The sequence below is a fragment of the Sciurus vulgaris genome, assembly GCF_902686455.1.
Source record: "Sciurus vulgaris genome assembly, chromosome: 5".
Lineage (NCBI taxonomy): Eukaryota > Metazoa > Chordata > Mammalia > Rodentia > Sciuridae > Sciurus > Sciurus vulgaris.
The window spans coordinates 83,250,750-83,507,093 of record NC_136465.1 but is presented as its reverse complement, the minus strand read 5'-3'; the positions used below and the strand labels follow the sequence as shown (position 1 = coordinate 83,507,093).

The window sequence follows — 256,344 nt, the reverse complement described above, 5'->3', positions numbered from 1 at the left end:
AACAGAGGAGATGGTAAGAAATCATGAACAGAATCTCCAACAACTATAGGACATCATGAAAAGACCAAAGTTAAGAATTATCAGGATTGGGGAAGGTACAGAGATACAAACCAAAGGAACAACCTATTCAATGAAATAATATCAGAAAATTTCCCAAACCAGAAAAATGAAATGGAAAATCAAATACAAGAGAGGCTTACAGAACACTAAATGCACAAAATCACAATTGATCCACACCAAGGCACATTATAATGAAAATGCCTAACATTCAAAATAAAGATAGGATTTCTTTTATTGTAAACAAATGGGAAACATGTTATTTCTCTGTTTGTACATGGAGTAAAGGTATACCATTTGTGTAATCGTAAATTTACATAGGGTAATGTTTTTGTTATTTTTTATTGTTATTTTTTACCTTCCCCCCACCCCTCTTTTCTCTATATACAGTACTTCCTTCCTCCATTCTTGCCCCCCTCCCTAACCCTAACTCTAACCCTAACACTAACCCCTCCCACGCCCCATTATGTGTCATTATCCACTTATTAGTGATATCATTCTTCCTTTGGTTTTTTGAGACAGGCTTATCTCACTTAGTGTGATATTCTCCAATTCCACCCATTAACCTGCAAATGCCGTAATTTTATCATTCTTTATGGCTGAGTAATATTCCATTGTATATATATACCACAGTTTCTTTATCCATTCATCAATTGAAGGACATCTACTTTTTGTTTTATATTGAGACAGGGTCTTGGTATATTGCCCAGGCTGTTTTCAAACTTATCACCCTCCTGCCTCGGCCTTCAGAGTAGCAGAGATTACAGGTGTGTACCACCAAGTCTGGCTTTAAAAAAACTTTAAATTTGCTTAGGATGCTTCAAGTTATAAACAAACAAACAAAAAACTTAAGGGAGAATTTATGGAACAAAAAGGGAGAAATAAGAAGACATATTTGTTTGTTCTTTCTAGGTAAACATGACAATAGACTGTATTTTGACACATTATACATATACACAATAAGTATAACTTGTTCTGATTAGGATCCCATTATTGTGATTGTACATGATGTGGAGTTACATTGGTCGTGTATTTATATATAGGAACAGGAAAAATATGTCTAATTCATTCTACTATCTTTCCTGTTCCCATCCTTCTCCCTTCCCTCCATTCCCCTTTGTCTAATCCAATTTACTTCTAATCTTTTCCTCCTTTGTTGTGGATTAGCACCCACATACCAGAGAGAACATTCTGCCTCTGTTTTTTGGGGGACTGGTTTATTTCACTTCTGATAGTCTCCAGTTCCTTCCACTTACCTGCAAATGCCATAATTTCATTCTTCTTTATGGCTGAATAATAATCTATTTTGTATATATACCACATTTTCTTTATCCATTCACCTGTTGAAGAGCATCTAGGTTGGTTCCATAGCTGCTATAAACATTGATGTGGCTGCATCAGTGTAGTATACTGATTTTAAGTCCTTTGCATATAAACTGAGGAGTGGGATAACTGGGTCAAATGATGGTTCCATTCCAAGTTTTCTGAGGAATCTCCATATTGCTTACCAGAGTGGTTGCACCAATTTGCAGTCCCACCAGCAATGTATGAGTGTACCTTTTCCCCCACATCCTCACCAACATTTATTGTTACTTATATTCTTGATAATTGCCATTCTGACTGGAGTGAGATGAAATCTCAGTGTAGTTTTGATTTGCATTTCTCTAGTATCTAGAGATGTTGAATATTTTTTCATATATCTGCTGACCATTTGTATTTCTTCCGTAAAGTGCCTGTTCATTTCCTTTGCCAATTATTGATTGACTTATTGTTTTTTGTGTTTTTTTTTTAATTTTTAAATTTTTTAGTTTTTTGAGTTCCTTATATAGCCTGGAGATTAATGAGATTAATGCTCTGAGGTACAGGTGGTAAAGACTTTCTCCCATTCTGTAGGCTCTCTCTTCACATTCTTGATTGTTTCTTTTGCTATAAAGAAGTTTTTTAGTTTGATATCATCTCATTTTTTGATTCTCAATTTTACTTCTTGAGTTTTAGCAGTCTTATTGAGGAAGTCAGTTCCTAAGCAGACATGGTAGAGAGTTGGGGAGTTGGGCCTACTTTTTCTTCTAGTAGGCACAGTCTCTGGTCTAATGCCCAAGTCCTTAATCCACTTTGAGTTGAGTTTTATGCAGGGTGAGAGATAGAGGTTCAATTTCATTCTACTACATATGGATTTCCAGTTTTCCCAGCACCATTTTTTGAAGAGGCTCTTTTCTCCAGTGTATGTTTACGGCACCTTTGAGAAGACAGATACTTTTAAATGACCTTTTAGAAAAATTATAAAAGGGGCTGGGGTTGTTGCTCAGTGGTAGAGCGCTTGCCTAGCACATGTGAGGTTCAATGCTCAGCACCACATAAAAAATATTTAAATAAAATAAGGGTATTGTGTCCATCTACAACTAAAAATATGTTTAAAAAAAAAAGAAAAATTATAGAAGAAAATTATATGGGAAAAGTGACCAGGTCCAACCCACACTGGAGGTGAAGGAATGTCATACTTGAAGCAGGGTCACTGGGGGTCTTTCTAGAGGACTGGTTACCACACCTCCATTTACTTCTACCTCCCAACATTATTTTGAGATATTTCTCAGATTTTTTTTTTTTTTTTTTGGTACCAGGGAATAGACCCAGGGGTGCATAACCACTGAGCCACATCCCAACCTTTTAAAAAATATTTTATTTAGAGACAGGGTCTCGCTGGGTTTCTTAGGGCCTCCATAAATTGCTGAGGCTGGCTTTGAACTTGAGATCCTCCTGCCTCAACCTCCCAAGCTGCTGAGATTACAGGCATGCGCCACCACAACCACTGCAATTCCTAGATTTCATGTCATCTCCTCTGTAAATATTTCAATGTGTATTCCTAAAAGATAAAGACTCTTAAAAAATATAGAGCAACAGTACCATTATTATACCTAAAATTTAATAATCATTCTCAAATATTTTCACATATTCAATCTGTATTCAACTTTTTAGTTGTCTCATGAATATCACAATGTGTTTTCATTGGTATATTTCTCTTTTTATTGGTATATGGCTAAAGTGTGTTTTAAGGCACTTTTAATCTATTATTTCCCTCTTTTTTTCTCATGATGTATTTGTTGAAGAAATTGCTTGTTTGACCTGTAATTTCCTGCAGTCTGGGGTTTGCTTATTAGATCTATGTGGTATTAATTCAACACTGCCTTTTATATTTCCTTATAAATACACAGCCATTGATTTTTTTAAAAAATTTTATTTGTCCTAATTGGTTATACAGGACAGTAGAATGCATTTTGACACGTTGTACACAAATGGAACTGTTGTTTTGTAAGAATAGCATCTTTCACAAAATGAAATCAGGGTGAATCTTATCAAAGGTATTGATACTTTTTGTTTTGTGTGTGTGTGTGTGTGTGTGCGGTGCTGGGAATTGAACCCAGGGCCTTGGTGCTTGACAAGCAAGCACTCTACCAACTGAGCTACATCCCCAGCCCCTGAATACTCTTTAAGGTGATAGTTATGACACTGTTGTCATTGCTCAGTGTGTGCAAATTTGTCTTGCCTATTTATATTGTTACCACCTCAGTTGAGTTATTTATCTCTTCTGGGGGTGCTGGGGATTGAACCTCAGGGTGCTTTATCACTGAGCTACATCCCCCATTCTTAGTTTTTTTTAAATTTGAGGTAGAGTCTAAGTTGCTGAGTCTGGCCTCAGACTTGCATTCCTCCTTCCTCAGCCTCTGGTGTAGCCAGAAATACAGGTGTGCACCACCATGCTCATCTTTAACAAAAACTTTAAATTTGCTAAGAATGCTTTAAAGTTATAAGCAAGAGAAAACTTGAGGAAGAATTTATGGAACAAAAAGGAAGAAATAAGATAGGTAGATTTTTTAAATGACTTATTAGAAATATTATAAAAATTATAGAAAGTAATTTTTTAAATTTATTTTTATTGTAAACAAATGGGATACATGTTGTTTCTGTACATGGAGTAACGGCATATCATTTGCGTAATCATACATTTACATAAGGTAATGATGTTTGATTTGTTCTGTTATTTTTTCCTTCCCCCCACCCCTCCCACCCCCTCTTTTCCCTCTATACAGTCCCTCCTTCCTCCATTATTGCCCCACCCACTCCCCATTATGTGTCATCATCTGCTTATCAACGAGATCATTCATCCTTTGGTTTTTTGAGATTGGCTTATCTCACTTAGCATGATATTCTCCAATTTCATCCATTTGCCTGCAGATGCCATAATTTTATTATTCTTTATAGCTGAGTAATATTCCATTGTATATATGTACCACAGTTTCTTTATCCATTCATCAACTGAAGGACATCTAGGTCGGTTCCACAATCTGGCTATGGTGAATTGAGCAGCTATGAACATTGATGTGGCTGTATCTCTGTAGTATGCTGATTTTAAGGCCTTTGGATATAGGCCAAGGAGTGGGATAGCTGGCTCATATGGTGGTTCCATTCCAAGTTTTCTAAGGAATCTCCACACTGCTTTCCAGAGTGGCTGCACTAATTTGCAGCCCCACCAGCAATGTATGAGTGTTCCTTTTTCCCCACATCCTCAACAACACCTATTGTTGCTTGTATTCTTGATAATCGCCATTCTAATTGGGGTGAGATGGAATCTTAGGGTGGTTTTGATTTGCATTTCTCTTATTACTAGAGATGTTGAACATTTTTCCATATGTTTGTTGATTGCTTGTAGATCTTCTTCTGTGAAGTGTCTATTCATTTCCTTAGTCCACTTGTCGATTGGATTATTTGCATTCTTGGTGTAGAGTTTTTTGAGTTCTTTATAGATTCTGGAGATTAGTGCTCTATCTGAAGTATGAGTGGCAAAGATTTTCTCCCACTCTGTAGGCTCTTTCTTCACATTGCTGATAGTTTCCTTTGCTGAGAGAAAGCTTTTTAGTTTGAATCTATCCCAGTTATTGATTCTTGCTTTTATTTCTTGTGCTATGGGAGTCCTGTTGAGGAAGTCTGGTCCTAAGCCGACATGTTGAAGATCTGGACCTACTTTTTCTTCTATAATCTGCAGGGTCTCTGGTCTGATTCTGAGGTCCTTAATCCATTTTGAGTTTAGTTTCGTGCATGGTGAGAGATATGGGTTTAGTTTCATTCTGTTGCATATGGATTTCCAATTCTCCCAGCATCATTTGTTGAAGAGGCTATCTTTTCTCCATTGCATATTTTTGGTCCCTTTGTCTAGTATGAGGAAATTGTATTTATTTGGGTTTGTGTCCGTGTCCTCTATTCTGTACCATTGATTTACCTTTCTATTTTGGTACCAATACTATGCCATTTTTGTTACTATTGCTTTGTAGTAGAGTTGAAGTTCTGGTATTGAGATACCCACTGCTTCGCTCTTTTTGCTAAGGACTGCTTTAGCTATTCTGGGTTTCTTATTCTTCCAGATGAATTTCATAATTGCTTGCTCTATTTCTGTAAGGTACATCATTGGGATTTTAATTGGAATTGCATTGAATCTGTATAGCACGTTTGGTAGTATGGCCATTTTGACAATATTAATTCTGCCTATCCAAGAACATGGGAGATCTTTCCATCTTCTAAGGTTTTCTTTAAATTCTTTCTTTAGTGTTCTGTAGTTCTCATTGTAGAGGTCTTTCACCTCTTTTGTGAGATTGATGCACAAGTATTTTATTTTTTTCGAGGCTATTGTGAATGGGGTAGTTTTCCTAATTATTCTTTCCAAAGATTCATCACTTTTGTATAAAAATGCATTAGATTTATGTGCATTGATCTTATATTCTGCTACTTTACTGAATTCACTAATTAATTTCTAAAAGTGTTCTGGTGCAATTCCCTGGTTCCTCTAAGTATATAATCATACCATCAGCAAATAGGGATAGTTTGAGATCTTCTTTTCCTATTCGTATCCCTTAAATTTCTTTGGTCTGTCTAATTGCTCTGGCTAGAGTTTCAAGGACAATATTGAATAGAAGTGGTGAAAGGGGGCATCCCTGCCTTCTTCCAGTTTTTAGGGGGAATGCTTTCAGTTTTTCACCATTTAGAATGATATTAGCCATGGGCTTAGCATAGATGGCCTTTGCAATGTTAAGGAATGTTCCCACTATCCCTATTTTTTCTAGTGTTTTGAACATGAAGGGGTGCTGTATTTTATCAAATGCTTTTTCTGCATCTATTGAAATAATCATGTGATTCCTTTAAGTCTATTGATATGGTGAATTACATTTATTGATTTCCTGATGTTGAACCAACCTTGCATCCCTGGGATGAAACCCACTTGATCATGGTGCACTATCTTTTTAATATATTTTTGTATGCGATTTGCTAAAATTTTGTTGATTATTTTTGCGTCAATGTTCATTAAGAACATTGGTCTGAAATTTTCTTTCCTCGATGTGTCTCTGTCTGGTTTAGGTATCAGGGTGATATTGGCTTCATAGAATGAGTTTGGGAGGGTTCCCTCCTCTTCTATTTCATGGACTACTTTGAGGAGTATTGGAATGAGCTCTTCTTTAAAGGTTTTGAAGAACTCGGATGAGAACCCATCTTGTCCCGGACTTTTCTTTGTTGGTATGTTTTTGATGACTTCTTCTATTTCATTACTTGAAATTGATCTATTTAAATTGTGTATGTCCTCCTGGTTCAGTTTAGGTAATTCATATGACTCTAGAAACTTGTTGATGTCTTTGAGATTTTCTATTTTGTTGGAGTACAGATTTTCAAAATAGCTTTTAATTATGTTTTGTATTTCCCTCGTGTCTGTTGTGATATTTCCTTGTTCATTCCGAATTTCAGTAATTTGAGTTTTCTCTCTCCTTCTCCTTGTTAGTGTGGCTAAGGGTGTATCAATTTTGTTTATTTTTTCCGAGAATCAACTTTTTATTTTTGTCAATTTTTTTGATTGTTTCTTTTGTTTCAATTTCATTGATTTCAGCTCTGATTTTAACTATTTCCTGTCTTCTACTACTTTTAGTGTTGCTCTGTTTTTCTTTTTCTAGGGCTTTGAGTTATAGTGTTAGGTCGTTTATTTGTTGAGTTTTACTTCTTTTATTGAATGCGTTCCATGAAATAAATTTCCCTCTAAGTACTGCTTTCACAGTGTCCCAGAGATTTTGATATGATGTTTCTTTGTTCTCATTTACCTCTAAGAATTTTTTAATTTCCTTCCTAATATCTTCTGTTATCCATTCATCATATAATAGTATATTGTTTAATCTCTAGGTGTTGGAGTAGTTTCTGTTTTTTACTCTTTCATTTATTTCTAACTTCAATCCATTATGATCTGATAGAATACAAGGTAGTGTCTCTATCTTCTTGTATTTGCTAACATCAGCTTTGTGGCAGAATATATGGTCTATTTTAGAGAAGGATCCATGTGCTGCTGAGAAGAAAGTGTATTCGCTCTTGGTTGGATGGTATATTCTATAAATGTCCGTTAAGTCTAAATTATTGATTGTGTTATTGAGATCTATGGTTTCTTTGTTCAATTTTTGTTTGGAAGATCTGTCCAGTGGTGAGAGAGGTGTGTTAAAATCACCTAGTATTATTGTGTTATGGTCTATTTGGTTTCTGAAATTGAGAAGGATTTGTTTGACATACATGGATGAGCCACTGTTTGGGGCATAGATGTTTATGATTGTTATATCTTGCTGATTTATGCTTCCCTTAAGCAGTATGAAATGTCCTTCTTTATCCGTTCTGACTAACTTTGGCTTGAAGTCCACATTATCTGAAATGAGGATGGATACTCCAGCTTTTTTGCTGAGTCCATGCGCATGGTATGTTTTTCCCCATCCTTTCACCTTTAGTCTATGGGTATCTTTTTCTATGAGGTGAGTCTCTTGCAGGCAACATGTTGTTGGATCTTTCTTTTTAATCCAATCTGCCAGTCTATGTCTTTTGATTGATGAATTCAGGCCATTAACATTCAGGGTTATTATTGAGATATGATTTGTATTCCCAGTCATTTGGTTCATTTTTAAAATTTTATTTATTTATTTATTTATTTATTTATTTATTTGACACGACTTGGTTCTTCCTTTATTTGACAATTCCTTTAGGATAATTCCTCCCTTTGCTGATTTGCTTCTTTGTTTTTCATCTCTTCCTCATGGAATATTTTGCTGAGAATGTTCTGTAATGCTGGCTTTCTTTTTGTAAACTCTTTTAGCTTTTGTTTATCATGGAAGAATTTTATTTCATCGTCAAATTTGAAGGTAAGTTTTGCTGGGTATAAGATTCTTGGCTGGCATTCATTTTCTTTCAGGGCTTGAAAAATGTTGTTCCAGGCCCTTCTAGCTTTTAGGGTCTGGATTGAAAAATCTGCTAATATCCGTATTGGTTTCCCCCTGAATGTAATTTGGTTCTTTTCTCTCACAGCCTTTAAAATTCTGTCTTTATTTTGTATGTTAGGTATTTTCATTATAATGTGCCTTGGTGTGGGTCTGTTGTAATTTTGTGTATTTGGAGTCCTATAAGCCTCTTGAACTTGATTTTCCATTTCATTCTTCAGATTTGGGAAATTTTCTGATATTATTTCATTGAAGAGATTGTTCATTCCTTTGGTTTGTTTCTCTAAGCCTTCCTCAATCCCAATAATTCTTAAATTTGGCCTTTTCATGATATCCCATTGTTCTTGTAGATTCTGTTCATGATTTCTTACCATCTTCTCTGTTTGTTCAACTTTGTTTTCAATGTTAACTATTTTGTCTTCAATATCTGAGGTTCTGTCTTCCAGGTGTTCTATCCTATTGGTTATGCTTTCTATGGAGTTCTTAATTTGGTTTATTGTTTCCTTCATTTCAAGGATTTCTGTTTGGTTTTTTTTCAATATCTCTAACTCTTTATTGAAATGATCTTTTGCTTCCTGTATTTTCTCTTTTAACTGTCGATTGGTGCGATCATTCAGTGCCTGCATTTGCTCTTGCATCTCATCATTTGCTTCCCTGAGCATTTTAATTATGTACATTCTGAACTCCCTTTCTGTCATTTCTTCTGCCATGCTGTCATTGGATTTTATTGATGTAACATCTAGATTTGTTTGGGGCATTTTCTTCCCTTGTTTTCTCATATGTTCAGGTATCAGTGGACCACTAAGATATTGCAGATTTCTTCTATTGACTTATAATGTTCCTGAAGATTTCTTGTATATCCCCTCTTAGCCTTCAGTAGCCTGAAGTCTTGGAGGAAGTTGATAGTGCGGTGCTCCACAAGGAAGCTGCCTCTCTAGGGGTGGTGGCCTTCAGGTGGGGTATATTCCCTGCTAGTGGGCAGAGGTGCCTCCACTTGTTGACCAATGGTCATCCAAAGGGGACCTAGGCTGCGGGCTAAGGCAAGGCCTGTTTGGGTCTGTGTCTCTGGTTTTACCATCCTTGTGGGAAAACCTCACCCGGCAGGGAAGACTCACCTGGTGGGGAGGTCTCACTGGTCATTTCCCCTCCTAGAGGTTCCCCTCAATCCACAACTACCACCTGGGCTGGGCTGCCTTCCTCTGCAATGTTCCCAGGGGCCCAGACCTACCTCCTGGGCCTGGGAGCCTCACCCTTTGCAGACGAGTCTCCTTAGGCTGCCTCTCCTCAGAGAATCTTCCCGCAGTCCTGGAACCTTTGCTCCGCCCCTAGCCATGTCTCTATGTGGCTCTTCCACCAAGAAGCCTCCTAGGTCCTGGGACCCTGCTCTACACCTAATCACCTGGCTATATGGCCTCTCCTCTGAGCAGCCACCTGGAGTCCTTTACAGTCATTCCAAGTCCCAGCGACCCGCCACATGCCTCTTCCTCCGGGCAGCCACCCGGTGTTCTGGTGTGTTCGCTAGGAGTCCAAGCAACTCACTGCGTGCCTCCTCCTCCCGCCAACCGCCTGTAGCCCTGGGCAGTCACTCTGAGTCCCAGTGACCTGCTGCGCTCCCCCTCCTCCTCCAGGCAGCCCCCTGGGTGTTCAGGAGCAGTCGCTCTGAGTCCAAGTGACCTGCCGCAAACCTCCTCCTCCAGGCAGCTGCCCAGAGCTCTGGTGCAGTCTCTCCGAGACCAAGCAACCTGCCCCGCTCCTCCTCCTCCTCCGGACAGCCCCCTGGTGTTCAGGAGCGGTCGCTTTGAGTCCAAACAACTCACCACTCACCTCCTCCTCTGAGCAGCTGCCCGGAGCTCTGGTGCAGTCACTCCAAGTCCAAGCAACCTGCCGCGCTCCTCCTCCTCTTCTGGACAACCCCCTGGTGTTCAGGAGTGGTCGCTCTGAGTCCAAACAGCTCGCCACACAGCTCGTCCTCTGGGCAGCCACCCATAGCCCTGGTGCAGTCATTCCAAGTCCAAGCAACCTGCCCCGCTCCTCCTCCTCCTCCTCCGGGCAGCCCCCCCCCGGTGTTCAGGAGCGGTTGCTCTGAGTCCAAACAGCTCACCATGGGCCTCCTCCTCTGGCAACTACCTGTAGCTCTGGTGCAGTCCCTCCGAGTCCAAGCGACCCACCGGGCTCCTCCTCCTCCTCCAGTCAGCTGCCCCCGCCCCCGACGTCCAGGAGTGGTTGCTCTGAGTCCAAACAACTCGCCATGCAGCTCCTCCTCTGGGCAGCTGCCTGGAGCCCCGGTGCAGTCGCTCTGAGTCCCAGAGCTGTGCTGAGCGGCCTCCTCTACGATGCTCCCAACTGTCCGAGTTCACTGCTCCAGCGGGGGGAGGGTTGTCTCATTGGGCAACTCTACTTCACAAAGTTCCCTGCGTTCCGGTAATACCGCCCCATCCGGATGCCTCCCCAATGGGAGAGACTCATCTGGTGGCTTTGCATTGGTCCCAAGTCTCTCAATATCTCCTCTTCTTAAATCCTGAGTCCTGGAGCAACATGAAATGCAGCCACCCTCTAGTCTGCCATTTTGAAACCCCTCAAAAGATAGGATTTTGAAGGCTGTGATGGAAAAGCATCAGAATACATATGTGGGAAACTAATATGGATATCAGCAGATTTCTCAGCCCATCTCTAAAAGCTAGCAGAACCTGGAACAACATAGTTCAAGCTCTGAAAGAACATGGTTGCCAACCAAGAATCCAATACCCAGCAAAACTAACCTTAAGATTTGAAGATGAAATAAAATCCTTCCATGATAAACAAAAGTTAAAAGAATTTACAAATAGAAAGCCTGCTCTACAGAATATTCTCAACAAAATATTCCATGAGGAGGAAATGAAAAACAACAATGTAGGTCAGCAAAGGGAGGAACTACCTTAAAGAAAAAAAATATTCAAAGGAGAAACCAAGTCAAGTTAAAACCAAAAAAAAAACCCAAATGACTGGAAATACAAATCATGTCTCAATAATAACCCTGAACATTAATGGCCTAAACTCATCAATCAAAAGACACAGACTGGCAGAATGGATTAAAAAGAAAGACACAACAATAATGCTGCCTTCAAGAGACTCATCTCTTAGAAAATGACATCCACAGACTAAAGGTGTAAGGATGGGAAAAAACCTATCATGCACATAGACTCAGTAAAAAAGTGGGGGTTTCCATCCTTATTTCTGATAAAGTGGACTTTAAGCCAAAGTTAGTCAGATGGGATAAAGAAGGACATTTCATAGTGCTTAAGGGAACCATAAATCAGGAAGACATAACGATAGTAAATATTTATGCCCCAAACAATGGTGCATCCATGTACATCAAACAAATTCCAGGAATCAAATACACCACAACACAATAATTCTGGGTGACTTTAACACACCGCTAACACCACTGGATAGATCTTCCAAACGAAAACTAAACAAAGAAACCATAGAACTCAATAACACAATCATTAACTTAGACTTAGCAGACATATATAGAATATTCCATCAATCAACGAGCAAATTCACTTTCCTTTTAGCAGCACATGGAACCTTCTCAAAAATAGACCATTTGTTATGCCACAAAGCAGACCTTAGGAAATGCAAAAAAATACAGATACTGCCTCGTGTTCTATCGGATCATAATGGAATGAAATTAGAAATCAATGACAAAATAAAAAACAGAAATTACTCCAAAACCTGGAGACTAATATGCTACTGAATGAAGCATGGATAACAGAGAACATCAGGGAGGAGATAAAAAATTCTTAGAGGTAAATAAGAATGACGATACAATATGTCAAAATCTCTGGGACACTGTGAAAGCAGTACTAAGAGGAAAAGTCATTGTATGGAGCGCATTCAAGAAAAGAATAAAAAGTCAACAACTAAATGCCCTAACATTACAGCTCAAAGCCCTAGAAAAAGAAGAACAGAACAATACCAAAAGTAGTAGAGGACAGGAAATAATTAAAATCAGAGCTGAAATCAATAAAATTGAAACAAAAGAAACAATTCAAAAATTGACAAAACAAAAAGTTGGTTCTTTGAAAAAGTAAACAAAAGAGACAAACCCTTAGCCACACTAACAAAGAGAAGGAGAGAGAAAATTCAAATTACTAAACTTCATGATGAAAAAGGAAATATCATGACAAACACCACTGAAATACATAACATAATGAGAAGCTACTTTGAAAATCTATATTCCAACAAAATAGAAAATACCAAAGACATTGACACATTTCTAGAGACATATGATCCTCCCAAACTGAACCAGGAGGACATACACAATTTAAGCAGATCATTATCAAGCAATGAAATAGAAGAAGCCATCAAAAGCCTACAAACCAAGAAAAGCCCAGGACCAGACAGATTCTCAGCCGAGTTCTACAAGACCTACAAAGAACAACTCATTCCAATACTTCTCAAAGTATTCCATGAAATAGAAAAGGAGGGAACCCTACCAAATGCATTCTATGAAGCTAATATCACCCTCATGCCCAAACCAGGCAAAGACACATCAAGGAAAGAAAATTTTAGACCAATATCCTTGATGAATATAGATGCAAAGATCCTTAACAAAATACTGGCAAACAATATCCAAAAACATAAGAAGATAGTTCACCACGATCAAGCAGGGTTCATCCTGGGAATGCAACTTTGGTTCAACATCCGTAAATCAATAAATGTAATCCATCATGTCTATAGACTTAAGGATAAGAATCAGATGGTTATTTCAATTGATGCATAAAAAGCATTCAATAAAATACAACACCCCTTCATGTTCAAAACACTAGAAAAAATAGGAATAGTAGGAACATACCTGAACATTGTAAAGGCTATTTATGCTAAGCCCACAGCCAACATCATTCTTAATGGAGAAAAATTGAAATCATTCCCTTTAAAAACTGGAACAAGACAGGGATGCCATCTTTCACCACTTCTATTCAACATCATACTTGAAATACTAACTAGAGCAGTTAGACAGACTAAAGAAATTAAAGGATACGAATAGGAAAAGAGGAACTTAAGCTGTCACTATTTGTTGATGACATGATTCTCTATTTAGAGGATCCAAAAAACTCCTCCAGAAAACTTCTAGACCTCATAAATGAATTCAGCAAAATAGCAGGATATAAAATCAACACACATAAATCTAAAGCATTTTTATACATAAGTGATGAAACATCTGAAAAGGAAATGAGGAAAACAACTCCATTCGCAATAGTCTCAAAAAAATATACACTATCTGGGAATCAATCTAATCAAAGAGGTGAAAGACCTCTACAATGAAAACTACAAAACATTGAAGAAAAAAATTGAGGAAGGCCTTAGAAGATGAAAAGAACTCCCTTATTCTTGGATAGGCAGTATCAAATGGCCATACTTCCAAAGGTGCTATGCAGATTTAACGCAATTCCAATTAAAATCCCTATGACATTTCTCATAGAAACAGAAAAAGCAATCATGAAATTCATCTGGAAGAACAAAAGACCCAGAATAGCCAAAGCAATCCTGGGCAGGAAGACTGATGCAGGAGGTATCACAATACCAGACCTTAAACTATACTACAGAGCAATAGTAAGAAAAACAGCATGGTATTGATACCAAAATAGACAGGTAGATCAATGGTATAGGATAGACGACATGAAGACATACTCACATAAGTACAGTTATCTCATACTAGACAAAGGTGCCAAAAACTTACAGTGGAGAAAAGATAGCCTCTTCAACAAATGGTGCTGGGAAAACTGGAAATCCATATGCAGTAAAATGAAATTAAACCCCTATCTCTCACCCTGTACAAAACTCAACTCAAAATGGATAAAGGATCTAGGAATTAGACCTGAGATGCTTCACCAAATAGAAGAAAAAGTAAGCCTGAATCTCCATCACATTGGCTTAGGACTAGACTTCCTTAACAAGACCCCCACAGTGCAAGAAATAAAAGCAAGAATCAATAAATGGGATAGATTCAAACTAAAAAGTTTTTTCTCAGCACAGGAAACAATCAACAATGTGAAAAGAGAGCCTACAGAGTGGGAGAAATCTTTTCCACACACACACTTCAGACAGAGCACTCATCTCCAAAGTTTATAAAGAACTTAAATTTTACACCCAAAATACAAAGAACCCAATGAATAAATGGTCTAAGGAAATGGGCAGAAACTTCACAGAAGATGATATACAGGTGATCAACAAATATGTGAAAAAGTGCTCATCATCCCTAGTAATTAGAGAAATGCAAATTAAAACCAACCTAAGATTTCATCTACTCGAATTAGAATGGTTATTATCAAGAACACAAGCAATAATAACTGTTGGCATGGATGTGAGGAAAAAGGCACATCATACATTGCTGGTGGAGTTATGAATTGGTGCAGTCACTCTGGAAAGCAGTATGGAGATTCCTCAGAAAGCTTGGAATGGACCCACCATTTGACCCAGCTATCCCACTCCTCGGTTTATATCCAAAGGACTTAAAATCAGCATACTACAGTGATGTAGCCACATCACTGTTCACAGCAGCTCAATTCACAATACTAGATTGTGAAACCAACCTCGAATCCCTTCAATTGACAAATGGATAAAGAAACTGTGGTATATATACACAATGGAATATTACTCAGCCATAAGGAAGAATAAAATTATGGCATTTGCTGGTAAATAGATGAAGTTGGAAAATATCATGCTAAGTGAAATAGGCCAAGTCCAAAAAACCAAAGGCTGAAAGTTTTCTCTGATAAGTATATGACAATAATGAGGGGGGTTGTGGGGGGAAGAGAAGAATGAAGGAACTTTGGATGGTGTAGAGGAAAAAGGGGTGTGAGGGGGTGGGGATGGAAAAACAGTAGAATTAAACAAACAGTATTACCCTATGTATATGTATGATTACATGAATGGTGTGAATATACATAGTGTACAATCATAGAAATGAAAAGTTGTACCCCATTTGTGTACAATGAATCAAAATGTCTGTAAAAATAAAAAAAATTTTAATTAAAAAAGAATATGAATATCAATAAAAGTATTTCAATCAGAAAAAAAAAACAAACTATTGTTCTACACAAACAAAGGATGACTTTTTAAATACAATTTTCTCCACCCTCCCCTGACAATCCTGGGGATTGAACCCAGGGATACTCTACCACTGAGCTATATCCCCAGCTCTTTATTATCATTTTTTAAAATTCTGAGACAGGATCTTGCTAAATTGCTGAGGTTGGCCTCAAACTTGTGATCCTCCTGCTTCAGTCTCCTGAGTTGCTAGGATTACGTGCATGTACCACTGTACCCAGTTTTAATCACAATTTTCTAAATGAAAGAAGCCAGACCCAAGACTACAAGATTTAATTTATATGATTTTCTGCAAAAGGAAAATTATAGGGATGGAAACCAGGTCAATGTGTTCTAAGAGTTGTATGGTGGTAAAGTTTGGCTACAAAGGAGTAGAACAAAGGCATTTGTGACATAATTATTCCTTATGGTACTGTGGTGTTAAAAAGATGGCTCCATGCATTTGTCAAAATCCTAGATATACCATAAAGGAAGACTTTTGCTGTAGGCAAAAAACAACCAGATGTGGATGGACCATAAGATGAAATGCAGACTCATGCAAATGAATCTAGCTTTATTATATAAAGAAAGTGATGAAAAAAGGAGCTGACATGGGTAACTCTGGAAAACAATATTTTGAATGGATATTGTAAGGTTTAAAAAAAAAAAAAAAAAAGCACTGTACAAGCTGGGCAGGGTAGTGCACACCTGTAATCCCAGCAACACAACACAGGAGGCTGAGGCAGTGGAATCACAAACTTGAGGCCAGCCTCAGCAACTTAGTGAGAACCTGTCTCAAAATAAAAACTAAAAAGGCTGGTGGTAGAGCACCATTGTGTTCAATCCTTGGTATCAAAAAAAAAAAAAAAAAAAAAAAAAAGAGAGAGAGAGAGAAAAGAAAAGAAAGAAAAAGAAAAAAGCACAGTACAAACTATAATCTAATGGATATATTTGTTCCACAGAAAAGCATGGGTTTGAAATTCTGAAATTACAAAATTGATTAAGTAAATATATTTTAAATAGAAGCAACAGATTTATCATTGTCAGAGAAAGAAATTATAAATAAGCAAGGAGGGAGTGCTGGAATTAACTCTGTAAAACTGAATGGGATCAGAGGTATCATTATGAATCATGTTGACTTTTGAGAGAGAGAAAAACCTTTATGTGTGCAAACACTAACTTGCTGAGAGGACAGGAGTAAGAAATGAAATGTGTTTGAACTTATGGAAATGACCAACGGAAGGACTGATACCATTAATAATGGAAGAGGAGAGAAAACAAGATGGAATGTATTGCAAGTGAGCTCACTCTTTATCTAATAGCAGGAAGTCAGTCAGATAATTTCTAAGCCCGTACAACAAGAAACAATAGTAAAAGCATATTGTTTCAACTCATGGCAGCAGCCTTCCAAAGCCCTTAAAGTATAAATAGAAGAAAGGGACAACCCCAGAAGAATGGGAAGGAGAAGAGTGATTAGGTCAGGTGACTTGCTTCTCATTATAAATATTAATTTTTTTTTTTTGCCATATGCATTCATTACTTAATTTATTATTACAGAAAAAATAAAATAGATTTTTCATAAAAATTGGGGATGACTATATTTTGTAAAATTTCCATAAAACTTTAAAAATTAAATGTTTCCTATGTGTATAAAATCATTATATCATATAAGTTTTTTCAGAAACCTACTATTACACAAGTATTCATGTCTTCCTGACAGCATCTTTTCAATGATCATCTAGTGTTTATTTTGTAACTGAATAAAGAACAATGACAAAAATGATATGGGGGTTGTACTTTTTGTGCCTCAGTTCCATGAATTTTTATTGAACCAGCACATAGCAGGCCAACCATTGAATGATGTGTTCTGAAAATGTCCTTGTTCTCATAGTGGTGATAAGTTAAACAGTATAGATATTTTCCAGTCTAGAATTCTCCTTGAGAATGGTTTTGTATTTGTAGCAATAGCACAATGTTTTAATGTTTACTAAAAATGCCATTATCTTTTTTCTGTACTTTTACAACATATGCAGGTACTTACATATACACAGATACCACACAATCCAACTCCAGTTAAAAAACATCCTGCACCTTCAAACAACAGCAGCTGGGCACCGTGTAGATTATTCCAATGTCAGATCATGTAACATATTAACTCAACTCCAGGGTAGATGAAGTTCACCATGAAGAAATCAATGACAGTGTCCTGGCTCAGATGTGTTCTAATATTTAGACACACTTGTGACTTGTTGTTTTCTTTTCCTACAAAAACCACAAGCTATCTCTTTCAGTTCATTCCTCTAGAAATAAATAATATCTTGTGGGTCATAAAAGTACAGATGTATGAGTGGGAATTGCACAAGAGACTCCTGCAGCTTCTCCAGAGAACCTAGGGGAACCGGTCACTTACTCAGCTCAGGAACAAGAACAGTGTGCAGCATTGATTCTCAATCTGTGAGGAAGGGGACCTTTCTTTTCTTTTCTTCTCCCCCCACCCCATTTCAAATCTAAGAATGATATTTTTATAAACATGAAAATCACTTGCTTGGATATTGTACCAATTTCCCACTTCCAGTGTCCAAACACATGCTCACAGAGGCAGCACGATCCACAGTACATATTAATGACAGTAAACTGTTCAGCAAACACCACAGAGGCCGCTGCGTGGCATCTATTTCATTAGGAACTGTACGCCAGAAAATTACCCTGGAAGAAGCACATGTCTCGCCCCGTGCCTGCCCAAAATACCATGTCCCCAAACATGGCTGCCTCTTCACAATATGCTACCTTACCCGCACCCAACACCCGCAAAGAAATTCTACTTTAGAACCATCTTGGGAAGAAAGTATCAATGAGATAAGAAGATATTTTCTCTCAAGGGGCTTGAATATAAGAAGGGACAGATTGAGAAGGATGGCAGGGAATTGAGGAAGGAAAAGAATGTTATCTCTAAGTTGGTAAACAATGGAAGTCAGAGCTCTATTGTTATGGATTATAGATGAGGTGTCCACCAAAAGCTTCCGGGTGAGACAAAGCAAGGAAGTTCAGAGGTGAAGTGATTGGGTTCTGAGAGTCTTAATTTAATCACTGTTATTAGCCCATTTGGATGGATTAACAGGGCGGTGACTGGTAGGCAGGTAGGGTGTGGCTGGAGGAGGTAGGTCACTAGGAGCATGCCTTTGTGGTTTATATTTTGTCCCTGCTGAGTCTGTCCTCTTCTCTTCTCTTCTCTTCTCTTCTCTTCTCTTCTCTTCTCTTCTCTTCTCTTCTCTTCTCTTCTCCTCTCTTCTCTTCTCTTCTCCTCTCCTCTCCTCTCCTCTCCTCTCCTCTCCTCTCCTCTCCTCTCCTCTCCTCCCTCTCCTCTCCTCTCCTCTCCTCTCCTCTCCTCTCCTCTCCTCTCCTCTCCTCTCCTCTCCTCTTCCTCTTCTCTTCTCTTCTCTTCTCCTCTCTTCTCTCTCTCCTTCTCTCTCTCTCTCTCCTCTCTCTCTCTTCTCTCTCTCTCTCTCTCTCTCTCTTTCTCTCTCTCTCTCTCTCTCCCCCCCTCCCTCCCTCCTTCCTTCCTTCTTCCTTGCTACTATGGCCTGTGCTACTTTCCTCTGCCACTCTTCCACCTCCATGTTCTGCCTCACCTCAGGCCCAGAGCAATGGAATTGGCCATCTAGGGACTGAGACCTTTGAAATCATAAGCACACCAAAAAATTTTTTCCTCCTCTACATTGTTCTTTGGTCACAAGATGAAAAGCCGACTAAAACCTGTATCCTAATACCTTGAAACTAGTAGGATGCTATCTTCAGGTTGTTCCCAAGGCAGTGGAAAGAGGAGAGGATTTCTTTGAGAGGGCTTAATGCCAGTGCCAGCACAGTGCCAGGAAACCTGGAGTTTCCCTGCAGAGGCTCTGCTCTGCTGTTGGGTCTTGCCTGGTCCCATGCCTAAAGATTATGCAGACCATTGTTTGGAACTACTGTTATCATAAAGCATTGGAGAGAAGCTAGATTGCATACTCTGGGGATGAACTAGGACAGGCTAGAGCAGGCCATGCTGGGTACTGAAGAGGGGCATGCCCCTCTTGCACCTCTAGTACATTCCCCTTTTGGTTTGGGCTAGTTTATGTGTGTTCCTATGCCTCCCTCCCGTCCTCCTAACTAAATATAAATGGTCCCTCTTTTGGGTACAGTGTGGATTCCATTTCCTCTAAGACCCTCTCCAGGCTAAAACTGATGTCTTCCTCCCCTGACCTCCTGGGGCACTTTCCTTATTGTTGTGAACCACTCATTGGGCACTTATCTTGGACAACCATCTGTTGAAGTATACTTTGATGTGTGCATGCCATATGCCACCAACTAGTCTGTGAGTTCCCATGGAAGAAAGAAGCCAACTAGTCTGTGAGTTCCCATGGAAGAAAGAAGCCAACTAGTCTGTGAGTTCCCATGGAAGAAAAACCAAAACTAAAACAATAATAATAATAATAAAATAATACATCTCATGTCATTATACACATATACACAGTCTCTCATGATGAGTCAGCCTAACAATTTTTCCACTTAACAATGAGTTTATCAGGAGGTAATACCATCGGAAGTCAAGGGGCATCACACATGTATATACATATATGTATGTATGTGTAGATTTTTCACTTACATAAGTGAAAGAATGTGATACACTTAGTCAAAAGGTGGAACTGCTTCTGGGGAGATGACATTGAACATGACTATGAGCTTTTGGAAGGTGTGTACCATGTGGTATCCTGATCACATGGTAGTAAACTATAGTGTCTGTTAAATATTTTTGAATGATGAAGAAATGAATTAGCAATGGTTGAACATAGAGATGGAAGTGTTCAACAGATGGGAATGATATCAAGACTCTTAATGTAGATTTAGAAATAATGCATGCACACAAGGATGTGTCTCTCAAGCACATGCCCCATCAGACCAAGAGCTAGGCTTCTCACATAGCTCTGCCTGATCACATGGCCACCTACTTTACAGAAATGAGGACGCCTTTGGGCTGAGCTCAGATATGAGGCCCAGAAGGGCCTGTGCAGAATCTATTCCAGGGAGTGTTGTACAACTTTTTAAAATGTGGGTGTTTCATCTAAACCACACAATGCAACAAATTATTTGAGTGACTGTTTCTCAACACCACCCACCCCCCCCTCCCCCCGGCCGTCTAACCAATTTTTAATGAATGAGAGAGAACTCATTACATAGAAAGGATGCTTTGGGGCATTAGAGCATAATCTTTGCAAGAAACCATCTTAAGAAAGACTGGAATTGGGCCTAGGGTTAACTAGGTGGCTCTGTGGTAGAGCACTTGCCAAGCATGTGTGAGGCACCACATAAAACACAACTAAAAAAAAGAAAGAAAGAAAGACTGGAATATAAACAGGACACAACCTTACCCCTTCTAGATAGACTTCTGTCTTAGTCCATCTTGTGCTGCTACTATAATAGGATACCAGAAACTGAGTTATTTATTTATTTATTATTTATTTTTGTACTAGGGATTGAACCCAGGGGCACTTCACCCTTGAGTCACATCTCCCGCCCTTTTTTGTATTTTATTTAGAGACAGGGTCTCACTGAGTGGCTTAGGGCCTCACTAAGTTGCTGAAGCTAAGACTGGCTTTGAACTCCCGTTACTCCTGCCTCAGCTTCCTGAGCCACTGGGATTACAGGCATGCACCACTGCACTGGACTGAAGCTGCATAATTTATAAAGAACAAGATTTTGTTTCTCATAGTCCTGGAGGCTGAAAAAAAACAAGATTAAGGTATTGGCAGATTTTGATGTTTGATAATGCACAGGTCTCTACTTCCAAGATGGTGCCCTAAATGCTGCATCCTCCAGAGTGGAGAAATACCATTCCTCCTCCTTACATGGCGGAAGAATAGAAGAAAGGGAATCCATTCCCACAAGTCCCTTTTATTATGGTATTAATGCATTCAAGGGGTTGAAGCCCTCTGACTTAAATACCTCCTGCTAGACTCCAGCTCCCAACACTGTTGCGTTAGGGATTAAGTTTCATAAGTTTTGGAGGGGACAAAAACATTCAAACTGTATAGCAACTTTTAAACTCATTAAAAGTGAGTCCTAAGACAGGATTCACTTAGGTCCAATGAAAACCTATTAGTCTCACAATTGTCATAGAACTTCTACAGAAATTCAGAAGTATCATTAGTTAATTAACCACTGCAAATTTATTTGTCATTTACTAAAACGATTCTAGGCTCCAGTTCATACTACTATATATTTCTATAAATAACGTAGAAAATAAAAATGATAAGGGCTAAATAAAATGCCTGGCAAACCTTGGCAGACCCTCTCTACAACTTCTTTGAGGGAAACTTATATACAATGAATGGTTGCATCCCACAAGTTATGAGAAGCAGTATTTTCAGTATCACTGAGTTCTAAGTATGTTAAGTTTGCTTTTGATTTCCTCTATCATCTATGAATTATTTAGATATGCAGGCTTTTTATTTTAAAATGTTCGGGGGAGGACTGAGGTTGTGGCTCCATGGTAGAGCGCTTGCCTAGCCCATGCGAGGCACTGGGTTTGACCCTCAGTGCCACATTAAAAAAAAAAAAAATTTGCCCATCTACAACTAAAAAATTTTTTTAAATGTATGGGGGAGGAATTAATTACATTTTTGCTATTTATTCTAATTTAATTGCATTATGATCTATATGTGGTTGGTCTTTGGAGGTAGTAGATATCATTTTATAACCTAGAAGATGCTCAGTTTTCATAAAGATTTTTCTAGTGTAAATTATTTGTGCAAGATAAATGTTTACAATGCTGGCCATGGCAATGGGAGGGGCACTTAAACTATTAAAAATAGCTTCTTCCTGTTTTACGTACAAACCAAAAATAAAAATTTTTGTAGAGCGTCATTGCCCTTCCTATCCTGCCTTGAACTGTCCCTCGTCTGCTCTGCCCCAGAGTATTCCCTATCAGTCTTAACTTTTCATGTCCATCATCATGCAGACTAAATTGCTAATAGTTATTCTAGTGAATGTGGGTGGCATTCAGTCTTTTTTCCTCTGATATTGATTTCTCTAACTTTATCTTAATTATGTAAGTGGCACATCTTAATTACATTAAAATTTGAAGTCACAGATGAAGAAAAAGGAAAATCAGTGTGGGCACAGTGGCACACCCTGTTATCCCAGTGGCTCAGGAGGCTGAGGCAGGAGGATCACAAGTTCAAAGCCAGCCTCAGCAATTTAGCGAGGCCCTAAGCAACTTAGCAAGACACTGTCTCTAAATAAAATATAAAAAGGACTGGGGATGTGGCTCAGTGGTTAAGCGCCCTGGGTTCATTCCCTGGTACCACAAAATAAATAAATAAATAAATAAATAAATAAATAAATAAATAAATAAATAAATAAATGATAGAAAAAAGAAAAGAAAATCAGGAACACCCATGCTCTCCTTAAGAGAAAAACCACTCCTGATATTTTGTATACACTTTCACAGCTTTTCCTATGTATATTCATGGGATTATTTTACACAAATGAGTAATATACACAATACTCTTATCTTAATGAAACTAGCTCTCAAAGATCCAGAGTTATCCCGCCTCCATAGCCTGTGCTGCACTAGCATTTTGGCAGTTGTATGTTCTCACACTAATTTCTTTCCCCAGATGACAGCATGGTTTTAGCTGCCTCAGCATGTCTTACTTGTGTCTATTCCAGAATGTATTCTCATTAAATGCTTATTGGTCTAAGACCTACCCTTGATTTCAGATCTCATCTTTCAGTTAACTACAGTAAGGAGAATTCTGAAGTTCTGAAGTCACACAGATTGAGATTTTGAAGAATCACAGCAGGAAACTGAGCTGGTGGTGCTCAGATCCTTGTCTGAATCAGAAAGCTGCTAACTCCTTTCATTCTGGTTTCAGGATCGCAGGGAACTATTCAACACATCTATGTGTAGCTAATATAGCAATCATGATATAGCAGTGGTCTATTTTATGCTTTGAATGTAGCTTTGCTGCTGTGCCATTTCAAATTATTTTTTAAATGGACATGTTTCTCTTCCCTTCTCCTTCTTCCTCCTTAATCTCTCCCCCTCCCTAATCTCAGGGGAAACAGGATTAGCTCCCTTCCTCATCCTAGGCAGAGTTATCTGTCCTTAAGCACACCAATCACAGGAACAAAGTAATCCAGAACTAGGGATGGCACCAGAAGACCTCAGAAACAACAAGTGAATTACAACTCCAACAGAGAACACATGGAATGCAGCCTTTGAATCACCTCTTTAACAGCCCCCTGTTCCTGCTGATGGGCAGAATCACAGTCCCTGGGACAGGAGTTCCCTGTTTCTCCTTTGCTAACAAAGCAATACAAGTTCTTTTTCCTTTTTCTCAAAACCGGGTCCTTGTTATTGGATTGGCACTGGGGACAAAAGCCTTGCATAAATTTTATATTTATTATAAGTATATGCACTGAACCTTATATGTTCAGCTCTGGTTTTTGGTTGGATATTGTGGTTCTGGGGACTGAACTCACACATGGGCTTCACACATGCTAGGCAAGCACTTTGCCACTGTGCTACATCTCTAACCCTCATCTCTGTTTTTAAAATGATAAGTCCTCAAGAGATTAGTCATCACAAAGACGAGAGAGAGAGAGAGAGAGAGAGAGAGAGAGAGAAACTTTCTGTACCATCAAGGCTGAGGATCAAAATCCTGGACCATGGTGACATTGCCTTAGGGAATTTCATCATTGGTGGTAGTCCTATCTGGGCTCCCAGCCACCAGGTTCCTTAGAATATATTGTGTCACTCTGCCTACAGCAATTCCTGCTAGATTCTACTCCCAGTGGAGAAAGGTTTGCCTCGTTCTTGTATCATCATGTAGTACCTTGTTCTTTACATATTCAAATAGACCAATGGTTTTCAAGTATCTTTTTAGGACTACAATTTTTTTTAACTAAATAAAAGCATGGACTTTCAGCACCTTTAAGTTAAACTATGTGGAGGGATGAACTGTACAAGTTTTCCCTGTGTGCCTTCTCTCTCTTTCTGCTATCACCTAGCCTCTTTTAGTAATCAGCTCAAGCTTCTCCTAAACTAGGAAGACATCTTCAATGCACCTCACACCAAACTATGTGCCTCTTTCTTTGAACTCCCCAAATATCGTATGCTTGTCAATCTGTGCACTTACTACAGAGCACTAGAATTGGGGCTTATGCTTTGACAGTCTTAAAACTGAGCGATCATTGAGCACAGAGCCTTCATTTTCTTCTTTGTACCCCTAATGCCTACCAAAGTTTCTGATACATAGTTTTCTTTAGGAATGAATGAAGAAATAAATGAATGAATGCTATGTCTAAAGCACTAGTCCAACTTATAAAGAAAATTTTGAATACGTACATTTTCATATTTGGTGGAACAAGCCCACCCATATGACAACATAATTGCAGTTAGAAAAATAATAAATAACATTGGCATATATCATGATATATGGTTTTATGATGGGCTGACAGATCTGGCTCCATGAGAATGTTATAGGCCAGACTAAGGGAAATGACTAAACAGACTCCATTTTGCTCTGAGACTCCATGTTATGTAGGAAATAAGTTTCTCCCATGGGAACACCCTACCTCTGTACCCATCATCAGTTACTTAGTGTGACATGTTTAACAATACAAAATGACAATTCTTATGTAATAAAAAATTGCTCTCTTTTGATCCCTATTGCTCCTAACCAATGTACCATGTAAACAGTAATTGTGTGATTATTAGTAACCATTCTTTAGTTTGTACCTAGGTGACCCACTTCCCCCTCTGTCCATGATCTCATGATGTTTGTTTGTAATTTCGAATCATAACAACAGACACTTATGATTGATGTGATTTTTGGTGTAAGAACCCCTATAACCCTATGGTCGGTGCTGTTCTCCCAACAGCCATTTTTGGGGGTCATTGTGTGAGACAGTCAGTCATCTGGCTTAATAAAGACTCTCAAATTTGGACTTCTCAGTGCTGACTGGTCTGTTCTTAAATTGCGCCCCATAACAGTTTTATATCTATTAACTTTTTAATCCTCAAAACAACATTGCAAGATAACTTTAGTTATTTCCATATAAAGGAAGTTCCTTGCTAAGATCATATTCTTTATATTGCATAGTTCACCAAGACATAATCAAACATATCTTACACATCAGCTATGGCACCTAACCCTTGGGTTAAACCTGGCTCCAAAGCCCAGTTACACTGTAGTGGTCTGCAGCTGTCCCTGTTTTCTTCAAGCTCACTCTCTTCTCAGTGACTGTACACTTGTGTATCTACCTGAATTACCTCTATTTTGCCTACCAAAATCCATTACTTATGACTTGAGAAATTAGACTGAAGAGGAAAATAGCCACTGCCAGAAAGAAAAAGGATTTTATTTTTGCTTTTAATGTTAGAATTCAACAGGTTTATATGTTTTGAAAAGGGGAAGAATAAAAAGAGTGACCAAAGATAGAAAAGAAAGAAAAAGAAGGAAAAAAGATAGAAAAGAAAAAGTATATACTCGATGGCATAAGGCTGAAGTAAAAGTAGAAAAGCTAAAGCAGACCTAGACGATGATAGTAATAATATCTCCTTCACCATAACAGATTGGAACGAAGAGATCATAAGCAGAAATTCAAGTACTTGCCCAAAGTTGATAGGGGAAGTTCAGGGAGTCCCCACACTATGACTTCTGCTTTCTTTCTGTAGTGGAAGTGGGACATCTGCTCAGAACAAGAACAATAATAAGGGAAGTTTTAAGACAGTGAAAAGAATTTGAAGTAGACTTTGTGGAAGTGAGAATGTGGCTGACCAAAGAAATACAAAAGTGGGCTGGGTGGTGGGTGGGTGGGGGGGTCAGTTGAGGATCAATTCAAAATTGAGCCTTAATAATATTTAATGGCACCAGACTTTTCTGCTTATTGGTTTCCTCCATCAGAGTTCGGGTAGTGAGTGGAGGCACAGCTAAGCATTTTTAACTGCATTCATCTAAGCGTTTTGTTGGCTGGGTTAAACTGTTCATTATGATGCCATTACAAAAGACTTAGGTAGGTCCAGTGGTTCCAGGATTGTTGAAGCTCCAGAACTCAAAGATATTGGTTCTGTCATATTTCACAACAAGGCTTTACAATGCAAAGATGTTAGTTCAGGGAAGTGTGAACATAAAAATAAAGTCATAGTGAAACTTCACCAAATTAAACATCACAGACCAAAAGACCTAGTCACTTTGACATGTGTATTTTAACTTTGAGACACATGTGCTTTATCTATAATTTACATAAAAATCTGAAACTATCATACTCACCAACGTATCTCCAGTTATCAGCATAGTAACTGACATGTTAAATGTTTTAGTATTTTACAAACAGATGTCATAATAATCCTTGCTTTTGCAATAATGAAAGTGTTCTTGGGAACTGTGTTCTCAAATAGGATGACTCAGCATCATAAAAATATTAACCTCCCTAAATTAACTTAACATAATCTCAATAAAAGATCAACCAAAGTTTTATGTAATTAGACAAGAATTTATTAAAATTCACATAGAAAAAGAAATATGCAAGAATACATAGGAAAACCCTAAAACAAACAAATAAAAACAGAGAAATAGCCTTACTGAACATTAAAAAATATAAAAATATATTATAAAGCCCCAATAATTAAAACAATATGATAGGATGGTGGAATAAAACTGATGAGAAATAGATCCAAGTACCTATAGAAATTTGTATATATGAAAAAGATGGCATTTCAAGTCATTTGGGGCAAAGATGAACTTTTGTAATAAATATGCCAGGACAAATGCTTAGCAATTTGGAAAAAGTTATATACCACACTCATGCTATTCATAAGACTAGATTCAAATATATCAGGAATTCAAATGTAAAAAAGGGAGCCATGCAAGTATTTTTAAAACTTCCAAAGCCAAAAGACAAATATAAACTTGTAAAAACAAAAAAGAAAAAAAAAAAAAAGATTTGCAACACAGAGAAAGATAAAATATTCCTAATGTATAAAAATCTCTTGAATTTCATGAAAAAATGATCAAAATCATAATAGAAAATGGGGGAAATATATAAATAGATAACAAAAATACATTCAAATGGCTCTTAAATTCTTAAATATATGAAAAGATGTTCAAACTCACTCAAGGAAACATAAATTAAAGAAATAATGAGATACTAATTTTCACAAATCAGATTAGCATACATTCTGTTGGCAAGACATTGAGGAAGCAAGTTCTTTCTCACATGACAGTACATATACAAACTATGCTTTTGGAGAGAAATTTTGCAAAGAAGTTAGTATAACCAACTGTATATGTACTTGCCCTTTGTGTTAGTCAGTTTTTCATCACTATAACTGAAATACCTCATAAAAACATCTTAAAGGAGAAAAAGGTTTTTTGGGGGGTTCACAGTTTCAAAGGTTGAGTCTATGCTCAACTGGCTCCAAGGCAAAAACATCATGGTAGAAGGGCCTAGTGGAAGAAAGCTGTTCTTAGCTCATGGAAAGGAGGAAGGAAGATGCCAGATATAGGAGAAGGCCATGACCCCAGCGACCTACTTCCTACATCCATGCCCTACCTTCCCACTCTTAACACCCAGTAATCCATTCAAATTATTAATCTATTAGCTGGATTGATACACTGATGAGGTTACAACTCATAATATAATCATTTTATTTCTCAACATTCCAGTATTGCCTAATATATGAGCTTTTTGGAAGACACCTCAAATCCCAAACCACAACACATTTTGATCCAGAAATCCTACTTCTAGGAATTTACCTGAAGATGCACTCTTAACAACATATAACACTACATATACACACTGCAGTATTGTTTGTAATTGTAAAATACTGGAAACAACCTAATCCTCATTCCCTGAAGCATGTTAAATAAATTATAAAAACCCACAAAATGCTATAAGAAAGAATAGTCTCTATGAATTTCTGTGGATATATTTTAAGAGGAAAAAAAAGTAGTATGATGCCTTTTAGTAAGAATGACAATAAACTGATCATATATATATATATATATAATATATATATATATATCATATGTGAAAAAGAAACAGGAAGGGGAAGAGGGCATGGGGGAAATGTTAGTCAAAGGACAGATAATTACATTAAGAGAAATAAGTTCAAGAGATCTATTAGCATGGTGATTATAGTTGATGATGATATATTATATTCTTAAAAAAAGAAACAGGGAAGATAAATCCAAACATAGTAAGATTGGTTACCTATGTGAGGTGATGGGACTGATGTGGACAGAAAGTGGGAACTGAGATAGGACAAAAGAGGTGGGAATACTTCTCTGAGTACCTTTTTGTGAAGTTTCCACTTTCAGAACTATGTTAGTGTTTCACCTACTCATTATCTATCTATCTATCTATCTATCTATCTATCTATCTATCTATCTATCTATCTATGGTTTTTATTTCCTTACCTATCTAAACGTAATTAAAAGCAACCAGAGAATTCAAGTGGAGACTCAAAAAAAAAATAGTTATAAATGAAATGTGTTATAAATAAATGGCATAACTAGACTGGAGCAATTAGAAAAGGGGGGAAAATGAACACACAAATGAGGGAGGAAAGAAAAGAGAAAGAAACATCTACCAGTGTCTTGCATCACATACAAAAATTCAAAATAGTTCATAGACCTAAATGTATAAAACTTCTAGGTGAAAACTTCAAACCTCATCAAAGTTAAGACCTTCCAAATGAGGGGTGGAGAGGGGATGGGGGGAAGAAAAGATAATTAAATGAGACAAACATCATTACCCTATGTACATGTATGATTATGCATGATTATGACTCTATTTCATGTACGACCAGAGAAAAGGCAGTTGTACCCCACTTGTGCACAAGGAATTGGAAAAAAAAAAATTAAGACCTTCCTCTGAGCCTTGAAAGACACTGTTAAAAGAATGAAAATGCCCGCACCAGCTTCCAAAGAAGCTGGGGAGCCCCAGTGAGGGTGCGCTGAGTCCGCATGGAAGCAGGCACAGCGTCCCTTAGCAGGAAGGGGGCAGATGGGCAGGCTCAGCTGCCGGCCTCCGTCCTCAGTATGGGGGCAGGATGGGGGGCTCAGTGCTGGTCTGTCCACAGTGGAGGGGTGGGCTCGACACCAGCATCCGACCTCGGTGGAGGGGTGGGCAGACTCAGTGCTGGCAACGGACCTTGGTGTGTGTGGGGAGGCTGGTGCAGGCATTTTGAATTGTTCCTGAGGGCAAGACTGGAGGCCCTTTGACAGGTACCTCTATTTATTCACTTACATCCCACACCCTTCTCCATCCTCTTGTTCACAACTAGAAATCCTGTAAATAGTAATCAAATTGATCCTGTTTGTTTTAATAATATTAAGGTCTTTATAGGGGCTATTTGGTTCAGGGCTACGTTTTCTCTGTATTGGGTGCTATTGGTATTGTTCTCCCCTTCAAAGGAGAGGTAGTGGAAAACTGCAGGGTCATAATAAGCCTGCAGTGGGGGGAACTTCAGTATCTCTGATCACTGCTAGAGGGGAGTATATAGAAACAATATGAAAAAACAGGGGAAGACAGTGTCCCTTACAAACCAAGATGCTATTGTGATAGAATCCAATGACAGCATGGCAGTAGAAATGATAGAAAAAGAGTTTAGAATCTACATACTTAAAATGATCCATGAAGCAAAAGATGAGATAGGAGAGCAAACGCAGGCCATGCATGACCACTCCAGTAAACAGTTAAAAGAGCAAATGCAGGGAGCAAAAGAACACTTCAATAAAGAGAAAGAGATTCTGAAAAAAACAAACAAACAGAAATACTTGAAATGAAAGAACGATAACCCAAATTAAAAATTCAATAGAAAGCATCAGCAACAGAATAGACCTCGTGGAAGACAGAATCTCAGACAAAGAAGACAAAATACTTAATCTTGAAAATAAAGTAGTTGAACAAACTAAGAAGATGTTAAGAAGGCATGAATAGAACCTCCAAGAATTATGGGATATCATGAAAAGACCAAATTTAAGAATTAAGAATTATTGGGATTGAGGAAGGCACAGAGATACAAACCAAAGGCATGAAATTGTTCAACAAAATAATATCAGAAAATTTCCCAAACCTGAAAAATAAAACCAGAAAATCAAATACAAGAGGCTTATAGCACACAATTACAACAGATCCACACCAAGACACATTATAATGAAAATACCTCACATACAAAATAAAGATAGGATTTTAAAGACTGCGAGAGAAAAGCATCAGATTACATATAAGGGGGAACCAATACGAATATCGGCAGATTTCTCAGCCCAGACTCTAAAAGCAAGAAGGGCCTGGAACAATATATTTCAAGCTCTGAAAGAACACAGATGCCAACCAAGAATCCAATACCCAGAAAAACTAACTTTCAGATTTGACAATGAAATAAAATCTTTCCACAATAAACAAAAGTTAAAAGAATTTACAAATAGAAAACCTGTACTACAGAACATTTTCAGCAAAATATTTTGTGAGGAGGAAGTGAAAAGCAACAATACAAGTCAGCATAGGGAGGAACTACCCTAAAGGAAAAGTCAATCAAAAGACAAGTAAAAAACCAAAAATAAACCAAAATGACCAGGAATACAAATCATATCTCAATAATAACCCTGAATGTCAATGACCTAAACTGAATAATCAAAAGACATAGACTGGCAGAATGGATTAAAAAGGAAGACCCAATAATATGCTGCCTTCAAGAGACTCATCTCATAGAAAAAGACATCCACAGACTAAACGTGAAAGGATGGGGAAAAACATACCATGCACACAGACTCAGTAGAAAAGCAGGGGTCTCCATCCTCATATCAGATAAAGTGGACTTCAAACCTAAGTTACTCAGAAGGGATAAAGAAGGACATTTCATACTGCTTAAGGGAAGCATAAAACAACAAGATATAACAATTTTAAATATTTATGCCCCAAACAATGGAGCATCTATGTATATCAAACAAACCCTTCTCAATTTGAAGAATCAAATAGGCCAAAACACATTAATAGTAGGGGACTTTAACATACCACTCTCACCACTGGATAGATCCTCCAAACAAAAACTGAACAAAGAAACTATAGAATTAAATAATACAATCAATGATATAGACTTAATGGATATTTACAGAGTGTCTCATCCATCATTGAGTGACTATACTTTCTTCTCAGCAGCTCATGGATCCTTCTCCAAAATAGACCATAGGCTATGCCACAAAGAAGCCATTAGTAAATACAAAAATAATAGAGATCCTAGCCTGTATTCTATCAGACCATAATGGAATGCAATTAGAAATGAATGATAAAATAACAAACAAAAACTACTCATACACCTGGAGACTAAATAATATGCTATTGAATGATGTAATGATAACAGGAGACATCAGGGAAGAAATTAAAAAATTCTTAGAGGTAAATGAGAACAATGGCATAACATATCAAAATCTCGGGACACTCGGAAAGCAGTACTAAGAGGAAATTTCATTGCATTGTGCTCATACATTGAAAAAAATAAAAAGTCAAAAACAACTAAATGACCTAACATTACATCTCAAAGTCCTAGAAAAAGAAGAATACATCAACACTAAAAATAGTAGAAGACAGAAAATAATTAAAATCAGAGCTGAAATCAATTAAATTGAAACAAGAGAAACAATTCAAAAATTGACAAAACAAAAAGTTGGTTCTTTGAAAAAGTAAACAAAATTGATAAACCCCTAGCTACACTAATGAAGAGAAGGAGAGAGAAAACTCAAATTACTAGAATTTGTGATGAAAAAGGAGAGATCATGACAGACACCACTGAAATACATAACATAATTAGAAGCTACTTTGAAAATCTATACTCCAACAAAATAGAAAATATTGATGACATTGACAAATTTTTAGACACATGATCCTCCCATACTGAATCAGGAAGACGTACACAATCTAAACAGATCAATTTCAAGCACTGAAATAGAAGAAGCCATCAAAAGCCTACCAACCAAGAAAAGCCCAGGACCAGATGGATTCTCAGCTGAATTCTACAAGACCTTTAAAGAAGAACTGATACCAATACTCCTCAAAGTATTCCAGGAAATAGAAAAGGAGGGAACCCTTCCAAATTCATTCTACAAGGCTAATATCACTCTGATACCAAAAGCAGACAAAGACACTTCAAGGAAAGAAAATTTTAAACCAATATCCCTGATATAGATGCAAAAATCTTTAACAAAATACTGGCAAATTGCATACAAAAATATATTAAAAAAATAGTACACCATGATCAAGTGGGGTTTATCCCAGGGAAGCAATGTTGGTTCAACATCCAGAAATCAACAAATGCAATTCATCACATCAATAGACTTAAAGTTAAGAATCACATGATTATTTCAATAGATGCTGAGAAATTGTTTGATAAAACACAGCACACCTTCATGCTTATACTAGAAAAAATAGGAATAGTAGAAACATACCTCAACATTGTAAAGGCTATTTATGCTAAGCCCATAGCCAACATCATTCTTAATGGAGAAAAACTAAAAGCATTCCCTCTAAAAACTGGAACAAGACAAGGATGCCCTCTTTCACCACTTCTATTCAACATTGTCCTTGAAACACTTGCCAGAACAATTAGACCAAAGAAATTAAAGGGATACAAATAGGAAAAGAAGAACTAAAGCTGTCACTATTTGCTGATGACATGATCCTATATTTAGAAGATCCAAAAAACTCCACTAGAAAACTTCTAGAACTAATAAATGAATTCAGCAAAGTAGCAGGATATAAAATCAATGCACATAAATCTAATGCATTTCTATTCATAAGTGATGAATCCTCTGAAAGAGAAATCAGGAAAACCACTCCATTCACAGTAGCCTCAAAAAAAAAAAAAAAAAATACTTGGGAATTAATCTAACAAAAGAGGTGAAAGACTTCTACAATGAAAACTATAGAACATTAAAGAAAGAAATTGAAGAAAATCTTCAAACATAGAAATATCTCCCATGTTCTTGGATAGGCAGAATTAACATTGTCAAATGGCTATTCTACCAAAGGCACTGTACAGATTCAATGCAATTCCAATTAAAATCCCAATGACATTCCTCATAGAAATAGAGAAAGCAATCATGAACTTCATCTGGAAGAACAAGAGACCTCAAATAGTCAAAAAAATCCTGAGTAGAAAAAGTGAAACAGGAGGTATCACAATACCAGACATTAAACTATACTACAGAGCAATAGTAACAAAAACAGCATGGGATTGGTACCAAAATAGATAGGCAGACCAATGGTACAGAATAGAAGATGAAGAGACAAAAGCACATAAATACAGTCACCTCATACTAGACAAAGGAGCCAAAAACATACAATGGAGAAAAAATAGCCTGTTCAACAAATGGTGCTGGCAAAACTGGAAATCCACATACAGTAAAATGAAATTAAACCTCTGTCTCTCACTCTACACAAAACTCAACTCAAAGTGGATCAGAGACATAGGGATTAGACCAGAGACACTGCACCTAATAGAAGACAAAGTAGGCCCAAATCTTCATCATGTTGGCTTAGGATCAGACTTCCTCAACAAGACTCCCAAAGCACAAGAAATCAAAGCAAGAATTAATAAATGGGATGGACTCAAACTAAAAAGCTTTTGCTCAGCAAAGGATACAATCAAGAATGTGAAGAGAAAACCTATAGAGTGGGAGAAAATCTTTTCCACACGCACTTCAGATAGAGCACTTATCTCCAAAATTTATAAAGAACTTACAAAACTTTACACCAAAAATACAAAGAACCCAAAATCAATAAATGGGCCAAGGAACTGAACTGGACAGACACTTTACAGAAAAAGACACACAGGCAATTAATATATGTATGAAAAAGTGCTCAACATCTCTAGTAACTAGAGAAATGCAAATTAAAACAACTCTAAGATTTCATCTTACTCCAATTAGAATGGCTATTATCAAGAACACAAACAATAATAGATGTTGGCGTGGATGTGGGGAAAAGGCACACTCACATATTGCTGGTGGAGTTGCAAATTGGTGGAGCCACTCTGGAAAGCAATATGGAGATTCCTCAGAAAACTTGGAATGGACCCACCTTTTGACCCAGTTATCCCACTCCTCGGTTTAAACCCAAAGAACTCAAAATCAGCAAACTACAGTAACACAGCCACATCAATGTTTATAGCAGCTCAGTTCGCAATAGCTAGATTGTGGAACCAACCTAGATGCCCTTCAACAGATGAATGGATAAAGAAACTCTGGTATATATACACAATGAAATACTATTCAGCCATAATGAAGAATAAAATTATGGCATTTGCAGGTTAATGGATGGAATTGGAGAATATCATGCTAAGTGAAATAAGCCAAGCCCAAAAAAACAAAGGCCAAATGTTTTCCCTGATAAATGGAGAATGATATATAATGGGGGTGGGGGGTGGGGAGAGGGAAAAGAATGGGGGAACTTTAGATTATGTAGAAGGAAATGAGAGGGAGGGGGGTATGAAAAATGGTGGAATGAGACAGACATCATTACCCTATGTATGAGTATGATTACACAAATGGTATGACTCTACATCGTGTACAACCATAGAAATGAAATGATGTACCCCATTTATGTACAATGAATCAAAATGCAGTCTGTAAAAAATTAAAAGATTAAAAAAAATGAAAAGTCACAAATTTAAGACAGTATTGTGGACTCAATGTTTAGTAAGGTTTACATCTATATTATACAAGGAACTCTCAAAAGTCAGTAAGTATTAACACTTAAGGATTTCAGTGTGAAGACATAATAAAAATCTCTAACCCTATCTCCCCCTAGGAATACACCAATTCAATAACAATATACTAATTCAATAATACACAGACCATTTCCCTTTGTGAGAAATTCAGAAACCACCAGAAGTGAATGTAAAACCTGGTATAACAAAGTCAGCAGGAAAATTTGAGATACTCGCTTGCCATAATCCCTCTTGCTGCCCAGCACCACGCCGTCAGGGGGGAACTTCAGTTCCCTTTCTGGGGATGAACAGACTGGACAATACATCCAATATTCTGACTTTTCTGTAGGCTGCTTGAGAGTCTGGTTTTTGTCTTGTCTGAATATGAACACTGACATCAAAGAGTCCTGAGAGAGAGAACAAAAGCAACTTTGGACAAACACACACACATTCACTATAAAGCCCACTCCCTAATACATTGCCAAGTGAATGGACAGAAACCCTCCTATATCAGCTTCTGCCTAGAGAGGGAAAGTGTTGAACTGTGTAGTCATTGTTGCTAATTTTCAAGGGAGTGCTGACAGAACTGGCTTTTAACCCACAGTACTGATGGGACCAGCATTCTCTAGATGCCTAGGGGCCTCTTGAAAACTAAAAAGAAAGAACTTGGGGCTACTGCTTCACAAAATGCTAAGCCAGCAAACAGAATACCAGAGAGAGAGAGAGAGTAAGAAATCATGAATTTCTGAAATAAAAACCACAAATCCCTCTGAACAGGAATCTGTATGCACAAGCCCAGAGAAAACACACATGAGAAGGTTTGAGAATTTCCTAAAATCTCTGGCTTGGCTTATGGTCAGGGTCTTCTCCTGAATGAGGGCAGTCCCTGAAGAAAAAAAGAAGTGGCATTTTTATCTAATGCACATATGGCAACACAAAGAGTTAAGAAAAATGAAAAAATGGGAAAAGCACAGTTCAAACAAGGAAACAAGACAAAGTACCAGAACTAAACCCAATAAAAGAGATACATGTGAATTACCTGATATAGAATTTTAAGTAACCATTATAAAAAGGCTTAAAGGTCCAGGATGAACAAAGTTAGAATTTCAAAAAAGATTGAAACTTTTTTAAAAAATGAAACAAAAACCTTGGAGCTGAAGAATACAATAACTGAATTGAAAATTCAATAGAAGGGTTCAATAACCAACTAGAGCAAGCAGAAGAAAGACCAGTAAATACAAAGGTAGGTTATTTGAAATTATCTAGTCAGAGAAAGAAAAAGAATTATTAAAAGTAAAAGAAAAGCTTAAGGGATTATAAGGGACATCATCAAGTGAAAAAATGTGTCCATTATAGAGTTATAGAAGGAAAAGAGAGAAATCAGACCACAAAACTTATTCAAAGAAATAATAAATAAAAACTTCCCAAATCTGGGAAAGAAATTGGACATCCAGATCCAGGAAATCCAAAGGGCACTAATTAGGATGAATCAAAAAAAAATTCACAGCAAAATACATTTTAATGAAATGATCAACAGTCAAAGATAGAGTTTCAAAAGCAGCATGAGAAAAGCAATTTGTCACATACAGTGGCAGAGAAAACCTCCATCAGGCTGTTAAGTGTATTTAGTAGCAGAAATCTTGCAGGCCAGAAGAGAAACTCTATCTGGCAAAACTGTTCAACAAAATGAAGGAGATACAAACAAAGGCTGAGGGAGTTCATCATCAGTAGACCTGCCTTATAAGAAATGCTAACGGGAGTTCTTCAACTGAAAATGAAAAGACACTTAATAGCTGTATGAGTACATAAGAGAGTACAAAACTCAGTAAAGGCAAATATATGACAAACAGAATGCTGCATTACTGTAACAATGTTAGGTAAATTACTTTAAATTCTTATTTTAAAGTTAAATGACAAAGTTATTAAAAATGACCAGAAGAAAATTGTAATGTATATACTATATAAATAGACATAAATTGTGACATCAATAGTGTAAAGTGGGGGCATAGAGAAATAAAACCATGGAACTTTTGTAAGGTGTTGCATTAAGATGTTATCAATGAAACATGAAGGAAGACAGTAAAAGGTAAAAACAGAGATGAAAGGGCTATAACACTGAAAATAATTAATGAAATAGCAATAGTCAACCTTGTGCCCTATCAATAATTACTTTAAATATGCTTTAAATCACCAATGAAAAGGCATAGAGTAGCTGAATGAATTAAAAACAAAATACAACTTTATGTTATCTACAAGACTCTCTTTACATTTGAAGACCCAAATAGGCAAAAGTGAAGAGATAAAAATATATATTTCAAAGAAACAGTAAACAAAAGAGAGCAAGGGTAGCTATCCTATCAGATAAAATAGACTTTAAGTCAAAAACTGTCAAAAGAGACAAAGGAGGACATTATATAATAATAAAAGGGTAAATTAAACATGAAGAAGTTGCACTCATAAATATTTATCAAAGCCCCTAAATATATTAAACAAACATTGACAGAACTAAAGGGAGACATAGATAGTGATAGTAAAAAGAAAGCTTGAAACTCCACTTTCCATAAAGGAGAAACCAACCAGATAGAAAATCAAGAACCACCACCACCAAAAAAAAAAAAAAAACCAGCAGATTTAACAACACTGTAGAACAAATAAACCTAGAGACAAATATAGAACATTCATTCAATAGTAGCAGAATATGGCTGGGGTTGTAGGTCAGTGGTAGCACACTTGCCTAGCACTTGTGAAGCATGGGGTTTGATACTCAGCACCACATAATAAGTAAATAAAATAAAGTTATTATGTCCATCTACAACTGAAGATACTTTTAAAACAATAGTAGCAGAATGTACATTCTTCTTAAATGTACATAGACCATTCTCCTGAATACATAATTTATTAGGTCACAAAACAAGTTTAAACAAATTTTATAAATTTGAACTTGTACCAAGTATCTTTTCCAACCACAATGAAATTTAATTAGAAACCAATAGCAGAAGGAAAACAAATATGTTGAAATCAAACAACACACTGTTGAACACCAATGAGTTGAATAAAAAAATAAGGAATTAGATAATTTTTGAGACAAAAGACAACCTACCAAATTTATGGGATGTAGCAAAAGCAGTAAGAAGGAAGTTTATAGATAACTAAATTAGAAAATAAAGATCTCAAATAAACAATCTCATTTTTCATCACAAAGACTAAAACGAGAAGAACAAACTACACGAGATTTGAGAAGTGAGAAAATAATAAAGATTAGCAGAAATAAATGAAGTAATTTTAAACAATTTTAAAAATAAATGAAACTGAGAGTTGGCTTTTCTAAAAGAGCAGCAAAATTGATGAACTTCTACTAGACTAAGGAAAGGAGAAAAAGCAAATAAAATCATAAATGAGGAGACATTACAACTTATGCCACAGAAATAAAAAGAACTACTATGAACATTTATATACCAAAAGACTGAAAACCATACAGGAAAAAGATAAATTCTTAGAAATATACAACCTATCCAGACTGAATCATTAAGGAATAGAAAGCATGAACAGACCTATCTATAACTAGTGAGACTGAATCAGTAATAAAACTCTCCAACAAACAAAAACCCAGGATCAGATGGCTTCACCGTTGAATTCTAGTGAACATTTAAATAAGTAACACTAATGCTTTTCAAACACTTACAAAATATTGAAGAAGAGAAATACTTCTAAAGTCATTTCATTAAACCATCATTATTCTGATATTAAAACCATAAAAAAGACACTATACAATGACATAAAGAAACTGTAGGTCAATATGCGTAATGAACATAAATGCAAACATTCTAAACTAAATATTAGCAAATTGAGATTGGAGAAATAGTTGTAGAGCACTTGCCTAGCATGTGCTGTGTTTGATTTCCAGCATTTAAAAGAATCGTATGTCATGACCAAGTGGGCTAACCTCTAGGATGTGAGGGCAATTTGATTTATTAAGGTCAGTCCATGCAATATACCACAGTATATAATAAAGGATTGAAGTCACATGATTATTTTAATAGATACTGAAAAAGTGTTTGACAAAATATGATCATCTTCATGATAGAAGCACTCATCAAATAAGCAATAAAAAGAAAGTATCTCAACATAATGAAGATACCATATAAAAACCCAAAGATAATACCAAATTTAATAGAGAAAAAGTGAAAGTTTTGCCTCTAAGATCAAGAACAAAGCCAGGGTACTCACTCTTGCCACCTCTCTTCAACATATTGGAAGTCCTAGCCAGAGCAATTAGATAAAAATAAATAAATAAATAAACAAATGATGTTGAAATCAGAAAAGGAGAATTGTAATAATCTCAGTTCATAGATGAAATGATCATATATGTAGAACACCTCAATGATTCCACCAAAAACCTGTTAGTACTAATGAATTCAGTGAAATTGCAGGATACAGAATCATTACACCAAAATCAGATGCATTTCTATACACTAAAAATGAGCTACCTGAAAACAAAATTGAGAACAATCCTGCTTATAACATCAAAAATAATAGAATTTTTAGAAATAAACTTATCTAAGGAAGAGAAGGACATGTACATTGAAAATGCAAAACATCGATGAAACAAATTAAAGACACAAATCAATGTTGATGACATCTCATGTCCATAAATTAGAAGACTTACCATTATTAAAATGTTGCTACAGTTTAAATCTGGAAGATCCCCAAAAGGCCCATATTTTAAAGGCCTGGTCTCTGGTTTGGCACCACTGGGAGATGATGAGAACCATGAGATGTGAGGCCTAATGGCTCATCTTTAGGTCTCTCCCTGTCCCCTCCTCTGACTCTCTTTTGCTCCCTGGTCATGAGGTAAGCAATTTTGCTCACCAGATGCTTCCACCATGATGTGCTTGTCTTGCCACAGACACAAAACAAAGGGACCAATCAGTCATGGGTTAAAACCTCTAAAACTATGATCTAAAATAAACATTTTCTCTTTACAAGTCAAATAACTCTGGTATTTGTTAAAGTGACAGAAAGCCAATAAACACAAATGTTCCTATTACTCAAAACACTCTGTAGTCTTTTCAAAATGTTCCACTCTGCTCCTTTTTGCTACTTATTCTCATCATAAATTAGGTTAAAGGCAGATAATAATACCCATGCCATAGCCTGAGGCATTTGTTCCTTGAAATCTTCTCCACTAAGTAAACCAGTCCATCACCTTTAAGTTCAGCCTCTCACCAAGTATCAGGGCATGGACAAATACAGCCTAATTTTTTACCAGAGTGTATCAAAAGTACTCTCTAGTCTTATTCCCAATAATGTCCTCATTTCCATCAGAAACCTCATCAGGGGGCTGGGGTTGTGGCTCAGTGGCAGAGCACTTGCCTAGCATGTGTGAGGCACTGGGTTAAATTCTCAGCACTGCATATAAATAAATGAATGAAAGTTCTATTAACATCTAAAATAATTAAAAATTAAATTTTTTTTTTAAAAAAGAAACCTCAGCATGGCCTCTACTGTTCACATTTCTGTCAGCATTAAGATCTTCTAAGCCACAACCAGAATCATCTATTAAGCTACACTTATAACAGTTTGGCTTTCTCTGGTCTCCTCCTCTAAACCCTTCCGCACTCCTCTTATAAACTAATTACAAGGTTTCCTCCACATCTTCAGTTATAGTTAAAGCTACAACTTCCAAGTGAGACGGGGCAAAGGACAGATAGTAAATGAAGGGGGCTAATTCAAAGAAAAGGAAATGAAATGCTAACACCTCCAGAGCACTTTCCCTCTCTCAAAGTTATGTGCTGACACCTCCAGGGAAGAGGAATCCAATCCGGAAATGCTCCTTCCAACACAAGGAGTTGCTGCTAATGAGGACCCCCTGGGTGACTCTTTTCCTGCCTCTTAGGCACATAGGCAGAAGAGAATGAGAGAGTGAGTGGGGAGTCTATAAAAATGCAAGACATCCCCACTCCCAGGGGCAACAGCTCTGGGTCCTGGCTTTTCTCCAGAGAAGTCTATCTCTGTCCCAATTCTGTCTCTTAAATAAAACTTGCTTTCTATGCTTACCTCAGTATTTCTCCAATGTTTAATCTTCAACACCAGGGGAACAAGAACCCTTTCCAAGACTAGTATCACAACTTCTGATATCAAAATCTCAATTAGGGTTCTCCAAAAAAGCAAAACCAATAGAATGTGTGTACATACTGTGTGTATGGATGTGTGTGTGTGTGTGTGTGTGTGTGTGTGTGTGTGTGTGTGATTATAAGAGGAAAATTATTATCTTGGCTCACACAATTACAGAGGCTGAAAAGTTTCACAATGGCCACCTGAAGGCTGGAGGGCCACGAGATCCAGTATTTGCACAATACAAGAAAGCAGATCCTCAAATCAGAGAGGCTGACACCCCAAACTGAGATTGAAGGCCCCAAAACTCCTGGTGGGCCACTGATGTAAGTCTGCATTCAAAGGCTGAAGAACCATACCTGGCTCTATGCTGCACACCTGTAACCTCAGCTACTCAGGACGCTGAGGCGGAAAGATCACAAGTTTGAGGCCAACCTGGGCAACATAGCAAGAAGTTCCACCCCATCTAAAAAAAAATATTTTTCACAAAGACTGAATGAAGAACCTGAAGTCTGGTGATATACAAGGGTGAGGACAGTCACAGAAAAATTCACCCACTCATGATGAGAGTGAGAACAAGTTCCCCCTTCTTCCACTTTTGTTCCATCTGGGGCCTCCAGCCTATCGATGGGGCCACATACATTCAGGACAGGTCTTCCCCCACTTCATACAGTGAGCCTACACCAATCTTCTCTGGAAACACCCTCACAGACACACCCCAATAAAGCATTACCAATTCTCTAGGTATCCTTTAATCCAGTTAAGTTGACACCCACAATTAACCATCACAAAGGCCTTATACTTCCTGATTTCAAGCCATGTTACACATCTACGGTGATCAAAATAGCATGGTAGTGGCATGAAGACAGAAGATTCACCAACAGAATAGATTAGAGAGCTCAGAAATAAACTCTTAAGTATATGGTCAAATGATTACAAGGGTTCCAAGATCAATACTGCTGGGAACATGCAAAAGAATAGAGTTGAACCCTTACACCATATGCAAAAATATTTAAACTAATTACGTATATAGATGCAATATCTAAAACTGTGAAATTCCCCAAAGAAACCATAGAGGGAAAACCATAAAATTGGATTTGGCAATTAGTTTTTGTATATAACATTAATAGCAGCTGTAATCTCACCTGCTTGGGAGGCTAAGGCAAGAGGATCACGAGTTCAAAGCCAGCCTCAGCAATGGTGAATAACTCAATGAGACCCTGTCTCTAAATAAAATACAAAATAGGGCTGGGGATGTGACTCAGTGGTCAAGTGCCCCTGAGTTCAATCCCCAGTACCCCTGGCCCCCTCCAAATTATTAGCACAGGTTACAAAAGCAAAAATAAATAACTGGAACTACATCAAACTTTAAAACTGCTGCACATCAAAATAAATAATCAACAGAGTGAAAAGATGGCCTACAAAATGAGAGAAAATCAGTACAAATTATTTACCTGATACAGGATTAATATCTAGAATATATATATTAAAAAAAAAAAAAAAAACCCTATAACTTAACAACAAAAACAAAAACAAAACAAGCAAACCCAATTGGTTTTGTTAGGTTAGCTATGAACAGGTGGGTACAGGAGTATAATGAAGGACAGATTTTAGGCCTATGTATCAAGAAGAATCCAGGAGCCATAAAACTGAGACTGCGGGTACCTTGTCTCAATAGGCAAGCATCAGGAGATGAGAGCTGGAATGCCTAACCTTCCCCAGGCTGTGGAGAACTATGATCCCTTGAGGGAATTATTACTTAAAATCCTGGCCACCCTAACTAAAATAGATGAGTATCAGAAAAGTGGAGTCTGGTGCACCAAGACCCCCGGCTACAGCTAATTATCATCCCTCAAGGGGCAATACCGTCTGCAGATAAGTGCCATCATTATCTCTTGCAGCAACTATGTCACAACCACCATGTCAACCAGAATATTCAGGCCCTCATCAAGGAAGTTGCTGGGGGTTAACCAATTTAGGGGAGACAGGGGAATCAAGGCAAGAACAAAGGACTCAATTTCTTTAAAACTCCAGCCTTATGAGCACCCCATTCTCTGTGTTTTGCTCAAATTCTTTCTGGCGAAGTCACAAGGACCAGAACCTGAAGACTGTGGTGGCTGCCCCAGCTCAACCCGGCGCTCCCCTAGCTCTGTGACATCATGTGTGAATGTTTGTGTCTCCCCAAAATTTACAAGTTGAAATCCTACTTACAAGGTGATGGTATTAGGAGGTGATTAAGTCATAAGAAAAGACATCTCAGGAATGAGATGAGTGCCCCTATCAAAGAAGCCTGAGAGACTTCCTCCCATCTGCCATGAGAGGATATAGTGAAAAGACAACTGTGCACTAAACAGTAAGCACGCCATCACCAGGCACTGAATTTTTTGACACTTGATTTTGCACCTGCCAGTCTCCAGAACTGTGAGACATAAACTTCTGTTGTTTATAAGCCATTCCGCTAATGGTAATTTGTTGTAGCATCCCAAACAGACAACAATTTGAAAATGGGAAAAAAGCATGAGTGCATATTTCTCCAAATATGACATATAAATGGCCAACAAGCATATGAAAATACACTCGACATTGATAACAGAGTATTGTTAAGTCAAAAACATGAGATATTTCTTTACTTCCTTAAGGGTACTTATTATTTTTTTAAAAAGTCACACTCACACCAAACAAAAAATATATGTTTCAATACTGAACAAAAATAAAGTTGGGCTGGGTACAGTGGCACATGCCTGTAATCTCAGCTGCTCGGGAGGCTGAGGCAGGAGGATTGTGAGTTTAAAGCCAGCCTCAGCAAAAGCAAGGTGCTAAGCGACTCAGTGAGACCCTGTCTCTAAACGAAATACAAAATAGGTCTGGGGATGTGACTCAGTGGCCAAGTGCCCCTGAGTTCAATTCCTGGTACAGTCCCCGCTCCTGCCCACCCCTCCAAAAAAAGAATCACGTTGGAACAATCACTCTATCTGATTTCAAGACTTACTATAAGGTTACAATAATTAAGAAAGCACAATGTTGCTGGAAAAAAAAATACAGAAACACTTCAATGGAATAGAATGCAGAGTCCAGTAATAGGCCAATATGGATATAGTCAACTAATGAGGAGGAAAAGCAATACAATGGAATAAAGACAGCATTTTTGAAAAATGGTGCAGAAATAGATGAGCATTCACACATTCTTATGGTTTGGATCTGTACTGTCTCCCAAAGGCTTATGTGTTGAAGACTTGTCTCCAGACAGTGCTCAGAGGTGGGACTTTTGGGAAATGATTGTATCATGAGGGCTCTGCTTTCATTAACAGATTAATCCACTGTTGGATTCAAATTTTGATGGCATTATTGGGAGGTGGTGGAAACCATAGGAGCTGGGGGTCTAGTTGGAGGAAGTAGGTCACTGGGGGCATGCCCTGGAAGGGTATATCCTGGCCCCCTTCCTCAGTCTTTTTCTCCCTCTGCTTCCTGGTTGCCATGAGGTGACTATCTTTCCTCTGCCAAGCCTTTCTGTCATGATGGTCTGCCTTGCTTCAGCCTCAAAGCAATGAATCCAGTCAACTATGGACTGAAACTTTTCAAATTATAAGCCAAAATAAAATTTTCCTTCATTAAGTTGTGTTTCTCAGATATTTTGTCACAGTGATGGAAAACTGACACATGCAAAATAAATTTAGATATAGACTTTATACCTTATACAAAAATTAACTTAAAATGGATTCAGATGTAAATATAAAATGCAAAAATATAAAACTTCTAGAAAAGAATAAGGAGAAACAAAGAAATTTCAGTCATGACAAATGACTTTTGAGACACATCACCAAAGATATATAGTCCATGAAAAAAAAATTGATAAACTGAACTTCATTAAAATCAAAAACTTCTGTACCATTAAAGACAATACAAAAGAGCAAAAAGATAAGCCACAGATTGGGAGAAAACATTTGCAAAAGACAATACTAATAAATGTCTATTGTCAAAATTAATAATAAAGAACTCCTAAAACTCAACATAAGGAAACAACCCAATTAAAAATTGGGCCAAAGACCTTAATAAAGGTCTCACTGAAGAAGAAATACAGATGGCAAATAAGTAAATGAAAGGATGCTTCACATTGTATGTTATAAGGGAGACACAAATTAAAGGAATGAGATATTACTACAAACCCATTAAAATGGCTAAAATTAGAGACTGATTATAATAAATGTTGACAAGGATATAAAGGAACTAACACTCATACCCTTCTGGGGGATTTCCCCTACCAAGGTGCAACCTCTTTGAAAATTAGATTGGCCAATTCTTTTTAAAAAATTAATATATCTGTGGTATAACTGACAATTTACTCCTAGGTGTTTACTTAAGAAAAATGAGAGAAAACATCCATATAAAGATGTATACAAATACTCGTAGAACCTTTATTGGTAAGAGCCCAAAATTGGAAATAGTCCAGATGTTGCTAAATAGCTAAATGGATAAATTGTGGTAAATTGATCCAATGGAATATTACTCAGCAATGAAAACAAATAACATGGATGGATTTCAAAGTAAATATGCTAAGTGAAATTAACCAGATAAATAGAACACATAGAGGAAATTTTTTCCTCTAGTACTGGAGATTGAACCCAGGGGCACATGTGGTTAAGAATGGATAATGTGGGCTGGGGTTGTAACTCAGTGGTTACACTTGCCCAGTGCCTAGCATGTGTGAGGTACTGGGTATGATTCTCAGCACCACATATAAATAAATAAAAATAAACATTTCCTGACAACTTAAAATATATATAAAAGAATAGATAATGTGGGCTGGGGTGGAGCTCAGTGGTAGAATGCTTACGTAGCATGCACAGGGCCTTAGCACTGCACAAATAAATAAACAAAACAAAAACATAGTGTATTATTCCATTTACATAAAATTCTAGAAAATGAAAATTACTCTCTGGGAAAGAAATCAAATTAATGATTCAGGATGGGAGGATGTGATAGAGTGAGAGGGAAGGATTTTTAAGGGAAACTTAAGGGTGGTACATTCTTATCTTGATTGTGGTAAGTTCCCTGTATATGTACATATTTCAAAGTATATCAAATTGAATGATTTAAATATGAGTAGTTTTTTGTATACCAAACCTCAGTATTATTTAAACAAATAAATAAATGGTGTTTCTGACAAATAATAAGGGGGAGAGAAAAAGAGATAGAAGAATTGATAGGTTAGGCATTACATAAGACATATTAATGAAATGTGATGTATAGATTATTTGGGTCAAATAAAAAGAAAAAATCTATGAGATAATTGTAGAAATTTGGAAATTGATATTAAGAAGTTATCATTTTTTACATCTCATAATGGTATTATTATAATTTCATTTAAAAGTCCCTATTTTAATGAAGATATGAGGTATAGATGAATATTGGCCAGGTTACTGAAACTTGTGATGCTTACGTGTGGTTTTTATTCTACTCTAGTTTAGGATTAAAACTTTCCATAATAAAATGCTTGAAAGCTGGGCCTTGTAGTGCACACCTGTAAAACTAGCTACTTGGGAGGTTGAGGCAGGAAGATCTTAAATTCAAAGGCCAGCTTTGGCAACTTAGTAAGATCCTGTCTTGAAATAAAAAATAAGGGACTGGGAATGTAGCTGTGTTGTAGAATGTTCCTGGGTTCAATTCCGAAGACCACAAAAAGAAAAAAAAAACAAAACTTTAAGAACTGTAGTTTAGATTTATAAACTGTATTCTCCATTGTGACAATTGTTTGTGAATTGAAATATAAGAAAGTTTAAAACTCAAAAGAGGTTTTCCTAATATTATCTTTAATATGAAGTTTTAATAGTCGGCAAAGTATGATCTCAGCAGAAAGTATGATTTACCCTCAGAAATAGTCTTGCAACATTTGTGTGCACAAAATTTTGTAGAAATCAGAAATAGGAAGCCCTTTTCATAAGGGAGGAGGGCAACATTTGTTGAGTACTTAGCATAGAACAGATTATTTCAAAATTATACGACATTTGCTCTGATTATAGGTTCTTCAGATGGTCAGACACAACACAATGGTATCTGGACAGATGAAAGGCAGAATTTTTTATTTCTTACAGCTCCAAACTAGAGAAGGCTGCTATGCAAAGCCACACAGGGCATGCTTCTGGGGACGGAATAACAGCAAGCTGGAGCTATAGGGGGAGTTTATATGTGGCAAGTGAGGCGGGATTAGCGTGGTTTCGTGGTTTCCCCGGAATTGGATACTTTGAATACTTCCACAGGTCCAAAGAGGAAGAGGCCCTCGGTGGGGGTGCTTTCTGGAGGGTGCTGGCAGTTGTCTAGTAGATATGGTGTTCAAGGGCTACAGTGGAACTCCAGCCTGAACCTGGCAAGGGAAGTAGCTGCAGGGCAGGGCTCAGCAAACCGCCCCCCAAGGGGAATTGAGAGTTTTTAGCTGCAATTTCAAAACCAGGTCAAGTCAGCACTAGTGAAACAGTGCACGGCTATTATCCAAATCCCTTTAACTCTGTTAACTCACAGTACTTATATAACACCTCTGGAATGGTACCATGATCCAGCAGAGGAACAAAGGCGGGGACATACATAGTCCTTGCCTTCGGTGAGTGACAGAGTGAAGATCTGAAACACCATGACTTAGTCCCAGAAACACATACACACACACACACACACACACACACACACACACACATATATACACACACATTATATATATATATATATATATATAGTTGTGGATGGACTTTAATTTTTACTTACTTATTTTTAATGTGGTGCTGAGAATCGAACCCAGTGACTCACACATGCCAGGCAAGCGCTCTATCACTGGGCCACAAACTCAGCTCCGAAACCACATATCTTAACAATCACTTTTCACTGATCAAAATGAGGGAGGCAAAGAAGGAAATAAAAATAAACGATCTCCTAGACCATTAAATCCTTGTGTCAATAGAGGGTTTTGTGTGGACAGTATAGAGAATTAAAAGGCAAAACTCCACTGTCATCCTCTTAAGGGCACCAGGATTTCCATGTGTGAAGCTAATAAAATAAGCCATGGGGAGGAGGAGTGGGAGGGTCCCAGAGATCACAGAGCAAGCTGCTGCTTTGATTTAGCTTAATGTTAACGTGGAAAGTTCTAGTGAGTCTCTTTATTGAAGGGTGGGGTGTTTAAAGTCATCCCCCGAAGGAATCAGTGTAGGACCATCCCTCACGCTGGTGACTAATCCACCTGAGCTGAAATACAACCACATACAACCCAGGGCCTCCACTGTTCTGGGCTGAGCTAGGGGAAGACAAAATTCATTTAACACTTACACTGGTTTCAAGGATTTTAAGGAGAAAAGCAGACCAGCACAGGCTTCACCAAAGAGAGATGAAACTAGATAGAAATGTATATAGTCCAACTGCCAAGGCTAAACTTGAAATTAGAGCTTTCTCAAAAGAGAGAGAGAGAGAGAGAGAGAGAGAGAATTTAAACAATGCAGGCTGAAGGAAATGTGCCCCCCCCCCACAAGGATTTTAAAATCCCAGTCCAGATGTGATCAGTTCAAAATGCATGATGATTGGGCATTAAGCAACTTTGGAATTTTCAAAATGCTTCCTAGATGATTCAAATACCCAACTGCTGCTTTTGGTCATGGAGAAGCTTTGCAGAAAAAAAAAAAAAATGCAACATATACAAAAATATGTTATAACCAAAATATTTATTCAAAGTGAAATGGATTTTGTTTCAAACTGTATGCTAGCTAATTGAAAACCCCTTTTTCTAGTTACAGTCTAAGTCTATTACAAGGATTTATTCAATTGGGATACTTTTAAATATTTGGATTTTAATATGTAAAATGAAATTTCCTACAGATATTTTTAAATTAAAGGTAAAATTTTTAAATGAGAAACTACCATATTTTTCATAAAATTTTTGAAAAAATTAATGTGAGGAATAAAAGTCACCCCAAAGCCCATAATACAGAGACATTCAATATAATATGCTCTCATTATTCTTTCACACCAGTAAAACAAATTTGGTTATGATACCCATTGGCTCTCATATCCTCCCTCCAGTCACTATTTTCATTTCATTAGCCTCGTGAAAATGTGCCCTTTCTCTACATACACATTTTATCTGAACAGTATTAAAGTGGTGTGACCCCCCCCCCCCTTGCTGTTGTTACTTAGTAGGAGCCCTGATGATATGGAAGAGATAATTCTCTTCCCTGCTTCACACACCTTGCTGTCATCTGATGTCAGAACAATGCTCTAATGTTCCCAGGTCTAAAAAAAGAAAAACGTTTTTGAACTGGGCAGACACTTCACAGAAGAAGATACTCAGGTGATCAACAAATATATGAAAAAGTGCTCATCATCCCTAGTAATTAGAGAAATGCAAATTAAAACCACCCTAAGATTTCATCTAACTCCAATTAGAATGGCTATTATCAAGAACACAAGTAATAATAAGTGTTGGCGTGGATGTGGGGGAAAAGACACACTCATACATTGCTGGTGGAGTTGCAAATTGGTGCAGCCACTCTGGAAAGCAGTATGGAGATTCCTCAGAAAGCTTGGAATGGAACTACCATTTGACCTAGCTATCCCACTCCTTGGCCTATACCCAGAGGACTTAAAATCAGCAAACTACAGTGATGCAGCCACATCACTGTTCATAGCAGCTCAATTCACAATAGCTAGATTGTGGAACCAACTGAGATTCCCTTCAACTGATGAATGGATAAAGAAACTGTGGTATAAATATACAATGGAATATTATTCAGCCATAAACAAGAATAAAATTATGGCATTTGCTGGTAAATGGATGAAGATGGAAAATATCATGCTAAATGAAATAGCCCAAGCCCAAAAAAGCAAAGGCCAAATGTTTTCTCTGGTAAGTGGATGATGATATATAACGAGGGGTGGGTGGCAGGCGGTGAGGGAAGAGAAGAATGAAGGAACTTTGGATGGTGTAGAGGAAAATGGGGTGGAAGGAGGTGGAGGACAGAAAGATAGTAAAATGAAACAGACAGTATTACCCTATGTATATGTATGGTTACATGAATGGTATGAATCTACATTGTGTACAAACATAGAAAGGAAAAGTTGTACCCCATTTCTATACAATGAATCAAAATGCAGTCTGTAAAATTTTTTTAAAAATTAATTAAAAAAAAAAAAACAACCCTTTTTGAAATCTGCTCCTTCTTCCTCTGCCCAGAGCCCCTTTCTGTTTCAAGAATTCAAACCAAATCATCTGGTCAGGCACCTTATCAGAGAGACATCATGCTTTTCTTCCCATCCTTTCCTCCATCTCCCACCCATTCTGCTTTCTCCCAGGGGCTCACACATACGCCTACTTCTCATTTCCTTCTTCAGTATAAATCAATTCGGATGGATACATATGGATGCATGCATGCAACAGACATGTTCAAACATGAATCCTAGTTCAGTTCAGCCGAATTTCCCATGCTACCTCAGTATCAAAGATAATAACACGGAAGATGGACAGCAAGATGGACAGAAGACGGGTTTCATGACTGTTAAAACAGCCATCCCTTGGTGTCCTGAGCTGCCCCAATACTAAAATCTATCAATGATCAAGTCTTTTATATAAAAAGGCATGATATTTACATATCCCCTATGTACATTCTCCTGTACATGCTTTATCTCTAGATTACTTATAACACCTAATACAATGTAGACACTGTGAATATAGTTGTTATGCTATATTGTTTAGAGAATAAAGACAAAAAAGTCTCCATGTTCAGTACGAATACAACTTTTGTTTTTCCAATAGTTTTGATTTGCAGTTGTTTGAAACCCCAGATGTGCAACCCACAAATATGAAGGGACAACTGTAGAGCATCCCTTAGTCACTTGTTTTTCGTAGAGCCAATTTTTAAAAACACGACTCATTACTCAATAGGAGTTGTCAGGATGTACAAAACCATTGCTTAATTTATTTGGCAATGAAAATGACCCTTATGGTTTTTATGTAACTTTGATTCTGTTATGTAATTCTTATTGACATAATGTTCCAACCCAGTAACTTGACCATAATATACAGTAAAGTACCTGTTAAGTGTTTTACCTGGTCATCAACCAAATCCAGGAGTTAATCTGAGCCTGCTGTGAAGAATGTAGACTAAGAAATGTACTTTGTATCAGCAGGCAAAAAGCAAGCAGAAGGAAAATACATCCCTGCTAATAGAACCCCTGACAGGCAAGCTGTCCCTAACTGCAGAAGCCACCAGAGAATGTGGAACCAACTTGATTCCTGAATTTCAGGTCCAGAATTTCTAAACTGAATGAAAGATAACCCCTTTAAATTTTTACATGCTGATTTCTTTGCTCTTCAGGTCTAATTTGGATTTGTCAGTTGATGTGTATCAAAGAAATTCTTTTTACAAATGATTCTTAGAAGTTACATTTTCTGTGACTTTGAAAATTTGCCTTCACATGGGAACTAAAATTAACCGAATATAAAATTTCAAATTCACGACCTTTCCTCTCCAGAAAGTCTGCAGATGGTATTCCAATGTATTCAGGCATTTGGCTGTGCAGAGAAGTCAAAGTCAATCTGACTTGTAATGTTCTGCAGGTAATTCACATTCTTCCTCTCCCTTTCCTCTGGAAGGTTCAGGGTATTTGTCTTCTTGTGTAGGTGCCAATTCCAAGCCACTATTTTCTTTGGCGCTGAAACTCAATTACCCCTAAGGAAAGGCCCACCTTTGTTGAGATGGGACTTTCAAATGCAGCAGATGAACTGATAGACTTGGAAGAAGCTGGGGTAAGGAAAGGAATATAGTGGCTGCTGAGGGGGACAAGAAGAGGCTCAAGAGCTTAGATAATAGTAGCAGCATGGCAAGGGCGATTCTGGATATGAGAAAAGTTAGCTGGGAAGTCAATAAGTAACTATTCATTAAAAGCTGCCTCCTTAAAAACAGTGTGGAGGGACCTCAAAAAACTAAAAATAGAACTACCATATGATCCGGTAATCCCACTACCAGGTAAATATCCAAAGGAAATGAAATCAGTAAATTAAGAGATAACTGCACTCTCATGTTTATTGTAGTAGCTATTTTTCACAAAAGCTAAGAAATGGAATTATGTCAATAAAAATATCTCTTGATGGAAAATAAAAACTACCCTCTTAAACAAAAAAAAAAATTTGCTGAAAGAATTGGTGTTTGTTTTTTGCCTTATTTTCCTTCTGTCCAGCAATGTATACGTTTACTTTTACCAAACCATTTGAAAGTTGCAGAAATCATAACACTTCACCAGAGCATGTGTGTTCCATGAAGGCTAGGACATTCTTCCCCACTTCCCCAATACTATTTTCACACCCCATAAAGTTTTTAAATATATGATACCATCTTGTACACTGTCCTATTTGTTTCAATGTATTCAAATAACTGGGTATGCTGGTGTCGGTCTGTAATCCCAGTGGTTTAGGAGGCTAAAGCAAGAAGATCCAAGTTCAAGGCCAGCCTCAGCAACTTAGCAAGGTCCTGTCTCAAAAAATGAAAAGGGCTGGGGATATAGCTCAGTGGTAAACTGACCCCAGGTCCAATCTCTAGCACCAAATAAAATAAATAAATAAATGTCTTCTAATATTCCCCAGAAACAAATATCCTTCATATCCCACTCCACACATACCCTACTAGTATTCAATTAAAGATCACATTGTTTCTCTTTAGTTGCCTTTGACCTTGAAGAGTACTACTGTGTTTGCGTCCACATGTGCACATGTTTCATTGGGGGGGGGGGGGGGAATTCATTAAACAGTGACATTTTAAAAGAATATAGACCAGTTGTCCTGTGAAATGTTCTACAATCTGGATTTACCAGATTCCAGAACATATGCATAATTTGCAAGGCCTACTGCAAAATGCAAAGGCACTTTGTTAAAACTTTAAGATTTTCAGGGTGCTCACAGCAGAGCACCAAACTGAGCATAGATTCTTTCAAAGCATGTGCACGTCACATACCCATGAGTTGGCCCAGTCCAATTTTGTTCTCCTGACTTGATGTAGGTTAAATGTTTTTGCCAAGACTACCACACAGGTGACCCGTGCACCTTCCATCACAGAACAACATCAGGGAGAAGCACTTAGGTTTGTTTCTTCAACTTGGGAAAATTTTCTTGATAGGGTTTGATAGGGGTTTCTAATTAGTTCAATTTCATTTTCAGGAACACATATCATTCTTACATTGACATGGTAATCTTTGGTATCTCTTCCTTTTATCTTCTCATTTTAAAAAATCTTTCCCTCCTCCTTTTTGGAGAATTTCAACAACTTGTCTTTCAAATTACTCCATTTTCAACAATGTCAATTTCTCTTCTTAGTGATGTCAATTCTACTATGAAATTCTTTTTTTTTTTCCTATCAAATTTCTTCTTGTCCTAGCCCCATCTTCCTTTTCTTCTCATGCATTTTCTTTTCAATCTGTTTCTCTTTATAAATGGTCTTTCTTAGTAAATAGAGGCCATGTTTTCTCATATGTTATGGAAAATGCTAAAAGGTTTTCTAAACTTTTCTTTCGGTTCCTAAGATTGGAAGTGTTTAAAAATTCAAGATTTCATTGTGATGCCCCCTTTCTGTCATTCTGCAGTGTTTTTCAAAGCCTCCTGTCATCTGGTTCTTGTTTCTTATCACTCATCTTAAAATTGAAAGAGCTAGCAGACAGCACGTTGCTCAACAGAGAGAGTGTTCAAAGGGCTCTTGGCGGCACACCAGACTTCCTTCTCAGACTGCAGTTGGGTGGAAGGTTGATATGCACAGTTTCTAACTCAATTTTCCATATCCAGGAGAGATTCATCTAGTTTATACAACTAGACTGAAATGGCAACTTTTCCAAGAAACAAATCAGGAGTTTTGACCCTGGATTGCATTTAAAGGTTAATTTTTGGCCCCTTTCCAAGAAGTAACTGCCCAAGATTTTTCTTCTTATTGTCTTCATTAAATCAGGACCAGCCAGATTCATCAAATATTTATGAAGCACTTTTTATTTATTCATTGTTATACCAGTATCATTCAAGGCATAAATTCTTTCTTAAAACCTAAAAGAAGCTGGGTACAGTGGCCTACATCTGTAATCCCAGCAGCTTTGGAGAATGGCAAGTTCAAAGTCAGCCTCAACAATTTAGCACGGCCCTAAGCAACTTAATGAGACCCTGTCCCCAAATAAAAAACAAATAGGGCTGGGAATGTGGCTCAGTGTTTAATCGCACCTGGGTTCAATCCCTGATACAAACAAATAAACAAAAAACCAAAAACCTAGAAGAGCTGTGAGCCTTTAATAGAAGAATGTGTTGAACAGGCAAAAAGTTCAAGCCCAGGATTCCTAGGAGCATTTGTCCTTTCTTTGATTCTGTAGCAATTTAAACTCAATATTCTGATACCTATACACCAAATGGTATGGTCAATTATCCATACAACTACACACACAATAGGGGAAGAAAAGAACAGAAAAGGAAAAATCAATTATAGTAGTAAATATACATAAGACTAGTTGGACGGTAGTCTAAAATATTACCCTATGCATTTTTCTTGTTTAACCTAGCAAAGCTTCCACTACTAGAGTCATTCCAAGAGGCTAAGGTACACTCAAGGGAGAATATTAAAACTTTGGACAATGAAAGATTAAGATCTATGACTTTTTTGGGAGAGGAGATACTGAGGATTGAACCCAGAGGTGAACCACATCCCTGTCCCTATTTAATTTTTATTTTGAAGGTCTCTCTGAGTTGCTTAGGGTCTTGCTAAGTTGCTGAGGCTAGCCTCCTTAGTTGCTGGAGTTACAGGTGTGTACCATTACACCTGACTGATATGTGGCTTTTTGAGGTATTTATTATAGAGACACTGGTTTTCAAAAACCACTAAAATATGAGAGAAAAAATGTTTTAAAATATTTAAAAGTGTGACTTGGAAAATGGAAAGACAGACTGAGATAAGAGAGTATACAGTACATTGAAGAACCATAAAATTGGAATAAGAAGGTATACTAATGTTGAATTTGCTTTTATTCACAGAAGTAAAAAAGTCTAAAGAGCTGGTAAGAGATGCACAGAGGAGAATCAGTGAGAAAGTCCAGCACCAACCTTCCTTGAGGGAAGGAGTCACCTACTTGATGGGTGGGGCAGGGCATGGAAATATTAAGTGATAGAAATGCAATATAGGTCTGGAATTATCAGAGTGGAAGAGATGACAGTTAAGTTTCCCCAGTGTAGTTCATGGACTTCCAGGTCTTGAAAAAGAGCCTTGTGTCCCCCGTGGCACCAGAGGTTTAGAGTAGCAGTGACCAAAGGAGGTGTTTAGGGAGACGACCCCTAGGGCCAATTCACTGATTGATGATCACTAAGTCAGTACCTTTAAGCCCCTACTGCCACTATACCAAGGCTTAGAAGTGTATGAAGATGAATCAAAAGCCCCAGTAGGATGTGAGTCAGGATGAAGAGGTTGCCAAATGTTCCAGAAACAGCTGGCTGCATACCAAAGGTGTGTTTTCTTGTTCCCTTCTGACTGAGAGGTGACATCCCAGCTGAAGGACACATTTCTCAGGCTTATTAGTGTACAGGTGTGACAACATGTCCAGTTCTTACTGATGGAAGGTGAGTAGAATTGATTAAGAAGCAGGTGTGCTCTCACCATACCCTTTGCCTTTTCTGTGGCCGAAAGAAAAGACTTTAAAGGCCAATGGTTTACGGTTCCCGCATACAGTTTGGCAACCACAGTGAATTCACAAAGGGTATCTAAGAATCTATTAAATATTCATAGGAAACAATAATAGCAGAACATATTATAATGAACCAAAGGGGCTCTTTGGGATAATTTTAACTTTCTCAGGGAAACATAGCTGTCTATTGGACACTGATCAAATCACTGCTATTAAAGTTTTTAGTTCTTAGATTGGGAACCTCTGCCTTAGTGTATGGTGAGGCTACAAATGAAAAGACACTGAATTCCTAGATTTTCACATAGAAGAAAGACCCACTTACCAATAAGAATGCCCACACTGGATTGGTATAATAAACTCACATTGCATAAGTCCATTGAACAAACAGTTCATTTATCACCATGGATAGATAGTATTTCCCTAATTAATGCACAGAGTATGTGGAAATCTGAACCTGAAGTCATGACGGAGCTACAGACATCAATAGCAGATAACTGTGCATTGCAATTCCTGACAACTGGATGAGACAAACCACATCCTAATGGTGACCAAAAATTCAAGAGAATAATTCACCGAATAGAGTCCCTTACCCAATACCAGGTCAGTATATAAACTCCCTGAAACTATGATCAACCTTGAGGAAGGTTGAACCCTCTTCCATATCCTTATGGAAGAGGGAAAGTATGCTAAGGATTTCCCAACTGAAATTGAGTACCCTTAAATTTGGTACCAATTTATTTTAACCACCAATGGATAAGTGTTTGATTCTAAGTTAACTACACTCTTTTGGAAAAGAAACAGGTTTACATTTGGCACAGTTCATCATGGAACTGTGAATTTTTCACTTTACCACATGTATGTTACGGCAAGGCAAGAAATATAGAAGTCCACTGTCCCTGTTTGTGCAACTGGTCACTTGGTTATAGATGGTATTTATGACTTCTCTTATCCACTTCCTTTCCACATTCCCTTGGTTTGGGCTGACATTTCAGCTGGTTTGGGTTCTTTGTTCATTGGGGTAAGAAGCCTGAATCCCCAATAGTGCTGCCTGGGTAAGGTCACAGCACTTCCATTACTGTTCGTAGTATATAGTGACACAAGAGACTTCCCTGAATTCCCTCTACTGCTTCAGTTCCAGCTATGACAAGCTAAATTACTCTAACCAACACTGGAATCCTTTTCTTACCCATTTTTTTTTTTTTTTTCCAGAGGACCTCAGAAAAGTCCACTTAGTCATTTCAAATTCCAATTTAGGACACTGTATTGTGGGTCCTGGTGGGAACATACCTCCATCCTTGCTCACTAAAACCTCTAAACCAGTGAGTCCAGATTTAACAAAAGATGGTCCCAAGACTAGAATAATGGATGACGAGTAGCCACAAACCAGGAAGTCCATTACAGAAGTGATGAGAACATTTCAGAGAGTCGACATCTTCTTTGGTCCCCCTCACCTCAGATTTAACATGAGTGACTTTTACTGCTCATTTCTCTCCAAGATATATAAAACAGGCACAATTTAAAGCTAAAATTTGTCATAATGTAATTCAGTGGTTCTCAACTAAGGACAGTTTTGTACCCTAGGGGAACATTTGACAATGTCTGGAGGTGTTTTCAGTGGATACTACTGGTGGGGAGTGCTACTGGCATCCAGTGGGTCAAAGGTACACAGGGAAATCCCCCCACAACAAAGACTTGTCTGATCCAAAACTTCAACAGCTTTGAGGTTGAGAAACTCTGATCCAACTAATTTGTTATCTGAGTAATTTGTTCTTCCTGTTGGAAGCAAGATCTGTGAGGGCAAATACAAGTCCTTCTATTTGCTGCTCTGTGCCTGAAACAAGGAAGCAATAAACATTTAATGGCTAAATAGTAGATGGACGAATGCCTCATAGTTGACATCAAACATGTTTATATATATTATTTCATCAGAATACTTGGCTCCTTGGATGAGAAGGGTTGGTAAGATGAAGGAGGATCATACATGGCACCATGACTGAAATATTTGGGGTGGCACAACTTCCTTCAATGTCCCAATGTAGTTCTCTTCCCTACGTGACACAACCAAAATGTTTGTAATTTTCCTTCATGTTTATTTGCTAACTTGAAGAAAGTGTGCAATTGCTATGATGTCCTCAATTCCTTCCTTCATTAAGTGAATGTCAACACACAAGCAAAATTGTAACTTGCAATTCGCTCAGGGATTTAATGTTCTTTTCATTGTTCTATGTTTTTCTAGCAATTATAAATGTAGTTCCCTCTCTAGGAAAAGTGCTTCCTGCTGTCTCTTCCCATGTTCCCTTGACACCTCAGCTTAGAACAAAGGTCAAGACAAGAGTGGAGGCTGAATGATGGCTTGCCACCTCCTGACCATCCTCACTGTGTGCGCCCTCTCTCCCCTCCCTCTCTCTCTCTCTCTCTCCCTCTCTCTCTCTCTCCCCCCCCCCTCTCTCTCTCTCTCGCGGTACTGTAACAGTGGTCCACTTTATGCTTTCAATGTAGCCCTTGCTACTCTGCCAATGAAATTTATTTTATAAATGGGCATGTTCCTTTCTCTTCCTCTTTCCCTACTCCTCCCTAATCTCTCCCCGCTCACTAAGCTCAGGGGAAACAGGATTACCTTTCTTCCCCATCCTAGGTAGATTTATCTCTCCTTGAGTGCACACCCACATAGGAATGAAGTAATCCAGACTTTGGGGATAGCACCAGAAGATCTCAGAAATGATCATCTCCCAAATTAACAAGTTAATTAAAACTCTCAACAGAGAACACATGGAATGTAGCCTTTGAATCACCTCTTTAAAAGCCCCCTATTCCTGCTGATGAGCAGAATCACAGCCTTTGGGACAGGAGTTTCTTTACTAGCAAATCAATAAACCTTCTTTTTCCTTTTTCTCAAAACAGTGTCCTTATTGGATTGGCATTGGGGACAAGGACTGAGCTTTCAGCACCAGTACTGGGGATTGAACCCAGGGGTGCTCTACCATTGAGATACACCCCATCCCTTTCTTTCTTCCTCTTTTTTTTTTTTTTCATTTTTTCCATGTTATTTTGAGACAGGGTGTCACTAAGTTGCCCAGGTTGGTCTTGAACTTGCAGTCTTGCTTCAGCTTCCAGAGTCCCTGGGATCATAGGCCTACCCACCACATCTGGCTGTCCCCACTTCCCTTTAATCATAGCTCTTTTACAGCATTAGTGGTAACTTCTACCTACCAGTTTATTCACAGGGCTTTGTCCCTTCTTGTCTGTGGGAGGATATACTCTTAACTGTCTTTGTATCACTGGTACCAGGAGCATAAGATGGGCTCAATCAATGCTATTGAATGAATAAGATGCCTTTTGTCTACTTCACAATGTCACCTAGGGCACTCTTTGCCACCAACTTCACAATGTCACCCAAGACATAATTTTGCCTACTTCACAATGTCACTTTCAACTAGCCCTGCAGAGAAATGGGGACACCACAGGGGATCAGGGGTATCTAGTTTCAACCCTTCGTGAATCACACTCCAGTGGTGGCTCCAACCAATGAAGAGAAACAAACGATCAAAAGTCTCTAGCAGCAGCAAACAGATTTAGGTTAAGTCGCCTAGGGCACGGGGCACTGATCCCTGAGGAATCACAGACAGTGAAGACGTCTCCAGAAGCGCAAAGCAGGAGAACCGCGTGTAGGCAGAGCATGAGCTCCACCATTCTCTGGATGCCTCATCCGCTGCTGTCGGGGCCAACTGCGAGGCAGAGGCCAGTGGTGTTGATGTGAACTGATTCCTTCAAGCCTTGGGCCGCCAAACTGCCCGACCAGTCCTGAAAAAGCGGCGCGCAGCCTGCGCATTTCCCAGAAGAGCAGCAAGGAACTTTCCCAGCCCTGCCCACAGGTTGCTGGAGGGTCAGACGAAAGGGACCCGCCTTTCCCAGATTGGGGCCCAGTAGGGCGAAGGTTGTTCTCAAGGCCACGTGAAGCTTCCTCGCCCCTAAAAGCCCCAAATAGGCAGGGCTAATGGAAGAGGAAAGTTAAGAACGCCCCAGCCTCTAAGACGCAGCGCCCGCCTGCCACCCCAAGAGCTGCTCTTGCAACAGCTGCCACCGCCGGCCCCAGCGTGCCTAGCCCAGCCCAGCGAAGTCGCCGCAGCAAAGCGATGTCCAGCCGAAGCCTCGGGCTGCCGGCGCCGCCACCGCCGCCGCCGCGGTTGCTGCTGCTGTTGCTGTTGCTGTTGCTTTCGGCTGCCGCGGCGCTGGGGCGCCCCGCAGGTGAGCAGAGGCCCCTGGGCGCCCGCCGCGCGCCGCCGCTAGCTCCCGCTGAGTCTGCTTCCAGCGGGTGTCTTGTTTTGGGGTGGACTCCAAGGGGAACACTTCTGCGGGGAGACTGGCGAGTCTTGCTCCAGCCCTGCTGTAGCTCAGTGATGGCACTTGCGAAGGGCATGACTTGGAGCGTGTCTGCGAACTTAAAAAGTTTTGGCAAGAGTTCTTGGCAGACTCTGGGTTCGCTCCTGCACCAACTCTTGATCCAAAAGAGCCTGGCTCGTCCCGAAAACTCCAAAGACATCTAAATATATTTATCCAGGTCATAGGGAGGTATGATTCCAGGCTGCCATTTGTTTTGTTAAAAAAAAAAAAAAAAGGTGACAGTGACTTTGACTTAAGAGAATAATTATAGCCGGGTATTTTCAGCTTAATAATTTGCCAGACAGTGTGCTTAAGGGTGCTGTCTTTTCATATAATATTAACTATAACCTTAAACAGAATTCTTAATGCCCATTCTACAGATGAGAAAATTGAGATTGGGAGGAAGTCGGTAATTTGCATAAAAGATAACACAGCAAGTGAAGACAACTGGGATGTCAGAAAGCATTAGCTTAACTATTTCTCTATTAGTAAAACAGGTTTTATTCCTGCAGGTATGATGTTAATCTACATCCTTTGCAAAAAAGAAAAAAAAAAATCTTGAATTCATTACTTCCACTCCTAGTATGAACAAGATAGGGAACTTGAACTATAGGGGCTTGAAAGACTTCAAAAGTAAACTCAAAAGAAGATTAATTTTGTTTTATTATCTAATTCCTTTTCCATGCTGATCTTGTGCAAGAGCAGAGTGGGATTTGGGGAGGGTTCCATTCTCAAATGTCTGTACTGATTCGTGTTACACCACATTCCCTCAACAAGTATTTGCAGTCACCAGATTTTAAAGACTTTGTTTTCAAAACTTGCCCAATTACCACTCTTCAATATTAAATCCACCCAGTTGCAACCGAAGATTCCTGACTTGGTTTAGCTTCCCAGTCAGATCTTCAGCTGAATTATGCCTCATTTTAGTACAGGGAGACTCATTCAGTCATTCCTGGGAGAGATTAGAGAGGGTCCTGGAAATGGAAATGGTGTCTATAGTGCTGGCTGAGATTTTTTTCCCCCCCTGTCCCTTTGGTCTGCTGAGATTACTTTAAATGTTTCTTGGGGGCAGGTTAAGGAGTGAAGTGGAGGCTTTCTGAAGATGGGGCATTGTTTACTCAACAAGAAACTGCATCATAAGTTGAATTGCCCAAGCAGGAGGCTGGATTCAAGCCTGGAGGGTCTGGAGCCAAGCAAAGTGATCCAACAGCACCATGCCCAGCAATCCCAAAAGGCTTTTTGCGATGGAGCTGGAAGACATCCTGAGATACCCACACTGCTATTTCAAGCAGATGTGATCTGTTTCCTGTGTTCCACTCTTGGTTTTCCACTGCAGCTTTCTGGATCCATCTTAACCTTCTAGTATACTGCCAAGACCTTGAGAGTTGAGAGTAAAGAAAAGGGACTTCATTATCTCTTGCTTGACACGTGTTCTCAGAAGTATCCAGTTCAGTACTCCGAGCTTGGTAGGGACTTGTAAACACCAAAGGGACTGCATCTTCATCTCTCCAGAATGAAGTTTATATCCTCTACTATGCATACAGTTTCCCCAAAACAACTTCCTTAATTTTTAAAGGCCCCTTTGTAGGGTTTTTTTAAAATTCCAGAAATTAGGAAATAATTGTTAATTCATCCTGGCTATATCTTTCAAGCATCATAAACTTTAGATATTTACTCATGTTATACTTGTCTTTTGAGAATGAAAAGCCCCGTAAATAATTTTTAGCCTCTCCTTGCATAATTATGTGCTTGGCAATGAGGATCAAATCCAGGGCCTCATGCATGCTAAGTCTCGTCTGTACCATTGAGCGACATTCCCAGCCTTCCTTGTATGGTTCTAAGTGGTATGTACAGCGAAGTCAGGTTGTCACTAGGAGAAAAGATGGGCTGGCTACTTTGAGACACATGGCACATACCTTGGTAAAACTGGTTCTGAATCTGGCAGTTAGTCTTGCCAAGCTAGATTACAGTCATTCATCCTCCCAGTGTTCCAGATCTGATCAGGTCCAAGGAAGCTGATTCACCCAGATGTACACCCAAATCTATTCACCAGGCTCATTCATTATTAATTATTCACTAGAAATATAACTGTCAAGCAGACTGGATATTTGTGTAGACCGCTCCAGGCACTTTCTCACTGTGATCCAACCACACAGATTATATCAAGGATTCTCAGACTGGAGACTTGAATCTCTCATTAGGCCCTGAACACTTGAATCAGCCAATAGCGTGCTCCTTCTCTGGATAGTGCCTGTCTGTCACACTGGCCTGATGTCCGAGGCTGTCTTTCTATACTTCCATGGCTCACCAGTGCCTGCTTGAGACTAACAGCTTTCCTCTCTAGATTGGTTATAGATGCCTCTAGTTGTTGAAGGGTTCATTTTCCTGGAAAGTCATTTGGTCTCCCTAAGATGTCTTGGTAGACCAATGTTTCGGGCCAATCTCAGCTATTTCTTTAACTCTAAGTGCGCTCTTATTTGCAAATTCACTTGAGATAGGACCTCGCAGTTATACAAGTTCATTCTTTACATATAAGTTATTCTTTCTTGGATGTATAGTATTAGAAAGAGGTAGCACAGAATCCAAGAAACAAACAAACAAAAACCAAAACCCTGGAAACCAACTACCTGTGTTAGAATCCTGGCTTTAACACTTATGTGTGACCTTTGGACAGTTGTGTGATCTGTGTGTGCCTCAGGTTCCTTACCTGCAAAACGGTTATTACCAAAGTGTGTACCTCACAGGGGTGCCATGAGGAACAGTGCCTCGTATAGAGTATGTGCTGTTAAATGAAGGCTCGCTATTACTGGTATTGAAACAGACTGGATTTGGGGGCACTCCTGAAATTAGGAAATCAGATCTAGCCCCAAGAAGTCCTATCTCCTTTTGATGTGATAAGGAAGTCTCCAGGAAATCAAAACATATTAAATACCAGAAGGAAGGGAAAGGGCTGTGAACCCTCACCAGACAGGTAGTGGTACCAGAGAAGCTGGGAGCAAGATTGCCCCACTGTCTCAGGCCTGTCACAGACTTGCCAAATAGATCTACCTGTATATGTCACCTGGCTTTTGTTTTATTTTCCTGCCTTTTCTTTAAAAGTTCTGCTCACCTTCAGGGATTTAGGAAATGGAATTTTTGAAACAATGAAGTTTTTTCCAGCTTCCTTCAACGCTGGCTTTGAACAAAACTTCTTTTCCTACCATTTTGACCCTGAACATTTCTGGAGTAGTGGGTGTTATGGTTCAACCACTTTCCTCCCCAGGTGTCACTTTGTGTCTCCCAGTCACAGTATTAGAATTGCTTTTCTCTGGAAAGGCATAGTAGATCTCTTGATGAGGCAATCAGGATTGCAAATGGTAATCTCTGTGCTCCCAAGTAATGACTTGTTATAAAAGCAGGATGTTTGCTTAACCATGGCCCAACATTTCAGGATTTGGGGTACACACCAGCACATTAAGCAAACATTTCAGAAAACAATGCGCAATATCTTAGGTCACTTTCCTTGATTATAACTGACTGACTGAAATGACCTTGATTATTTTTTCCTAAGTGTATTTTTTCTTAAACATACCTGCTTTAGAATTTTCCGACTCTTTTCTTTCTTCCAGAACCTCACTAAGTCTTCCTACAGCTCCTCTCCATTATCTTAGTGTATCAGACTCAATGAAGTCAGTGCTCCCTATACTCTTGAATATTTTCCTGTGCTCTCCCTATATCATTTTGTGTATAAAAATGTATACAAGTTCCAGAACAATTCCTAGCAGAAGTATCCGTTTATCTTTATTAGTAAACTTGGTTTTCTGGTCCTTCTGGAAACTTGAATCCAGTAGCAAAGATCAAAATCTTTCTTTAGAAGAAAAATCTAAAAGATGCTTCTTCATCATTTACATTTTTAAAAAATTAACTGGGGCTGTGGCTCAGTGGTAGAATGCTTGCCTGGCCTGTGTGAGGCACTGGGTTCGATCCTCAGCACCCCATAAAAATAAATAAAGGTATTGGGTCCATCTACAACTAAAAAATGTTCTTAAAAGATTTGTGGTGACTTATTTTCATAATTTATAAACTGAAGCATGTGAATTTTGTCTTGGGAGTTTATTCTGACATACAGAACATATATATTTTTTTCAGACTTCTTTAGGAATTAATTTTAAATCATCACTTGTTATCTTTTGGTTTTGTTGGCTATGAATTGTAAAGCATTAATTATTGATCAAAGAGACTGAAATTAAGAGCCCCTCTGAAACTGAGGACAACTTCCTCACACCGAGTGTAAAAGCTGAAGGGCGGGGCCTCCCTGCTGGCTTGGGGAACCTCAAGGAAGCTGAAAGTGATGGCTCCAGCCCTGGCCTATCACGACTAACTAAATCTATATATGATACACATGTATATTTCCTGCCTTTTGCCCCATTTTGCCACCTCTTTTAAAAGTTTTCCTTACCCCAAGAGCCTTCTGAAGATGGAAATTCACAAAAAAAGAGTTTCTTCTTTCTTTCTTGAAAACTGGCCTTGAATAAAACCTATTTTCCTTCAAATTTGACTCTGAACATTTGTGGAGCTCCTGAGCTTGTAGCCCAGCCTCTTCTCTGGGGTAATAGTGCCACAAGGTAACAAAGAAAAAAGGTTGGGAGCAGCAATCATGAAAAGAATCATCAAGGGATTTATTTTTTTCAACATTTTCAGCTTTATTCATGTGCTTAAGCTTGTTTTTTAAAAAAAATTTTATTTAAATTCAGTTGCTCCTACAACTTGTATTTCACAGGCTTTTGAAAATTTAGCTTCAGTCAGGTGCGGTGGTACACACTTATAATTCCAGCAACTCAGGAGGTTGAAGCAGGAGGATTGCAAGTTCAAGGCCAGCCTGGGCAACTTTCCAAGACCCTGTCTCAAAATTAATTTTTTTTTTTTTTTTTTAAGGGCTGGGATGTAGCTCAGTGGTAGAGTGCCCCTGGGTCAGTATCCCCAGTACCAAAAAAAGAAAGAAAAAAAATTGACTTTAAATGTGGCCAGGGAATTTATCAATGTTATTACATAACTTCTTTGTACTACCACAAAAAAAAGGAATTTACTTAATGTGGCAAAAATGAAATATAGGTAGTGAAATTATGAGGAAATTTTGGTATAAAACTTGAAATTCTGTGTCCATACAGACAACAGATGTCATGTTACAATTTTCGTAGAGAAAATTGTGGAAGTCTCTTGAGATATTTGAAAACAGCATGAGCAAATCACTAAAAGAAACCAACTTGCTCTGAAATCTATTAGCCTTGCTAATACCACATAATTCCAGCATAAAGTAGTATTGGGTTATTCAAGTCTGCATTATTTTTGGGGGGGGGGGTCATTTGCAAATCTAAGATATTAGAACTTTAATTTAAAATTAGAAATCAGAATTAATTCACTATGAACTTGATAGGTTTCTGCTGTGTAATGTGACCTTCCCAGCCAATGTGAGAGTTTAGGATTTCAGTGGCCACATAATCAATAAAGCAGTGTGCAGGGGCAAGGGAGTGGACCTAAGAAAATATGAGATGTCACTTCTCCTCAAGGAGCTTGGATGTCAAGTTCATTGAACCAAGTGCACACAAATATGTCTAATTAGCAAGTGATAGGAATGAGGATTAAGCTATCAGTGCCAAATCAGAATGAGGCCAAGTTGATGTTTTCTTGGTAGGACTTGTGGCAAGAACTGATAGGCAGTGAATAATAAATAGGTGAATAATAGGTGCGTTTCAAGGCAATGAAGGAAAGGGATCATTCCTGATCCAAGCAAATCTTCAACATTTTTTCACCTTGATTGTTTTGTTGCTTTGAAGCTATTTTTAAGAGCTCTCTGTCTTTCTGTTTACCTGGGTCAGCCACACATCGTGCATCCCACCTTACATTCTCTTGCTTGCCTTTCATTCCAACTTTATGCAGGTGTAGCATGAGGTATACCACCTCAGCAGCACCACACAGGTTTCTTGCTTTAAACACATGTAAACCTGGCAGTGAGGCATTTAACACTCCACAGGGCAACTCTGGGCCTGTGCAGGAGGAGCAGGCAGATGGGAAATGTTCCCTTTCCCATCCTAGGGGTGGAGACTTTGGAAGCTCATTCCACACACCTTTTTAGGAGGTCCCAACGGGATCAATCTCCAGTGTCCGCTGCAATGGAGATTCTTGAATTGACTTTCTCTCAGTCCCTCACTCTATTTCCTAAGAGCACTTAGCCAAAATAATCCCCCTTTTAGCAAGAGAATTAGTCTTTGCTTTCTGGAGAGAGTCAAGCTGAAACACCTACTTTTAATTTTGTTGCCTTAAGATTGTTTAATTCATGAGTCATTTATTTGCTTAGTGACTCTGATGAAGAGTCAAAGCAAATCAAAAAACCAGAGAGCAGTTTACTGAGAGTGCTTTCAAGAAGCGAAGCACAATGCCAAGGTGTACAGACAGAAATACCAGAAACTAGCTCAGTGGACATAGGCAATTCAGAGAGGAGAATCAGTGAAATCATTAACTGAACCCACTATGAATAGATTGTTTCAAGTAGATTTTTTCTGTTTTCACTCACATATTCTGCCTGCTCTGTCTCATTTCTTTTTTGTCTTCCTCTAACTCACTGAATATACAAGGCCACCAGTAGATTGCTTAGGGTTGAAAAGTTACTTACTCTTTCATAAAATGAGGTGCTAGGAAAATTAGTTTCCACAGCAACTTGGGAGGCTGAGGCAGGAGAATCACAAGTTCAAGACCAACCTAGGCAACTTAATGATACCCTGTCTCAACATATAAAATGAAAAGGGCTAGAGATAGAGCCCAGTAGTAGAACCCCTGAATTCCATTCCCAGTTTAAAATTTAAAAAAAGGAAAGAAGAAAATAAAATCAGACTTCAAATATGAGAATATGCAAAACAGTGATTTAAGCAACATAAGGTTAAGAATTTTTTTTCCAACCTAAAACAATGAACTCATAGAAAATATTAAGCATGCAAGTACATATAAGAAATTTAATTTGGGTGTTTGGGTTTTTACACAGAGACAAATATAATAATAATTGAGTCTTTAATCTTTATTTATAGAAGAAATTTTTTTTTATAAAGTAGCATTCCTATTCACTCAACAAATATTTGTCAAGCAAGCCGATTTTGAGGACATTGCCACTAAGTGATGTTCAAATCTGATTTTTTATTTTTATAACTCCAGAGAGGCCTGCCTCTCTGGACACTTGCACATGACACTTGCCTCTCTGGATGGCTACACCTCAGCTGAGAGTTGGAACACTCCCATCTGTCTGTTACCCAAGTTTGCAAACTTAATCACATGAGTTATTTTGGACGATAACTTCTGTGAATGAATGTACTAATAAACTTGCCTTTTATTGAAAGAACAACACACAATTCAATTAGAATCATCAAAGAAACATTACTTTCTTAGGAAGAGTGTTTATTGATAGGGAGTGAAAAGTAGACAGTTCCTGTTCTCACAAAGCTTGGGTAAAACTAGGTTAAGATTAGAATAATGTAATGTTTTTCTACCTTTTCACTATTTCACTTTTCCCACCATTGGCCTCTCAACTTGAAGATTTATGTATTTTTTATATACACTATGTATTTTTAATAGACAACTATGGTGGCTTAAACTACTAAAGGATTTAAGAAAATCAGAGAATAGCGTGGATACTGGGAAAACCAGAAAGAACCGGTCCATGGAGAAAAATCACGGAGGAGCCAAGGACATCCTTTAGGGCTGGAGTGAACAACTCAGTTTTGGTTTAATTCTCAAAGCATGTGCCAATTAATTTAGTATTTAATTTTTATTATAGAATTCTGAGGACTGGGCCAAGGTTTTTCTTGCATAGAACTACCTTGTGGCAAAAATAGTACATATTTGCAGAAGTTTATTTTTGTGATCAGGAAATTAGGTGGTACCGATAAGGGTTGGGGCCTTCTATGAAACTAGGCAGCACGAAAGCCCTCCTTCAAACCTAGATTCTTGTGAATAGGCCAGAAAGATTTCAGACATTATCCTTAGAGTAACAGGCTTGAGTTTATTAGAAGAGATAGCAGAGGGAAAAGGGGGACACTCTTAAGGGAGATAGTAGGTCCTTTCAGAGAGGAGAGGGACATTGTGTCTCTGCTGCCCTCCTATTTTATTGGGGATCCCAGGGAAGTTTCCAGAGAGCACCTCACTCAGGTCCACCTCTTGACTTTTGACAGCAGGATGACATCAGACTTTCAAGTCCCCACTGCCATGACAACTCTAGGTCCCTTTGGTCTATGCTTCCCAGTTCTAATTGGTACCTGTTCTTATAGATTTTATAGTTAGGGAGAATATTCCTTGTCTCCCTGAGTTCTGGAGTTTGATCTGTGTAAGGATCACAAAAGATCCCCACTTTACCGTAACTAGAGGTGTTCTTACCAACATTATTTCAGGCCTGTATTTCTCCAGCAGTAGTTTGATGAAGAATGTTAACACACCTGTGGACTTCAACCAGTCAGGGCTGCAGGAAAAATGCTTTTTAAAACTGAAAGCTCGTGGGGGTCAGCACAATGGGCCCAGTTTATAGAATTATTCCCTCGATCTGTCCCCTGTCAATACCAGCAAAAGTGAAAAGAAAACACAGGGCTGGATTACTTAGCTTGAGCAAGCCAAGTGGACAGAGAAAAGGGGAAAGCAGAGCTCGTGCGTTGAGATGAGAAATGCCAGGGGCTGGAGAAGGAGCCAAAGTTCAAGTCATGCTTTGTGGATAGCACTGACAGGGAAGAGAGCGGCAGGCTTTCCCGCCCTCCTTTTTCCTTTCACAGCTCCTGTTTATGACTCTTCCCTGCCACAGCTCTTCAGGGCTCTTTTGTAGTCAACTAGCCCTGCTTCCTCATTTCCATACAAGGCTCATTGGAGGTGAGGGTAGAAGAGAATGTGCAGAAAAAACTGGGGAAAAGCTCAGCTATGACATTTGGGGACAGAAATAAAAATTTGGAAAACATATGTATTGCTTTTGAAAGAAGAAGGGAAGATTCTATGGAACCTGTCCACAATTGTCAAATTAGACACTTATTTCTTGCCAGAAGTTTATTGACAAAGCTTCATTTCTACTTAATCTTTCTTAAAGGAAGCCTTCCAGGACTGGGAGTATAGCTCAGTTGATAGAGTGCTTGCCCTGCATGCGTGGAGTCCTGGGTCAATCCCCAGTACCACAAGGAGAAAAAAAAAGAGAGAGAGAGAGAGAGAGAGAGAGAGAGAGCCTTCCATTATGGTCTTCTTTGTGGTAAGAAATAAGTTGGCTTAGTTCTACTTCAGATCCTTTTTTCAGGATCATAATTAGGACCTGAGCCTGACCAAGTACCAACCCATCACCCAGCCCCTTTGGGATAGCATACATGATTATTATGGAGCTGGGGCCTTCCAAGAAACTGAGGGAGTGCTAAGACTCCCTTTTCAAACGATGATTCCTGTGACCAAGTCAGAAAGATTTCAGACATGTCACTAAGAGAGTAAATGCCATGAGTTTATTGAAGGGAATAGGGCATGGGGAGAGGGGACACCCTCAAGGGAGAAAATGGGTGCTCTCAGAAGAGAGAGGGACAACATGTTTCTCCTGTACTCTAATTTACTGGGGATCCCAGAGAAATTTCCAGAGAGTCCCTCCCAGGTCCACCTCTTGACTTTTGACAAACTGCAAGGTGATATCAGACTGTCAAGTCCCCACTGTCATAGCAACTCTAGGTCACCTTGGCTCATGCTATCTGGTTCTAACTGGATTCTTAACAATGCAGTCTTACGGATTTTATGGTTAGGAGGAACTGTCCTTATCTCCCAGAGTTTCAGAATCTGGTCACAAAAATCTGGGTTCCTCCCCCTTACATTATCTTGGGCCTGCATTTCTCCTGCATTTAACAGGTAGTTTGCTGAGGAATGTGACATATCCTGTCCACTGAGGCCAGGCAGGGCTGTAGGTAAATTGCTTGTTGGAAAAGAAAGCATGTGGGACTTAAAATCAGCATACTACAGTAACACAGCCACATCAATGTTTTTAGCAACTCAGTTCACAATAGCTAGATTGTGGAACCAACCTAGATGCCCTTCAACAGATGAATGCATAAAGAAACTGTGGTATATATACGCAGTGGAATATTATTCAGTCATAAAGAAGAAGAATATTATGGCATTTGCAAATAAATGGATGAAATTGGAGAATATCATGCCAAGTGAAATAAGCCAAGCCCCAAACACCCAAGGTCGAATGTTTTCCCTGTCGAGTGGAGAATGATATATAATGGGGGTGGGGATGGGGGAGTGAGAGAAGAATGGAGGAACTTTAGATTATGTAGAAAAAAATGAGAGGGGTGGTATGAAAAATGGTGGAATGAGACAGACTATAACCCTGTGCACATGTATGATTACACAAATGGTATGAATCTACATCATGCACAACCATAGAAATGAAATGAAGTACCCCATTTGTGTACAATGAATCAAAATGCAGTCTGTAAAAAATTTAAAAATGAATAATTTTTTTAAAAAAGAAAGCTTGTGGGGGTCGGCACAGTGGGCCCACTTTATGGAATTATTCTCTTAACTCATGTTCCCACCATTCACATCTGTCTGTTCCCTAACACGATGATCTAGCATTAAGATTTTATTTTTAATGCTTACTTGATAGAAAATCTTTGTTAAAAATGTTGATTTAATTTTAAATGTTGTCAACAGATATCCCTGGATAAATATTTAATGGAAGCTCTCTAGCCTCCTGACCACTAAAAACTCTCTTTGCCAAAAACTAAATCACGTTCCCTCCCAGGCTTATTCCTGGTCTGCTTCGTCTCTCAGTAAATGATTCAGCATCCATCCCCTGAGTCTCAACCTAGAACCTGAGAGTCAATCAACCTCCTCCTACTACTCTGATGATTGACCCAAATGTAACCACAGCAGATGTGCAATTGGTTTCTCAGACAGAAAAAAATGCACTATATACTGTTTCCTTTCTCCATTTCTTTTCTTCCCCCTCTCTCTTTTCCTTCCTAAGTCTTCTTTCCTTTCACAGTTATTTATCGAGTACCTGCTATGTGTCAGGTACTTTTCCAAGTGCAAAGAAAACAATCTCTGCCTTGAGGCATTCAGTATCAGAGCAGGGACAGACATGTAAGTTCAGTACAGCGAGTGAGACAAAGCGTAAAGATGGGCAGATAAGGCACGTTGAGCTTGTAGAGAAAGTCAGCCTCTACAAAAGGGGTGCTGCTTCCTGAGTTCTAAATAGCAATTTTGAGATTGCTATAAGAAAGAAAATCTAAGGCAGAAGAAATAGCGTATGCAAATCAGAAGCATTGATCCTGCTCATGGCGGTTTGGAGAGCTATATATAATAGTTTCTGTATCACAAAGTGCACAGAGAGGTGGTCTCAAAAGCTATGAGGCGGACAGACGGAAGTCAGGTTATAAAGATCAAGAGAGTAAGGTGAAGGATTGCAATTTTGTTAAGACAGAAGCCATGAAAATTTTAGGTAGGCAAGGTTACAAAATTAGTTTGCATTTTGTTGTTGTGGTGGTGGTAGGTTTTATTTATTTTTTACTTTTTATTTTTTTGGTACTGGGTATTTGGACCCAGAGGCATTTAAACACTGAGCCGCATCCACACCCCCCACCTTTTATTTTTTTGTATTTTATTTAGAGACAGGGTCTCACTGAGTTGTTTAGGGCCTCACTAAGTTGCTGAGGCTCACTTTGAACTCATGATCCTCCTGCCTCAGCCTCCTAAACCACTGGGATTACTGGCATCTGCCACCACATCTGGCCTAATTTACGTTTTAGAAAAGTTATTCTGGCAAAGAATGAAGAATGGGTTGAAGATCAAAGGTAACTAGAAAAAGGTCTCTTCTATGGTGAAGGTCAGTTGTGATACCTAAACTCTCAAAAATATAGAGATAAAAAGGCAAAGACTGGTGAGAGAGAGATTCAGGAGGTTTTGCTTGAACATGAGTCATGAGGACCAGGAGGCAGGATGGATTAGGTTTCAGGTTGAGAGATGATAGAGATAAGAAGCATGGAATGACGGAAGTGGGTGGGTTAGGAGGGATTATGACTTTTATTTTAGATATTTTGAATTGCTAGTGCTCATGGAATCTTCTAGATAATCTTTTTAGTGTACCATGGAGTATACAACATAAAGGGGAACCCATGAGGAGAATAAAGAAAAAGGCAGGGAAGAAGAAGGGGATTCAGGAGAGAGCAGCATCCCAGACACCATGGGAACAAAGAATTTTAAGAATACAGTTGACCATTTGGGTCCATGTATTTCACATCTAAGAATTCTACTGATCATGGATTGAAAATATTTAAAACAAATAATTGTGTACGTACTAAATATGTGTGTCTTACTAAATTGTCATTATTCCCTAAACAATACAGTATAAGAGTTATTCACATAGCATTTACATTGTATTTGGCATGAAAAGAAATCTAGAGCTGACTTAAAGTACACAGGAGTATGTGTATAGGCTCCTTGCTAATGCTAGGCCATTTTATATGAGAAACTTGAGCATCTGCATATTCTGGAATCTGTAGGGGGTCCTGGAAGCAATCCCCTGAGACACTAAGTGGTAACTGTAAGGAGTCACCAGGGTCAAGTGCTTTCGCCAGTTCATAGGACACTAGGATTCATTAGTGAGTCGGGCAGAAGCAGAGCTGGTGGTGTGGTGGGGATGGACAGGAGGGCAGCAGGCTGGAGGGAGTGAGGAAGTGAAGTGTGGGGACACTCTCCTTCCAGAAGGCAGGCCTGAAACTGTGCCAGTCATGTTTGTAGCTCTAGCACCGAGCATAGTCCCCGAGAGAGCGTGGATGCTCTATAAAATTCGTGATGATTTCATGAAGGGAATGAGAGATCCCAACCCTAGCTAAGTCTGTTCACAAGTGGCAGAGAGGGCTTTGTAGTTGGTTTCCTTTTATCTCTGAGACAGTGGAGCATCTTATGCTAAGGGGGACAAAGGGGGTGCGCTTTGGGGTACAGGTATACTATGGAACAAAGTTCCTGAAGTAAGTGAGGGGGTGGGATCCAGAGTAGGGTAGGATTGAGGTGAACAAAACGGGAGAGGTGGCATGAGTACAACACCCTGGGGGACCACAGGTGATAGCTTCGAGGTTTTCTGAGAAATAAGGATGTCACACGTGAAGAATTAAGCAGGGGATGTAGAATAAGGAGCCTATGAATGCCTTTGGTCCACCTGTAGAGGAAAACGGAAAAAGTTAGTGACCAGGGCCAAGAAGCTTTTCATTGGCTGAATTAAGAGGTGAGGACGAGCTCCAGCTCCAGCCCCGCCCAGAATCCCACGCCTACGGATGACACTCTCAAGCCCACCTCTGTGATGCTGTAGCTACACCCCTCCCTTTGACCTGCCTCTCTGCACTCTGCTACATTCCCCTTGATTAAAGCTCTGGTTTTTCCCCACTGGTGGCAAGGACAACCATATTCTAATAGAATAAAAATCTTTAGAAGCAAATATGTTGGAATTGTTGGTTACATAGAAACCACACACCTACGTTCTAGCACCTTTTCCTTTTCTTCCAGAAGTCTACTATGCAACTGCATACTGGATACCTTCTGAAAAGACAATAAAAGTCAAACACGTTCTGGACAAGAGTGGGGATGCCTATGGCTATTACAATGACTCCATGGAAACCACAGGTTGGAGCATCCTGGAGATCAGAGCTGGGTATGGCTCTCAGGCCCTGAGCAACGAGATCATCATGTTTGTGGCTGGCTTTTTGGAGGGCTACCTTACTGCTCCGTAAGTACCCTAGTCATGGAGCAACTGCCTGGTCACCCCCGTCCTTTTCCTTGTCTGGCAGTGACCCTTGTGCATCAGGTCCTTTGCATGTGATAAAAAATTTATCAGAATTCAATTATGCCCATTATCACAACTACCCACAGGTGCAAAGCCCACTTGCTCTCCTCTGTTCTTATGGCACTTCCTTCTTTAAATCTTCCTTTTATATGAAATGGTTTTAAAAGACAGGGAGACATCTTTTTGTCATTTGTTGTCTGGCAGAAAGCAGATAAGAGGCGGAATGACTCCTTGAGAATCGTAAAGCAGGGAAAAGATTAATTAAAAATAAAATGTAAGAGCATTTATTTTCAACCATCTTGAAGCATCTTTGGGCAAAGGGATTTTAAATTGAAATTTTAATGAGTCTACTATAAATGTTCCTTCCGGTTCTATTGTTATGTGATTCTGGTGTCATTGCTTTGTTTTATAAAAATAACGAGGATGTAGTTAATAATAGTGCAATCAGGATATATGTTTTTTAGAAAATAGCTCTTTAAGGACACTAAAGCTGCAATTCATTTAATCCATCCTCATCCCTTTTTGGATAAAAAGTGTTTTTATGACTTGGTTTCTTTTATTTTATATGACCTAGTTGTTAAGTGCACTTTCCAAAACTTATTTGGGGCTGTTACTACTTTAGTTATAATAAGTGAGATGCCGATCTTTATCTATCTTGGAGTAGTCAATTTTACAACAGATGTTAAGTGCCTAGTTAAAGGGCTCTGGCTACATTTTTTTAATTTAGACTACAAAATTCTTCTTTTTTTTTGTACCTAATTTTTGTTACTCTACCATGCCAGTCCTCTTAACAGCATACAACCAGAGAGGTATAAAACTTCACAAACTGAATAAAACAGTTTAAAACCATGTTATACGTATAAAAATCTGAACTTTTCATCCTCCCTCTAAATCCTTATCCACTTCAATATTTGTGCTGAGTTCTGATTGCGCTATTTAACTTGAGATGCAAGTTTGGGAGAATTAATGTAGACTGAAGTCATGGGGATATAAATGGATTCAATTAACCCCTCAGTGACATGGGATCACTAAGGGATTTTGAGGGAGCAGCTCTAATCTATGAACTCTCTAAGGATGCACATCCTCCTTGGATGTTTCTGTTAGTATCACTGCTAGAGAGAGTTTACCAGGTTTGAGACGTCTTCTGATAAAGGTGGCAGTTCTTATATTCTTATATTGCAGGAAAAAAACTCAGTTTTAATGTCTCACAGCTGACACTTTCGTGTCATTTCATCCTTAAAGCATTTATTTTTGAGTAACTCTATTTGTCCCCCCCCCAAAAAAAAGTCCATAGAAGGAGCCATTTTATTAATAAATTTTAAAAATACTCCCATATTAAAATAAATTTTTTTAAATTTTTTAAGACAGCTACTATTACAAAACTATTCAGAGACCATTTTCTTGTTTAATTTGTCTTTCACATATTAATCAGCTTTTAAAGATTAAACAAAAATGAAAAACCCAAATACTTCCTGCCAATTATGGCCCAGACATCAAGAATCTGAGTTTGCCTTCCCTACAGACAAGTGGCAACAGCTGATGAAGGCTCAGGAGTGAGGGAGAGACAGGTCTGTTGATCTGTCTAATGTTGGAGCCCTAAGGGAAAGCTGGGACACTCTTGGCAGCCTTCCTGCTGTAGCCAGAAATGCAGGAGAATTCTTTAACCACAATACTGCAGAGTTGAAGAGAAGAAAGCACCTAGTAGTCAAAGAAGGCTTTGTGAAAGATATGAGGGGTGGGTCTGGTGCTTGGTAGGTGAGAACCACTTGACCATACTGGGAGGAGGGTCACAGAACAGAGTGCTGAAAGAAGGCACGGAGTCTGTAGTGAGTAGGCGTGGAGGCTCTGAGTGAGCAAGCAGGGACCAGAGGTTTAAAAAAGACAAATGGCAGCAGCCTTGTGGAAGGCTTTGTATGGAGGTCCTTTCAGCAGTTACCATTCTCTACTTCAATCAGAGTGCACAGAGGTTTCTTGAACTTGAAAGATGACCTCTGTGTTTACCTCTGCCTGATGTTGTGACTGTGGTAGCTCTTCCTGCTCTCTCAAGGCTGGCCTTCCCATGCACGTAGCACAGAGAGGACCTCCACTCTGCAGAAGATTTGAGGTACCTCATTGGACAGGAGGTGTTGGTAAACAGCAGTATGGTAAAGAAGTGAATGGGCTGGTTGGAAAAGAGAAGTCAGTGTGTAAGTTAGAAGGAGGAGGAGAAAACCAAGAAGAAGATAAGGGGAGGGGAAAGGAGGGATGGAAGGAAGAAAAGGATGGAAAAAAGAAGGCAAAGGAGAAAAAAGAATCACAATCAAAAACTATGTTTAGAAGCTGCTGTTCAAAGGCTGTCATATTAATATTTCTGAAAGGCAGATATGGAGGGGAATTTCTGAAATAGCATACACTTACAGACCCTGCTTTGTGCTTAGTTCGGAGCTAGGAATGCTGGAATAACCCCTAATGGCCAAGCATGCTTCAAACAGACCTTGGACAATGGTTGGGAAAGAAGGGAGCTATCCATTCCTTCTTCCTCCCCTAGTGTGGTCCAGGAGATTAAGGGTCATTACACATTCTGATGTCTGAGTTTATTTCGTAGAAAGGGATATGACCAGTGCAGTAGAGAAGCGGGGCTGACGGGCAATAGCTCCAACAGGGACACGACAGAGGAGACGCTAGGATTCACAGGATTGCAGCTCCCAGACCAAAGGCACCACCCAATACTGACGGTCAGCACCACAGCCCACGGTATACCATCTCAACTGAGCAGCTGGAGGCAGTGTGGCCCCCTGTGAGCAAAGATATCCAGCACTCTAAAGCAAAGCAAAACAAATGAGCTTAAAATGCCAAACACCAGGAAGCCCTAGCTACAACCACAAGCCAGTAGTGGAGAAAGAATCCTGGTTACAGGCTAGGTGTTGTCTTTGTCTGTCAGCTCTACTTGGGCAGTTGTGTATGAGAAACAATAGTATCTTCATATACAAACATCATTTATCAACTTCAAACATATACTGCTGGGGCCTGTTATTGGAGCTGCTTTGTGAGAAAAAAAATCTCACACCCTAAAACACAGCCTTAGAGCAAGGATGTCTGAGCCTGGCTGGGAAGGTGAGCTTGCATGAGGGGACCAAAAGTAAAAGCCTTCTTTTCTCATAGTTTTCACACTAGCACATGCAACCACCAAAAGCAGAAGAAAAAGAAGAAGAGCAGAAGAAAAAGCAGAAGAGAAAGAAACACGTCCATTTAAAAAATAAGTTGCAGTGGCAGAACAGCAAGGGCTATATTCAAAGCATAAGTGGGCCACTGTTACATTTCCCCACTGTCAGTTTCTACATTCCATTTCCATGGAAAAATAGGTGACAACATCTCCAAGCCACTTTCTGCTGAAAAAGGGCAAAGCTGGGGGAAGTAACCTGAAGGAGGACGGCCACATTTAAAATGTCTTTTTAGCACATTGCCACCTCTAAAATGGCTTTCTTTCTATTTTGTCACCTTGAGGGCAGGAGGTGTGTGAGAGAAAAGATATTGTGGGGTAGATAACTGAGATGCTTAGATAGAAGAAGGATTGGTTTGATCACCTAGGAAGAGATTATTTGCTCCTTGCAATTCATGAAGTACTTGAAAAACCAAGTATAAACCTGCAAACAAATATTATCAAACCCTCTTAAGTATTTCCCTTGGAGTATTCAATAATTTTTTGCCTCCTTGAACTGTTACAACATTTCCCAGGTAACAGTTGGGTTCTGGGCTGGCCCTCTATGGTTTATCATGATGCTTAAGGCCATCTGCCTGTGGCTGACCCTGCAGAATTATGTTATCATCTGCAGCAGCAGCCAGAACCAGCTAGGATCTCAACTTGGAGTAGGAACTAGATATTTTCAGGGGTTTCTCTCACTGTCTTGCCCTTCTTCCCTCTTCCTTTCTCCTTCTTCCACTGTTCCCTCCCTGGGAATCACTCCCTGAAGGGTGTTGGCATTACCATGGAAATAACCCCATCAGATGGGCTCATGAGTCATGCTACAATGCCCTCCCAACTCCAAGTGACCATAGACTGCACTGTGGCTTCTGACCCCAGACTTTTCATATATCCCCCTTCCTAGTATCTCTCAGAACCAGGATTTCTGACAGCCAGATGCTGCCTCCCTTCATTCCACTGTAGAACAACTGCTCATCCTCCAAGTCCCTCTCACACTCTGAATTCTTGATAAAGCTCTTTATAATTCCATTCCCACTGGATTATTGCTCCATCTCTCCCCTCTACCATCTGTTAGTGCCTTGAGGGCAGGGTCCCTATCTTAGTCATGTTTATATACCCCAAACACCTGGCATGGTGCTTCACCCCCAGCATTTACTTAATTACACCTTTATTAGGTTTAATTGAATCCTGTTGTTGCAATTCTATTAGAGATGAATCAGAAGGATGAAGTACATATTTCCATGTAATGTAGTAGGGTAGCAGCCCTGGCCAAATTGAGCATCTTCCTTTGTTTTTCAACTCTATGGGCGGCTCCCTAGAGTTGCAAATTCAGTTTCTGATGTCTCACTGATGATGTAAATGTTGATAAATAGTCACGGATTGATTTTTAATGAAATGAAGCATGAAACCTTTCTGGAAAGAAGGGTGATGAGGGTGTGGGGACCTGGGCTGCTCTAGTTTGTATTGAAGTGGCCCATCTCTTGTTTTGCTGAGGCAGCTGCTGAAACTACCTCTTCTGGAACTACCCAGTTTGAATGAGTCAATTCAGCTCAACAAACACTTGTTTTTCTACTTGGTGCCAGGTGCTGGGGAGAGGGGGAAGATAGCAAGGAGAGTTTTTCTTAAGCACATTCGTCAAAGGAAATTCTTTAAAAATTTTTTTAAATTTGTTTTAATTAGTTATACATGACAGTAGAATGCACTTTGATATATCATATATAAATGGAGTATAATTTCTCATTCTGCTGGTTGCACATGATGTAGAATTCTACCAGTCATATAATTATATATATATATATATACATATATATATCTAGGGTAATAAAATAATATCTGATTCATTAAAGTACATATATTGAGACAACAGTTGCAAAGACTATGATGAAGTTCTAACAAAACTGCTGCACAGACAAAGTAACCAAACATGGTACCTCTTTTATGTTTGTGCTACCAAGAATCTTCCTTCATACCCCCAACTTGCTCCTTCTGATGTTAGAAACTGAACATGCTTCCAAGTCAAGGCTGTGGGCTAAGCAAAGACAATTAAGAGGTAGCCTGACACTCAAAAACACCAAATGACCTAACTAGTACTCATTTGGAGTTTAAACTTGGACCACAAAATAATGATGATAATGATGGTGATGATGATGCCAGCTAGCACTTATATGGCATTTACAATGTGCCATATAGGTCACTGTTCAAAGCATTTTACATACGTTGAATTATTTAATCCACAACAATACTAAAGGTATGTATCACTGTTATCCTATTAGTAATGTGAAAATTTGGGCAAAGAGAAATTAATTAAGTTACTGAAAATCACAGCTAGTAAGTAGGAGTGGGGATTAGGCTGTCTAGCTACAGCATTTGCCCAAACACGCAAACGCCTAAGTGGGTTAGTCACCATGGGAAATACTAAAGGAACCCAATGTAATCTGTTGCCCAGGGTGTCAAAACAAACAGAAAAGAGTAGGAGAGAGCAAATGACAAGTGCTGAATGACAGAGTATGGAAATAATGCACAAATATTCAGGAGAAGATGGGCAAACGTGTCTTTATGACTCTCAACACGTGCATGAGTGTGACAGATGTAAAGAGGAATCTTGTCACCTTTAGGAGGGAACTTCCTGACCTTGCACACTATAGGAGATGCAACTAAACCTAATATATCCACGAAGTGGATACTGCTGTCCTGTCTGATGTGGTGCCGAAGCAGGAGGAGTTAGAAATCTTGCTCTTCCTCACATAGTCCAGGGGTAATGGAGTCACGTTTTGGACTCAGAATTCAGTCTGTGCCCTTCAGTATTATACTCTGTATCTCTACTACACAGAAGTGTGTTGTCTCAAGACAGGGATCAGAGAACAGCTTCATCCTAAAGAGAACTCAAGTGGGGGTTTTCCTCAGATCCCGAAGGATCAGTGGACAGCACCACTTCTCACCTCAAGGTAGAGGTGTTTTCTCCCTGCTATGAATGTCAGAATCAGAAAATCTGGTCTCAAAAATATTTTTTAAGAATTAGCTCAGTTTTCCTCTCATATAGCCATCTGTCATCATGTCATATCTACCATGTAGATATCCTCAGCAATCACCCCCAAATCAAGATTAATGTTCCTCTGCTTCAGGATTTCTCTACCCCAGTGCTGTTGACATTTTAGGTTGAATCATTTTTTTGTCATTCTTTGCAGAATAATTTGCAGCATCCTTGGGCTCTACCTGCTAGATGCCAGTTGCACATCTTTCCTCACTCAGTGTGACAACCAAAACTGTCTCCAGAAATGCTCCCTGGAGGACCAATCAGTCCAATTGCAAAGCCCCACCTTATTTTTAAATGGACTAAAAACGTAGGGAGATCAGAAACTCTGGATAGAGCTAGACAGGGTTCAGTGATAGAGGCTTGGGGTAAAACTATGAACTTCTTGTTTCCTTCCCTCAATGGGCCTTGCACATCAATAGACAATAATCTATTTTTCTGAAAAATAAAGCTTTATTTTCACATAACTTGCTTTATTTCCAAATGCTCATTTCTCCTGAGGCAGAGGTGTTAGAATATAGTCATTTCCACATAAACAGAACAACATGTCATTTAAACTGAGTCAATTGAGAATGTTCCATTCCTCTTCCAACCAGATTTTTCTACAATGGGTCAGTGTGACTGAGGCATTTGGAGGGAGGTGAGGTGTGTAATCGATGGTTGTCTTGTATCTTCTTCCAGTATCCACTGAAGTGGAACTGTCACATTTAGTCTTTGATTTGAGTGCTTCCCCATCAGACATCTGATGAGACTTCCTGGTCTCCTTGGTCTCTGGCTGCATAATCACTGACAACTGAGGTTGCTATATTCATTGCAAGGTCTGAGTTCCCTGCCCACAGCAGGTGTAGGGGCTCTTAGTGTCTACGTACTTCACCCTGGAGCACGCGAGAAATATTTGGCTCTTCCTGAAATTCGTTGAGGTGTGTAGGGATGTCACATTTTCTCAGGGACCCAGGAAATTCAGGTATCATCTCTACTTTCCCATGCAATCTCAGAATGGGAAACTGAAGGGTTGTTGCCTCTCTGAGCAACTAACTCAAATCATCAAATCCACCTGGGATTCTGTGGTCAGAACCCTGGTCAGTTTTCCATTACTGTGACAAAATACCTGACTTTCCACTACTGTGACAAAGTACCTGAGATAATCAACTTAAAAGGAGGAAATGTTTATTTTGGCTCATGGTTTCAGAGGTTTCAATTCATGGTTACTTGATCCTCTTGCTTTGGACCTTGGTGAAGGGGGCCTGTTTTGCCTCATGGTGACTGAGAAAGAGGCAGTAGGATCCCAATATCGTCTTCAAGGGCATGCTCTAATTTTCTTCCATGAAGCCCCACCTCCTAAAGTGTCCATTACCTCCCAAATAGCACCATAGGTTGGCGACCAAGCCTTTGATACATGTGCCTTCGGGGCCATTCCAGATGTGAACTATAGCAGGTTCACTTAACTGAAGTGTGAAGTGTTCTTGTTCTTTCTCTTATTTGGAAGGGGTAGAGAGGGAAAAGTGACCAATAGAAAAGGTCTGGTGGCATAAAAAATATGCAAACAAAAGTTAAATGTGATGATTCAATTAAAAATATATGTACAAATAATTTGAAGGAAAAACTCTGAGGTAAAGTTTATGAATATGAAGACCATAATATAAAAGATTTCAAAGGATTTTAACGTTGTTTACCTAACTAGCAATAAAACTCTATTTTCGTTTTATTAGTGTCAGTTCTGAAAACTACTAGGTAAAGGATATTTAAGGTATATGGCGAAAAGTTCCGGTTCTTGGAATGAGTCACCTCTTGCTTCCAGTTCTAAACTCTCTGGATCAGTAAAAATCATCAAATAAAAACCCAGATTAGGACTTTAGAAAAATTTTCAGTCCAAGGGATGCAGAGAGCAATTTGATATATCCAGTCTGCGCTAAACTTGTAGCAGGTGATAGATAAAATATATGAAAAGAAAACATTGTAGTAACATAACTGGGTGTCCAAAATAAGAGAAATATCTCTTGAACCAAAAAATGGAGAAGCATGTGGTAAAGTAAAATCTTAAACCAGGAAGGAGAAGTGGGGAGAGAGAGAGAGGGAGAGAGAAAGAAGTGGGGGCTGGGGTCCCATACCCTTTCAAGAGTACACCCCCAGTGAACGAAGGATCTCTCATAAGGCCTACACTCGTAAGGGTCCATGGCACCTCCTAATACTACCACCCTGGGAACAAGCCTTTGCATATAGACCTTTGGGAACTATTTATCCAAACCACAGTAGCATCCTAGCCTATAGATTTATAAGAAGCCATGAACATGTGGGAGTGGGAACAGGGTTTGGAGGCAACCAAAACCAAAATCAGCCTGGTGTGGTGGCACCTGCCAGCAATCTCAGGAGGCTAAGGCAGGAGAAATCCAAGTTTGAAACCAGCCTTAGCCACTGGCAAGGCAACTTAGCAGACTCTGTCTCAAAATAAAAGATAAAAATGGCTGGGGATGTGGCTCAGTGGGTTTAATCCCTAGTACCAAAAACCAAAAACTAAAAACTAAATCATCCATACACAGGCTCAGTTACAATTATACCTGCAATATTCCATAGGAAAGTCCCCAGAAAAGTTCTATAAGGCCTGATTCCTAGGACTCAGATGGAGGTACTAAGGGCAAAATAAAAGGAGACATATATAAAGAAACAACAAACAAACCAGCACACTAGAGTTCCAAAACATACACACACACACACACACACACACACACACACACACACACACACACACAAATTGAATGCTAAGAAAAGCAGTCAACTAAATCAATGACTATATCATGAATATACTCCAGATTAATTTATGTAATGGTTCACAAACACTGAACTTATTTTAATGTTTTAAATTTCATTATTTATTTATTTATTTATTTATTTCAATACCTGAGATTGAGTTCAGGGTCTTGCACATTAGGCAAGCACTTTTTGTTTTATATTGAGACAGGGTCTTGGTATATTGCCCAGGCTGTTTTCAAACTTATCACCCTCCTGCCTCGGCCTTCAGAGTAGCAGAGATTACAGGTGTGTACCACCAAGTCTGGCTTTAAAAAAACTTTAAATTTGCTTAGGATGCTTCAAGTTATAAACAAACAAACAAAAAACTTAAGGGAGAATTTATGGAACAAAAAGGGAGAAATAAGAAGACATATTTGTTTGTTCTTTCTAGGTAAACATGACAATAGACTGTATTTTGACACATTATACATATACACAATAAGTATAACTTGTTCTGATTAGGATCCCATTATTGTGATTGTACATGATGTGGAGTTACATTGGTCGTGTATTTATATATAGGAACAGGAAAGATATGTCTAATTCATTCTACTATCTTTCCTGTTCCCATCCTTCTCCCTTCCCTCCATTCCCCTTTGTCTAATCCAATTTACTTCTAATCTTTTCCTCCTTTGTTGTGGATTAGCACCCACATACCAGAGAGAACATTCTGCCTCTGTTTTTTGGGGGACTGGTTTATTTCACTTCTGATAGTCTCCAGTTCCTTCCACTTACCTGCAAATGCCATAATTTCATTCTTCTTTATGGCTGAATAATAATCTATTTTGTATATATACCACATTTTCTTTATCCATTCACCTGTTGAAGAGCATCTAGGTTGGTTCCATAGCTGCTATAAACATTGATGTGGCTGCATCAGTGTAGTATACTGATTTTAAGTCCTTTGCATATAAACTGAGGAGTGGGATAACTGGGTCAAATGATGGTTCCATTCCAAGTTTTCTGAGGAATCTCCATATTGCTTACCAGAGTGGTTGCACCAATTTGCAGTCCCACCAGCAATGTATGAGTGTACCTTTTCCCCCACATCCTCACCAACATTTATTGTTACTTATATTCTTGATAATTGCCATTCTGACTGGAGTGAGATGAAATCTCAGTGTAGTTTTGATTTGCATTTCTCTAATATCTAGAGATGTTGAATATTTTTTCATATATCTGCTGACCATTTGTGTTTCTTCCGTAAAGTGCCTGTTCATTTCCTTTGCCAATTATTGATTGACTTATTGTTTTTTGTGTTTTTTTTTTTAATTTTTAAATTTTTTAGTTTTTTGAGTTCCTTATATAGCCTGGAGATTAATGAGATTAATGCTCTGAGGTACAGGTGGTAAAGACTTTCTCCCATTCTGTAGGCTCTCTCTTCACATTCTTGATTGTTTCTTTTGCTATAAAGAAGTTTTTTAGTTTGATATCATCTCATTTTTTGATTCTCAATTTTACTTCTTGAGTTTTAGCAGTCTTATTGAGGAAGTCAGTTCCTAAGCAGACATGGTAGAGAGTTGGGGAGTTGGGCCTACTTTTTCTTCTAGTAGGCACAGTCTCTGGTCTAATGCCCAAGTCCTTAATCCACTTTGAGTTGAGTTTTATGCAGGGTGAGAGATAGAGGTTCAATTTCATTCTACTACATATGGATTTCCAGTTTTCCCAGCACCATTTTTTGAAGAGGCTCTTTTCTCCAGTGTATGTTTACGGCACCTTTGAGAAGACAGATACTTTTAAATGACCTTTTAGAAAAATTATAAAAGGGGCTGGGGTTGTTGCTCAGTGGTAGAGCGCTTGCCTAGCACATGTGAGGTTCAATGCTCAGCACCACATAAAAAATATTTAAATAAAATAAGGGTATTGTGTCCATCTACAACTAAAAATATGTTTAAAAAAAAAAGAAAAATTATAGAAGAAAATTATATGGGAAAAGTGACCAGGTCCAACCCACACTGGAGGTGAAGGAATGTCATACTTGAAGCAGGGTCACTGGGGGTCTTTCTAGAGGACTGGTTACCACACCTCCATTTACTTCTACCTCCCAACATTATTTTGAGATATTTCTCAGATTTTTTTTTTTTTTTTTTTTTTTTGGTACCAGGGAATAGACCCAGGGGTGCATAACCACTGAGCCACATCCCAACCTTTTAAAAAATATTTTATTTAGAGACAGGGTCTCGCTGGGTTTCTTAGGGCCTCCATAAATTGCTGAGGCTGGCTTTGAACTTGAGATCCTCCTGCCTCAACCTCCCAAGCTGCTGAGATTACAGGCATGCGCCACCACAACCACTGCAATTCCTAGATTTCATGTCATCTCCTCTATAAATATTTCAATGTGTATTCCTAAAAGATAAAGACTCTTAAAAAATATAGAGCAACAGTACCATTATTATACCTAAAATTTAATAATCATTCTCAAATATTTTCACATATTCAATCTGTATTCAACTTTTTAGTTGTCTCATGAATATCACAATGTGTTTTCATTGGTATATTTCTCTTTTTATTGGTATATGGCTAAAGTGTGTTTTAAGGCACTTTTAATCTATTATTTCCCTCTTTTTTTCTCATGATGTATTTGTTGAAGAAATTGCTTGTTTGACCTGTAATTTCCTGCAGTCTGGGGTTTGCTTTTTAGATCTATGTGGTATTAATTCAACACTGCCTTTTATATTTCCTTATAAATACACAGCCATTGATTTTTTTTAAAAAATTTTATTTGTCCTAATTGGTTATACAGGACAGTAGAATGCATTTTGACACGTTGTACACAAATGGAACTGTTGTTTTGTAAGAATAGCATCTTTCACAAAATGAAATCAGGGTGAATCTTATCAAAGGTATTGATACTTTTTGTTTTGTGTGTGTGTGTGTGTGTGCGGTGCTGGGAATTGAACCCAGGGCCTTGGTGCTTGACAAGCAAGCACTCTACCAACTGAGCTACATCCCCAGCCCCTGAATACTCTTTAAGGTGATAGTTATGACACTGTTGTCATTGCTCAGTGTGTGCAAATTTGTCTTGCCTATTTATATTGTTACCACCTCAGTTGAGTTATTTATCTCTTCTGGGGGTGCTGGGGATTGAACCTCAGGGTGCTTTATCACTGAGCTACATCCCCCATTCTTAGTTTTTTTTAAATTTGAGGTAGAGTCTAAGTTGCTGAGTCTGGCCTCAGACTTGCATTCCTCCTTCCTCAGCCTCTGGTGTAGCCAGAAATACAGGTGTGCACCACCATGCTCATCTTTAACAAAAACTTTAAATTTGCTAAGAATGCTTTAAAGTTATAAGCAAGAGAAAACTTGAGGAAGAATTTATGGAACAAAAAGGAAGAAATAAGATAGGTAGATTTTTTAAATGACTTATTAGAAATATTATAAAAATTATAGAAAGTAATTTTTTAAATTTATTTTTATTGTAAACAAATGGGATACATGTTGTTTCTGTACATGGAGTAACGGCATATCATTTGCATAATCATACATTTACATAAGGTAATGATGTTTGATTTGTTCTGTTATTTTTTCCTTCCCCCCACCCCTCCCACCCCCTCTTTTCCCTCTATACAGTCCCTCCTTCCTCCATTATTGCCCCACCCACTCCCCATTATGTGTCATCATCTGCTTATCAACGAGATCATTCATCCTTTGGTTTTTTGAGATTGGCTTATCTCACTTAGCATGATATTCTCCAATTTCATCCATTTGCCTGCAGATGCCATAATTTTATTATTCTTTATAGCTGAGTAATATTCCATTGTATATATGTACCACAGTTTCTTTATCCATTCATCAACTGAAGGACATCTAGGTCGGTTCCACAATCTGGCTATGGTGAATTGAGCAGCTATGAACATTGATGTGGCTGTATCTCTGTAGTATGCTGATTTTAAGACCTTTGGATATAGGCCAAGGAGTGGGATAGCTGGCTCATATGGTGGTTCCATTCCAAGTTTTCTAAGGAATCTCCACACTGCTTTCCAGAGTGGCTGCACTAATTTGCAGCCCCACCAGCAATGTATGAGTGTTCCTTTTTCCCCACATCCTCAACAACACCTATTGTTGCTTGTATTCTTGATAATCGCCATTCTAATTGGGGTGAGATGGAATCTTAGGGTGGTTTTGATTTGCATTTCTCTTATTACTAGAGATGTTGAACATTTTTTCATATGTTTGTTGATTGCTTGTAGATCTTCTTCTGTGAAGTGTCTGTTCATATCCTTAGCCCATTTGTTGACTGGGTTATTTGTATTCTTGGTGTAGAGTTTTTTGAGTTCTTTATATATTCTGGAAATTAGTGCTCTATCTGAAGTATGAGTGGCAAAGATATTCTCCCACTCTGTAGGCTGTCTCTTTGCATTGCGGATAGTTTCCTTTGCTGAGAGAAAGCTATTTAGTTTGAAGCTGTCCCAGTTATTGATTCTTGCTTTTATTTCTTGTGCTATGGGAGTCCTATTAAAGAAGTCTGATCCTAAGCCAACATGTTGAAGATTTGGACCTACTTTTTCTTCTATAATCTGCAGGGTCTCTGATCTGATTTCGAGGTCCTTGATCCATTGTGAGTTGATTTTTGTGTAGGGTGAGAGATAGGGGTTTAGTTTCATTCTGTTGCATATGGATTTCCAGTTTTCCCAGCACCATTTGTTGAAGAGGCTATCTTTTCTCCATTGCATATTTTTGGCACCTTTGTCTAGTATGAGAAAATTGTATTTATTTGGGTTTGTGTCCATGTCCTCTATTCTGTACCATTGATCTACCTATCTATTTTGGTGCCAATACCATGCGGTTTTGTTATTATTGCTTTGTAGTATATTTGAAGTTCTGGTATTGCGATACCCCCTGTTTCATTCTCCCTGCTAAGGATTGCTTTAGCTATTCTGGGTTTCTTATTCTTCCAGATGAATTTCATGATTGCTTGCTCTATTTCTGTGAGGTACATCATTGAGATTTTAATTGGAATTGCATTGAATCTGTATAGCACTTTTGGTAGTATGGCCATTTTGACAATATGAATTCTGCCTATCCAAGAACATGGGAGATCTTTCCATCTTCTAAGGTCTTCCTCAATTTCTTTCTTCAATGTTTTGTAATTTTCATTGTAGAGATCTTTTACCTCTTTGGTTAGATTGATTCCCAAGTTTTTTTTTTTTTTTTTTTTTTTTTTTTTTTTTTTTTGAGGCTATTGCAAATGGAGTTGATTTCTTCATTTCACTTTCAGATGTTTCATCGTTTGCGTATAAAAATGCTTTAGATTTATGCGTGTTGATTTTATAGCCTGCTATTTTGCTGAATTCATTGATGAGGTCTAGAAGTTTTCTGGAGGAGTTTTTTGGAACCTCTCAATATAGAATCATGTCATCAGCAAATAGTGACAGCTTAAGTTCCTCTTTTCCTATTCGTATCCCTTTAGTTTCTTTGGTCTGCCTAATTGCTCTGGCTAGAGTTTCAAGGACAATGTTGAATAGAAGTGGTGAAAGAGGACATCCCTGTCTTGTTCCCGTTTTTAAAGGGAATGGTTTCAGTTTCTCCATTAAGAATGATGTTGGCTGTGGGCTTAGCATAAATAGCCTTTACAATGTTCAGGTGTGTTCCTACTATCCTTATTTTTTCTAGTGTTTTGAGCATGAAAGGGGTGTTGTATTTTGTCGAATGCTTTTTCTGCATCAATTGATATAACCATATGATTCTTATCCTTAAGTCTATTGACATGATGGATTATGTTTATTGATTTACGAATGTTAAACCATCCTTGCATTCCAGCGATGAACCCCACTTGATCATGGTGCACAATTTTCTTAATGTGTTTTTGGATATGGTTTGCCAATATTTTCTTAAGGATCTTTGCATCTATATTCATCAAGGATATAGGTCTAAAATTTTCTTTCCTTGATGTGACTTTTCCTGGTTTGGGTATGAGGGTGATATTAGCTTCATAGAATGAGTTTGGTAGGGTACCCTCCTTTTCTATTTCCTGGAATACTTTGAGAAGTATTGGAATGAGTTCTTCTTTGAAGGACTTATAGAACTCAGCTGACAATTCGTCTGGTCCTGGGCTTTTCTTGGATGGTAGGTTCTTAATGGCTTCTTCTATTTCATTGCTTGATATTGATCTGTTTAAATTGTGTATGTCCTCCTGGTTCAGTTTGGGAGGAGCATATGTCTCTAGAAATTTGTCACTGTCTTCGGTATTTTCTATTTTGTTGGAACACAGATTTTCAAAGTAGCTTCTCATTATGTTCTGTATCTCAGTGGTGTATGTTGTGATATTTCCTTTTTCATCACAAATTTTAGTAATTTGAGTTTTCTCTCTCCTTCTCTTTGTTATTGTGGCTAAGGGTTTGTCTATTTTGTTTACTTTCTCAAGGAACCAACTTTTTGTTTTGTCAATTTTTTGAATTGTTACTTTTGTTTCAATTTCATTGATTTCAGCTCTGATTTTAATTATATCCTGTCTTCTACTACTTTTCCTGTTATTCTGTTCTTCTTTTTCTAGGGCTTTGAGCTGTAATGTGTCATTTAGTTGTTGACTTTTCATTCTTTACTGGAATGTGCTCCATGCAATGAATTTTCCTCTTAGTACTGTTTTCATAGTGTCCCAGAGATTTTGATATGTTGTATCGTCGTTCTCATTGACCTCCAAGAATTTTTTTATCTCCTCCCTGATGTTTTCTGTTATTGATGTTTCATTCAATAGCATATTATTTAGTCTCCAGGTGTTGGAGTAATTTCTGTTTTTTATTTTGTCATTGATTTCTACTCTCAGTCCATTATGATCTGATAGAACACAAGGCAGTATCTGTTTTTTTTTTGCATTTCCTAAGGGCTGCTTTGTGGCATAACATATGGTCTATTTTTGAGACCGTTCTGAAAGTAATTTTTAAAAATCTCTTAAATAGGTAAACTGTAGACTAGATACAGAGAAAAAATTGAGAGATTTACATAATACACAACCCAAAGAGATAATAGGGTAAAAGTACCAAAAAACCTGTTATTAAATGTAGCTATTGGATGAAGAAACTCCAACATGGGTCTGTTAGGAGTCCCAGAAAAAGTACCTGGAGGGAATTTCAGATAAGAAGTAATTGATAGGGTAATAGCTAAGAATTTATCAAAATTGAAAAAAGAAAAACCACTTCCTTAATTGGAGGACACAGTTCATTAAATTGCTGCAATGCAGTAAATGAAACTACAGAAGATTGAAGGTAAAGAGAATAATCTTAACAGCTATCATAAAGACATTAACTACAAAGGAATCCCAACTAGATAGCATACTTCTCATCACAAATAATAGAGTCATAAAATATGAGCTGAGGAAAAATATCTAAGTGGAATTTTATAGCCATTTAAATTATCCAACTAAGGTCAAAATAAAAATATGTTCATACATATAAAGTGCAACAAATTACCACCTAGACTTCTATTAAACTATTAAAGGATATACTTAAGTTAGAATAATAGGAGGTAAATTTTGGAATGTAAGAAGCAACAGTTAATATAAAACACAAAGAAATTAATAATACTTTGATTGTTAAAGGTAAAAAATAAAAATAAATTTACATATAAATAGTTTTAAATTCAATAGGTAAAACTAAATCTTTGAACAAAAACATGACAGAGAATGTCCACAATTAAGGCTTGCTAAAATATACTTCATGTTTGGATGAAAAGAGAATTACAAAATTCATTTAGATTTTATAAGAAAATATGTAGTTATGAATGGCTTCTAAAATGATTATTAAAGGAGTAGAAGATAGATGGTAAATTTGTTATCTAAACAAATACAAAAGTAAAAGAGCAGAAAAAAAGGAGAAAGAAATAGAAAGCAAAAGCATATAGAGCCAAACCCAAGAATATTAAAATCACAGTAAATATAAATGGATTATTTTTATCAACTAAAAATATTTACTCTAAGCTTTTGAGACATTTTTAATTTTTAAAGTAAGTTTTAACATAACAGGGAGGAGGAGTGGGGGTATAAAAGATGTTGAAATGAGACAGACATCATTACTCTATGTACATATATTACATTACACGGGTGGTATTAATCTTCATTGTGTGCAACCATAGAAATGAAACGATGTACCCCATTTGTGTACAATGAATCAAAATGCAGTCTTTAAAAATAAAGAACAAATAAAAATGAACAAAATAAAATAAAAAACAATGTTAAAAAAAGAATCCCAAATACACAATAATTCTGTGAGGAATAGAAATTAAATGGAGAAATTATTTAAGCCTATCAAATTGTTGAATATCAAAGTCTGCAATACCAAGTGTTGGTGAGATGGTGTAGGAAGAAGGTGTAGGTGTAAATTGGTACAATCTTTGTGGAGAACAATTTAGAAATAACCAGTAATTTTATATATGATATTCCATGTAATGTGTTCATAACATATATAAAATAGACATACATAAAATTAATAGATATTGACAAATATTTATATATGATATGTCATCTATATGATAGTCACCTCAGCAATGATTGTGTGTGTGTGCATATGTGTAACATGATACAGATAGGTGGTGGATCCTTGGGTGTTTGGTATATTCTATGCTTTTCTATATGCTGGAAATGTTTCCCAATTTTATACACACATACACACACACACACACACTCTAAAAGAACAGGCAAATGTGTAAAATAACATATATAACAATTTTTAAAGTTGCATACAATATTGAAAAATTAGTAACTAGTTAAATATCCATCATAGAATGCATACATGAAGTGTTACATAGTCATACCATGTAATTCTACCAGTAGCTGAAAAGACTAAATTTAATGGGGAGGTAACATGGTATTTCTCTGAAAGTCATGTTAAGAGAAATAAACAAATCAGAGGGATAAATAAGTTCTTGTTCATATTTTATCATATGTAGCATGATAAATAATAGTAAGCATTATTTAGGATTAAAAATATTTATAGTGATTATATAAAAACCTACATGGGAATAAGGTCAGATTCAAGATTGCAGTTACCACTGGGGATGAAGGAGGGGAATTCATGTCAGGAAGGTGTGTACAGGGACTTTGGTCTTCTCAATATTTTGTTTTATGTCTTGAACTATAGATGGAAAAAAATGGCAAAATAAAATGATTTAATAAAGTTAAGTGATAAATATGTGGTTATTTGCTATATTCTATAGTTTCCATGTATTAGAAATATTTTTTAACTTAAATGTGTGTTTAATTTATTAAAAAATATAGTAGAGAAGATTTGTAATTAGAGGCATACTATTTAACCAAAAGATTAGTTAAGTTGTCATGATGAAGAAATTTCAAGAAGAAAACTAGGAATCTAACAGTTCTCACCTATCGTTTCAGACACATGAATGACCACTTCATAAATCTCTACCCACAGCTGATCAAGAAACCTTCCCTCATGGATAAAGTGCAGGATTTTATGGAGTATGTATAAAAACTTTCCTCTTTTCATTGTTATTAAGACTAAAGGGCCTGAATCTGTCACTTTAAAGAGCAATTATTCTTTTGCTAATTTCTTTTTCCATCCTGTGGCAGGATTCTAGAGTTGTTCTTAGAGTAAGGCACAGCATTTTTGGTGATGGCATGAAAACTGGTTGCAGAGAACATGTCCTTTAATTTCTGTTCTTTCAAAGGTCAAGTTAAATGTCAAAGTTATCGATAGCTAATACTGCTAGAGGACACCATCAGTGTGCAGCAGGCAAAGTTAAATCCCTGAATCTCCTCTACATGGATGCCCCACTACTTCCTGCAGGGAGCCTTTCTCCTTCCCTCAAGTAGTTTCTTTTTCTTGGGCCTAGCTGAGCATCAGCTAATATCTAAAATCATCATTCTCAACACCCTATGAGAATATTTCCATTTTAATAAAGTTATCTGAAGACTAAAATTTTTAAATATGATTAAATTTGTAGGATGACAGGAGATTCATTTGGGGACAGAAAGGGTCCAAATGACACACTAAGCAACCTCTTCATAAAATGCTACAATTCCTTCTGGGCATCAGTTAAAACCCATGGGGCTAGGAAATGGGGTCGTGGCTCAGTTGTAGAGTGCTTACCTGGCATGTGTGAGGCACTGGTTTCAATCCTCAGCACAACATGTGCATAAATAAATAAAATGGAGGTACATTGACAACTAAAAAAGAAAAAAATATATATATATATATAAATATATTTTCAAAACCCATGGGACTAGATCCTGTGAGCCAATAACATTGTATTGGGAGTGATCTAGCAATAGCCTGAGCAAATAAAAAATTGCTTTCTGTATACAAAGTTATACCAGAAAGGACAAAGAATAAAAAGATTATTTTAAAAGTAAGAGCTTTTTGCAGATTTTCAATTGTTTGGATAGAATATAAGAGTGGATCTAAACCCTGTGACTCGCCTCTTGGGAGTGCTAATCCATGTTTCATATTCCAAGGACACTATATTGCCAAGGGCTCCTTGGGGTATCTAACGCCAAATACATATAGGTCAATCTGAATTGAGTTGAACGTTGTATTTTATTTGGATCACACATACAGACTTAGCACTTGTTAGTTACCTTAATAAAGGAGAGATTATAACCTAATTTTAAAAAGAGTATTTCGCTAATCCTGTTGGAATGGAGACATTGAAGCAGGTATTAATAACAACTGAAATGGGATGAACCACCAGGGGGAGGGAGGAAGGGGAGGTAAAGGGAATGTGTTAGAAAATGATATTGTCAATGTGTGCATACACAAATACATAATGGAACTCACCATTATGTACAGTTCTAATGCACCAGTTAAAACTATGGAAAAAAAGAGAAATGACATGAACTATAAGCAATGAAAATGATCTGGGAGAGAAGCATAAATATATAGAAATCACCTTGTCTTGTCCTTAGGGATTTTATTTCATGTGGTCCAACTTTACCATTTCTACATATGGAAGTAAATAAAGTCAATCAACATATTTATTGACTTACTGACATATCATGGTTTTATATGAAATGTATTTGCTTGATTTTCTTCGGTCTTGGTATCAAAGGTAGGTTAATATTGCACATGTATTTTGGTTCTAGATAGAGCCCAAAAGAAGCCATTAAAGAGGAGAGAGAAATTAAAATTCATTAAGGTTTGCCCTGAAATCTTTTGAGTGACCGGAATGTTAGAAGATCTAGAATTTAAATTATGCTAGCATCAGCATTTGTGTATATAATCTCTAAATGCCAACACTAAGACCTCCAGTACAAATGTGGTTTCTCTTTCAGGAAGCAAAATCAGTGGACTCGGAAAAACATCAAGGAGTACAAGAATGACTCATTTTGGAGACATACAGGCTATGTTATGGCACAATTGGATGGGCTATATGTAGGAGCAATGAAAAGGGCTATGGCAGAAGGGGCAAAGGTATGATTTTTAAGAAGCTACTCAGAATGTATATGGCAGAATTTTGAAAACTGTGAAATAGCACTCCAGATTTAAAAGCGGTTCAAATCAGGACAAGAGTATAAATTCCTTGTAGTAAGCACTGTTATTTTATCTGTTTGACACAGAATTTAAGTTCAAAACACAAATAAACAACTTATTTCTGTGTCTTTTCCATCTTTCATAAGATTGTGCTCAGAACGAAATTTAAAAACCTGATATGAATGTAGTGGCTTTTTAACTAACCTGATAAAGATTTTAGTGTTTTAGATTGTATGTGAATTAATACAAAATGTCTAAGAGTATAAGTTCTGTTTCTCACACTCCACAACATCCATGTAAACATAATATAGTAATTTTGGGGGAAAATACCAAATCATTGAGGCTTCCAAAGTACCGTTTGACATGTATGTAGGTGTGTATGTGTGTGTGTATGTGTGTGTGTGTGTGTGTGTGTATACACGCTAGGTGAAACATACAAAAAGACAGTTCACAGAAAAGTGATGCACATGATGGTTAATCATATAAGCTCAGCCTTGTTCGTAAGATTAGAAATGCAAATTAAATCTATACTGATAAGTATTTTCTTACCAGTTTGGCAAAAATTCCAAAGTGTGAAAGTGTACCCTGTTGGCAAGGTTATGGGAAAAGAAAGCACTCTCCTAAAGCACTAGTGGGAATGCAAATGATGCTTTCACTGTAAACAGGAATTTTTGACACTTTGTACCCAAATCATGTACTTACATATGATTTTACCCAGCAATCCCACTTCCAGTATTATCACAAAAGTACACATTTTTTGCACTGCAAACATACAATACAACAGATATACAAATGTATTCATGGCAGATAATTTATTAAAGCAAAAGACTGAATGCAGTCAGATACATACAGGGCTGCTGTATCAATAGTATAACTGTAAAAAAGATGAGGTAGACCTCCAAATGCTATTAGGGAATGACCATTTGGGATTTGTTATTAAGTGTAAAAATATAAGATGAAGAACAGGGTGTATTGTGTGCTATCCTTTACATAAAAAAGGAAAATGATTTTAATTCTTTAGGATAAATACCAAGGAGTGATGGTATAAGCTGGGTCTTATGGTGATTCCACTCCTAGTCTTTTCAGGAACCTCCATACGATTTCCGCAATGGTTGTACTAATTTACAATTCCATCAACAGTGTAAAAATGTTCTTTTTCCTACATTATAATTATTTGTGTGCTTGATGACTGCCATTATCACTGGAGAAATACATTCATACCAATGTTTTTAGCAGCACAATTCACAATAGCAAAATTATGGAACCAGCTTAGGTGTTTATCAGTGGATGAATGGATGAATGAAATGTGGTATATATACACAATGGACTTTTATTCAGCCATAAATAAGAATGAAATTATGTAATTTGCAGGAAAACAAATGGAACTTGAGAGCATTATCTTAAGCAAAATAAGCCAAATTCAGAAAATCAAGGGTAATATGTTTTCTCTCAGGTGAATGCAAGAGAGGAAAAAGGGAGAAAAAAGCTGGGGGTGTGTATCTTATGAAAATAGAAGGGAGACCAATAGAATAGAGGAAAGTGTCAAGGGGAAAGGAGAAGGGAGGGAAATGGAAGGTACTGGGGAACAATATTAACTGAGTTATATTGGTATAGTTATATTGTTACATGTACAAATATGTAACAACTTTTATTATGTATAATTATAATGCACCAATTAAAAAAAGTCCACAAGGAAGATATGCACAAAATAATGAGGAACTGCTTGAAAACAGTTTTTCATGAGACAAGTTTTCCCTAAGTTGCTCAGGGGGCCTCATTAAGCTGCTGAGACTGGCTTTGAACTCATGATCCTCCTGCCTCAGCCTTCCCAGCCGCTGGGATTACAGGCATGTGCCGCCAAACCCAGCAATAATTACTTTTTGAAGAGGGAAGGAAAGAGAATGGAGGGAAGAGGAATGAAAGCAACATTTCTCTGAATGTGCCTTGTTTATAGGTTTGACTCGGGGACCATGTAAACTGCTGTTCTTAATTATAAAACACAATTTAATCACAAAGAAGGAAAGCGGTTCCTAAAAATTGAAAACAAATTGAAACAAATGTATCTAACTAGGTAACAAGTTGATGGCATAACTACACAGAGAATCACTTTTTCAAGCGACCATTGAAATAGTTGTTGCTGTACAGCTTTATTGGATTGACCCTAGGGACAGGAAGACCACAAAAAGCAAACACTATCAACAATAAAAACCCAACAAAAACCTTCTTAAACTGCATGTGATAATCTCATTTTAGTAATAGTATTGGTATTGCTATTTGGAAATTTAATAGACTTCAATGAATGAATAGATAAAGTAAAATAAAGCAAATAAGTAATTATGTTAGACACCAGAATTTTCAGCATTGAAAAAGTCAGTGAGGTAAAGACCCTGCAGTTTTTAAAACTTGAAATGAGGTAGCTTCCTCAAAAACTACATATTCCCTCAAAGTAATGAGAACCCTTCATCATTCTTCAGAATATGACTTAGGCTAGACAATGGTGTCGTAAGACACAGGAGCACTACCATGAAGAAAATGATCGAAAAGCTCAACTAACTAAAATGAAGAATTTCTTTTTATCAAAAGACATCATATAAAAAGTGAAGGACAAACTATAAAGGAGATATTTACAGTATATTTAACTAACAGCATTTTTTATCCAAAATACATATGAAGCAAAAATAGAAAATACCCAATGGAAAAATGGGTAAAAAAACATTAGCAGAATTTTATAGAAGAGAAAATGCAATGACTCATGAATATGAAGAAATGTTCAATTTCAGGGGAAAGCACATTAAAACCTCACTGAGACCTTATCACACACTAGTCTTGGAAAATTTCAATCACTGCTGAGAGGAGTGAATTACTATAGTCACTCTGGAGAAGAATGGGCATTACTTGAAAAATTTGAAAATAATGCATGTTCTTCAACGCAGCAATTCTGCTCACATTAAAGACCCTCTTATACACAGGATCCCTGTACACAAAGGTCACAGTCACATTTCTTTTGCTGTGAACTGGAAATATCTCAAATGCTCATCATAAGCATATTGTGATGCAATATAATCAACAAGATAGAATACCATGAAGCAGTGAAAATCAGTGATCTGTCCACACTGTCAACATTGATAAATGGAGAGAGAGGGGCAGACAGACAAAGCATGGAAGGAATGTCATAAACAAATGCACTCTATTCTGGTGCAGTGGGGCACAGGGACTTGGGAGCTTGAGGCAGGAGGATCTGCCTGGGCAACTTAGTGAGATCCTATCTCAAAATAAAAAGGCCTGAGAAGGTTGGGGTTGTAGCTCAGTGGTATGCTTGCCTAGCATGTGTGAAGCACTGAGTTCAGTTTTCAGAACCGCATATAAATAAAATGAAGGTCCATTGACAACTAAAAAACATATGTTTTTTAAAAATAGGCCTGAGAATGTAGCTTAGTGGCAAAAAGTACTCAATGCACAATACTGAAAGAAAAAAATTCACTCTATCGATCTATGGTTATATTTGTACAAATTCAAAATCAAGAACAGACACATTTTTTAAAAACTAAATTGTTTAAGGATTCTTTTATAGATGACGAAGTAATAAAGCAGGAAAGGGTAACACAAAATTTATTTTATGTTTGTTTTTTAATTTAAAAAAATTTTTTTATTAGTGCATTGTAATTATACTTCATGGTAGAATTCATTATGCCATATCCATACATCCACATTACATAATTTGATCAATCTCATCTCTCAGCACTTTCCCTTTCCATTCCCTCCTCCCTTCCCCTAAACTGCTAGCTCTTCTCTATTGAGCTCCCTATTATTATTAATTAGTGCATTCTAACTATATTTATATATGCAGAATTCATTGTGGTACACCCCCACATGGGCATAGCATAATATGGTGGACTTCATTCCCCATTCTCTCCCCTCCTCCCTTCTCTCAATTCCTTCCTTCTACTCTATTGGTCTCTTTTCTATTTTTGAGTAATATAAAATTTAGCATAGTGGTCACTGCTGGTTGGAAAGGAAGATGAGGAGATTGGAAACTTCCAAGGTTCTAATGTTTCATTTCTTAAATGGTGGGGTGAGTGCATAGGTGTTTTTTATTCCATATATTATGTGTATAACATCCTTATTCCTTCTTATGTATGATTTTTAATATTTTAAAATAAAGGCAAATTACCACCCAGAAAAAAAAATATTTGCAATTCACATCAGAGGCAAGGGGCTAATCTTGCTAATATTTAAAGAGTTCTTAAGAGTCAATGAAAAAAAAAAGCCCAGTAGAAAAATGAATGAAACATATGACATTTTACAAAAAACAAACCCAAAGAGATATGCTCAACTTACTTAAAGCACACAAAAAATACAAATTTAAATTACTGTGGGACAGAGTTTTCACTTATTAGATTGGAAATAAACTAAATATTTAATATATTGTTGAAACCGGAAGGGTATAATTGAAGCAACTCCTCTGAGAATGATCTGGCAATATCAATTAAAATCAAAATCACTTCCAGGAATTTTTTCTACTCATAGACTCAAACGTATCCATGATTAATTATTATAGCATTGTTTATAATAGCAAAAGACTAGAACAAACCTGAAAGCCCATCAACAAAACAGTAACTAAAAGAATTATAATACAGTCATACATTGAAATGCTACTTAAAAGAATGAGTGTGATTTTTACAACCAATATGAAAAGACCCCAGATATGAACAGAAAAATCAAGATGAAGAGTAGTTCATATAGAACACTACCATTTGTGTTAAAATTTGTATTTATATGAAATTTTTAAAACTTTGGAGATATACAAAAGAAACTAGTAGAAATGATAAATGAGAGCATGGAACTAAAGCAAATGGAGAATAAGAGACTTTCCAATAAAGATCTTATGATTGTTTAATTTTTGAATGATGAATGTATTACTTATTCAAAAAAGCAAAAGTAAGAGAATATTTATATAAACAAGTTATTGGGTTGAGGGTTTTGCTTTTGTTTTACTTTTTGGTTAAAATGTCATTTGAATTTGTGTCTCCACCTCTACTAAGCCAGCTTGTTTATAGATGCCTAGCCCAGGTGGATTGCATCTTGCTGGAGCAGTGCACTCCAGTCAGTAAAACGTTCACCTTCAAGTGCAATCTGACAGCTACTTCAGGGTTCGTGTTGTCTGATCAGTTAATTCTATGTTGAACTCATAATCAAAAACAGAACATCATAGCTGAAATTTTTGCTATAAACGTTTTTTTACTGGGGTGATTTCTATCCAGGGACCACTTGGTAATGTCTGGAGGAGATATTTTTGGTTGTCAAAACTAGGTTGCTACAGATAACCAGAGGGTAGAGGTCAGTGATACTATTAAACATCTTATAGGGCACAGCCCCCCAAAATAATTATCTGTCTTGCAATATCAATAATGCCAAGATTGAGAAAACCCATTAGAAATGCAAACAGAAAGTTTTGTCTGTTTTGCTCTCCAAGGAGACACTTCCAGTATCTGTGGGTATAAAATATGCTAAGACACCTCTTGTAATTTATAAAACCAGAAGAATTATTTTGTTGACAGGTGCTATGGCACATGCCTATAATCCCAGTGGCTTGGGAGGCTGAGGCAGGAGGATTGAGAGTTCAAAGCCAGCCTCAGCAAAAGTGAGGTGCTAAGCAATTCAGTGAGACCCTGTCTTTAAATAAAATCCAAAATAGGCCTGGAGTTGTAGCTCAGTGGTCAAGTGCTCCTGAGTTCAAGCCCTGGTACCCACCCCTGCCCCTGAAAAATCCCAATTATTTTGTTAAGTTAAAAAAAAAAATCCAGGACATTTGTTACTTAAGAAACCCTTCACAATAGAATAATTTAAAGGAGACTTAACAAGAGGAAAACTAGAAAATGTCATGTGTCACAAACTGATGCTAAGTGCAGTCTGTGTCCTCTCCTAGCCCATGACCATGTTCCAGATTCAGTTCCTGAATGCTGTTGGAGATCTACTGGATCTGATTCCCTCTTTCTCTCCCATAAAAAATAACAGCATGAAGGTTTTCAAGAGATGGGACATGGGACATTGTTCTGCTCTTATTAAGGTAAGACAGAAACTCCTATCTTTTCCCTGGTTCATGCAGACTTTTCTGTATGTCACCCAAGTATGGCAACATCTCATCACCCCTGGCCGAATATCAGTTGATGATATATGAGTTCCTGAGTTTCTGGTATTCTGCCTGATATGGTAGAAGTTGAGAATTGAAAGGAACTTTGATGGAGGGAATTGGAAGATGATGATATTCCTCTGCTTCCCTTCCATCTTGGATGGTAGAACAAAGTCTGTCTTGTGCACAATAAAGTTATTGTTGAACTCCTTGGCCATATTTTCTGATGATAAAGATAGCAATAAACACCTGAATTGACACATCTCTGCATGCTTCCTCCACTTACTGTTTTAGTCATTTATCCATCTGCCTCTGTGTCACTCACTGTGATTCTGGCTACAGGTTCTTCCTGGATTTGAGAACATCTTTTTTGCTCACTCAAGCTGGTACACATATGCAGCCATGCTCAGGATATATAAACACTGGGACTTCAACATCAAAGATAAAGACACCAGCTGTCTTCGCCTCTCTTTCAGCAGTTACCCAGGTAAATAAATTTAGAGGTATATCTGAGTACTTTTTCTAAATAAAAACTTGGTGATTCAGAGTTAACTGAAAGGCAGAAGAAATATTTAGTGCTCAGTGTACATTCTGATTTTAGAGTGTCTTTTGAAGAAATATATGTCTAATACTTTTATTTAATAGAATGACATAAGTAGGTTAATGGAGTTGCCGGGTAGCAGATGCTTTGTAAATGTAAAGGAATGCATCTAAACTCAATTCAACGAATTCCAGCTGAGCACTTATCAAGTACGCGACACAGTCTCAGGTTCTGCAGAGGAAGTGAAAAGAAGCACAACAGCTCCTTCACTCAAAGCCTGTGCTCGTTTCTCTTGTTCATTGCAGCTCTTAATCTAGTGTGTGGTACCTAGTACTTTGTACATTTTTGCTAAATGAGTGGATGAATGAATATGTAGGCTTCCACTATAGTCAGGAGGGCAAGATAAGTACAATACAGATAATAATAAAATCATAATAATCATCATAATAATAGTGGATACTGAACATGCTACAAAGTTGTAACAGAAGTCATGAGTATTGTGAAGAAGAAAAACTCACTTCTGACTGTTGGGGAAAGGAGAGAGGTAGACATTTGAGATGGACTATGAGTAATGACTAGAATTGGAACAAGTAGAGATGGATAGGATGTCTAAAGAAAAGGAGTTTGAGAAAAGGAGCACATATTAGAAAACAAAGTGGAAACAATTGGCACGAACACACTACCCCCTGAAAGGGACAACTACTCAGCTCCCACTAACTGTTGTCATCAGCAATGTGCTGACCAGCGTTTCCAGATCCTCCGGCTTCTTGAGATGGGATATAGATTTAAAAAACAAAACTCACTCTGAGAACCCAGTGAAGCATGCCTGCTACATGAAATTAGCCCCTCATGCAGGTTTGCAACCTCCCCAGGAAACTTCATGAGCAAAGACCAGGGGACATGTTTACCAAACATCTAAGGGTCCACCATGAGTACAGTTTGGACAGTTTTAACCTGTAATGACACATCTGTAACATTATAAGGTGATCACACAAACTACCTGTCAGATCTGTTTACCTTTGTCAGAGTATGATTGCCCTTCCTGGTATTTACTGTCAGGAATTCTGCCCAGTAGATTTCTATCCTTCTGTCTTGATCTTTGGTTCAAGATCACTTTGATTTCATCTTTATTTTAGTTTGTGCAATTGTTTAGCACTGAGGGAAACTAAGGACTCTTTATTTTGCTTTTTTTTTTAATGTTCTATTAGACTGACATTTAAGGACTGCAAGAGACTGAGACAGTCAAATAATCTTACTTTTCCTCTTATTTGTGATTAAGTACAATGTTCAGAGGTTACCTGCACTGCTTTGAAATCTCTGCAGAGTATGGTGTTTGGAGAACTGGAGTAGTCTACCGAAGTAGATTTCAATCCTAGATTCCAAAGGTAGCAATGGAGGAGGACATGGGAGGATTTTCTATGAAACTTATGACATTTGCATATTTATCTTTCAAGATTAGAAACATAGGTCAATAATATAGATAATACATAAAGAGATTTCTGAAGCAATTGAATCTGCAGGAGAACAAAAGACATGTTTGTACTCCAGATATTTTTTTACAGGAGCCAGTAGAACAAGGGGATTAATATTTTCTCTAACTAGATAGCTTTGTTTTCAAAAGAAAACATGAAAAGCATATGGAGTCTTATTTATATTACAAATATTGAAAGAGATCAGCCAACTGGATTCATCCAATAATCATGGAACTAAGCTTTGTTGGGAAGTTCATGCCATATGTGTCATTGAACAAAGCTCAGAGTCTTGTTGGCTTTTCTTTTGGTGGATACGTGTTATGGTAGATTGAATGGGAGAGGAGTAAGGTGAAGTGGGTATTTTTTTTTTTTTTTTCTTTTGTGGGACCAGGAGGCTCTTCCTTATCTCAGTTAGGGTGTTAAAGAGTTCCTGAGTCAATAGTTAATAATAATGTATTATGTTTTTGATAGTGATTAAGAATAGATTCTAAATTTTCTCACCATAACAAAATAACTAAATAAGGAGATAGATATGTTAATTGGTTTGATTAAGGTTAAAATTTCAAAATGTATTTGTATATCAAAAATCATGTAAACTTTAAGACACACAATTTTAGTTGCTGATTCTATTTCAATGCAGCTGGGAAAATGGATGAAAGTGAAGTTAATTGAGAAATAAGAAAATACTTTGTGTTAAGATTGGTTTGTATGTTTGTGTCAAAGTTAAACAAAGACAATATAAAAATCAAAAAGAACAAAACAAGGATTCCTGAGCCAGAATGTACAGATCAAGTAAACATTCATGACTTGACTGAGGCACACATTGAAGATGACGATAACTGGCACCGTACAGCCACCATTGTACTAAAGACACAAGGAATGATGAGGATTTCATATCCTCTTATCCACTCTTCTACAACACATGATTTGACCTTTCTGCCATATTTTTTGAAGTGGCCATCAAAATGATTGCCACGAAAAACACTAAAACTTCAAGATATAGCAACAATTTTTTAGGTTCCTGAGAATCAAAAGGCAGTGCTTTGGGCTGGGGATATAGCTCAGTGGTGAAGTGCTTGCCTAGTATGCAGAAAGGCTTGTGTTCATCCCCAGCACTGGACACCTGTTAACTGTTCCTCTTTATAGTAACTCTCATTGCTTTAGTATAGTAAGTCTGCTGGGTGCATTTCTATAATCCCAGCTAAGGAGCCTAAGGCAGGAGGATTGCAAGTTCAAAGCCAGCCTCAGCAAAAGTGAGGCACTAAGCAACTCGGTGAGACCCTGCCTCTAAATAAAATACAAAAGAGGACTGAGGATGTGACTCAGTGGTTTAGCGTCCCTAAGTTCAATCCCTGGTAGCCCCCCTAAAAATATAGTGAACCTGTTTTCTCCTTTGTAAGATGAGGCTAATATAATGCTTACTTCACAAGGTTGTGAATAATTCTTTTATTCATCAATAATTTTCTGTTAAATAGTTGTGTTAGGCATAATTCCTGCTCTCACAAAATTTTGCATTCTGATGAGAAACAGACGAATAAAAAGGCAATGACTATAAAGTGGGATTTGTGTGATAACAGAATACTGGTCTGGGGATATTGAGATGGCTCCTAAAAGAGAGTCAAATTTAAGTTGAGACATAAAGACAAGATAATTTTAATCAGACCAATGAGGATAAGGTGGTAGCAGAATATTCCAAGTGGAACAAACACTAGGTAAGTCAAGAGAAAGTGTAGAGAGGCCATAAAGAGAGAATAAAGATCAATACAAGATCATTAAAATGACAAGTGGAAGTGACATTTTGTCATTAGATTTTCATTTTGTAATGATCTGGCCCATGAAAGATGGAGGGCATGAGAGGCTGCCAATAGAATATTTTGAAGGCTAGTACAAAATAATTCAGGTGACTTGGATCACTATAATTTTTTTTTCAATATTTCTTTAGTTGTCAATGGATCTTTATTTTATTCATTTATTTATATGTGGTGCTGAGAATCGAACCCAGTGCCTCACACATGCCAGGCAAGTGCTCTACCACTGAGCCCCAGCCCCAGCCCCACCTATAATGTTTTATACATGGTCAATCAGTGTGTGGAGAGAAGACGGACATCCATCTTCAAGAAGAAAACAAAATGTCAAAAATGACTGATAAGTTACTGTAGCTCAGCACAATTTTCTGTGTGCTCCTTGTCCTAGCCAAAGGATAGGGATATCTTTAAGGGATAAATGCCTAATAAGAATTGTCAGGAGGGCACTCCCCAGATTGTAATCCAGCATAGGAGAATAGAAGGAGCTGTAATAATCATGTTACTGAAAGCTCAGTCCTTGTTCCTGATGCCAATCCAATAATGGAGATACGGTTTTGAGAAAAAAGGAAAAAGAAGGTTTATTGCTTTGCTAGCAAAGGAGAAGCACATGGAACTCCAGTCATAGAGGTTGTGGTTCTGCCCATCAGGGAAAATAGAGAGCTTCAAAGGCTGCATTCCAGGTGTGCCCGGACAGGGGTCCCGGGTTCGCCCTAAAGTTGAAATTCACTTGCTAATTTGGGAGACAGTCACTCTCTAGATCTGCCAGTGACATCTCCTTCCTGTGGTGAGTTGTGTCCTCAAGGACAGATAACTTGGTCTAGGATAGGAAAAGGTAATCTTGTTCCTCATCCCCAGGTTAGGGAGCCAGAAGAGGAAAAGAAAAAATGCATCCTTTTAAAATGGGCCTCGGAGCAGCCAGGGCTGTATTCAAATGATGAAGTGGATCACTGTTACAATCGTTCACACTACATTCATCACTACTACAAAAGGACCTGCTGCCTGTACTACATGTGAACTTGTTGAAGCCAATCTTGTCTTCTGTGTTCACCAGAACCTCAGTTAACTCCATAAACACAGACGAGGTTATATGTATTTGGCTGGGAAGCATTGGTTTTATCTTCCAAAGCCTTACAAGTTGTTGAGCAAAACAGACCAGAACTCTTCAAAACCCTTCTTGTGAGGGATGAAAAGCTTCTAGAACAAGGTTGTCCAAGAACCACCTTTTCTGGGGTTTCTAGAACCTTGGGCAAGTATTTTCTTGTAGGGCCATTGCTGATGTAAACAACTTGGTTTCAACAGTTATTGTAAAATTCATGGTCCCTTATTAAGATATAGTAATTAATTAATGGAAGTTTAGAATAAGAGGCAGAAAAAGAACTCACATGCCTAATATCATATCAGCACATGTGAAGATTTTTAGATAATCTAAGTACCATCTGTGGTAATTTCCTATCCCTGGCAAATTTCCTATCCACCCACTCCCCTGCTCCTATAAGAAAAATGTAGCAAAACTGTTATTAATCACAAAGCCCTGGTTCTTTGAAACCTGTTTGTCCTGAAATGACTTCCATCTCCTTGCCTCTGTAGTTCTCTAACACCATTTACTGTCTGACTCTGCAATGTCTATCTTGCCACTTGTTATTACTGGCTTCTAATGATGCTTGCAGATCCTTATGATGCTTTGTTAACATTCACAAATGTGACTCTTACCCACAGTGTTAAGAATAATGTGCATGATAATTTTTTCCAGCTATTAAAGTTATATTTTGAATTATATAGTGAAAATGTAGATCAACCATGTCTTAATAGAGCCCATAATTACTGCCCTCTTTGAATGTGATCACTTTGCATGCTGATCACTCCCCCAGCCTTCCATGCCACCACAAAATATGTGGTGGGAAAAATATACAAGAACCCTGTGGACAGAGCTGCAAGAGTTGTCCCAAGCACAGAAGGAAAATCCACTAGTTTATACTGGCTCAGGAGAGTAGGAAGTCACTCATCAACAGGAGGCAAGGGATCTATGGCAAAGGGCTGTTCATGTTACAGAGCAAGGTTCTCCAAAAGCCCCACAGGGGCCAGGCCAGCCCTCCTCAGAGGACTACCACGTGGCCCAGAGCCTACAGGGGTGAGAGATGGCCACCACAGCAGTGAGTAGTGGAACTCGGAGTGGAATACTTTGGTCTCCTGATTAGACTCAGGTGCAGTAGAGGGATGTGGGTCTACACTGACAACAGACAGGTGAAAGCCTACCCAGAGCCCAGTACGTCCTAGAACCCATGGGCAAGAGGTGATTTTTGGTAGCCTAGAGCCTTGAATGTCAGAGTTAACTTCAAGTCATCATGTTACCATATTTTAACAACTCAACCATGCATCATCCTGCAAAAACTATGCAGAGAGCCTGCTGAGGTTTTCTCACAGGACCAAGCCATGGGTTTGAGTCCCAAGCTGCTCCTGGCATCTTGTTGAACCCACATTTGAGTGGGGGCTGAGGGAGGACCTCCCCAAAAAAGAGACATGAGGCAGGGGCCCACATGGGTCCTTTTCTGGACTCAGAGAGGGCAGAGTGAGGATGGTTTGTTTCTACTCCATTATATTGGGGGCCTTAGCCAGTCTTGAGGACTGAGGGGCAAAGGAGCTAAGATCTCTGACAGCTTGACTGAAGATGGAGGAAATTTCAAGGACACTCACATGGTTGATGGGATGGTTCTGGCAAACTGGTTCCTCTCCACTTGAGCCTCTCCTTCAAATTGTTTAAGTATGCTCATGACAAAGGACCTGGCTTCCACTAGACCAGCAGTCCAAAAGAACAAGCCAGCAACAGTAATGCCTATTATGACCTAGTCTTAGAAGTCACAGGCTGTCACTTCCACTACATTCTATTCATGAGAAGTAAGGTCTTCTGATCAGCCCATATTCAAGGAAAAAATATGGACCCACCTTTTGAGAAAAAGAGCTACATCCCTAGTCCCTTTTTTTGTGTTTTGAGACAAGGTCTTGATAAATTGCTTATGCTGGTCTCAAACCTTCCTGCCTTAGTCTCCTGAGTAGTTGAGTTGACAGGTAAAAGCCACCACATCCTGCTGCTTAATGTTTTTTATCACTACTTGTTGTGTTCTGCCAAATTTTTTCTTACCATTTGATATATATAATGAAAATGATATGGTGTGTTACATTTATTGATTTTCATGTTAAACCAGTTGGACATTCCTGGGTTAACCCCACTTAGTCATGTATACTATTCTTTTTATTTATTTATTCAATTTACTAATATTTTGTTAAGGATTTTTCCGCCTACATTCATGAGAGATTTTGGTCTATAATTTAATTACAGATGGTAATTATGATGGTTTTGGTATCTGTGTAAGCTTATCCTTAATTCCTGAATATGGAATTATTTCTTCCTACTAAGCTTTCTGAAAGAATTTGCATAGGACTGTATTATTTTCTCCCTCAAGTATTTTACAGAATTCACCAGGGAAGCCTTCTGAGCATGGAGTTTTATTTATTGGAAAGTTCTTAATTAAAAATTTGATTTCCTTCATTGACTTAGCATCCAGTTTACTAATTCTTGAATACTTGAATTTTTGGTTTTGAAAATGTGTGTCTTGCCAAGTGTGGTGTTGCACACCTGTAATCCTGCAAGTTTGGGAGGCTGAGGCAGGAGAATCTATGAGTTCATGTCAGTCTCAGCAACAATGAGAGGCCCTAGACAATTCAGTCCCTATTAAAAAGGGGCTGGGGATTTGGCTGAGTGGTTAAGCTCCCCTGGGTTCAATCCTCAGTACCAAAGGAAAAAAAAAAATTTGTCTTTCAAGGAATTTGTCCTTTTCTTTCAAGTTATATTTTGTGTATTTTTGACGTGAATTATAATATTTTTCTTAACTTCTTGCTTTTTGGGGGGTTGCTAGGGATTGAACTTAGGGGCACTCAACCACTGAGCCACATCCCCAGCTCTTCTTTGTATTTTATTTAGAGACAGGGTCTCACTGAGTTACTTAGTGCCTCACTTACTGGGGCTGGCTTTGAACTTGCAATCCTCCTGCCTTAGCCTCCAGAGACGCCACTAAGCCCAGGTATTTTTCTTAACTTCTTAATGTTTAGAGTCAACCTATTTGTAGCTTTATGCTTAATGTATGTCTCTTGCAGACACCAAGTAGGTGGGTTTTAGTTCTTCTTTTTTCATACTTGACAATTTCCAACTTTTGATGGAAGTGTTTAATCCATGTACATTTAATGTAAATATTTATGTATTTAGATTTAAGTCTGCCATTCTTTCTATTTGGTTTATTTCATCTACTTTCTCTGTTTCTCTTTTCCTGTCTTCTTTTGTGTTACACATTTTAACGCAGCATTCTAAAAACAAATTACATATCTTAATGCCTCAGTGAACTTCCTAGTTATATTTCTTTGCATTTTGTTGTTATTATTATTGTTCACACTAGGAATTATAATATGCATCTTTAATTTGTCTTAATTTACATAAAGCTAATTATCTAATTATGTTTATTTAGAAATAAAGGAATCTTACAATGGTGACAGTCTTATTCAGTGCTCTCTATTCTTTGCACTATGATATAACATGTCAGATGTTATAAATCCACCAATATAATTTTTAAGCATTTTTATCTTCTAAAGAAATTAAGATTATATATGTAAATACATCTGTGCACACACACACTACACACACACGTATGCATACACATATATGAGGTAAATTGTTAATCTTATATTTGGTTTTAAGATTGATAACTCTGATTTTCTTTGTGTTTATTCTACTTGGTGTTTGATAAGCTAATAGGATTTATAAATTAATGTTCTTCATCAAATTTAAGGACTTTCCATCAGTCACACCTGTACAGTATCTTTTTCATCCCCTTTTGCCTTTTCTGTCCCTCTGCCACTCCCATTACTTATCCATCCAATACTAAATATATTCTCACAGTTCATTCAGGATTGGTTCCTTTTTCCTCATTTTTTTTTCTCTATTTCTCTATTCTTCAGATTGAATGCTTTCCATTGATCTGTCTTCAAATTTACTGATTCTTTTGCCACCTCAAATTTACTTTTGAACCATACAATGAATTTTTTTTTTTAATTTTAGTCATTGTACTTTGTAGATCTTCAATTTCCATTCATTCTTTTTTAAGTTTTCTGTTTCTCTGTTGAGGTGCCCTCTCTGGGAATTCTTAATGCCATATTTTCCTTGTCAGCTAAAGCCAGTATTTAGGTCTACTTGGAGAAGTTTATGGTGATTTTAAAAGTGGGGATCATGTTTTCCTGTTTCTTTAATTATATAGTAATTTTTAATTGAACTTTGAACATTAAAATGACTATGGAATTTGGTTTTTTGAAGGTCATTTTTTTAATTGTTTTTATTTTGAGACAGAGTCTCAATAATTGCTTAGGACCTCATTAAATTGCTGAGGCTGGCTTTGAACTTGCAATATTCCTATCTCAGCCTCCCAAGTCTCTGGGATTACAGGCATGCGCCACTGTGGGTGGCAGAAGATCATTATTTTTAATAGTAGGCGGTTACCTTACTTGTACTCAAACTTCAACGTATTTCTCCCTATAGCGTGCAACAGCCAATATCTTTGCTCAGTGATTTTTATTTCCAGCTGTTTCTTTAACTTACCCTCCTGGTGCTTGCCCCTTTATCTGTGTTGGCTAACCATCAGCCAAGGGTTTTGGTAGAGTTGATATTCATATATTAGAGCAAACTATTTTTGATGTCCTTGATTCTGAGGTTTCTCCTTAATTCCATTTGCTTCTCCAGTTCTGAGTTTGCCCTCAGACAGCTCATGCAATCCAAGCTGTGTGAGGTAGAGAATGTCCTCAGCCAAAGCTGCAGCACCCTTGTGCATCTCACCAGGAAGGGTTCTGTCTCACAAGGGGAAATCCCTCACTTCTTTCTGTTTTCACCTTGGCTCCCTGACATCTCTCACATTCATGTTTATTTATCAGTCAGTCAGGGCATTGGGCAGAGTTTATGTTCAGATTTTGGGTCTCTGCTCTTCTGTAGGTCTCTTACTTCCAAGTTTCCCCCTCAAATTCACAAATGTCCTGCAACACTGAACTTAGACATCTGCCATTTCAAATCAGTATGGTTGCAGTTTCAAACAACTGGAGTGGGTTATGGGGAATATATATTAGTTTTCTAAGGTTACCATAACAAAGTGCCAAAGGTTGGGTAGCTTAAGCAACAGATTTTTTTCCTGGATCTGGGCCTGAAAGTCCCAAATCAAGGCTGGTTCAGTTTCTCTTAAGGCCTCTCGCTTTGGCTAGCAGATGGCCACCTTCTCACTGTATCCTCGCATGGCCTTTTAACTGTGTGCACATCCCTGGTATCTTCTTATAAGGACACCAGTCTTACTGGATTAAGGCCTACTTGTAAGACCTCAGTTAAGTACCTCTTTAAAGAGTCTGTCTCCAGAGGCACATTCTAAGGTACTAAGGGTTAGAACTTAAACATTGAATTTGGGAACCACAATTCAGTCCATAAGAGAGGGTGAGGAGAACACTAAAGCTAGTAAGCCTCGTACTTATTTTTTTTACCAATGCTGTAACAGTGTTTAGTTTTTTCCTGTTTTGGGCCATTTTCTAGTACCTTCAAATAGTTCTTTTAAATTATTTTATATTGTTATTTTTATCATTGCTATTTTTGTGGGGTAATCACTCAATTTCACCATCCTGCCATTATTGGAATATTTACCCCTGTTATGAACATTTTTATTGCCTGTTAATACATATTGCCCTAATGCTTTCAATATTAACAAAAAGTAGCATGAGAGCCCCTTTTAGAAGACTTCACTAATGTTCATGCTGTTATTCCTCCTTCGAATTTCCCAGGTTCCCTGTGCATATTTTTTTCAGAGTTCATGTTCCATATCCATGTCTGAATCCCACAGAGACAGTGCCAGCACAGAGTCTTGCACATTATCATCACTGAATCAATATTTATGGCAGGAAGGAGAAAAGATAGGAGAAAAGGAATGTCTTATTCCTTTTTGTATTGCTATAACAAAATGCCAGAGATTGGATGATTTACAAAGAAAAGAAGTTTTTTCAGCTCGCACTTCTAGAGTTCCAAGAGCATGGCACCAGCATTGGTTTCTGGTGAGGGCCCCATGGCAGGTGGCATCATGTGGTAGGAACATGTGTGTGAGAAAAATCACATGGTGAGAGAGAAGAAACAAGAGACCAAAGAGAGGCCAGACTTGCTCTTATATAACAACCTGCTCTTATAGGAACTAATCCACCCCTGAGTCCTAACCCCCTTCACAAGAGCAGTCATGACCTAATCACCTCCTCTGGGTTCTACCTCTTTAAAGTCCCACCACCTTTCCCTGCCATTGCACTGGGAATGAAGCTTCTAGCATGTGCACTTTTGAGGGACAAACCATATTCATATCCTGTGGGGCAGGAAAAATGGACAGGAAGGAGATACATGCTGTATCTGAGCTGGACGTGGTAGGTACTGCAAGGGGTAATGAAAGTGAGAGGAGTGGATGAGGGCTGCTGAAGAGATCATAGCTTCTACTTTAACCTCATGATTTTCCAGTCACATTGCCCTCTCTTCTATATGATTGACTTGAAAGCAGGAGTCAAGAGTAAATCTATGTGTTCAGCACAGAGTTGTATCTTGAAGCTAATCTTTTGTAGTACTGTAATGATAAGTGCATGGATGGGACCTGTCTCTTTTTACAGGAATGAGGCAGCACTCAAGTTTTTAAATAAATTACTATAAATTTGTTTGTACTCAGTTTGTTATCAGATAAAAAGGAAAACAAAAATCTCTTGTTTGGTTTATTCCCTACTATGTGCCTGTCTCTGTGACTGACACTATGCTAAGCATTGATTTTGTCATTCGATCTTCATAAAAACCTAACGGGGGGCATGGGTGTAGTGGTGCATGCCTGTCATGTCACATAGCTCAGCAGTTGAGGACTGGGTTTAAATGCAATACATGTGACTATAAATACCCACTTATTCTTTCAGAATGCTTCAGTTTGCATTTAAGTTAAAAGTGAGAGAGTCATGGGCCTCCTGGCACGCCAGGTGGGTGGAGCTCTTGTGTGGGAACAAAAACTGGAGTCTATTCAAAGTACTTATAATTGAAGATTCCAGTAATGATGATCCCTATGAGGCTGAAGCTTCAAGCTTAATTATCTATAAGTAAGGCTCCCTGGAATGCACTTAGTGTGTTTCATGAAGCATGCGTGGTTCCTACTTTGCATTATGTCCAGATAACCTGTCACCTCCCACATGTATGTATGCAGACCTTTTAACTTAAATGTTCTTCATGTTTTCCTTGGAGCTTGCAAAAAAATGCAGATTCCACAGCGCCATTCATAAAATTCTTTATTTCTTTCCAGACGGGCATTTTTAACAAGTACCCTGGCTGATTCTATCATGTGGGGTCCAGAATCCATCCTTTGAGACTGTGGTGGCCTTTGTGGTTGATGTAGCAAAAAATTTTCTCAGACTTTTTAATTTCAGGTTTATGTACTTGAAAGTAAATGCACCCAAAGATAAAATAGGCTCAAGGCTCCAGGAAAATTAAGTCTCAATTTCACATTTCAGAATGTGATTACTCCCGTAGGTTATTAAATGATGTATTTAATAAATGTGTAGTATAAATATCTTTAATGTGCTATAATTACTTTTGCTAAATTCATGTTACCTTTTTGATCTTTGAGACTTTGGTCATAAAAATGAAATATATACAAACAATCCACAAGTGAGCATGGACCAAAATTCATGTCCACTACTTTGAAAAACAAAATTCAAAGAAAAGGAAGAAATAATAGCAGAACCAGGGCACATATTCCAAAGGATTACTAATAAATTCTGTAGCACTTAATTTCTGTTTTCTTAAAGTACCTTTCTTTAGTTTGTCACCTCGCTTTGGGTACCACCCAGAACACAGGTCTGCTAGCTCACATCTGTCTCAATCATCTTTCGCAACCTAGCTCAAGATGCTTCCTCCCTGCTCTCCTTCCAGATCCTACCTTGTTTTCCATATTTTTCTTGATTAACTGGTCATAAGGTGATTCCCCCAACTCCACCCTGTCTGAACATGAAACTCCTTATGACTCATTCTTCTTCATTGTTTCTAATGTACTTGTTGCATTATTGTTTCATTGTATGTGTTGAATTAATGTTGTCACAGTTTTCATGACAACATATCTGTCCCCATCACATCTGTCAGGTGTGTATAAAGTGGAAAAGGCATGTGTTCAGAGTCAGTCTTAAGTTTATTCCTTATGAGGTCTATTAGCTTCAAATAGTTTGAAAAGTTTATTTAAGCACTTTTCTAGAGGATCAAATGATAGCTCCCTTCTTAAGCAAGGGATCAGGATGTAGTATACATACAGTAAATGTTGATCAACACTGTCTTCTTTTTTTCCCCTTAGATTTCACAGTAATTTATTGAGCACCTATTGTGCATTAAACCCTTTTCCTGGCTCTGAAGTGAATAAGCACAAGTTAACGAGGCAGAAAAAGTCCCTTCCTTCCCTGATGGAGTGTACATTTTATGGAGTGGATAGAAAAGAAAAAAGGAAATAAATCATACAATTGGAATTAAGATAATTTATTTTTGAAGAAAAACAAATTTCATTTTGATGTGGATGATGATAACAGAATGCAGATCAAATGCAAACCTACCTTTTAAAATATTTACTCTATAAAAACTTTAAGAGACTTTCCAATCCTTTTAGGTGGGCACCACAAAATATGCAGGCTTCACAGTACACATGCAGCAGCCTGAACCCTGCATTGGCCACATTCATACTGCAGGATTAGGCAGACGTGTGCTCAGTAACTACTTACATGATTAATCCTGGGAAGGAGAAGTAGAAGTTGATTGTTATCAGGATTTTAGCAGGCAGAGAAGCAGGTAAACACGATTTTGTAAGGCAGAAAGGTTAAGTCCATTGTGGAGCAGGCAAAATAAAGAGATGAAGGAATCTTGTGTCCTGGAATGGGAGGAAGCCAGCCCATGGACTTCTTTCCTTGGACTGAGCGAGCAGAATATTTTCCAGTTACAAATAGCAACCTATGATCAGGAGTTCCAACGGAGACTCAGAACAGAGGGAGATGAAGGCGGGTGCTTGAAGAAGCTTTTTGAAGCCTTTTGAAGAAGCTATGAGGGAATTCTGACACAGTCTGTGGGCTGGGACCGCTGCGGTGTTTGGCATCCGAGAGGTGTTTACTAAACATTTGTCGACTGACCATTGCACTGGCTCAAAGAAATAGGGTAGCTGAGGGCAAGTGATGCTTTCCACAGTTCCAAGAAATGATATTGTTCCTCCTCAGCTGAGGGAATGAGATGAACAGAAAGGCTGAGTATGGTTCAAAGTTGTCACTCTTTTTTTAAAGTAAGAAAAGAGATTTCCTATGTGTTTTGGCCATGTTAAAATGAAATGGCAGTCAGACAATAAAAAGCAAAATGAACTGTTTATCTGAATTAATATTACTGTATCAGTTATGGCTGCAAAATAAGAATAATGCTCCCAATTCTGCAGCTAAAAGCAGTATGTGACTGGTATTGCTTATGAGTGCACAGGTCTGCTTAGTAGTTCTTTCTAGATGTCTCGGTGGGGAACATTCATGCATCCGGAATGGGCTGTGGGTTGGGTAGGCAGCTCTGTGGGCCTGGGGCCCTGGATGCACTTGCTTGCATGTTTGGGGTTGGCTGAGGTAATTGGGTCTTCTTTCATGTGGTCTTTCATCCTAGAGACCAGGATAGAATGCGTCAGTCTACAAAGCAGCAACAGGGTTACAAGAGTGAGTAGAAGTATGCCAGGTCTCTTGAGGCTTCATCTCAGAACTGGCAGATGCTTATGTGCTGCAGCAAGTGCCAAACCCAGCCAGATTTAAGAGGTGGGGAAACTAACAATACTACTTGATGGAAATGCTGCAAAGTCACATTGCCCAGAACAGGGACAGAGTGAGGGTTGAAAAAAACATGCAGCACAGTTATTTTTAAAGCCATGATTCATATGATGGGCCTTGAATTATACACTAGTCCTCCCTTATCCATAGGAGATATATTTTCCAAAATCCCCAGTGGATGCCTAAAACTACAGGCCATACTGAAATCTGTATCTTCTCTGTTTTTCCTATTGAATATAACTATGACAGAGTTTAATTTATAAATTTAGGCACAGTGTGAGATTAACAATGGTAAGAAAAGTTATGACAATGTACTATAATAAAGTTATGAATTGTGTATTTCTGAAATTTTCCATTTAATATCTTCAGATCACAGTTGGCCTCAGGTAACTGAAATCTTAGAAAATGAAATCAAGGCTGGGAGCATTGCTGTATGTTATGTCTGTCCTTGCTCGACACTTGTTGACTCATCTAAAAGGAAGCAGTGTTTTTGGTCTGTACCATGTGAGCTTTGGAGCAGCCAATACATGCAGTAGGATAATTAGGGTAAATTTTTCTGGTGTGAAGTAAGCAATAGGTCTAAATGGCATCTGGAGATAGTGGTTCCTGTTTATTTTTGTGATTCATTTTATGTCTTAAAATATGCTTCATTAGCCAAAAGACCCCCACCCTCTTTTTAAAGTTTCAGCCAGTAGCTTATCAGATGTTGTTTGCATTCATAAAACACGTGTGTCTCACTTCTCCTGATTTCTAATAGCCTTCCAAAGCTGCTAATGACACATGAGTGCAAGATTATACTTTTACATAGTCAAAGAACATTTTTTTCTCTTATAGGGCAGTCTGTCAGGACTTTGTCCCCTCTCTGGGCCTTTTATTTGTTATTGTAAACTTTAAAATATAGACTTAGTTTCCTCAACAATAGTTTTCGCCAACAAATTCATGTTTTGTGTTCTAGAACTCTGGGTGACCTATATTTTTTTCCACCTTCCAATCGCTTCTTAAACATTAGAACTAGTCATTCACTTACACATTTTAAAGAATGCCTGCCCTCTTGTGTCCAGAGAGGCAGCTACAGTAAGGAATGAATTAGCAAAGTGAAGCATGCCAGAAACATGATGTTGTAAACTAAGGGAATTTTCTATCAGAGAGCTCGCTCAAGAGTGCCAAGCATGGTTTACAGTATAAGCACTGTAAAAGAAACCCAGACCAAGAAGTGAAGGTCATTGAATATTTCCACACCCTGCCAAACTACATGTATTCCCCAAGTCCAGGTTGTGTCTTCCCAGAGAAGTACCCACTAAAATTTCATTCAAGGGTACTACCTGGTACCACTTGGAGTGTGCAACTGTCTCCAGTTTACACAAACTTCTAAATAGTCTATTGGCTGCCTTGTGGAGAAGCCCATTGTGTTAGCTGGATACTCTTATTATCATGTGACTTTCATGAAGATTTTCAGAAATTTCCAGAAATTATACATTGTTAGAGCTGAGTGGCATCACTTAGTCCCAGGTTATCAGAGGAAGGAAACAGGAAGAGAGGCAGAATGAGACTTGCCATACTCATGAGGGGCAGGTAACTAAAATGCAGGACTTCTGACTCCCAGTTCAAACTTTTGAGTCTTTAACTGAAGTGATCACATTACTTGAACCCACCTACCTATTCTGTTTCAGAACTATCATGCATAATGCTGTTAAAGTGATTTTAGGTGACACAGGGACAAATATTTTTTGCATGTTAGTAGAAATGCATTTGTTTTAATGTGTTTTATGGGAAAAAAAACCCAAACATTAAACGTATGGTTCCTTAGACATTAATGTAGATGACAAGGCTAAGTATTTTAAGTTTTAAAATGGAGTCCATATAAAGAAAATATTAAGTAATGTATATGTTTAAAAGCTTGAATTAGCCATTCATAATGTACATGCCTATTAAAATGTCATGCTATATGTCATAAAAGTATGCAATTTTTACTCTTTAATTAAAAAATAAAACAAAAATATCAACAATAATTCAGATATGGCAAAAATGATCAAAGTGATATAAAAATGGTGGAAGTTTGAGACTATTTCTGTTTATTCTGATGGCTATAACAAAATACCTTAGGCTGGGTAATTTATAAACTATTGAAATTTTTTGTGTGAAGCCCTATGTTCTAGCTCCAGCACTGAAAAAAAAAAAAGCTGCTCACAGTTCTCAAGACTGGGATATCCAAGATAAGACACCAGCAGATTCCATGCCGGTGAAGGCCCTTCCCCATAGAAGGTGCCTGTTGCTGCATCCTCCTATGGCAGAGGGGTTAGCAAAAGCTTCTGGAACCTCTCTTACAGCAGTATTAATCCCATTCACGAAGGATGCTCCAGAGGACTGTATCACAAAAAGCCCCTCACTAGGGCCCTTTCCTGACTTTTCTGGAACACCGTCAGTTTGTCCACTGCTGTCAATTACTGATGACAATATATCCTCTCATTGTTACAGCTGCACCTGATCTTCTACACTCAGCCCAGAATAAACCACAAAATAGGCCTTCAGAAAAGACTTGTAACTTCACCAATTTTCCAGTGTTGCCTCCAATATTTAGAAAAAGCATTGACCCAGAGTGTTAAGTGTCCTAATTTCAAAACCATGTTCACTTTTATCCATGTAGATGTTTTTCATTTATAAAAATCATGTAGAACCATAGATTTGTACAATACAGAAATGTAGTGAGAGAAGGCATCCATAGTCTTAATTATGCAACAGTGAGCCCTGCTAATATCCTCCCCAATTAAAAGTTTGCTTGAAAAAATCCTAGCAAGTCAGGCTCTATTTCCGTGTATCATTTTGGAAACTTGAATTACTCCTGATTTAATGTATTTTTGTCATACTATCAAACAATGGAGAATCTAGGGGTGACCACCACCTTAAGCAGTAGTTGGGTAGCTACCCCAGAGCTAAGTCAAAGCTGGGAGAGTCTCCTACAGATCAAGGAAAATAATAACATAGTTTGTAAAATGCACTGAGTATGTAAAGTTGTGCTAAAAAATGATGGTAAAATATCCCACGCAAACATATGCTGATTTGTATATTTGTCTTTTCTGTAGGGTTTTTGGAGTCTCTGGATGACTTTTATATTCTTAGCAGTGGTTTGGTATTGCTGCAGACCACAAATAGTGTATATAATAAAACTCTACTGAAGGAGGTGATACCTGAGACTCTCCTGGCCTGGCAAAGAGTCCGTGTGGCAAATATGATGGCAAGTGATGGCAAGGGGTGGGCAGAGATATTTTCAAAATACAACTCTGGTAAGTGACCTTGCAGAATAACTTTCAGGCATGTATATATGTTTAACTTTTGAGTTGTTAACCAGTAAAGCACATCCATGCTATGCCTTCGTATTTCCCAATATTTCAGGCACATATAATAATCAGTACATGGTCCTGGACCTGAAGAAGGTAAAGCTGAATAATAGCCTTGGCAAAGGCACTCTCTACGTTGTGGAGCAAATTCCTACATATGTAGAATATTCTGAACAAACTGAAGTTCTACGGAAAGGTATCTTCTTCATGCTGTGTCTGAAAGTTTGATGAGTATGAACATGTGTGTGTATGCTTGGGGTGTTTGGTGCATGAACAGATGATGGGCAAGAAAAGATGGGGATGCTATTGCTAGTTACACTGGGAAGAATTACCAAGGTCAGCACAATAGGTAAAACTATACCTCAGTTCATAAGGGACTATGGGCAGATTGGGACACAGGTCAGGCATTTATGGCCCTATGATTTCTCATGGTGCTAATATTGCCTTCTCTCTTGGGTTCCCGATTAAAGCTTTAAATTCGATTCAGAAAGTATTAATAGAGTACTACTCTGGCTCAGGTGCCAGAAAAGCAAGGATACAAACTCCCTCCCCTCTAAGAACTTAGCAGTTTAGTATAGATGGTTTGCTTCCATATGCTTTGCTTCTATCCTAGACTGAGGAATCTAGGATTAACTATTTGCATTACCTGGATTTGATTCTTGGCTCCTCAAAATCTTGGGCAAATTATCCCACCTCTCCAAGCCTCACTTTCTTCATATGTAAAATGGGATAGATCCACAATCACTTATTTGTCATTTTGAAATCCCCAAATTGTAAAACCAAAAATTCTTGTTGTTTTGGTCTTGGCTTACTTAGTAGCAAAATATTACATGATCTGAACTAATTTTTGGCCCAAAAAAGGGTCAAAAGTAAATTTGAATTATCTTTTTATTGTCATTATTTCCTCTTAAAGATACCATATATGCATTAGGCTACAAAAATATGAATATTTTTTATTATGAGATGTTCCCCACAGAAAATATGTCATATATAATGTACTCTATTGCTATACTAGGATCTGAAAAACCCTCAATTCTGAAACTCATTTGGCCCCCAATAATTTTTGGATGTGAGAATGTAGAATCTTTACAATTTCACAGAGTGATCATGAAAATTGAGATAGGTAGTAATGGGAGAAAATGTTAGTCTCATAAATCTGTTAAGCAGTTTAACCTTTATTCTGTAGAAAATGAGAGTTTGGGGCATGGGAGAATAGACTAACCGTTGCAGAGGAGAAGGGAGACTACATAGGAGACAAATGTGATAGATCATCAGCTGATAGATGAGTGGGAACAAAACCAAGATAGAGTGTGGTCCCTAGGGATCAGGACCTGGTCCTGTTCCATCCCAGGTTACATTTTGTAATGATTTCTGGAGTGAGGCTTCTCAACATAGAGTGACTTACACCAACTAAATGCACATAAGACTTACACATAAAGCAAATTTTCAAGGTAGAGGTTTCAATTGCCATGCAGTTCATATCCTACCAAGCAGGAGACCTTCCTTCTTCATTATAGGGAAAAATTATGAGACACCAAATCATTAGTTACTTGGATAACACAGCAATTCAAAACTGAGAACTAATTATCCAACCACAGCTCCTAAAAGTGTGCCTCAAGAGAGAGATGCTTACTCAAAGTAGCATTTTCTTCTTTGCAAAACACACACACATACAAACACATATATACACACACACACACATATATATATACATATACATATACATACATACATATCAGTATCAGCTCTTATTAGTCTTAGAGACGTTTCATGGGATTTAAGAATGGGAGTTCAAAGAACCTAAATCCTATTTTATTAGCAATGGTGCAAAGAAAAAAAGCTACTTTGAGCAAGCAGCTCTCTCTTAGGCTCACTTAGGAGCTGACTGCACCAACCTTAAAGGTTGGACAGCTAAAATAATACTTGTGTATCACCAGTTTGTTGTGAGACTGAAGTTGCTCTATTTTAAATGCTTTTGTAAATCATGAAGCTTTATGGAAATGTAAAATAGCAGCCATCTTCTATTACTCATTTGAGCTGTTCTTATAAAAGAAATAATAAGTATTCATCTAATGTTTATCAAGTACTGGACAATATCACAAACACTTTATGTTTGAATGCATTTTATTCATTTTGTCCCAATGTCCCAGATATAGAACCCCTATAAAAGCTAAAATATAGTACATACTATATAATACATTAATATTAACTTACCATTTTACTGTAAGGAAGGCTCAGAAAGATGATGTGCTCAAATAAGTTATATTATGTAATTAAAATAATACAATATATAAGCTCTAGATTATGATTTCTTATCTATTTTAATGTATCTCTGTCAATTTTGTTAGAATACTTGCAGAATTGAAACTTGGAACTTAATGGGTTAATGCTCACAATAACCTTTGTAAGGCAAATGCTGTCACTCTGTTATAAAATTATAAAAACTAAGAAACTAAGGCACAGGTAAGAGTAGGTAATTTGTCCAAGGTCACATAGCTAATTTTTTTTTCTTTCCTTCTTTTTTTTTTTTTTTTTTTTTTTTTTGTGGTGCTGGGGATCGAACCCAGGGCCCCAAGCTTGCAGGGCAAGCACTTTACCAACTGAACTATATCCCCAGCCCCACATAGCTAATTTATGGCCGAACCAGGCTTCAAATCCAGGCAAAGTAACTCCTGAATCTGTATAGCCTAGGTATATATTCTATCCTGTCATGTCAGTGTCATTCTTATCTCTTTCTTCCTGATGCTCACTCTGTTCCAGGATTAGCAAGGTTAAAAGGGCTGTCATTTCTTTTGTCTTAATAACTTCCTCCTTTTCTAGAAGATCCCATACAACAATAAAATGGAGACAGGCAAACAAGGGCTGAGAATATAGAGGTGGTAAATGATTCCTTAAATGATGGAGACACCCTTATTTTGACTGACTGCCCTGCCAGCAATAACCCAGGCCAGTGGTATCTAGGATGTTCCTAAAATGCTTCTACTAGAGTTGTGTCATATGTTTGGTGGTAAAATGACTAACTAGCTGAGTGGCTATGGCACACTATGAATCTTTGAACGAAGCTAGCTGAGCTTTTATAGACATCTGTAGTCAAAGGACTTAAAGTTTGCTGGAACATTAAAGGCCATCCCCAGCCCTCTCTTGTTATAGGCTTCCTCTTTCCCTCCCACCCTCTCACAGAAAGAAAAAAAAAAAAAAAAAAAAAATTGAGGCTAATTGCCTATGTCCCATTCATCCCTGAGCCTAGAATTTAGGTGTTTGGTTTTCTGATCCCAAGCACTGTGTTCTTCCATCATCCATGGTTAGCCTCTGAAGTCTCCCTTTTTAGGCCAATTGTGAACCATCTTGGCATTTCAGTAGCTCAGTTACTTAAATGAGCTCCCATGACACTGCATTACATGTTGTTTTGCTTTACAGATGAAAAGGTCATTTTCTGGTTTATAAAGAATTTGGGGGTAAAAGAAAGAATTCTGATGTTCTTCTTCCCCTAACAAAATAATCTAGAGTTAAAACAATTCTGGAAATTTAAAAGGCTGACTGGCTGCCAGACTTCATATTCAAAACTGTTATCTATGCAATTTCATTTTGTAATTACACACTCGACAATTTTCAGAAAAAAATACTATCAATTTCAAGTTCTCTTACTGCTTCTCTCTTCTTTTCAGTCTTCCTAATAATTTCACCCTTCCTTCTCTTCCATTCTAAATTAGGATATTGGCCTTCCTACAACATTCCTTTCCATGAAAAAGTCTACAACTGGAGTGGTTACCCACTGCTAGTACAGAAGCTGGGTTTGGACTACTCTTATGACTTAGCACCACGAGCCAAAATCTTCCGGCGTGACCAAGGCAAAGTGACTGATATGGCATCCATGAAATATATCATGCGATACAACAGTACGTAGCACATTTCTCAAGAATCATTCTTCAAAACTCCTTTTCTTCCCCATGGATAAAGAATCCATGTAAGTTTAACATCTGTGTACTAGAAGGAATTTTAAGAAGTTATTTAAGTATTTAGTATTCAATTAATACTCTACATGTTTTATACTCAGCAAATAGATTTTGAGCTCCTTTATAAAATGACAGGGAAGATTCTACAGATTTGAATTGAAAAAACATTATATGTAAAACACACAGAGCGGGCAAACAGCCCACCCTGTAGAGCGCTTGCCGAGCATGTGCCAGGGGCCTGGATTTGAATCCCCAGCACCTCGGAAGAAGGCAAAAAGTAAAACACACAGAAGAAACAGGCCATACAGGATAGCCCTCCACTCCCCAAATGCAGGTTTCCTTCCAAGGACAAAAACAACTAATAAAACAAAAAATATTCATAACTGATTTTTGACAAATAGTATCTAAATGAAATTTGTATTTCTTTTGTTGGAAAAAAATGATGCAGAGTTATCTTCTATTATTTCACTTCCATTCACTTCCCTGTGCAAGGTTCTTGAAGCCAGCTAGGCCTTGTGCAGAGGATTTGCAGTTAGCTAATATAAGCCGAGAGATGTCTGTACCTGAGAGCAAGCTGGGTTTCCAGGCCCTCAAATCTAGTCTTTATAGGTCCAAAAGTCTTACAATGGACAAATGTATCTCAGAATAGCCAATACTCACTCTTTCCTCCATTATTTTGTTTTCTAGATTATAAGAAGGACCCTTATAGTAAGGGTGATCCCTGTAATACCATCTGCTGCCGTGAGGACCTGAACTCACTTAACCCAAGTCCAGGAGGTTGCTATGACACAAAGGTAACATGCTATTGGCTTTTGAATTTAATGTCAATCAGCAAGTAGGCCAAAGGCAAAGCTGAAGAGGCTTTCTTGGGATAAAACATAATAATGTCCCTAAACAAAAAGTTTAATTCAGCAATCAGCTTTTTCAGAGATTCTGGCAGTCGATCTCATTGCCTAATTTCAGGTCTCCTCTGCCACTTAATCTCACAATTTTGTAATGTTTCCATTGTCTCATTTGTAAAATGAAAACAACAGTACTTACAAAACTCTTAGTGTCTTGTGAAGAACAAATTTTTAATATCCATAAACTGTTTTGAACAGGACATAGTTATTTGTAAATGTACAGAATCATGATGATGGTGATGATGATAAGTTTTACCAGACTGGTCCCAAATTCAAAGAACATATTATTGAGAGCAGTGTGATTTCATATTAAACATGACAAATTTAATTGAAGGAACAGGAGTACTAGACCAGGTGCCCAAAGCCATAAGGGTCATGTTAGAATTGGTTTTAAGTATTGTAATAGGTCTCATATTATAGTTAATACATAGGTTTGCAGTAATGTTTTGAAGCCCGCTCATATGGCATGCAAGAACTAATTGTTAGTTGACATATTGATGGCTTCAAATCAGTCAAAGTGGGCAGATTTATACTATGGAAATCAGCAAACTTTAAAAACCATCAGAGAGCTGCTTGCTAGTTTACCTATGGTTTTGGGATGTCCAGTAGTACAAGTTAACTGCTTGGTGGACAGAATCATTCATCTTTTTGCACTTTTGGCTTATATATGTTGCACCTTTCCCAAATTATGGAAGAAAGCTTTTAAAGAGTGAACTAATTCTATCATTGGCTTAGAAATTATGACACTACTGACATCATTTACACATTTATTTTTCTATCAGCCTAATTCTTAAACAGGAAATAATAACTCAACCTTTTTCACTATGTGAGGAAGGCAAGGTTTCGTCTTAATGATGCTCAATGTTGTGTGAAGTAAAAAAAAGGTAGTGGTGGTGGTGGTGGTGGGAGAGGAATGTAGAAAGCCTGGCACCCATGAAGCCCCAAGAAATGTTTGTATATTTCATAGTATTTGAAAACATTCAGCAATGAAATGTCATATTTGTCCCAGAATAAATACAAAAAAAATCACCTGTTGTCTTGCCTATAGGAATCCAGCTAAGCTCCATCTTCAAATTGCCAAAGGATGTATGTTAAAAATATAATTAAAAAAATTTTTTTTAGTTGTAGATGGACACAATACCTGTATTTTATTTATTTTTATGTGGTGTTGAGGATCAAACCCAGTGCCAAGTGCTCTACTGAGCTAAGGTCTCGGTCCCTGATTCTTTTTTGGATCCTTTTTGAACACAGGATTTTCTTCCCCTCCAAGATTAAGATCTGCAGTTACCTGGTGGTTAGGAGATCCCTAGAACCATGGATCTCAGTTTTTTTGATAGTTTCTTCTACTTTAAAACTCATTACTGACCTGATTAATAACTTTGAGGACATAATATATGCTAGGTACTGCTCTAAGCATTGCTTTCATTAATTCTCATGAAAATTCTATGAAAAGGGTTATTAGGCCATTTTACAAATGAAAAATATGAAAAACTGAGTCACAGAGGGGTTAAGTATTTTTAAAATAAGTTTTGGAGGGAGAATTCTGAATATAAGTAAGAATGCAGATCTCATTTCTTCTCAGTCAATACATATTTGAATGCCAAATGGATATAGAAGAGTACATTACAGATATGAAGCTTCATATAGGAAATTTTTGTCTTAAAGGATGCTAATATTGTGACTTTGGGAAGAGAAGGGTAAAAATAAAGGCATGCATTCAGCCAAGTTTTTTCCCAAATGGTTTTCTAAAATGTCCCCCTCCCCTCTCTCTCCAGGTGACAGATATCTACCTAGCATCTCAGTACACAGCCTATGCCATTAGTGGTCCCACAGTACAAGGTGGCCTCCCTGTTTTTCGTTGGAACCGTTTCAACAAAACTCTGCATCAGGGCATGCCAGAAGTCTACAACTTTGATTTTATTACCATGAAACCAATTTTGAAAATTGACATACAATGAAGGAAGGAGATGAGGGAACAGAAATGCTGCAAACAAGATACCAAAGGCTCTATTTTAGCTGTTTTCCCCGTCAGAACTATTCTTAATAAAATATATTAAATTCAGTTTGTCATTTTAATTTTCCACTGACTTGTTTCTAACAAGCATTCACTTGCTCCGGACATTCAGAAGAAACATGTATAATGTAACAATACTAGGCTTCAGCGTTCAAGCTAACACATAATAGTACAGCAAAACCCACTTTCATTTACCAAAATCCATTATTCTGCTTTTATGCCTGCAGGCTAGACTATATTAGGTAGTTGTGCTACATGACTAAGTTCTAGTGAAGCGAACCTGAGATGAGTTCCACTTCCAGACTACTAAGAACTTCAATGTTTTCTTTCTCCTAGCTGGATATACTTAATGACAAAGCCTTAGAGGATGGGATGGTGAAGCAGTTGATATCTCTTTCATCAACAGGCTTAGTTGAATCTGTGTGGTACAGGTTAGGCACACAATATAGTAAGCCTTACTGTTGTCCCCCATTAGTTAAAAGCATTATATCCTATTTGACAGCAATTCCTAATAGAAACTTTTCTTTTGAGCAAGAAAACTACATGTGGTTTAAATGCCATGGAATTGCTAAGTAGGTAAAGCAAGTCATACTGTGCAGTATATACTGGGGTGATTGAAAACAAAGTGAGAGATTTTCAAAAGAAAAAAACTACAAGGGCTGATAATAGTCAATGAATCAAGAGTACTCAGAATGTTAAAAACCCAGTCATTTATTTCAAAGTATAAATTTCAGGCTTGTTGGACAAAACCCCACTACAGTTAACACTTAAACAGACGCCACTCTACTGTACATTTAAGAAGAAAAAAAAAAAAAAAAAAAAAAAAAAAAAAACACAGAAACCTTCAAAACCTAATAAAAACAGGGCAACTTTCTATAGCCCAGTTAATATTAGACATTAAGAAGGCCTTACATTTGTCTTATTTACACTCTCAACTGAAATAAAAATCAGGATGCAAGCTTCCTACAAAAGGATTTATACTTATATTTAGTTTTGAAATGGTTGATAAAATACTAAAGCCAGGATCCCCAAAAGGTGTTTGATTGCCCAGTTACCTTATTTACAAAAAATAAGACAGCATTTAAATGTAAATGACAGGTATTTAGTTGACTCTACAAATAAAAAAACAAAAGTTTATTTTGACATGATAAGAATCATGTGAAGATGAGAATACAAAACATGTATTATCCTTTTCCTCCCCTTTCCTTGCTGGCTGAAGAGGATAAATGAGTTTCAGGAATTAGGTAAGTGTGCTGTACTAACAAATGCCTCAGGGGAATTACTATTTTCTTGTGTGTATCTCAGAAAAATCAAGCCAACAAAAAACAGCATTTGCCCAGTAAATAGTTCGCAAAAACAAAATCACATATTGGTTTTAGATAATTATTTGCAATAATCTAATACTGGGACACAGTTTTTCTGGAAACTAGAATAAAATAGGCCAACAACAGGTCAGTGACAACAACAACAAAATCTTAAGATACTGAGGATACTGACATGGCCTAAGAAGGAAAGTCAGGGAGAATACTTGGAAGGTATCTGCAGTACCCTACTGTGCTGAGATCACAGTATATGTAAGTGAGAGATACCACAGCTATTATTTTGTTAACTTTATACAGTACTGGAGAACTCATGGAACAAGATAAATGCCTATCATGGAATATTGACACTAAACTTGCTGCATAAATGATAATTTGGAGAATATTTAAAGCAAAAAACCAAGTAACAAAAACTAAGTTAACACTTAATACAATGCTGTGAGACTTCTGCAGAGAGATGCACCTAAGATTCTAAGCTCCTTGCTTCAGGCCACTTTTTTCAAGGTATTTATTTTAGGGCAATGGGAATGGGGGGAGTGGGGAACACCTGTGAGGCAAATGGTATCCAAACAAATATTCACTGTTCAAAGAAGAAAGCTCTCTACTTCTCTCATAAAGTTAAATACTGTGTGAAACAGTAAGAGTGAGTCCAGAGGAATGAAGGGATATAGTTACCTCATAAAGTTAACTGTTAACAACAGATATTGTCTTCGTATGCCATTTATATATTTACTAGCAAAACATAATTTAAAAAGAGATTTGCTCACACTTAAAACAGGTGAAAATTACTCTGACAAAGTTCAAAGTAGAGGGTAATAAACATTACTGTTGCCATATAACCATTCCTACATTTCAGGTTGAAATATCAGAAGTTTCCAGGATTTCCAATAAGGCAATACCTATACAAGTATTGTCAACCTAGAAATGTAGCAAACTTGCATTCCCAAAATGGGATAATTGAGCTTATTTATAATACTTTGTGAAAAGATATCATCAAATAAAAAAGAACCATGGAGTATGAACTGCTACTAAAAAGTCTATGGTTGAGTCGTCCATTCTCGTCCAAAGAAATCAAACAAAAAGCTAGCACTCATCGACATTTAAACCTGCCCCAAATAAAAGCCTGGCATTCTAGCCTAGTCCCTTTCAGTAAATCCAATGTGGCTACTGCCCATTAATCTCATGGCAAGTTAATTTGAGGAGACCATCTTATAATAAATATACTTTTTTTGTAAATAATTACAATCTCTCTTTATACCTTCCTTCCACCATCCGGAATAAAATAAGTTTTAGGTAATAATTTTCTGTAGTAAATCTAGAATTATTGAGAATTACTATTTGAGCACTTAGTTTGACAGAAAATACCGAATATAGGCTAAAATAAACAAACATTTTCATTCTACTGGGCTTTCTTCACCTGCTTAATAATAATATGAAAACTTAAAATAAGATTAGTAAATATAAATACAAATATTAATTAAGGGAACCTTTTGTAGGCTTGGTAAGCAAATTGTTACCACATGACCATAAAACCCGTCAATAAAGAACAATTTTGAACATGGGGGGCTTTCTGTTCTGCAGATAGGAATGATCTTGAGCACATCAACATTGCAACCACTTTAGGTAAAAACATATACATGCAGATATAGATAGTTGCTCATATACATCCAGAAGACAGTTTTCCTCCTGTTGAAAATTTATTGCCATAACATTGGCAACTTTTATTATCATCTTCATTCACCCTAGAATGAGTAATATCTACACAGTTGGCTGGCAAATTTGACTTGTGGAAAATTCTAATTCTCATTGTGGTCTCATTTTCTGAGAGTGAAAGGAAGGTTAGGCGCATTTACATTTTGGCAACCTGTAGGCTTTCTTCATCACCAATCAAACTTCACACTTAAGATGACAGTACAATGACCAGTGCAAAGTCTCTAAAGAAAATTTCTTTACAATGAGAATACTTCCTATTTTAAGCCATCAAAGTTGTACACAAAACAGTATTGATAAAAAAGGATAGCTCCCTCCTATTAATTCCAGGAAAAATAAATGACCAATTTATTTTGAGAAGGTTAAAGTATGAATTCAAATGTCACAAGTAAAGAAGATTTGGAAAGTGATCTCACAAACTCCATGAATACTTTTCAAAATATTTCCAGTTGCACTCTCATTCCTAAAACTTGACCCAGACCTTTTGTCCTAAAAACTATCTTCACTCAAAACACCAACCTGATACCAGTATAGCTTGACACTCATACTGAAAATTCATGACCTAAGCTGAATTTCACTAATTTTGAAGAGGAATGGAGATACACAAGATGTTATATTTAACTGTTAAACAAAATGACCTAAAATATTTTAAATTCTATCCAAAGCTGATAAAGGCTAAGACTGGATTCAACTTGGCACCATCAAAACAAAGTTAAAAGGTTAAAACAGGAAGGATGACATGAGAGTAAAGAGGAAATGGAACTTTCCTCTTGATATATTAGCTCACTGTATTTGGTGAATCTTACTGTTCATTTCCTTTGAAAGACTAATGCACTATGGGTGATTAAGTATACTAGAATTGTTTTCATAATGTCTAACATAGTGTGCAACATGGAACAGGTTTGATGGCAAATTTTCTTAAACAATACGGTTTTCTCTTGGTCCATTTTTATGAAGAGTTAATAATAACCCAAAATAAAAGCATCTATAGAAGAAAAAAGCAAGTCAAGTTTTTGAAGTTAAATATGATAATGCCATAGATGAAGGAGGAAAAAAGTTATACATATGTATATGTATATATACATACGCACATACCTATGTATACATAAAGGCCTTGGTTTAAACTTACTGTGTTCTATATTTTGTGGAGATAATGTAGAAATAAAGGTTGAAAGCTAAAAGGGTAAATAACAGTGGACATATGGCCATGTTTATTCTATAGTAAATCTGTAAGGCACAAAATAAACATAAAAGCCAGGTTAGGAAAGGGGAAGGGGTCAATGCAGATGTTTTTCATTTAATTAACAAGTTGAAAAGCAACAAAAGATGAATAAATCCTTTCCTCTGTTCAAATTAACCTATTTTAAACTACTCATTTTGCTTTTTATTTCTTTGGGTATTGTTTAGATTCAGTTTAAATCACTTAACTCTGATCCCATAGTTCCCTTGGAAGCAGAATTATGCCAGTTACATACCTCAGATATTTAATCTACTTCATATTAAAAGAGAGGTAAGTTTGGGAATGAAAATGGTAGTTTCCACTGCAATAAACAAATAAAAACAAAATGAAGCCAAAAAAAAAAAAAAAAAAAAATTCACACACAAACACGCATACATATCCCTAGCCTTAAAACTAAAGTAAGATACACACATTTACATTTCAAAACCCTGAAGCTGAATTGTCTGGGAGAAGATTCTTGCTTTATGGGCTGAGTTTATTTTACTTCTGGTTATAAACAAATGTAGTGTATATACACATCTGTCCAAGAAATCTTGCACAATGTGGATTTTACATTAGGTATCATGCACAAGATTAAAAACAAGACCAAAAGGTGGAACTTTTAAAAGAGGAAAAGACAAAGGCTCCAAGGTTTAACTGCTCTGGGAAGAAGAGATCACATCCGTTGACTGAGGATCACAAAAAGGTCCAAAACGTCCATAAATATCCTTGGCTCGTACTGCAAAATAGTATTTGCTGCCAGATACAAACTGGGTGAGAGTACAAGCCATGGGCAAGGGAAGTGCCTTTACTTCCCCAATCTTTTTCCATTGTGAGGGCACAGTGGCACTGGGTTCTTCATGGTAAGCATAGAGATGGTAACTATCCACAGTAGCACAGCTTCGATCCACCTCCAGGACACTCCATGACAGTACAATGCCATTTTGACTCTGAACTCGTGCTAACTTCAAGTGTGGCTTCTGAGGCAGAGAGGTGCTGGCAGCTTCTGGGGGCAGACGCTGTGGTTGTGGGGCTTCTGGTAAGGGTGCCGGGTGCACAGGGCGTGGAGGCTCCTAACAAAAGAAGAATCACGTTATTTTACAGTGATCACAGAAAGAACTACTTTAGAATGCTAGAATTAAGACACCCCAAATATCACATAAAGAGATCATTTTACATAAATTTGTAAACTTTGGCATGTTATTTGGTGATTTATAACCAATCAAGCCCAAAACAATGGTGTTAAGGTATCTTCTACTAATACTCCTGAGACCTAAAATATTGAATTTTTCTTGGGAAATAAAAATGTCTTGCTGATGGAATATAATTATAAGGGATATCATAAGCCAGGCATGGCAGTACACGCCTGTAATCCCAGTGGCTCGAAGGCTGAGGCAGGAAGATCGCATGTTCAAAAGAGAATTCCAAGTTCAAAGTCAGCCTCAGCAACTTAGCGAGGCCCCAAGCAACTCAGTAGTTAAGTATCCCTGGGTTTCAATCCCCAATACCAAAAAAAAAAAAAAAAGCACTGTAAGGTGAAAGTAGAAATCGTGTACTTCTAACAAATTAATTTCTGATTTAATTCACTATTCTATAGGTTCTCACTTGAACATAGCATTCTTTAAAATCACATGTGAAAGTTTATCATATGAAATGAAGTATACTTTCACTTTAAAGCTGTACTATATTCTTATAAGTAAGTGTATTTAACACTGAATATAAAGGCAGTACCATATTCTTATGAGTAAGTGTGTTTAACACTGAATGCATATTATGTTCTTGGTCAGTTTGCATGAAAATGATGCTACTTAGATTGGACTACTTAGATGCAGAAATAGTCATGTACTTTTCAGTGAATAGGTAAAGCATGAGCAAAGACATAGGGATAGGAAAGTGAAAGGACTTATAATAGGCCAGAACAACTTTTTCTTGGCCATAGGGTATGTGAAGGGGGAAAAAAATTTGAAGAGGTAGGTTAAGGCGTGTTATTTGGTGATGAAAAAGCATGATACTAACTTTAAAAAGCCCTACTGACATATCTAACACAGGAACAATATTATCATTATTGTAAATATTATTATTGTATCTGGGTGTTAAGATAATAGGTGAGAACCAGAAAGAAGGGATATGAGTGACTTTTTTCTCCAAGTGGAACATATCATTGGTTCTCTGACTTTATACTGGAAGATAACAAATAACAATTTCCTTAACTGAAATTCACTTAACAAATGTTTTAATATATATTTAAGTTTGGAGATGTAGCTCACTGCATATTTAGCAACGAGGATGCCACAGGTTCAATTCCCAGCACCATTTCTCCATGTGAATAATTTGTATAAACTAAATATTAAATACTGAAGATCTAATATCTTTTTATATCTCCATGTCGGGCTGGTGATGTGGCTTAAGTGGTAGAATGCTTGCCTAGCATGCATGAAGCCCAGGATCAATCCTCAGTACCACAAAGCAAACAAAATATATGCCTTATTATAGTCAAGCTGCCTGAAGTATAAGACAAAGAAACTATTGTAAAATTTGCAAGAGAAAAGCTCCAAGTCACATTTAAGGGTTTCCCCACTGAACTAACAGCAGATTTGTTAGCAGAAACCTGCAGTCCAGGAAGAAATGGAATAATGCATGCTAAGCCCTGAAAGAAAATAACTTCCAAGCAAGATTACTATAACCAGCAAAGCTACCCTTCAGAATGAATAAAGGACTCAAGATAAGCAAAAATGGAAGGAATTCACAACAGCCTGACAAAAACATACTTTAAAGGGAGTCCTACATACAGAAGTGAAAGATAATTACCATCATGAAAGCATACAAAAATATAAATCCCACTAGAGGAGGAGAAACACAAAGGAGAAACAAAAGAATAAAAAGTTATCAATACTATCAAAGATAAATAAGGAAGAAAACAACTAGAAGAGAATCAATAAAATGACAAGAGTAATATTATGATCAATAATTATTGAATGTAAACTAAAAATATCCAATTAAAAGATATACACTGGCTGGGGCTATAGTTCAGTAGCAAAGTGCTTGACTAGCATGTGTGAGGCACTGGGTTCGATCCTCAGTACCACATAAAAATTAATAAATAAATAATGTCCATCTACAACTACATAAGATTAAAAAAAAGATATACACTGCTTGAATGGATAAAAAGTCAAATCTAACAATAATATGCTGTCTACAAGAAATGTACTTTATCAGTAAAGACACATACAGACTTAAAAAAAAGATGGAAATGATATTCCAAGCAAATGGAAACCTAAAGCTAGCAGGAATAGCTGTATTTATTGCTGACAAAAAAAGACAAAAACCAAAAAAAGATGAAGATTGCTATATAATGCTGAAGGGAACAATTCAGCAATAAATATAAAAAAATGTTTTATGCACCTAATATCAGAGCACTCAACTTTATAAAACAAATACTTTTTAACCTAAAAGAACAGATTTATTCCAGTTCAATAACAGTGGGAAATTTTCACATTTTACTTTCATCAATGGAGAGATCATCCAGACAGAAGAGTTAACAAAACATCAAAGTTAAACTATACTATAGATCAAATAGACTTAACAGATGTCTAGAGAATATTTCATACAATAGCTGTGGAATACAATTGTTTTCCTCAGCCTATAGAACTTTCTCTAGATTAGAAAACATATTAGGCCACACACACAAAAAAAATCTTAACAAATGTAAAAAAACTGAAATCATATCCTGTATCTTTTTGGATAACAATGGAATAAAACCAGAAGTCAACAGCAAAGGACATTTTAGAAATTATACCAATCAATGAAATATTCTGAACAACACACTATTGAACCAACAATGAGCCACTCACAAGTCAGGATTTCTCATTGCAAATGAACATGAAAATACATCAAAACTTATGGAATGCAGCAATAGCAACACTGAGGTAAGTTTATACCTACATCAAAAAATAAAGATTTAATAAAAATAACCTAATGATATATCTCAAAGACTTAGAAAACAAGAACAAGCCAAAATCCAAATTTAAGGGAAAGAATAACAAAGATTATAACAGAAATAAACCAAATACACATAAAAAAAAAAAATAAATGAAATGGTCCATTGAAAAGATAAACAAACTTACTTAAAAGAAAGGTGACTAGAAAACACTAGTGATTAGTAAATATCGGGAAGGGTATGTGAGAGGGGGTAGAGTGTTTTTCATACTACCAGTTGTAGAGGGACAAAATACCTTAATTTTATTTATTTATTTTTATGTGGTGCTGAGGATTGAACAAGTGCCTCACATGTGCTAGGCAAGCCCTCAAATCTACTGAAGGTGTATTTGATTAGTACATGTTATATGCATGTATGGAAATATCATACGAAATCCTATTAGTATGTATACTCAAACTGTTGTATGTGAAAAATACAACTCCATGCAAAGCTTAGTGATGTGCAATACAGTAAGAATGCAAAAAAAAAGTATGCTAAATAATACATTGAAAGCTAAAGTAGAACTGATTCAAGTACTGGTCACGTTGTTATATTCCCTCTAAAATTCTCTCTTTTCCTAAAGTGACTTAATCACTTCAGTAAATAACATTAAATAAACACAAAGCTAGCCTTTGACTGGAGGGACCACAGGAGTTTTAGGTGTTTGATACATAGCTTAAATGGCCTATAAAATCCCTCTTAATTCTTAAATTTTTATGATTCTGAATCTGCTCATACCTCAAAACTAGTTAAGTCAAATGAGTATTTGTTTCTGTCACTGCAGTGGAGTTTTTTTGTTGTTGTTTTGTTTTTTAATTGTTTTAGTTATAGAGGGACACAATACCTTTATTTTATTTATTTATTTTTATGTGGTGCTGAGGATTGAACAAATGCTTCACATGTGCTAGGCAAGCCCTCTACCACTAAGCTACAACCCCAGCTCCTGCAGTGGAAGTTTTACCTGATGTTTTAGAGAAAAATAATACAACATTGGTGATCTGCTCAAAAATAATCAAGTGTGTATGCCTGGGTGAAAGAACAGGTAGGTGGCAATATGGATAAAATAAAAGTAGCATGTGCTCATAACTATCAAAATTGGGTTATCGGTATGTAGAATGGTTATACTGTCCTTTATTTCATATATGTTTGAAAAGTTATTTTAAAAGTTTTTTTTAAATTACATTAAAATAAAACTAAAATAAAAGTCTATTTCTCTGGTAAGATAGCTCATTTTAAGAAAATACACAATAAATTCCACTTTAAAATTTTTTTTTAAATTGTAAAAAGCTCTGATGGGTTATAAAATTTGCAAAGTATACTACAAATGAGATTTTTTAGTTGTTTTTTGAAGGAATATGTAATGAAAACTTACCTGTAAATGCAAACAATAGTAATAACCTATTTCCACATACCCAAATACAGCCAGAACTGAAGCACTGTGAATACTCTAGAGGTTCTAAGATTAGACTAATTCTCGTTACGGGTCTGACTAGCTTAGGTAATGACATTGATCAACCATTTTAACATCTTATGGCGTATCATACCTTTTTCTCCCCAAAAGAATAATAATAATTTTGTTACTCATAGGATTGTGAGGACTAAATAAAATAATACATGTGCAGTACTCTGTAAAGTACCTATTATACAGTAAGTGCTCCACTGATATTATTTTTTCCACTACAGTGAAATAATAAAAATCATAGCTGTTAAGAACAAAGACTATAGAGATAGAATGCATGGATCCTTAGGAGGTATGACTTTAGGTTGGTCAACAAACTTTGTGAACAGGTGCCACATCTATAATAAAGTTTTAAAGTCCTTTAGGTAGCAGTCCCAATACATGGAACATGTTAAACACTCACAAATGCTAGGCATTATTATGAGTATTGAAAAAGAGATGTTCTCCTAGGAAATAAGTCATATTGGCCCCCACCTCTTGGATTCCCCTCACAAAGCCAGCATACCAATAATCATGATATTCCATTCCAATCAATACTATCATGATCATGTCACAGAATAATGTGACACTGTTTTAGAGGCTAAATCTAAGGATAAAGCTTGGTTTTCTATGACTTAACAAATTAATTTTCTAAACCAGTGGATTATTTAAAACAATAAATTAATGATAATACAGCAGTTAGGACTGACATAATACAGATTTTGAGGGAAAGAATAAAGTTAGAATATGAAAAAATACAATTTGTACACCACAAGCAAACTCAATGATCATTACCCCTAGAACATTTATTCAAAATGGTAAGATCAATTTTCTTAAATGAACTCCCTATGGAAGATCAGAAAGACCTGTCATTTCCCTTTGATATTACTACTTGAAAGAAAAAATTCTAACTACATGATATTCAATAGCTTTATAGTTGAGAATTTTATAAAGCCAAGCATCAACATTTACAGTATGCACTTGTGGTGGTCGGTGATGCACTGTGAGCTGAGGACCTGCTGATCCCAGAGTTAGTCCATTGTTTACAACATATGTGGTTGTTTGAGGCACTCGAACTGTAACACCTATAAAAAAAATTAAGGAATAACATCAGAATTCTGTAAATTTGGTAAGACACTGATTCAACACTTGATGTCAGTGAAGCGATGTTTTAGAATGCAGAAGGAAAAGTATTTCCAACTTAGAAATCTATACTCAGACAAAGTTAAGCATGAAGATAAAGAAATCTTCATAATATATAAGCACTCAAAATATACAAACTTCTGTGAACCTTTCCTCAAGTACCCTGAATTATGTGTCATTTATATGAGGGAAAAAAAACAAAAATAAAAACAAAAAACGAAGGAAGACAGACATGAGATATAAGAACAGGATATCCGGCACAGAAAGAAATACATCTATTCCCACCAGGACTACGAACAAAAATTCCAGACAACTGGTTGTGTGCCACAAGAAGGCAAACAAACTAGAATGAAACAGTGTGACTCAATAGCAAACTGAAGTTGTCTTTATAAAGATTCCTGTCCTCTCTCACATTTCTGACTAGAACAGAAAGTTTCAAGAAAGCCATGCTTATCTTGTGTTAATTAGGTTTTTCTCTGTTTTCCCACGACCTGCTGATCAGCTGAGGATACTCATTTTATCCACAAAGGAAATTGCTAAGACATACTCCAGGATAAAAGAAGTAGAAAATAGAGAACCATATACTGTCCCAACCATATTTCAGCAGCTGGACCATATCACAGTTCTGCCACCAAGTGTCCTGAACAGTGGTGAACCTAGTTTCCCAAACCTCATTTTTATGCAACTGATTTTCTGAAGGAAGGCTCTTACCAACTTCAGAAAGTTAATGTCAGACAATAATCCAGGGACTCTAATTGGTTTAATTTCTTCTGGAAGCTACCATATAATAATGGCATTACTGTAGTTTCTTTAAACATCTATATTTGTCTTTGCTATTAAATTTTTCAAAAATAAGTTTTATATATATATATATATACACACATATATGTATGCATACATGTGTACATATATACGTGTTTGTGTGTGTATTATATAAATACCTACACTGGTGACAAAACCTTTAAAGCAGAATGACCAAGAGAAAACCAAGAAGAAAAGGGAAAGGGATGCAATAGGGAATGGCATACTGAAAGGCCTGCAGGTTACTGGCAAAGCTTATTTTGTAACCTGGTAGAGTGTTCATATTATTTTATTATTTTTCTTTAGAGTTCATAGGTGGTTCACTTTATTATTTTTCTTTAAACTTTAAATATACCTTTCATACAACTTGTTCTTGTATGATATATGATATATTCTACTGCTAAAACATATATAGTATTTTTAATATAATATAGTTATTATAGCATGTAAGTTATATACAGAGTTACATATATCAGTAATACATAACATATATAGGAAAGAATAAGCTTCCTTTAACATTTTCCCTTTTATTTCTCAAACACTTTCCATACCTTTTTAAGAGTTTCTCTTTGGAGACTTTAACAATTCAATCATTTGAGTTAAGCCACAACTGAAAATATTCACTTTTACTAGATACTTTAACAGAGTGGAATACAGCTTATACATCAAGTAAGGTATTAGGAAGGTATAGGTAATAAATAATTAAAATTAAATTGAAAACAACACACATAGCACAAATCATATAGTCTATATATCCAACCTTCTCTGGATAACTTTCCTAAGGAAAGAAAAGTGAATTAGTCTTTTTTTTTTTTTTTTTTTGCCATTTAAAAAGTATTTTTAATTAAAAAAGCTATATATTTGTGGTGCACAGGATGTTTTGAAATATATACACATTATGGAATGGTTATATCAAACTAACCTGCATTACCTCAGATATTCATAATGTTTTTGTACAAAGAATACTTAAGATTTCTATCACCAATTTTCAAGTATACAATAAATACATTATTATCAATTATACTATAGAATTATGTTGTACAACAGATCTCTTGCACTTACAATAATTACTTTAATATGATATCAAAAGCACTTTTTGCAAAATCTAATGTCAACCAATATAAGCCACTCCAACTAAATGCTGAATAGAATTACATACACTTCAGAGGTATATATAAGAAAAGAGACTTACTGTTTTGAGGGTTGACCTGACGAACAGCAGGAGCCTGCATAACAGTTCCTCGGAGGGGAGCCTGAGCTGGTGGTGCTGGGAGAGTTGTATAAACCACCTGATGGTTTGCAGGAGCTCTTGGTACAGGGAGTCTTGTGGTCACCTGAGTTATTGGACGATGTGTTACATTCACGGTGGTTGGAGCTAATGGAAGGGAAAAAAAGATATTAAGAATGCAGTAAATTCTGTTAAGCAAACTATATTACACAATAATTATCTTTGCATAAAATCTAAACAACTATAAGATAGAGATAATAGTGTCCTTTATAAACTTGCAAGGTAAAAATAACAAGGCCAGCCAAAATTAAGAGTAACATTAAAATCCAAGCTTCAGAAGAGCAACTCAATTTCCTTTTCACATCTAATTTCCTTCCCACTCTTTGGTTTAACTAGATAATAAGCATGTGAAGATTTAAAAAAAAAAAAAAATAGATCTAGATTAAGAGTATGTTTGCTATAGGAATGACTTTAAAGAATAATTTGTCCCTCTTCAATACTAAATTATTCCTAGAATTAGAGGCCCTCTAATGTCTTCTACCAAGGGGATAGAACTATACGGAAGGGGTATAGATCTAAAAGAATATCTTTATATTTCAGTTCATTAAAGTGCTAGCTATTGTAATTCATATTTTTGTTTTTATCAAGTGAACCAACCTATGTTTTTGGCCAGCTATTACATTCACATTTTCTTCCTCCTTTATTGTGGGAAACTTCACCTTGAGAGAACATTAATACGACATGAGTAATGTTAACAGATACTTATCAAAACAATGAGTCTCCATTCACGCACAGAATGGAAATACAGTAATGTGTTCTGTTTAAAAGACAGGGTCTCAGAGTCTCATTATTTTGTCTAGGCTGGCCTACAACACCAGGACTGAAGTGATTCTCTTGCCTCAGTCCCACCGATAGCTGGGACTTCAGGCACCTGTCACTAGCCTGACAAAATGATTCTTTTTTTTATTTTTATTTTTTAGTATGGGGATTGAACTCAGGGACATTCAACCACTGAGCCACATCTCCAGCCCTATTTTCTATTTTATTTAGACACAGGGTCCCACTGAGTTGCTTAGCACCTTGCTTTTAGTGAGGCTGGTTTTGAACTCGTGATTCTCCTGTCTCAGCCTCCTGAATCGTTGAGATTATAGGAGTGTGCCACCCCACCAAGCTCAAAAATGGTGATTCTTAAGAGTTAATATTTTGTTGTTAATAACTCTATGAATTAGAATCACATTTTAGAAACGATCATGTAGTAACTACAAAATAGGAAACAACATAAAATCTACTTTCGCTTCAAAAACTTAGTTTCATAATTCAATAAATTTGAAGAAGAATGATATTTAAAAAAGAAAGGTTTCCTTACTAAGACAATCCAGCAATCCAGGCTGACATGTGGTTCATGGTAAGAGTATTGCCTAGCATACAGGAAGTCCTGGGTTTGACTTCCAGCACAGCCAAAAATCAAACATACAAACATACACACACAAAAGCCAAGTAAAGACTTCTGAGTCTTTACATATCTTCAACTTTCATTGTGAAAAAGAAATAAATAATACAAGGAAGACTTCTCTCTTCATTATCTATGTTGTCCATGTATTTGCATGATATTTCCTTCTAAAATATCTAAATTAGGTAATTGTTACTGACTGTTACTGTAACTTTGTATAAATGTATGGAAACACAGGTAACAACATAGCTTCTAAGGTTGAATTTAATAATATACACCTTTTTAGATGAAACAATGATATTTGAATATGAGAATCAATACAAATTTCACCAAAATTAGTCTTATATAAGCATACTATTTTATGTAAGTCTTATATAAGCAAGGCTAAAAAGGTAAAATGTAGTTTAATGGGTAGGAAATTCTGGTAGGCATCTAGAATTCTGAAATCCAAAAAATTTACACAGTAATAACTACACCAAACCATCACGCACTTACTATATCAAAAATAATTTCATCATTCAATGATTAATGAATGGTTTGCTAAATCTCTAGAAAGAATTCCTTTTCCTACAAATTACTCTGGTATTGTAAGTATAAATTTCATTGAATAAAATCCCATTTTAATTAAATGTTTTCCTTAATAAGAAATTGCAATAAGTACTTTGCATATAAATTTCCAAGCAACAGATTAATAAGAAGACAAATTGTCTTGACTAGCTTCTAAGCAGTTTAAGGTGATACAGGCTGTATCTTGAAAATTTCTGATTTATGGTTTCTTGAACTGCAAGAAAGTAGAATATTAGCATTTTTGTCCTGATGGCTGATGGTATGTTAGACCAGTTAAAACTAGTTCAAGTTAAGAACCACCTAAAAATTCTTACTTAATCAGTCAGTTATTATATCTTGAATTTACTCAGAACACAATTATTATAACTGGTCCTTCCAGAACTATGTCATCTCTGTTCTTTACAGTGGCAAATGACAAAGACATATAAAGTCCTCTTTATAATCATTCTCTGACAGTAATGTTACATAAGACAATCAACAACACTAAATTACACTATATTAAAAAAAAAAATTGCCTTCAAAAAAACAATGAAAATTCTTAATTTTCTATATAATCTTTCAACTTAATTCCATGGTCATAATTTTCTATAGGCAAAACTACAGCTTGCACTCAGTGATTCAGCAAATTTACCTGTAGGTAGTAAGTGTATCGTTGTTTGAGATGGTCCACTTGTTGGCACCCCTGATGCCTGAAGAGGCGGTGCTGGTTGTATGGGTTGCAAGGGTCGAGGCATAGGCTGAGAAGAACCCATGGTTGACACAGGAGTGTGATTCAGCTTTTTGAGGTCTGGTAATTAAAAGCGACATGTTATGAATAATGATAGAAAAATTAGAAAATACATGTCTTTCCTTTATAAATGAGTGTAATTTTCACTTGCTACTTGAATGTCACATTTACCTACTTCTCTAAGAATGACTTCTTTCTTTAATTATGTGAATTTTTCAAGGATTTGAAAGCCAAGTCAGGAGCTATTTAAATAATTCACTATTGTTCTGAAAGCAATTCTAATTCACATTTCCAGGAATTTGGTTTGTTTTATTATTTTGGTAGAACAATCTTAACTTCTGGATTCAATAGAGTATCGTGTCAACTAGAATAGTTTCATCGCTTGTATGAACACATATCTATGTACATAATTGTATAAAGGAAATTTTCCTAGACAAATACTATAAAGTGATGGGTTTGACAGTATGATTTTTAATTCCAATTGCTTAAGGTTAAACAGGTTCTTCTGCTGGACAATACAAATGGTCACTGATCATCACTATCTAGTAGTTAAAATAAAAAGTCTCCAAAAAGGTCTCAAATATCCTAGGAAATAAATGTATCTCAGACAAATCTCTTAAGAATAGGAAACCATTATATAATGTAATAAGAGGAGTACAAGCCAAAAGCCTTTCTATCTAAAATGATCCTCACCCATTCTAAATCTAAATAAAATTTAAAGCTTTAGCAACTGATACTTAAGTGTGGTGATATAGGAGAATAATGTATTTTAGAACAGAGAATTCAAGTATACCTAAAGGTAGAACAATGCAAAGAGACCCCAGGACGCAATGGATGTTAGAAACTGAAATGGCAAGAGCACAAAACAAACTTTGCTTGCTTTGCCTTTTTTTTTTTTTTGGTACCAAGGATTGAACTCATGGGCACTTAATCACTGAGCCACATCCCTAGCCCTTCCATTACATTTTAATCCATAATCAACCCTACCTGTGTCAGCTCAAAAAAACCTACATTTATTTTTGTCCTCTACAGATCATTACAGTCAAATTTGTCCATTTAAAAAAAAAGTGAAAGTAATACAGATAATATGAAACTCTTTAACAGAATGATCATACTGTTATGCAATCAACCATGATGAAGAATGGTGTAAATTTCCCAATCATTCTTCAGTTTCCTCATTGTTCTTAGATTTCATAAAAAAAAGATTAACTTTGTTCTCATATATTCAACTAAATAGCTATTTAATTTTACTTCTCTAAAACCAAGTAAAGTGTCTTATTCCCTAAAATATGACTTAGGTTTTTAAAAAGTTTAATGTCTTTAAGGTAGTAATAATTAACTTAGCATCTGATCTTATTAGATTTTCCACATGCATTCCAATATTACCGTAGTGTTTTATAGATATGTGAACCAAATTATTTTCTACAAGTTTGAGAAATACTTTAATATGACGAATCTTAGTTAAGAGATTTATAATTCTAATTTAGCTTAGTAAAGACTCAGAGAAGTCTATATTAAAGACCCACTGAATCTAAGCAGTTTCCAAGCTTGCCTATTCATTCATTCACTCATTCATTCATTCATTTATTTTGTGGTGCTGGTGATTGAACCCAGGGCCTTGTGCTTGCAAGGCAAGCACTCTACCAATTGAGCTATTATCTCCAGCCCCGCAAGCATTTTTAACCATGAAACTTTTTTTTTTTTAGTTGTTTATGAACTTTTATTTTATTTTTATGTGGTGCTGAGAATCAAACCCAGTGTCTCACATATGCTAGGCAAGCGCTTTACCACTGAGCTACAGCACCAGCCCGAACCATGAAACTTTTTTATTTATGGAATACCTAATAACACTTCAAAAGAATAATCGGGAATATGCCTTACTATGTATCCAGTTTATTTTCCAATTATCATTTAATTCAGAATATTATTGAGGATTTTGGATGTAAATGCTTCTTAAAATTATTTTCATTTTTATCTATGTAATACTAAAATAACAATTCAGATGGTCCTCATTAAATGCATACACACTTTCAAGTATCTACATTAGAAAACACACATACACACGCGCGCGCGCGCACACGCATTTAATGAAGGGCTCAATTCCCATGTCATTTACTGATTCTGACTTCTCCTAGGTCTTTAGTAAGTTTCTTCAACTCTAAAATGAGTATGACTAGGTTACTGCAAGAATCAAGTGAAATAACAAGACACAAATATAGAGGTGCTAATAAACTAAATATTTTGCCAGATGCTATTTTCCTCTTGGCCTTGTTTATATTCATTCAAGATCTGATTTCTAATTTTAAACTCAATTTTTAAAACTCTCATTCTAAAAGGGATAAAAATACACCAAATATAATATTGGAGAGCTATGTCTTTACAGAATATTATAGTGTAACAGGAAGAAAAAAATGGTATCAACGTACTCTTTACTATCATTACTATTTAAGTACCTTGTGAAGCTCCAGTCTCTTCATCATCCATTGTGAGATCAATGACACCACTTGAATCACTGCCAGTGGCTTTTCCACTCTGAAAAATAAAACTACATTTTTCAAAGGAAACTGGCAGGTATAAAGGAAAAATGAGTAATAATGAAGGGAAAGAGGAATAAGGTATTGTCTGGTTCAATCTGGATCCCTAAATACTTTACCTTAAGAAAGACAGTTTGTCACAGAAATGTCCCAGGATACTACTCATGGGTTAAACTCTTACCATACAAAATATAATTTTCAAAAGAAATTCCAGAAGTGTTTTAAAAAATTAAGCTGTTCATTGTATAGAGCTATTAAAGTGATTAAATGCTTTAAGTATTATGTGATTAAATATAAACATCACTCATTTTCTGACACCTTAAATGCTGATCCATCCTACTACAAATCATCAATTATTAACTGAAAACACCAAAGCCAATCGTTAACAATTAAGTTACAGAAAGAATCTAACCGAAATGTTTTCTCCTCTAAAAAATAGTAATTATAACTTTAATCATGTAATATCTGTCCACCTCATTACAGTCTGTCTATAAATTACCTGAGAACAGTGATTGTATAGTATTTTGTACAGCTGTATGCCCTGTTTAGTACAATGCCTTCCACAAAGTAGAAGTTCAATAAATGTTTTTTCAAATCAATCACTTAATGCTTAATATAAACCTCAATGAAAGGTTTACATTAAGATAAGATTTCAAAAAATGTATATCTTGAAGACTCTGTGCATTATAGTTTTTGATCTTGTCATGAGTTTCAAAGCCAAGGATTCTATTATTATTTTCTTTCATTTAAAAAAATATTCAAAGAAGCAGACTAGAAATAATTTTAAAAATTTCATTCCCTTTTTCACTAGTGGAAGACTTCCTACTGACCTGTATCTGTGTTAGTGTTAATGAGATATATATGTATATGTGTGATATATATACACACATATATAAACACAAGTACGTACACTACAATATTCATATTTTACACAAATATACATATATGCATGCATGAATCTATTCATATACATAGACTCCCACATGCAGACACACATGTCCACACTTATACCTTAAGGAGCAAATTAGAAAACACTTGTAGTTCAAGCTTATTGTATTCTAGAGGTGAAGACTATTTGAAACAAGATTATATCATCTAGTAGATGAAAAGATAAATTAAAGACTTTGGACTAAGGCAGGATCAAAGACTCTCTTTTAGTTCTTTTTTTTCTTTTGTCAAAAAGACACTTTAAACTGAAAAAAAAAAAATGATATGGTATGTTATGCTATTTTGACCAATTTGACCAAGATCAACTGTCCAAAATCATTAGAAATTATAATTAAGACCAAAAAAAAAAAAAAAAGAAAAATGAAAAGGTTTACCTTTAAAAATCATACGACAGTGACCAAAAAATGGTAGGACAACACAGATCTACTGAGTCAGGACTCTGAAGTCAGAAAGACTGATTACATCTTACAGTTCCAACTCGGCTGTGTGAAATTTGTGTTAAAAGGTAATTTCCTCAAGTTCTAAAATATGGATATTGAAGCTACTGTGAAGATTAATCCAAGAATGTACACGAAATGTTTAACACTACACATATCACAGGGTTAACTGTTTAATAAATGGTAATCATAATTTACTTTGATGCATCATTCTGAAAGCAACTCCAAATAATTGGGTTTTTAGCTGCAAAACTCAAGCTTCATGAAATTGAAGACAATGACTTCTTGACTTTAGAAAATTCAGGCCCAATCCCAAGACAGTAATATTATTCTAAAATCTTGTAACTGCAAATCGTTCTATGAAAATGATCTCTAAGAAAATAACATATTTATAAATATAACCATAAATCAGTTAAATACTAAATTAAAAGTTCACAACAATTCTCAAAGAATGTGAAAAAAGTCATACACTACAACATTATCTAGAAGGTCCAGTTTTCAAAGTTTACTTAGTTTTGAAACTTAACCAAAAGTTACTAAACATGCAAAGATAAGTGGAGTGGAATCCAAGTTGTAATAAAAAGTAAGACAACAGAGACTGACTCTAAGTGGAGCCAGATGTTACATTAAGCATACTAAGACTACAAAATAGATATTAAAAATGTGTTCAAAGAATTGAAGGAAAATATGAAGGCACAAATGGAACATCTCAAAGGAAAAGTCGAAATTAATACAAAAGAAGAAATAATACAGCTGGAAAGAATGATTATTAAAATAAAAATTAGCTACGCAGGTTCAAAAGCAGATTACAGGACACACACACAAACATACAAAAAAAAAAACTTCAGTGAAATTGATAACAGATCACCAAAAATTTTCCAGTCCACAAAAAACAGAGAAAAACAAAAACAACAACAAAAAAGAACAACAGAAGGAAATATGAGAACCCGAGACCTATGCAATAATGAGAAATAGATTGGTACAAATCTACATGAGAGGAAATGAAGGAGATGGAAAAAATTATCTAAAGAAATAATGACTAGAGATCCAAGATGGCGGTCTAGAGGGAGGCTGCGTTCCTTCTCGCTCCACAACGCCGGATTCATGCAGAGGATATCTGTTTCTCGGTGAGGCAGTTTTTGCTGCTTATCGATCCCCTGCTCTTTACCCCATTTGTCTGCTGTGATGACCTGCAATCTGCCAGCATATTGATGCCTTTGTTGAGAGCAGATTGCTCACTGTCAGGTGTCTATCATCCGCCATTTGCCTGCCTCTCGCCTGTCCATCACCTGCCTTACCCCTATCCATCACTCAACGCTCCAGGTTCACCTCCCGATCGTCCGACAGCTGCCAGCAGACTGACCGCAGACCGCCAGTGGAGAATCAGTTGCCTGCTGCTGCCTGGAAGTTCACTGTTACAGTACCTGCAGGATCCCTCAGCCCGACCCATCACTCCCTGCCTCAGGGGCCCTCACATCAACTGAATGCTCCCTGCCGCCAGGACCCCCAGACCAAATGACTGTGCCCTATCACCGAGAACCCAGATCAACTGATTGCACCCAGCCTCCTGGATCCCACAACCACACCAAACACACCCGACCTCCAGGATCACTGCCGGACCAACTGCATCCTGTCTCCAGGACCTTGAGCTGACCACGTCCACCCCTGAGCTGCAGCTCCCCATTTGCCAACACATTTGGAAGCCAGAGCAGCCATCTTGGATAATCCTGGAAGCCTTAGCTCCCATCTTTAGGTGGGGCAAATCCCATCCTGAGATGCCTGCTGGAGGCTTGAAGCTCATTGTCAGGTACCTCTCATACATCAGGCTTCTGAACACTGGGAGGTTTCATTAGTATATGACTGTTATACAGTAGATTTTCTTTTTTCTCCTTTTCAAAAAAAAAAAAAATTTAAGTTTTTATTTCTTTACGTTTCTTGCTTTCTTTTCCTTCTATTTACCTGTTCCCTCAGAGTCACTTTCTCCCTTATTTACATGCTAACATCCGATTTCTTTTGATTACACTCTCACCCTTTTTATTTTCTAGAACTTCTGTATATTCTTTTATTATCCCATTAACAGTCATATTCTTCATCCCTCTGCATCCTCTTTGTCCTCCATTAGAAACTGCAGATATTATTGTAAAACCTGTTTGTTTTACCGAAGATAACATTTGAACACATTTTGTTTATTACGACAATTTTGTTATTGTCCCCATAGGGGCTATTTGGTCTAGGATTGCATAGTGTCTGATTTGGGCACTGCTAATATTGAACTCCCCTTAAAGAAAGGGTTTTGGAAACCTATAGGGCCACTATAAGCCTATAGGGGAAAATCTGCAATACCCCAGATCTGCACTACTAGAGGGGAAGATACATGAACAACATGAAAAAACAAGGGAAGAAAATGATCCAAACAAATCTAGATTCTATAGTAATAGAATCCAATGACAGTATGTTAGAAGAAATGTCAGAAAAGGACTTCAAATTGCACATGATTAAGATGATTCACGAAGCAAAGGATGAGCTAAGAGAGCAAATGCAGGCAATGAATGATAATACCAATAAGCTGAAAGAGCACCTGCAGGAAGCAAAAGATCATTTCAACAAAGAGATAGAGATTCTCAAAAAAAAAAACCAAACGGAAATCCTTGAAATGAAGGAGACAATAAACCAAATAAAAAACTCAATGGAAAGCATCACCAACAGACTAGACCACGTGGAAGACAGAACCTCAGACAATGAAGACAAAATATTGAATCTTGGAAATAAAGTTGCCCAAACAGAGAAGATGGTAAGAAATCATGAACAGAATCTCCAAGAACTATGGGACATCATGAAAAGACCAAATTTAAGAATTATCACGATTGAGGAAGGCACAGAGATACAAACCAAAGGAATGAACAACCTATTCAATGAACTAATATCAGAAAATTTCCCAAACCTGAAGAATGAAATGGAAAATCAAATACAAGAGGCTTACAGAACACCAAATGCACAAAATCACAACAGATCCACACCAAGGCACATTATAATGAAAATGCCTAACATTCAAAATAAAGATAGGATTTTGAAGGCCGAGAGAAAAACATCAGATTACATATAGGGGGAGACCAATATGGATAGCAGCAGACTTCTCAACCCAGACTCTAAAAGCTAGAAGGGCCTGGACCAACATATTTCAAGCTCTGAAAGAACATGGTTGCCAACCAAGAATCCTATACCCAGCAAAACTAACCTTAAGATTTGAAGATGAAATAAAATCCTTCCATGATAAACAAAAGTTAAAAAGAATTTACGAATAGAAAGCCTGCACTACAGAATGTTCTCAACAAAATATTCCATGAGGAGGAAATGAAAAACAACAATGGAGGTCAGCAAAGGGAGGAACTACCTTAGAGAAAAACCACTCAAAGGAGAAGCCAAGCTAACTTAAAAACCAAAAATAAGCCAAATGACTGGGAATACAAATCATTTCTCAATAATAACCCTGAACGTTAATGGCCTAAACTCATCAATCAAAAGATACAAACTGGCAGAATGGATTAAAAAGAAAGACCCAACAATATGCTGCCTGTAAGAGACTCATCTCATAGAAAAAGACATCCACAGACTAAAGATGAAAGGATGAGAAAAAACCTACCACGCACATGAACTCAGTAAAAAAGTGGGGATTTCCATCCTTATATCAGATAAAGTGGACTTCAAGCCAAAGTTAGTCAGAAGGGATAAAGAAGGACATTTCATATTGCTTAAGGGAACCATAAATCAGGAAGATATAACGATAGTAAATATTTATGCCCCAAACAATGGTGCATCCCTGTACATCAAACAAATCCTTCCCAATTTCAAGAATCACATAGACCACAACACAATAATTCTGGGCGACATTAACGCACCGCTGTCACCACTAGATAGATCTTCCAAACAAAATCCAACCAAAGAAACCATAGAACTCAATAACAAAATCAATAACCTAGACTTAATAGACATATACAGAACATTCCATCCATCAACAAGTGGATACACTTTCTTCTCAGCAGCACATGGAACTTTCTCAAAAATAGACCATATGTTAGGCCACAAAGCAGCCCTTAGGAAATGCAACAAAATACAGATACTGCCTTGTGTCCTATCAGATCATAATGGACTGAGAGTAGAAATCAATGACAAAGTAAAAAAAGGAAATTACTCCAACACTTGGAGACTAAATAATGTGCTATTGAATGAAACATGGATAACAAAAAACATCAGGGAGGAGATTAAAAAATTCTTGGAGGTCAATGAGAATGATGATACAACATATCAAAATCTCTGGGACACTATGAAAGCGGTACTAAGAGGAAAATTCATTGCATGGAGCGCATTCCAGAAAAGAATGAAAAGTCAACAATTAAATGACCTAACATTACAGCTCAAAGCCCTAGAAAAGAAGAACAGAATAACAGCAAAAGTAGTAGAAGACAGGAAATAATTAAAATCAGAGCTGAAATCAATGAAATTGAAACAAAAGAAACTATTCAAAAAATTGACATAACAAAAAGTTGGTTCTTTGAGAAAGTAAACAAAATAGATAAACCCTTAGCCACACTAACAAAGAGGAGAGAGAAGACTCAAATTACTAAAATACACGATGCAAAAGGAAATATCACAACAGACACCACTGAGATACAGAACATAATGAGAAGCTACTTTGAAAATCTATATTCCAACAAAATAGAAAGTACCGAAGACAGTGACAAATTTCTAGAGACATATGCTCCTCCCAAACTGAACCAGGAGGACATACACGATTTAAACAGATCAATATCAAGCAATGAAATAGAAGAAGCCATTAAAAATCTACCATCCAAGGAAAGCCCAGGACCAGATGGATTCTCAGCCGAGTTCTACAAGACCTTCAAAGAAGAACTCATTCCAATACTTCTCAAAGTATTCCAGGAAATAGAAAAGGAGGGTACCCTACCGAACTCATTCTATGAAGCTAATATCACCCTCATACCCAAACCAGGAAAAGACACATCAAGGAAAGAAAATTTTAGACCAATATCCTTGATGAATATAGATGCAAAGATCCTTAACAAAATATTGGCAAACCGTATCCAAAAACATATGAAGAAAATTGTGCACCACGATCAAGTGGGGTTCATTCCTGGAATGCAAGGATGGTTCAACATTCGTAAATCAATAAACGTAATCCATCATATCAATAGATTTAAGGATAAGAATCATATGGTTATTTCAATTGACGCAGAAAAAGCATTTGACAATATACAACACCCTTTTCATGCTAAAAACACTAGAAAAAATAGGGATAGTAGGAACATACCTGAACATTGTAAAGGCTATTTATGCTAAGCGCATGGCCAACATCATCCTTAATGGAGAAAAATTGAAATCATTCCCTTTAAAAACAGGAACAAGACAGGGATGTCCTCTTTCACCACTTCTATTCAACATTGTCCTCGAAACTCTAGCCAGAGCAATTAGGCAGACTAAAGAAATTAAAGGGATACGAACAGAAAAGAGGAACTTAAGCTGTCACTATTTGTGGATGACATGATTCTATATTTAGAGGATCCAAAAACCTCCTCCAGAAAACTTCTAGACCTCATCAATGAATTCAGCAAAATAGCAGGCTATAAAATCAACACGCATAAATTTACAGCACTTTTATATGCAAGCGATGAAACAGCTGAAAGGGAAATGAGGAAAACAACTCCATTTGCAATAGCCTCAAAAAAAAATAAAATACTTGGGTATCAATCTAACCAAAGAGGTAAAAGATCTCTACAATGAAAACTACAAAACACTGAAGAAAGAAATTAAGGAAGACCTTAGAAGATGGAAAGATCTCCCATGTTCTTGGATAGGCAGAATTAATATTGTCAAAATGGTCATACTACCAAAACTGCTATACAGATTCAATGCAATTCCAATTAAAATCCCAATGACGTACCTCACAGAAATAGAGCAAGCAATTATGAAATTCATCTGGAAGAATAAGAAACCCAGAATAACTAAAGCAATCCTTAGCAGGAAGAATGAAACGGGGTATCGCAATACCAGAACTTCAACTATACTACAAAGCAATAGTAACAAAAACAGCATGGTATTGGCATCAAAATAGACAGGTAGATCAATGGTACAGAATAGAGGACACGGACACAAACCCAAATAAATACAATTTTCTCATACTAGACAAAGGTGCCAAAAATATGCAATGGAGAAAAGATAGCCTCTTCACAAATGGTGCTGGGAAAACTGGAAATCCATATGCAACAGAATGAAACTAAACCCCTATCTCTCACCCTGCACAAAAATCAACTCACAATGGATCAAGGACCTTGAAATCAGACCAGAGACCCTGCATCTTATAGAAGAAAAAGTAGGTCCAAATCATCAACATGTTGGCTTAGGATCAGACTTCCTTAATTGGACTCCCATAGCACAAGAAATAAAAGCAAGAATCAATAACTGGGACAGCTTCAAACTAAATAGCTTTCTCTCAGCAAAGGAAACTATCCGCAATGCAAAGAGACAGCCTACAGAGTGGGAGAATATCTTTGCCACTCATACTTCAGATAGAGCACTAATTTCCAGAATATATAAAGAACTCAAAAACTCTACACCAAGAATACAAATAACCCAATCAACAAATGGGCTGGGGAAATGAACAGACACTTCTCAGAAGAAGATGTACAAGCAATCAACAGATATAAGAAAAAATGTTCAACATCTTTAGTAATAAGAGAAATGCAAATCAAAACTACACTAAGATTCCATCTCACCCCAATTAGAATGGCGATTATCAAGAATACAAGCAACAATAGGTGTTGTCGAGGACGTGGGGAAAAAGGTACACTCATACATTGCTGGTGGGATTGCAAATTAGTGCAGCCACTCTGGAAAGCAGTGTGGAGATTCCTTAGAAAACTTGGAATGGACCTACCATTTGACCCAGCTATCCCAATCCTCGGCCTATACCCAAAGGACTTAAAATCAGCATACTACAGAGATACAGCCACATCAGTGTTCATAGCGACTCAATTCACAATAGCCAGACTATGGAACCAACCTAGATGCCCTTCAATTGATGAATGGATAAAGAAACTGTGGTATATATACACAATGGAATATTATTCAGCTATAAAGAATAATAAAACTATGGCATTTGCAGGCAAATGGATGAAATTGAAGATTATCATGTTAAGTGAGATAAGCCAATCTCAAAAATCCAATAGAGGAATGATCTCACTGATAAGCGGATGATGACACTTAATGGGGGTGGGAGGGGGACAAGAATGGAGGACGGAGGGACTGTATAGAGGGAAAAGAGAGGTGGGAGGGGTGGGGGGAAGGAAAAAATAATGGAATGAATCAAACATCATTACTCTATGTAAATATATGACTATGCAAATGGTATGCTGTTACTCCATGTACAAACTGAAACAACATGTATCCCATTTGTTTACAATAAAAATAAATTAAAAAAAAAAAAAGAAATAATGACTAAAAACTCCCCCAAATTTGGTGGGAAACATTACTTTATAAATCTAAGAGGTTCAATGTACCTCAATCAAGACGAACGCTGAAAAATCTACTCCTATATATATTCTGTAAACAAACTACCAAATACTAACAACGAAAAGAAATTGTTGAAAACCACCAGAGAAAATTACATTTTTACAAAGGAGCAAAAAGTAATTGCTGTTGTTCAGAAACTATGGAAGCAAGAAGTTTGAAGAACATATCCAAAGGGCTGATAATTTTTTTAAAAAACTCTTAAGAATTCTAAATCCAATGAAGTTCTCCCCAAGGAAAAAAGACATTACACAGAAGCACATGTTTTGGGTTTAAAAAAAAAACTTAGAAAACTCATCCCTGTGCAGATTTATAACATCAAAAAAGCTCAAGGAAATTCTTCAATTTGAAAGAAAATACCAATTTGGATTTACAGAAAGAAAATGAAGACCAGAAAAGGGAAACACCAGGATAAGTTTTAAAGTCTAAATAGCCTTTCTGTTCTTATTTCTTTAAAATTATACAGGGCAATTTAGAAACAACATACTTGTAAATTTATAATATATAGATGTTAAAAATGTGGAATGTGTGAAGATATGCCTAAGACTGCAGAGTACATAAAGATAAAACCACCATATGGAAATAAAAATATAACCTAAGGAAAGCAAGATCATTAAAACTTACTGTTGTAAGGTTCCTATAATTTAACTAAATAATTCAACCTTAACTCTAAGTATAAGTGGTATAAATTAAACAGTGGTATAACTCAACCAGTGGTATAACTCAGATACATATTGTAAACCCTAGAGCAATCCCTCTAAAAAACAACAAAAAACACATGTAGCTAGAAAGTCAACAGAAGGATTAACATAGAATACTTAAATAAAGCAAGAAAGAAGGTGCAAATTAAAAACTTAAAAACAAACAGCAAAACAGGAGACCTAAGCATACATACAGCAATAATTATATTAAATATAAATGAACTAAAAAAGTCCTATCAAAATGCAGATATTGTCAGAAGATATAACAGCAAGGAATCAGAAAATAACTACATTTTTTCACTTCTAGAAATTCACTTTAAACATAAAGGCACAAATGAGTTGACACTAAAAGGCTGATCAAAGATAACAAGCATACAAAATACTGCTGTGCCTATTAATATAAGACAAGAGAAAAAACAGAAAACTTTACAATGATGAAAGGGTCAATGTTTCAGGCAGTATTTATAACATGGTCATAGATTATACATAATAGAAAAACATACTTTAAAAAAATTTTTTTTAGTTGTCAATGTATCTTTTATTTTATTTATTTATATGTGGTGTTGAGTATTGAACCCAGGGCCTCACACATTTCAGGCAAGTGCTCTACCACTGAGCCACAACTCCAGCCCCTAGAAAAACATATACTTTTAATAGAGCATCAAAACTTGTGAAACAAAACTGACAAAAGGAAAAACAGAAACATTCATAGTCATATTAGAGACTAAATATACCACTCTTGGTAATAGAAAAAAACATTACACCAAAATGCAGAAGATCCAAAGTACATTATCAACCATTCTACTTTAATTGACATTTATAGAACACTATACCCAACAGCAAAATACATACTCTTTTCAAGTGTAATGATACACTCACCAAGATATACCATGCACTGGGCTTTATAACACAAGTCTAATATACTCAAGTAATGAAATTGTACAGAGGATATCTTTTATACAGCAGCAATGAGTAAGAAATCAGCAAAAATATATTTGCAAAATTTCCAAATACCATGTAATTAAAAACACACTAAGCAATCTAAGATCCAAATAGAAATAAGGAAATAAATGATATAAAAATGGGACATTATAAAAATTTGTGGAATGCAGATAAAGTAGTACTCAAGAGAAAATTTTATATGATTAATTCTTCTATAGAATCAGAAAAAAAGATCTATAATCAATGAGTGATCTAAGCTATCAAACTATAATTTTTACTGATCATAACAGGCTGATAAAACATCAAGCACTACAAATAATTTGCTGGCTAAGTTTTCTTTCTGAGAAATACAATTGGCAATTATTTCTATAGTTAGTAACATTTATAAGATTGTCATGATATCACTATTTCTAATATTTACACAGTCTCTATTTACATTTATTAGCACATTTACTCCTATGAAGTAATAGCATTAGATCCATATTATAGGTGAAATATCTAAAAGAGATACCATGTTTATATCTGTACTCACACACATTACTGAACCTTCCAGTTTGAAGTCATCAAATATTGATTGTATCAAATCATTTTTAACACTCAGAACTAAAAAGTTAGCTAATAAGGTGTCATTCCCCAAAATGACCAGTCTTATTAGGTGAACACTTAAAAAAAAAAAAAAACCTGAGAGCACAGATATTGGCTTGCGTTTTTAAAGAATTTTGGTAAAGAAATAAAAAAATAAGAACATATTGGAAAGGCCAGAGCAGGGCACTTTAGCAATTATGAAGGAAGAACTAACACAAAAGACCTGGTTGCTCACTACCTGTGTATCTCTCCAAGGGAACCTACAACTATAACTGAGGCTTGGTCATGAGTGTGGGCCTTGGAAAGTCACATTAATGATTAATAATTTTCTTATAAGACTGTCTCATTTTCTATACTACATGTCTTCTAGAAAAACACCTCATGCAATTTGACACAACTCTGATCTTTGAAATCATACAAAGACTGCTAAAGTTCATAAGAAATAAAATATTTTAAAAGCTTTTATTTGACCTGTAAACAATGGTGCATTATCTAACTTGGGCCCAAAATTCATCATTTTAAAGAAGAATACTCATAATTAAAGATCACTACAACCTTATTTTAAAATTCTTATCATTTACTTGTTCCTGACACTCAGCCTAAGAATGACTTTCTTAAAATGATGAAAAGAAAACAAAACTATCAACAACCTAATGACTCTACTATAAATCTACTACACCTAATGTAATACAGAAGAATTAGAACACTGTTAATACAAGAAAGAAGTAGTTACTCCATTGCTGGAAAGTTAAGATTTAACATGGAAAAGTACTAAGTACCAAGGTGCTAATAAGCTATCTGAAAGACTTTCTTCCCCCAAAAGATTATCTTTGAGGAAATTACAATGGTGGGGAAAAGGGAGTGAGTGGGGAGGAGAGGTACAGGTTAAAGGTAAGTCAATTGAAATCCTCTCAAAAAGAAGGGCCTAGAATAAATTATGTGTGATGCAAACTGAATCGTTACAGCATATAAATAGTCTGTCAAATGTATACTCCAACCAGTTAATAATATAATAAATTAATATTATTTTGTAGAGAATTCCTAAGCAGACACTCAACTCTTTATTAAACATTACAGAAAAGCTGTGAAAAAAAAATGTTTGGACAGTTGTAAAAACCAAACTTAAGATAATTTTCTTTATATCAGAGAATATGGATGGAAAATCCAATTTCTCCTGTGAAATTAGAATTTTCTTTGAGGTAGAAGGAAAACTCTTACCTGTGATGTGCTATCAGCAGCTTTTTTATTACAGAAGCATCTACTGATTTGTTGGTTTGGTTTTCTGAGAAGTTAAAAAAAAAAGAAAAAGACCAATTTTTAAAAACATCTATGGATAGAAAAGTTTGCATTGCTTTATATACAATAATTCATGGAATTTTCTCCAACTATTTTTGTCAACATGTCACATATATAAATGGACTACCTGACAGAACATTGATAACAGTATTTTTCAGACAGGAAAAAATTTATAATACAGATTTTTAAAAAGTCATCTATTCATTGACCCATCAATTTAAACTTTATCCTAAGGAATACCTTGGAAAAATAATTTAGGAGATACATAACTTAAATGTTCTAACATGAGGAATATGGTTAAATAAAATATAATTCATACTATTGTCCTCTGGAGTAAAAAACTTTATGACACAATAAAATTCTAAAACTAAATTCAGTAGAGTAAGTTGCAATGATTCTGAGAAATACGCATACATATTTCTCATTTCAGTTACAGATTATTTTTCAATTATTTATTTTGCAACTAGCTTATATGGAGTTTTGTTGGAAAAAAATGTTATATGTATGAAAATTATTTACATTACAGCATAAAAAATAAACCGAGTAAGTTTTTGCCCCAATTTCTGAAGGGAGCAGAAGAAGGTATTAAATTTTATCAAATATCTTTTCCATTTATTAAGGTGATTATTCAACTTTTCCTCTTTGGTAATACAGTTAAATCAACATTATTAGGAGTTTTCTAATGGTCAAACATTCCATTCTTTCTATCTGGAGATAAAATCTTCTCAGTCAAAATATGGCATACCTTCCACTTGCAAATCTTCAGAACACATAGAGAGGAAATCATTTATATACATATTTTTAAAACTGTCTTTCCATATTACATGGACAAATATTCACCTGTCACAAGAGGTACTCTAGTACCTCTTTTGTAAAAATTAAGCCCTTACACATTTTCCTACCCTATCTAAATTATTTAAATTATTTTCAAGGGAAGAATATATTAATATGCTATTTATTGTTAAAAAATAATTTAATATTTATGAGCATCTGTTTTAAATTGTGAAGTTCCTGAAAGACTATTTAACATAAAAATAAATATAGGTTACTGATCCTACATGCTGGAGTATTAAGATACACTAGTAATATTACCAAAACATCAATTTTTTAAATATACTATGTTAAAATATGTTCATTTAGAATTGAAATGCACCTCCATTTTTCAAATCAAAACAAAAAGTAACTTTACAAGAATTTTAAATGAGTGAACTTCATTTTCATTTTGACTCTCATACAAAAATTCTTCAAGGTTCATATAAAATGTTATATACACACACTTTAAAAAAAATGACTATAGTTTATTACCCAGACTGACTCTCCCCTGCACTTAATTGTCTTAGGGCAATAAGTTAACACAGAATTATAATAATATTCCTTATTCTATATTTTCAATTAATATTCCCCATCCTTTTATTCCTGACTTTCCCTTTGACTTTTAATGTAACACTTTATAGAGTTTCACTGCATCTTTTTTACTTTTTTCCACTATAAAATATCTACCTTAGATGACTTCTGAAAGTAAAAAGTTATAAATCAATTTATAAATCAATCAACAAAATTGGTTGGGGTTTGAAATAAAATTGTTACTTAAAATCCTTTCATATTTTTAGGGTTGGGGTTGTGGTTCAGTGGTACAGAGCTTGCCTAGCATGTGTAAGGAACCAAGTTTAATCCTCAGTACCAAATACATACATGCATATATAAATACATACATACATATAATCCTTCCATATTTTTATCTTAAAAATATTTTATGTAATACTGGCCACTTTTAATAAACAGTGCATTTTTACCATAGTCATAAAAGTACTTTACAAGAGTGTATACTGGCAGTATTCCCTGAGTAAGTCTGGATAATTATGTATGAACACAAATACAAGGCAAAATCTTCAAACATTTAACTGTGTCCTTGAAGAAACTAAGAGTTACAGTTGAAGAAGTGATTGTCGTGCTTTATTTAAGTTCTAGTTTTCCTAAACTCTTATAATAAGAAATGTTTAGTAAAATATGAAAATTATAAACAATTTAATAAAAGGCACTAATATGTTAGTCTTAGAGATTTGAGTTTAACATTTGTTACCATCTAATCTTTTATCAATAATCCATCAAGTTATGCCTGTCAATTCTAACTTTTAACTCTATTTATATAACACCTTTCACATCTAGTTCAGTACAAGAGCCTCCTAACTGGTTTTCCTACTAATTCTATTTTTGTCTCCACTAAACCATTCTCTAGATGTCATACCCATGCTATAAAAACCTTTGAACTTCATTTCCCCATTGATCTGATCATTATCTCATAGCTTTCCAGATCTCCCATATTCTCTCATATCTTCTCAAAGAAAATGACATTAAGCATTCATTACATTTATATTAATTACTTATTTAATGACCAGATTCCCTATTTGATTTTAAGATTGACTCATCTAACAGAATCATATTCTAATTAACATTATGAAAATAACATAAAACTGGCATTCATATTTATTGTTGATATCTAACAATTCCTTTTATTTCAAGTTAAATGGAACCTGAAATAAAGATCTCCTTAACAAAGTTTATATGCAAAGTACATGCAAGTAAATATACATGCTAAAATACAAAATTTTATGTTTTAAGTATAAATATGTATTATCTTAAAAGTATGATGGACCAATTGATTATGAAAACTAAATTTCATATACAAAAAATTAACACCAGTAAAATAAATCTGAAACAAATTGATACATTATTCCTAATAGAGTACCTCAGCTACATAATTTTGGTATATACCCTTTTTGTGCTAACAAATGTTCATAAAAAGTTTGAGAGAACAAAATAATGAAATTAAAATTCTGATACGATAGAAGTGTTTAGGTTCCAAACAGCATTAACAAAGTACTCATCTAAGCTTTTTTAAAATTTTATAGGCCATGATCTTCCAGGAAAAGTTCTCTGTTCTATTAAGATAATCACATAAAACAATGTTTATCATAAATCATACATTAAAAATACTAAAAATTAAAAAAAAAACTATTTCCACAAAATTTGAGGTCCACTGCCCCCAATTTAAAGTAAGCATCTCTTTTCATCTTAAAAACAAAAGTGTCTAAGGAATAACGTGAAAGCAGATAATGCTAAGAAGCACTGTCCTTGTACCATGCAAACATTTAAGTTATAAATACTAATAATTTCATTTTCCTACAGTGTATAAGTTTAATGCTCAATGTATGAGGGTAATGTTCAGGTTCAGCCCAATATTAACTCTGATCCACCACACTATTCATTTACTTTCTTAACAATTCTGTGAAACACCATCATTATTTTATATAAGAAAACACCAAAGACAGCAAGAACATCTACCCATTCTTGCTTGTCTTTCCAAAAGTAGTAGTCAGATATGAAAAGGAAGTTTGAGAATGCGTACAAAATGTGTGCATTCTAGAAATAAAGATGTAGTTTTGCAAGTACCATAAAAAAAGTATAGGTATCATCAAATTCTTTTTTGCAATTCTTCTAAGTAAATTTCAAACGTAATTATGTCTTATGGAAAAAGAGAAAAACCTATTTTTAAACTGTTCAAATTTGGATAATGTGAGTGATAAATGCACAAAGCATTTTCTCAAATAGGCAGAGATACATGTTTTTAATTTTTCTCTCCCAAGTATATGTCAATAAGATACTTAAAATTTATCCTACTCAGATCTTCCTAGCAAAAGTATTAAAAAACACTTCATAATGATTGTTACAAAGCCTACAATAAAAACACCAAAAATGGGAAAATTCCTAAAAGATAAAATACAAATGTCAAAATAACCCCATTCTCAGATTGGGGAGGGCAAAGGGAAGGACGGATGGAAAGAAGTTCAATAAGGGAAACCAAAACAAAAGATAGGAGAAATCAGTTCTAATACTCTGTAGTACATCAGCGTATTTATTGGTTAAAACTATATGACGTATCTCAAAATGTCAATAAGAGTACAACATTTCCAACACATAAAAACAACTAACGTTTAAAGAGATGGAAGTGCATATTACCCAAATTTCTCACACAGTGTGTATATGTATCAAATTATCATACTGTATTCCATAAAAATGAACAAATATTGTATCTCAATTAAAAAAAAAAACCCCCCCCCAAACCCCACTTACATAACATCATTTCTCTTGGGAGTATTCAGGTATCCAGAAAATTACTAAAAACAATCTTAAGGAAATTCTATTTAATCTGTTCTTCCAACAATGTTACCAACTTACCAAAAAAACAAAAACACAAAAAAAATCAGTCATTTAAAGGCCATTTGCATTCTTACATTTCTTTTACTAAATAACACAGTGACTTACCAGTTCTTGGGGTGGTAGTGCTGTTTTGTTCTGCAGAAGATGAAGTACTAAAAGCAGAAATTGGAATTTTCATCTGTATAGGGCCACGATTATTTGATGCACTATAGAGTCCTGATGGTCCTACGGTAGGTAAAGAAGTCCTTGTGGCTTGTACAATAGAGTGTGCTGTGGGAACAGCCTGTACAGCAAGTGTTGTTCCTAATGGTGCAGCACTGGCAGGAGAGTTCCTCTGAATACTAGGACTGGGCACAGAAGGACCACTGTTTGGTTTAGTGGGATTTGGCAAGGCTGGCAAGGATACTGGATTTTTGGTAAGACCACTCACTGTAGGTGGGCTTTGCACAGAAATGAATTCAACATTGCCAGATGGTTGGTTGGTCACCAAAGTCCCTGGATGGCTCTGTAGGAGCTGAGGCTGGGAGGATACTGCAACAGGTACATGCAAAATCACTGGCAAAGGTTGTAAAGAGATTGTAGGTTGAGGATTTCCACTAGGCACCTGAGTAGTAGCAACTACTGTAGCTGTATTGGGTGCAGGAAGAACTGATGCTGCTGTCAGAGAACCTGAGGTCACTGGAGTCTGCAGTTTAGGTTGACTACTGACAACTGTTGGAGGAGTGACAAGACTGGTTGAAGATACTATGGAAAGAAAACAGAAATCTTAGTTTAAATAGTTACCTTAATTTATCAACTACAAAGATAAGACACAAATTCAATACTGTATGGCATGGAGTAAAGTCTTTCATAGTGAAAAATTATCCAGGTTTCAATTTTGGAAATTCTTAAAATCAATTTTTAGAAATATTTTGTATACACAGTATATTATGAAACTAACACATAAAATTTATAGAGGACTCAGTATCAAAAATTCTTTAAATGTAAGGTCCACACTCCAACATGTAGGCAATAGGCAACAGCTTTCTTACTAACTTTAGGTCCCCTAAAGTTCAGGAAATAATGCAAAGGTTAATAAATGGGATGGCATTAAATTTAAAAGCTTTTGCACAAAAAGGAAAGAATAATGTGAAGAGAGAACTTACAGAATGGGAGAAAATCTGCTGGCTACTGATAGAGGATTAATAGAATATACAAAGAACTCATAAAACTTAAACACCAAACCCTGCCCCCCACAAAAAAAAAATTAAAAAAAAAAAAAAAAAAAACCAAATAGCCAAAAAATACATATAAAAAGTTCAACATCACTAGCAATTAGGGAAGTGTGAATTAAAACTAACTACACTGAGACTTTATCTCACTCCAGTCAGAATATAAACAATAATGAATGCTGGAGAGAATGTAGAGAAAAAAAAACACTTTCACATTGTTGGTGAGATTGTAAATCAGTACAACTACTATGAAAATCAGTATGGAGGCTCCTTAAAAGAGTAGTAGTGCCAACTAATGTGTGATGAAGTTATATATCACTCCTTAGTATTCATCCTGAAGAATTAAAGTCATCAAACTACAGTGATACATGCATACCCATGTTTATAGCAGCACAATTAAAAATAGCCAAACTATGGACCCAACTTAGGTGTACGTCAACAGAAGAATCAATAAAGAAAGTGTGGTAAGTATAGACAATGGAACTTTACTTAGTCATAAAGAAAAATAAAATTATGCCATTTGCAGAAAAATGTATGGAACTTTAGAGCATTATGCTAAGCAAAATAAGGCAAACTCAGAAGGTCAAGGTTCACTTCAGAGTAACTAACTGGAAAAACAACTAAAAAACCCTGAAAACTAAGTAAAAATATACAGATATTGTTGAAACGACACTGAAAACACTAAAAATCCTTATAACAGCAGCAATATGTAAAAACAAATAGAAGAGCTGAGATTGTGGCTCAGTGGCAGAGCACTTTGCCTAGTATGTATGAGGCACTAGGTTTGATTCTCAGTACTGCATATAAATAAATAAAAAGTAAAGGTCCATCAACAACTAAAAAAATATTTAAAACAAAATAGGAAATCTAGAAAGAACCATGACCATTAATAAATAACAGGTAAACTTGGTCCATATTTTATAATTTGGATCATATGAAACCACATGAGATTAATTCAAACTGAAAATAGCATTGAGTGAGGAATGTAGTGAATTAAGGATTGTGGGAACATATACCAAACAGTAGAAAAAACTCAAAATGCTGGTCATCAGAGATTACAGTAATTTTGGTGCTTGCGTTTAATCTCATTGGAACAGGTTTGAAGACTACAACTAAATGTATTTCTCATTGGTTTCTAGTTTTCCAAAATCATAGGTATACTAGAGTGGTAATTTTTAGTGTGATCCAGGAGAGCATGTGGTTTCCTGAGATCGTTTCAGGAAGTTTGCAATGTCAAAACTCTTGTTGTAAAAAAAAAAAAAAAATCTGAATTTTTCACTTTATGGACATTTGTACTGATAAAACAAAAGATGATGAGTAAAATTGCAGATGCCATAGTTTTCCCTCATCTGTTAGAGAGATGTTCTAAGATTCCCCATACCAAACCCTTTATATACCACATTTTCTCCTATACAGTCTGTTACATAACAGGGATATGTTTGGAGAAACATATCCTCAGGTGATTTCACTGCTGCACAATCACAAAGTGTACTTACACAAATCTAGATGGTTAAGTTCAATTACTCAATGTGACCCCCTGATGAAAATCATCAGAGATAGTAAACATGAAGTCTATTATTGGCATAACACAGAATATTGTTTTATAGCAAACTATTTTAAAGGAGTGTACTCTAAAATAACAAAAGGTACAGCACAAAAAATACATATACCAGTAACACAGTTGTTTATTATCATTACCAAGTATTATGTATTGTATGCAATTCTATGTGCTATACTTTTATACAACTGATAGTATTGTGGGTTTGGTTACACTAGCATAAATTCATGAGTATGAGTAATGTTGAAATGGTGATAAGAATTACTGAACTCCATTATAATCTTATGGAACAACTGTCTTATGCAGCACATCACTGACTGAAATGCTATTATATCATTCATGACTGAATACATATTCCTATGATAAAGTTTAATTCATAAATTAGGTACAGTAAGAGATTAACAACAATCCCTTAAGTAAAATAGAACAATTAAAACAACAGTAAAAATTATGACTTATTCCTGGAATTTTCTATTTAATATTTATAGGTCATAGATACCAGAAACTGGTAAATGAAACCATGGATAAGGGAGAATCACTATATAAAAATCAAGGTAATGTAGTGGCACCAAACTGTCACTCTATTTTTCATTATTAAAAGTTTATAGTAAAAAAAAAAAAAGTAAGTTTCACTTAAATATATCCACAACGAAACAGTGAAAATTACTACTTTTATTATATCTCATCCCTTGAATAAGAGTTCTTAGTATTCTGTGTGAAAAAAAAAAAAATAGTACATATGAAATAATACTGCTGCATGCCAAAACAGAATATATGACTCAAGAAAAAATGCTTATGTGACTGAGAAGTAGGCTAAACTAGCAGCCTTTTTCATGGAAGACCATTTTACTTGAAAGAATGACTCAGAAAAAACAGCAAGTTAGAAGAGCTCATTAGCATAATTTGATTCCAGTTTGCACTAACCTTAAAAGAAACTACTACTTGAGAGTGTCAAAAAAGAAGTTATCTAAAAGGGCCAATACTATCTGCATATATGAATATGTAACAAGAATCCCACAATTATGCATAATTATAATGCACCAATAAACAATTTTTTAAAGAACTGTCGGTCTTTTCCATCTTCATATTTGTATGGACTAAAAATCCTTCATATACTTCAGCCTAATCAACATAATGAAACAGACTATAAGCAGATGTAGACATAAGAATCCAGCTATCTTCAGGTGGCTTAACATGTTAAGCAAAACATTAAAGAGATCTATAAAAATGAAAGATAATATAATACTCTTAACTGTTATTTTTAATGTGGAAAAAGTTATTTTTCACTAAAAAGTGTTGAGTTAGACATTATGGATTTATTTTTAATCTTCAAATGAGTAAATACTTAAAACATGTTTTAATTTCAATTGAGATTATCAAGTGACTATAACTCACATAAACAAAAGCTCTTTAGAGTTCTTAATAATTTTTTAAGATTACAAAGGGATCTAGAGACCAGAAAGTTTGGAACTTACTTCACTAAAACTTTAAATACCTACATTTTTGCATACTTATTTATTTTCCTTAATTTTCAGTAATATTTTGTACTTAGACCAATGTCACCTGTTTTCTAGTTCATTTCAACCTCAAAACAGTATAATTCAAACTTAGAAGGTTAAGGGTCATGTTTTTTCTCAAATATGGAAGCTAGGTAGGAAAAAGGAAAATAAAGGTGGAGGATGGGAATTTCATGAAAATCAAGGGGAGAGCAAAAGAAAGGAACCAGGATCCAAACTACAGAACCAGCCTAGGTATCTATCAATGGACAAATGGATAAAGAAAATGTATACATCCACAAGGAAGTTGTATTCACCCATAAAGAAAAATGAAATCATGCTATTTGCAGGAAAATGGATAGAATTAGAGACCATTATGTCAAGCAAAAGTTCTCTCTCATATGTGGAAGCTAGTGAGCAAAGAGGAAAAGAGAGGTTGGGGAGCAGGATTTCATGAAAATCAAAAGGAGATCAGTAGAGAAAAGAGATCAAAGGGTGGAAGGTGGGGAGGAAAGGGGAAGTACTAGGAGTGACACTGGTCAAATTATATTGTTACATTGTGTGCATGTATGAATGTGTAACAATACATTCCATTAGTAGGTGCAACTATAATACACAAATGTGTGGAAAGAGAAAAACAAGGTTTATGAAAGAGAAAAAAAATCTAAGAAAAGAGAACCAAAGCCTTTAATTCATAAACAATGAGTTTTGGTGTTAAAATGTTACCTGTATTCACAGGAGTTTGAAAGGACGATGTGGCACTCTCGCTTACATTTCTTTTGGACTCCAGCATCTGTCTCACCGTGCCTGCATTTCTATGAAATGTATACACATACAAATAGTCAATGGATATGCCATTCTAGGGGGAACCACTTGATGTATAGAAAAAAAAACAATGGCCACTTGGGGGAAAGGTGGGCCTAGATTTGGGTTTTGCAACACTAAAGCACAAGCAAATGCACCCAGGCACAGAGGGCATGTGTACTTCTAAATCCTGGGGTCTGTGTATTAGGGAAGAATTTTTCTCTTATATTCTAATATCATAAATACTTAACCTGAAGACCAAATTAAGATATAACACATGCGTGCGCGCGCACACACACACACACACACACACACACGTGCACACGCATTTATATAGCGAGAGACAGACACATTACTCAATCTCATCCCTGACCAAAGCGTTTCTCAAATTACTTGAGAATACTACTAATGACATATAGTGACATGTGTGCATGTACAAATATGGAACAATGAATCCCACCATTATGTACAACTATAATAAACCAATAAAAACATGGAAGCGGCTGGGCATGGTAGTGTACACCTGTAATCCCAGCAGCTCAAGAGACTGAGGCAGGAGGATAGAGAGCTCAAAGCCAGTCTCAGCAAAAGTGAGGCACTAAGCAACTCAGTAGGACCCTGTCTCTAAACAAAATCAAAATAGGGCTGGGGATGTGGCTCAGTGGATGAGTGTCCCTGAGTTCAATCCCCAGAACCAAGAAAAAAAAAAAAAAAAAGGAAGGAAAAAAAACAAGTATGTAGTGACAAAGTCTTACTGAAAAAGTTATATCCCTAAATGAACAATATAACGAAAGAGGAAAAAGGAAATATTATTCAACCCAGTGTACCATTTATCTTCAAATAAATACATATGCTTATATTCAAAGATTTTTCTACCAAATTAAGGAAATCAGAACCTTGCTCTGTTATTTAAAAACTATAGAAATGGACTATAATTCTCACCTGTAGGGTATATTATTATTGCTATTGACATCACTTGTAGACTTTCCTGGTGATACAGGTGGGTTTGGTGGATTCTGGGGGAAAAATACCAAAGCAAAAATAAGACCTGACATACAGAAAATATCTTTAAAAATAAGATTTTTAAATGCTTTCTCAATATGTGACCTATTAATTACATAATATAATGAAAAACACTGAGTTAAGAATTTGAATTTTGATGTTACTACTGGTTATCTATATCTTAATCAAATCTTTTTTTTCCATTGAAAACATCTGCTTATCATTTCAAAGGTTAATGTAATAATTCCTGTATTTTAGTGTTCTTATGAAGATTATATAAAACATAAAATGTGAAAATGGTCCACATAGGCATCTTATCAGAACCAGAAATTCAATAAAGTGGTGTCCAAGTTCTCAAATAAAAAATTTCCAAATCAAAGTTATTTTTAAAATTTCATTTTAAGAACTGCTACCAGCCACTATGTGACTTCAATAATTTCATAAAAGGATGACACAATCCTAAGCTGCAGTAACAATTTTAGACTCTTTCCCTCCCAAATCAAGGAATATACAAATAGAATTTGAATACCTACGTATTGATTACAATTATTTAGGCCTCCATCATTAATGATACTATCATCATTTATTTCTTAAAATGAGAAGAATAAAAAACTTCATTCAAGACTAAATGGAGTATAAAAATAACATATTAAACTAAAGGTAGTTAAGTTCTGAGAATACATAGAGCAGATGCCATTAACCACTCTTCACAACAACAAATCCACTTCACCACTTTGTGTATGTTAAAGAATAATTTTGACCTACAAGTATAGTATTGCATTAGGTTTGTGTAGGAGGCAAAAGAATTAAGACAATCTTCTATAAAAGTACAAAATCTGGCTGTGAAGATAAACACACATGAAAACAATAGAAAAGCAAATTAAAAGAACAGATTAATGCCAAAGGAAAAAAAAAATTTTTAATTAAAGGTGTATGTATGTGTGTGGGGGGGAGAACGCATCTTCAAACAGGTCTTTGAGTAATTACTATATTCCCAAAAGGTTAAGATAAAGGAAAAGAAAATGTCAAGAGAAAAACAGGAAAAAGAGCACAGAAAATAAATAAAACCAGTTAAGAACATGGAAAGGAGTCATTTGATGAATGAATTTAAAAATTGTGGTGAGATTAGTAGCAAGATGATAGAATAGAAAGCCTCAAATCCTCCTTCCTTGATGGAGACAATGACTTAACAATGTAAAGACCAGAAGAATGCCTTTGTGAAACTTCAGCAATGAGTAGAGACATTATAGCACCCTAGGCAAGTACAAAGCCCAAAAGAGGTAAACTGCAAAGGGTAAGAAAGTATACTGCAGTTACCCACTATACCCCATCAACCTCCCAAAACAACATAACACAATCAAGGCTTCTCCATCAAGAAGGAAGGAGAAGGGTGGAACTTAAGAAGATGCTTACGGCACTAGTTTTTATTTAGTCCCCTCAGAGATCTGACTGACTTGGAATGGAGAGTGTGGCTGTGGTGCAGTTGATGTGCTGGCAACTCAAAGGACCTCGGCTTGCCTATGGCCTGAGAGAGTTACATTTATGCAGACAGACAGTAAATGCTTTAAATGCAAATGGATCAAACACCTTAAATCAAAAGACATCAGGATGGCTTAAAGTATAAAATATAAGATCTAATCCAACCATATGCTGTCTACAAAAAAACTCACTTTAGATATAAGGACATATAAAATGACAGTGAAAACAGGAAATGATTATTTTGTGCAACTGGTAATGAAAACAGGGTGGCTAAACTTAACAAAATAAGTAATGACAGTCATTATATTATGATAAAAGGGTCAATTCATCAGGTAAAACAATCATTAAGCATATATACCCCTAATATCAGAGCCCTCAAACAACATCAAATACTGAAAGAATTAAAAGGAGAAGTAGATGGGCACATAGTAATAGTGGGAGACTTTAACATCCCAATTTCAATAATGTATATAACATGTAAATGAAAAACTAATAAGGTAACAGAACTCAACAGAACAACTGGACCTAATGGACATATACAGAATACTGTATCAAACAACAGAAAACACATTCTTCTTAAATGCCATGGAACATTCTAAGGACCCATCCCACGTTAAGTCAAAAAACAAGTCTCAACAAATTTAAGAAGAATGAAATCATTCTAAGGATCTTTTGTGGTTATAGCAGAATAAAACCTGTAATCAACAGCAGAAGGTCACATATACATGGAAAAATCAACAAATCCTTTGAAAAACCAATGGGTAAAAGAAGAAATCACGATGAAGTAAAAATATCTTGAGACAAATAAAAACACAACAGAACAAAGTTATGAAGTGAAAGCAGTAGTAATAGGGAAGGGAACAGAAGTAAACTCAAGAAGAAATATCTCAGATCAAAAACCCAACATAGAGTACTTGCCTTTCAAGCACAAGGCCCTGGGTTCAACCCCCAGTACCAGGAAAAAAAAAAAAAAAAAAAAAACCAACAACATAACACTTTAAAGAACTGAAAGAACAACAAACTAAACCCAAGTTAGCAGCAGGAAATAAAAAAATCAAAATTAAGTGGAATTAAATGAAATGTGCAGAAATGTATGAAAAAGAATAGAAAAAGTCAATCAAAATAAGAATTGAGTTTTTAAAATAAATATCAAAAGAACTGAAAATCCCTTAGCTAGCCTTAAAAAGAGAGATGATTCAATTAACTAAACTCAGAAATTAGACATTAGAACTAATATCACAAAATGGAAACAGTTATGAGACTAAAATGAGCAACTTTATATACCAGTCAACTGGATAATCTAAATGAAAAAAGTATCTAAAGACATCTGACCTTTGAAGACTGAAAAACAAAAGAAATATGAATAAACCTACAACTAGTAAGGAGACTTAATGTGTAATAAAAATGCCCTAATAAAGGCCCAGGACCAAAAGCCTTCACTGGAAAATTCTACCAAACATTTAAAGAATTAATACCAATTCTCCTCAAATTCTTCAAATCAGCTGAAGAGGAAATACTTCTAAACTTATTTTATGAGGCCATTAATATCCAATACCAAAGATACTAAAAAGAAACTACAGACAAGTATCTGTGATAAATACTGATATAAAAATATTCAAGAAAGCTGAGCTTGCTGAGTATAATGAACATCCCTGTAATCCGAGTGGCTCAGGAGGCTGAGGACCACAAGTTTGAGGAAAGTCTTGGCAACTAAGTGAGGTCCTAAGCAACTTAGTGAGACCCTGTCTCAAAATCAAAAAATATAAAGGACTAGAGATGTAGCTCAGTGGTAAAGCACTTCTGGGTTCAATCTCTAGTACCAAAAAGGGAGGGGGGGAAAAAAAAAACAAAAAACCCCAAAAAACAAAAAAACAAAAAAACAAAAAAAAAAGGAAAGAAAGCAAGCTGAGCTGAGCTTGGTGGCATACACCTATAACAATAGCTTCTCAAGAAGCTGAGGAAGAGTGTTTGAGTCCAGGAGTTCAGGGCCAGCCTGGCCAACAATGAAGAGTTCACAGGACTTCCCATAAGTCTACACATACTTCAAAAAAATTTTTTCTAGGACAAGTACTATACACCAATATTCCTGATGAACGTAAATATAAAAATCCTCAATAAAACAAATACAAATCAAATTCAACAACACACTTGATCACACACCATGATCAAGTTGGTTTCATTCCACAGATTCAAGGATGGTTCAACAAACACAAATTAATAGATGTAATAAAGTACATAGGAGAATTGAGGATAAAAATCAATGACCATCTCAATAGATGCAAGAAAAGCTACTGATAAAATTTAACATCCTTCATGATAAAACACCATCAGTAAACCAGATATAGAAGGATATCTCAATGCAATAAAGGCTATATATGACAAACCTATAGCCGACATCATACTCAATGGGGAAAAACTGAAAGCATTTCCTCTAAAATCTGGAATAAGACAAGAATGTCTACTCTCACCATCTTATTATTCAGTATAGTACATGAAATTTTAGCCAGAGTTATCAGACAAGAAAAATAAGACAGAAACAAAAAAGAAGGACATTAAATTACCCATTTGCAGATAATATGATTCCATACTTAGAAAACCCTAAGACTCCACCAAAAGTATCTTAGAGCTGATAAATTCAGTAAAATAGCAAGATATTAAGTCAATGTACAAAAATCAGTAGTTGTGCTATATACTAATAATGAACTCTCTAAAAACAAATCAGGAAAATAATTCCATTCACAACAGCCTCAAAAAACACAACAAGTATGGAGGAAGGAACTACTGTATAGAGGGTAAAGAGGGGTGGGAGGGGTGGGGGGAAGGGAAAAAATAACGGAATGAATCAAACAACATTGCTCTATGTAAATTTATGATTACACAAATGGTATGCCTTTACGCCATGTACAAACAGAGAAACAACACGTATCCCATTTGTTTACAATAAAAAAAAAAAAAAAAAAACCACAACAAAAAAGCCATTAAAAAAAAAACCCTAAGAATAAACATAATCAAGGAGGTAAAGAAAGCATCACTACTGTGAAATTTGTAAAACTCCTACACAAAAAAAAAAAAAATTTGGAGATGACATTGAAGGATGAAAAGGCCTCCTACATTCATGGAATAGGAGACTCAATATTGTTAAAATAACCACACTACCAAAAGTGATCTACAGATTCAGTGCAATCCTCATCAAAATGCCAATGATATTCTATACAGAGTTAGAAGAAGAAGAAAAAAAAAAAAACTAAAAATTCATATTGAAGTACAAAAGACCCCAAATAGCCACAATCCTAAACAAAAAGAGCATGCTGGAATTATCACAATACCTCATTTCAAAATATAACTACAAAGACACAATAATAGCAACAGAACAGTACTGGCATAAAAACAGATCAGAGGAAGAGAACAGAGGACAAACCACACATCTATAGTCAAATTATTCTTGACAAAGGTGGCAAAAACATACAGTGGAGAAAAGACAACTTCTCCAACAAATGGTGCTGGGAAAACCGGGTATATACACGCTGAAGATGTAATCCAGATCCATCTCTCTTAATCTACACAAAAATCAACTCAAGATGGATTAGACTTTAATATAAGACATGAAACACTCAAACTACTAGAGGAAAACATAAGGGGAAACACTTCAAGACACTAGCACAGGCAATGATTTCCTGGATAGGATTCCGATAGTTCAGGAAATAAAAACAAGATTATATCAAATTAAAGCTTCTGCACAGCAAAAAGAAACAATAAAGTGAAGAGTCATCTATCCTACAGAAAAGTAGAAAATCTTTGCTTGCAATTCATCTGCCACTGGATTAATATCCAGAATATATAAAGAACTCTTAAAATTTAATAAAAAGAACAAATAATTCAATCAATAAGTAATGATCTGTACAGACTCATTGAAAAAGTACAAATGTCCAAAAAACATGAAAATGTACTCATCATGGTTAGTCAAATGCAAATCGAAACTAACAGAGATTTGACCTTGCCCCAGTCTAAGTGGCTATTATTGAAATAATACAAAGGAACTCTTACACTGTTGATGGGAATGTAAATTAGTATAGCCACTATGGAAAACAGTAGAGATTTCCTTAAACAACAACAACAAAAACATACGGAACTACCATGTCATTCAACCATACATCTCATGGTTACATAGCCAAAGGAAATGAAGTAAGCACACAGAAGAGATACAATAGTCAAGCTTATAGTGGCACTATTCACAATAGCCAAAATAAGGAATCAGCCTAGGTGTTCATCATTACAAAAAAAAAAAAAAAAAAAAAAAAAAATATATATATATATATATAGATAAGATAGATAGTATAGCCAGCCATAGTGGTACAAGCCTGTAATCCCAACTTGGGAGGCTGAGGCAGGATTAGGAGGCTCACCAGTTTAAAGCCATCTTCAGCAATTTAAGGATGCCCTAAGTGACTCAGAGAGACCTTGTCTCTAAATAAAATACAAAACAGAGCTGAGAATGTGGCTCAGTGGTTAAGTGCCCCTGGGTTCAATCTCCAGTACAAAAAACAAACAAAAATATAAATATAAATATATATATATATATATATGTGAGTATACACATACAATAAAGTACTTTCTACCATAAAGACAAATGAAATTATGTCATTTACTGGAAAATGGATGGCACTGGGAGACAACATGGTAAATGAAATAAGCCAAGCACAGAAAGACAAGTATCACATGTTTTCTTTTATATATGGAAACTAACTAAGTCAAAAAACATGACCTGAAAATAGAACAGGAACACTTAGGGAAGGAGAAGGGGTGTGGGTACAGTGGGAAGAAAAGGGAGGGCAAGAGAGTATTATATGGAGGGTAGATATAATCAAAACACAATAAATTCATGTATGGAAATGACACACTGAAACCCATTAATTTGTACAATTAACAGGCATTAGTGATCTAATAAAAAAAGACATGAGAATCCATCAATACAGAAAAAGTTCTAGGAATAATGATTGTTATTGAAGTTATTATTATTAGCAATTTATTATGTAACAGATAATAGAGCTATTAAGACAAAGAAATATAACTTGCTCAAATGAAAAAATTTAAGAGAAAAAGAATACAACTGAAGGATATACTGCAATATGAAAGTGTTATATTAAAAATGTGAAGCTGGGTGCCATGGTGCATGCCTATACTCCCAGCAGCTCGGGAGGCTGAAGCAAGGGTATTGAGAGTTCAAAGCTAGCCTCAGCAAAAGTGAGGTGCTAAGCAACTCAGTGAGACCCTGTCTCTAAATAAAATACAAAAAATAGGGTTGGGGATGTGGCTCAGTGATTGGGTGCCCTAGAGTTCAACCCCTCGTACCCCCTCCCCAAAATGTGAATAATAAAGGAAATAATAATAAAGAAAATGGAATAATAATTAAATAATAATAAATAAAAAACAAAAAGTAAAACCCAGGACTATAGTGGACAAATACTATGCTAATGATGTTTTGAGTTAACTTTCTACTCAAAAATAAATATTTGAAGTGTTTATGGCAATAAAATGACTCAATATATTACAATAATAATATAATGGATGACTAAATACATAGGGAAGATAAGAGAACAGGGCTATTAGAGGCAGTGGAATATTAAAATACTTTGGGGAAATGTTAAAAAACTAGAACACAAGAATATAAAAAGAAGGTAAAAAGGTTAGTAATTTTAATGATAGAAAATATAGTTTCAAGAAGATTATCATCAGGGATGGAATTGGGGCTCAATGGTGGAGTGCATGCCTAGCATGTGTGAGGCACTGGGTTCGATTCTCAGCACCACATACAAAACTAAATAAACTAAAGTTAAAAAAGAGGGGATAGGGCTGGGGATATAGCTCAGTTCATAGAGTACTTGCCTGTAAAGCACAAGGCCCTGGGTTCGATCCCCAGCATCACAAAAACAAAACAAAAAAAAAAAAAAAAAAAAAAACTCTATCATCAAGCAAATTAACATAAAATTTGACCTATCACAATACTGAAAAGGGCTTATTAGTTTTAGAACTGCAGCTTCAGAAATAACATAATATACAGCAGGAAAGCAAATTTCATACCAGTAATAAAGGAAAAGTTTCACCCCAACTCAGCATTTCCTAAGATTATCACTTGGAGCTAAACAGTACTTATACAAGAATGAAATTCTTACTTCTTGTCTTTTCTTAAGATCTTCTTTGGCTGCTCCAAAGCGTTTGGTTAACCTGGCTATCTTGGCCTGAAAGAAAACAAAAATAAAAGGAAATCAAGTGGCATTATGGCATTAAAAAGAATCCGTGCATATATAACAAAAAACCCACAGACAATAGGAACCCCAAGAAGACAGCTAAGAGCAAAGTAAGGCAAGATGATTATAAATTACATACTTGGAAAATACTAAAAATCCTATGAAAACCAGTGAACCCTGAACTAAGCAGACAGATGTAAACACTCTTAATTAGAAGATTAATTGTTTTTACAGTACATTTCCAAATAGGAAAGCTTGTGCTTTGTGTTATTTTTCAACACAGTTGCAACCATATGTAATTTACTTAAGAATTACTAAGAATGACGTACTGGGCATACATGTGAGTCATAAAAGATCCCTTGCCAAAACTACTTGGGTGTATTGCATGCTCTTTTCTACTAGGTAGGTTGAAGGCTGAAGGTTTCTAAATGTCCTATCATTATCAAATAACACTAATAATTTCATTTTCCCCTCAAAGTACTTCTTTAAGACACACTCACAAAAGTAGAATTCTTGGGCTAGAATATGTTCTTATGATTTTTGCCTAATGTTTTTTAGAAAGGCTTGATTAATTGATACTTCCAATAGCAGTATAGATGAGGGCTCATATATTGCTCTTGGAAACATTTCCTATTCTATTAATGTTCATGATGATTTATTTTGTTAGTATTAACATTAGTCAAATGAAATTAGTTTGTACTGCTTATAAAAATTGTCTTATTACATATTTTGCCCAAATATATATCCAAAAGAAATATTGGGGGGGGGGGCAAGAAAGAAAAAGAGAAAGGGAGGGAAGGAAGGAGGGAGAAAGGAAGGAAAAAAGGAAGGTAGGTAGGTAGATAGGTTGGGAGGGTGGATGTTTAGGTTGGCTGGTGGGTTATATCACCACATGAATATTTGGGAGTAATTCCTTTCAGTCTTTCACTAAGATGTGGTGTTCAGTTGTTTCTGTTTTTGCTGATGCGGTTGCAGCTGGCATTTTATACTCAACACACTTTTAAGAATATTAAAATAAACTTCTGGGGTCATGAGGCCTATATAAGATTTCTTTTATCAAATATAAAGGCATTCATATCATAAACATGAGAAAACAGTGCTATTTACTTTCAAGATTTCTTTCAAAAGGCAGTCACTTGAAATCCCAAATCTTACGGTCTTATGAATAAAGTCTGGACAATTAATTATCCATGACTCTCAAAGGTCTCTCTCTTCAAGACTTATTTATGCATATTATTAAAGCTAGGAACATACAATATGATTTCATATCCTGGATATGAATTTGCCTATTTGATGACTTAAAATATTTCAAATAATTTTTTCCAAACATATATGTTGGAAGATATTTACCCCAACTTATGCAAGATAGCTTTCATTTTTTTTTTCTTCAGTCAGATTATCTGGGTGGGTATTCCAAAAACTATAGTTTTGTACAGTATTATTTTTCTATTTTCACTAGAACACAAAAACAAAAAAAAAAATTGTATATTAATATATATGGGAGAAAGTGTAGATATACACACCAAAGTTAAAAGTGATTACCCCTGGAAGCTACAAATGGAAGGAAGTGGGGGAGAAGGTAAAGAGAAAGACTTTGCTTTCATATATGTAATACATATTCAAATTCTTGAATATATCTGTAATAAATCTGTAGTATTCAAATTATTTTAAAAATTATTAGTTAGAAAATTATATTGGTAGTAGAGTGAAAAAATCAAAATATGGACATTGATTACTGTCTTCTGACAACATAAAAGGGAAATTAAAAGGCAGACTTTAGTTATTACACAGAAAACTGAATGATGCCTTTCTATTATTATAATTCAAAATATCTGGCAATGTGTCTAGGACGAGGGTATCTATTTTGGCAAGTATTCTATGAAACTTTAAAAATGTAATTTGTAAATTTATCAAATAGTCTATTATTATGTCCTTTATGTCCCTCTCACTTTTTTTTTTTTTTTTGGTGGGGGGAGTGGGGGTGTGGTCTCAATATGTTGCCCAAACTGGTCTCAATCTCCTGGGTGGGTTTTAGTGATCCTCCTGCTTCAGCCTTCTGAGTAGCTGGGACTACAGGCATGTGCCATTGCACCCAGCATATTACAGACTTTGGTCATTACTTTCATTTCATTTGTTCTTGGATTCTTCCTTAGGTATACATATACATTTTTTATGTAATAGTACAATGGTAGTTGTTTAAATACAGGGCACATCAAATGCTCGGAGTCAAACGGTAATTTCCTTGCATATTTTACCAAGCAACCTTTTAAGAAACAGCTGTCTAAAAGAGTTAACCCTCCATTCAGTTTGGTCTAATAATAAAACACTAGTACTTTTCAAAAAGCTAGTGAACAGACATGGTATCTACCATTCAAAATTGTCCCCTGAGGTCACCTAAGGTTTCCTTCATTGATGAGGGGAGGGGGACAAGACTGAAAGGAAACAGTAAGATAGCTATTTTAAGTTAAAACTACCTAAAATGATATTTTCTAAGCCATAATCAATGAAATATTGTATTTCGGGGTGTGTTAACAGCTTTTCCATTTCCCTAAGAAATTGGGTTGAAATTTTGAATTTGTATAGTGATTTGAATTCCTATTTTACCAAGTTATTTCTTTTTCCTTTCTCACTGCATTGCCCAAAAACTCAAAGAAAGCTCTAAATAATAGCATATTTTATCAATCCTTTTCTCATTCTCAATATAAGTGAAAATGTTTCCAATGATCAACTATTAATATGTGTTAATGACTTTGTGTAAAAGGGCTGGGGGAGAAAGGGGGAAGAAGATAACGTGTAGGGGTGGAAGAGAAGGTTAAGAGCTCTTGAATACAGGAGGAAATACAAAGAACTACACATATGCCCAAAGTAGGAGGCAGAGTTCAGAGGAGGTCGGAAAGGATTCTGAGTGTTCACCTTTGTCTGGCCTTTAGATTGAAAATAAATAGGTAGTAAAATTTCAGGCAGGTTCAAAAAGGCAAGTTATTAGTGGTTCCACTAAGCACTGGAGGAGTACCAAAACACAGAGCCAATGTGCAGAGTGGGAGATTTTTTTTCTTCTCTTTTTTTGGCTCCAGGCATTTCAGGTAACTGTCAATAACACCAGCTGACTCCTAAGATAATGAAATACAGACTTCAGTGGCCACATACAACTAATACATATTTTCCAAGAAGCTGGAAATCTAGTTTCAAAAAGCCAATAAACAAACAATAACCCACAATAAGAAACAAAACGAAAGCTGGGAAGGAGGAAAAAATTTTATTTCCAGAGTTGCTATACTGTAATATTGTGTGTGTGTGTGTGTACAGTGGTATATATGTACATATATCCATATAATTGGATATCATTTAGTTATAAAAAGGGATAAAGTACTAATACATACTACAACAATTTGGAAAACACTGTATGTAGTATACATTATGACATACGCTACAACAATTTGGAAAAAATGCTGAGTGAAAGAGGCCAGACATAAAGGTCACATACTATATGAATCTATTTATACAAAATATGCAAAATAGATGTATCAATAGAGACAGAAAGGAAATTAGTGGTTTCCACAGGCTAAGGGGCAGGGGGAAATGAAAAGTACCTGTTTAAAGGACACAAGGTTTTGTTTTAAGCTAACAAAATGATTTGGACCTAGATAGGGATGATGATGTGAATACACTATATCCCAATTATTATACATATTTAAATAGGTATTTTTATTATTTAAATTTTAATTCTACAAAAAAGCTTAATATTAGAAAAACAGAAAGAGATGATAACTAAATTTAGCTTGTTAAGATTTAATAAAATATCATGGTGAAGGCAAATCATTAAGGGTTTTTTTTATTTTTTTGGTATTAGGGATTGAACCCAGGGGTGCTTTACCACTGAGCTACATCCCCAGCATTTTAAAATTTCTTTTCTTTTTTTTAATTTTAAGACAGGGTCTCGCTAAGTTGTTTAGGGCCTCACTAAGTTGCTGAAGCTGTTCTTGAACTTGCAATCCTCCCGCCTCAGCCTCCAGAGTTGCTGGGATTACAGGAGTTTGCCACCTCGACCTGCAGAAACTATGAGGTTGAAAACTTGATATAAAAATTCTACGAACACGAATCATCCTTTTGTTTTTGTTTTTTAAATTAAACATTCTATTGAACAGTAAAGCAATAGGTGGGTATTAAGAATATTAGATCAAAAACTATATATTGAGATTAAAAATCAAATGAACACTAAGATTGAGTGTACACAACTGAGGAAAATGATGATGCCAAAAAAATGAAGAAAGAAGTATTTTAGAAAGATTAGTAAAATGTTTTGGAAGGACCAGCAAAAACTTAAAAACTGTTACAGAATCAAGAAATTCAATAATCATGGCCTAACAGAACATAACAGTTAACCAAAGGAAAAGCCAAATAAAGCCTCTAGTTTCACTTGCTTTTAGTTAACTTTAAAAATTGTTAATTTCAGTGGTCACTCAGCAATACATTATTTGTCTCCTGCTGGCTTGGCTATAGGTGACACCTCTGAAGCTACCAATAGGTTAAAACTGTTGCTTTCTGCTATCTCTCCTGTTCTCTAGCAAAAGATGCTTTTTGTATCTTAATGTTTAACTACAAGGTTAGCTGTTCCTGGAAAAGGTACTAAAAAGACATGAGTCATAAAATTTAACTAATCAGTAACTTTACTCTAGATTTACAGAACCCAGAACATCTAATGGTCTTCGGATAACATCAAAATATGGGCCAATAAACTGTTCATTTTGTTCTTTAATTAAAAGTAGAAAAATATTTAGTTTGGAAGAAAATAATGTTTGTTCTCCTGCCCCAAATTATAGTGACTAGCCTGGAAGATAAAGGTCTATTACTATCGCAAAAATGTTCTGGCAAAAAAAGAAAACAAACAAACAAAACAAAACAAAAACACCCTTGAGTGATAGAGATAGTGATTGAGTCTGCATGCATGACTCCACACATAATTCTTCTGCCTGTTATCCTTTGGCTCCTTCTTTCTCTTCCTATAAAAGTCCTTTGTGGCCCTAAGTTCCCGATAGACTATGATGATGATAGCCCTTCCACCTTCCCAGGGCTAGCCCTTGAACAAAACTGATTTCTTTCCAACTAACTCTCATCTCCCTGAGTGTTGGCTTTTGAATGGTGAGTAGCTACACCTAAATATAGTAACAAGGAATCAAGAGACAGATCTTTTAGGAATAAAACAACTGTAACTTGGCAATTCAATGTATATGTAAAATGACTTAGAGGAGTCAGCTTCCAAGAACTGAAGGACTGCCAATAATGGAAGATATTCCTTCAAAATTTTTCTAAGAATTAAAAAGCTATCATAAGAGTAACAATGAGAAGGGGGATTCATTTGTGGAGAAAATGGTTTGGTGTTGGAAAGATGACGAGTCTGAGACTACAAACTGAAGTACAAATAAACATTAAATGTTAAGAAATTTGGTACACACACTTTAAATGAAGAATAAAGGAGCTAAAAACTCTGGTTTTAAAAACACAAAATAATTGCAACCATGGGACTTCTGAGAAACAAAGAATTACTTTAAATCTTTACACATTTTCAGTTTTAATTAAAAATTCTCAACAAGTAAAATGGAATTTAATAATTAGATTACACTACTGCTATAGAAAAACCTGTTAAAGGTAAAAACCAGGACTACTGTTCTAAATGATCCATTACAAAATTATCACAAAGACTTTATTACAAACAACAACAAAAAAACCAGTATGAAACCAAGAAAATAACTTTTAGCCTAGAAGCTGTAACAGATCTAAATTTTATTCATATGTAGCTACAATTTGATTTTTAAATGTGAAAAAGAGATTTAACTTTCAGGGATCACTTCTCCCTCATTCATAAGTGTACACATCAAAATGCTTTAGATTATGCTCACATTTAACATAGGATAATAAGAACCATATTTTTACTTATGACAGAATGAATATACTGATCAAAATTTCCAATTTCTTAGCTTTGAAATGATACAAATTACCACACAATTTCACTATGTACTCATTTCAGTTACCAAAAGCTGCAAGTAGTAATTATTAGATATAGATTAGTAAACTAATCCTTTAAAACATAAGATCCATTAAGAATATAGAAAGAATCATCTACAAATAATTAGTATATATTATGGCATGCTAGATGCCAGCCTTTCCTCAATGACAAAATCTAAAAAGTTAAAAAAATAAAAAAATCGAGTTAGATAAGTTTTGAGTCTCTGTTATGAATTAAACTAGGTTTAACTACAGGAAGTTCCTATATTGAAGTCTGAGCCTTCAGAAATTCAGGGTCACTGCAGAGAAAATTAGTTCAGTTAGAAAAGTCTAACTGAAGTGGGGTGGGCCCCTAATCTAATAAAACTGGTGTCTTTAAAAAAGGAAATTTGGACAAACATACAGAGACACAAAGGTTAAGCCAGAGACTGAGATAACGCCAATACAAAACAAGGACATCAAAGACCGTTAGCAAGCCAACAGAAGCCAGAGGAGAGGACTTTTATCCTCTAGAATATAAGGTAACAGGTTACATGTGAGGTAATATATTACTGTTGATAAAGCCACCTCATTTATGGTACGGTTTTTACCGAAGCCCTGGCAAAGTAATACAAACTACTCTTACTTCTTACATTTAGAATTTAAATGAATATACAGTCAACTTCAAATATATATTTCAGAAGACAAATTATAAAAATGATGAAACAATTCAAGTCAGTGTACAAACCTGTAGTTCAGTAAGAACTGTTTTATGCCTTTTGTTACATTCAATCTTTTCTACTCGTGTCTTAAGTTCTGCCAAAGTCTTATCAAATACAGCACACTGTAATGCACACAATTTTTCTTCCAGCAACCATTGTATAACCTAAAGAAATACATATTCCTTTGTTACACAAAGGCAATTCAACAAGCCCAAAACAATAAAAATAAGTACTAACAATAATGTATTGGCTAACATAGAATAAAATATGATTAATTTTATGAATAAAATCCATAAACCAATACTATCCAATAAAATTCTCTACTTCCATATATATATGAAGTATCTACCTAACTGGGTGGCATATACTAAAAATAGAAAATTTCTAGAGGGTAAAATCTTGAAAATGAAAGTTGAGCATTTTATTTTCATACCTCCTTATCATATTCAAACCACTTAGTGAAAACTAGTTAAAGACCAGTTGAAACATGTATAGTCTGGGGCTAGGAAAGCAGCTCAATAGTAGAGCACTTGACAGACATGCACAAAACCCTGGGTTTAATCCTTAGTACCTCTTAAAAAAAAAAAAAAAAAAAGAAAAAAGAAAAAAATTCTAGTCTGTTACTGATTGATATTTTTGTGATATATATATACTAGGAACAGCACTTCAATATCATATTCTATAAAACACTGCTAAATGCTATTCAAAGTCCCCACATTATCTCATTACAGACCCACAACAAAAGGAACTGTGATACATCATGAGCCATATCTGAATTAGCAATATTCTAGAGAAGTAAACTCTCAGTGCACATCTAAGTTTTTAAACTTCTTTCATGCATTTATCTTTATAATTCTAATAGCTTTAATAAGAAAAGACTAAGTATTATTATTATATATATATAGTAATAATATATATATATAGTATATATATATATATATATATATGCTAAAGAAAAAGAAACTGGGGGAAAAGATACCACTATCACTTATCTATCACTTTTCTTTCATTGCCTCTTTTTGAAAAGGGTAGATATTTGTACTGTGTCTTAAAAAAGAACTGTGATTTATAATACCACCACTAAATATATAAGACCTAGAAAAAAATAGTGTTTTTCATATGAATTTCATATGCCTCTCTACAAAACACACTGTGATAAAGGTTTAAGAACATTTTGAAAAATACATAAACTCTAAATATTTCTATCTCGGGCATAAGAGATATAGGGGGAGGTTTCCCAAATCTTTATATATTCCCTTTGAATAGGCCTGCTAAAGCTCTCTCTTGATCGTTTTTAATATTAATCCTAACATACATGACAAAGATTTTAGAAAGTATAGATGTACAACCACCAAACAAGTTTATTAAGGTTAAAATATTAAAACTCTGTTTCCTTTCACTGTAAAATAAAATTCAATATGGAAAGAAAAGAGAAATCTCAAACACTATTCGGTTTTGTTACAAAAGCAAATAAAGAAATGTAATCATATCTACCTTTCATTTTTGATAATCATTACCATCTCTTAAAAAAATCATGTAATCAGTCAGAATTTTAAAATGAAATTATCAAGGAAAACAAACTTCATAACTACTTTCTTCAAGTTCTCTCTACAATAAATTGGATGTATCAGTAACACACACAATACTATAATATAAACGATTTAGAATAAAGACAGTGCTTTTTATTCAATAAGGCTTATTAATTACAATACCTTCTGAAGCTTCTGGTTAATGTCTCCTTTGGCTGTAATCTTTACTTGAAATTCTGCTTCATATTCTTCTTCAATATATCGACGACGTTTGGACTGTACATTGTCCATGTCCTCTGATTTAGAACGTTTTCTTCTAGAACATTCATCTGAGAACAAAAACCACAATAAGTGAACTGTTTTTATTACAGAACTTAAAGCCTATTCCATTTGCAGCAAAATACTCTTTTTATCACAATGGCATTCTCAATCAATTATTTTATGAATTGTTTTGAGATCAGAAAAGAAGGTATGCAACTCTTAGCTTTAAACTTGAAATGAGCTTCACTGTGCTAAATAAGAACTTAAACATAAATACTATAAACATAACATTCTTTCCTTGAAATTTTTATATTAAGATGGAAACCTGCCTAACAATTATGTCATGCAGAAGGCAGAAGTCATTTCACATTCATTCCTTTTGCTATATTTCATAGTGTAAATCCTCTGAAAAAATACAGTATTCATTCTCATCTCAAAATTCGATCAACTATACACAGTTTGAATTACTTAATTCTTCCTCCTCAGTAAATGTAAGAAAAAAATCTTAATTGATGGCCTTAGGAAATAACATTGTAATTAGTTATTCTTAACATACCCTAATGGATTTCAAATAAATAAAAACAAAATTAATGTCATTATAAAAGCACATTTGTAAAGAACAGATATTAAAGATCTTCACACAGAATTCCTACTTCAAATACAGTTAACATTCATGATTTCATAAACAAATTCTACTTTATTTTTCAATGTATAAAAAAATGAAAACACTAAAATCCCACAAATGCTCTTACATGACTATACCAATGCCTCTCCATTTTTAAAATACATTTCTGTTCTACAACTTTTCTTATAATAACTTGCCTAGAGTCATATGTGGAGAGCAGCATGACAGGGAGAATTACAGAACCCAGGTTTCCTGACATTTAGTCCAATAATCTTTCTAGAAACCTAACAGTCCCATCATTTCCCTTCCCATGAAAGCTCAAGAAAATGTAGACTTAATCATATACTAATATCATTCCAGATAAAATTCTTATGGTCTCAATCTAAAACAATTTATCTCAAGACACAAAGATAACTACTTAAGTTGTTAGCTTAACTCTTTTTTGTGGAACAACTGAAAATATAAATACTACATTCAAGTATGAAATAATACATTCAAAGATCCTTCAGTTGGTCATCACCAAAATAAGTCCAGTATATCTTACTTAAATTACAAAAATTTATAACCATTTCATGGACCAAAAGATAATATTCCATGTCTTTTAAAACCAGAATCAATGAATTATTATTTTTCAAAGTAGTTCAAGTTTATTTGTACATGCATACTTTTCTCAGAAGGTCTTTCATCTTCTTCATCTATCACTTGTTCTTCTTCCTCAGGTTTGCTGTCCTTTTCATTCCTTTCTACTTCTGCTGGAACAAAAGTAGAAAAGGAAATCTTGTTTCTATTGGAATTCATAACAGTTCATTAATTTACATTTTTTGATTAGTGAAATTTTGGGAAGAAAATAGTAACACATACTGATAGAAATAAATGACCAAGTCCACATTCAACTATTCTGCAACACAAAATAAACTCTACATGAAAAAAACAATAGAATAAATTTAAAAACAAATAACCCTACTCAGTATTTTCCATCACCAATAAGATTAATAAAATTTGAAAACTGTACTATTAAGGCTGGGGATATAGCCCAGTTGTAGTGTGCTTGCCTCCAATGCACAAGGCCCTGGGTTCAATCCCCAGCACCACCAAAATAAAAAAAGAAAAAAGAAAGAAAGAAAGAAATGGTACTATTATATTTGATAGCAATGCCAGCAAGTAAGCTTGGTGCTTGACATGCATGTATTACTCATAGCTTCAATAAAATCCTATACCATAAACAGTATTTTTGCCATCATACAGATGAGGAAAGTAATATTCAGGAAGATTAAGTTATTTTTACAAGAGGTATATAAACTATGACAAATAGTGCTACCAAAAACACTGCTAATAATATATCTATAAAATTATATTGTGTTAACAACAAATAAAATAAAACCCAAGAGGTACCAGAAACAACCTTTGGTCAATCAACCTACGTCTCCTCAACTAACTTAAGTTAAATGGGAAATAAAGGAGATATAACAAATCATTATTTTGGACTTCTTTTCCCCTGACATTACTGCAAATTGCTCTTTGGTGGCTTCAATAAAACATGTCATGCTTTATCATATTCTACAACTAATATTAAATAAGCAATCACAATGTACACAGCATTATAAAAAATGACAAGACTTTTTTTCTTCAAGAATCAGAGTTTTAATCGCAACAAGGTTAATGGTAGAAGTCATTGTTAAAACATTTAAAAAGATCTTTTAGGTGAAAGTAAGCAGAGATGAGGATCATTAATGAACTTATTTAGGCTCAAAATATTTTTTTCCACACTAAAACAGGGTCTCACTAAAGGTATTACTGTATATAAATACCACTAAAACTATTTTTTGAACTTTAATGAGCATTAGGAATTTGACTTTCTCTTTACTATCTTTTATTCATTATACGTTTTAGAATCTCTCCATTTCAGTGAAATGAAAATTTGTTTTTGCATTCTTGTAGATGGATTTCAAACCCATACAATACATTTCTCTATTTTTCCAAATCTTTCTGATTTTTAATTCTAAGGGCTGATAACTCCTCCTAGGCTTTCTAGTCCCTAGAATTTTCAGAGACACAAAGTAACTGGGTTGAGATAAAAAGTTTAATTTCATAGTTTTCATTTGGCAATTCTTCACATCACCAAAGACACAAAATTAGCGATGGCTCCAACCAATTAGGATAACTAGAATCCAGAGAATCCAGAACACAGAAGTAAACTGCCATGGTTTGGTCTGCCTCTTATGTATATCAGCTCTCTCTCCTCTTACACATTTCAGTCTTACCTTGAGATTTTTTCACTTTACTCAAGAATCTCCTCCTATCACCCAATTCCCATTTTCCAGATACACCCAGAAGATATTACTAGATTCACAAAACACTTAAAACATTCATTGAAATTTTAGAATAGATTAATAGGACTTAAAATTTATGCTGGAATTATTTATATCATAGAACTGAGGTTAAGAAAAATGGTATTAACAGATATTTGGTTTTGGGGTTTTTTTTTGTTGTTGTTGTTTTTGTATTTTGATTGATCGGTTTTTTTTTGGCAGTAATGGGGATTGAACCCAGGGACAGTCTACCACTGAGCACACCCCCAGTCCTTTCTTTCAAGATGGTCTCACTAAATTGCAGAGGATGGCCTTGATCTTCCCTAAGATGTTGGGATCATAGTCATGTGCAACCATGCCAGGTCAACAGATTTTTAAAAACAAGGGTAAGGCTCATATTTACTTTAAATGTTTTGTCCACAAGGTCTCTAGAGAATTGAGAGTGGCCTACTTTCAACCTTAATAATCAAAGGCCCTTTTAAAACAGATAATTTTATATATAATTTCAATAGTTTCCTAGGACTTCTGAAACTCATTCAAATACAGTACTTTTAGTTAAGAATGTCTGTTTAGAATTAGTCCTATGGACAAGTTTCTGTTATAATTCTTCTGGACTTCTTCAATAAAGCCTCATGAGTATACAAGTTCCCTGTTTCATGTTCTATGAGCACAGCTCTAATACTTTCAACCACACTATACAGTAAGCTCACTAAGTGGGGACCAGGTCTTATGATAATCAGTAGCAGTAAAAACTATGACAAAGAGCTAAGATAAACTGTCTAATACCTATCTGATAACTATTATCTTTAATTAAAGATTTCAGTAAGTTAAGGTGAAAAAAATATATTAGGAATTAAGGTACAGAATTTACATTAGGGGATTTAGTTTCCCATTGTCATCATTTCAAAGAAATAATGGATAAAACTGTTCCCTCAGATCAAGAGTTAGCAAATTACTTTTGTAAATGGCCAAAAAATATTTTCAGTTTTGGGGTCATATGGACTCTACAACTACTTACTTTTTAATCTTTGTAACAGGAATCAGCAATAAACAATATGCAATACATAAACATCTCTGGCTATGTTCCAGTAAAACTTAAAAAACAGATGGGACCCACAGGCTACAGCATGCCAATCTATTGCCTTAAGACTACTGGGTCCATGAGAATATTTAAGACAAAACAAAAGGAAATAAACGGATAATTTATAAATAAATACAAAAGACCAATATATGTAATAATGCAATGAGATAATATATCTTCTTCAATTTTATAAAACTTTTATTTAATCAACACAAAGTTGCAAATTCTAACTTCTAAGTGAATTTTTGTGTTCCCTTTTAAATAATGCTGGGTTTGGGGGGAAGGAAGTGGAGAATTGCTAATCTTCCTATTTCTCCAAAAGAAATAAAAGAACCAAAAACAGAAAGGAAAGTGAACACAGTAGCTGAAAAGCTAAGGAAAGTCTGAAGATTAAAGGGCCATTATTAAGAGGTCATCCAAGAATGAAAAGGAAAGAAAAAGAAAAGATGTCCCTGGCGTTAACCATATAAGCATCAATGTCACTTCCCTGAGAATTAGGAAGGGGTTTTTTAGCAAGAGAGAAATCAAAATTCAATTAAGTTGAAGAATTAATAGAATAAATAGTGCTACCTTATAAATAGGACTTGAAGAATAACTTTGAAAGAGAAGAAAGTTTAAATAGTAGCTGGAGAATAATGTATACATTATGGAGAATACATGGAAAGTAAGTCTAAAATAAATGGCACCTCTCTGAGTGTAGCTGAACTTTTCCAGAGAAATCCTTATTTTGCTAGTCATCTTAAACAGACTATGATTTTAATGATTTAATAACAGTAAGTACTATGCAATAATTCAATAATGTCTCCATAACTATTAAGGCACATCTGAATACGTTATTAGTTTTCTATTTTTGTGAAATTAAAATATCTTTTCTATTTAGTTCTAATACCTTTCACTATTATTTGATGCTGATCATCATAACTGCTGCATTTACAAAAACTTGCTAAACAAGTGCCTAAAATGACAGGTTTATGTTGTTTTTCTGTTAGTACACCATGTAAATGTCAGTACTAGAAAGGGAACTGAAGACAGACTTTGGTACTTCAGTTTATCATTCTGTGTTCTGATGATATTAAAATGAATAAAAGTATCACCTCAGCCGGTGCATATCAACATGACATGTAAGAGATTCTGCTGCCATATAAAGAGAAAAAGACTACAGTTTAAGAACTAATTGAAAAACTACTTAAACTCACAATAAATAGAATTTCCTTCGGGGGGGGAGACACAAAATTAAAGTTTGGTTACTAGATAAGAAATGAAATCTGTCATTAAATACATCCAACTAAAAGCATAGAATCAAATTAAACTCTAAAGGCAAATAACAAAAAAAATCAAAAAATTAAATAAAGGCAAATTTAAAAAAATAAACCCAACAATGAATTTTCAAAGTATGTTACATGAATGGCTTAGTATCTAACTCTTTGAATTCAACAGTACTATATGGATGGTCTCTAACATCAAGATTTTGACATAGACAAAATGTATGAATTCATTAAATTAAAAGCTATAATTGGCTAACTTTTTTCTTTACAATGACTACTATTATGCTTTCTGAAAGACTTATCCCAGTGCTGTATTTTGTATTAATACCTACTGAATTAGTGACTTCACCACACTGTTTTCTATTAGCTTTCCAAAATACAAATTGTATCATATCATCCTCCTTTGCTTGAAATTCTTCAAGAGTCCTCCCTATTGCCATCAAAATGCTTTTAGCATTGTAACTAGGGTCCTCCATAATAAGTTTCTCTGGCATTATCAATTATTCATTTACTCTACAAATACTTATTGAACACTTATGGTGTACCAGGCAACATTTTTGGCCTGATGGTGGCTCTGAGCAGGAGTGATAGCAATTATGGGCTGGATTTCGGACCCACTCCAAAGGCAGTACCAACAGAATTTCCTAATGGATTGGGTATGATATATGATAGGGAAAAAAATGGTTCCAAATGTTCTGGCCTGAGTAGGAAAGATGGTACTGCCATTACAAGGATCAAAACCTATGATATACAGATATCAAAAGGCAAGGCTTCCTTGAACTAATCTGTGCACTCATAAAGTCAGAAAACCAATTTAATATTATCATTGTATTTATAGTCTTGTGTTTAATGGTCTGTGATTTAATTCTTATCCGCATCCTGGGGGCATCTTCAAAGCCCTAGAACCAAGGAGCGCCTACCTAACCTCTATATATATGTTCTTCAGAAATGAAGTCATTTACCTCCAAACACTAGTATGATATATTAGAGAAAAGTTTTCCTCTTTGTCTATCAGTACCACCTCCTTGTTTTCACTTTAAACAAACTGTTGTATCATTCCCTGGTCAAAAAATACATATATTTAAAATTAAGATTTTATTGGAAAGAGTAATTGAAAATGTGAAGGAAATTAACTAGTAGGTTGTTAAGATTGCAATTTGTTCACTACATGATAGCAAAAAACAGTTGCTAGGACTTTGATCAATATGTACTGACTTATATTGTTATCGAAGTGTTATAGTGGTCCATTTCATCTCTGTTCCTAGACTAGAAGTCACTAGTGGACTGGGTTATATTTTCCACCTATCTCCCTTTTTAGAATTTACCATGATGCTGCTCACAGACAGCATTTCATAGTTCTGAATTCTATGAAGTAAAAATACATTAAGAGATTCTTCTATAAAGTCATCACCATTCTTAACTTCCTCTGCAACTAATATAAACTTAAAACTTTACCAGAATGTTTTATCAAACATTTGCTAAAACTAATAAAAATATTTAAAATTTATATAATCTGCTAACCTGGAGAGCGTGCCTCATTTTGCAATGTAACTTCAGACTCATCTTTTTCACATGGAATATCCTCTTCATCAGAGAGGACCAAAAAGGCTTCTTTGGGCAAACTCTCACTACTTTCTTGTTTAGATGGAGATCCAAAAGAACCTTCCATTTTCTCTTCCAAATCTGGATTTGTCTCATCATTTGGAAGGAGAGAAGTTTTAGAAAAGCAAGTAAGTTCATCCTCAGCAGGTGCAAGTTTTTCCAAAATTGGGATGATTTCATCTGTCTCCATAGAATCTGTACTTTCTAAGATATTCTCATTTTTGTCATCTTTCTTAACATTTTCATGAATGCTTTCTACGAGGTCTGTAGAATTTTCATCTTCATTCTTTTCACCATGGTCAATTTCCATACTACTAGATATAGCCTCTTCTCCCAAAGCAAGCTCTGAAATAGGATCTTCCTCTACCTTCTTTTCGTTTTCATGAAGTAGATCTGAACAAACAATTGTGTCTGTTTCTGCAGCTTCTTCACTGCCATCAATATTGCTATCACCTTTACTTTCCTGATCAAATGAATCTTTACTCTGAATTTGGTCTAACTTTTCATCATCTTTTTTTTCAAGAAAATCATCTTCTTTGCTACTCTGCTCTGTACTGTCAGTTTCAGTAACTGGTTCACAAACTGGTACAGAACTTGGTTCAAAGGTGGCTTCAAAGGTTGGTTCAGAAGTCAGTTCACCAGAGGCCAATTCAACAGAGGCCGGTTTACCGGAGGCCAAATCACCAGAAACCATATCGTCAGAGGCTAATTCGTCACATGCAGGATCACCAGATGATAGTTCACCAGGAGCTAGATCACCAGAAGCTGGATTATCAGAGGCACAATCACCAGAAGTAGTTTCACCAAAGGCTGTTTCACCAGAAACTGGCTCACCAGAAATCAGTTCACTACAAACTGGTTCACCAGAGGTGGAATCCCCAGAGCTAAGATCACCAGGGACAAGTTCCCTAGAAGCAGGATCAGCAGAGGAGGGATCAGCACAGGAGGGATCAGCACAGGAGAAATCAGCAGATGGATCACCAGACATGGGATCACCAGAGATGGGATCTGTAGAGGCTAGTACTCCAGAAGCTGGATCTACAGTAGCTGGATCACCAGAAGCTGGTTCAGTGGTCAGTTTAGAGGCCGATTCAGGAGTTATAGCCTTAGGAGACAAAGGTTCACAACTTAAATTATCATCCTGCTTATTTTTTACATTAACATTTACAACGCAGGACATTTCTTTCCATTCTGTTTTACTTTCCTCAGGGTCAAAACAAATCTCTTCAATACCATTCACTTCCTCCTTATCTTTAATATAATCTATATTTTCCAAAGGTGAGGTTGGGTCCAAATCTCCATTTTCATGGTTGCCATTTAAAAGCTTGACATCAGTTTTCAACAGTTCTTCTTTGACTTTGTACACTGCTTCAAGTTGTTGACGATCACTCACTCTCATTGTTTTTCGGGCCTTGAAGACTTTTTTTTGAGGTTCTTCTATACTATCCATTTTGAATCTTAAAAAAAAAAAACAGAAAAAAGAAACAATCAGTTTAATAATTGAAACAGAAGTCACCTAATTATTGACTTACTACAAATTGAAAAAGAGCTTACATCATATAATTTTGAAATAACAAACCAAAAACTTAATCCTTGCTGCGTAATTATTTGCACTCGATTTATGTAATACAAAAGTTACAAAGTGCCAGGTGCAGCACACGCCTATAAACCCAGCGACTTGAGAGGCTGAGGCAAGAAGATTGTGAGTTCAAAGTCAGCCTCAACAACTTAGTGAGGCCCTCAGCAACTTAGCCAAGACCCTGTCTCAAAAAAAGAAGGGGGGGGGGGGGCTGGGGATGTAGCTCAGTGGTTAAGCCACCCTAGGTTCAATCCCTAGCACCAAAAAAAGGGATAATATGAACAGTCCATACTAGAAGATCAATTACTTGGAAAAAACAGAAAACAAAGATACCAGTTTTCATTCTCCACATGGGATTTGTAGAACCTAAAGGAGATACAGGAGCACAAAAAAATAGACGAAGAAAATAAGGGAAAAAAAGTGTAAGAATGAAAACAGAAGAGGATGGAAAAAAGAGATAAAGGAATAATTAAGGAACATGTAAGGAAAGATTATATTTTTAATCAAGCCTAAGTATAAATAAACAGAATTTTTTAATGTTAACAAAACATTTACCATCAAAAAAGACACTGTTAATTAAAAGTTTTAAAATATTTTTTAAAAAGTGAAGACAAATATGATGGGAGAAATATTTGCAAATTATAATTCAATAAGAGACATAAATAAAATGTACATAAAAACTTGGCATATACATATGTGTGTGTATGTATGTATACACACAACCACACCCAAGCCCACAAACCAAATAAACCAATTTAAAAACAAGCAAAGGTCTTGAATAGACATATCTACAAAAAAAGGCCCAACAAGCAGTCTACAAAGAATAAACATGAAAAAATGCTGAACACATCATTTGTCATCAGGGAAATGCAAATCAAAGCCACAATGAGATAACACATACCAGAATAGCTACAACAAAAGAGAATAATGAAAGATGGAAAGGATGTAGAGAAATTTGAACCTTCACACAATGCTGGTGGTACAGCTGCTTTGAAAAACAGGCAGTTCCTCAACGTGATAAAGACAGTTGCCATATGACTGCAATTCTTACTCCTAGGAATACACCCAAAAGAAACAAAAAGGTAAATCCATACAAAATCTTATCCACAAATTCTTATAGCAGCATTACTCATAACAGTCCCAAACCAAAAAACCTAAATGTTCAGCAGCTAATGAATAGACAAATAAAAAAGTGGTATGTCCATACAATGGAACATTATTCAGTCATGAAAGGGAATAAAGTACTGAACAAAAGAACCTTGAATATATACTGAGAGAAAGAAACTAGTCACAAAGGACCACATACTGAATGACTTCATTTCTATGATATATTAAGAGTAGGCAAATCTATAGAGATGGGAAGTAGATCAGTGATTGCCTAGGGGCAAAAAGTTTGGGAAGAGATGGGTAGCTGCTAAAAGATATAAGATTTCCTTATGGAGTAATGAAGATGTTCTAACACTGGCTGTGGTGATGTTATATAACTCTGTGAACCTGCTATAAAAACAGTGAAGTATATATTTTTATGGGTGAACTAGGGTGATTTTTATCAAAAAAGTTATTACCAAAATAGGGTGGTTTTTTGTGTGTGTGTGTGTTGTATTTTATCTTGGCTGATATTTCTGCTTTATATCTGCTTTCTAGTTTCATTTGTTAGTCCTCTTTTACTTATTTATTATTTCCTTTTTACTATTTTGAGCAGGTTTATTTATATTTACCATCTTTTTACTTGAGGTTCAAGTTCAATCACTGGTTTTTAATCTTTTCTCTTTTGTAATTCATACACAGATACTACAAATTTCTCTCAAAGTGATTTAGTTGTATCTCACATTTGGATGTCATACTTTCAATATTATTTTGTTAAAAGAATAACACTGCAGTATATTTATAAATCTATGAGTTACTGATCAGTGTTTCTTTTTTCTGGTACCAGGGATTGAACTCAGGGCCACTCAACCACTGAGTCACATCCCCATCAGTGAGTTGCTTAGTGCCTCATTCTTGCTGAGGCTGGCTTTGAACATGCGATCCTCCTGCCTCAGGGTCCCAAGCCCCTGGGATTACAAGCGGACACCACTGCATCCTGCTTATCAGTGTTTCTTAAAAATGCATTTCTTAAAAAGATAATACCTTACTACCAAGTGAAGCTCATTTAAAAAAAAAAAAAAAAAGCTAGATTGGTTTCACATTCAAATGTCAAGTAATACTGATCAAAAGCAAGCCATTAAGCATTTTGGCTTTAGTTCACACCCATCAAGGTGCCCAGTAGATGAATGTCTGGTACCAGATTCTTGTTGCTTGAATTGTGCAAACACACACACAAACAGTCCTAAACCCCAATACATCAGAATGTGATTTAATATGGACAATGTTTTTACAAAAGTAATTAAGTTAAAATAAGGTTATTAACATGGGCCTAATCGAATAGATTGGTGTCCTTATAAAAAAGGAAAAATCTGGAAACAGAAATACACAAAGGAAGAATATCATGTGAAGGTTACAGTTATGCTGCCTCGAGCCAAGGAACTACCAGAAGTTAGTAGAGGGGCAAGGAACAAATCCTTGATAGTATCTTCAGAGGGAGCAAGGCCCTCCCTGACAATACCTTAATTTTAGACTTCTAACTTGGAAGTATTGTGGGACAATAAATTTATTGTTTAAAGGGGGAAAATGGGTTTGTGTGTGTGTACGTGTTTAGCACTTCTCCACATAAACAGAATAGTGGGAGAAAATAAACAAAAGAAATCATTTCAAAATATTCATTTGACAAAAACTCAACACTGACTCGAAATTTTCAAGAAACTAAGAACAGAGGAAACACTCAAATTTGATAAAGGTTATCTATACAAACACTACAGATATTATATTAAAGGTAAAATAAGAATTAAGACAAGGATGTTCTATTATCACTATTTTATATTAACACATGCCAGTGCAATAAATGCAAATAAAAGAGGGTAGAGATATGATCCTGGAGAGGAAAAAGGTTATAAATCAATAGTGGATGTGTAATCTCAGTTATTGGGAGGCCGAAGCCAGAGGATCAGGTTTGAGGCTATCTTGGACATCTCACCAAGACCTTGTCTCAAAATAAAACTTTAAAGAAGGGCTGGGAATGGAGCACAGTGCTAACACACTTGCCTACCATGCATAAGGCCCTGGATTTAATTCACAGTAAAACATACATACATATACATACACACATACACACAATTCTTTTAAGAACAAAGATGTACAGAAGGCAAAAATGCTTTCACATTGGTTATCTTTCACCATTACCTACAGGAATGATTGACTTTGGCCTAAGAATTTTTTTTTTTTTTTTTTTTTTGAAAGGGACACTGGGGATTAGACCCAGGGACTCATAACCATTGAGCTACATCCACAGCCCTTTTTCGTATTTTATTTAGAGACAGGGTCTCACTAAGTTGCTTAGGTTGGCTTTGAAAACCCGATCCTCCTGTCTCAGCCTACCAAGTCATTTGGATTACAGGCCTACGCCACCATGCACAGCCTTGGCCTGAGAAAGTAAGGGAGGGAAAAAAAAAAAAAAGCAGTCTCTGAAGCCTAAAATACATAAATGATGCTTCTTACAGTTAGGCCTCGATGTCTTTAAAAACCAATTTGATGCTTACTGGACAATAAAAATACTTTACAGAACATTCAAGACAGACAAGATCATTGTGCATCCCAAAGAACACCAAACATCCCATACCCTTCTCTCTCTACCTGAGTGATAGCTACTACTTTATCAATTACAGCTTCATCCTCAGTATGTAGTAGTAGTATGCTCATACAGATATAAGATTTATTGAGACACCTGCTTCCCAAACATTACCCAATCCAAACTGAGGCTCTACTTCCTTAAATCTCCCCCAAATAACCCAACCTATACTATAACCAAATCCTGTAATAGTTTTCCCCTCTAACATCCTGATGTACCTTACAGAATCCCTACGTAAGCACTCCTCCCTCCCTACAATAAATAATAATCCTTAACTTGTTCAATAGCAAATGTGTTCCTGGTGGTCTTTGGCTAAAAAGCATAAAATAAGAAGCCTGCCTATTTGCTTGAGGCCAATACAGCTTAAGAATCTGACACTTTATCACAGCACTTGTAGGTTGTGGTATACATTCTGCATTTACTCTCTCAGCTTAAGTCAATAACTTAAAACATAATTTTTAGTCTCCCTAGACTTTTAATTTATAGAATAGATTTAAGTTATTTGGAAAAATTATCTTTCAATTAAATAGAAACCTCAATGCAAAATTATCACAGGCATTTAAGGTCTTAGAATTTCAACTTCAAGGTTTTCCCTTTCCTGTCTATTCCAAAGTCACGTAAACCTTTCCTGGAAAGAAGTTACAATACAACTTTTGGAGTCAACTCTCCTTACTAACTCCAAAGCTGTAAAATAATTAAATTTATAACACAAATTGCATGGTTACCTTTTAAATATTTTCAAATATGGAGAACCTCATAATGTCCACATTCTTCAAATGTTATATGAATAGCTACAGTAATCCTGAATTTCAACTAAAAATAAATATTCCTTTTAAAAAATATATTTTTCATAACTTTTAGTAACCCAATTAAGAAAAGGAACTCTGCAGATTCACAGATATGAACTTCAATTCAGTATTTATTTTGTAACAATAAGAAAGTTACTTATCTTTCAATTTCTTAGTTTTAGTTACTTCAAAAGGAAATAATATCAATACCTGCCAAAGAGGTTTCAGTGAGGATTGAGATTTAACTAGTTATCATTAAAATTAACTAATACTAATTAACTGTAAACACTGGCACTTAACAGTAGTAAGCATTCAATAAATGTTATCATCATGTATAGAACATTCAGGATAATGGTTTAAGGCAATAAACTTTCAAGTCTGAGGCAAATTTTCTCTAAGAACTTCTGGCATTTTATAAATGACTTAGAAAATTCAATATGTAAACCTCACATTTAATATTAAATTGCCATGACCAAATAACATTTAATAAAAATAGTTATTATCTAAGGTAAGTTGATTGTATCAAAAGTGCCATAAATTCATTAATAATAAAGTACTGCAAAAAGTGTAATAGAATAACTACCACCCATACCCACAAGGGAGCACACTACAGTCATTTACACATCTTTTATGAATTCTAAATATAATTTAAAAATAGGCAAAGCAGTAAGTAACATGAGTAACCAATTCAAATTGGTTCAGTCACAAATGTACAAACCAATCGGTAGTCTGCGTTTAGAAATCTATTTTGCATAAGCAAGCACATTTAAGGAACATACACATTAAAGAAGGGTGTATAACCAACAAACAAGTCTCCATGATTTATTACCAGAACACTTCTAAATATCATTTTAAATACTGTCATCTGGATTGAAGATGGCATTCATTAAATTACTTTGCAGAATAAATGCTACTTTTTAAGGTGGCAACATTAGACTCATGAAGCTTTCATGGGACTATAACTCGTTTCCACAGGGAAAAACATGTGAAAGTAGAAAATGTCTGCCATGTCTAGAAGTAACTACAAGACGTAATGAACTAGTTTCTCCTGGAAGTACTTTTTTCATGAGAAAGTTCAAAAAATGTTTTTAAGTCCCTATTCTGTATATTTGGATTCAAGAACTTTGGAAAAATACACTAATAAAATCCCTTTCTACAAAAAATGTATAAATAATATAACCAGAGAAAAATGTGTCACCTACAAATATGTCTCTTTGGCTTACATTTTTTTTTCAATTTTTGGTAAACTATTTTTAAGGAAGCCCAATGAGCCTCTTCTTTAAGTGAAAACATTATTAGCTTCTCTGCTTTGTCCCCTTCCATCCTCTCCTTTCATTCTTTCTAGCAAATGGATCATAGTTATGAAATAACAAAGGGAAGCTGATTTGTCCAGCCTAAGATCTGCCGGCTGAAAAAGCTCAAGAATTTAAGTGGCTGTTCAAGAGTGACTCATGCACTCAGCCAATCAGCATCCAGCATTCTGATTCCTGCCCAGCAACAGGAGAGAAACAATAAAATCAGAGAAACAGTTTTAAAAAACCCGGATCTTCTTGTCTGAAATAGGTAATCTAGAACATAGCTTGCATAAGATCCTAAATCCATATTATATGCATTAAATATATAAATAAGTAAATAAGGTTTACCTCTTTTATGCTACTATATCTTGCTTTAATAAATGTCCATGAATGTTTCTAGAAAATTTGCTACCTGAGGAATGAGTTTAACATGCATAATAGGAAAGAATATACTTTTCCACACAACAAGGTAGAATCTGCAAAAATCATATGTAAATTTCAAAGAATTGGTAGATCTTATATGGACAAACATAACTAAAACTGACACAATTTTAAATGCAAATAAGATTATTTTCATATCTATCTGCCATTATTGTCATATATTTCTGATTCCAAAAATGAATAGTACTCTGCATCTAAAGGACCACTATAGAGAGCATGGTAAAATGTTATGTTATCTGCTGTACTAAAATTACTCAGTTTAATTCATGAAATTAAAATGTCTGGTTCTTACTGATATGTTTTAAGTGACAGTATATCACTTAAAGTGTAGATAATTACTACATCCTTTTCTCCTTAACTGCTTTTTGCAGCAAGTTACAAAAAGGTAATATGAGCTTCCCTTTTGAAGCAATAAGATGTGTAGATTACGAATAGTCACACAAACTGAAAGGAAATTTTTCTTATATTACATTGTTTTACAGCTTTTTAAATGTGATATTATAAAATAAAAATAGAAAATCTGTGGTCAGAATAATTTTTTTCTCAAATTCACTACGCATTAGATTTTCTTTGTAAACAACTTTTAAAAATAAACATCATTTTTTCCCTTCCTTGCAGATGAACCTTGTCATTTTTTCAAATAAACCCAAAAGGGAGCTTGCTGCAGCCATACTCTTCGTTTATATAATTTCCCCAAAGGAAAAATAAATCAACAGCTGCTTCAACGCTTCACTCTGATGAGAGAACTGAAATTCACTGTCTGATTGGCTCAATGTCTAATACCAATCAGCCAGCAGTATCACAAACCTTGCCCAGCAACAAAGGAAACAGATGAGGGCATGTGACCTACCAAGAATTCAATGAGTGTGAAAATAAAGATGAATAATAAAATTGAAACATATTAGTACTGTAAACCCAGATGCTTTGTTTGAGGGCAGTCTTTGATATATTTTTTTTAACTAAATAAACTGGGGTTTGTACTGGTTAAAAAAAAAAAGAAAAAGCCTTAGCAAGTAGCAAGATTACTGGGTCAAATCTCATATACACACAAGCATGATATAATTCAAAGAAATGTGTATCTTATGTGTATCTTTAGAAAATACAAAGTAAAACAATTTAAGTCAATGTTATCACTTTGACAAAAGTGCTTCAGTTATATTCATGCTGTTAAGTGACATGAGTATAACATTTTTTCTCAACAATGGGATGCTGAAAATAATTACTATTCAAATTTGTTTTCTTTAAATGGCTTAACTAAATATGATTCAACAGGTCTGACCAATAATGACTTCCTCTTAAAATAACTTTTAATCATCATCCACGATTCCCAACCTCTTAAGAAATGCCAAGTGTTCCTGGACTCTTTAAGAATCTCAATTCTCAGTTGAGAACTCTTCTGATTTTATTTTGCACTGATAAATTTTGCTTGAGAATTTGCAATACTACTACACAAAATCATAAAAAATAATCGGTGTGTTGTATAATAAATACTAATAATCTGTTTTACTGTTTATTGCCCATTAATTAGAACAGTCAACCTAACAATGTAATATAATTGTTCATCCATTTTGACTTTAGCCAATCCAATTTAGGATATATACACATTTTTTAAATTTTATCTTAAATACTAGGTATCTTCTCATTTTTGTTTAAAATTTTTTCTAAATTTTAATCTGTTAAAAATCTCACAAAATTCTTTCATCATGTGCCCTTTACAACACTACCAGATAGCATGCTCCTCCCTCCTCATCCCTTATTCCCAAACACAAAGGAGAATCTTGAATTTGATGTTCATTATTCCTAAGCCTGCCTTATACTTTTTCTACATTATAAATTCCCCCTTTATTTAATCTACATACCTTGAAAGGAGAAAAAAGAAACTGATGTTTATCAAAAGACAAGTATATATCACACACTATACCAAGGCTTTTTCTCAGTTATTAAAATGACAACCTCTAAAAGTTGAACTTTACAAATTATCAATAACCATACTGCTATCATCCATTATTTGGTAAGGCCTATCTATATACAGTAAATGAGACCTGATAATAGATTCAGTATTCAGTATTCAGCCTTCCAAATATGTGATTTTTAAAAAATACCTTATGCTAAATTCAACATGGCAATTAATAGCAGAATTCACTCAACAAACTAGGAATAAAAGGGAAATTCTTCAACCTAATAAAAGGCATCTGAGAACAACTCACATTTAACATCACACATAACAGTAAAAGATTGAAAACATTCACCCTAAGATCAGGAACAAGAAAAGTTTCCTTAATCATAAAACTGAAGAGGTTAGAACAGATACCTGCAAAGGTCCATTCTAGCTTAAATTTTACATTTTTTAAATTAAATGTCCTGCTACACGGAGCAGAAAATGTCTGCTCTCAACACTTCTGTTCTTGAACTGGCAGTTCTTGTGAGAACAGTTAAGCTAGAAAATGAAATAAAAACCATCCAACACCAGGATGGGGGTTGTAAAACTATCTCTATTTGCAGATGACAAAATCTTGCACATAGAAAATATTAAGAAATTTGAAAATTATTAGAATTAGAGTTCAACAAGGTTGCAGGATATAAGAACAACACAAAAATCTATTGTGTTTTGATACCCTTGCAACAAACAATGCAAATATAAAATTAAGAAAAAAAATCACAGGGTTGAGAGTATAGCACAAAATAGAGGGCTTGCCTAGCATGCACAAGGCCACGGGTTCAATCTCCAGCACTGCAAAAAAAAAAAAAAAAGAAAAAAGTTATCTTAGAAAACAATTCAGCTGGGTGCACCATACTCTTGTAGGAGGATGGCTTAAGCCCAGGAGTTCCAGGCCAATCTGCAATCTGAGAACATAGTTGAGACCTCATCTAGAAGGGAAGGGAAGGATTCCATTTATAAGAGCATTAATAATAATACATTTAGCAAAAGAAATACAAAACTTAACTCTTAAAACCTACGAAACATCACTGAAGAAATTAAAGAGCTAACTAAGTGGAAAGACATCTCATATCCATGAATCAGTAGGTCTATATTATTAATAACCATACTCTTCAAAATGAGCTAAAAATTCAAGGCAATCCCTTATCATAACCTCAGCTATCTTCTTTGAAGAAACTGACAAACTGATGCTAAAAAATCATATAGAAATGCAAGTGACCCAGAACAACCAAAACGATCTTAGAAAAACAAATAAGCCTGGAGGACTCATACTTCTGATTTCCAAAACTTGTTACAGTTATAGTAAACCAAACAGCAGCAAAAGGACAGATATTTACATCAATGGAATGGAAGTAAAACCTCACATTTACAGTTAACTGATTTTAGACAAGGACTGCCAGACCATTCAATGGGGAAAGAATAATATTTTCAACAAAAAGTGCTGGACAATCATATACATACAAGCAAAAGAAAGAAGCTGGATCTCAGTCTCTTGCAGTATACAAAAATGGATCAAACACAGATCTACAATCAAAAACTAAATCTTGAAAATCTTAGAAAAAAACACAAATATAAATGTTTATGGTCCTAGAATAGGCAATGTTTTCTTAGATACGACCCAAAAAGAACAATAACAACAACAAAAAAAACTTTTAACCAGACTTCATCGAAATTACTTCTGTGCTAAGGAGACCATCAAAAAATGAAAAGAAAATTCACATAATGGAAAAAATTTATAAATAATCTATATGGTAAGAGATTTCTATATTATTTAAGAACTGATAGAATAATAAAAAACAAAACAGCCCAATTTTTAAATGGACAAAGGTCTTGAATAGACAGGTCTACAAACAGACCAAAAAGCCAACAGCCCATAAGCAATAAAAAAGATGCTCATCAGGAATATGAAAATTCAAAGTACAATGAGACAACACTTCAATCACACCACAACATAAAATCAAAAAGAGTAAGTGCTGGCAAGGATATGAAGAAATTTGAACCTACCTTCAGTGCTGGTGGGATTATAAAATGATGCAGCTATTTTAGAAAACAGGCAGTTCCTCAACATGTTAAACACAGAGTTGCCATATAATTCCACATTCTACTCTTAGGAACATACCAATACATCCAAAAGAAACAAAAAGATATGTCCATACAAACCTTGTCCACGAATGCTCATAGCGGCATTACTCATAACAGCCCAAAATTGAAAAACCTGTATGTCCAGCAACCAATGAATGGACAAATAAAAATGTGGTATGTCCATACAATGGAATATTATTCAGCCATAGAAAGGAACAAAGTACTGATACATGCTACAACAAGGACCTTTAAAATATGCTGACAGAAAAGAAGCCAGGCACAAAAGGCTATATACTGAATAACTCCATTTGCATATGTTCAAAATAGGCAAATCTATAGAGATGGAAGTAGAAAGTGATTGCCAAGCATTGAAGGGTTTAATGAGGAGTGGCTCCTAAAGGATATAAGATTTCTTTCTGGGGTAATGAAAACATTCTGAAATTGATTATGGTGAAGATTACAAAACTTTGTGAGTATGCTAAAAGCCACTAAACTGTACACTGTAAACAGATGAACTGTATGGCATATGAATTGCATCTCAATAAATCTGACATTGTTTTTAAAATAATAGCAGAACTTCAGGTGATTTTTTTGAAATTTATTTTTAAATAACCCCTTTTACTGGCACATACTTCCAACATGGAAAAAGCTAACAAGAAAACTGCATGTTGATTCATACTTTTCAGGGAGTGCACACTTCTAAACCAGTAAGAGTATCTGTAATTTTACTTATGATAAAATACAGTATATGTAAAATTGCACCAACATCACTCTCTTAGGACCTCATCTTAACTAATCCAGTTACTTTTTGAGACCTATTATGTCTCATATTATTTGAGACATAATTCTATAGTATGCTTGTTTTGCAGGATGGCAGTAAAGTGCATGCGATACCACAAAACAGAATAAAGCAAGTTTTAAAAAAGCAGTACTGAGCATGACACAGGTGAATCACATGCTATACATGGAAAATATAATTAATTATCTTTTACCAGAAAGACCCAAAAGTCTTAAATGAAACAGAAATACTGTCATACACTACAAACTGGTTGAAACAAAAAACTGTGTACTGTACATTAACCAATGCTAATAAATTTGTTTTAAAATGAGGTATATTTCTTGAAATTTGTTGCATTTTAATATTTTCTTTATTCATACAGTCAGTATATCTTGCCACTATTTACTGTACTTGCCAGTACATTAAAAGTATCCTTTCAGAAATAATCACAAATTTAATGTACAATTTAATTAAACACTTTGGCACTTTCTATCAGATAGCTAATATAAGATTAATGAATTTTATGCATCCAAAGCTTTGATGTCAGAAAACATTCTAAATATGCTGATATCATTGTGGTGTGCTTCTGAGGTCACTTCACAGAAGAGTGAAAAAAGTGAAATAACTTTTGATATTATAATAATGAAGGGGTCATACAGACCCCTTACTAAATATTGGCTGAAAGAATGATGCGCTGTCTACATATAACTGACACCTAAACTAATTCTTTAAAGAAAAATCTATTCTCTGAGAAAGTAAAGGTAGTAATCTAAAACATTTTAACATGTAAATGAACATGCTGGCATACTCACTTATAAAAAGTCGTAAAGTATGCCCACTTATACACTGCCTAACAGAGGCAAAACATAGCACCATTAATCAAATCTGACAGCCATTTCTCAGTCTTATAAAGTCTGCTTAAATAGTTTAAAAAATTAAAATAGCTCTTTAAAATAAATCTACGTTTGTTTACTGCTACATAATGATGCAAACCCTCTTTAAAATAAACATACCCCAAAGGGAGCCCCTTGCAGCCATCTTATCTTTTCTCTCTCAGAAACAGAAACTGAAATGCAATTTGCATAGTCACTGTGGTTGGCTAATGAAAGCAGGATCATGTAACCAATCAGGAAGCAAGAAACTGGGCAACCATAACAGGAGAAATTTTAAATCTGCCTGGCAACAGCCTAAAAATAGAAACAATATGCTAGTATGAATCCTAGCATACATTTGAATATAATAGCAAAACTACTAGCTAAAACACTTTATTTTCTTGGGGAAAAATATCTGCCTTGATTTTATCACTCAACATATTCATCTGACACCTTTTCATATTAGGTGCCAATTAAAGAAAAATGAATGTTAAGGTAAATAAGGGGCCACGTCCAAGTAACATGGTATTGCTTGTATTATTTGTGAACTATGTGTGTGCATGGCTGTGTGTGCGCATATACATTCATAACATATCTACTGAAGTGCCCCCCCCCCCCCGAATAATGAGGCACTTGATCACAGTTCTAATTAATTCAAGACTCTCTAAAAATCTCAAAATTTGAACAGGTACTATATTTCTCTAGCACTTTTTGCTCCCAATTATTTGAAAATCTGACTTATTTGTAAAAAACTATTCAGCATCCATTAAAAGTACAAAGTTTAACTCATCAATACAGACCTCTAAATAAAGTAGATATTTGCCTTCAAAACAAACTTCTCTTAGCATACAGTAAATAGTGTGTCTTACACAGGGTATGCTTAATAATAGTCTCAATCAAGTTAAATTAATTACTGTCAGTGAGGAAAATAAATTATCTAACTGTTCATGTGAAGTAAATGTTAAACTTAATATGTAAACATATACCTGCAAAACACTGCTCTTTCTGATTTTTTAATTATGCTTAGCATAATATTAAAATTGACAGGCTTAAAAATTCTATGTTATCCAGATAACATAATGTATTCCATCATTCAACTTTTTAACCTAATAATGCTTAATATGCATGTTTCTTTGTATATTACAAATTGATTCTAGAGTAGATTTTAATTCCTGAAGATACTAAACATTCCAGTTTAATGAAATTCATAAATTTAGTTTATGAAGATTACAGGTTAATAAAAAATGACCAAACTCAAAAAAAAGAAAAAAGAAAAAAAAAAAAAAAAAGGAAGGGAAGAAATAAAAAGAGGAAACACGAAAAGGACATTTTAGAAAAACTTAAGAGTTTAGATTAAATTTAAATGCTGCTGAAACAAAAGGCTAAAGTCATGTTAAATGCATTTAGTAAAGCACAAGTTCTAAGCTATATTTCTTATCTCAAACCTTCCATCAAAGAGTTTTGATAAAATGGCAAATTTTTAAAATGTCTAGTTCACTGCTATCTAAAATGCAAAATGAATTTTTGTATTTGACACTATGAAAGTCTAAACACTTAATATGAAACTTGTTATACGAAAGACTTATCTTAATCATGTATAAAGCTTGGAAAGAATACCTTAAAAGCACAAAGGAACACAAGGACAGCTCTAAATATCCAAAGCTTCACTGAAGGATGGGTAAAAATTCGACAAGCAATATATTAACTAATACTTTTTAATCTACACATCACAGTGGTTAGATTTTAAAATGAAGTTTCACCAAGTTTTTAATCTATACATCACAGTGGTTAGATTTTAAAATGAAGTTTCACCAATAATAATTTAAAAATAATTATTCTTATTTTAAACAATAGTTCACATAAAAAGTAGCTTGGCATTTATTTATTATTAACATTATGTTCAAGTACAAAAGATATCCAAAATCTAGATATAATTTTATCTTAAAACACCTTAGGGGCCAGATGTGGTGGCACAGGACTGTAATCCAGTGAATTGGGAAGTTGAGGCAGGAGGATGGCAAATTCAAAGTCGGTCTCAGCAATTTAGCAAGGCCCTAAGCAACTTAGCAAGACCCTGTCTCAAAATAAAAAACAAAAAGGGCTGGGGACGTAGTTCAGTGGTTAAGCACCCCTGGGTTCAATCCCCAGTGCCAAAAGAAGAGAAAAATTGGGGCTGGGGGCATAACTCAATGGTAGCACATGCCCAAGGCCCTCAGATCTCCAGCACCACAATAAATAACATCAAAAAATAAAATATTTCAAATGTTGTATGTACATAGATTTTGTTTACTTACCTGAAATAAAGACCATCCCACAGGAAAGCAGTATGAATTCACCTATGAGTTACAATTAGTGGCAGAGTATTTCACTTATGGTCAAATTTTTGGCATAAGGTACTACAATACAGGAGAAATTCTATGATAATCCCAGATTATCAATACTTTATATTTTTAAGTAGTATTAAAAGCAGTTATATAATATATTTTCAAAGTTTCTACTTATATTGGCCAGTTTATTTCAAGAAAACCAAAACAGCATGAAGCTTTGTAGAACATTATTCAAAGTAGTCACAAAACACCTATTAATCTGAATTTGGGAAAAACTGAATATTCAAGTAACCTTAGAACAATTAATATAGCAACTACTATGCCCGAAGAAATTTAGACAGTTCCAGAAACTTCATCCTGGATCAATAATCTAGTCACTCCTATCCCTAACCCTGCTTTAGAAAATTAAATAGCAGTTGAGAATCAGATGGTTCTGTAATTCTATTTTCTATGTACAGATGTCTAACTTTAATTACAGACATAACTAAAGAACAAACCTTGAGCTGGGGCCAGAGCTCGAATGCATGAGGCCCTGGGTTCTATCCTCAGCACCACACAGAAATAAACAAATAAGATAAAGGTATTGTGCCCAACTACAACTAAAAATAATTATTAATAAAGAACAAACCTTAAAAATTCCTCTTTGTACCAATTATTTTTGTCTTCCATAGAAAAGCAATATTGCTGGTTTTCCTTCCTTGTAAATGTAATTAAAATTATTTTTACCATAATTTTTCTACCAATTCTATTTATAAATCTACATCTTTGCTCAAAAGATAAGATTTTTTTACAAATACACTTTTGACAGCAAGATTTATACCAGGCATACAACAAAGAACCAACAACTTCCCCATAAGCAAAAGAAAAAATTTACATTCCCATTCTGAAATTTTCCATTAATAATGTGTAAGAATAAAATCTACTTCATGCTGGCAAATGTTCCTTAGAACCTTAGTTTCAAAAGTTGGGCTGCTAGAAGCTATTATAAAAAGTTTATGATATATATATTTTTTATACAGAATTCCTCTATCCAATTTGAAACCTAAAAAACAAATCTGTAGAGATCTGACAAAAAGATTAACTATACTTTGGACACTAGTATAATCTCTCTCTGAACATCATCATCAATGAGCCCATGTTGTTCATTAAATGTCTTAAATGGTATTCATAAATACATTGAGACTCATGTTGTTCTCACCTAAACCTATTTATGAGCTGTACTTCTTACTGAATTCAGTTGAACATTTGTATTATAAATTACAGAATGCAGTTAAATTTTGTGTAAACTGATGAAATATGAGTGCAAAAGTGAAAAAAAGCTGCTATATATGCATCAGTAAGATAGATCAATGCAGTACAGAAAAAACACATCCCAGATTATGGGAGATATTAAGCAAATCATTTAACTAACCTCTAAAGCTTCCCATCTGAAACATATGGAAATTAAACTAGAGACCTTAAAAGACCCTTCAAGTTTTGATTCTCTATTAACATTTTAATAAATTCCACTTTAGAATATACTGTTCTTTAAGCAATGATAACAATAGGGTGGTTTTGTTCATGTACATGAACATTCATAAGGATCATTATTATAAAGACAATTTTTAAAACCCAGTAAAGAAATGACATAATTAAAAGTACAAAAATATAATTCAATATAAAATGTTACTGTATATAGATTTCTATGTATATGTGAAAGAGAAATACAGGCAGTAATTACAGTGCATTAGGTATTTTTCTATGTGTATAGCTCTCAAAATTAGAAGTGCTATAGTTTCCATGAACTACCATGTCTCCATTATAGACTTTTAATTCTAATAATCAAAAACAGGCTTTCAAATGTGTAATCACAGACCTTTACAGAACCTAACTGACTTTCTGATATGGTTTAAGATTTCTGAAAACTGACTCTTCATTAAAAAAATCACTCAAATTCAAATGTAAAGGAGGAAAAAGGAGTCTTTCTTTTCAATTTCAATTTCAATTGCATTTCTGCTTGTAACCCTATTTATAATTCAGTTATAGCCACAAGACTTCACGAGCAGTTGCTAAGCAACAGCAGCATGCTCAATTCAGGGCTATTGGAAATCTGGCTCTTTGCCAGATGAAAATATTAAACTGAGTCTAGAGCCTCCAGAATTTTAAAAAGGCGAGAAAAAGGAGGAGAAAGAGAAGGGAGAAGAGTAAAAGAAAAAGGAAGAAGTGGAAGAGAGAAAGCAAAAAACAATCACAAAGACATGCGGTGATAAATGTAATAAACCAAGTACAATTAAGCCCCTTTCAAGGGTTCACAAATTCAGACCAAGGATCTTATTTTGGTATTTCCAAATACTTATTATATTTCTCTTCAAAACTTTTTTATCATCTTTTCTATGTTAAGATAAGGATTCTGAAGCTATTCTTCTGGTAAACAAACGAAAAAAACTTTGATCAGCCACATCACTGTTAACAGCACGAAAATCAAATTCAATAAGTATATACTGTACAAAGAACAGTCTTTGGAAAGAGTAGGACAGCACTGAAGGACTGAACTGCAACTATTTTAGATCTTTATGGCCAAGAGACAAGTAATTACATTTTCCTCAAATTCCTTTATCCCTCTAGGCCTGGTTAACTACTAAAAGATAACTTTTATACCCTAGATTACACTATTTTTCACTTTAAATACTTCTAATAATTTAAAATATAAGCACATAAGGAAATTTATTAACAATCCAAAATGGCTACAAAAATTAACTGCTATTTCTTAACAGAAACTAAAAAGCACCCAGTATGTTTCAACATTCATTCACCAATTAAAAAAAAAAAAATTAAACACTGAGAAAAATAAAAAAGATAATATGTAATGGAAAAAAATGGACAAAATATTGAAAATCAAAATAATGATTTGCTCTCTCAGATTTGACAGCATATGACAAAGCAATAATTATATCACAATTTTAAGGGAAATAGAATAAACTACCCAAAAGACAAAAATGAGCAATAATAAATGTAACATATGACACAAAAAGCATCACAAATTAACAGAGAAGAGATAGATTTGGAAATGAATGGTTGAGAATGGATCCAAACAGTTGAGATACGAAATGCAATAGCAAAATACACTAGGGATTAAAAAAATTTTAAGGACTCAGAATGTGTTATGAGTAACCACAAATTCTGAGAAATACTTAAGAAAAAGCAGCATAGTGATGTAAGAGTGGCATCCAGAATAAAAAAGAACATCAGTAAATAAAAAAACAATGATTCAGAAAAAAAATCAATATAAAATAGGCAATTTTCAAACAAATATGTTCACTTTCACTAATAATCAATGCGAAAACAAAAGAAGACATGCTTTTATACTTCAGTTTAACAACTACTGGTTAGCACTAATGTATACAAGTAAATGGTCTCATACTGTTATTATAGTAGAAGAGTTAACCATCATAATCATTCTTAAGGTATAAACACAAACTGTGAATAAACTTTGACATAGCAAAGGCACTCAGAGATATGTATCTTAAGATGTATTAATAATTTAAAAAGGGAATGAATGCCTACTGCTGCACTATAACAAAAAATAGTATCACTAAGAAAATAGTTTTTAAAAATACTAGAACATATACACTGAGGAGTTTAAAAGAAGATGGTAGATCCTTCACAGGTATGAAAAGATCTCTCAGAAATACTAAGTGAACAAAGAAAGCACTGCAGAATTCTCTAGTAATAAATGATGCAAACACTTAGGCCACACATACCTTATGTAATACTGACACAATCCTTTCCAAGTTATGTTACCTATCCAAGAAATGTTTTCTTTCCTTGCTCCAGCATCCTTATCCTCATCCATGAAACTAAGAATTTAATAATGTCTAACCTTATAGAAATGTTAGGTGAATTAAATGAAATAAAAAGTACTCTGACATCAAAAGCAGTCAGTAAATGTTTTCCTGTTTCTATGCCATTACATTTTAAAACACACACACACCCCTAAACATATAGGCGCGTGGTATTTTAAAAGTCTGGAAGAACAAATGTCAAATTAGTTAAACTAACTTACTTGGGGAGAGACAAGGGAATACAAATACAGACTTTAACTTGGATCTGATACACTGCTGAATCTTCATGTGAAAATATATTTATGTAATCCGTATTTGAACGATTAAACTCCTCCAACTTTTTTCTCTTCTACATTAGTAGTAGGGCAGCACTGACATTTATGACTGGTTAGAAAGTGACACAGACACTAAACCCCAGAGGAGATAGGGAGGTCATCTTTCAAAAGAAATTACAGAGCTGGGGGTGTATCTCAGTGGCAGAATGCCTGCCTAGCATGCATAAGGCCCTAGTTTAAATCCCTAGCACCCACAAAAAAATTTTAAACTAAACAAAAGACAAAACTACCCCATGTTTACCAAGTACCACTTCCCCACCTTTTACAATCACTGGAGTAATCAAGCATCCGAGATGTAAAAGGGAACATCTTTAAAAAAGAGAATAAAAAATAAAAAGACCAGGAGCCAAACCTTACAAAATCAACAAACTAACAAAAATCTACCGAATGAGTAGCAGAAGCAACACAATACACTTTAAAATAGTATAATAAAAAATCCTCAAAGCATATGAGATGTTACTTAATCCATAAGAACAATAGGAAATCAATTCGAAATCTCAGAAATTCAAAATATGAGCTGCATGAACATAGCTGAAGTGACCTATTTGATCAAGACAAGATGTTCTCTTACAACATTTTACAAAGGGAAAAAAACATTAAAGTTAAGAGATACTGGGGGAGGGAATTTAGAAGCAGAAATTTTCAATGAAGATTTGAAAAGAAAAAAGTGGAAAGAGAAAATAAGAAAAAAATTCACAGCTGAAGAAATGTACACATTTTCCAAAAATTACATCCTACTGAATACCAAAAGACTAAATTAAAACAAGATAAAAATGTAATATGTAGACACTTGTGATAAGATTTAAGAAAACATAAGAAATATTAATAATTTAGAGTAATAAAAATAATTTAACTACAAAGAAAAATTACACTGACCTCAGACTTGCCATAAGCAATACTAAAGCTAAAAGAAAACAATACCTCAAAGTTCAGGGTAAAAGTTATTTTCATCCTGGAATCCTTTACTGCCAGCCAAAGCAGCAATCAAGAGAAATAAAGATATTACTTCCAAGCAAAGAATGAGAAAACAGCTGGGCTTGGTGGCACATGCCTGTAATCCCAGCAGTTCAGGAGGCTGAGGCAGAAGGATAGGGAGTTCAAAGCCAGCCTCTGCTATTTAAAAAGGTCAAGCGACACAGAGAGACCCTGCCTCAAAATAAAATATAAAAAGGGCTGGAGATGTGGCTCAGTGGTTAAGTGCCCCTGGGTTCATTACAGGTACAAGACAGCAAAGGAGCATAAAATAAAGAACTCAGATGAGAAAACCAGCAATGCTCAAAAAAAGAAAATCATGGGCAGGCTGACTGAGGATTCATCACCTTAAAAATAAATGGTATGAATCTACATCATGCACAACCATAGAATCGAAAAAGATGTATCCCATTTGTGTACGATGAGTCAAACTGCAGTATGTAAAAAATAAAAAAATAAAAATAAAAACTTTTTAAAAAGAAAAAAGCAACAATAAATAAATAAATAAATAAATAAATATTCCAAACTAAAATCCCAGATAATTATAACATGGGAGCACAGAGATTTAGGGGTTGCAGAATATGGTAGAAATAAAGAAAACTATTAATCAGGAGAAAATCTAGCTAAGTTTCAAGCTGGTTAAAAGATAAAAAATGTCATTAGGTAAGTACTATAAACAGGAGACAAAACTTAAAGCACCATAAAAAAGCTGAAAATTGAGGGATAAAAAAATGATATACTAGGTAAATACTAATTCCCCCAAAAAGTAGGCATACATATATGCCCATGTAACTAACAAATGCAGTATGTTCACAACATGGAAAAAAAACTGTGTCCTATTGATAAAAGACATGTCACTAGAAATGTATATTTTGCTGTACCTAAATAACATCATTTCAAATCATGTAAAGCAGAAATAGGTCTAAAACTTCAGGAAGAGGAATGGGGATATAGCTCAGTTGGTAGAGCACTTGCCTTGTAAGCACAAAGCCCTGGGTTCAATCCCCAGCACCGCAAAAAAAAAAAAAAGGTCAGGAAGAAACTAATAAATCCACAAGCAGAGTTATACATACAAAATGAAGAAAATAAAAGCAATGAGAATGCATTTCCTAATTAACATGTTAGAATACTAGAAAAATAAATATAACTGTATACCCAATACACCCAAAATATAAATTTCTCACAAATACATCCAACAAATATTAATACTGATCTTGCATGTGGTAAAGAGGAAATCTTAATAAATTCAAAGGCAAATAAAATAAATCACATAAGGTCATATTATTTGGCTAAAACATAATAAAGTTAGATATACTAACAAGATGAGAAGGATATTTTCTCCACATTAAAAACAACAACAACAACAAAACTTTTGAATTAAGGAGGAAATCCGTAGAAAAATAGTAACAACAAATCACTAAGAATACAACCTGAGGAATTCAACTAAAATGATATTCATGAAGACTGACAGTCTTATTTGCATATGCTAATTAAAAACCCACAAACTCAAAAACACCTGTTAAGGCAGAAAGGTAATACCAAAGCAAGGAATTACAATAAAAAGATAAATTTGATAGAAAAACTCAAAAACTAGTCTGTAACCAAACTAAAGCCAGTTCTTTAAAAAGATTACTTAAAAAGGAGTAAATATAGAAAGGAAAAGCAAAAGAAACCATAATGAATATATAACAATATTAGAAATTTTGAAAGAAGCCAGGAGTGGTGTTGCACACCTGTAATCCCAATATCCTGGAGGCTGAAGCAGGAGGATTCCAAGTTTGAGGGAAGCTTCAGCAACTTAAGAGACACTCTGTCTTAAAATAAAAGAGAATTTAGAAAAAAGAGACACATATATATAAGGACAAGTACTTGGCTTAAGTATTCAAACATGAAAGAGTAAAGAATTTTAACTTACTCTACAAAAAATTCAACAGCACAAAGTGGCTGCCAAAAATATTACTACAAAATTAAACTGCAGAATAGAAGTGGATTGTAAAGGAGAAAGGGGAGGAGGATATTTTTAGAGTATTATTATGTTTGGATCTCAGAGACTTTTAATATTTGAAAATAAACAAGAGGATGACCATGCTAAAGAATGATCCTGAACAACATGTTTGAGGAATGGTTGGAATACATGAAGGATATTTAGCATAGAAAACACAAGGAAATGTTTATGACTTCAGAGGTATAAGAGACAGAAAGCAGATGAGGATGGGAGAGTGGAGGCAAAAAGCAACTTTGCCTAAAAAATGTTAATTTTTCAGATGTCCAAGAAAAAGAAGGAATTGCCTTATGAATTAGAGAAGCTTCCTCTTGTCATTAAAAATGCTGAAGCCAATACTAGATAATTTACCTGTCAGGAATATTAAACAGTAGGTTTTTGTGCAAAGTGTAATTCTGGTTCATTTTCTTTCAAAGATTTTGCGCTTCTACTTTGCTTGCTACATAAATTCAATTGCCTAAAAGGAACATAAGAAGTAAAAACTCATACTTTTTATCCCTCAGATTTTGGATTGCTTACATTCAACTTCAATAGTATCAAAAATTATAACACTCTTATTCTCATGACTTATCTTTTTCTTACCTGCTTCCTTTTACGTTTGTCTATTCAGAATACTCCTCCAGCTTATTCTCCTCATTTTTCTTTGTTTATGACCCCCTACTCTAACAGCATTCAATAAATGCCTCTGTTTTCATCTAACAATTCCTTTTCAATTTCTCTATATAAAAACCAGTCCAACATCTTCCCAGACCAACATTCTTCCAAATGAATGAAAACATTTGGAAGTTTGAAAACATTTCCGAACTGTTTTAAGACATGTGATGTCCTCCACACCAAAAGAATCATGACCTTCCATCCAACCTAAACATAGTAATCAAAATGGGTATCTTTCTATTATCATCATTTTGTCAATCATAATGAAATTGTTTACTGAGATGAAGCACAGAAAAACATGAATTTCTATCCTTTAATAGACTGCATATTTTTTAAAAACTCTAGGCAAAATGTCAAAAGGCAACAGGTTCATGCCCCTGAAACATATGTGGCTTCTATCAGAGCAGACCTCCAGATTTTAAGTACACAACCATGTAGTAGTAAATGACCAGTTACCTTTCAGAAGCTAGAAAACTGAAGTTCTACCTAAAATTAACATTAAATTAAGGTTGCAGAAAGAGCCAGTTGTTTAACTTCTAGAGAGGGAGGCAAAGAGTACAAAGAACTGCTTAATATAATTCCTTTCTTCCACTTCTCTAAGCTTACCTCATTTCCGCTTTTCATTTTATCCTCCTTACTCATGCCCATTCCCCCCAAATAATTATATCAATTAGTAATATTTTATCTCTAGCCACACTAATATTAACAAACATACAATACTTATATTTTTTGATAAAAATATACCTTCACATCTCTACAATGGTAATATAATAGTCTTTGTTTTTCTGTATACAATACTTAAGGAATAACAAAAACAAAAACAAATGCCTGTGGACCCTTCACCCAGCTTAAGAATAAAATATTTGATTCTATGAAGTTTCTAATTAATATTTTCATTTTAGTTTTAGATTTTTACATTCACTTTGTTAAAATTGTGAAAAATTTAAATATATGGAAATGGAATAAAGGTAAAATTGGGGAATTTAACCATGTTATATTTTTATAAATACATATTATCTAATATATGTCAATGAGCCAAATGTGAAAGCATAAGCAGCCTGATTTGTAAGGATAAATTCAAAGTGGTAAATTTACACTAAAACTCTATAATTAAGTAAGGTTACAAAATGTCATCTCTCTGCATGTACCAGTTGGTGTCAGTGCAACTGAGAACATAGTAACAGACTATAATAAAAAGAGATCTAAAACTGATTTATACATAATATGAACATACTATACATAAGAGTAATGTTCATATGCGAAACCCACTGTTAGTTCATTTCAATTCAAATGTGAGAAAATTTTGAGAAGAGGAAAAAATATTTTTTAAAGATCAAATCCAAATATGACACTCCAAATCTTCTGAAATATTAACATTAAACAATCTACCAACCCTGTTACTACTAAAACTAAAAACAAACAAAATCCTTTCCAATGGTGAGAGAAAGATATAAAGCTTGGGAGAGGAGGGTTAGGGGGGTGTTACAGAAAAAGGACCTGAATCTCTTACCTGTGGGCAGCTTGATACTGTGAAAAGAACTTCCTCTTCTGTAAATCACTGCTACTTAGTTCATTTGTATAAATATTAAAATCTAATGCAGACTTCTAGGTCAGCCTTGTTGAGTCTAAAATTTCTTGTTTGATTCTTATTCATAGAAAAAACAGGAATACAGTAGGTTGGCTACATATTAAAATTCCTTTCAAACAGTGGTTCACATCTGTTATATAGTTTGTGCAGCAAACATCCCATTAACCACAAAAGCCAAAAACGTCATTCAACATGTCTATGAAGCTCACAGAACACACAAAGTATACCTTCAAAATGACTATTTCAAGTGAAAATGACCAGAATCAGAATTCTTTGTACTGCTTTCTATGCTGTCAACTATTGGGTCTGCAGCAACTGTGTGCAGTTAAGTACCTCCCACATATTACCCAATAGTATCAATAGGCATAAACCTATAAAAGCAGAACTAAAAGCCTAAAAGACTTATGGCTTCTCACTATTTCACATATTTACTGTCAATTGTGAAGGTCTCACTCTGTTATTCTAATGCATCAACTCTGTTCTTCCATTCCAAAAGGCTAAATTCTTATACATTCCAAACAGAAAATCCATGACACATATTATTTGCTGCCCTAGCACAGCCAGACTGCAGTTACAGCTAGCTGGCGCCAGTAAGAACAATTTACATAAAGCAATCCTCATTTTAAGCCCAAACTAAAGGAGAGTACTGCTATGTAAACCCTCCCCATTTGTTCCCCAACAGGCCCTAACTGGTTCTAGAATATATCTAGCTATCTATTTACTAATATAAGTCAAATTCAGGTAATAAAAGAACACCAACTTACAAATCTTATATAACTGAAATTATACTCCCATCACATGAAAAATATTTAACCCCCATAAATATTAAAAATCCTTAGCTTACTATGCCAAGTAACCAGGTTACTAATTACTTAAAAGTCAATGGTTGCTATTTTTAACAATCACTGTAAGTATAAATTATTATTTACATCACCAAAAATTTATCTTAATTCCATTTTACAACCACTTTTCAAATATCATTAATTTATCAATTAAGCAGTAAATATCATTTAATAGATTTGTTATAAAAATCATATTGTATAAGGGTTCCCAAATAAGACTTGTACATCTTCAGGTACCACTGTTATGATGGTTAAATATCCAACACATTTGCCACTAATTAATACTATTAAAGGATGCGCTCAGTATAAAAAAACCCAGGCATGTTAAATGAAAAATATCCTCACAAGAACGTACTTTGCAGGGCCACATTTAAAGAAAACAAAACAAAAACAACAAAAAAAAATATCACTGATGTACTGGTTTTACTGCCCAGATTTGAATGGACAAGAGTTGAGTCATTACCTATGGATATCCCTTGTTTAAAAAAAAAAAAAAAAATTATTTACTTTGTGATTTACTAATACATTATATCTCCACTTCTATTTTTCAACTTAATTTGTTAAAAGTATCCATACCTTAAACTTCACCTTCAAAAAACAATCCAAAAACTAATTTAGTGGCACATCTGAAATTGTAATAAAATGAAAAACCACTTAAAATGCTAATTAGGGGTTATCCAAAATATGCTTTTTAATTTATCTTATTTTTAGCTGTCTTAAAACACACTTAAGGGGCTGGAGTTGTGGCTCAGTGGTAGAGCGCTTGCCTAGCATGTGTGAGGCCCTGGGTTCGATTCTCAGCACCGCATATAAATAAATTAATTAAATAAAGGTCCATTGACAACAAGAAAAAAATATTAAAAAAAAAAACACTTAAGTTACCTATACTACATAAAAAAGATAATGAGGTAAATTTCTAATATGTAGATAATCATATTACCTAGGTAATCTACAAATAAGAAATGAATATTTCCTAAAAACAACTATATTCTCTTCTCAGGATCCGTGCCCCATCAGCAGCAGATGAAATGACATAAACATTTAACGATATAATTTCACATGGTATAAACCATGTAATTAATACTTGGTGGGAGTTAAGGTTTTATAACAAGAGCTTTCTAAGTACCATCCATCGATCATAAAATCTCAGAGTTGGAAGAGATCTTAGCAATTGTCAAGGTACTGTACTCCTTCCTAGTTTTAATTTTTTAGATGCAAAAGATCTTAGAAATTTTCGAAGTATAATATTCTTTCCTACTTTTAATTTTTTAGATGCTTCCCCTTTTTCTACTTGTATATGCATCCAACTTTTGAGCAAAAGTACTTAAAATTCAAAAGTCCTGAAATCATTTAGTTCAGCATAAAATACAATAAATAACAAGCACTTAGCATTATTTTTAAAATCAAATACACTACCTGACAGTGAATTAATCAAAAGCAAAATCTCTATAACTTGCTTAGAAAAGTGCCAAAAATAGAAATTGTTGCTCTAGCTCACTACTTTGCAAATTAATAACACCAAAGGACTGATATCTTACTTCCAGTTCATAACAGATCAATATTTTGTAAAATGCAATGAAAATGAATTTGAAAAATAAAATTAAAAAGGCAAAAATGAGCCTCAATTTTACTATTGTTTGATGCAACACACAAAAAATTAGTTCATCATATTTGATATTAAAATCTCTCAAAACTCAATTTCCACTAATATGTCATGGAGGACCAGAAACAGTTCTTCACAGACCACATTCTGAGTGATATTCATAGACAGTTCTTAGGTATCTATTCTACCCCATCCCAGAGCATTCATAATCCCTCAATATTTGTAACCTTGTCCAGTATACTTTCTGTGTCTTCCCTGCTCCTCCCAAAAATGTTTTGGTCATGAGGGCAGGAATCCTGTACACCAAGCATCAAGACAATTTGTTGAGTCACTAGATCACAATTTGCTTTGTTTTTATCAAATTCCAGTATGATACCTTACCCCAAATAAGAATTCTTGTTTTGTCCCATTTAAGCTCTTTAAAAGTCTTCACTAAGATTTTAAATCAGCCACTCTTAACAATGCCCTCTCCCCTAAAAATCTTTTTCTAAAGTACCCAGTAACTCAGATTTCACCCCAAATTCATTCTTCTTGAAATGATTGGGAAAAATAAAAATCTGTATTAAAGGTAACCCTGTGGAAGAAAAGTAACCAGTATTTAACTACACGTATTTTGCATCAGACTCTGCACCAGAGCTTTACATGTTATCCTCATTTAAATCCCAATATAAATTCTGTATGATAAAATTATTCCCATTTTAAAAATAAGAAAAACTGAGGTTCTGAAATTAAGTAACTTGACTCATCCCATAAAAATACCAGACTTATTGAGTACTTACAAATAGGTATGGAATCTAAGGAGTATATATACATTTCTCATTTAACCTTTAACTATCCAATGGAAGCACATGGATTCACCCTAACTCTAAACCACAGAGTTGGTTTACAAAGAAGTTAAGTAATTTATCCCAAGTTATACAAGTAATAGCAGTACCAGACCGGGAGTAACCTTTCCAGGCTCTATGTTAATGCCATCCACTACACATGCCTTCATTCTTTCTATATCCAGCAAAGGAAAGCACCAGTCAGATTTCTATTGGCGGCTGAATCTGGCTGACTTCATAAAGGAAAAACAGATACCCTCAGACAAAAGCAAAAGTAACTCCTCAGACACCTCTCTGGTGTTAAACTTCCTCTTTCACTGCCTAGATTCACCAGGCAATGCTGTTTGTACCATTTCCATAATCACATGTTCATGACTAATAACAGACTGTTACAAATCACCAAGAGAGAATACTTTGTGAAAGTTCTAAACAATTAAAAAATATGTATTTGAATATGTTATTTATTCTTTCTACTCAAATCATTTTTGTGAGTGTGAGTAGTAGTAAAGTAGGGATTCCACATTTCCTGTGCAGTTAACCACATTTTCAATTTCTATGAAAGTTTTACCTTTAACTGCAAAGCTGTTTTCCAAAAAGGAATAATGTTGTGTTTTGTTTTGTTTTGGTGTCTTTTAGCACTTGCTTAGCCTTACCAACATCATGGTATTTTATGAATATTAAGAACCTGGCTCTCACTCTGGAAAAGGCAGAATTCAAATTTAAAATCAATATTTTAAACTATCATTTTTATGCAACACTCAGATAATCTTTACATAGTTGACGTGGTTAATGTTAAATTAATAAAGGTAAACAGATGTGAATTTTCAAGAGAAATGTTTAGAATACCCTCTAACATTATCTAGTCTAAAAAAAGTTCTTCTAGAAAACACTTAAAATTAAGAAAATTTTCTTAACCCTTACTCATTTTAAGTGCTGCCCTTCTTAGCTCAATCAGTGGGGGGGAGAGGGCACATAAAACACATTTTATATTATTTTACTTACCTGTTCAATAAACTACATATCTAAAATACAGTTTAACTTTTTCTTATTTGGTATCACCATTAAGAACACTGAGTAGATAGGCAGTGATGTCTCTAATAGAGATAACATCCACAGAAGAATGGATTATCACAGTAAAAAAGACCTCAAAGAATTTGTTTCTAAGCATTTTTAATCCCTTTATTTTTTAATTGATTGTCACTTTTTGTGGATATCCTTCGATTGGCCCCATTGTACTCGATACAAAAATTATGACAAAGTGAAAGATTAGCAAATATGCCCTATCTTCCAGAGAATGAACTGATTTTTACATGTGCTAGGACTCTCCTAAAAGTAAAATTTTAATTATACTTACTTTCTTCCAGGTTAGATCTATTTTAGATATTTAAGGCTGTCAATGCTTCATTAAATAAGCAATATCGGGATTTAAGATGACCAACTTACAGAGAACTGGTAAGTAATGTGAATCAGCTAAAAAGACTAAATGTGAGCAAGAATAAGCCCTATCTGAAAGAGACAGCATCTACTCAAGGTAGATTACTGTTCTTAAAAAGAAATACATGCCTAACATTGACCTATCTTCTATTTTTCAAGAGGTGAGATATCCAGATTTTTCTTTGAAATCTAACTTTAAATATCAACAACTGGAGAAATGTGGGAATGGCTAAAAGATAAAAAATAAGTCTGGTGGCTTCCAGTTTGTGGTCACTGAAGGAGAATGTTATTATTGTTAAAAAGACTCTCATTTGTACTGAAACACAGGAAAAACTAGGCCCTGAGTTCAAGTCATCTCTTTAAGAGAATTCATTTTCTTACAGTATGTTTGGAGGATTCACCCAGACCAGAACTGAAACATTTCTCCTAGTACTCTAATTCTGTAATATCAACATTCAATATTGACTTTACTCAATAAATATATCTGTCATCACTCACCACACAGCAAAAGACGGCTAATTTATTTAACAGAGTAGGACCCGTCAGTACAAACATAAATATATAACATTACTAAGTGAACATACTGAATGTTAACTAGTACTTCTTGCTTCTGAGCATGAATTATACGAAAATTTCCCACACTTTTTCAAAATACTCTGATTCAGTGACACTTGAAAAAGTAAAGGACATCTGAGCCTGATATTTATAGATTATTATATATTTATTATTATTTATATATTTATAGATTATGTCATGGTACTATTTAGAAATATGCAAACTTATTCTCAGCATATGTTTCCAAACAGGAGTTTTTACCCATTTTGTAAATGAGGAAACAAGAGTCAGAAAATGGAATGAGTTGGTCAATATCAGAAAACCGTGACCAAAACAGGATTCAAATTCAGTTTTGAACTCTTGGTCAATGTGCTTTCCATCACTCCAACAATTCCCTTAGAGATTTATGGTAATGAAATGGTTTATGAAAAGAAGGTGAACAAAAGGGACAAAAAAAGAGGTGACAATATACAATACCAATTATCCAGCTCTCAGATATATTATGCCCTCAATTATCCAACATAATAACTAACCTATAATTCAGCACAGAAAATTTGAATACTGTCACCAACCCTCAAGTGATCACAGTGAAATCTAGTTTATATTTACAGTTGCAAAAATACAACACCGCAGTGAAAGCATTAGCAATAATATCATATATAACCACAGAATGCTTGTTTTTCCCAAGTGCAAGTAATAATCTTATGAAAGATGGGATCAAATTTTAGAGTCTGCAACAGAAAGCTAAAGAAGTGGATCACTAAAATTTCCCTATGTCCCACTCTAAAAGCCAACATAAATCGTTCAGTAATTTTAACATAGTCAGCATTTCTCCAATATTAGAGTACCAAACCAAGAAGTTCACTTGCATTATATATTTTTTTAAAATATACATATTTTAAATACTAGAATCTACTTCCCTCCCTCTACCCCTGCCACCAAGATAGTAAGCTATTCATACTATAAGCATGAAAATGAAAGTGATTAAGGACACAGCACATTTACTTTTCAAACTCACTACAGGGCGTGACTTTACTGAAAGGAATGAGCAACAGAATAACTCACAAATACTGAATTTTTTATTCTTGGTTTTCTCTTTAAGGGATGAATTCATGTATGACTGAATGATTTGCCTATGTTAATGATCATATTATAAGCATCCATAATGTTACATTAAGATTAGGATATGAAAAATATTTTTAAAAAAGCAACTAATAATAAGTAAAAAACCCAAGTTTGTGATAAGGCGGCAACTTTAACCTATTAAGTCTTATAAACACAGGTCTTCATGAAAATCAAAACAGAACATAAAGGCAGTCTTATTTTCAAACTGAATTTCCACAGTGGATTATTAATAAATAAGTTAAACGGAACTGGATACCAATGTTATAATCATCATATGTGATCTAATTTCAAAGTTTTTCTCATAACTACCTAAATGTCTTCATTTTATTAAATATAGATATGATAAATGTTATAAATTGATACAATAAAAGAAGAGTACAAGAAAATACCATATTTACCCTTTTTTATTTATTGGGGTCCTCCATAATAAGAACTTACTTACAAAACATTGTTTTTAGAAAGTTGCTCTATCTGGAAAGTTCAGACTTACTGTTCTATGTCACATTAGTCAGGGATATATTCATAATACTCTACCAACAAAGCCACAGGAGAATACTTTACCATTTAGATTAACAAAAAAAAAAAAAACTAGCAAATACTGTGACTTAAGCATTGCTTAAAGTATAAATGTTCTGCTATCTGAAATATTACATGAATAAGAATTTCATTCTTCCACCTTTTTGGGTAACCACAGACTTAGAGCATCTCAATAAACGGTTCTACTTCAGAACAACACTGAGAAAGCTTTCTGAAACTTCTGAAACCATATTTATAAAACTATTGAATTACAGTTCTTTTAACTATACATAATACCACAGTTAATTAAAACAATTATTTACTCCAGATATATTGGCACTAAAATACATGAGATATAGAGTAAAAAGGTATCCAGGCTTAGATGTAAACTTATTCCTAAATTCAAAATCTGAACCTGAATATCAATTAAAGCAAAAAGTAGTATGAAGAAAAAAGTGAAACACCATTAAGAACGTGAAAAGAGTTGAATCTCAAATGAGGCAGTATGATAAGAAAGATTTGGGACCCATAATGAATGTTTTTCAAAAAGACCTAAGAGTATTAAAATTTTTTCTAAGATTTATATAAGAATAACCATTCTTCCTAGAAAGCTTCCAAGTAATAACCCCCACATACACAGGGGGAAGGAAAAAAAAAAAACAGAAAAGTCACACCCTTTGTATAAAACATAGCTTATCTATGACTTCTGTTTATTTAAAAATCTATTCAGGTAATACATTGTTTTAATTTCTACAAATAAATATCAAACAAACCAAAATATCCAATACAAGAGAATTAAGCTAATTAGGACCAGAAAAGCACTATTATGGTGATCAAATATTCTGACAATGACAGAATATAAAATGGTGAGAAATTAAAGGAATTTAACCTTTGACCTCACCATCTTATGTAATGCTTCCATAATACAGGCTTACAGTTCTAGCAAACATTTCAACTTTTTAGCTAGCAAGCTCTAAGTTTGCATTCCTATATAAATTCATTTAAATTCAAGTGATTTTTAATTAAAATGTTTAAAGACAAAAGTAATTGGTTCTTACCTCTGGTCCTGATGTATGTGACAAATCTCCTCACTGACATATTTGCTGCCTAAGCAGCTACAAAGACTAGGTTAGCAGCCATTTTGAGACAGCTGCACAGTCTCAGTTGCACAAAAGTGTAATTAAGATGGCTGCAATGTGCACTCAAGAACTCACAGAGAAAACTCAGCTATGTATCAAACAAAGCCCCTCCCACTTTGTCAGTTTGCAGGAAACTGAGCACACACAACAGCTAATGCATACACTGCAACAAACAATGCAGCTACTAAGGGCACAGAAAAAGAAAAGAAAAGGCAGCAAGCCAGGTTTGTAACATAATGCCTGTGAATCCCGACTTGCAATACAGACTCTGGGCACATCCAGATCCCAAACAACTTGAAGTCCATGCCACATATTAGCAGTTACAGAGATAGAGCCAAATCACACAGAGCAAACATCAGGGAATTCGCCTGAAAGAAAGCCTCCATTTCAGTCCAGAAAAAAAAAAGTCAAACCCTGCTCAAGGCCCCCGACCTTTCTTTCTTTCTTTCTTTCTTTCTTTTTTAACCTTTTATGCTCTTTAATCGTGAAGTTTCAATTTTATAATTTCTGAAAAATCAAGTTGTCTAAACCCTAATAATCATTTGATTAAGCTAATTTCAATGTATAGAAATCTAATTTAAAGATTTCGCCACAGAATCTAATGCCTCAAGTGAAATCCAGTAGAATGGTTAGATCTTATGATCAAGTTTTTGAAATATTGTGAATAAAGTCTTTAGAACTAAGATGGAAACAAAGTTTACATTGGATAATGTACGATAAAATAAAAATTTCTTCTCTTTGGTAGTCTAGATGGTCATAAATACATCCCCAGGTAAGTGGTCCCAGGACAAATTACATTTCATGCCCTGCCACAGACCTCCCAATATTTTAATACTAGTGAAAAGCAAACAGAATATATAGACATTATGAAGAGAAAACAGGGAGCACAAAAGGGTAAAAGCCAGTCTGAACATGGAAACACTAATAAGAGAAATTTGAAAGCGTCCTCAAAATTGTGGCTTGGCAGTAACACAGTCATCAAGAAAAGGCCAATGCACAGAAAAGAATCTATTTGCTTGACAGTTCCCATCGGCTATGGAATCTACATTTTCCTTCACTCTTCCTTGGTCTATCTTCCTGAAATTTAGCTATCCTGTGTTATTTTATACATCACTAAATTTTATATATCACTAAAACTTTCTAAGGGTATAGGAAGATTAATAGGAATATAGCAAAAAAGGAGAATGGCCCCATGAAATGATATATCATTCAAACTGAGTGACAGGCACATGGAGGTTATTATTTCATCCTATTTTCTATATATATTTGGAAGTTTCCATAACAAAAGGTTGTTCTTTTGTTTTTTAAAAACAACTCAGTTTTAGGGATAGTGATGTAGACTGTCCTAGCATGCACAAGGCCCTGGGTTTGACAGATCCCCAGCATAACCAAAAAAAAAAAGAAACAAACCAAATAAATCACTAAGTTTTAAAAAATATTCATTTTCCATGAGGCAAAATGGATAATACATATGAGAAATATTTTAAGTACCATATCGGGAGGAAAGAAGTTTCACTTGATCTAAGCCCAATTAATCCTTCAAAAATATAACTGATTCTCTGATGATAGCTCAAGTAAAATCTATTCATTAAAAGATGTACATATAAAATGGTAAAGACTTGAACAGATAAATATTACTGTAGCATTGGAATATAAGTTTAGTAGTTTATTACAAACTCCCAAAATATTTAGAGCTATATCATGAATACATTTTATACACACTATGTCAATTCTCATACTAACCCTAACAGGTTTTATCACCAATTTGTGGTAGGAGAAACGTGCTGTAGGACTGACTTCAAAAAACAAATAAAAGCTGAAATATAATACAGACTACTCAGATCCAACCCACAGAGTTATCTACCTGGTCATACGTTGGTTGTGTTTCTGTCTTAATAGAAACAAAGAAAAATGGTAGGCTACTATTCAGATAACTGGAGCCAATGCCAACATCCTTAACACTCTGCTCCAAAGAATATCCTAATTCACCTGGTAAATCCTATTAATGATTCACTAACAATCCTCTTCACTATGCCCATCCCCCAAAGCAGGCTCTCTCAAAATCTTTCATTCATATCTTCACACTTACCAGATTCCATTACTTACATCTTTATGTAAGGACAGAAATCACAATTAATTCATTTTCCAATCTCTTCCATAGTGTGAAACAATATTTGCTCAACAGTTGGTAAACTGAGATTAATTACCAGTGTTTTTGTTTCAACTACAAAAATCTCAGAAATTTCTACACTTTAAAAAATTTATTTTAGTTGTAGATGGACACACCTTATTTTATTTACTTATTTTTATGTGGTGCTGAGGATAGAACCCAGTGCCTCACATGTGCTAGACAAGCGCTGTACCACTGATCTACAACCCTAGCTCTTCATTTTTAAGAACCTTCATTTTTAGGATCTCTACTCTTATTTCTATATAGTAGTCAAATAAGTTTTGAGTCTTGGTATAAAAGCCTCCATACTACAGAATCCAAAATGGGAAAAGAGCACTTTTCAGTTTTTAGTGTTTTTACAGGCACTACACAGGAGCACCTATGTGCATAAATAGTTAATCTCCAAAGAGTCTGTGGAATACTAGAAAATAAAATTACTGACTTTAAAAAAAAAAAAAAAAGAATTTAGCCTTTATTTTTTATTTATTTGGATTTTTTTATGTGGTGCTGAGGATTAAACCCCGTGCCTCACCCATGCTAGGCAAGTGCTCTACCACTGAACCACAACATTAGCCCCTAAGTACTTACTTTTAAATTCTCCTACTTATAACTAGCACACACCTTGATCGTATAATGCCACAAGTAATCTTTATCAGAAATTTTAGATATGACTGTTTATATTAAGCCCGATCCTTCTTTTTTTTTTTGTAAAAACATACATATCCAGAAAGAATTTCTGATGTTAGGTAAACATTTCCATGATTACCCAATGTTTTATCTCTTCCTAATTAAAAACTAGTATATTTCACATATTTCTTTTCCCATGACCATGTTAAAGGAGGAGTGCTACAATCTCTATAGGTCCAGAGAATATAATCATTTTCCAAGTATACATGTAGTACAAGAAAAAAAGAAAACAAACACTAGAAGAGAATTCTAGTCAAGTACTATGTTTTTTATATACCCCACTAGAAAACTTCACATATTGAAAATTCCATAGAACCTAAAGAAAGTTTCACTATATTTAGTAGACCTTTATTTGGTAAATACCTGTTTCATTTATTACGTTAGGACATCCACCTGGATCACTGCATAGAAAATTTTAAAACTGCTGAATTTAGATATTCCAATCAACTTTTTAATCTTCCACATCACATTATGCAGTCAGCAAAGGAAGAAGGCCACCGAGAAAAGTGTCTAACATGGAAGGCAGACAAAAAAAATTAAAAAATAAAATACACAAAACAATAGGGAAAGAAAAACACTTCAAAAAACATGAATAGACACAGAAAAAAAATGCTGCACCCAGTTAAGAACAGAATACTATAGGGAAGGGGAAAAAAAAAAAAGAAATTGATAGACAAACATGATAGCAAAAATGAAAAACTCAGAAGAACAACTACAAGATAAAGTTGAAATCTACCAGAGCAAAAAGACAAAAATAGGAGGAAAAAATAGAGCTGGGAGGCCCACCCAAACCTTCAAATTTGGAATGACAAAATGGCAGAAGAAAACACATTACCAATGAAATCACATGAAAATATTTCAGGGTCTATGATGTAGCTCAGCAGAGCACTAGCTTATGGCGGCGTGTGAGGTCCCAGCACTGCAAAAAAAAAAAAAAAAAAAAAGGAAGGAAGGAAGGAAGAAAGAAAGGAAGGACACAATGGAAGGGAGAGGGGGAGACTTTCCAGAATTGAAAGGCAAGAATTGTGAGACCAATAAAGTACAATAAATATCAGCAAATGGCAATAGATCCAAGCTAGGGCATACTATGACGAAATTTCAAAGCACTAGCAACAATAACTTCCACAAGCTTCCACTGAGGGAGAGAAATCAGAAATAATAGTAGATTCCAATTTCTTGGTAGTGATAATAGATGCAAGAAAATGATGGAGCAATGCCTTTAAAATTCTGAAGGAAAATAATTTCAACCTAATGTTCTATACCCAGCCAAACTATCAGTCAAATAAAACATATAGAATGATGTCAGACGCACATGGTCTTAAAAACATACTTCCTGTGTACCTTTCTCCAAATGCTACTAAAGAATGTGATCCTCCTTCCCCCAAGAGACAGAAAATGACAGTAAAAACACATAGGTATGGAAAACAAGTGTCCTATGAAAGTAGTGAAGGAAACCCCAAATAAGGGTGAATAAAATTCTAAAATAATAGTTGCATACGAGATACAGCGAACAAATAGGCCAGACTGGGGCAATGAGATGAAACAAAACAAGATTCTTGATGTCACTGTACCTGAAAGGAAAAAAATTGTCTTCTAAATAAACACTGGAAATTCTTAGTAAAGAACTACACTAAAAAGGTCTGGGGGTGTATCTCAGTGGTAGAATGCTTGCTTAGCATGAATTAGGTCCTGAGCTTGACCCTGAGCACATTGAAAAGAAAAAAGAACTACATCAAATCATCATAACTTAAACTATTACACAGAAGACTCAAGATGCAGGCATGTATTCTGGTATAAAGTTGGAGTTAACTTCATGAATAAATATCTGTAATAACTGCAACAAGGGAATGGGCCAGAATTTTCATGATTCTATTACACAGAGCAGAAAGCTTTGTGTAAGTAGTTATTTAATCCAAGATCAAAAAAACAAGAATTACCTTAATGCTAAATGAACTAATTTAATTGTAGTTAATAATTTTAATAGTGTTAAGAGAAAAATATATTCTTCTTAATCTATCTCTAACCTACAATTTAAAATATACACTGTATAAATAGTAATTTAAGTAATGTCTTAATCCATTACCCTCAGAATTCAGGGGGGAAAATATCCTGTAAAAGTTCTTAATATAGGTACCTAAGAAACACCAGAAACACTTTAATAATGGTTCTGCAGAAAAATACTGAATGTGATGGGCCTTGTCTACTGTTTATAGCAATGATTAAATACTGTATAAGGTGTCATTTTTTACTTTTTATGAATCTGTTTATATGGTTTTAATAAGAGGTTCTCCTCCCTACCAATATAAAATTTGGATAATCAAATCTGTAACCATAACCACACTAGAAATATGACACTTAAAAATGAATCTCTTTTTACTTAGTTATAACAGGAACGAGGACTCCATCTCAAACCTAGAAATGATGCCTACTAAATCTTCAAAGAAAATCAATTTAGTATCTCTTCTATAAATTTTAGAATCCAAGCTTTAAAGAGAATCAAATACAAGAATCTTGGAGAACCATGATACCAAACTATCATAGTTACAGCAGATTAAAACTCATTGAAATAAATCAGATGACTCTTTCCTGATCATGCAAGATAAGATGATACATAACCCTTTACAAAATATCTAGACACAAGTTTACTCTTAAGTTATCACTGCATTAGACCTATGTACATTATTAAAAAGCTAGTAAAACACCAAAATAAAATCAGAAACCAACTAACACAATTATATGGACGAATCTGTGCATTAAGGGGCAGAAGCCTGATCACAAGGGTGGGTTGGGAGGCGGGGAGGACATTTTGTTTTGCCTCAATTTTTGGGGGGGGAGGCGGAGGGGAGGTTTCCTGGGAATTGAACCCAGGAATACTTAACCACTGAGCCACATCTCCAGTCACCCCCCTTCCCCTTTTTTTGTACATGCACACAATACCTTTATTTTTCAAGTGGTGCTGAGGATCAAACCCAGAGCCTCACATGGGCTAAGCAAGTGCTCTAAAACTGAGCCACAACCCCAGCCCACTTTATTTTTTATTTTGAGACAGGGCCTCACTAAGTTGCTTAGGTCTTTGCTAAGGTGTTGAGGCTGGCTTTGAACGTGTGATCCTCTTGTGTCAGCCTCCTGAGCCACTGGGATTACAGGTATGTGCCATTGCACCCAGCTCAACTTTTTTTTTTAAGATGGGGGCTAGAGATGTAGCTCAGTGGTACACTTGCCTAGCATGCTGGAGGCCCCAGGTTCAAGCCCCTGCACTGTAAAAACTTTTAATTAGAATAAGTGAAAGAGAACGAGAGATGAGATCTTACTATATTGCCCAGGTTGGTCTCCAACTCCTGGCTCAAGGAATCCTCCTGCCTCAGATTCCTGAGTAGTTGGGACTATGGGTGCTTGCACTCTCTCCCCCAATTTGCCTCTCAATTTTGATTAAATATGTCAGCAAGTTCTATAACTGAAGTAGGTATGAGAAAGGGAAGTATATTTTGCACCTTGAGATTTGGGGAAGGAGGGAGGCATATGCCTATGTGAATCTAATCCTCATAGGGCTGGGAATATATAGCTCAGTTGGTAGAGTGCTTGCCTCAAATGCTTAAGGCTCTGGGTTCTATCCCCAGCACCACAAAAAAATAAAATAAAAATAAATAAATAAATTTATATATATATATATATATGAATATATAAATGACTTCATCCCTAATTTTGGAAATGACAACCATCTGAAAAATGTGACTAACTTTGCAGCTGTAATTAATGTAAGAGGAAAAAAAAAAAAAAGATGATTTTTTCACCATGAAGAGATTTACTGTAAATTTAGTGATCTTAGTAATAAACTCGTGGGTTTTATTCTTTAAATACTTGGTTTTTTAAATTTAATGTCAGTCCTAAAACAGTACTCCTTCACAAAACTCTCCCTAAGTACTTGTACTTTCTTACTGGAGAGTGCTATTATTAAATCTGTTTTTCTAAATTAAGTTAAAAATATATTTAAAGGTTAGCTCTAGAAATAAAAAATATTATTTTCTATAAATCAGTCTGTGCAGCAGGACTTCCTGCACATAGCTGCCTCTTAACAAATACTCATGAATGACTAATTGATCCACAAATAACTGAAGCAAGAGGAGGAATGTGTCAAGCATGAATTCTATACATTCTAAGCATTCTATACATGTAAGTTCATTTAATCCTCATAACAAAACTATGAAGTAGAGTTTACCCCATTTTGATAAGGAATACTACTGGGAGACATTTCATTGCCCAGATCTCAATACAAAACTGCAGTACTATTCTTTCTACTTTACTCTATTACTAACTTGTTTTAAGAAAAGTCTTTGCCTTTTCTTTTGTTTTTTTCTTCCTTTCTTCATTCTTTCGTTTGTTTTATCTTCCAATTTTTAAATCTCTTAAATTTGGTGGGGAAGGAGAGACTTATAGAAATTTAAAATGAAATTATTATATTATTCCATCTTTTCTGCAAATTCATATTAATGTGTATAAATGTTCTTCAGTCATATTTTAAGAACCTAATAAGCAAAAGGGTTTCCCTTATTTTCTTCTATTTCTGAAGTTACTGAAAGTGAATTTACTATTTATATGTAAACTGCCTGTCAAATCATCTCATAATTCATCAGGAGAGCAATGCCACTAAGTAACTTACATGTTTGATTACTCTTTAAAAAGTTCTGACACCTGTGGATAATGAGTTAAATGTGAAAAAGGAAACAGAATATCCTACTTCCTGTTTTTGCACCTCCACCTAAAATTAAGAAATTCTATTCCTTCGAAGAACATTTATTGAATATTAAAAGCAATTTTAATAGAGGTCTTATTATTCTGAATTAGAATCTGTCTGTAAAATATGGCACTTGTCAGATATGTCTTTAAAATATGGCACTTGACAGATATTCGTAACCTCAAAAAGCTGATAAAGTACACAAATTATATACATAAAAGTAGAAGGAGATAAATGCCTTTAAAAGAAATATAAAAGTTTATAAAACTTCCAGCTGAGAACAACATCCTTTGTTAGGCATATTATACAGGTACAATACTCTTAATACAAAAATCAAGGATGTATACCAGAGAGAGCTGTTTAGTGTTATTCTGTTTTAAATTTGTATAATTCTGTTCTTCTCTCACCAGATGTAAGCGATTTAGAGTTCTCCTAACATACTGCCCTGTTTCTCATCTGAGATTTTCAATGTGCAAAATTTCTATCCTTTACTAGTAATACTCTTCTAATTCATTCCTTAAAATAAAATTCTTCGGGGCTGGGGCTGTAGCTCAGTGGCTGAACGCTTGACTGGCACCTGTAAGGCACTGGACTGGATCCTCATCACCACATAAAATAAAGGCATGTTGTCCATCTACAACTACAAAACAATTTTTTTAAATAAAATAAAATTCTTCTAAGATTTCCTTGAATCCCTCTCTAATAGAATTCCCCTTTCTCTGCCCTACACAAGTTACTATTGTTTCCTTATAGTCCACAGAAAGCATCCGTGTTTTTGTTGGTTGGTTTTTCTTTGCCCCCAGACCTGGGGATTGAACCCACAGGAGATCTACCACTGAGCCCTTTTTATTTTAAAAAAAAGGTTCTTGCTAACTTGCCCAGACTGCCCTTGAACTTGTCCTGCTTCGGCCTCTGGAGGAGCTGGGATTACAGGCACCTGGCCAGTCCTTCCTTTTAAATTAAGCAAGTTAAGTACAAGGTTTATAAATACTAAACTGAATTTAAAAATTAAAAATTTCAATTATCACAGTGGAGGTGTAACTCAGTGATAGTGTTGCTTAGCATGCACAGACCCTGGGTTCAATTCTTAGTTCCAAATAAATAAATTCCAATTCTTGCAAAACTAACTGATCATGAGTCAATGTTTCTAAAGGTTGGAAGAGAGGGTTAAGAGTTCTATCAAATAACATAAATATTTATAATATCTGGGACCTCAGCCACAAATAATAAAAAGTTCAAAAAATACCATTTCAAAGGAAGTTATACAACGTTACATTGTAACTGGACCTAAATCAAAACATAGAACTAGTTTCTGTATCAAATTATGAATTTGAGAGACCATTTCTCCAGCTTCCCTATGTAGCACTAAATGTTAGTTGTTCACTAATATTTGGTTCTTTCTTTATCTAATTGAGATGAGTACATGATCATCCAGTTAGACACATTTTCCAGCCTCTCTTTTCCCAGCTAAATATGTCTCAATGAGTCAATTATCAGACATAAAACATGAGTCAAAGTGAAATATGCCATTTCTATATCATGCTCTCAAAGAATGACTATGCACTCCCTATTGTCCTTTCTCCCTTACTACTAAGCAAATGTGCAATCGCCATATTAAATGCAGAGATGAAAGCCTTATACTAAAACAAAGCTATTTATATACCATAATCTTACTCTGTATTATTACAAGTGAAAAATAAATAATAGTAACATAGACTCTTATAGCAGCTTGGCCTTCAATTCAATTGATTTCTGACATTTACCACCATTAAAGATAAAAGTTCAAAAGCGGTTTTTTCCTTTCCATGCTTTTCTACATTTCTTTCTTAAGACCATCTATAAGGGTAAAAGACAGAAAAACTCTTAAATTCCAAGCCTTAGTTGGCAATGACAGCAGCATTCAAATTACAACATTATTCCATCAAGTTCTTTTCTCCTGATCTTCTAAACTACACTCCCTTCTCATCTTCTAGGTTACATTTCCTCAAAATTGAGGGGCATTATCTTCGAGAATTAGTCACCTAAGGAGAGATCCTTTTATGTTGTGATAGTTCTGGGAATCACTATTCTAAACACACCAATTCAAATTTCTTATGAGAATGTAAAAGTACCTTGGAATGATGAACATATAGTTCCCCTAAAGTAGAACAGGGCTACACAAACAGGGAAAAAGATCACATAGTAAGACATGTAACATTACTATCACACATCACCATCATACAAACGGGCCTTCTTTCCTGAACTAGTGTTTACAGGTAGTTATTCTCAGGTATTAGACATGACAATAACATAAAACACTTAATATAATATTCTGAATAAAAAGCTCAAGACATTAAAAATGAATATTTCAGATTGCAAAGTTAATATGTTATATTCATTTCCCTGAATTTCACATTTGTATATGTCCAATTAAAAAGACTCTCAGGAAAGCACGATCTGTATGTACCCTTAGAACTTCCATGTGTCTGCAAGGTGGTCAAGAAAAATCCTCAATAACTCTCTTGAAGACTCAAAATCCAATGTCTAAAATTCAAAATTAGAAACATTCATAAACACTAGTAGCCCTGGTCCGCTCATTCTAAACAGAAAACGTTTCCTAGCATTCACAGCCTGTCTCCAATATGAAATGATTTCTACTGTGTAATTTGAAGTATAAACAGAGTTTAATTTTGTGCAATTCACTTCTGTTTGAATAAACTAAAATGCCAAGAGAAACCCCTATTTACTCTGTGGATTGCAGCACAATCTGAGAAAGAATACTAGATGGTAACCCAGTGCACTGGCCCTGATCAGTTCTGCCACCAGTTTCCCTCCTGACTAGCAGCCCACATCCATTCCAGGAGGATGTCCTCTCCCCATTTTTCCCACACAGACCTTTGCTGAATTAAAGTTTGTAAGTAAAAGGTTTTAGAGGGGGGAAAAAAAGAAAAAGAAAAAGAAGGAACACTACAAAATAATTTTTAAAGTCTTAGGCTCTCTAAGGAAACGTGAGAGGGTCAAATAGGATTATAAAAGAGAAGCTCCATTAATGGTTGGGTAACTTCTAAGATGTCCAGGAAAAAGAAAAGGCCTATAGCTTCCCAGAGCTAATTAATGATATTTTGGAAATAGTGTAAAAACATCACCTAATTTTTATCTATGATATGCCCGCAACTGTTAGGAACTCAAAAGCCTTAAACTTCTTCCTACATGTGAAAAACTAGTTTTGCCAATTTATGAATTTGGCCTCACAACACTTAAAAACCACAACAACAGAAATGCCTCTAAACAAAATTACACTACTTTGCCTTCTTAATATGTTAAACTTAACGTTCTCTATGATTCACAATCATTAATAAGATAATCAACTGAACATGTTATAAATACTAATCCAGCTCTGGAAATATTAATTCCCAATTGCCTCACAACTAAATTTATAACATTCTTGCTAAATTTATAACATTTGAAATATGACCCTCTTTTACTGGCATGATACTAGCTATCATTTTTTGCCCCTACCCATATGAATTTTTCTAGTAGTACCTCTGCCTGTCCCTAATTTGTTATTTCTCTTCTATGTCTGAAAAATAAAAAATTATAATTTCCCAGAACTTGGAAAAGTTCTCAATTAAGACCAAAGGTCACACCAAAAAGTAAAAACTTCCAAATCTTTGTAATTACATTTGCTTGAAAAAACCCAAAGACCAGAATTTTTCATTAAAAAGGATAAAATGCTTAAGAAAAAATATCCTGATATTTGATATCTATTTGCAGGATTCGTTTTCTTAAAGCCAATAATATTTTACTCTTTGAGTTCTATATTTCCTTGATTTCTTCTTTTCAAGTCTTCACTAATTTTCAAGTTAACCTGTTTAATAAAAATGATATTTTGGCAATAACCTGACTCTCTTTCTTTTCCCCCCTTGTTACCAGGGATTGGACCCAGGGTCTCACTAAGATTCAAAATTGTGAATAACAATTTATTCACAATTATGCCAAACTGCCATAATGAACATGCTATAAATACTGATGCAGCTCTGAAAATATTAATTCCCAAATTAGGTAAGCTCTCTACTACTGAGGAACATCCCCCATTCAATAACCTGGCTCTTTATTCTGAAAAGAAAGTAGAATTACAACTATAATACATCACTACTAATCCAGAATATTTGTAGCTGGTCACAGTGGCACATCTGTAACCCAGATGCACTGGAGGCTGAGGCAGGGGGATCAAAAATTCAAGAGCCTGGGCAACTTAGTGAGACCCTGTCACAAAATAAAATTTGAAAGGGCCCAAGGATATAACTCTGTGGTAGAGCACTTGCCTAGCATGTGTGAAGCCCTGGATTCAATCCCTCATACTGCCAAATGATAATAATAATATAATAATGATAATTCCTGCAATCAGTATAGAGATTTAATGGAGAATGAATTTATGCTAATTAGGGAACTATCCTTATGAGATAAATGTAACAAATGCTATGGAGGAAAGTAAAATGATTTTTATCTTTATTATGAGATTAGACCCCATCTTGGCCAAAAAGGAAATAAATAACTTTTCAAAATTCCTCCATTAAAAAAAAAAAATTTCTATGTTGAACAAATATTGTATAATACTTTATTTTACAAATGATATTTCCAACTTCTAACTTCACATAGGTATTACTTTCATGTCTCATCATCTTAAATGCAGATTTAAAACAAATACAGACCTAATATCCTCACATAACTCAACCCAATTAACATACTAGCACCAGTAAAATGACATTAAAAAGTCATAGGCATTAGCCAGGCATAGTAGTGTAAACCTATAATCCCAGCAACTGGCTGAGGCAGGAGGATCACAAGTTTGAGGCTAGGCTCAGCCACTTAGGAAGGCCCTAAGCAAGTTAGTGAGACCCTGTCTCAAAATTTAAAAAAATAAAAAGGGCTGGAAATGTGTCCCAGTGGTTAAGAGCCCCTGGGTTCTTAAAAAAAAAAAAAAAGTCACAGGTATCACAAATTTTTCTAACACTCCTAAAAACAATACTTTTGTTTGTAGAAGTGTATATATTCATATTCCTGAAAAACAGCAAAAAGATTCACCCCAATTTAGATTTAATATAATTCTGTTGTTGTCTTATTTTTGCTTTTTTGGTGGTGCTGGGGACTGAATCCAGCATCTCATACCTGCTAAGCAAGCACTCTACCACGGAGCCACATCCCAGCCCATAGATTTAATAGAATTCTGAACAAAACCATTAATTGGCATCTTTAAAAATGTAACCAAATGAATCTAAAGATCATCTGCGAAGTCAAACAGATAAGATTAGCTAAAATAATTGTAAAGAGGAATTGTGAGTGTATTTATATAGAGTATAGCATTACAAACACGTATTTATATAATGCATAGCCCATTGTAAATTTTAAAAACACAATACTGCTTTAAGAATAAGTTCTTGAAGCACTGGTTGTTAACCTGTTTTTAGATTTTATGTTACATATTCCTTTGAGAAGCTAAAAAAGTTGTAACTATTTTCCCAGAAAAATGCACATATGCACACTCACATTAAATTGCATACATCAAGGAACCTCCAAGGGTCAATGGACCCCAGGTTAAATATCCCTAGTGAATGAACATACTTGCTTGCTCAAACGTAATACATAAGTCATGATCAGAGAAGCAACCAAAGCAAGGGATGAATCAACAACACAAAATTCTGAGAAAACTAGACATTTTAAAAACAATGGTTCCTAACGATCCATCTTTATACACAGTATGTGAAAATATATGTATATGTCCACGTAAATTAAAAAGCATTTTTAAAACTTCCAAAAAAATTAAGTTCTTGCTGGGCAGGGTGGCACACACCTGTAATCCCAGTGGCTTGGGAGGCTGGGGCAGGATGATTGAGAGTTCAAAGTTAGCCTCAGCAAAAAGTGAGGCCCTAAGCAACTCAGTGAGACCATCTCTAAAAAATAAAAAACAAAATAGGGTTGGGGATGTGGCTCAGGGGTCAAGTGCCCCTCAGTTCAATTCCCAATATCAAAAATAAACAAGTTCTAGAAGAAAATTAACAAAGGAACATTTCATCTCTCAATAGATAATATTTTATCTGCAAAGTACTTCTGAATGAAGTTATAAACAAAAATGGCAGTGCATTTTACTACATAAATATGTAAAACTTCTGAATACATAAAACCAAAAACAACTTAAAAGATAAAAAACTAAAGAAATGTTTAAAATTACTGCAACAAATATGAAAGCTGAGGGCTAATATCCATAAAGAGCTGTTACTAATAACAACAACAACAAAAAGCATTAACATCCATCTTGGGGGGGTGGAGGGAAGCCCAAATCTCAAATGGTTAATTGACACAAAAAATAAGAAAATACAAATATAAAAATCTAAAAGGTCAACCTCATCACTTGTTAAAAAAAAAAAAAAAGTTAGTGAGCCACAATATCCTCTCCCCACCAACAAACCGGTCTAATTGATAGAGACATGGGAAAAGGTTTTGCAAAAAAGCTTTAGCAATTTGTTATGTCAAAGAAATATTCTGAGTTACAGAATATGACTCAAGTAGAAGGATGTTCACGATAGCATTATTAATAATAGAAAAATGAGCAACAAAATGGTCAAAAAAAGAGAACGGCTTAATAAGTCACAGTACATTCTTTTTAATGAGATAATATGTGGCCATTTGTAAACACATCTGAAAAGAATATTTGGTAATTTAGAAGATTTTCACAGTATCGTATTGTGGGAATATATTAGAAAACAGTGAAATGGGGAAATATTCATAAAACTAAGTTAAAAGAACAGGAATTTGGGCTGTAGTACAACTCAGTGGTAAAGTGTGTGCTTAGCACAAGTGTGGTCCAACACTGCCAAAAAAAAAAAAAAAAAAAGTAGGAACTAAATTACGGTCCCAATGAAAAGCTAATTGACAAAACAGTTGTAGGTTGATCAAACATGCAAAAAGCAGTCCCAAAATTCACTGGACTATTTAGAGTGCTTATTTCCAAATGTTGCTAATTAACACTTCCCAAAAGTTCCATGATGACTATGTTAAAAATATTTATACATATCACATTCAAATCATAAAGAAAAAACACAATTTTAATGGTTTACGGTTTAATCATTCAAATGTTTTTTCTTAACTATTTTATGTATAAAATTTATAAAAGTATACAAGATTTTAAATAACTTCAGTAAATGTTCATTCCTCAAGGAAGCTAATCTAAACATTTATATACCCTTTATATGTCAAAATTTTGTGGCATCATAATCACCAAACTAGTTTCAAAATATGCTTGTTTCTGACAGTATTCAAGAACACAGAGTTGATGTTCAGATAATTCATTAATCTTAGTACATTTATAGTGACATATGCCTTCTAAGAAACATGACAGCAAAACTGTCCTATCAATATTTACCTTGTATATGCTTTTCAAGTACCCCTTATGACCCTTCAATACAAAATCAAGATGCAATCATCTGTATATTCAAAAGAAAGCATAAGCTTAAATACATAAACCAAAGAATTTCATTTTTGTGGAAGTGAAAGTATACCTTGCCCTAAGATCAAAGTTATTATCTTAACCTATTATGTATACATACACAGACACAGAAAACACCCTGTATTTTCAACTCTTAAATAGCATGCAAGTAGGGAGTGGGAGTTAACCACCTCAGAAGCATAAAAGAGTGAAGACTGCACAACTGCCTTCATTCTGGGTAGAAGAGAACAGAGGTCCAAGAATTACATTAGAACAAATTAAGATTGTTGAGAAAAAGAATCTTTTCTATCATTCCACTCCATCTCATGTGACATCATTAAAAAAATCTACCAACCAAACATACTCCTTTCAATTACATCTAGTTAATACTTAAGATATTTGTTGTGGGTAATAAAGATGCATTTACATTTAACAACCTAGATTTTAAAACAATAACCACTTCTTTTGCCAATAGACTGATTCAAACTTAGCTTATATAATGAACCAAGAAACCAAATGCCGTACATATGACCCACAAATAAGTTTATGAAACTGTTTATAAGTTTTTAGCCTAATAAGCAGCAATTTGCACTAAGGGAGGATCATCAAATCTTATATAACTTACCCCAGGTGTGTTATATAAGATCTAAATATAGTGACACTACCATTTTAAACTAGAACCAGTAACAATAATTACCTTAAGAAACAAAAAACAGAAGCATATCTACAATTTTAAAAAATCAAACACAATTGTGTCTCATACACATATATAGAGCACTGTTTATATTTTTAAACTCCACACTTTTTTTTGATGATCCACTCAATTTCTTCATAAAGGCCTCAATAACTGGAAATTCTTTATAGAATTCTTCATTACCAAAATTCACCAAGTATTGTAGCTTACATATTATCACAAACAAAATGTACAGAAAATCGACTGATTTCTTTCAAAAGAGTAACTGATTAACTGAAACAGAAATGGACAACTAATCAAAGGAACTGAAAACATGTAAAATTCATATGTTCAGCATACATACATTAGAATTAAAACTTCATTGACAGGAATAAATTTTAAAAAAAAATTGACCAACTGGCATTTCACTTTACTTTGTATATGCTTTCACTGTCCCAATATTTCCAAAATTAAAATTCTATTTCGTATATAGTGCACAATCCATTATAACCAAACTGGTAAAAACAGGGTTAAAAATGTATTTGCAAAAATGCAATTCAAATAAATGCACTTCCCGTGAGAACACCACTAGGTGCCGATCTTTATCTCCCTAAAAGTAAAGTGGAGTCCCACAACACCCTAATGGTGAAATTCAACCGAGAACCACAAGTGACAATTTTCACATAAAATTTAATACAGCGTCTCAGAATCAGATAAAAAGAGAGGGAATGAAGGCCGGTATACGAGTACAACATTAAAGAAACGTTTTCCTTGAAACTGTAGGAATTGAAGAGTAACAAAACGAAACCCCTCAAGAATGAGGAAAATTAAATCTAGAACCCAAATGGCGTCCAACAAGAACATTAGATCTTGAAAATGAATATTGCGCTTGCGCAGCCACCGCCCCGCCAGCTGCACAACTGCAGCTAGAGCCCGACCCCGCAAGATCACGTGCTCCCATGCAGCGCCGTCCGCAGCTCCGCAACCGCGCAGGCGCAAACACAACTCCCGCAGCCGCCATAATGCGGTCTTGACTCTTCAGAAATACAATAGTAATTTAAGAAAATGTTCTTAGAACAGCCCTTGGGATTCACATATACCTTTGGGGGCGGGAGTTGAGGGAGGGGGAACCACGTTCCTTCCTACAGAGCCGTCCCGCGCAGCCGTCCCCAACGCTGCCGCCTCAATCTCGCGCGCTTCAGTCGCCGCGCCGCCGCTGCCACTGCCGCCGCCTCCGCAGATTCAAAAACAAACCCGCTTCTCCCTTGCACGCGCCGGGGCCGTTATGCAAATTAATGTAGGCGGAGCTCTGCGATCGTAATATGTACCCCGCCCACTGTGCGATTAGCCAATAAGCGCAAGGACTGACCATTCCCCATGCAAATCTCCTAGTTTTTTATTTGAATGAGGGACTTTAGCCCCGCCTCCTGCCGTGGAAAAGAGAACTAAGTCTGAGATGGTGGCGCTGTGCCTTTTAGTTGCTCTGTGAGGCGTGTTTTTCAGCGGAGCTTCCTCAATCAGTGAGTAGCACTTTGTGAGCGCCCTCTATGAGGTTTGGGAAAGAAAGGAAAGAAATAGGTGAGAGTTTAAAAGCAGAGGGAAAGAATTTCAAGAGATACATTGATTTATTCATTTCTTTTTTTTTAATTCACAAAATATACTTGAACTGTGTTAATAACCAGGAAATGGAGGAAGCATTCTTTTTTTCAGATTTTCTGTGATGGAGTAAATTCCTCAAATCATACTTTGCCCCACTGGAAGTTGTATCCATCCCTGTCGATCATATGGGGGGCGGGGGACCAACTCTTAACCCAGTCCACAGGATATCCTGGAGAAGTCGCTGCCCTATTGGTTGAGCCATCTGGGCTCATTTCCAAGTACTGCTCTTCTTGCTTGTTACTTGGTGTAGTAAGTTTCTTACTCAGTTTCCTCATCTCTAAAATGGGGATAACAATTATAGTTCAACTGGATTCAATGGGCTAATAAACATAAATGTAGGGCTGGGGATACAGCTCAGTTGGTAGAGTGCTTGCCTCGCAAGCACGAGGCTCTGGGTTCAATCCCCAGCACGGCAAAAAAAAAAAAAAAAAAATCAAACCTAAAGGGTACTGAAAAATATTAGGTCATAATCGTTTAATGTAATTTTCTCTCTTAAATTAATATATTTGTCCATTATTTATTTAGCAAACACTGTATTCCAAAACTATGGAAGCTGCCTGTTCTCAAGGAATCTATACTCTGAACCGACCTGGTAACTTATGACTGTTGTCCCTTCACTCTAGAAGCTTAGGCAGAAGAATTGGGAATTAAAAGCCAGCCTGAAGGTAGTGAGACCTGAGACCTGAATCAAAAAAGAAAGAAAGGAAAGAAAGGAAAGAAAGAAAAAAAGAAAGAAAGAAAGAAAGAAAGAGAAAGAAAGAAAGAAAGAAATTGGTACTTTGGTGAAAGAGACAGAGAGCAAATAAAGCATTTTTGTATGTAAGGAAAAATTAGCACCAGGAAGTTAACACTCTTTATAACTTAGGCCTTTCAACTTACTTGAAATACAGAGTGACTTTTAGGAGTATCTACTAAACTGGACGTGAAGAATCAGAAAAGCCTTTCTAGACGAAGTTATCTAACATAAGTGTCTTGCCTAAAATCTGATCCTTATCCTGAGAGCAATGATGACTCATTTTAATAATTTTAAGTCCAGAAATAACACAAATAGATTTGCATTGCTTTGTACTCAGTACAGAACATGGTATATATGTGCTAAATAAATTATAGATGCTCAGGTATACTAAACTATCATTTATTTTCATTTGTTTAGTACACGGGTACTAATATCAATAGTAAAAGAACCACTCTATAATAACAAGAAAAATGGGTTTGTTTTACCTTGGTATGTCTTCTATAAGAAAATAAAAAGAAATCATTTTTATAATAGTGTGTTCTCAATTGTGCTAATGGCAAAGGGCAAAATAAAACAGCATTAACCAATTGCTGTATCAGTTTTGTTAGATATGCTTATTTTGAGACTTATCTCCCAAAGATTCCAAATAAAGTTTTATTGACTTTGCATTTTCCCAGATGTCCTTAACCACACATTTCCATTCTCTTCAGATATACTACCCGTTGATTTTTCACTGACCTATTTAACAATAACCGTATTTATAATGCACTCACACATTCCAGGTGTTGGAGATAACCAGAGGAAATGAGACTGCCTCTAATGGGGAAAGAGACAAACATGAGATTGTTAGTTATCATGGAAGTATGTATTAAATATAAAACAAGAGAACTTAAATCTTTCTCATAGTATGCGGAAAACTTCACAAAAGTGCTGAGGGTGTAGCTCAGTGGTATAAAGCTTGCCTACTATTCATAAGACCCTGGATTCAGTCCTCAGCGCACACGCATACACACGCGTGTGCACACACACAAACACATACACACACGCACACACACACACACCACCCAAATTTCACAGAGGTAGTATTTGACCTGTCTTCATGATGCAAAATTTTTAAAAGTTGCCAGACTATATAAAAGAAAGATAATTCAAGTTAAGTAAAACAAAAAATGCAAAGGAATGAAGAATGAAAGACACTTGACCACAACTTTTAGGTAGGATGATATTCAAATATTTATTAATCCCTATGGTACTAGGCACTTCCCAATAAAAATGGAAGATGTCTTCAAGACACCTTATTTTGTCAGATGTTAATTCTTCAATTGTAGGATTGTGAGGGTGAAGTTCTTAGTTGGGGGTTGAGGCAGACTGGGGGAAGAAGGCATACTCAGGAATGGGGCAGCTACTTATTAATCAGTTCAGAAGGATTTCCTTATTTTATCTACAACTACGGTCTTATTACATCAAGCTGAATATTCTTCTAGAAAAAAATGCTAGAGTAAATTGAGATTACAGAATCTCACAGAAAGAAAAAGAGAAGAAATGTAAATCCAAAAATTTTATAGCATTTTTTTTAAAAAAGAGAACTTTAAAAAAAAAAGTAAGCTCCAAAAAATACAGATGAAGAGGAAAGCTGAAGTTTCTAAATACAGTCTTGAACCACAAAACATTTTTATCAATAACAGACCAAATATATAGTGGTAGACACGTAAGATTATAATGGAACTGAAGAATGTCGTCTCATAACATCATAGACATCTTAACATCGTAACACAATGCATTACTCATGTTTGTGGCGATGCAGGTGTAAACAAACCTGTGCTGCCTCTCATATAAAAGTATAGCACATATAATTATATATAATACATAATACTTGATAATGAAAAGAAATGATTTATCGGTTTATGTATTTATTATACTCTACTTGTTATTATTTTAGAGTACCACTGTTCAAAACAGAATTTAGTATAAAAGTCTGCCCTTTGATACCAGCCGCAGCATCATCATTTCCATGTTGTGTTTACTGAGTCTCTTGATTGTATCAAGAGGTTACATTGAATAACCTACACCATCTAGGTTGGTGTAAATATATTCTGGGATGTTCACAAAGTACAAAATCACCTGACAACACATTTCTAAGAATTTACATCAACACGAAGTAATGCTTGACTATACTATAAGTCCTAATCTAAAGCTTTCAGTCTGAAGGCTTACTACCTGAATTGGAATCCTGTTTCTGCTTCTTACTTGGCTTGTGTTCTAAAATTCTCTACATAGATATTTCCTTGTCTATAAAATGAGAATGGTAAAAATAGCCCTGATCTGGTAAAGTTATGATGAAAATTAAATTCCACTAAGATACTTGGAGTAGTACTGTATACATAGTAATAGCTTAGCAAATATTAGTTAAGATTATGACAGTACTAGTAGTACTTATGGGAGTAGTAGTAACTCAGCTTGCATAGTTTGTATCTGTACTTCTCTTGCTCTTATTAAAAAATAAGATGAGAGGATGTAGCCCAGTGGTTGAGTGCTTGCCTAGCATGCATAACACCCTGAATTCCATGCCCAGTACCATACATACATACATACATACATACATACATACATAAAAATAAAAAAGGAGAATTCCTTTGCTGGGCATGGTAGCGCACACCTGTAATCACAGGCAGGTACTCTGAAGGCTAAAGCAAAAGGCTCACAAATTCATGGCCATTCTGAGCAACTTAAATTCAAACTAAAAAAAAAAAAAAAAACCCTCAGGATGTAACTTTGGTAGAGTACTAACCTAGCATATGTGAGGCCCTGGATTCAATTCCCACTACCATAAAAGAAAAAGTAAAGCAAAGAAGATGAATCAAACCACAACCTAATAATTTCTATTACTGACCTCTAATTTACAGAGAAATTTACTGAGATGTTAAGCAGGCAAACTTGGGAATACTCAAGAAACAACTCCTGATAATAGAAAGTGTGGTTGTCAGAATTCTAAAATGACACCTATAACTCTCACCCTTAGGTGCTCACACCCTACATAATTGTCTCCCCTTAAATGTGGGCAGTACCTGTGATTTGCTTTTAGCCAACAGAACATGACAAAGATGAATGATTTTTACAGATATAATTAAGATCTTAAATACATTGATTTTGAGCTAACCAAAAAAGATTATCTTTGGCAGACCTGACATGATCTGGTTAAAAAATACTTTAAAAAGGAATTGGACCCTTCCCAAGGAAAAAGATTTTACTTGCTGTTTTGAAGAAAGCAGACATGTTGAAGAAGACCACACAGAACTACAGGTGGCCTATCAGTTCTTCAGGTGGCCTCTAAGACCTGAGAGTAAGACCTAAGAGTCAGTAAAAATACCAGGGCCCTCATTTAGTCATGAGGAAATAAATTCTGCCAACAAACTAAATGACTTAGAATCAGATTCATCACCTATCAGCCTTCAGATGGAAATGCAGCTCAGATGCTGTCATTTAAATGTGTCCCTCAAAACTTGTGTGTTGGACAATGGAATATTACTCAGCCATAAAGAAGCCATAAAGAAGGATAAAATTATGACATTTGCAGGTAAATGAATGGAATTGGAGAATATTATGCTAAGTGAAATAAGCCAATCCCAAAAATCCAAAGGCAGAATGTTTTCTCTGATAAGTGGATGCTGATACATAAAGGTGGAAGGGGAGCTATAAGGGAAGAATGAGGAATGTTGGATTGTGTAGAGGGGATTGAGGGGAGAGGTGGGGGGAAGGAAAGATGGTGGGATGAGACAAACATCATCACTCTGTGTACATGTATGATTACATGAATGGTGTGACTCTACATCGTATACAACCAGAAAAACGAAAAATTGTACCCCTTTTGTGTACAATGAATCAAAATGCATTCTGATGTCATGTATAACTAAATAGAACAAGCAATTAAAAAAAAAAAAGAACTCCTGTGTTGGAAACTTAACCCTCAAAGCAATAGCATTAAGAGATGGGATCTTAGCCAGGCTTAGTGGTACATACCTATAATTCCAGCAATTTGGGAGACTGAGACAGAAAGATCACAAGTTCAAGGTCAGTCTCAGCAACCTAGGGAGATCCTATCTCAAAATAAAGAGTAAAAAGGGCTAAGGATGTAGTTCAATGGTAAAGTGCCCCTGGGTAAAATACTCAGTACAAAAAAAAAAAAAAAAAGGAGGTATCTTTAAGAGATAATTAGTCATGTGATTCAACCTTCATGAATGGATTAATGCCATTATTTCAGGAATGGGTTCATTATAGCAAGACTGGTTCTTTTAAATGTGTCCCTCTTGAGTTTAGTTTAGTTTAGTTCCCTCTTGCTTTTTGGCATGCTTTTGCCATGTGATTCCTTCTACTATATTTGACAGAGCAGGAAGGCCCACACAAGATGCTAACCCCTTGCCAGGCATGGTGGCACACACCTATAATCCCAGCAACTCAGGAGGTTGAGGCAGAAGAATTGCAAGTTCACAGACAGGCTCACCAATTTAGTCAGGCTATAAGCAACTTAGTGAGACCCTGCCTCAAAATAAGAAAAAAGGATTGGTGATGTGATTTAGTGGTTAAACACCCCTCGGTTCAATCTTCAGTACCAAAAAGAGTCTAGCCCCTCAATCTTGGACTTTGCAACCTCCAGAACTGTTAAGAAATAAATCTCTGCTCTTTATTAATTACCTTGTGTTGGGCATGCTGGTACAGCAGCACAAAAACTAAGACATCCACTACACCTTGTTTGCAGCCTTGTGAGACCTTGAGACAAGGATCCACTTAAATCAGGCCCAAACTCCTAACCCATAAAAACTATGAGATAATAAATGTGTGTTGTCTTGTTTACTAAATTTGTAGTGACTTGTTAATCAGTAATAGAAAACTAATGTAAGAAGTCACCAGTAAAGGGAAAAGCCATCATAACCATCTTCCAAAATTGATAGGCCACATACATGACTGAAACGATTCCTATTATAATGTTTAACTAGGGTTCGCTGAAAAGGAGAGATCCAGTATTGCAATGATACTTGGGCAGTATTTTAGAGGACCTCCATAAAAACACATATTTAAAAGAAGAAATAGATTCCTTTGCTCAGAATCTAACTCTCAGCCTTACCATAATGGGACCTGGGACCTTAAACATCTGCTCTCCTAATATTCTTCTCTATATACCTTCCCCAGGGGAATGCTTTGTACTTCTGCTCTGTGTCCTCAAAACAAAAAGAAACTATCAGAATGAGGTGAAAATCATTGACTTGAGACACACACAGCTTTGGAGTATGTAAAGATATGAGCAGCAGAATGACTTAGATAAGAAAAAAGGCAAATGAATTTCTCATATTCTTTCTGTTAGCAAAGATTCAAAGGATTTTTGCACACCAAAGCAATAGCTTGCTTTATGCATGTTCCAGTTTGTGGTTCTGTGGGTACTCAGAAGTTTTCACAGTATTTCCAATATTTGTACATGGCTGCTGGAAAAAATTTTGGTAATAAAAATGTTTAAAACATAAAGTAATTCATATTGTGTCCATATATCATACATGTAAATGTTGATGTAACATATATCAAACATGATATTTAATTTTTAAATTGGCAGCTAAATGACATTGAGTTCTAGAATTGTAAGTAATTTTATTTCAGTGAAAATATTTCATAAGACTACTAAGTTTTAAGAATATTACTCAGATATATTTAAATCATTTTGATTTAAAAGTTCAATATTATAGTTTTTACTCTCCCACTTAATTACATTTTGAATAATTTAAAAGAAAAACAAGTTTTAAAAAGCATGTAAGCATGCTGATTTTAAGTCCTTTGGGTATATACTGAAGAGTGGGATAACTGGGTCAAATGGTGGTTCTATTCCAAGTTTTTTGAGGAATCTCCATACTGCTTTCCATGGTGGTTGCACCAATCTGCAGTCCCGCCAGCAGTGTATGAGTGTACATTTCCCCCTACATCTTCACCAGTATTTATTGTTGCTTGTATTCTTGATAGTTGGCATTCTGACTGAAGTGAGATGAAATCTTAGTTTTGATTTGCATTTTTCTAATTGATAGTGATGTTGAACAATTTTTCATATATTTGTCAATCAATTGTATTTCTTTTTCTATGAAATATCTATTCAGTTCCTTAGCCCATTTATTGATTGGGTTGGTTTTTTTTGGTGTTTTGGGGGTTCTTTATGTATTCTGGAGATTAATGCTCTGAGGTGCATGTGATAAAGACTATTTTTGAAAATCAAAAATAAAATATTGACAAACCACAAAGAAAAGTGTGTAAGCAATTTAAATCATGATATTTTGGAGATTTTTATAAAAATATATTTAGATTTTATAAAATTTGAAAATAATTCCATTTTGTTGGAGTTTTTTTCCCTGTTAATCCTTTAATAATATGTATAGGTTAAGTTTGAGGAAGCAAAAAAGTGCATAAATGTGGACCTCTGAAAAAGTAGCTCAGTGGCAGGGTTGTTCCTAGCATATTGAAGCAGGGAGTGGAGTGGAGGGAGGAGGAATCTTCCCTTTTTTTTTTTTTTGGGTGCTGGGTATCGAACCCAGGGCCTTATGCTTATAAGGCAAGCACTCTACTGACTGAGCTATCTTCCCAGCCCCCCTACTTAATACTTTTTAAAACTGGAAAGAATAAAAGTGAGACTTGTGTCAATCATAAACCACAAAAAAATATGTAAAAATGATACTTTTTTGAAAAATTTACTACAGCACTAGGGATGGAACCCAGAGCCTTAGCAACCTTCTACCAGTGAACTATATTCCCCCAGAACTATACAAATTTTATTTAATGAAAATTACTTACCAATTAAAACAGAGAAAGGAGAAAAGATAATCCCTTCCAATCTTCAACAGAGCAAATCAGTTTAAATCCTTACAACCTCATACTATTTATTAAATAGAGTTGATTATTGATTGACAAACATAATTGGCACACAATAAAGCATACAGGTAATTAATAGGACAGTGCAACACATTACTTTTTTTAAATAACAAAACAAAATGAATAACTTGAAAGAATGTAAGAAATGCTATATGGATCTAAATTTTGTTTAAAGAGGCTGTGAAAATCTCAATGTGATGGTGATTGGTGAAATTATTTTATGATATGTCAGAGAGAATAGCTTATCATAACATATTATAGCATGAACATGCTATATAAAGATCTTGTCTTTTTTTTTTTTTTTAAGATCTAACTCTCCCTTAAGAATTTTACTGATAATTCAGTTGGCTGCAGTGGAACATACCCATAATTCCAGTGACTCAGGAGGCTGAAGTAGGAAAGGCCAGTCTCAGCAACTTACCAAAATACTGTCTCAAATACAAAAAAAAAAAAAAAAAAAGAAAGAAAGAAAGAAAAGAAAACATAGCCAAATTATGTAACTTCATTCTACTTAATCACTAAGAATTATCAATAAAATTCTTTTTTTTCTTTTTTTTTTTTTTTGAGATGGGGTCCTGATATGGTCCCCAGGCTAGTCCTGAACTCCTGAGCTCATGTGATTCTTCCACCTCAGCTCCCAAGTAGGTGGAACTACAGGCATGTCCCACAGCACCTGGTTTTTGCTATACTATTTTTAATAGTAATACAGATGTAGTCATATATGCTGGGCAAATATAAATGGGTAGGAGGAAATAAAGGGATAAATTTGAAGAAATATATTCCTTTGATATTGTACCCATTGAATAAAAGGACAGAATGCTATTTTAAAAAGAAGACAGACTTACAATGGTATTGAAGTGAATACAATACTTAGGAATAAGTTTGACTGAAAAGGCCAAAGACTTGTACACTGAAAATTATGAAAGATGCTAGAAGAAATTAAATTAGGCAAAAATAAATGAAAAGTCATTCCTTGTTCATAGACTGGAAAACTTCATATTGTAAAGATGGCAATACTACCCCAAATCTACAAATTCACAACAATCCCTGCCAAATTTCCAACGAAGACATCTGAATGAATAAAAAAACTCACCTTAAAATTCATATGCAATCTCAGTATGTAATCTAAAAAGTCAAAATAATCTTGTAAAAAAACAAAGTTGCAGGATTTATTCTTCCTGATTTCAAAACTTAAAAAGCTATACAGCACAGCATAAGTACTGGCATAAGAATAGACACATGGACCAATTAAATGGAATAGAGCACCCACAAATAAATCTTTATTTTTACAACCAATTGATTTTTCTATAAGGATCTAAAGACAATTTAATGGGGAAAGGAAAATCTTTTCAACAAATGGTATTGAGAAAACAATATTCATATGGGAAAGAATGAAGTTGGACCCTTACCTTGAACTATAAACCAAAATTATCTCAAAATGAATCAAGACCTAAACTTCCAAGTTTATGAACTAAAAATTGGAAACTCTTAGAAGAAAACATATGGGGAAATCTTCAGAATACTGAATTTGGCAATGATTTCCTAGATATGGTTTCAAAAACATAAGCAACAAGAGATAAACTTAATAATCTGAATATCATCAACATTAAAAACTTGTACATCAAAGGCATTGTCAGAAGAATGAAGACAGCCCACAAAATACAACAAAATAGTCACAAATCTGAAATAATATACAGAATACATAAAGAATTCCTACAACTTGCCTGTGATCTCTGTGATTCCCCCTACTCTCCACCAATTGAGGATGCATCAAGAAGGTGACTGTCTGCAAACTAGGAATAGAACTTTCATCAGAACTGGATCATGTTGAACCTTAATCTAGGTCATCCAGCCTCAAAGTGATGGGAATTAAAATAATGTCCCATGCATGCTCATTATGAAGACTAAACCACATAGGGGATGAGGACACAAAGCCACAGAGAGATGAAGTAAATTGCCCATGGGCATGCCAATAGGAAATAATGGAGATGGGATTTAAACTGTAGAAGAGTTCAAATGTACTCTCTTACATTGCTTTTAAGAACTTTAGGGTTGGAAAAGCAACTAGTCACAGACAGCTATGGCTCCTTATTTGGACTAGAACCAGTTCATTCACTCATTCAGTCACATATTCTCTCAATAAAAGTATAACAAGTGCCACAACAAAACAAATGTTCTTGCAATTTAAATTAAAAACACAAATTCAAACATGGAAAAAGAACTAGAATAGATACATGTTGGGACTAACTAACTCAGGCTGACTCCTTACTCCCTGGCAAGTGAGCAAGGTCAAGGCCTCAAAGGCGGTTTCAAAAGTTAATGACGATAAATCAGACCACCGTCAGGGACTGATTAACAACAGTTCAGCGAACGTGATCAGCTCATGCTTGCCATATTAGTCTTATGGGACTCTCACCTGCGTGAACCCCTGTGCCTTCCTGACCTTTAATGTGATTGGTTCCTGCCTAGCCTCCACCCTACATAAAAGCTGTGTGACTTCCTCAATAAACGAGTTCCTGCTGTGACTGGCCTCCCTGACGCATCTGATTGTCCTCCTCCCTGGGGGCTGGGTGCGGGTGGTCAACCCTACCTATCCTGGTCTGGCCTTGTTGGGGAGTACTCCCTTCCCTTGTCACTGGTCGAGAAGAGCAAGGGGGCTAAAGACCCCAACAGATACATCTCCAAAGAAGATATACAAATGGTCAATAAGCACATTAAAAGATGATCAACATTATTAGTCATTAGGAAAATGCATATCCATACCTTTTGCAGAAGTATCAGGAAAAAAAAAGGAAAATAACAAGTGTCATTAAGGATGAAGATGATGTAGTAATTCTTCTCCTAGGTATATACCCAAAAGGATTGAAAGTTGGGGCTCAAATGTTTACTGATACGCCAATGTTCACAGCAACATTATTCACAATAGCCAAAAGGTGGAAACTACTGGTTTTAGTCTATTTGTGTTGCTATAACAGAACACTGCAATCTGGGTAATTTATAAAGAAAAGAAATTTATTAAAGTTCTAGAGACTAGGAAATTCAATATCAAAGTGCCAGCATCTGGCAAAGGCCTTCTTGTTGCATTATCTGATGGAATGGCAGAAAGAAGAAAGAGAGAGGGGAATAGCAAGAGATCAAATTCATAGCTTCAAGCCCTTTCCTAATTGTCATTAATCCATTCATGAGGGTGAAACCCTCATAACCTAAACACTTCCTATTGGCCCCAACTCCTGGCACTGTTGCATTAGGGATGGTTCCCAGCACAAGCTTTTTGGGGAATTCATTCAAACCACAGTACAACTCAAGGTGTCTATCAACAAATGAATGAATAAATAGAATATTGTGTATCCATACAATGAAATATTCTAACTCATTAAAAAGGAATGCAATTCTGATACATGCTACAACTTTGGTGAACTTTGAAAACAACTTGCTGGGTGAAATTAACCAGACTCAAAAAGACAAATATCTTATAACTATACTTATGTAAGAACCAAGACTAGTCAAATTCACAGAGACAAAAACTAAGTTAATAAGTAAATGAATGAATATAAGATAGTGGTATATACACGTCACATAGAAATAGGTAGTCAAAAAATTAGAGTTTAATAATTTAAATGGTTGCTCTTGGAAGAGGGGGGAAGCAAGAGGAGGGACAACAAAGCACACTTTTTATTATAAAACTTTTAGCCCTACTATATTTTAACTAGGTACACATATTAGTTCAAAAAATACTTTTAATAAATAGTTTCTCCAAATAAAGGGATAAATAGGATTAAAAGAATGAATTATTGAATGTTCAAATTGCTATGAAGAATTATGGAGCTTCTGTAATCACTGGTAGATAGCACTGAAATAAAATTATGTATGCAGCACACTCCCTTGTTTGGAAAATTTCTTACCTTGGAAACTTTATAGTTCTTTTCTTTTACATATGTTATGTAAGGTACTTGCCTAATTGTTTTGTTCTGAGCTGAAGAATATAGAATAATTGGATAGAGTGTAAAATAATGTGGAATTAAATTGCAGAGTTTAAATAGCCACAGCACCAAATGGCCTCAATGAAAGAACTGTGAGAAAATGGCAGCAAAACACCCTGTGTAATTTGCATATTATAGGTTTTATCCAATGTATTTAGATAAAATCACTTTGTTATCTACCCAAGGTAAATAAGTGCTCAGATCTTGTTCTTTTTTGCCTTTCTTCAGATTTCAGGTTAGATGTTTTTCCTGTAGCCTTAGTTAACTGATAAATTCAGGAAAAGTCATTTACTTTCCAGTTTATTTTTCTTGTTGTAAAGGTGGGAGTGTCATTCTTTTCATCTCTTTGTATCTGTCAGTTAAAATTGGAAGCCAAAAATGGCCTTTTGGAAACTTATTTATGGGACCATCTGGGTTTCAACACTTTTTAGGACTGAGATAATAGCCTCCAACCTGCAGTATATATTCTTCAGTTTTCTTTTTTTGCAATTCTGTGGATTGAACCCAGGGTATTAACACATACTAGGCAAGACCTCTATCAACCACTGAACAATAATCCCAGACCTTTTAAGTTTTATTTTGAGACAAGATCTTGCTGAATTGCCCAAACTGTTCTCAAACTTACAATCTTCTTGCCTTAGCCTCCCGAATAGCTGGGATTACATCACCATGACTGTCCTGAAGTTTTTATTCTTATTAAGTGATAAAATTTGGGGCTGGGGATATAACTCAGTTGGTAGAATGCTTGCCTGTCAAACACAAGTGTTCAATCCCCAGCACCGCCAAAAAAAAAAAAAAAAAAAAGTGACAAAATCTTGATTTATGAGCCACACAGTCAAGGGCTAAAGTGCCCTTATTGCAATTACAAAACTTAATGTTCCACAGGTGAATTTTTTTCTTCCTATCCTACAATTTTGGGCTCTGTTGGTCTGGAAGAATTGGTTCCCAAGGAAAGAACACTTTAACTAGGTTGCATACCAAATCTGTTATATGGCTGTCACCTGAACTTGTGGGTGCTATATGCTAGTGAACCAAGAGGCAAAAGGAAATTACTGCACTGATGGAGTAATTTATATTCTTAAAAGGAAATGGGTTTTGCTACATGGATTTTTAATGGATTAAAAAAGAAGTACATCTGAAATACATGAGATCCTTAGGGTGCCTAATAATCCCAGATCCTATCATTTAAAAAAAACGAAAGAACAACCAGGCATGGTGGTGCATGCCTGTGATCCCAGAGACTTGGGAGGCTGAGGCAGGAGGATTGCAAGTTTGAGGCAACCCTCAGCAATTTAGTGAGGCCCTGAGCAACCTAGTGAGACCCTGTCTCAAAATCAGAATTTAAAAGGGCTGAGGATGTAGCTCAGTGGTAAAGCGCACCTTGGTTCAATCCCCAATACCAAAAAAAGAAAGAACAATACAAGAAACCAGTAATATTAGAACTGTTAATGACAGACTCCAGAAATATAGGTTTTGGACCATCCATCAAGTAAAGAAATAAATCCAGTTAAAGGTAATGATACTAAGTAATGTAAAGTATAAGAGGAAGTTTTAAACACCATTTACAACCATGTGACCAATTATAGAAACAAGGAATATTTCTTCCTTACTTGAATATGAATTTTTTTCTTTTCACATTTAGCTAATATCTAACATAGAATATGCTAGTAAAAGTGGAATGTGACTCAGTTGGAAGACAAATATCTTCAAAGATGAATGTAGTGACCTCATATTCTATTTTGGGGAAGGGGTCACATGTTTTGGTTGTAGAAAACCATTATATCATGCTAGCAGAAGCACTGTTGTAATGTATTTAGAAGTTAAATATAGTTTTAAAATGGTATACATGAATGCCAAGTTGACAAGGAGTAGACTTAGTGCAGTTTATACTCTGTCACATAGTTAATATGGAATTATACTTTCCATTCTGAAAGATATTGGTGAGGGGAAAGCCTTAAAAAGTAAATAAAAATTTTTTTCAAACAAATAAAAACTTGTAGTTTATTGCCAGTGGAACTATTCTACAGGGAAAAAATTTCTAAACAAAAAGTTCTGCAGAGCCTCCAGGCCCAGTATCTCAGTGACTCTGGAGGCTGAGACTGAAAGATTGCAAGTTGGAGGCCAGCCTGGGCAATTTAGCATGACCCTGCTTCAAAATAAAAAAATAAAAAGAACTGGGTTTGTAGCTCAGTGGTAGCACATCCCTGGGTTCAATCCCCAGTACTATGGGGGAAAAAAAGTTCTCCAGGGAGAAAGAATATAAGTTAGAAACATGGACCTTTGTAAAAACATGAAGAGTATCCAAAATGCAACAACTGAAGATAAAATATTTTAATTGCTCTAAAAGATAACAGTGTATGAAGAAAAATGTCATTTTGTCATTCCATCGAGACAGTTATTTCAGGTAATGGGGAATATAGTAAAACCAGTGAACTTTATGAACATTTTGTATTAACACAATTATATTAGCACAATTCATTTGCTATAAAATGAGTTCCATAAGTTGTGGTCATTTGGGCAAAAACATTGCAGATTGAGAAGGCAAATAGACTTCCAAAGTGATTGTTCCCATGAGAACAAAGTTTACCCTTTTGACTCCGACCAGCGGAGTCAATTTGGCACGGGAGACAAACGAGTAGCAAGACTCTTGAATTCGAAATGGTTTATTGATGATTCAGGAACCCGCAACACCGGTGCTGGAGGAGAGCTGGCTTACAGCCCCTCCAGGAGGAGGATGGTAGGGCCAATGCTAGTTAAGCGAAGATCAGGCAAAGAGGTAGCTGTCCAATCACGATAAAGGTCAAAAAACAAACGAGCAGGCACGAGCAGGAGCACTAGGGAACACATGTGCACTCATTGCATGTGTGGACTTAATTGAATGATAAAACACCTGGGTGTGCTTATGTTAGCCAACTTCCTCACCGCCAATGTGATCAAAACAACTTCTGGCTGGCTGCCAGGCACCATCTTGGCGTAGTCTGTATGGCATAGCCCCCAGCACCCTTTGAATGATGAAGTGATATTGATGTAATGGAATCAACCTGCCCATTAGCTTGCTCTCTCCAGTATAAGGCTAAACCAGGGGTTCATTGTTGAACTCTGCCGTTGCGTAGGTTTTGGTCAGTGAAAATCTATGTTGCTAAATCTATGCCCAACTTCTATTCCTTCCCACATGACTACTTTGGTCTTTTTTTTTTTTTTTTCATACTTTTTATTGGTGCATTATAATTAGCATAATTTGGAATTTGTTGTTACATATTCACTTGTTCACACAACATAACAATATAATTTGCCCGATATCATTCCCCAGTATTTACCACATATCTACTTTGCAAAAAAGTCGATTGATCAAGGACAGGGATGCCTTGGGAAGATGATACCTGTTATCTACAGCACTTTTTAATCTTATCTTTTCCAGCTTATTATAAAGATCCTTCTTGATGGAGGCTGCTCTTTGGTGACTTTCACCTGGGACACAAATATTTTTCTCCACACCCTCTGCCTTTTTGGAAAGATCTAACCACATATACCTCCATCCCATACAACCAATTTTCTTCTTTCCATGTCCCTGACCATCTAGCTAAAACCAGCAAATGCCCATGAATAGATATAGATCCATGTTTATTACTCTTTGTTCCAGATGTAGTGTACTGTTAAATGTGTCATTTGAATTCTGATTACTTGAGAGGATTTCCCTTCACAGTATTCATCGTTACTATCCCAAAATGGGGGGACTGTGGTACCACAGCCACCCAACTTCAGATAACATCAACATATTTTTCAAAACCACGCCCAATTATTTTTTCCCTTAGCCATGGGAACTTCCATAGTATAAGTTGAGGAAGGAGACAATGTAGTTAGAATTAGAGCCAGACTCATACAACTTACTTCTTCCTATAGGAATTTCTCAAGGCTAATTAAATTAGAGTGCTACTGTGCACACTTGATTTTATGGTTTGATAAATCAGATTCTACTCAATTCATACTGGGCAGCTTAGGTCACAGGGCATCTTAGTGACCCATTGTCAAGTCTGTATTAGGGTGAATAGCAAAAGACAAACCATGTCTTAAAAGAACAACAGAAATCAGCAAAAGATAACATAGTTTTGCTTCAAAATTCTATAGGGACTTGCCAAAGTCTCTCTACAGTAACCATATATACCAAAAATACTACAAGCATAATCATATCTGCTGGATTATATGGCCCAAGTGGCAGAGCAGACTGTGCAGCAGGCTTATCCATTGCTTGAGAGTCTTCTTCCTCTGGGTCCTCCATACCAAACCTTTAGGTCACCCAGTCTTTAAGGTTACTCAGTAAATGGATCATAATGGTATATGTACCTACAGACTATGTTGCCACTAAAATCCAAAGAAACCCCTTAGTCATATGTGAGCATACTTAGATTTTCAGTTAAAATCTACTCTCAGGCTGGAGTTGTAGCTCAGTGGTAGAGCACTTGCCTAGCATGTCAGCACTGCATATAAGTAAATAAAATAAAGGTCCATCAACAACTGCAAAAATAC

General features: G+C 35.6%; 2 protein-coding genes across 3 annotated transcripts; one reads left to right on the top strand and one right to left on the bottom strand.

Annotated features, from left to right (window-relative positions):
- Nucleotides 1-59,680: 59,680 nt before the first annotated feature.
- Nucleotides 59,681-126,527, top strand: PLBD1 (phospholipase B domain containing 1). Of its 2 annotated transcripts, XM_079140043.1 has the most exons (11): nt 59,890-60,177; nt 73,849-74,068; nt 92,450-92,533; nt 94,346-94,484; nt 100,471-100,611; nt 101,017-101,161; nt 118,475-118,675; nt 118,785-118,925; nt 122,440-122,625; nt 123,370-123,476; nt 125,360-126,527. In XM_079140043.1, the coding sequence occupies exons 1-11, from the start codon at nt 60,066-60,068 to the stop codon at nt 125,540-125,542; spliced, it is 1,659 nt and encodes a 552-aa protein (XP_078996169.1). In that variant the 5' UTR covers nt 59,890-60,065; the 3' UTR covers nt 125,543-126,527. The 2 variants fall into 2 exon arrangements, 1 of the variants encoding a protein (XP_078996169.1); XR_013763828.1 differs by lacking the exon at nt 125,360-126,527 and having other exon boundaries at nt 59,681-60,177; nt 122,440-122,693; nt 123,370-123,482.
- On the bottom strand, nt 126,294-224,087 carry ATF7IP (activating transcription factor 7 interacting protein). Its single transcript, XM_079140035.1, is given in 16 exon segments — nt 126,294-130,919; nt 136,233-136,345; nt 138,397-138,579; nt 141,081-141,236; nt 143,630-143,708; nt 156,123-156,154; nt 156,157-156,186; nt 160,524-161,162; nt 165,410-165,498; nt 166,430-166,503; nt 174,139-174,204; nt 180,944-181,081; nt 182,630-182,775; nt 183,998-184,084; nt 189,509-191,046; nt 222,744-224,087. Coding segments are annotated over 15 exon segments (3,783 nt in total). The 5' UTR covers nt 191,040-191,046; nt 222,744-224,087; the 3' UTR covers nt 126,294-130,499.
- Between the last annotated feature and the right edge of the window lie 32,257 nt (nt 224,088-256,344).

Bases quoted from the DNA above. Each gene is read 5' to 3' on its own strand.
- PLBD1 (XM_079140043.1), top strand. From the start codon at position 60,066: ATGTCCAGCCGAAGCCTCGGGCTGCCGGCGCCGCCACCGCCGCCGCCG. The intron at 60,178-73,848 runs GTGAGCAGAGGC...CTTTTCTTCCAG, and splicing joins GGCGCTGGGGCGCCCCGCAG to AAGTCTACTATGCAACTGCA. The intron at 100,612-101,016 runs GTAAGACAGAAA...TTCTGGCTACAG, and splicing joins ATTGTTCTGCTCTTATTAAG to GTTCTTCCTGGATTTGAGAA.